General features: G+C 40.8%; 5 protein-coding genes across 14 annotated transcripts; 3 read left to right on the forward strand and 2 right to left on the reverse strand.

The window, feature by feature from the left end:
• Window positions 1–5,008: 5,008 nt before the first annotated feature.
• On the forward strand, window positions 5,009–42,320 carry LOC142369266 (RNA-binding protein with multiple splicing-like). Of its 5 annotated transcripts, none has more exons than XM_075451591.1 (9): window positions 5,013–5,476; window positions 19,440–19,517; window positions 20,197–20,235; window positions 23,118–23,180; window positions 26,162–26,312; window positions 28,781–28,908; window positions 32,096–32,165; window positions 39,283–39,402; window positions 39,977–42,320. In XM_075451591.1, the coding sequence occupies exons 1-7, from the start codon at window positions 5,414–5,416 to the stop codon at window positions 32,156–32,158; spliced, it is 585 nt and encodes a 194-aa protein (XP_075307706.1). In that variant the 5' UTR covers window positions 5,013–5,413; the 3' UTR covers window positions 32,159–32,165; window positions 39,283–39,402; window positions 39,977–42,320. The 5 variants fall into 5 exon arrangements, with proteins under 5 accessions (XP_075307710.1, XP_075307709.1, XP_075307706.1 ...); XM_075451592.1 differs by having other exon boundaries at window positions 39,981–42,320; XM_075451593.1 differs by having other exon boundaries at window positions 32,096–32,159.
• A 5,432-nt stretch (window positions 42,321–47,752) lies between these two features.
• Window positions 47,753–49,780, reverse strand: LOC142369268 (fatty acid-binding protein, intestinal-like). The gene is made up of 4 exons (XM_075451596.1): window positions 48,841–49,780; window positions 48,364–48,536; window positions 48,063–48,170; window positions 47,753–47,965 (listed from the first exon to the last, which is right to left on the reverse strand). The coding sequence occupies exons 1-4, from the start codon at window positions 49,010–49,012 to the stop codon at window positions 47,915–47,917; spliced, it is 504 nt and encodes a 167-aa protein (XP_075307711.1). The 5' UTR covers window positions 49,013–49,780; the 3' UTR covers window positions 47,753–47,914.
• Window positions 49,781–77,538: 27,758 nt separating this feature from the next.
• Window positions 77,539–79,402, forward strand: LOC142368466 (doublesex- and mab-3-related transcription factor A1-like). Its single transcript, XM_075450641.1, has 2 exons — window positions 77,539–78,125; window positions 78,423–79,402. The coding sequence occupies exons 1-2, from the start codon at window positions 77,651–77,653 to the stop codon at window positions 79,211–79,213; spliced, it is 1,266 nt and encodes a 421-aa protein (XP_075306756.1). The 5' UTR covers window positions 77,539–77,650; the 3' UTR covers window positions 79,214–79,402.
• A 433-nt stretch (window positions 79,403–79,835) lies between these two features.
• Window positions 79,836–212,687, forward strand: LOC142368422 (glucosidase 2 subunit beta-like). Its single transcript, XM_075450578.1, has 15 exons — window positions 79,836–80,013; window positions 80,322–80,438; window positions 82,999–83,094; window positions 85,046–85,103; window positions 86,033–86,150; window positions 91,228–91,357; window positions 95,986–96,052; window positions 98,844–98,922; window positions 125,959–126,045; window positions 137,631–137,700; window positions 169,961–170,030; window positions 171,908–171,997; window positions 191,066–191,137; window positions 208,084–208,183; window positions 211,310–212,687. Exons 1-15 carry the CDS (start codon window positions 79,932–79,934, stop codon window positions 211,445–211,447), a joined length of 1,374 nt encoding a protein of 457 aa, XP_075306693.1. The 5' UTR covers window positions 79,836–79,931; the 3' UTR covers window positions 211,448–212,687.
• A 22,771-nt stretch (window positions 212,688–235,458) lies between these two features.
• elavl2 (ELAV like neuron-specific RNA binding protein 2) lies at window positions 235,459–271,792 on the reverse strand. 6 transcript variants are annotated; one of them, XM_075451251.1, is made up of 8 exons: window positions 271,357–271,792; window positions 253,939–254,029; window positions 252,290–252,533; window positions 244,956–245,059; window positions 241,817–241,970; window positions 239,942–240,167; window positions 239,186–239,224; window positions 235,459–237,789 (listed from the first exon to the last, which is right to left on the reverse strand). In XM_075451251.1, exons 2-8 carry the CDS (start codon window positions 254,008–254,010, stop codon window positions 237,459–237,461), a joined length of 1,170 nt encoding a protein of 389 aa, XP_075307366.1. In that variant the 5' UTR covers window positions 254,011–254,029; window positions 271,357–271,792; the 3' UTR covers window positions 235,459–237,458. The 6 variants fall into 6 exon arrangements, with proteins under 6 accessions (XP_075307366.1, XP_075307367.1, XP_075307369.1 ...); XM_075451252.1 differs by lacking the exon at window positions 271,357–271,792 and adding an exon at window positions 268,421–268,610; XM_075451254.1 differs by lacking the exon at window positions 271,357–271,792 and adding an exon at window positions 267,945–268,411 and having other exon boundaries at window positions 252,290–252,530.
• Between the last annotated feature and the right edge of the window lie 16,566 nt (window positions 271,793–288,358).

Raw genomic sequence — 288,358 nt, forward strand, 5'->3', positions numbered from 1 at the left:
TATGGTATTGAAGGCAAACCACAGCGGCCCCAAATCCAGCATAATGTTCATGTTTTTAAAAAAACAAGATGGCAACGGCCAATTTGAGTTTTGAGTGATATTATTATGTGTATCTTCACGTCTTTAAAGTGGACTTATAGGGAATAATGCTAGATGCAAAATATGAAGCTCAATGTCAAGCAGAAAGACTAAAAACGGGGGAAGCAGCTCAACTCTATCTTCATCCACTCTGAAGCTAACCAATTAATGTTATTTCTCAGGTTCATGCATGTACTTGAGAATGTGAGATTAATAATGTCCTCACAACTAAAAAAAGTGTGAGAATGGCTAAGGAGACTGGCTAATTAAGTTTTTCACACCTAGTTTTTGTATTAATTTAGAAAAGAAGAAGCAATATTGGCCTAAATATGAAAGTTTAAAAGCATTTGCTATGTCTTTAAAAAAATAGTTGCTGAAAAAGGTTTTCATCCACGTAGTTTTTTTTGGACTAATACAAAATGTAATGTGTAAATAATTACATTTCAGAGGCTGATAATCAGATTTTTAAAGCTTTGGACAGAGTCTGGTGAGATATTATTTTCATGCCAAGGCAATTTAACTATCTGCCGATTATGGCTTCGGGTTTAGCTTACAGCTAAGAGCGTAGCATTGATCTACTTCTCTCACTCTTTTCTCTAACTACTCCTTTTTACATTGAGAACATAACGTGCATGTTTTTTTTGTTTTTTTTCTCTGTGTCACTTGGTAAATAACAAAGCGTCTTCAACCAGTCCAACTGACATTGTTGCATTTCGTTCAACTAGCAGTCCTGTTGATAACAAAGAGATATCTCTATGTAAGGCTGGACCATGTCAAAGATTGCTGACATGTTACCCAGGACAACATGACCAGACTGTCTCCTAGATGCTCCTGTCTCCATCCCCCTCTGTGTGTGTGTGTGCGTGTTTATGGGGGTCCACCCTCCCTCTTCAAGCATCAGACCACACAGCTCAGCCCTGAGACCTGTCAAACACAGCTGGGACATCTCCCCCTCTCTGCCCCCCTACCCTCACCTCCCCCGTCCTTTCTCTCCTCCCCCTCTCTGCTCCCCAGACTCAAGCAAGAAGCTTTGATACAGGGGTGTCGAGCAGCAAGGGGAAGATTTCCATTTTTATCTGCTTCGAAGACTCCAAGACCCTCCTCTCTCTCTCATCATCCCCAACTGCCTCTCATCAGCATAAAAGACTCTGCCATGTCCCTTCTTCATTGTGTATGCTTCAGATGCAGCATAATTGATATAGACATGATCGGGGAGGGGAATGAGCAGAAATCTCCAAGACCGATCCATGGCGACTGCTTCTCCTTTCTTTTGTTGCTTTTGAGGTGCAAGTGCAGCAAAAACGACTCGCCCTGTTTTCTGCACTGGCTGTCACACAAAGCGAGCTTCTGTCCTGTGCAATAAATGTCACGCAACGTATAGTCAAAGTCTCCACGGCAGAGATTCTGTCAGCTCTTGAACTTTTCATCGCAGAATACAAAGTGAGACAGTTGCTCAAAATAAATGTTTTGAAATTGGGGAGCGTTTGAGGCTGCCTTGTCACCTGATGGCTGTTTTGCACCTCCTGCTGTAGACAATAACAGGCGTGCCAGTAAACTTTAGTGTTTTCTCATCTCCGGCGCTGTTCAGACATCACTTCCACGGCTCCGAGGCCTGACTGTTTCCGCCCTCAAAGGTCATAAATCAAACGGTTTTAGGTGAGCTCACACAGTGGTAGAGTGCAACTTATCACATTCCAATCTTGAGCAATTTACAGGTGTTGTTGCCTTCTCTTCTTTACATGAACAACCTGCTCTGCTCACCTAAAGTCTGGACAGAAATTGGCCATATTGCTGATGTCAGAAAAGCACTGTTTGCTTCAAAAGTACTCAACAGCCTCATGATAACTATATAAGGGCCTCGTGAAACAGTCAGGTTGATAATTGTCCGTGTGTCCTGCTGAGTGCTGCGTTTCAAAATGTTGAGACTGCAAATACACATGCATTACTGAATGACAAGTTAACTTATGATGCTTTTTTATTATGATCGAAGCTGTCATGCAGCTAGGTCAAAGGTTAGACAAACAACAAGCTCACATATAAAGAAAATGAGTGACTCTTCAAATACATCAGTATATGAAGTCTGTACAACAGATTACTTTCATAACTGCTTCCTAAATACTTCATGACAAGTCTAATAAAAGCAAGCAATTAAAGAAGAAAAGCCTACCAAACACATTAAAAGTAATGTGTTGTCCCTGCACTGCTGCTGCTAATCAGGGTAAGCTGTTTTCTATTTATGTAATATGGTTCGGTCTCATTCACATTATAACGGATCTCTTATCAAGACATAATCTCATGCAGGTTATGCTAATCAGAATTGCTTTAAATGATTGTCTCTGATTTTCTTACATACTGCCAGCTGGAATAAGCAGATGCAAGTGTGATATATCATCCAGTAGCAAAGTGTCAAAGTTGAAACACCACACATGTGAGACCATTGCTTATACTCATCTCAGCTAATCACATTTTTTACGAGACTTGGAACCACATCTACAGTAATGTTTCATTTCCATTTGAAATTTTTGTACTGAAATCTCCGTTAGAAAACATATCACTTTGATATCCAGTGAATGTTGAGAAAATATAAATTCCAAGTCTAAAAATGATATTTTCCTTTCCAAATATCTTTGTGTTCCTAAACCTAACCAAGTCGATTCAGTGCATAAACCCAACTGAACAGAGATTGAAAGCAAAAGTTAATAAAAACCAAACTCAACTCGAAGAAAAAGTCATGAAACAGTGAAACAGTAAAGGTCACATTGGTAAAAAAAACAAACATCTGGCTTTTGAATGCAATGGGAAAAGTGTTTATCAGTGACTCTGCAATATTCTTGAGTGGACACAGCTCACATTTTCTCTGTAAAAAAGACTAAACTTTCAGACAAAAGATATGTGATTGATCAGCTCATTCTAAGTCCTGTGGTGTGGGTCGGACTTCCATCTGATCTGATGAAGTATAATCAATTAGTTTTATTTTCTCAGAAAGTCATGATTATTAGGAACTGTGGTCCAATGCAGCTGGCATGATACAGTACAATGCTATCCCTTCATGTTGTAGTAACTTAGAGGCTTATTAACTGGGAGGTGGTGGTAATGTGACTCCAGTTCTGTGTACGCTGTAGATCTCAGCGCACTGAGGGTAAACATGCCACTACTGGCAATGAGAAAGGATTTGATCAGCTTGTTCAAGCAGGTTTGGGGGAAAAAACAGCTTAGAAGGGTTAAATTGCGCATTTGGCTGTTGCCATATTGGATCCTAACTGGACTAAAAATAAATACATAAATACTGTAATTACTCAAATTACCACCAGCATAGTGATTAGAGTAGTATTGGATTAGGTTTGCAGCAAGGAGGTTAATCTAAGTATAGCAACACTTTACTAGCTGTTTGATGGCTTAATTAAGCCAGAGGTTCATGCCATCTATTATTGGCTATTCTGACACCAGTGATACATATAACAAATTACCACTCAGACATGTTGATTTGTAGGTGACCATGTAATATATGTATATATACATATACATAAACTCTTGTTTTTCAGCATCCTTCAGTAGTTTGCAGCTTCAACATATCTGTCTGAACAACTCCAGTTTTTACAATTAATCAACCAATATTAAAACTTGCCATTGTTCTGGGGAGTAGTTTGATAGGTGAGCTGGGGCTAATTTACAGATACATGAGGCAAAAGTGCAAAGTATTTACCACAAATTTTAGAGCTCAACGGATTTTATTTCACAGGGAAACCTGTCAGAAGAGATTAGATTTTATTTCAAATCGTTTTTTTATTGTGAAAAGCATTTCAAAATTACACATTTATATACATTCAGAGTTTTGTTTTAAGTAGGAGATAACACAAACAATAACCCACATATAACAGACAACAAATAGCAAAACACAAAACCCACCCTCCACCACCCCACCCTCACACAAACACACAACCCACCCTGGGACTTCCTGATCTATTACACTGTTGAGGCACTAAGAAATTAATATGGATAAACAAAAAAACATATTAACAAAATCACTGAATGTGCTGGAGAAGGGGATACCAAATCTCTTCGAATTTCTCCAGTCTGTCTGATAACACATGCCGTATCCTTTCTAGGTGCAAGAGTCGGATCATTTCGTCTAGCCACATTTTAGCAGAAGGGGTCTCATTTTTCTTCCAAAATTGTAAGAGAAGTTTCTTAGCTGTAATTAACATGTATGATAGCAATTTTCGTTGGAATACTGGGAGTGAATTAAACTTATCTGACACGCCTAGCACCACCAAAATTGGATCTGGTTCTAGTGAAGTCTCTATCATATCTGATATTGACTTAAATATCTGGACTCAGAATGGTGAAACCGTGGGGCAAAGAAAAGAAGAGATTAGATTTTAGGGGTTTTAATCAATGCCAAGGTCCAACTTCAACCAAGTTCCACCATGGATGGCATCAGAGTTCACAAATGACCAAAAATGTTGCATTCATAATGATGTAAGTGCACAAAAGGTGAGGTAATTGAACACATTACCTCACACTAAACTCATTGGAAGGATTAGTTTGCCAGGCTTTAAACTAGACTAACTGACTGCTGCTTTAGTCTTTAAATGAATAACCAGTGGTCTCCTGCTTCCACTCTTACTTTATAAATATAAATTTAAAGCAATGCATTTCAGAAATAACTAAATATGAAAAATGTCAATTACAGGGTACAAAACAGCTGCATTTAATTTACATTATAAACAGACTAACAATAACAATGACACAGTTGATACAAAAAAATAACCACATAAGCCACAGCACCGGAAGAATGTTTCAGGAATGTAACAGCGACTAAAATAACATTCAGCTGGTTCAAAAGGTGATGGATACAGATTTTCCACTGTAGCTCTCCCAACACTTGATAAATCTTGATAAAGCTGCGGTGCATCCCACTCTCTACCCCACCCTAAACCCCTCCCTCGCCTCCTCCCGCACCCACGCACGCGGAGATGGGGAGAGAAGTTTGCCTGCGGCGCGGTCCACTGAACATTAACTGTATTTCATTTGGGGAACAGCAACAAGAGCCTCCGGAGAAGCTTTCAAGGGAATGCTGAGGAATATCCGCCAATAGAAGAAGCACCACTCACAGCTAACCCTTTCCTCTATTTAAAACACAGAGAGAGAGAAAAGAAGAAAAAAAAAAAAGAAATTACTCATCATTAATGTCGCCAAACTAGTGGGAAGCTCGGGTCAGTGGGACAGCGGCCGCACGCGGACTGTCGTCTGTCGGAGGGTGCTTTCAAATCGTGGGTCCGAGACGAGAAGAAGACAACCAAACAACTGAAAGTGACAAAGAGTCCGACTCAGAATGAATAACAACAAACCCGAGAAAGAAAACGAGCAGAGTGAATTCACCAACCACGAAGAGGAGGTACGTACCTAAATCTACCTGGTGCTCGCGCGCTGTTTTAGCGCATTTGGATGTTCAAAAATTGCTCGTTGACCCATAACGACATCCTAATATGCACAACCTTGCGAACTCGTCAAAATAGCGACTCTTTCGCCCTTTATTCGTTTTCACTCTACCTGTGAACGCAAGGAACCTGAGCTGTCTATTGTCGTGTATTCTCATTATAATCCCGTTTTCACCTCCTGAAAGTTTGAGGCACGAACGTGCGGTTCACTCCTACACGTATCACGGGGGTTTCCTGGAGGCAGTGCATCATTCTTTCGCTAAATCACTCACCTGTCACCAATAGCCTCTATCCCCTATATTTTGTTTTTCAGACGCGTTTATCTCTCTTGGAGCCTTGTCATAAAAAAAAAAGAGAAGCCTTTTGTGAGGGAAAGTAAGGAACAAAGCAGGACGTGAGTAATCACTAACAACTAGTTCCTGAATAACTTTGAAGCCAGCATCAAGTTGTTAACTATGGCTTACTGTACAGTGAAGCCAGACTTCACACAACTCTGAAAAGCAGCGGAGAGGGGAATTCTGAGCCAGGCCGAATTAGTTTTCAGTGAAGCTGGGGAGCTATTGAAGTTCAAACAACTGCTGCAACATGTAGGCAATAACTCTTTGTAACCCAGACTCCGCATTACAGTCCAACAAGAGAAGCCTCTCCTTTTCCATTTAATTGAATCTAAACGCACCAGAATTAAGTCATCTTCCCAAAAAGATGTGAGGTAATCCATTCATAATAGATAAGATAATGGTCCAATTTCTGTCCTCTCTCCTCTGTAAACATTACACAATCTGGTTCAACAATATCTCATCTTTTTTTGTAAATGGTTTTCTACTTGCATGAGGTGATTTGCTTTGGCACAGCTGTGCTTCCATTCAAATGAGTGGAGTGTTATTTCAGAGCTCCACACATCCGCAGCAAAGGGATGTTAGAAAGGTATATCAGATTATATCAGATATTTCTCTTGGAGTAATTTGATTAAGGCTCAGGGTAATGTTCGTCACTTTGTAACTGAATAGCCAAACATACCCCGACTGATGTAATACCATATTTGGTCCTCTGTTGAGGTTACTATGGATGCAGGGAGACACTGTAGCACCACTCGGATGAGGTAAACGGTAAAAAACGAACTTCTTGGACACCGTTTCAGTGTGAAACTTCACTGATTTCATGGCCCAGAGGAGCCTTAAAACAATTTTCTAACCAGACAATAGTTGTGATTATTATCATAATTGAATAACCTTTTGCTTGTTTTTCTTAGCCCACTGAACACGTTAATCCATAAAAACAGCAGGTCTCAAAACCGAAGGACGTCATCGGGTACCTATTTTGTCTGACTGATTTTAGAAAATGCAAAGAGAAGTAAACAGTCACAGTTCAAACGTGTGAATCAGAGACGTTTGAAAGACTGAACTGATAATGTCGGTTCGTCGGGTAATCTCGACTCTTTAGCTTCATCTGGAGGAGCAAAAGCGATTTATAAGTGCTCATCATTGACTCTTGCGGCTTTGATTGAGGACCGACGCATTGAGGCGATTATTCAGAAACCGGTCTGTTATAGTGCAGTAAATGATGAGCCATTTTAAAGCAGAAATGTCAAGAAAAATAAACTTTAATGTTTAATCTCATTTTTAGGTGGCACTAAACAGAATCTGCACTCTTTTATTTTATGGAATACATCAAAGAACGGTTTAAAAATTAATCCATAATTTAGATATCATTGCAGTATAGCATGTTTGAAAGCCTGTCATGTCCACAAGCCGAGTCACCAGACAAGAGCTGTCTTAGGCATTGTGTAAAAGACAGACGTAGAGACAGTTAGAGTAATGACCGGAGGAGACTAATGTTGTGGAAATGTTTGGAAGCCTTCCAGACTGGCAGGGGCTTAAACTTACTTGGATGAATTAACGCAAGGTTAGACGGCACTTCTTTTTCTTTGGTGTAATGACAGATGTTGTATGCAGGAGAGCAACAAGGTTTTCGGAGAGTTGAGACACGTTTGGAGTTCTGCACAAAGACACACGCGGGACCAAGAATAATAGGCCAATTTCTGATCATGACTTGCACTTTTTCCGCTTGATTCATATTTGATTAAATTGCACTTGTTTCAGCTTTTCAGTGCTAAAACATTCAAGTCCCCCCCCCAACCAGATGGACTGACCTCTTAAGTGCTTTATACTAAACAGCAAAGTATCCATAAAGTATAACCTTATGGGAGCCAAAGTTTAACAGCCTGGCCGGTGTGACTCTCACATGCTAAACAGCAGCACAAACAGCAGCTCAATGGATCACTGATTTGCACCAGTAAAGCACCGTTGCAAGCTTGGCTCCTCATGCCTGCTTCATTGCTCAACCTCACTCGACATCACTGGTGTACACCAGAGCCTGACTGCGCTTTGTGTTTATCTTGCGTGGACCAGTGCTCACCAAACATGGTCTCGTAGCAGGCGAGGTATGCAGGTTTCAGCCCCGGCAGCATCTAATCTAGAGAGCTGCTTTGATAAGTGTTATTATCAGGTGTTCTGGATGCTTTCACGTATCGCGGCACTCGCCGCTGATGAAGTCTAGGTGACATACCGTTGACTGCATGGTGAATGTCAAAGATGTGCTTCAACCAGGGGCTGCTTTCCAGACCTTGTATGGAGAGGACATCTGGTGTGGACCTCAGAGTTATTTTTGAATTAACGTGATTTGAAGAATGATTGAAGAAAACATTGAATGCATTTTTGCTCATTGTTAAGTACATTCATGAATGTTGAGACCTCCAGACATTGGTGTGTTATCAGGAAGGTGACATGTCAAGACAAAGTGTCAAGACAACCAGTTCACAAGAGATGATGAAATGAATATTTCATTGCTTGTTTTAGGAGCAAAATATGATGGATTAGTCGATTAGCTGTGGTCTGATTTTAAAATATGAAGGTTGGCTGTTTAGTCTCACACATGTTATTTAAAAATAGTTGGATTTGGTCAATTGGACTGCTATATGATACTGATTTACTAAAACAAAATCACCTATGATTAACTGAAAATGAAAAATAACAGTGGCAGCTCTGATTTTTGACAATGTATTATTCATTCAAGTCATTTATCAAGTAGAAATACCATACATGCAGAAATACAAATATGTTGTCCTTTCTCAGTTGATCAGCTGTTATGTCTGCTGTTATATATCATTGTGAATCAGTCGAACGTGTGTTTTTGGACTGTGTTGTAGAATAAACTAAAGGAATTTTATGACATCACTTTAGCCTCTGGGAAACCGGCTGACATTCTTCCCCTGTATTTTGACATTTAATAGAGAAACAGAGAAAGCGGGTGAAGGTGCAGAGAAGCCGAGACAGGTTGTGTATATGGAATGCATTGTAACAAATCAAGTCAACTGACTAAGCTTGACCTTTCACCTCTCTGCCGTCAAGTCTCCTCTGGCGAACTTGTGTTTGCTTAAGTTGAAACTCCAAAGCTTTGGAGGTCCAAATTACTCTCGAATATTTTACAGATGAGTGAACACAGAGTATCCATGTTATTGTTAGTTTCTCCACAGGATTTAAGCGTACTTTGCCTGAAACGAGAGCTTGTAGGAAAATGGCTGTAACAGTGCCACTGAGCAGGAGTTTGAACCTTGTCCGACACTTGTTGACGCTAGCTCCTTGCTGACCATTAACTTGTTAGTGGATCTTTACAAGCGCACAAAGCGACACACAGCGTCACACAAGCGGAGTTCAGCAAATGTGGCGCATCTCCTTGGGGTGTACTTGGGTTGTGCTTGGCCTGCTTTGGGTATCCACCAGGTCCTCTTCAAATAGCAGGTCATGTGGCCAGCGTGACCTTTTCCATGAAGAGATGTAGGTGGGGAGCTACACTGTCGGAGAGGCACGGTGAAGCGGAGGGAGGCCAGTGCAGGTCTGCAGCACATCTGCGTGGGCATGTGTGTGTGGTCCCTACGTGTGCATGGATCTATGAAAAGGGCACGCAGATACATTAACTATCTGTGACATGAAACGTTACCAGAGGGCAGCATGAAGGGGAAGGTGCCCATGATGGGGAGAAAGCGAAAACACAGAGAGGATCTGACGTATTGTTGAAGATTTACTGTAGATTAAGACTGTGAGGTAGTTTTAAAATGGCAGATATGCTCTGAGGTATACGGTAATTTAGACAATAAAAGGCTCCTTCGCAATCTCAGACAAACAGTAAAGCATTGCTCCATCCACCCATCTGATAGGTTGGAGTTTATTTATAAAAGCGCCAAGGGAATTGTCATCTTATCTTAGCCATTTGTCAGCTGTGCGACAAGAGGTATTTGAAAAGACAACAACATGGCTTAGTGTTGGGACGGATGTGAGAAGAAAGGAAGAAAGTATATATAGTACAATTGCTAACCTCTTGACTTCTTTCTGCTCTCATCAGTTAATGTATATTTATGAACGTAATATTAGTGCTTCTTTCCTTAAAAGATCTCGGCTGTCACATTTAGATTTGCTTTGTAATAAATGACAGACTACATGCAGTGTTGTGATCGAGGGAGGTGTGAGCTTTTTCTCGTAGACGGTGTGAGACATTTTGTCTTGCTTTGTCACTCTGTGTTTATGCACTTATTCTGTCACCTTTACTGAATATTACTTCCTCACAAGCTATAATTATCCACCTCGCAGTTTACAGTATCTCATCTCTGTCTCTCTTCACACCTGCTATCACATTCCTTTTATGCTCTTTACACTTTCTCAGCCTATAATTCTCTTTTTCATCTAATTTCTTGTCTCTGCACCACCCGTCCATCCTCCTCTCCTTCTCCCTCACTCCTTTTTTAATCTCTCTTCCCCTCCGTTTCCTTCCCTCCCTTCTTTTCCTTTGTCCCACCCCTTTTCTCCCCTCACTCTGCCTTTATCTTGTTCTTTTGCCATTTCCTCCCACTCTCCCTCGCTCCACCCTGGTACTGTTTATAATTTAGCACTCTTCATCTCCTCTTTTGTAACTTGGCTTTCTTTTTCATCCTGTTTTTCCACCTTCTTTCACCTGATTTTTTTTCCCCGGGCACCACATGCCTTATCTCTTATCAGCCCATAGATTTAAAGCTTGACCCTAAGATCTCTGAGTGCAGGGGCTGTTGATGGTCGTGGAAAGAGCCTTGAAGACAGAAGTTAGCCAGGCATAGTGGTAACAGCGAGAAAACTTATGTCTGACTGTCCAGATGTGGTCCAAAAGCCTTTTGGGTTGGCAGCAACAGCTGGCCCACCATGGTCAAACCAAGCCAGAAACAAAGTCTTTACATAGCTGTGCATTAGCCAATCAGGGCTAATTTGTTGTTTTGGTGTTTGCTGAAGGTCGTGCTTCCATAAAAAGAAGCACTGCCAACTGTTAAAGGAATTAAAATCTTCTTCTGTTATGATATAATACGGCGGGCTTAGAGTGAAAATGGACTTTGTCACTAAAACTTCAAACTTAAAGTAGTTAATTATTTGCACAGCTTTGACAGTTGCAGCTGGTGAAGTGAGAAAATTTAATGGCATTTTACATAATTGTAAAGTAAATATCACGAGTAGTAATACTGTAGGTGCTGAAGGTTATGGTGTTGTTTTTAACAGTATTATGACTGTTTATTGGGAATGATTGACACAGTAATGAGGAAATCAGTTTGGAGAGGATCTATCCTCAATCTGATGCTTTCAAGTAATTAACCTTTGAGGTGGGACAGTGGGACTTTATTGAATAGTTATGACTGTCGTCATCAGAGACATTTGTAGGGTAGTAAACCAAAAAACGATTTTCTTTCTTTCTTTCTCAGGATATTTATTTGTTAAAACAGTGGAGGTCTTTTGTGAGAATTATTCTTGGATATCTGAAGGGCTGCTGGAAAGGGGATGGGGATTTTTCAGAAATTTTGCTCTTCAGTTTGGGGGTTCATCTTTGCAAATTCTGAACTTCTTCCTGACCATAGGCTGTACCTGGATGTTTGACTTTTCCACATTCTGCCAGTGGAGATGCCGCTTCTAAACCTGACCATTTGGTTCCGTCAGTGCTTGCAGCGTGAGACAAGAAATACACTTACTTTTGATAAACTTTGGTCTGTTTATGATGCTGCTTTGCATTTCCTGGCGCATTCGTTGTGCACATGACGGCTTTGCATCTTCAAGATGCCATATGCATACAACCGGTAGGGGCAGCATTGGGGCAAATATGACTGGCTTTCCCGAGTCCTTATTTTGGCAATTTTCACTTGCCATCTGAAGTGCCACCACTACCACCTTTTCTATCATGATCTTGGCAACGTCCCTAACATTAATCTCTTCTATCGTCATCATGTTTTCGTTTACATCCTTTAAATCTAGCAGCCTGAGTTCTCTGGTGTCCCTCTGGTGGAATCCTTTGATAACAGGCATAGTACACTAGCAAGTAAATGAACCATTACACCCACAACAACACTGGTTGCCTACGTGGGTGTGCAGTTAAATAGCAAGCATATTTCTGGCTTAAGGTTCGAGCATTGTTATTAAAGCCGGAGATTTGTAATGAATAATGTTAGACAGTTTCTTATTTTATCAACAGTTTGGAAGTTTTTGTGGAAATGCATTTAAAATACAACTTAAAAAGAAAGAAAAAAAACCCTTAGATTTGGATGTCGATTACCATGGTAACGATTGAAGCTTCAAAGCATTGTCAGCTCCAAAAAAAAGCTGTTTCTTGTATGATTAAACTGGTGTAAAAGAGTCATTGACTGCAAGTATCATCACCGTGATTAGACGACAGAAATGGCTGTATTGCACAAAGATTACAGCATGCTGAAAGCGGGCAAATTTTAATTCACGGAGACGTAGATCGTGACTGAATACCTGCTGTTGTTTTGCTTTTTTTCTCCACTTGCTCCAGACATTTTAACCCTCTGCCCACCCAACCTCAACACCAAACAGTACAAGGTGTCCACTTGGTCAAGCAGCAACAAAGGAAGCCCAGAAAAGGCTGAAGCGGAGATTAGTTCAAATTAATGAGCGCTTTGGAATTTTAAGTCGATTTATGGACACTCATCAGATGACAGAAAGGAAGAAGAGATCAAGCCGGTGTGAGCGATTTTGATGAGCTCTAAGCTGACAGTCGACTTGACGTGTGGGTGACAGTCTGTGAAAGGGAGTCGGTCCTCTCTTTCATATGACACCCTGAGGACTTTTTGCTGAAAGAGGTTAACATGAAAGAAAGAGTACATATGTGTCATTAACGGAACAGATTTTCCTTTCTCTGAAGTGTTTCGAATAAAAAACAAGGGAAACTAATGGAGATGGGAAGAAAAGAGCAACAGCAGGAAAAACGGGGAAGTGCATACCTACTATAGCCTGATTAACATAGACTTTCAAATCTCTTCGAGATTCTGGTCTGACCAAGACCATAACGAATACGATTCGAAATGGCCTGGTCAACCCGCCTCCCTCGGGTTGCTACTGGTTGTGGCCAGAAAAGGCTGTGCCTAAGCTTAAGCCAATCACACCACTCTTTCCTCTGACGTATGATTTAGCTACCAGCGGGGCTAACTGGTAGATTAAACTCTTACCAAAGCCAGTAGGGAGCAAGCCAGGCGAAAACGTCTTTCCTGTCAAGAAACGATTCAAGGGCTGTTCTTTGCTCGATTTTTAACGAGAATCTCCTGTCGAACACTTTCATTACAGCATCTACAGCAGTGTCAAAAGCTTGACGCTGCTCCATGTTGATATTGAATGAAGCGCTTCCGTGTACAATCCATGGGTTGAGTGGCAGTTCAACCACGTCACTACCTTGAACCCGCCTTGGTTGGCGCTGCTCAAAGTTGATTGCTTCCCGACAAAGTGGGTGGAGTTCCCATTTTTTCGGGAACTCGAATCCACCTGAATGAGCAGTTGGCCTGAGTAAGTGTAGCAGAGCCGAAGGTGTTGCGTCACTGCGAGGGCGGAGCCTGGGTATACCTACTAGGTCATTAGTTTTAAATGTCTTTTAAAGGTTAACCTGTTGGAACATTCACAGACTCTTACTGAGCTGTAATTGTTAGTCAAAAGCACTTGTGGGAAGTAAGAGGAAAAAACCAAAAGACAGTCTCCTCTCAGAGTTTATGCATGACGCTTGGAGTGTGCTCAATCTCAAAGTTAACCTCTGCCCAACACGACAACCCGGGCCTAACCTGTGACTTCTGACCCTGAATGGGGAAACTTAACCCGCTGAACCGTGGTGATTAACAGGCAGAGGGACTCCTCCTTTTATGGCTGTTTGACACCTCTCAGGCCTGCAGTCTCTCACTCGCCACATTCCTTTACGTGGAAGATGAATAAAAAAAAATGTATGAGAATGATGGGTAGTGATGCTAACACAGAGCAGTGACAACTCCGGGGTTGCAGGAGGCTGTCAGTTTGACTGCTTTTGATGATGTGGCTCAACTTGAACCTGAGCTCTCCTTGGCCTGTGGGAAGACTTTGATTTCAGCTCGGTCGCACAAAACGAGCATTTAAAAATAATGAGTCTGGATGTGAAATAGTGGATTTCCTCTGAGCTTTTTAGGATTTCGTGTACAGCTAATCGCCACATTTTTTTTGCTTCCAACCACATGTGAAGCATCAAGCTCCTGAACTCTCATTTCAAGGTTAAAGCTGCTTCCTGCCACGTTTGGCTTGAAGGACCTCTGTCTATTAAGTAGGCTGTCGAGCATGCACACTCAGGGAGGGTGAGGGAAATGCATAGTAATATTCTCACATTGCACCAAGGTCGTGTCCCTCATTTCAGTCGGAATGAACGGTCAGAAAGGCACTCAATTAAAGTCAGAGCAAATATGTGAGAGAACCACACAGGCGGGCGGATTATAATAAGGGCATTCCAGGTAACAGTTGTAGCAAATCTAATTAAGCATACAAAACAAGCTGAATAGAAATGACATATTAACTTGTCCTTAATGACTCAGATATAATGTCTTTCTGCATAAAGTTTTAAAGGATGTTCCTATAATTTACAGTCTCAGCTGTTATGTAAATCTGCATTTTACTTTTACTGTTGGTTTTGGTCAAGAGTGAGCCTTGTTATTCGTACAAAAAGAAGAAAATAGCATTCTAGGGCTGATACTTTTGTACCAGGTGTTGCAACACAATAGAAAATGTTGGTTTGTTCCAGCCAAGATTTTATCTTGATGTTAAAGTCTCTGTTGGTATTGGCAACGCTGTTCTTAGATACTGCTTAGATCTTAGTAAAAAACACAATTAAACAAGTGTGTGCCAGTGCCTCGACCCATCACACACTATAACTATTCATGTCATTGTTATTAACTGTTATTAAATGAATTCTTTTTAAAAAAAAATTATAGAAAAAGGCCAGCCATCCTCTGGCTATAGTTCCTACTGTCCAGTTTTCTCCTTTGATTTGTCAGAGTACCTAATAGATAGTTCTATGTGATAGAACTTAGAGTAAACTAAAGAAACTTTACTAAATAATACCTTATGCTGTTGGAGATTTGACCACAGTCAGACTCTGGATTTGCCTGTGTTGCCTCTGTTGCCTCTGTTGCCTCCAACTGTCCTGATGATGGTATCGTGCGATGGATTAGAATCCAAACATCTAAAGTATGTATAACCTGTGCATCCGTACAAAGATTTTGAAATTTTACCTGACATTTTAGAGAATAACTCTTATGTCCTGATGATTATTGGATTCTTCCTTTAAGATAACACTTCACTTGTGTTTTGTTCGGAGTACAGACTTCTCAGTCTCCATCGGCGGGGTGTTACAAGATAACCTGAAAGGTGCAATGATAGAGAATCAATAGGTTGATGACCTCATCCGGTGCTTGTGGAGTCAAGGATCTCTGATTAGAGGTGCATGGATCCCCCAGGACTTGCTGCAGAAGTGGCCTTAATAGGATCTGATGTTTTTGGCCTGGGGCTGCACACTCACTGTGCTCCGCTAAGGCGTTGCCAGGGAACTGTGCTGGTACGCCGGCTGTGAAATAGTCAGCTGGCTCGTGGTAGGTAGGGGCTCCTGTTTTTGATTGAAGCTTGCCTGAACGTTAGTGTAAGCGCGCCATAAATGGTCAAGGATTCAAAGGCTTGAACCAGGCAACTCAGCACTATGGTAATGTGGGTATGTGACTCACGAGGAACTAATAAAACAAACCCAGTAAAAGAGTGGCAGAGGGTTTGTCTTTGCTTTTTACAAATCTGGAAAATCTTCTAAAACCCTTGCTTGACCTTCACTTTAGTTTACGGCGTTGTAAAACTTTTTGAAGTTCTCTGTAAGTGGTGGCAGCACTTTTACAACTCCCTGCCTTTTCATTGTAGTCTGATAGCAACATAATAGACTGATACTGTAATCAACAGCAGATGTCTGCAGTGGAGAGCTGTTGACACATTTGTCTGTGAATCATCGCGTAACCGGCGTGTGCAGTCAGCCCCACACCGGACATGCAGAAACGATCATATATCACAACAGCTGACGTCAGGAAGTCTCAGGAATGAGGTCTGATGCAGCCAAGAATGTCCCATTGTTCTGAGTGTGGAAAGGACTCGTTGTGTTTTGACTGGTGCAGCATGCCCAGCTCTCATGTGTCTATGACTGAAGATGGGAGCTTAATCAGAGATGAAATCTGTCATAGCTTGACAAGAGAAGGTTGGATGACTAGGATTTTCTTAATCTACGTAGAGTTCTGATATTCAGCTTTTGCTTTTAGCCAAATGCAGTAAATCTAATTTAGTCGTACGAGTGATGTATGAATCTGTCATCTGAACGCTACTATGCGCGCCTAACATCTGATCCGATGTCGAGGATGATTTTTGGCATCTTTTAGTGTGCATTTGTAGCTTCAACATGAGTTGTGTTCACTAAAACAAAGAATCAAAAGCAGTCTTTGATGGAGATTTCAAACAGAAAGCTTTTGTTGTCATTTTTGTGACTTGCTTGTCTCAAACACCCTTTTTAGATTTTTAGCTTCAGCACCCCTCTTCTTCCACAGCACCTCTTTATTGTTAGTTTTACCAGCATCAGCAGCTGTCTGTGACTGACTTTGCTCTTGTCTGATTGACTATCCTCCTCTGACTTTGTTCCCATTTCATTCCATAAAAGGAGACCGTGAGTAGAGTTTATTTAAGCAGATTTGTCAGAGGCTGAGCGTAATGACGGCACCGACGGGCTCAGCTCACCTTTGATGAGATCAGAGCAAAGGTGAGGGAAGTTGCCACGGTGAGAGTTAAATTTTTTTTGGCTGATTGGCCGGTTTGGTTTTAGCCATGCTGTTGCTCCCACAGTTGCTAAGCTCCTTTGTTTGTGTGTTGCTCTGACTTTGGCTTCAGTGGTGCATATCAGGTTACATTTGGGAATGAGGCGCAGTGTTAGTTCAGCAGTTCCTTTGTGCCCTGAGTTGTGAATCCACTATCTAATGAATCAGGGAGCTTTGAATCCACTCTGTGTGATCGACACGTTTTATTCTAAAAGCCTTAAATAGAATCGGATCACTTCATACATTTCACCGTGACAGTTGTTGATGTTTATTTATAGGGTGGAGCTTTTGAAAACAGTTAGATGCACGCAGCCTATTGTTTGAGTTTTATGTCTTGTGTGCTCAGGAGCATTTTCTTGTTCTTACGCCAAGCCAACTTTAATTGATTCCAGAGAGAAGTGGTGCGAATAGTGCCTCTAAAATGATAATATTGACAGAATTGATCTCATAAGTGCTCCAGTTGCCTTGGAGAATCATGACTGGAAAAAAAATGAGGATTTTTTTCTTTTGTTGCTTTGCACAGCTTTAGGTGCACATGCAAAGCTGTCGTCAGTTTATTCACTAATCTTAAATGACCCCTTGTTAATGACAGATACTTCTAAAATTACATGTAAGTAATAGAATTTCCTGTTGGAGCGCCAACATAATGTAACAAGAGTGCATGAGCTATGACAAGGCTTATCCGCACCTGTGTGTTGTAGTGCTGCTATGTCTGTTTTTTACCAAATGTTGGCACTGGTGCTAATGGATCTGCACGTGTTGAAAGAGAGCTGCTGTTCACACCAGCCTTTTTAGACATGGCTGCTTGGTTGTCCATTGTATTGGTTGTCCATTGTATGATGGTCGAAAATGTGCATTAGATTTGTTACCACTACCTGGTTTGAATTGAATAGTTATGGTCAACAACACTTTGAAGATGCAAACAAAGCTGGGCTAAATGGTCTTTTAGTGGTTTAGTTGATCTTTGTCTACAGTTTGCAAATATTTGCCATGTTTATCTCTTCTAGGTAGAAAGGGCTGATTATTGATGTGATCAATTATGTGAGTAAAATGTCCACTACATCAGAGCTGATTTGAAACGGGCCATTTTATCCGCCTCATTGTGCGTTAATTCTATAAAAAGGGAGGGAAATTCATCTCAAACAAGTGATTAGTTTCAGTATATATTGTTTTTTAAATCTCTATATATTTTTTTTTCGCTTTCCATCAGTCTTTTTTTTTTTTTTTAATCACCAATTATTTAATCACACTAAATCTTTGTGCCATGGAAGTTAACAACACAATAGCCTTGAGATGTTTTAATAATGAAGACGTGTTTGTCTTTTGCTGATGGGTAGCATTACTACGTGCTGCTACTGATTTATTTTTATTTATTTATTTTTTTTTTAAGTAATGGGAACTAGCCTTACTCATTCACTTGGTAAGCATTTGCACAAACTGTGTGAGAAAGATGGATTAATTCTCAAGGTCTGGAAAGCAGATCTACTGGGAAAGTGTCTTAAACTTGTCTTCCTGCTAATTGTGAGGAGAGCGTGACTCCTGAGTCAGAGTGAAAAAGATGTTAAAGAAGAGCACAATTTAAGACAGTGCTGCTTCATAATTGACATGTCATTTACCAGTTTTCAGGATTCTTAAAAGCTTTCACCACTTGCTTGCAAGCCAAGAGGGTGATGGGCAAAAAATGCAGGACTCACTGTGCCTTGTCTGCCATCTTGTCAGTTTTTCTGTGGAAAGTAATGAAACTTTGACTTAAGTCTGCGTGAAATCAAAGTATGCATGTTCACTATAGATATGATGGCATGTAATAATGAATCAAAGAGAAGAAAACTCAGCTGCACTCTTTGCACAAAGTTAACTTTGAATGAAGGATGTTCTGCGGTACATTCTCCGTTTTTAGTTTCCAAAGCAGTGTTCGAAGCAGCACTGTGTAGACCAAATGAGTTCACCCCCACCACCCACTCACAGCTGTCTCTCAAGTCATCAACCTGTTTTTCATTTTCTTACTTTTCCGTCACTAAAGTTTTCACATTGTGGGGAGGTTATGCACTTTGTGTCCTCAAAACACAATCATTTCATGCAGAAGTGCCGGAAGCTGTTGAGTAAAATTCTTCTTTTAAAATAGATAAATAGATTAAAAAAAGGTGTTTGAATAAACTAGTTTCACCTGCTGTACACCTGCAGATTTCTAGCTGCATTAATTTTCTCCTTATCAGCACACATAATAACACAATAGAATGCCCACTTTGCCTGAAAGCACCTTTGTAGTCACCTGTCTGTTGCTCCGCTGTGGTTTTGCACCTTCTTTGTCTCAACGTGGACCACAGCACTTGGATTTTCCCTTTGTCCGTTGCAGCTAACACATCCGTTACATTACAATTCCCCAGCAATGCCAACTGAAGTTGCAAGTTGAAAAGTTCAAATGTAAAACAGAGGCTGCCATAAAAGACGGCAGATTGTAGATTAAACAAGAGAACATAATACTGCAGAAGGGAGTGTGTGTGTTATTGGGTGTTTGAGTGTATTTGCTGGACTAAAAGACATACCTATCTGTATTTGAAAAGTCTATCTTTAAGAGTAAAGCCAGTCCAGGTAACTATTTAACTCATGTTCATTGTCCTTTTCCTCATAACCTCATCCATTACTGTCGGAGAGGCAATGGAGCTATTTATAACAGGTGGAGGTTAATGAAAAATACATGATCTCTCTCTTGTCCTCCTCAGGTCCGAACACTATTTGTCAGTGGGCTACCTCTGGATATTAAACCCCGGGAGCTCTATCTCCTCTTCAGACCATTTAAGGTATGTTTGTGTGTTTTAGACTGATGGGTTGCAGCTATTCTTAGCAGCTTTCTTTCCAGCAGTCAATGAGACCTCCATTAATGGTGATGAAATAAACGGCAATGGAAACTCTCCTGCAAGGTTCAAGTGTCTGTGTTCCCAAAGCTGAGGTTCAGTCACATCTTGATCCACAGTAAAGTTGTGTGTTGTGTGTCTCATGTGGAAAAATGGCTCGATGCCTGCAATACGAAAACAAAGCTATTTGCTTCACCTCAGAAACTCCACTTTGTCACATGCACAGAGAGTTCTAGTTCAGTTGAATTAATGTGGATGCTGCAGGCTTTTTGGATCGTTGCCCAAGAATAATGCACCTTAATGGGGCAAGAGCAGCGCTGTGTAAGTGAATAATGAGTAATGGCAATGCATGTAATCCCTCAATTAGACAATGACTATGGTATGTGCTCTGAGTAAATGTTTCATATCTCAAGTGTTGAGAGCAGTTAGCAGTAATTAATCAAGTATGGCACAACATTCCAGTCCATATGGTCTTCATAAGCGCTCCATGACGCATGAAACATCCAAATTCAGTCGGCTTTGAGATTGCCATGCAAAAATTTTGACATTGTCCCAAACTGAAGTGGTTTAAACTCGGGAGACTGAGTTGCGACATCATAGTTCTGACACATTTTCTTTGTTTCAGGGCTACGAAGGCTCCTTGATAAAACTCACCTCTAAACAGGTATGTTATATGACACTGAGCACCTTGTTTCCATCCACAAAAGAAACGCCTCACTGAATGAAGCCTTGCTGTTACAGTTGCATTGCACAATTTCTTGCCCATCAACACTTTAACATATCTTGTATCTCCTTTTTTCTTTTCTTTTTTTCTCTTGGAGGTATCTGCTTGTTGACAATGAGGGATTAGCCCCCTGTTTTAGGAAGTGCCTTCAATAGATTTTCTTGAGGAGGAGGGGTGGGAGGGTGTTGCACCAACTTGCCTTTGGCAGTGGAATATAGTATTTGTCGTCACAGATAGTCGACTCTGAAGGGACATGCAAGGATGTGAGGGGAGAAGAATTTCGAGGTGTCGAAGCGAACAGTTTGACAAGAGCAGTACCGACGGTGGATTTTTTTTACCTCCAGGGCTACAGGACTGAAAATGAGCTCAGCTGGCAGGCATCCATATATAAAGTTGAGCAATTTAGCTTTTTGTCAGCATACTTATCACCGCGTTACTGTTTCCCACGAATACGTGCTCATTAGAAGGGTTTAGGGCGATTTAGGTTGTGTGCGCAGTTTAATAGCTCGAAAACTAAAAATAAAGGAAAGCTTTTTGCAGCAGCAGTGAGAAATCATCTGGAAAAGATGCTTTAGGATTACTCCTTTTTAGTTGCTTTGTGGTTGCAGGTTGTCAGAAGCATTCACAAGATAATTAGCAGCTGTTACTTTTAGAAGGTCAAGTCTTCAGCAGGCTAGTGTTTTATTATTATTGTTTATCCGCTGCTGGGGTTTTTTTCTTCTTTTTTGTCGAAGCAGCTGTCTGTATCTATTTACAGTATTTCAGATTTATTGTCTACCACCACAAACAATGTGCTAGTTTTGATGTGAGACACACATGTGCAAGCACTTGAGAGGTAATGTACCGTAGATCTATAAAGACTAGTCCCTGCTTACGTATTGGTTTTTAATTTGGCCACTACCGGCTTTTCAAGTCACCTCTTTGTCAAAACTTAAACATCTAAACAGCAACAACTACTGAAGATGAATATGAAATATTTAATCTAAAAATGTATGAGACCATGTTCATGTAATGACATCTGTCAAGTCTGCAGTAATGGGCTTATTATATGTGTCTTGCAATTTTTTAGAATGATACATCATTAAACAAACAAATGGCACAGGCACTAAATGCTGAAAGTTGGAATGTAAAGTAATGATTTGGAAATCTCATAATACAATATTTTATTCCTACTAGAACATATCAAATGCTTGTCAGTGAGACATTTTACCATTTAATTTAGAAAATTGAGCTTATCTCGAATTTCATGGCAGCAACACATCTCAAAAGAGGTTAAGAGGCAACAAAAACTATGGAAAAGTAAGTGGAGCTAAAAAAAAAAAAAGGAACAGCTAGAGGAACATGATTCAACTAATAAGGTCAGTGACATGGTTGGGTATAAAAAGAGCACCTAAGAGAGGCAGAGTCTGCATCTGCAAAATGCATCAACACAGCGGAGCAATTTCAGCACAATGTTCCTCAACATGAAACTACAAAGACATTTGATATTCCATTACATACAGTACAGGATTGCCCGGCTATTTGTGTCTTTATCTTTCTTTAGATTAGGCAGAACAGAATAAGCATCAACTTGGGGACACTTTATTACAGATTTTTTTCCCTGCTGAAAGAAGGTTGTTTGGCTGCGAAGGAAAGAAACGGTCCGAGCTGTAGCCCCCGTTTCCAAACTAGGCCTTGAACAGCCAGGCTTGAAAAGGGGCATCTGTTACCATCCCACATAAATGCCATCTCCAGCATGACAAATGTCAACCGATACACGTGTAGAGTCAGTCGTTGCTAAGTCTTGTCTTGGAGTCCTCAAGCTTTGTTTTGCTTCTCCCAACTAATGGCAGTGACGGTGGCGATGTAAATCAATCGATCTCCCTCTCCCTACTAGTCTGAGAACACACAGCTATCTCCATATATAGCAACAGCCAGATCTCAGACCCTTTCTATTTATATTCCTGTTTCCCTTCCTCCCCCTGACGTCTTCACTTGGTCCTCCTTTCTTTTTTCTGTGCGTGTTTCTCCTTTTCACTTGTTTCTCTCCTCCCTTCACTCCATTTATTCAAAATTCCCATAACCCTCGACTGCTTTTCCAGATCACAGGCAGCATTGTGACCCCATGGGATCAACATGTTTAGAGGCTCCACTTCCACAGAAATATATTCTACAAAATTGTGCATTCTTTGTTCACATCTGCAGTCAGTTAGAAATATGACAGCCACACCGCATCCTTGTGCCTTCTTTTTGCTTCTCCCTCTTCATTAGTATTGCAGGTACCGGCTCCGAAGTCATGCTATTAGAATGTAAAACACGAGCAGGTGAAATAGATGTGAACAAAAATATATTGCACTGACGGGCAGTGTTTGTGGAGGTCTTAAAAGCTCCTTTTACCTCAAGCCTTTAAATTCCCCTCTCATTTGTCCTTTTCTCTTTCCATCTTTATCCTTTTCAGCTGTTTCTCCTCTCATCTCTGCCTCTCACATAGTAAAACATACATGCTCTTTCTTGCTCTCTCTCACATTGCCCGTATATGGGCAAAGGAGAGCCAAACGATGAACTCTTTGTACAAAGTAAATGTTCAGCCTGCATTTTTCTCCCTCTTTCTATCTCCCCCTCTGTTGCCACAGCTTTATAAACAGGGCAAGAGAGAAAGAGATAGAGGAGGTTGAGAATGGGGGGGGGGGGGGGGGGGGAGAGTATATATATATATATATTTATATATATATATATATATATTTAAAGAACAACATGTCTTTGTCACTCAGACAGAAATGCAGACTCAGTTTTCTGCCTTTAACCATGTTTCTTTCTTTTGTTCTGTCTTCTTGTCTCCCCAGCCGGTGGGGTTTGTCAGCTTTGACAGTCGATCAGAGGCGGAGGCTGCTAAGAATGCCTTGAACGTAAGTGTCATGCCCTCTTCGTGCTCCTCTCATGCACAACCTCAACGCGAGCAGATCTAGCGACGGCTCGGAACTGCATCTCTTTGACTGCAGTGCAAATGCATTTGATGCCAGGGAAATTCAGACACATTTTCCATACCATGCAAAAAGCACAATGTTAGTCAAGACAAATATGTCATAGCTACTCTAAATACTGTACCATCTGAATGTTTCTGTTTGAGAAGACAAGGTCTCTGTCTGTAGGTTTCACCGGGAAACCTGCAAGGTCAGGAGAAAATTTGTTCTTCCACATATAAATAGAAGATATTGATCTAGGGTTTAATTTTAATCTCACTTATTTCAGACTGTAGCTCAGTTGAAAGCCTTGATGAGGCAGACTCGAATATAAAACGGAGCCTCGTCCTCACAGGGTTTTATTCAGCCTCTTGAAAGAAAGAGAGTAATGAACACCAGCTCTCACACCTTTATTTTCCCATTGTTTTTTTCCCCGTTAGTTGCCTCGTGAGTTATTGTTGATTTCTTTGTCAAAAAAGATCACCCCGGTCTAAAGTAGGACCATAACGGCAGAGTGTGGACTTACAGACGTGGAGATATTGTAGCGTATTTCAGCAGAATAGATGAAATTATTATCATCTTATTATTAGCCAACAACACTCCCCACTGTTTCTGTAGATTCTCTAATAGAATCTCTAAGTGGGGCTGAGAATTGGAAAGAGCTCTTGTTTTTTGGGGGAAGTGCTTTATCCCGGGGGTCATATGGAGATAAGCTAGATTTTTGCAAACATCTATCTGCATATTGAAAGATGTGTACTGCTGAGAAAACTTGAGCAAGAAGGGGATGTGTTTGCTATCACAGGAGTCCCGTTACATTTCCTCTAAACTGCAGAACCTCTCAATAACAGTTTTATTGTGCAGTCATCACCGAAGCAGCAGATGCAGAGGACGCTAAGAAACACTTCAAGGTGGATAGCCAACACAGTTCAAACAGAAGTGTGCTCGGGCCTCATTATACCCATGTACCTTATTATACCTCTGCAGCCTCTACCGGCAGAAGCTGCGAGTGCACTGAGCCAAAGCAATCCTAGTTAATTCCCCCCTCTTTCATGAGAAGAGTCATCCCTCGCTTGTTTTAGCTCAGCTTTGCCCGAGCCTGCAGGGACAAGCTGAGAAGCTCCTCACAGCTACTTGCTCTTTTGCTGCAGAGAACTTCACTCTTGACTGCGTTTCTCCTCAGCTCATCTGACCTTTGTGCTGTTCTGTGTCTTTTACAGACAATCAAAATGAGGTTAATTAGGGGGGGATTTTATAGCCGCCGCTAAAGTTGTGCCCCGGCTTCCAAAGAAAGTAAACAAATAGCATCTTTGTTATTTTTGCATGAAGAAGACCTTTGTTTCTACAACATTCCTCATGTTTTCTCAAGTGAAAGTAATTGAGAGGAAAAAATATTTGGACTACTGCTCATGCGGAGTTATTAGAAGAAGATCTGAGAGAAAAATGACCTTTTTGGCTTGTCATGAGTAGGAGCATGTCGGAGGGATTTTAGCAGTGGCATCCCAAGAACAAGAATTTGCAGAAGTGTTTGGCCCACTTTAAGCTACGATGCTCACCATGTGTCCCTACAAATGAGGGATTTGATGTCATAATATTAAATTACAGTGACGGAGTTTGGTAGGGAGCACAGCAAGGTTCTCGAGGCTTATATTCCTGTGTTGTTAATGACATCATGCGCTTGCCAGGTTTGTGTCATCGGGTTCAAAATTTCAATTACGAGTGTTGCTCCAAACTAGAACAACACCAAGATCCACTGTGAGCAGTTATAGTGGGCTTCAAGGTCTAAGGTTTCAGCTGGAGATTAGACTGTGAAATTCTGAAAGATGAAAAGTATGCAGATTGACAGTTCCCGATACCAGCCAGATCTCACTGGATTTCTCAGCAACAGACAGCAAGAAGTGAAGACAGGCATCTCACTCTACCTTGGTCTAAATTGCTCTGTTTCATCACTACAACAAACACAAGACAGAAAGCCAATCAGCACTTCAGCGCTGTGCAAAATTATTTAGTCAGCTCGTTTTAGCGTGATTGTGAAAGCGAAGTATTACTGGTTTCATTTTTTTTTAACACCGTAGGAGTCATTCTGTGGTGAACGCTAATCTGAACCAACAGAGACGCCTTCCAAGTTGCAAACTTTGAGCAACCTTCCAGGAAAACAAAGGACGTCTCAGAACTGTTTAAACTGGTTGTCTAGCTTCATCTTAATTCAGCTGCAAGGAAAAATCAGCCAGCGTGTGAAACAAATGGAATATGTGGAAATCTTCAAACTGAAATACCCAGAGTGCATCTGAGTCTACTGAAAATCCTTCACCCATACTGTACGCTGCAGGAAAAAGTTACACTTTTGAATTGATTTGATATAAATTAGGTCCGATTTTCTGACACCCACTTCAACGTGCAAGGTGACCGGCCCTTTTAGCCGTATCATAGCCCAGGATTTCTGTGAAAGTCTTGGACTTCCATTATAACAAAATAACAAATAAATGGAAAATATGCAGGCGTCCTGCAAAAACTTTAAATGAGTACATAAAAACTCCAGGACTGGAATCTGCTACAAATGCCCATCAGCAACATTTCTAAAAATGTCAATCTGAGCAGCCAATGGTGTGTTAAGCTACACATTATGCTCGATAAAAACCTTACATGACATAATATAAACCCTATAGACACTATCTTGGCCTACTATCTTAGTTTCAAGAACATTTAGAATAGAGCTTACTGCCTGTCAACACTAAAATCTAAAGACTTCAGTTCCTAATCGATGACTCACACATTAGTTTCAATGCTATGAGTCAGTCTCACAACTGTAACGAGATATTTTCAAGCTTTGTCCAAACGCTTAAACTCTGTGTGTACTTTCCCACTATTTTAAGCATGAGAGTTTCTAGGAAACAACATTTTTACAAACAAATCTTTCTGCTCGATCTCAGGGGGTCCGCTTTGATCCAGAGATTCCCCAAACTCTGCGGCTGGAGTTCGCCAAGGCCAACACCAAGATGGCCAAAAACAAGCTGGTAGGCACTCCCAACCCTCCTCCCTCTCAGCAAAGCCCCGGGCCACAGTTCATTAGCAGAGACCCATGTGAGTACTCCTATCTTTCGTCTGTCTGTCTGTCCCTGAGCGTGTCTTACTTTGTCTGTCTCTGCTGCTACTTCCTTTAGCTGTACTGGAGTGGACAGCTGTTTCCTTTTAGGGACTTTTTTTTTGTTGTTATGAGTAGAGGCTTTTTCCCCCCCTTGTGACTGTACGTGGAAAAGGAGAATGGTGTGCTTGCTTATTGAATTGACATTTTATGCTTGTTCTATAACATTCTCTTTCCATGCAAACATTTTAATGCTATTTGTTCTTGTGATGTGTGAACAAAATGTTTATGGGGAGTGTTTGTTTGAATTCACATGAATCATGTGCTGTGCTATGTTGGCTTGTTTTGAGCTCTCCCCCACCAAGTCTTACGGCCCCTGTTTGATTAATGACTCATTAACAGTGCATGTTCTTTGTTAACTGTTGCTTTGATAATTTGGACTCAAGGCCCTTCAGTATCAGGTGTTTATGGAATTTGCTAACGTAGCTCTTGTGATTTTCTTTTTTTCTAGTTAAACATTTTCAGAATTTTTGCTTGAATCAACCATTGATAGTTAAACATAGGCCAGCTGGGGAAGTACATTCTTCCTGAATGACCAAACGGCCCTTATCTTGGATCTTTTCTTTGCCAGAAAAAGGGTGGTACTTGGTGCCTCAGAGGAAAATGGAAGGAAACGATTAATGAAACCGTGACGTAATCATCAGGAGAGAAATTGCTGTAATTTCCTGATATGAGATGTTTAAATCGCCCTTTTTTTTCTGATCATACTGTGATAAACAGTCACCAGGAGACATGGAGAGCACAGGAAAATGGCCTTTATAATTGTACCGCTATCTGACAGATCTCCTACGAGTCGCTTCATGTTGCCTGATTTTGTGTCTCTAAGTGTGCACTCCCCCCTGTACCGTGCAGCACCATCGCCTCACTTGTGCACTTTTTTCACAATCACTCTGCACTCAACCTAGGGAGTAAATCAGCACGTCTGTGGTGGTTTCCTCTTGTTTTCCCCTGATATATACAAAATATGATTATCGGAGTGTAACCGACTGTTCTCTTAGCGCCTGCTGCCACGCCTGTGAGGCTTTCTGTTCTCACACTGGGAAGTTTGGAGTAATAAAGGTGCCAGATTTACCAAGGAAGACCTTTGTAATTAGTAAAAAAGCTGACTGCCATCAATTTTGCTGCTGCATCCGCAGTTAAATAGCTAATCAAGCTAATGTTTTTTCCATGAGTTGGTTAAAAGCACCATATGACCAAGACCACTATGAGGAAAAAAAAGCTAGTAGATATTGTGTGAGATACTGACCCTAAAAATGCAAAGTTAAAGCTTTAAAGATGAGATATTATGCTTTATCTTGTTATCTGTGATACAGGGACAGTTTCCAACCAAATCATTCAACACTCATTGCATGGGGAATCTTATGGATTGGAGGAAGTTCATGCTAAATGCAACCAAAGCTTGAAATTCTGAGTTAAACGTATGTAAAAAGTCTTTGGAAAGGACAGGTTTTTCCTGAAGGTCACAAGCTGTGGGTGCTGCCCCTTGGCAGTCTTCCAGTAGTTAGCCATTAAGCAGAGAGGGAGCTTTTAGGGAGGGGGTCCTTTAAAGAAACAGGAGCTAAAACTCGCTTGTTTCCAAGGCTACTTTAGCAGAGACCTACAAGGAAAAACATAGACATGGGAATGAGCATAATAGGACGCATTTGAGTGCAAAAATAGATGCATGAAAATGTTTGGCAACTATAAGGTCAGATGTATTGTTGTCTTGGTTTGCGGGCGTGTAAGCTTGCCCCAATTAAATCAAGATCAGAACTTTTAATTCATAAAAAGTGGGGGAAATACTTCCCAGTAGATTTAGTGGTTTGATATTTAATGTGAGCTTGCATGGTTGTTTGACTCGTTGGTCTCTGTACTTGCCCTGTGATGGACTGGTGACCTGTCCAGTTTGTACCTGCCTCTCGCACCGGTGACAGTGGGATAGAGCGTTTCTAGAGAATAGTAGAGGATTTTTCTTTGAACAAAACTTACATGCTGATGTGCACCTTTGCACTTGAACTGTAAATGAGGCCAGTAACTCGTAAACAAACATGTTGTAGCTTAAGGCAGATGTTCTGTTTCCCATTTATTACATCTTCGCTATTATTGTTTGTGTTCTCGGAAGGGTTGTGACAAAAATACTCTGCCGAATGTAAACCACTCCAGTGTGAGGAGTAATCTGAGCTTTACAGCCCTGCAGTGTCTACTTAAAGTTGCTGAACAATGTTTGGACACATCGTTTGGACTTGGGGTTTTAATATGCGCTCGGTTAGAGGACTCAACTTCCGATGAGTGATAACCCCCATCCCTCCACCCATTGCGCACCTCCGCAATCACCACCATCACTGCCACCTCCACCCTGTCTCTCTGTCCACCCTCCCATTCACTTGGCACTCTCCTCACTCCACTCCTCCTCTTCTTCTTTCCACAGATGAGCTCACAGTGCCTGCTCTATATCCCAGCAGCCCAGACGTGTGGGCGTCTTACCCACTGTACCCGGCGGAGCTGTCGCCGGCCCTTCCGCCCGCTTTCACCTACCCCTCCTCGCTCCACGCTCAGGTAACCTGCAAATCCCACCTCCTTCTGTTCCCCATCACCACCGCCGCCGCCGCCGCCCCATCACCTACTCCCGAGCCCACTGCACATACATCTGCTGTCGTCAGGCCTGAAATCATTCTCTGCTCCATGCAACAGATGCACCTTTGATCACACACAGAGGCACTGGCTGTTTTTTTGAAGACGTGCAGGAGTTTTGACTGATTGCAAAGCGCAAGTCGAGTTTAAATCAAACATCTAGTGTTTAAACTTGTGCTGTTATGAAGTCTTGAAGAAATCTTTTATGGGGGATTTTTAATATTTTTCTTGCCGGCAGGTTTGGACAGTTTTATGTCTCCCTACACAGTTATGTTGAATGGTGGTTAATTTGATTGTGAACATATCTAAAAGCATATTTTCCTGTGCTTGAAGGCTTTTGTAGTGTTCAAGCAAGTTTAAAAAATAATAAGTACTACTTCATAGTAGGAATTTTTAGAGATTGTGGTTTCAAGCTGTGCTCATCTGCTGTGCCTTCATCATGAGAGCGCTTGAATTGGTACATTGAAACGAGTGAGTTTTATAAATAATTGATTTCCAGTTCATCTTTGGAGACGCGCAATGCTTTTTTTAGCCTTCCCTTGAGAGAAGCTGCAACCTGATCCAGTGAATTTCCAGGAATGAAAATAAACAAATTGAAACTGATTGTTATACCTTTTTTTAGAAAGAAAAACTGGCCAAATTCTTTAGAAAATAATAATAAATGGTGCTTCAATAAATGACAGTTGTAGACAATCATGTGTTTAATTTGGTTTTGACAAATTAATTTAAAAAAGAATTGTTTAAAATTCCCAACAAAATTTAATAGTTTTTCCAGGGTCATACTTTTTAAAAATTAAAAAAAAGATGGAGCAAAGAACTGATTGATTCTCATTGAAAATATCCAAGATCCCACTCAAAGTTTCCAGTTTTGGTGAATCGGTTGAAAACTCATTCATTAGCTTCATTTACGCCGCTTTAAAGTTGTTTGAAAGGTTTGCATCATAATTTTGCCTCATTACTGAAACCCTTTTTGTTTTTCAACAAAGCGTGATCCCGTTAATCGAGGTCTTCTAATCTGCTGGGCTCAACAGCGAGTTCACCAGAGTTTATTATTGATCTCTCGAAATTCTTCTCATGAAAGCCCATTCGGTGCAGGCTGGCCCTCCATACATTCTCACTGTTAGACGTTACATTTCTGAGTGTTAATTGATTGGTTTGCACGTTTCCATTGATCACTTAGTGGTTTGAAGTCTTAAAGCACAAAATTGTTAAATATGAAAGAGAACACAAGTCATCTGATCTTGTATCTGCCAGAATGTGCCTATAGAATTCGTGCCCACATATGTTACAGACACCTGGGTATTGAACCGTAAAAGCCTCTTGCACAGACACAAGCTGAAGCTCAGATGATGTCAGAATTTGAAATGAGCGCGAGTAGAATCTTCCAAGCTGGCATTTTTCCAAAGGCGTATGATTTGTGTACTTACACTTACTCAAAGAGAATCCATCTCTGTGATTTGAGAATGGAGTTGGAATTGAAGTTGTCTCTTCTGTTCAGGAGCAGATATGCTGCGAAGCCAACAAATGTGTATAAAAACCATAGTAATGTCAACATCAGCTCACCTGTCTGGCTTTGTGGGTAATCAGCCTTTATCATGGTGTTTATTGAATCCTTGAGTTATTTTTGGATTGATAGTTGCCCATTTGGACCTGACGCATCAAATGTGCACTTTTAAGACACCCCAGAAATCTTCAGAAAAAAATCTATTGATAAAAATGAAGGCCAGTAGTTTCTTATAGAAGCTGAATGTTTCTGATTTCCTCAGAGGCGGAAAAATGAAAAAGTTTCAGTGGACCGACTGTGGTTTTCCAGGAGACATTCAGGCTTTATTCTTTCTAATGAAAGCTTAAAGTGATACTCCGGAGTAGATTCACCCTAGGGTCATTTGAACCGTGATATCCAGCCAAGTAGCCCACCCGCAGTTTTTTCGATATTGGCTGAACATCAGCTGAGTTACTGAGTTATCCCGAATAGCTTCGTACAAGGGTTAATGGATCCTGGTCCGTATCTCCAAAATTACCACACTAAAATCACATGCCATGACACCAAACTTCTACAGTAGTACAAATATGGTCTGTACTCACAAAGCGATGCATTTGGAAGTTTGAAAATAGTCCAGGAGTTTATTATTATCAACACAAGCCTGATAGCTTTTCTGCTGCTAAAGCTGCGTCGACGTCACTTCAGGGAGCTGGGAGCTTCAAAGTAAGATGAGGGTTGATCTACTACTGTAGACAACAAAGTATATGCTATATTCTACATGTTTTTTTATGAATTTTTATGTTGTAGAGTTGTGAAATTATTTTATCAATGGAGAAATTGAGCAGCCTTGCTTTGTTGTCTACAGTAGTAGATCAACCCTCATCTTACTTTGAAGCTCCCAGCTCCCTGAAGTGACGTCGACGCAGCTTTAGCTGCAGAGAAGCTATCAGGCTTGTGTTGATAATAATAAACTCCTGGACTATTTTCAAACTTCCAAATGCATCGTTTGGTGAGTACAGACCATATTTGTACTACTGTAGAAGTTTGGTGTCATGGCATGTGATTTTAGTGTGGTAATTTTGGAGATACGGACCAGGATCCATTAACCCTTGTACGAAGCTATTCGGGATAACTCAGTAACTCAGCTGATGTTCAGCCAATATCGAAAAAACTGCGGGTGGGCTACTTGGCTGGATATCACGGTTCAAATGACCCCAGGTTGAATCTACTCCGGAGTATCACTTTAAGTCGGAATTAATCAATGTCAGCTAATTAGTGATTATCAAAGTTAATGAAGAAAAGCTTTCATTCCTGTGACATTTTAGTGAATATCTAATTGTGTGAGTTGCATGGAAAATTATATCACGTGACGAGCATCAAGAATGCATTGAACACTGTAGGACACCCGAGTTGTCAATGTCGTATGCAACGTTTTTGCTGCTGACATGCATATTCTGTTACCTTTGGACAGAGTCAGTCCAGATGTTTCCCTCTTTATAGCGTCAGGGCTGTAAGCTTACCTGCTGCCGGCTTTATACAGTATGTGATGTACAGACAAGAGAGTGGACCAATGAACCATATTCCACATTTAAGATAATGTGATGTTCTTGTGACGTTCTTTGTGTTTAGATTCGCTGGCTCCCACCTGCAGATGGAACTCCTCAGGGATGGAAGTCCAGGCAGTTCTGCTGAAGTATGTGTGAGTAACAGTCTTCACAAACACACACTTAGAGCCCCCCCCTGCCCTGCAATGTCAAAAGAAGTGCACATTGTGTTGTGCTGTGTAACTACTACAGTAAATGTTATGACACATTGTATATACAGACACAGAGATACTCATAAACATACATTGGAAATATCACAGGGTGTTATTCCCAATGTGCGTCAACTTAGCTCAATGAAGATTCTTTATGTGGGATCAGAGGCAAAGAAGAGAGTGCTAACACCCAAACCAACCAATTAATTCGTCTGGTATCTGCTGGTTGGCTTCAAACAAACGTACAAGTCACCAAAAAAAAAAAAAAAAAGCTTAGACTGTTAGAAGTAAACGTGGGAGCATGAGGCCCAGTGGGTGAATGAAACTACAGCCAGTCCCTGACACGTTATAAGAGATGAAAGATGCAACTTCAGTATTTTCCCCACTCAGGTCACAGGGTACAGAGGGTCGACTTTTCCCATTGAAGTTACTGTTGATGTCAGTCATCAAAAGCAGCGAGTAGTAAAAAAAAAAAGAATTGTTCATGAGTGTCGGTGCCGATTGTTTGATAAAGCAGACTGAATGAAGCTCAGCAAATATAACTAAAATGCTAATAGAAGCTGCTTTGATTTATAGCATTAATATTGTCAGTGGTGAAAGTAACTCTGGGTTTGAGACAGTATTTCTGTTTTGTGCGGCTTTTTTACTTCAGCTCCACTGCCAACAGAGTTTGGAATCAATTATTGTTCTTTTTTACTTCATTTATTTCAAAACAGATTTTTTAGTAATGACAACTTGGTCACCTTTCACACCATCACAGATTGTTGAGGAGGCCTGGGAGTTTGTCACTCCAGGGTACATGTGTTTGGCAGACTTGTAGACTTGAAGGCTTATGATCGGGATGGATTCTGTGGGTGGTGCTTTGGGAGTAAAGTGTGCCCAGCCTGCTTCTGCAGTCCCTGAACACCCGGAGTGAGAGCTGTGTTTGCATGCTCAGCTTTAAGTCAGACCTGTTCAGCGTTTGCATCGACCTCTTCTCCACATTTACCAGAGAGCAAAGCTCTTAACGTGCCTATCAGTCTCCATCCCTACCCTCATCTACTGTATGTGGAGGAACTGTGGGTAATTACATAAAGAACAAAGTGGCAAAAACAAGCAGGTGTAATGACTTATTTACTAATGAGTGGGTTGGCTTACTTATTGAGAAGTTTGTCAATGCAGTAGGAGCTCAGAGTAGAATCGAAGCTCGTCTACATGTGGTTTGGGGACCTGATAAGGATGTCCCCTGGGCACCATGCTTTACATCTCTATCAGGCACAGCCAGCTGGGCGGACGCCCAACTCAGGACTCCCTGGAGGGATTACATCTCCCAGCTGGCTGGGAGTGGCTATGGATCCCCCTGGAGGAGACTCAAGACAGGGAGGACTGATCATCTCTGCTCAACCCGTTGCTACTGCAGTCCTGAAGTGGACAAATGGATTTGGACAATAGATCAATAGACGGTTGGAAATGTTATCTTTATTCGGGCGTGGCTCTACTGCTATGTGCAGCTGTGGATTAGGAAGTAGAGCAGGTTGCCCACCAACTGAGGGCTGATCATTCTACAGTGTACCTGCCCCTGTACTTGCTTTCAGCAAGTTACTGGACCTCAATTTGACAGGCAAGCATCTTCCATGGCAACTCTGCCATCAGGCATGTGTGTTTGAGGAACAATGACATCAAAGTGCTGACCGTTTAACATTAGCTTTCTTTAGCATGCCATCTATTTTTCAGCCACATGACGAACGCCTTAAAAAAACTGCAAACAGATCTGCAATAAAGGAATCAAAATGTCAAAGTTGCCATGTCATATTCCACGCCACCCAACCCTGTGTTAAATCCATTGTTCACTCTCTTTTAAACTCTCTTTTATTTTCTAATCCTGTCCTGCTATCAGTTATTAGTTGCAAACTTTGCCAATCTGCCTTTTGAAAACGAAGACAATGAGCCGGAAGATGCAAAAAAAGTGAAGCGGCACATTTAGCTCATTCTCATTTGGGTTTAACACGATGATTGACTCCATTCATCAATGATTAATGTAGAAATATTGATTTCTTAAGCATTAAGTAAGTGTTATTGATGTACTTTCTTTCTACCATTGATGATTAACTGATTAGGATTATTCACCTTAGGACAAATAAACTGTTTTTACATTGTAATGGTTTTTCAGTAAAAGAGTATCAGAGGAAATGATTGCCTCCACAGACCTGCCTTGTGGATGGATGCCTGAAATCTATTGGACTTGTATGTAAGCTTATTATGCACACACTATTGCAGTTGCAATTATAAACTCTGAATATTATTGGAACCAAACAGCAAATATTAGGACCTGTTTGTCATTTTGTCAAAACCCTGGCAGGATAAAATATATTTCTTAATTTAAAACCCCTGTTTGGCATATCTGCATTCCTACAAAGTACACATTGGAGGATAATAAAAGCGATGGGACAGAGAGAGATGGATGATGTGATCAGAAAGGTTGTAAATGTGGAATATGCACCAAGAACTACTGGCGTACCTGGGTGCTGCTTTATGAGTCTTTATTAAAAAAAAAAGAAAAAAAGAAAAGATAAGCGTGAGGTTTTATTTGAAGTAAATTACAGATGAATTATTGAAGTGAAGCTCCAGACAGTACACCGGGTGCTCGGTTTCAAATAAGTACTTCGATAAGTACGTGAGTCAGCTGGAACCACGCACGAGCTGCTTGTGTGCTCCGCTCTCGGCTTTGGACAAACTGAACGCTGTTGTGCTTGCAGAAAAACAAAACCACAAAGCACAACAAATCCCCTGCTAGCCTGTGTATCTGTGTTGGCTGACTCTGCGTGTGCATGCGGCGCCAGTCACCCTCCCTCCAGTGTCTCGGGACAGGAAGAGACATGTTCTCTCAAACTCCTTGGGGAGTTAGTGGGAAGTCATTGGGTGGTGGTGAGAGCTTGGAGGCTAAATTCATCAAGCTGTTGATTGGTGCTAGTCCTCCACCGCCCCCCCCCAGCGTCATAGCTTATGTGTCTGTTTCTAGAGACTTAGATGTATTGCATGGGTGGAAAAAAAAGAGGGGATTTAATCTCCATCAGTGGGGTAAAGGAGGAAAGGAGTGGAGGAGGGAGGGGCTTGGAGGAAATAATTACTCCTATCAATCCGAGAGGAAGTCGTTTGGCCGGTCAGGCTGCCCCAGTGGATATTAACCCATCAATGTAACAACAACTTCCCCACATCCGGCTTGGTGTAGAGGGTGAGGTGAAGCCAAGAAATTCAGTCATAATGTTGTGATAATTACAGGCAACTGTAGCAGAAACGCACAAATGTCTAAACACAAGGCAACAAACAGAAACAAAACAAAGGCTTACTAACAGTACAAAATGATCATTTTTAACTCTGTGACACCAGCACAACTGGGAGTAAACGGCATGAACACGTCACACCCATAGAAGCTGTGCAGCATCTTTCCAGAATGTTTTTTTCACCCTAAAACTGTTTTCAGAAGGGTCTGCGGGTTATCCAGGGCAACATTCTGCTGAATGGTTTTTATTCCCGACCACTGTATCTGAGTAAAGGCACACATTTCAAAGACGTGCTTCTTATGAATTGCATCTATTTTACTCGAACACTTTCAAAACATTCTTCCAAACTATGTGATAATATTTCTCAGTTAATTAACTGTCGGTGCGCTGGAGAGATGTCTGCACATTTTGGGGGAAAATACAAGTTGGAGCACTAATGATGGCCGACGATGTTTTTAAATGGGGCATTTCAGCTCCAGTTTCCGCAAACAGACTCTCTTAATTATTTTACTCTTGCTCGTGTTGTTTCAGTATCCATGTTGTAATCTATGTTGCTCATTTTTCATCATATCTGTAAAATCCTACCAAAGAACTCATTGTTGAGTTAACCTCGCGGCTTAGGTTTGTCCCTGACATGTTGCAGCTTTGCAAACATATCCTTGTGTTTTTTGTCCTTCCTGTCTGTCAGATGGAAAAAGTCAAGTCAAGAAGTCACAGTTACTTGTTGTTTTAAAGCGAGCTGTTGCAAGAGACTACTTATTTATGCAATGCAATCCGATGAGGAAAACGTTGTGAAACGCGAGAATAAACTCGGACTAAGGTGACACAGAGATGTGTATGTTCCACCACTATTGTTCAATCCGTGTGCCGTTGAGGGGACATTCCACACAGAAAGATTCACACACTTGGAAATGTTGAAGGTGACTATTTCACAACAGATGTTCAAAGCGGGTCTCATATGCACAGTCTTTGGAGGTTTGTGGCCGGTCTGTGGTTATCTTGGCATCTGATTAACTGGGACCACTCACGGTCAGACTATGTGGCTTGTCTTGGGAAGTGTAACCGGGGCGGGGGGCTTGAATTTGTGTGTCTGAACAGCTGAAAGTAAGCTAGTGTTTAGGGTATTTAGTCATGAGACTGGTAATGAGTTGTACTAATCACCTGGCATTCTCCTTCTCTTGGGAAGTGCCATTTTGAAAGCTTAATTTACAGCTGTGCCAATTCATGTAAATTTAAACAGATTTTTTTGGTAATTTCTCTTGGATACTTAGGTTTTGTTAATCATCTGAATACTTGTGAAGCTGAATCATAGTTGACATTCATTGCTCCGGCATGCAGCTAGATCCAAAGACCACGTAATAGTGGACATTAATGCCCAGTGAACTGCAGGAAAGGTAATCCGGATTTTACATCTGACAAGACATGGAAGGGGAGTGTGGTGGGCGTGAACCCCTATCAAGCGTGCTTGTGTGTGACCCTGAGAGAGACGAATATGTGTATGCTGTCTGGCTGGCTGCCCTGAGGAGGTTCTTGGCCAATAGCCTGACAAAACTAGTGATTCCTGTGCAATGTTGGACTAACTCCTACTGAAGGAGAGCTGAGGGCCAGCTGGGGCCCTTTCTAATAAGGAAGTGGGACTTTAGTCCTCCACCCCCTGCTGACAGACACACACACACACACAAGCATACAATATAGCTGCATCATGGGAAAGGGTCTCGGGAGCTAGATGTATGTCAGCAGCTGCATTCGTCGCCACCCAGCTCCAGCAGCTATCACCGGAATGTGAGAAACACAGCCAGGGCCTAAAGGCTTTTCCTCAGATTAAAGGGGCATCAGATGGGTTTTTTTTCATGGCTATGCTGCACAGGTAGAGATATTAAGGGGCCACTCGGGTGTGTTTGCAACTGATATCTTCCTTTTTTTTTTACTATTTTGCTTTTTACACATAGGGATGCATCCATCCTACTCTCATTAAAGGTCGAAAAATCGGAAAACAGATCAACAGACAAGTGCGGAAAAAAGACTAAATTAATTACAGAAATCAATAAGCTTTCTGATGAGGGGGGATGTTTTGTTGAAGACAGCATCTGTAATATGAAATGCAATGCAGTAATTTCCCCACAGGTTTTTCTTTACGACATGAAACTCCATCTTAAAACACCCATATTTTTCTAATCACGATGAATAGCAGCTCTGTATTCATTTGATTATCTTTATAATCATGTTATTCCCAACAAGTCGCAACTGATGGTAGATTTTTTTTTAACAGATTTTTTTAAATTTAGCTACATAAATCCGGTCATTGAGCAACACTCGCCTGTAAATGAGTTTTAGCTTGTTTTGTTCAGCATCTATAAGCGTGTTGTGTCTCTGTGGAATAAAAGTCTACATTTGACATTTTCGAGGATGGAACCTGTAACTCGTTGGAATTTTGTGCTTAACAACAGCTTCTGTCCTCATGTCTTGTGTTCTTCATTTACAGCACACGATCAATGATCGGTGACAATGAGCAGGAACATTCGCTACATGAAACCCGGTTGAAAATGAACACAGGAACAGCGCGTGCATTCATGAGAAACCCAGTCAGCTCCCACATTCTCAAACACTGCTTGTTTACCTATCTCACATTATGCACCTTGGCTGAGTTATTGGATGTAACACATTAAGCCTGCAAATCATTAAACCTACTCCTAATCCACACAGACATGTTCAATGATCAGCCCAATCTTTAACCTTGGTGTCTCAGCCAGAACAAATAGGGCGATCTGGAAGCATGCGTCGCATCAGTTTAGCCAAGCGGTTGTATAGCACATCGATTCCCTCATCCCTGATTGAATGTGCAATGGGGCATCAGCCAGGCCAGCCGTGCCTCTTTAAAAAAAAAAAAGCTCTGTTCTCTGAACGGGGAACAGTTCCCAAGTCGGCACTCCTCTTTGCCTTCAACAGTCTGTCTGTCTCTTTCTCTTAAGGTCATGTTTGGTTTACTAATTGTTTATTGTTCCAAAGAGTCCCCCTCTCCTCTGAACTCGAGTTACCACGGACTCTGTGAGACGTCTATTTTTGGTGATACATCTGGTGAGGGGGTTGGAGGTCTGACCTTTCTTTTCAGTCTGCTGGTGGTGGTGCGTGTGGTCATGGGAGATATGGTTGTTAGGCAGAAGCTTAACATAAGTACTGAAGGCATCCTGTGCCACAGAGCTAGAAAGATCTGCTTTAGAAAAGAAAAAGTAAAAAAAAAAGTTGTGAATTTAAGGGGGCAGCCCAATGACACCGGTTCATTCATCAAAAGGAATATTTTACATCCCGAGAAACTTGGAGAAAGAGCACGCTGGAGAGATTTCTTGAGTAATTTCAGTTTGGGGATGAACACTGGACAGGATAACAAAGTTTTTCCTCCAAACAAAGATGAGAACATGGGAAAAATGAGACATGTTGCATTTCTTGAAGTGGTTTCTACTGTTTTGGGCCTAAATCAGGGTGTATAAGTTGAGGCATTTGGCCTCTACTGCTTGATTTGTGTCTTTCAAGTCATACTTTGTTACAAGAGTAATAAAAACACTTTAAATCATGAAGACATGAGTCAATTTTTCAGGCTTGAAGAGTTTGGTGGAAGCTGTCTGAAGTGGCAGGAAACTACCCATTTTTCTTCTTTTAAAGTAACACCGCACAAACATTCGAACTTCATAATTGTAGTCGGATGCTGTAACACAGATGTTGTAGAAGCCAATACAACAGTTTTATGGGACAGTGGCGGTCCTCCAGCAGTTCTGCCAGTAAACCGGTCTCCTTTGTGTCCTCAGGTTCCTGATGTGTGATGGTGGCCGCGGCCGGCTGTGACGGGCGTTGCCGATTGCCTCTCGTGTCCTATTAGAAACCAAGAGGACCGACCTGACTCCGGACCTTGGAGCAGCGCACCGTCGGTGAGTTTATGGCTCATACTCGGTGACCATTGATCCCAAAAGGCGAGGACAAAAGGTGTCGATCTCACCTCGCCACCAAAAGCAGTGTGCTGCTCCCCTGAGGCACACCGTCTCGTGTGAAAATGTGTACATGTGGAAAACGTGTGAAGTATTTTTTTTGTTGTTGTTGTTGTTTTGTGTGTGTGTGTGAGAGAGAGAAAGTATCACACTTCCAAAGACATCTGCTGGAATGAACATAACCGCCAAGCCATATTGACACCGTGTCAGCTTCCATCCGAGTACGTTTGAGCTTTTTGCACGGCAGAAAATGTTTGGAAAACAAACCCGGAATCAGAGATTTGTGGGCTGTGAGTTCGTGCGGTCTTGGCATCAAAAAGGCAAGAAACGTGTCGTGCGTCTTCATTAGAGCGTCTACCTTTCGTGTGCAACTTCATGGTTTTAAGAGTCTGTCTGTGTCGTGCAACAGTTCCACATGATCCCTCGTGTTTTCATTAGTGTATAAGATTCATGCGGTGCGGTGACCATGGCAACCTCTCCCCTTTTCTCTCTGCCTCTTTCTGTCTCTTTCTGTCAGGCAGCAGCAGCCTCAAGGGCCTCAGGACATACTAGACCCCAGCCTCCATCACACATCGAGCCCCCCTCCCACCCCTCCACCCTTCCAAAACTCCCTGCAACTCTTTCTTTTATACTGTTACGTACTCGAGATTTACAGGCAGCGCTTTGGCTACACCTCCTCCGACACATGCACGGCAAAGGAGCACAAGCCCTTTGTTTACCAGTTGACGGCATTCGCCTTTTTTAATGTCGGCGGGCCTCTTGCTTTGCATTCTGCAATTAAAAGTGTAAACACAGACCAGGGGGACTGAAAACATGTCATATGCAGCCACCGCAAGGCCAGACGGATGGAAGTGTGGCTAAAGTGCTACTGGGTAATGTTATAATATGACTATAATTATTACTATTCTGTATATCATTCATATTAATGTCATTATGATTAATAAAATACATGTTGAAGCATGACTTTGCAAAAAAAAAACGACAAAAAAATTGCTGTACATTTTTAGATATTTTAAAGAAATACAAAAAGGTATTTTTATAATCAAGACAATGTTGAAACGTTTTGATTTCTGTTGTGCTGAGGTGTGTGAGGAACTTTCATGGATTTCACTCTTTTGCCCTTTTATGTTTTGTGCCATTATAAAAGGATGAGTCACCTTGCCATACCAAAGCAGTCCTGTTACTATACTCCATGTCCTCTCTAAACAACTGTACGCTTTTTTGTTTGTTTTTACCTGATGAGCTCCGCAGGAGTCCTTTTTGTCAGCAACATTAACGCAGAGCAACGACCCGATCCAGCTCGTAGTTTTTGCAGTTTGTTGAATCGGACGTGTTTTAAAAAGAGACATCGACAGGAATAAGCCATCACTGGTGACGGTAAAGTGACCCCAGAGATGGCAATAAGTGGCAAACTATTATTAGGAATCTGCTTCATCGTTGTGTAGCAGGAGGACACAAATACAGTATAAAGAAACAAAAGACCAAAGGCATTTTTTTTTTTTTTTTTTTTTTTTTTACACTGGAGATATCTAGGCTTGTGGAATTATTTCATTTCTGACTGCTTTGTAGTTCTCGGTCGGATTGTTTTAAGAAGTTTGACATTGTTTTTTTGCCGCATGTCCCTTTTGGTGTCACTGCAAAGAGCCACTCTGCATCTGAAAGCAAATTCACTTTAAGCAATTTGTCTCTTTCGTCTATTTTTAGGAAGACAATGTGATTCAACCTGTTTTTTTTTGTAAAGTTTAAATTTGCATAGTAATGATTGGGATGGAAGGAAAAAGAAACAAATCTTTTGTAATCCGGTGTCTTTCTGGGTCTGCAATAATGTCTCTGCTGTATGACATATCATGGAGTTGATCATATTTCCGTGACATCTCGATGTCATAGTCATCGTTCTTGGCGCGTTTGTACGAACAAAAACCCCCAAAAAAGAAATGGTTCCCCGTGCTTTTTCCGATAAGGTCACATTTTGCAGGGGGATGTCGACTCCGATCGAGAACTCAAATGCTGTAAGACACAACGTTCCCTGTCATGTGTGGCCCAGTTTTGTAAAATCATCACGGGATGGTTCAACCTTAAAGTGAGTGTTCGTAACGAATAATAAGACGCATCATGTGCAGGTATATCGTATCACCTGGTTTTATGAGCGGATTTTGCTTTTACAGACATTTTTAAGCCACGTGTGGCACCAAATTTATTAGAAACAAGTATTTATATAAAATGTGTGTGGGTGTGTGTGTGTGTTTTTATCGGGTATGTTCTTTTTAAAGCTCGTGGAAGATGCCCACCGTATAATTCATTGTAAGTATTGTTGTAAGTTAAACTGTATATTCATTTGATCATTTTTCTATAGCTTTTTTTGATCTTTTTTTGGGGGGGGGGGTTTGTAGCTGTCTGATAGAAACAGTCTGTATGTAATATGTGAATACTGTTATACCTAAACAATTCACTGTGAAATCCAGAGAAGAAAATGCTCCTTGAACAAATGGAACTTTTCATGTTTTGCCAGCGTTATGGTACAGAAGTTCCCGGAAAATTAACGATGATCCCTCCTTTTGTCAATGAAAGATATCCCTTGGTTCAGTATATCGTGTGTAGCTGTGTGTTGTGCATGTTCATGGCATGTGTGTGTGTGTGTGTTCTTTTATTTTTCCTTTTGTTTTTTTAATTCATACAGTACCGTTGATATTTATGTACTTCAGCCACTGTAAGGAGAAACTATTTCAGTGAATTGCAGAGGTTTGTTGGTCTGAAATAAACCAAAAAAAAAAGAAAAAAGAAAAGTGATCAAATTGATAAGTTTTTATGACCATGTTAAATGAAGAAATTTCAGGCCACCTGCCATTAAAGATTGACAATTATCCTTGATGTCATGACTGAATTATTTCTGTTTCAAACATGTTTGAAATATGGATTCCTAAGTCTGACGATTATCTCGTCAAAATCTAAGAGAGAAGCTCGACTAAGTATCTAATCGTGGTTTTGTTAAGTAATCAAAGTGTTGTTTTTAGTAAAAGAAAGTTGCATTCAAAAATAATAAGCACACTTGTGCTTTTCTGATGGTCACTTTTAAGATGCATCACTTAGCTAATGTTGCTAGCGGTAGACTAACAGCTAATTGGATTTGGCTAAGCTATTCTAGACTGATGCTACGGCACTACATATGATTTATGCTCTGTATGATGTTCTAAAAATAGCTTCCATGTTAGCCAGCTGAAATGGCTACAATGCTCAGTCTGTTTGGCTACCAGACGTTACAGTTGTATAATACCTCGTCACATGCTGTTGATGCATCCATGGAGGCTCTATTCGAACTAAACGCTCACAAACTTGGGTCGCTTTTTGCCCTTTACATTCAAAGATGATCCCCTCTGATTCTCATTAAAAAAAAAATAAAACAAACAATTGTTGACATTTAAAGATGGGAGCATTTTTAAATACTTGACTTTCCTCATATTCCATCTTATACAATGTTGGCCACTGTTGGTATTAAATGAGGCAAGGTTTTAAACAACAATTTCATTCTGCTGTAGCACGGGTTTAGCTCACATTACTGATCAGCTAAGCTTCTGTAGAATAAACATGGCCAGTGTCGGCATGAAAGAATCCAATAGATTTAAACTTTTTTACAAATTTTTCATCGTCCATGACCAACTAGGGTAGTTTGCTTGCGTCTTCTTTGAAGTGATGCATCCAGATGGTGTCCATACCTTTGCTGCCATCCTTTCAGAAAACTATGAAGCCAGTCTGGATTTTTTCTTTCCTCCTTTTGTGGGAAATACTTCAAACTATCTGGACCTGACTCATGTGTCTCAGACAGTGGGTGAACTCGGGTCATTATTGCTACAGTAAAGGATTTTTTTATAGTATAAATCACGCAAAGCTACTCTTTTGGAAGTCCACAGTGCAAACACTGAGATAAAAATAACATGCTCGCATTAGAGGTTGCCTTTTACCCATTAAGAGATCCACAGGCATGCTTCACCATTTGCTTTTCCTCTATCACACTTGTCATTGTATAACACCTCCCCCACAGTCCCAGGACACCATCCAAACATGATGTGGGATCCTATAAAATGGATTGTGTACCAGGGGAGCTGGAGACCTCTCCCTGCCCTCTATAAGAATAGCCCGCTGAACCCAGGAGCCGGCTACTCATGAGACAGAGGCCAAAGCCAATTTAGTTTCTCTCTTAACTGTCTCCACTCCATTCTGTCAGCTCAGTCACACCAGGTGGCACACAGCAGCTTCTCACATGACACGCACACTCGCCTTGCCTGGGGGTGTTCACGCAGGGTGTCGGGGCAAAGTAAAGTAGGGGATAAAACTGCTTTTGTGCACATTGGTATATATCCATCTGGGTGCATACACCCAACAGGCAACACGTTGTAATGGTGTTACTCCCTTTGAGAAGTCCAATAAAGAGGTGTTTCTGTTGTCTTTAACTCATAATCTTCCAGTTGCAATATGTCAAACAAATGGGAGGGTTTGAAAATGCACTAAAAAGTAGATAATCACAGTTGAATTTAAGATGACCCGTTGATATAACCCATGTAGATAAACAATGTGCATCAAGCGCGTAAGCTTGGGCCTTCTTACTTGTAATTTGTAGAAAACCCAAATTTATAGCTCCAAAAACAAGATATCTTTAGTGAAGGCTGCTTAATTATAGTGGTTTTGTGTAAAATACTAATACAAACCCATTAAGAGACCTATTGTTTACCATACCTGTTTAGGAGGCTAGCATGCTAATTTCTTAATAACTCTTTTATTTGAAGAAGAAGACGGTGACAGAAATGTTGCAGTTCTTGCAAGTCTTTGATCTTTAATCCAAGAACAAATTGAAATTTTGGCTTAGTGGTGGAGGTAAGTCAGAGGACAAGATTAAAGACCATGAACCACTGCAAAACCTCATGGACATACATAATTTATTATGTTAATTATAGAAGTTATAGTCTTCTTTTTATCCAGCACAGCAATAACTAAACATACTGCAACTGTCTCCTGGTAGCAGAGCATTTTTAATACTTATTCAGCATGATCCCTGCTGCATGCTCTACACTTCCTCCTCTCTAATAAAGGCTACTCCGATAGCTAATTGAATTGGGCCAACTGAGACGTAGCGTCTGCACATTCTCCTTTGTTCTGGCATCTGCTCTCGGGATCCAGTAAGGTTTCAGATTTGGCTAGGCACGATCCGTGCCAGTTTGGACTGAAAACTGGCACGTTAGGCCACACTTGGAACAAAGACAAGTGATCATGTGGTCACCTGACCTGGTTGAAATTCAGCATTCACAGTCCGGCCGGTGTGTGGGCCAATTTTGAGTTCAGTCATAGCATAGTTGGTCTGAGTTATTCCTTCTGACTTGCTGGACAATTAAGGGGCCACTTTTCTATCCACAGAGTCTATGAAAAGATATGCAAGTAAGATATGAAAAAATCATTTTATGACCCCTCTTATCCACTATATCAGCAGCCCTATAACCATCACCTAATCCCATCTGATATAGCACACGTATATTCCTGCTACTTTATTTCAAAGTGAAAAGCGGCTGGATGCAGTATTCAGCACTGACTAATGACAGAGTCATCATTCAGCACTCTGTGTGTGTCTCTGCCAAAGCCTGCACAGTCATTGTCCTGACAATGATTAGCCAAAAAGTTGCTGTGCCCCCTTGGAAACATTGTCTCACGAAAAGCCCTGACACTCCCCACCACGCTGTTGATGTCTCTGTGATTGTCACTCTTTCAAATAAGCCGAAGACTTCAGAGTGAATCAATGAATTTGATTTCACAGCAGGGAGGGCGAGGGGTGGCTTCCTCCTGCGACATCCTTTAAATGTGCCTCTTGTCCTCTCTGTGTCTTTCCCCTGTCCACCTCCCATTATTTTTCTCCTCCTCCTCACTCACCCAAAGCTTCCACCTCCCTTGGGTGGGCCCCTGCGCCCTCAGTCTCTCAGCAATCAAAACACTGAAGGCCAACTCTCCCACGGCTTTCCTGTTTCTCACTGATTTCAGGCCACCTCGGTCTACGTTACCAGATTCCAGATGATTAAAGGGAGATATTATTTTAATCATTTGAGTTGAGGTCCAACAATTATGTAGTTATGTGTTTGTGTCTCCAAGAACAGAGTGTGTGTCATATGATCGCTTGACTCCGGATGACATCATAGACCAGCCAGGCCCTTTTTATGAAAAATAAGGAGCTCCACAGCGCTACTCAATGGCCATGTAACAACATCACAGCGTCCATTTACAGTATGCAACATTATTCCAATATTCAGCGTTGGATGAGTCACATATATCATTACCGGGATAAATGGACAAAGTAGAACTGCTCCATCTTATTTAAACAGCATTTTATTTGCAGCTAGCTGTACCGCCATCTTAAGAGAAAATCTAAATGAATGGGTATGTCTATCTATTACAATCTTTAATGTTTCAAAAACTGACCACATGATTTACATGTATTAGTCCATCATGTTGCTGCTTTGGCAATTCAAAGCATGGACTGCACATCTACAGACAACAGGAAGTCCACCAGCACACTTCTCTCTCGCACTAAAATCTGCTCACCCCTTCCAGCATCCGAAGGGTGTCGGGGGACTTCCCTCCCCAGTGTGGGTTCAGAGAAAATCTGTGTTCAAAGCACCCCCAGCCTCTGAAAAATTTGTGTGGCGCATGGTTCGGCTTTTAACCCTCCGTGAAAGGAGGCACCACTCAGGCAAAAGCTGTAATCGATCGATGCTAAATCTCAAGTTATCCAGGGTACATTTGGGTGTGTACAGCAGGGATGGTCGTACCATTACGGCTCATTATTTATCTGTTGTTCTCGATTCACATACTTTGTGTCTTTAGGACAGAAATACACAACATGATCAATCTTTCACTGGGATCATATTGTGATCATAATAAAAGTATTTCTAATTGCAACCCACTTACAGCACACGGAAGCTCGTTCACCCCAAGAGTTTGTACTCTTTAAAGCTTAGTTTCAACTATTGTTTTCTCTCTTACAGCTTCTGTATCATTTCCCAGCCTAATGCAAAACATGATCATCACCTCAGAGATGATCAGTCTCTGAGGATAATATCATCACTATCAAACTGTTTCTTTGTTGTTGTTTTTTTGTGTGTGATTCCACTGAGCCCTAAGATCAGTCTCATTGTGTTTAAACTGTCATATAAAAGTGGGAGCAGGCTGCCCTCTGGTGGCCACAGAGGTCCATTGCAACTGTACGCTTGTTCTTTCCTCTCCGTGGCCAAAAGAAAACGTGATTAACATTTTTTTCCCCCCAACCACTGAATGAACTGCGTTGTTGGCTGTATCTCTACAAAACCATCATGTGATAAACCCTCATTTTCTAAGGGGATTCTGCACTCAAAGGTAAGCACATGATAGCTGAATGAAATACCACCACAGAAATGCTTTGTGCTGTGAGAGTCACTTGAAATCAGGCTCTTAAAATCCTGTGAATATACAATATTAGTTTTCCAATAATTTCTAGTATTAGGATGAAAAAAAATCATGATTCCCATGAAACACAATCACCAAGATGTTTACTTTATGCTTTACCGTGGTAACGGTTGTCCTAACCTGCATGGAAGCAACACGCCACACCTCTGTGACCCTGCATATCAGGTTTAACTCACACTTTAACAAACACAGTGCCTTTAATAACACAAACATGAGACCTGAGTGACACATGAAAGTGGCTTTAATTGAAACAGACTGTGTAATAGAAACAAGTCTTTTCAAACTGTTTAGGTGCTTAATATCGAATAATGGGGATTTCATGGCAGTTTGGTTGGTTCACCCAAATCACATAAACCACAGCATCTCACTTCTGGTCGTATCTAAACGTGATGCTTTTGGTTTCGCTGATCCGATTGTTAAATCTTATTTTCACTTTGACACTGTTAAATCCGCTGTAATATAATGGATTTATATTGGTGTTGCTCACAGAGTTGGGAATGGCATTCGAAAGACTCAACAGTTCCTCCAGAAACATTATACTGATTACTCTTTATGATGTAGCAACATGTGAGCTGTTTCCATGATAAGACCTATTTCAGCGGCTCACTACCATCAAAGACAAGAGAAAAATTAGTTTTAATGTACTCTGGATAAACAGCCATTTGGCCATTTTTATGAAACTGAGATGCTTTAGGAAACAGGTGATATTTATAGCTCAGGTTTCGTTTGTATCTGACCAGTTCATGGTTTCTCACTTGGAATAAACATTTTTCAGCACATTGTTTCCCAGATGTAGAAGAAGTACGGCACCGTGATGATCATTTTTTCCTTTAGAACTTTATAAAAATTGAAACATTTTCAGGTACATGTAATAAAATGCCTTTACAATACACACAATCTGGCCGTGTCCTGTTGTTAGAAAACAAAGCACAACATGTCAGCCGTATAAAGACAGGAAATATGATCTCCAGAATCCAGATCACTGCTTCTTGAAAATCCTCTTTGCGTCCACTCCGTCATAGTTGTAACTCTGTCGGATAAACACAAAGGTGCGGCTGGTTTATGGAGTTGTTTAGGTTTATGGAGACAGAACTGCAGCAATCAACACATGATCTGCACCCACTGACCTGCACAAGCTCCCCTCCCACCAGAGTTCGCGTGGTGGTCAGGACCTTGCTGTTGTCTTTCCTGGTAAATTTGCCTTTCAGCATGTCACCCTCCATCTCCCATGAACCCTGCAGATAAATAAATAAAGCTGATTTGACACTCTTCTTAAACTATGCCATACCTGTGTGCATTCCAAGCAGCCACAGCATGCATTCACTTGTGACCTGCTTTCCACTTTCCTGTTAGTAATGAATGAGACACATTTCCCTAAAGCAGACCATTTCCTCTGGTGGTTTTTGTCAGTCATTTTGTAGCACTCACTGAGACTTCAGTGCCATCAGCCAGGCTGTAGTCGAATGGGACACCCAGACTGAAGTCGATGTCCTTGGTACGGAAAGTGCTGGACTCCTTGATGTGAAACTTGTCACCGGTCTGCTCGATGGTGATCTTCAGGTTGTCATGCTCAGCCAACTTGCGTTTCATGACGTTGACGCCTTGGTTGATGTGACAGCGACGTAAAAATGTTTTAGTGCTGCTGCATTCACGGGATGCAATACAGAATTTTTAAGGCAAGACAGGTTTATAAGCGACAGCTGATCCTAAATAAAGCAACAAACGTCTTATTCACCAGTATTCACCTCACTAAATCCAATCTGGCATGCAAATGCATTAGCTGGATTGATGAACTCTTCACTGCCATGTGTGGCACTCGAAAGGCCATGTCGGACGGTGTGGAAGCACATCACACAGCAGCTCCATAGCCTAAATTTGCCCTCACAAACACACACTCTCACTCACCCATTTGCTCCATGAACTTGTCATAGTTCTCACTGCGGTCGACCTTCCAGGTTCCATTAAATGTCATGGCTGCAGGCTGGTGGGATGGTGATGAAGCACTTGGACACCGTGGGACTGCGACTGCTAACTGGCCACTATTTATACACACCGCTCCACCTCCCTGAACTTGCATGGAAGATCCTCTTCTTTATCTCACTGATTATCTGTCTGCTGATGTGGCCATTCAAAGACTGTGTCAAATGTAAGGTAATTGTTGCCCGACCTCAAGGACACGCTGATAAATAACTAGAGGGCAACTCCCCTCAGGGAATATGGCACAGTTAAACACTGTCACACTGTTCTGCTGGAGGACGAACAAAAGGGCGAGCTGTTTGTATGGCTGCCCATGGCATTCGCTCAACTGAGCCCCTCTCTGTCCCTCAGTTTGTCCCAGAGAGCCTCTCTGTCACTCTGTGCCTGGCATAGAAATATCTGTTTGATAGATGGATAGGTAGATTGATAGCTTGACAATCTATGGTATTGGATATGAAATAACTTAGATAGACTGACACAGGTTTCTAAGTAAGTCTGTCTGTCTGGCAGTTAGCAGACTCTTTCGGTGTGCTTATGGTTGAGTTTATATTTTTCTTTTTCCCCTCTTCTTTGATTGCTTTTAACTGTGTTTTAATTTTCATTCTATTTTTTTTATTCTCTTTAAATTGCTTGTTTTTATGCTGCTTTATGCTGCTCTTTTAAATGCCTTGTCTTTATGTAAGGCACATTGAGTTGCCTGTGGTATGAAATGCGCTATATAAATAAAGATGCCTTGCCTTGCCTCTTACTTGCATGAGTGTTTGGGCTGCTTTCTGTGGTACCCTGTGTGTACTTCAAGCACACCGTAGTTTTAAAATGCTTGAGCTTTTTACTGTATCACACAGTCTTTGAGTGGATAAGTCACACTTCAGTATTAGTCCATATAAAACAAACTCATTATATGCTGCGTAAACTAGCTGGTTGCAAATCCATACTCTGCACATAAAGGTGCACTCTCTCTAAACGTACAGATATTTCCTTTTTCCAAAAGATAAAAAAAAGGAGCTGCACGGTGGTGTGGAAGGTAAGCACTGTCGCCTCACAGCGAGGGGGGTTCGGGGAGCTTCCTGTGTGGAGTTTGCATAGTTTCCCTGCGCATGTGTGAATTCCTTCCAGGCATTCTGGCTTCCTCCCACCAGCCAAAAATATGCAGATGATTCTAAACTGACCCTTGTGTGAGCATGTATGGTGGTCTGTCTGGGATGGAAGCTGGGAATCGAATGCCATACTTATATATACAGTATATATATATATATATATATATTTTTTTTTTTTGTTGCCAAATGGTTAAGCTGTGGTACCAGACTATGCCACATAGGAACTACCAAGATATTTATTATGTGAAGAAATATCGCTGGGATACTCCAGGGTTAGATATGATGTACTCATTTGAAATGGCCAGTTTAAGTCTGGGAAGGAGCTTGGCATAATCAGCCTGCTGATAAAGACCTTATCTTGTGGTTGAAAGTTCAGGAAAAGGGTAGGAGGTAGTTCTGCTCACTAAATCAATAACTTTCGCCATTAAAAATGTAGGTTATTGTTTAGCTGCACAGATTGGATAAACAAGTTAAGGAAAAAGAATGCATTCCTAGAATGATAGACACCAGCTAAATATCATAGAAACAGAAAACAGAAAACAAATGCTGTTTGTGGTGTGAGGACCTGTTGATTGGGGCTTAAATGGGATTCATTATGTCAGAAAAAAACAACATTACTGGCATTGTCCTAGAAGGACTAATCATTCAGCTCACACTGATGCACAGTGGGCGCTTTATTGTATCTGCATTCTTGAGACAAAAAGCTGGGCACACTGAGCTGTGGTCTGTTGGTATATGGACGAGAATACTGACGACGTTATTCATGCCTCAAAAAGGCCCCTCGGTTGTTTTGAAATGCCACATCCATTTGAGTAAAAGTGAAATACTAGCGCAACATTAAGACACCTACAGATGATGAAACTGTGATAAAACAACTCATCCGTCATAATACTTCACGCTTATTGGTTGAAAACACATCAAAGCTTGACGGATGTTGTTGTTTATGAAAGGTGTTCGGAGGACGGCGGGGTCTTTGTCTCTAGGTTTAGTCTAATGATTAATGAGTTTTATGTTTTGAGTAATATAGCCATGAATCATAAAAGTTGTGCTGTTACAGTGGCACTGCAAGCTACGGAGTTAAATACCAAGAGGATTCTGTCCTCACGAGTCTAGACTTTAATATGTCTGCAGGGCTGGAAATGCAACTAATGTCACTGATAAATGCATTTAAATGCAAATGAATATGTGTATGTTAAATGTGTGTTTTTTTTCTTTTTCAAATCCAAAGTTCAAAATGATTTTTTTTTCTCACAAAACAAGTACGTGACAGGTAGAAACAACAGAGTTTTAAATAAGATCTGAAATGTGTTTGAATATGTCAAAGACCATTATTTATCAGCACATGATCTTAATTAGGGTAGTGCCATCTTACACTGTCTTTGCCATCTTTGGAAAAAGCCAGGCTGTCTGACTCTTCATGCTAAGCTAAGCAAAGCTAAGATAACTGGCTGCTAATTACGTACCACAACAGCCGTAAAACATGATGTTTTTCCGATTGTAAATGCTGTTGGAAATGATTCAGTGCATGATTATAATGACATAATCGCTTACTGCTATCAATAAAAAAAAACTGTGTGTACTTCGAATTTTGATTAGATTTATCTGATACCCAGATGAGATTAGACAAAGGATTAGAATTATGATGCCAGTCCAAAATAGTCTTAGAGATGTGATAAAAGTTTTATATTCTGTCTTTCATGGAAAGAAGAACCCCGCCCATCCACTAAAACCCTCACAATGTTATTTATTATCAGTATGTTGCAAAAGCAGTGTAGATTCCTATATCTATATCTATATATGTGTCTATGTCTATTTCTATGTCTATGGGGTTGATTTTACACTTTGACACTTTTACCGATAGAGAATTCAGAAAATTCCTCAATCTGTATGATATTAAAGTAGTTATCTAAAGCTTTAAAAAATGTGACGACCCATAACAACGGGTATTTGTTACTAAGCGAACAACAAACTTAAAGTGATTAATTAACGCTATAATTAACAATTTGATTGACATTGCTATTATAATGAGTGTGCTTTTTTTTATAATGAGTGTGTTGGGTCTCAGGCAGTTGGACGAAACTCCAGACCAACCCGTCTTTTTTTTAATTTTTACTTTTTTAACATGCCTTTGTCCTATTGCTGATTGCAAATGAAGGATCTTCTTGCAGTGCCTTATTGTCCTGATAATCCACCAGGGGGTGCTATAACACAGTTTGTCCCAGCGCTGACGGGAGGTTGTAATCAAGGCCACTTGAAACATCTGTGGAAATCCTTTCAACTTATCGAGGCTCGATGTACCCCATTTCTGGAGAAAAGCGGCAGGTCAATATACATTCTAACAAGCCTTAGAATGCAATGCTTACATGTTTAAAATGTTGGACGGGTGGTGTATGAATAGATAATCCAAAGGGAGACGTACAATTTACTCCTGTCATAAGAGGTTCCATTTGTCTTTGATCACATTTTAAATGATTTCACTCTACTTTTTTTGGATTGAGAACTTTGGGGAACTCTGCATACTGTCAGAAGCAATCAGTATTTGTGTTAAAACATCTGCATCAGTGTCTATTTATGTTTGTGCATGCTTCCGGAAACTTCTGGTGTCTCGCTCCATTCCGCCATCTAGTGGACACCCGATGCAGGTGCTCCGCAGCGTCCCTTCCTTCCTGGCAAGCAGAGTTGGTCATTAAAGCAGCTTTCCTCACTGCTAAGGAAACATTAAAATATGGGTTGAATCTCCCCTGCTGCACTGCTCTTTTTCGCTCCTTTTGCAAATAAAACGCTGAACTATTTCCATCATTTATTTCTGACTGCCACATTTGTGTATTTCCACAGCAACTCTTATGAGAAATGGTTTGGGTGATAATTAAAACAAAAGGGTAAGCCTTAAATTAAAATCAGTTTTGGATGGCATTTACTCACTTCAAAGATGTTTCCACCTCTTTTCATCGAGCCGAAACTCATCATTGCCTGCAGTCCAAGAAGTGCACACATGCATATTCTAAGAAAGAAAGGGAGGAGAAAAAAAAACAGTCCTGTCCTAAATATATATCCCAGAGCCTGTGTGGAGAGTGAGTGAAAGTCAATATTATTGAGGCTCGGGAGTGAGGCAATATTTGAATTTCAAATGAGCCTCAGACAGTAGAGAAGGCGAGCATTCAGTCACCCAGACGAGAGCGTTGAAGCCGGCGCATGACACGGCCCTGACAAACAGCCAGGACATTATTCTGAAAGAGAAACTGTGTTTCGGTTAGGGAAATGGGATAATTGATCCAAATTAGGAAAGAGTGACCTAAAGCACTTTGCGAGTGCGAGCGCAAGGACAAATGTGAGCAGTGTTAATGCATCATCATAAATGACGATGGAGCGCACCGTCGTGCTCGGATAAATGCAAAGATTTATTCGCTCAAATGAAGTAATCTGTGCAGGTCCACACAGCACCCAGAGCAGTGTGATATCATTTAGTTTGGGGGGTTTCTGTCTAGCTGGAATGCTCTACAGCATTTTAAACTTCTCCCAGTCCATATAACAAATTGTAGGGCTGAAAATTGTGAAATAATACACTGTCTTGGTAATAGCCTCTCCCCTATCTCCCCTATTCAGAGGTCCACTCTTCCATATTTATTTTTCTGCTTTGACGATGCGTCCCAACTCTGAGTGAGGGATTACATGCCTGGCTTGGCCTACATCCTACAGCCTCTGCTGAGACTGCTGCTGCCACCCACCACAGAACCAGCATGGCCCCGCTCTGGCTTTACAAATGATCCAGGACCAGGCGCCATGCAGTGCCACACCTGGAGCAGACCCCTGATACATCTCTGGTAGGCCTACATGTACTAAAAGAGCTGGATGACAGATTGGCAACACAGCTTTTTTAAAATGCACTCATTGGCTCTTTTAAGTCCCGTTACTCTTCGTGCTGTGGGATGCTGCACTGCTAGTGTCTGCTTCAGACTGGCAGCGGGACCAGCATGCAACTGGACAGGGCAGGTTAATCGTTTAGAGACTATAAATCCTCTCTTCAAAAAGAAGTCATGTTGGGTCTGATTTTGATGTTTAATTGCCGGTGGTGGTGAAAAAGGTTGCAGATTTGCCCAAAATGGTTGCCATTAAATTTCAATATGACTTATTCATTTAGATTAAAGCTACAGTCTAACGTCAAATTATATAACGGGAGACAAAGAGTCAAACAATCAATCTTAGCAGAAGAAATGTGGTCACTCCATGGAACTGTCGGAAACTGTATACACCAACAGCTATAACATAATAAACACATGCCTAATATTTTGTAGATCCCCCTAATGCTGCCAAAAAACTATGACCAACCAGAGTGTGGTCAAATAGCACCTAAGGGTGTCCTGGAATGTCTGCTACCAGGATATTAGTAGATTTGTTCGGTCCTGTGGGTTGTGTTTTAGCGTCTTTGTGGATTTGGCTCATCAGATCCTATCAGATTGATACTGGAGCAGTTTGGAGGATGAATGCAACACCTCAGATTCTCTGTTTTGTTCTTTGAGCAAATTTATGCAGAGCTAACTGCCGTCCTGCTGGGGGCTTCTGCAGGGAATCGCTGCTGTGGTGTCCAAGTCACAACCATTTGAATGCAAGGATGCGAGTTTTCTAAGCGGCAGCACATCTAACAGCAGCGTTGTAACGAGACCTTACTCACTTTAACTGAGTGCTTTTAATTGTTATGGTATTTGGAGTACATCGAACTATGACCCACGGTTACTGTGCATGCAAATCTGTTCATGTGCCTGCAGTAGTTTAGAGTTGAGTTGGTTACAAAGTGATACAGATATGTCGCTCAGTCTGATATGTGATGTTGCTGCGTTTCGTTTGGCAAAGTCACCATTCAGACAGGGCGCCTTCTTTCCCCTTTTTACAGCAGTGAGCACACAGCTAGAGGACGAAAACACTCCATGCAGGCCTTTATACTTAAAAAAAAAAAAAAAACTTTTAGAAATGTTTTTTGAAAGGTTTTGTGAGAGACTTTCTGAAATCTTGTGGTTTTCTGAAATATTGTTATCTTCTTTTAGATTTGAACCTCAGGGCCACCATCTTGGCAGATTCCTCTTCCTGAACTCTTGTAGTAAAGTCAAAGGGATAAAGTCAAAGGGATCACAACATCAGGGCAGCCCCAATGAGACAAAAGATGGCCATTTTCCAACACGAGAGTTGTGGATGTAAATAAATACCTGTTGTTACCGCTAAACTCGGTGGGGTAGAATCAACTGACCTTATTATGTAAGATGCGTTGGTGACTTCTGTAATTATCTCCAGTAACGAGGCAGTAAAAATCTATGGGTTTAAGTCTGGAAGCAGAAGAACCAGGCTGCGAATGCTGCCCAAAAATACCAAGCTTTAGTTATTTAATAATATTTTCTGTTAGCTAATGAGAACTGACACAAATTCTGATTAATTTTGTGCCAGCACCGTGTAACCTGACAAGTGTAACTTGATTAAGAAGTTTGCACAAGTTGTGAGGCTTTTTTTTTTTTTTTTTAGTGTAGCTGTATATCTCTGTGCTAAAACTTCTGTAAAAGGCAGGAGTCGTGTTGTAGCGCCAGGGAAAGTCCCCGGAGTTCATCAATAAAAGTAAAACACGGAGCTATAATTCCCACACTCATGCTTGATTGTAGAGCTGTTAATTACAATCATCTCATCGCCTTTTCGTTGATTTTAATTTCTACTTGGTGCATTTGACCCAATTCTGCTTTAATGAAGTTGCCACATTTAGTAAAGATCCATGAAATATTTCTGCAGAGAAAACTCTCCGGTTAACAGACATATCAGCACTGAGAATTCAGCTTTTTTGTCATTCTACTGTGTATTCAAAGTTCAAAATGTTGTTTTTTGTGCTTCTCATGACAACTTAACACCCTCTCCTCCTCTGCAGATGTGCATGTATTACTTACACAATCCAGCATATGGACAAACAAACAAAGGCTTGTTCATAATGTGTGTGACTCTGGTGCAAACCTCCAATCTACGTCGTTTGAGTGCTCAATTGTCATCAATAGCCACTAGTTAGCAAATCCTCCACAATTGCTCTTCCACGGGGTGTAAGGTGACTGCTCTCCAGCATTGTGTAAGTAATATTCTGTGACAAAAGTCTTCATTCTCACAAGTTTTTATAATGCTCTCGTAGCACTTCCCACCTAATCTTGACGTTTCTTCTCTTCTCCTCGGTCGCGGAGGGGTTTTTTTTGTGCTGAGAGGACGAACTCTAAGCTCTTAATTGCAGGTGGTGTGTGTGTACGCCTTTTCCAATCCCAACCCCTTTTGTTCGCAGTGCTGTGGGAGAAACAATGGTTCCTTTTTTTCATTCCCTGCCCTGACTCTTAGAAGTAGTGTGGGGACGAGGGAAGGATTAAGTCAACATTTCTCATGACCTTTAAGGGTTGGGGTTGAAGAGGACGCCTGCACGGTGCTTCAATGGGTGAGATGGGAATGCGTTTGGGAGTTTATCCCCGGCCAGAAAGATCAATCTGAAGATATTTTCGATTTGCATTTCATGTTGTAGAACCTGAGCTTTCTTTATGCTAAGATTTCCTTAAATCATTTGTCAAGCGTTATTATAATTCTGAGCAGTGCTGCTCTGAAAATCTCTCCCGCTGAGACTGAATGAGTCATCCTGCACGAAGCAGGATGCTACAGTTAACTTTTGTTGTTCATTTGTTTCCCATTACAGAATCTCTATTTTGGTTAATTAGTCTTGACAGTAGCTTTTCCCTGCGGTGTTGATTAGATTTCATTAATGACTGCAGGCAAGATGGAGGGCAGGGTGCCCTGAAGGAGGCACTTTCAAACATCAATAGGTAGCTGAAGTTGTACTTCAGCTACTCAAAAGAAAGAAAAAAAAACCTTTTTAAATAAAAAATGTTCTTCAAAACTGTTTTTAAACAACAATAAGAAAATGTGTGAGATTGAACATGTAACCGTCTGAAACACTCACATTTGGAGATGTTATATATGCAGCTGTGACCCCCCACCCCACCCCACCCCACCCCACCAGAAAAACAGAAGCACAGTCAAACTTCTCCAGGATTAATCAAAATTAAATGGCGATTAATTAAATTAAACTGAGAATGCAGGCTTACAGTGGGAATTTGTAAGAAAACAGATCTTGGATGGATTTTTTTTCAGTTTGGGCCCTTTGACCCCAGATCATTCCTTGAACATTGTATCATAAAATCAAATTTGCTATAACTCCTCCACAGCTGCTTACCTCTTCCCATGTTCAAGTCAAATGAATGATGAGTGGAGTGTTTTAGGAGGATTAGATCTGAGGTGGATGTCTCATAGGAAAACACCATGCCCAACTATGCATGTTGCAGGGGAGCAGATCACCTGGAGGATCTGATTAGGAGTGTGAAATATTCCTTATCTATGATTACTTGAAACCTCCATACAAATGCATTGATGAGATGATTAGAGGGGAGATGGATTTCCTCACGTATGTAAAACATCTGCCAAAAAAGCAACAGCACCTTTCTTTTTTATTTTCAGTCCTGCAAGAAAACAGAATGAATCCAAACTTTTTAAATCTCGGTTTAATATGTGAAACTGGTCATAAAGTAACAAATATATCACACAAAGACATTTAAGAAAAAAAGTATGCTTTTTTTTTTTTTTTTGACTTCCAAGGACCTGACATTGACATGACAAGACTGTAAAGAGGGAGCTGAGCCGAAAGGTGAAACTCTTCAACTCTCTGGTCTATCTTTGCTTCACGAGATTTGGGTAGTGACTGAAAGAGTGATATGGCCTATACAAGCACATGAAATGAGTGTCCTCATCAGGGCTTGTAGGATGAAAGACTTGAGCAATCGAGGGGAATCCCCTAAAGTTAATGATTAGTTCAATAACGTTGCGGAAATTTGACAGTTAAACTAATTTGATTAGATTTGACATTGATTCCCGCTCCATATTACAGGGTCCCACTCTGTAATGACAGAGAATGAAATCAAATGTTAGTTCAAGAACTACTGCTCATTTCATTCCTTTGCCACAAACTATTTGGAAAAGAAGCACTGAATCTCTTTCTCTTAGCATTTGGAGAATTCATCTATTTCTTTTATTTTATCACAACTGCCATTTAGATAGTTACTGATAGTTCCACTGAGTTGGCAACCTTCCAGAGAAAAACAAAAAGACGATTCAGCCGTACCTCCTTAGTTTTTTTTTATGGCCCTTCAAATAGAATTTGACGAACAGATAATCGGCATCTGCCTTCTAAATGTAAAAATCCAATGACATTTAGAGCAAATATTTACCAAAGATCTGATAAGATGATACTGTTTATTTTTCTCTCAAGTACATGTTTCCCACATTTCCTAATCCAACTCTACAGAAACAACAGCTTTAGAGACAACTTCTCCTCATCACTACTTCCCATTTTGAAAAGACCACTTTAGTCCCATGCTGGTCCAAGGCATAACCCAGAGCAGCATACAGTGTTTTCACCAGCCCCTTGGCTTTAATTTGACATTCAGTGTGTAATAACTGCATGGCTGCTGAGGATTGTCATGGGGGCTACCGGTGAGCATTTCAAGGACTCGTGTTGGTGTTTCTCCACGCCCCTGATGTTTATCTGGGGATTCGTGGAGTTTGATCACCGTCCTTCCACCACCACCTGCTTTCAGAAATCCAAATAATTACCAGCCTACTAATGTGGGTGGTGGTCCTTATCTGAAAGCAGCTGCAGTGAAGCATGATGGAGTCACTGCCATTGCTTATTTCTTTGGGAATGATGAGCAGGAAGAGGCTCATTAAGAGACAAAGCTCTCAAAGAAAAGGAAGATTTTGTTGAATAGTTTTTATTCGCTGGTGACAGACTTGTACAGGTTTGTGTATGTGATTAAGATTTATCTGTTTGAAAAGATTACTAATACAAACTGATAAATGTGTTTTGTTGGGAATAGCGTTGCACTGATCCATGAGTTGGCTTGCTCACAGTACTGATTGTATTTGGTGAGTAATGGCAGTAAATTTTTCCATTAGTCAGATTTATTTTGACTTGAATGTTCAGATTTTAAGAGATAGTCTGAGATTCTCCTCCGGGGATAGGAAAGTATGGAGTGATAACGAAACCAGAAGACTAGAAGAGTAAGAAAATGATATAAAACAAACAAATGAATGAAAGAGAAAACAAGTACATGGAAAAGGTAGAAAATAAGAGATAATGAATAAATGCATACACACACACACACATATATATATATATATATATATATATATATATATATATATGTGTGTGTGTGTGTATATGTATACTAGAACATAGTTATGCAATTTTTGTAATAAACTTTTTTAAAAGATAAAATCCTATTTAGTTTTTGCATTGAAATTTGTATTGTTTGGAATAAATATCAGTAAATTACCTTCTATAGAAAAAAATTGAAAATCTTTAAAAATATATATAGAATATAAGCATTTTCGCTCCTGTACACCAAAATAATATGAAGAATATTCACATAAAGAAACGCATGAAAATGTCTGATTTATTCTTTGGTCCCTAATGTGTAGATTATTCTTTCACTTTAAGTTGTAAATATGTATGATTATTATTTTAAAAAATGGGGGGGGGGGGGGGGGTTGAGCTAGTCTGTGTTTTTCTGGTTTATCTACTGTTGACAGTTATCAGAGTACTATTAGTTTGGGGAAAGAGACGGTTTCCTGATCGGCTAGCTAAACTAAATGCCACTCCGGAACTTCTCTAAAACATTTCAGTACAAAAACAACTTTACATGGCAAAACACTTGCTCTTCCATTGGCTTTGTTATGAGTAGCTTTTAGCATTAGCTTGTCCATGAGGAACTGATTCAGCAACTACACAGGAGACACTCGTGGAAGACCAAAATATCCCTTTATGGTTGGCAATGACTCACTTGGCTGATGGTTGCACGCTTCTGTTGACATTCATGGTCCACAGAGGATCAGGCATGATATGATTGAATAATTGTAAATAAGTAAAAATGAATAAAACTTCAAATTAAATTAGATCGTAGAAAAGTTTTTACGAGTCACCTCTAAACTGAACAATATTGTTGCTCTTCGTTATTGTGTGTACTGCGGCTGCCTAGCATATTCTGCTGCTTATCAGCTGAGTACGCTCGAAGTTGAATCAACCCTTTTGGATATCTTCCCCCTGGGCATTACTTCTGCTCTGTCTCTGTTCCACGTGTCTTATCAGCAGCTCTTCTTCAGACTCATACAGATATCCTCGTATCTCCCCAGAAAAATAACCTACGGTGTTCCTTTCCTTTTTCAGCCCAGTGGCATACCTGCTGTAAAGGTGCTATACAGCATCCTCCTCACTAAGGTGAAAATATACATAAAATGTGACTTTTTTTATTAGTTTACACAGGAAGTTTGTTGTTGTATTATTTTGGAACCTCATTAACATTTCTCTTTTAGAGGTTTATCTCCCAGAGGCCTGTTTTCATGGAGTGCACACACGAGAGCAGCCCAAAGACTCAAACTGAAGTGAACTCCCTGATTACTCTTCTGGTTGGGGCAAACCATTAACTGAAAGTAGAGAAGGGGGAGTGAACAGGTTTTTTGATCAGTTTGATTTTTTCATTTGGATGTTATTTTGATTATTCATCTGATTTAGTTTGTCAAATGTATGTTTTATGGACAGGGTAAATTGTTTAGAATGAACTTGTAAATAGTTTTTAACTTGTATGATTGGAGAGTGTGAGGACCCTTTACTTTAATCCTTGTCTATTTATAAACTGTATGCACTGATTGTGAGGGTGTGACAGAGGAGGATCGGATTGGGATTTAATGCTGCTTGTATTTGCTGTTCTTGACAAACGTGTTGTCATCAAACCCTGCTGCTGGCGAGCATGTTGTAAATAGTTTCGAATTCGAAGTAAAAATCAATCAGAGCTCTGGAAAATGGCCGTTGGCTCTTGTTTCCTTCCTCATCATTATGCTGTGCCCTTTAACACTGCTGGTTTCTCATTCCTTTTGAGGGTTTTTCAACATCATGCCCCAACAACTATAATTTGGCTGACATGAAACTGTCAAAAAAAGATGTATTGCACACCTATAACATGATCAGTATGCTTGTAAGGATGTAAGAGGGGGTGGAAGGTGACCTTACAACATTAACACACTGGACTGTCGCATCATAGAACCCCCGTTTGAGCTCCATTCAAGCCAACAGTGTCCGAGGACTTGACATGTTTCTACCTCACTTACAGTTGTGTTGGCTAGGTATGGAAAAAAAAAAAAAAAAAAAGCATGGTTAGATATTAATAAATATGTAGTGTTAGGGATAAATAGCACTACATTACACATGATTAGGTAAATATCAATGAAATATGGTTAAGTATTGGATTGAACGCTGTCCTATGGGAAAAAAAATCAAAACAAAACACAGGCAATGTAAATGTCAGGATGTAAACAGAAGCACTCTGATAAATGGTAAATATGGGACGAATAGTAGAGGTTAGCATTTAGTTGATCTTAAGATCACACGAAAAGGCGAGATGGTATGTGAGGCCCCAAAACCAAGCATGCCTCCATAAATTGACAATACAAAACACCACAATTTAGCTTACACCCCCCCTACTGGTCCCCTGTATTTTGCAGCTTGCATAGACATAACGTTAATTTCTGAGTACATACACAACCAACACACCAAACGAATGCAGCAGCCGCGGCTATTCAGAGACAACATTCTCTGGCGAAATTGCTACATCTTCAATGTTAAATTGACGATAAAACAGTTATTCACAAAACACAAGATATGCCCAATACTGCATTTACTTTCATAACTACAACATGTTGTCCTGTAGCTTAATGAAGTGATTTGTTCTGAAATCGCCGCCGTTCACTGAGGAAATCATGTTATGAAGCCGCCACTAACAGCCAGGCTTCCGAGCCGAGGGCTGCTCGGCTTCGAGGAGGGGGCGGGAGAGTCAAGTTTTTTTTCTACAATTCTAGGTCATCATTGGCTAAATCGACAAAAACTCATCACTTCCGAGGCTGCTCGGCGTCTCTGGGGGTAGATTAGACGTGGGCGTGTCAATATGAGGGGCTGTGTCGTGATGATTGGAGTTAGTGTTTGTCCATCATGAGAGATCTTGTGGCAGCCGAATTTTTAAGCGGGGAGAAGCACGCTTTCGTGTCCCAAAGCGGATACGAAAGAGACTGGTTGTCTGTGAAAGTGCTGTAATACTTTTAGTTATTTCTTTCCTGAATTCATGCTGCCTATTCACAAATGTTACCTTTTTTAAGAATACTTACCACCACCATCAAACTCTAAGTATTCATTATGACAGGGAAAAATACTCCACAGATTCTGATCCAGCCACAGATCCAGCCATTTACAGGCCTTAGATTCGATCATACTTGATTTTGGCCTTGCTGTGTGAATTTTCAAAGTCTATACCTTCTTTCTGTGTATTTGCTGGGCATACTTGTCATACTAGACACAGCTATGTTATAACTTATTCTTTTTAACTTTGCTATCTTCTGCTTTGGGATGGCACGAGCCACTACAACCCTGAACGCGTAATATGGGCTTCCCCTGTTTTAAAAGTCAGCAGCCGCTACTGGAATGCAGCATATGCGAGGCAGCCATGAAATCCGCGTAGTTAACAGCAACTGTATTTTAAGCTTTACCCTTCACATACTCGCATTTGACTCTGACTTATGTTTGACACTCATGTTATCCACAAGTTAATTGCAAATTTTAGCCATTATAGTCTTAAATAGAGTTTTAATGCTGCTGTTGGTGGAACAGCAAGGTTTTACAGACAGCTCCCTAATTTTGACCGGTTGCCACAAAAGGGCTGTTGTAACATTCAAGTGTGTTACCTTTATTTTGCAACTACCTCCAGCACTCAGTGGCACTTGTGTTGCCATAGAATCTTATTCAACTTTGTAAACTATTTTGCAATAATATTGGTCCCACTAATATTTAGATGATTAACAAATATGTTGATACTTTTAGAGGGAACTTTGTGTTCTTTGTTCGACTGACCGATAGGAGGCCAGCTCAGTTTTTAGCAGATCTGGCCAATCCAGCTCCAGAGGCCTCTCTACACCTGTTTAAATCCTGCTCCTCCCACTACTCTAAATGCACAGCATGACACACATACAACTGGGCAGCACTCTCTGGGTCTCAACAATGCCAACCATTCTTTGAACACAGGGGAAACATTTGGGGATTACAACGTTAGTTTTTCAGAGTCAGTCACCTAGAAAATAGAGCTCCTGAATGGGTTCCCAAACCAATATACACTCGCTTGGGCACGGAAAACCAACCAAAGAGCACAACCAGGTGGAAGGAATATAGGCATGCTGAGAGCTGAGACTGGGAATTAAAATCTACCCATGGATGAGAAAAAAAAATAAATAAATCTGGCACAACTTTTCTCACGTTTGCAGATCCTCTCATAATAGCTGTGAAGCTGCCATGATTTTTTTGGCTATGCAGGGCCAAATATATATATAAAAAAGTGGTAATAAGTAATTTGCTTGTTACGCTCATTGTGTGGCGGCATGATTTTGGTCCATTTTTATATTTCTTAAATGAGAAGTTCCAGTCCACTCAAACACACATACAATCACTCTTATGCTGATGAGTCTACTTACACGATTATTCACACCGCCATCATTATTCTTGTGGCTGTGAATTATTCATGAGATTGGAATTTCTTGAGTATGTGTCCCTCGCAAACTCAAAATCACATTTGTACACTTCCTGCCAAGTCATGACATTGCACATACATATCGAGATGGATGGCAATTACTGTTCATCATTGTTTGGCAGAATTTATTCATAAAATGATTGAAGGGCCTGAGCACATGAATATTTAAAGCCTCGTGTTTAACTTTTATGTTGACCTACACAGAATATCTAACATCATAATGGAGTTTGAGCGATAAAGTCTCAAAAATACTGAATATTTGTGTTTCAGCTATTGTGGTTTCCTAATTGAGATAAGTTTTGTTTTATTGTTGTTATCGCTTGCCTCTATTTACACTTCTCTACACTACTTAAAGTGGGGAATGTGCTGCATTTCTGAGTCCCACAGTTCGATGCGGTCCATTTAATAAACATTCATATGCACGGAAAAATCTGATTACCTGAGCCGTTTCACTGCTAAATCTTTAAGTGTGAGATCATGAATATGGCATGTTGGAATTTGTTAGGTTAATAGTCAATGTTTTCTGTATATTCTTGTGATAAGAACCACGATTAAAATACCCAGAAGAACTTTGCACATCAATTTATTTAACGTGCTAATTGGAGTCTATTCTCAAAATTCTGGTCCTAAATGCTAAATGTTTTGGAGTTTGAATGGTTTAGAATAATATATTCTCACTGACTGCTGCTCATCTGACGCTTTATTTGGAAAATATTAATATTTAGTGTAGTAACATTGTGGTTGTTGTCAAGAACTTCTTATTTTCCACATCACACATCATTGAATTGACTGTATTGTGCTGTCTCTTGCAGAGATTTCACTTTAAGCCTTGATATTGAAAGACACAATCCCAACATTGTTGCTTGAAGCATTTCTTCTTTCGGAGCTTCTTCCAAGTAGTGTCACATTGACCAAAGAGTGATCATGTTTTTATTCGTCAGATAAATACACCCACTCGAAGGCAACAAAAAAGTTCACGGTTATGGGAAACGCATTCACTCTCTTTGCAGCTGTCACAATCGAAATGGAATTTTAGCTCGTTAGATGTTCATTGATTGAGAAACACAGCTTCATGATTGATGTGACTGACGAACACTATTTTAAAGACAGTCTCCTGTTTTTTTTTCTGCTCATTTAATTTGAAAACTTTCACAAAAGTGTTGCATGCTCTGGCACCATATGCATCAAGGTTAATTGATCAATGTCTTGGGCAAGACTTTTTTCATTATATTTTACAATGATTTGTTCGTAGTGATCCGCATCTCACTACAATCTTTAGTGAGCTATACCTTTCCTGCTTTGTACACATTTTACACATGTATGGCTGCATACACTGTATTCACCGGGAACAATTTAAACAAGGCGCTAGTCCTCAGAAAAATAAAGCATTATGTGGACTCGTTACTCCCTGCAAGCATTTCTAATTGAAAGTGTATTTAATCCTCTCTAATGAAATATATTACAGTCTGGATACAAACGTTAGGAAGACAAGCATTCTGTGGTGCCTGAAAGGGATGCGTTATTACTTGAAAATTCACCTGTGTTTTTCCCAGTAGGCAGCCGCGAACAAACGGGTGTTTTTCCACCGACAAGCTCACACTTTGATGTCTTTACCCTGTTGTGTTTGGCTTTGTTGTAGGTGGACAGCCCATCTTTATTCTGTGCAAGCAGGGTAGCGGGGCTTCAGAAGCCTTTGGAATCACTATTTTCATGGTTTTAAAGCTTTCATCTCATTTACTGGTCGAGGAAGTGCCATGCTGCTGTTGAGAGGGGTGTTGTTTTGTTGGAAAGGGCTGCCTCCATGTGTCTTCCTCATTGGGGGGTTGAAGCACCCTACTTGTTATAGGAAACAAGGTTGTCCTTAATAGGACAAAGTCCAGGCACTGATTTGAGAAAACAGTATGGGAATTAGATGTTGCAGCACTTGCAAAGCACAGTTGGGGTAAAAACAATTCTCCCATTGGGGGTGGTCATCCCTTTAGGGACCTTGTACCCCCTGCCTGCCGGAGAGGATCAAAGACATGTCTTGGGGAAAAGGGAGACAATTTTGTCCAATTTCAGGATAAAAACTAAATCCATCTCCTGAAAGGGAGGAAAAGAAACAAGAAATCGGATCATTTATACTTAACAGGCTAAAGACAAATTACTGCAAATCTTTTGAGTTGTAATTAGCTATTAGGCTGTTATCAAGAGAGAATAAAACTGATAAATGGGTACAGCTTTCAAAGAAAATCCCTTAAATCAAGGTGTGTTGTTTTCTTTCCTCTTTTGTGATCATTGCAGAACAAACTTCGACTACTGTTGCATACTGCAGAGTATGGCTTTACTCTATTTTCCATTAGAAAAATCTAAAATCAGTTTCTACGGTGGCCCAGAGAGATTATGCCTGAAGCATTTTTTTTAAGCATTATTATCCTGAGATCCAGAGTTTTCTCCAGGTGATGAAGCTCGTTTTGTTTGATAACAGACAAATTTATATTGTTATCTTGATATAACAAGATAAGCCTTTTATCTTAAAATAATGGGTTATCATATTTTGTTAGTTCAGTCAAATAAAGTTAATTTTCCCGTCACCACAAGCAATGGGATCAAATGAAGGACAGTTATTGGCTGAAGCAGAGTTGGTTTAAAATCCTATCTACAGATGCTAATGTATGTGTGCGACAGTGAACGATGAAATTAGGTATTAGCACAGGAACCTCTCATAACAATTAACTTGTTAACCCACAAAAACAAGCTTTGTTATCTCATGAACAGAATAATCAACTCCCAAACTCAAGATCATCAAAATAAATAAATGCAGGCATGGCTGCTCTCCAGCCTCCATGGTTTTAAAGGGTGAATTTTATTACTACACTCATTATTATTGTTGGGCACCATTCACATTACTCAACTTCACTCAAGTAGTCATGTTTTCAAAGCCTTAAATTGAGTTTAATCTGTGGCCACTCAGAGGTGATGAACTGTGACAACCGATACAAACACTTCTAATAGATGAATGCAACCCACTATGAAGTTAACCACTCGTCAAAGAGTTCATTATTACAGGAGGGGGGACAAGGGCCTGACAGAAAGCAGACAAATGCAACACTGTGTGGGTGTTTTAGTTTCAATGAGTGGCTCCGGTGGTGCTGGGTGACATCAGTGGCCAGTTAAGCTGCTCTTTGTGTGCTTTCCTGGAACATCTCGGCTCAGGGAGAGTCCTCCTTGTTCTCACTTGCAGGTTGTTTCCTCGTCCTCTCATTAATCCCTGATCCCAAAATTAGAAGCTCGGTAAAATACCAAGTCTGACCGTTTTGTGACCCCGTGTCAGACACGAGGATGTTTCATTTACAAGTATGCAACTGGGAAGTTGCCATATATTCAGAACAAATGGAGGAAACCTTTTTTCTTCTTCTTTTGTTTGCTTGTACTAAACTACACTTTTGGAAAGTATGGACATTTTTATTAAGAATCATGTACACATTTTGAATGTAGCCTTTCATTCAAATATTTATTGTCATTCATTAAAGACATTTCAACAAGCCAAGTGATCCTAATTGTCAAAACACCAACAAAGTGACAAAAGTATAACTATGTTTTCCATCAGATAGATTTAACACAATGCCCTAGAATTAACCAGAAGTGTGTTTAAAGGGAAGCACTGGTGACTGTTAGATGCTGTACTTCATGGTTTATTCCCTCCTAATCCCTGGAGACTCATCACTAATCCTTCTCTCAGACAAATGAACACATTTTGGTCAATACATTTAAAAATCTGTTTGACTATGCAAACGATTGAGTTTGTAGACATTTTGCTTTACACAAGGCACTTTTATCAAAGCCTTCTGTAGTTTGTAAACAGTTTCAGAACTTCCCATAAAGTAGAGAACTTTCTCACACCTTCTAAAGCTTCATGAGGAAGATCTTAACCAAAATGTGAAAGATGACAATGATAAGCTGTGTTTGCAATTCAGAGCGTCATGATCTGATAAATTCCCTTAAGCCTGTGAACTGAAGGTTGCAGAGCTTAAAATCTAAAGCCCGCATTGATGTTGGGACTTCAGTTGTACAATTATACAACATCTAAACTGATAAAAGATCCCATTTATCTTCAGTTTTGTAGATGGGAAAGGAGTAAGATCTTCAAAAAGTTCCCCAAAGATCTGTGCAGTTCCCCCATTTGAAAATATTTTTGAAAGTGGTGCTTTGTTCACACCTGTGGTCAGTACTTTATTTTGTACTTTTTTCTTTATCAGAGTTTAATCTGCATGCAGCCAGCATTTTGCAGTCTATAGTTCTGAATAGACTGCAGTGTGTATTGTTATCTGTTCTTCTGTCTCTGTACCTGACTGACTGCAGTTCCCCAGTGGCTTTGAACCATAACCAGGTGCCATTCCATGTAGATGCACGTTGCTATGGTTTGGTTCCAAATACGCAAAATGTGAAAGAAGCAATTTTACTAGAGATGCTCATCTTCAGCTAAACTTGTCTGGCTATATGAAAAAAAATACCACTATAATATTTTCTGTTTGGTGAACAGAGGCTTCTGATTAGTTTCTATGGGAATGTTCTTTTAAAAATACAAGTTAAAGAAAGTGTTCATTTTGCTTGATCTCAAAAATGAAGTATCACAGTGTAAAAAGTCCTTCAAAAAAATAGGATTACAGTAAAAAGGCATATTTTGACCCAAAAAACTGAAAATGTATTCATTTTGCCTTGTTTGTTCACAATCCCTCATTGAAGCAGTTCATTTATAACATTTAAAAGATGCTCTGTTGAATATTTTTTTTTTTATAAAAGCCTGTCTTGATCCCATTGGTCAGGTCAGAACACAGCACACTCATAAAGCAGGAAGAAGTTTGAAATAGTTGCATTTACTATCTTTGTGCACACGGACACTGAAAACAAAACAAAACAAACAAGATTGTTTCAGGTTTTAAAGAGTGTCCACGTCTGCACTTGGAGATTGGAGAGTTGGCAGTGGAATGACACAAAAACAAACTTGCCGTGGATCTGGTTGCTTTTACGTCTGATATTACTTGGATAGGTTTAGTCAACTAAACTGCCCGGTTAAGTGAATGAATACCTTGTGGGTCTTTGCCAACTACAACACTGATCTGCTGAACTGTGTTCTATGTGTTGTTTGTGAAAAACACAAATGCTTTCTTTATTTACTTTGTCATGGTGATTTGACTGTGATTTCTGTACTTGTGTGTGCAATACATTGGCATACAGTAGGTCTCACATGAACTGCGTTCAAATAATGGGTGTAAAGAGGCACCACTGCGCCTCCCCTCAGGGATGAGAAGCAGGCAGAGAGGGCCCCAAGACCCGGACAACCAGCAGCCCCACGGAGCACGGAACCCAGACAGGCATTCAAAAAATTTGTAAGTCTGTCTTTTGGAAATTAAACTTTCACCAAATGGAGACATTTTTAAATCCAGGTTAAAAACATTTCTTTTCTCATGTGTCTATGCATGAAATCTGCACGATGTCTTTTAACTTATCTGGACTGTTGCTTGTTTTTTAATTCATTTAAATGATTTTATTTGTTTCTCTTTATATTTTTTATGTATTTTAATGCTTCTTCCACTCCCTGCTGCAATGCTTTTATTTTATGTAAAGTACTTTGAATTGTTTGTACATGAAATGTGCTATACAAATAAATTTGATTTAATTTGACTTTAAGTTTACATACCGTCATTAAAATTGTGTTTCTCGATGCAGTTTCCAGTATTTTTGTCAATTATATACTCAAAGTGCAGCATACGTGCCAAATGCCGACTCAGGTTATAAACTGTGTGAGTAGATAAGACACAAGACAGATAATAAAAAAAAAACATTTTATGAACAGAAAGAAAGCATTGTGATTATTCTGTTCATCTGTAACAGATGTATCATGTGTCAGTGAGAAATGGAGTTCATGTGAAACACAAAGTTACAGGTATGCTGGAGGCAAAGACAGCGGGGCCGGCTTGGTGGGTATTTCAAAATCTGTGGCACAAGGATTAAATGAGTCTGCGTCTGCTGCTTCTTGGAAAAGTTTAACTTCAAATGATTTAAACTGTAGGCTATGCATTCATTTTCCAGTTACGTAATCAAAATGCTAGCATGTTTGCAGATGGATTTAAATTCTAGATCTGTCTACGATGACACACATACGGTCAGATACTGTAAAGTATCCACACAAACTAACCTCTCAGTAGCTCTGCCTCTATGACGGGTTCATGTTTCCTTTAATCTCAGTAGCAACTCACATCTGATCTGTTTTCAGATACCTGTTGCTATCAGAGACAATGTTTTACAATTTCCAAGCTGTTATTGTCTGTTACTGAAAGCCTAGAATATTTTCCCATAACACCCTGACAGAGATGTGCAGCACTGATGTCTCTCCTTGTTCTCTGCATTCATCTGATAGCACACACTTTTCCTTTATGCTTCACCTCCCCTTTTGCTTGTTTGTCATTTTGGTCTCAACGGTCTCCTGCACTTTGGATATGGTTATTGCAAACTGGACATGTTAAAGATTGTTTCACTGTGACCTAGTATTGTAACGTTGAAACACTTTACTATCGTAGATCTGTCGTAGTGCAGCAACACAAATTCTTCAAACTATTTCCTTTTACAGATGCTATTGTTATATTAACAATGAGACAAATTGCTACTAGCTTGAGGTACTGAAACACAGCAAATAATTCTGACTAAACTCTGTTGCTGAATTCACACGTATGGAGCGTTTTTGCGTCTTTTAGCTATTGTCTTAGCAGCTATTGTCTTAGCAGCTATTTGGATTGCATTATTTGAAAACCAAACCATCCGCTTGTAAAGAATATCATGAACAGCAATCTGAGATTTCAAATTGTTTATCCACAACTGGCAAACTGAGCCCTCAAAGTTAACACTTGATGAAGTCTCCAAGAATACCATCATCTCATCACAGAATGTATTGGTGTCAAGAGTGCATGAGTCTACAATCAGACTTTACTTATTTGACCTTCAGCGACAGCATGCCAGGAAAAATTATTCGCTGGCCAAAGAGGACAACAAATCAAAACTACAGTTTGTGAGCATAAAGGCAAAAGATAATGTTTTTATTATTTTCTTTCTTTCTTTTTTTTTTGGGCAATGTGCTCTGGTAAGACAAATTGATTTAATAGTAATTTACCCATGACAATTAACACGTTTGGCATGGACCAAAGACCTTCTTCTTTATACTTCAACACTTCTCCTTGTAAATGAAGAAGATCTTTTTTTCCAACTACGGTAATCCAACTGTGAAGCATGGTGGGAGGCTCTTATTGGCCTCTGATGGCCCTTATTCTAACTCTTATGATTACCATGACCTGGATGACTGAGGATCTTCATCAACATGGTGTGAGAAGTGTTATGGTTGGTTTTTACTGTCACTGAATTAACTGTAAGTTCTGCATCGTATAAAAGAGTGCTTAAAGACAATGGGAAGGCATTTCTCAGTAAGGCTAAAGTACCTGTTTGCATTAAGATGGACCTCCATCGACCTCCAGGAAAGAGTCGAAGCCAAGATTTCAATCTGAAATGTTGAATGGGGTTTGAAACAGCCAATATACAGTATGCAAAAAAATTGAATAGATAGAATTATTCAAAAAATATTTCTGCTTAAAGGAACAACACCAGCTGAGGAGGTAACAGGTATAGATTTATAATTCATATTTGTTGCATAAATCATTTAAGAAGACAATTTTTCTTGTGATCTTGTCCAAGTATGTCAACTGTATCTCCAGGCACTTTATCAGAGATTATCAAATGTCTGCTTACACATATAAAAAAGTAAAAAGGGGAAAGTTTGTGTATCTTCTAATTTTTCAGAGTTAGAGGTTGTGTACTCTTCCTAATCTGTTCCTAAATCCAATTTAAGACCCTCACAGCCGAAGTCAATCTCTTCAGCGAATGAAAATAATAACAAGAACCCTTTTTCATTAGGATGATGACAGATCCTTAAACTCAAGCGATAGTAAACAATGGTTTGAAGGTCTGATTGGAGGTGCAAAAAGGCCACACATGGCTTTAGCTTAGAGACAAGACAGAAAGCAATCAATCTACTCAGCTTGTTTGAAAGCTAAGTAAACATTCAAATTCGCCACCCTAAAGGCTACACAGATCCTTTCCATACCCATCCATCAAGCATCAGTGCTCACTAACTGCAAAGAGTGCTTTTTACATGCACATTTATATTTGCAAAGCACTAACAAAGAGTTCTTGCTGCTGCATCATTTCCATGTCCACTTCCTCATTAATGCCGTCTTCTATGAAGTGTCAGATTTTCACCAAGAAACGCACACTTGAAACCCGATTCTTTAAATCCTTGACCGAGGATTGTGCTCCTCTGCCACTGAGTTATGCATTGTCGAGCTGCAAAGCTCTCCTTGTAAGTGTATCATTGAATAAAGAAGCTTCAGCGACAGGAAACAAATAGAGAGCATAGCCAGAGTAAGCACAGAACAAGGAACTCTGGTTTCAACCCTAACCTGTTTAGACAGTGAAGGTCGCATTCACTAGCATTCAACCAGAGTCTTTCAAGGTAATAATGTTCTCCAACATCCCCCAATTCAATCTCATTAACACATAACACATTTCAATGCACACACAAGCATTTCTGCTGTGAGCCAGCATGTGAAAACGACCCTGCATTTCCTTATACTGTTGATGCAGGTGTAATGTGCTTGATTAAAACATAGACATAAGTGCACACACAACTCACCCACCCACGCCCACACGCAAGCAAACTTGACTGTCTTTGGCCCACCATTGTTCCCTGGCACTGAGGCAGTGCAGGGCTAAGTGAGGGGCCCTGATGGATACCTACCAGACACAGACCACCAATAAAGGTGTGAGAAGAGGAGACACAGAGTAAATGACGGAATATTCAATAGGGGACTTGAAGATGGCAGAAGATAGCAGAATAAAGAGTGAAAGAAAGTGGTAGGGAATTGGAGAAAAGTCTATTGTCCCCTTTATTCAAATGCACAGGTGTGTAATAGGTACGCTTCACCTGTGTACGGTGAAACGGGATGCCGGTTAACTTTATGGAAAAAAAGAAATCCCAAACTCCGCTCGTTAAGATTGAGGTGCTACACATGTATTAGCAGAAATGATATTACACTTACTATAAGGTCTAATGCATTTTAATGAGACACAGTATTATGTTTGACATCAACTGCATACCATTTTGCAACACTATGACCCATTGACATTTTACTAATGATCCAGCTTAAGGTAATAGGTGACAAGGGTAGCTCATGCCTACCGCTACAGTAGTACAGTAACTGATAATGATACAGACAGTAAGCTACCCCTAATTTCTTTATATTTTGCTTCCAGGGAGCCGAACTTTCTTGTAATTTTTCAAAGTGAGTTTGATTAATAGTTCGCCAGCCTTTCTGAAGGTCTTTCCAATCATTTCCTTTGGACACTGCCTGCTTTTTTCATTCATTTTCAGTTCAGTCCTTGCACTTGACCATTTTCAAAGATGTGATTTTTTTTGTTTGTTTCCTTGCTTCTTAAGCCACTTAACACTGACCTATGAATCATTCAAGCACAAAAAAGGTGTGAAGCTGAATGGATGAACAGACTTTGTGTCGACATATATTATTACTATTACATGGAAGGGTGGCTGTCAAGAAGCCATTCTTAAGCAAGAGAAACAGGGAGAAAAGGCTGAGGTATGGAAATGAACAAAAAGACCTGAAAATCAGTGGCAACAGGTCTTATGAAGGGATAAATCCTCCCCAGAACCTATACCTGAATATCACTGAAGCAGTGTGGGATCATCTTGACAGAGAACGGAACAAAAGGCAGCCAACATCCAAAGAAGCGCTTTGGAATCACAAGAAAACTTGTCTGAAAGGGTTCAGGCTATGCTGAAGAATAAAGGGGCTCATAGCAACTTGACTTTAAAGCTTGTTAGAATTGTACAAACTTTCTTTTTGGCTGATGTATTTGCACATGTTTGAATTAATCTCTGTAAATATTTCTTTTTTTCTCTGGTATTATATAAAGTCATTTGGGATCACTGAAGACTTTTTCATGGTACTGTAAATGTTTAACTCATTAAGTTACTGTTTTAATTACAGACAGCTGCACCCCATGATTGAATGTGCCGTGTACACGTGGCATTATGGTGAGGTTAGCTTACTCAAATGAGTGGGCAATTAACATTAAATTAGTTAATGCTACTTGTGGGTATTTTATTAGAATGAAATGAATGAATTCTGTCAGAAAGTAAAGATGTGAAGGTGTAACTCGTGCCCCAGGCAAAGTAAACAGCACAGCACCAGTCAACATCCCCGTACACACAAAAAAAAAAAAGTTTTGAAAGCTTCACTAAAAGCAAAGTTCTTTACTGAACTCCTTTGAGGCCACACACGTCACATAGAGCACGAATCAGTGTCTTAACACAACAAAATGTCACTGACATAAAGGGCTACAGTGGGGAGAAAGCAACATTCATACAAAAAGTAAATTACTGTTTGAATGTGCAAAACACAAACAATTTAAGCAGCCCGGTGGCCATTCAACCGGCGGCGGTGAAGTGGAAGCTACTGTGTGGCACTTAAATAACAAGGGTGTGAAGTGACAGATGAGAGAGCAAACACATAAAAGGTCAAGACCCTTTGCATGCTGAGAGAGGGGAATTTGTTGTAACTTGAGTGCTGTATTTTAAAAAGCAGTGCTGGAGTCTTGAAACTTAAGGCGCTGAAATGTTTTCGTCAAAGGTGTCTCAAATTTTAATTTCTACTGGCAACAAACAGTCTCTTCAAAGTAATTTTTTTCTGCACTCTATGGATTAACATGATAATATGTCGTGAATTTCAGAATAGTCAAATAGTAAAACCCTCATTCCGGATGCCAAGTTACAATTTCATGAAGATTTGTCTTTCTTTCAGCTTCATCTTCTTAACTCTCCACCCGCCTCACACCATCCCTCTGACAGTGGGACACATAATCAGGTTTTGCAAGATTCATGTGTAGATTAGCAGCCACCTTCCTTCAGATAAGAAGCTGCACTGATAAAGCCTGTCCTGGGAGGCACATGGCTGTGATGAAACACCATATCTGACATGAGCAAATCTGTCAAGAACACAATTAAAACACTGTCTAGCCATATCTCCCTAAACTTCACTTATCCCTGCCGATCTCTTCTCTCTTTTGGAGGGGAGGATGACAAATTCTGACTAAAACTAGATAATCCATGCAAACGTGGAACTAAACTCGAAGTTTTCCATAAGGTAGAGATAAAAGTAGTGTACTCTCACTCATTGTGTATTAGATTGTGATCAGATGGTAGAGTGACACAAAATAGATTAAAAAATATTTAGCTGCAGGTAATATCATTAGAAGGCATTTAAAATAATTAAGCAGGGTGCCCCATGTACACAGGATGTAGTTCCTTGACACAGCTGGCCAGGGTTCGACATATGCCTGGGGTCGTTGCAGCATATCTTCCCCAATTACTTAGCCCTTTCCCTGTCCACCTCATGTCAAATAAAGGGCCCTAGCCCTAAAAAAAACAAAACAAAAAACAAGCTGACTTGGCCTCACAAGTCATCCTGTGATCCACAGTTAAAAAGAAATTACATTGAATAAGTAAATATAGTGCTACAGCTTTAATATATAATCCAATTCATGGAAGCCTTTTTCCAGCTAATTGTGTCCCAACCTTTCACCTTTCGGTGCACAATGAGAACCTTTCCAAAAGCTGAATATGGTCTATACACCTTATATAGGGCTGATGCAGGGTTGCTCGAGGCTTTCCATGCCAGAAAAGGCTGTAGCTGGTCTATGAAAACAGGCAAATAGGGGAAAAAAAAAGAAAAGAAAAAAAGCCAGGTGGGAGCAGCTTAATGTGTCTGGGTAAACTTGCCAGCCACGAATCCAAACATAAAATTCCACTTCACAATGGATGAAATGATAAAAAACAGCGTGTGCATCCACACAGCATCTGCATCACTGGCATTTATTTGTGTTTTTAGGCTATGCACTCTGTGTTGATGGATGCAGTTCAGATTATCTTTCTGTGATGCACAGCTGGACTAAGTCTACTAACCCCTATTGATCGGGGCCCATAACTACTGGAACATCTTTCTGCAAATAGCAGAGTCACTTCTCAATGCATCCTCTGTAAAAACCACGATCAGGATGCTTTACATTTCTTTTAGCAAGAAATGCCTGAGTTTTGCAAAATACGTCAGCACTTTGTCCGTGCCTGATTGTATATGTGCAGCTGTGCATAGAGCTTCTCCCCAAGCGGCAAAAGAAGGAGGTATTCTTCTGATAAGATCCATCACCCATAAGGGAATGGTGGCACAGACACCCATGTGAAGAAGAGATGAAAAATGTACCATCAGTCACTCAGAAGTTTTAGTTTCAAAAACAGTTATCTTCTTCTATCAGCAACACCTACAGGCCAGCTGGAGCAGCAGTAACATTACGGTCGTGTCTGCATCAAATCACAAGCAATTTCCTTTGCCTCTCCTGTAGCAGATCTTCCTCAAAGATGCCCCTGAGGGAATTATTATCTCAATAAAACGCCACAGGGGGACACAGTGCTTCCTTATACTTCTTCTTCGAACCACATTCATTATTCAGAAAGAGTCTAGAGGAGTTAGAGCTATAGGAAAACCATGAGTAGCCCTGATGTCTTGTTCTAGATGATTAAGAGATATCTAACAGCTCAGAGTCGTATCATTAATAACATTTTATTCACCTTTCTAGTGTCTGTTGGCAGTGACAGCTCAGGCAAGTTGAAACTGTATGCTTACTATAGCATGAATGGACATAATAAGTAATAAGAACACCTCATATATATGTCCCCACAGCTATAAGGCTTTTTAACAGTGACTGATGACATGTTCTTCTCAAATATATTTATTTATTTAGACATTTATTATTATCATTATCATCATCATTATTATTATTATTATTATTATTGTTGTTGTTGTTGTTGTAGTTGTCTAATATACAATCATTGTAAATATTTAAAAAATGCTGAGCTACTTGACAAATTTGAATTCCCCCCACTGTGGGCTGAATAAAGTATTTTTGTCTATTTCTATTTATATTCTATTATAGAGCAGTAAATAGGATTATTGTATCAGTAGCAGGATCATTCTACATGTCTGGCATTATTATAGCTATGTGCAAACACGCAGCAGTTGAAAAAGATGTGTGAATGCCTGGCTAACAGAGTTTCAGTTATGTTTCCCTTGGCGATGAAGCTGTGATTGTCACTTTATGCTGAAGTTGTTTTCAAGTAATGAGGGGTGAGGCAGTCTTATGTAACTGGAGCCTGTTTGAATTAACAGAATTGAATGAAACATGTGACAAGGTGTGATTAGCTATCCATAAATCTCACTGGGTGCTTATTGGCAGATGGGTCTTTTGTCAAGGTAATTTGTTCCACAGAATAACCAGGTAGATAATTACATGTTGTTGTAGCTGTTAGGACCATTGTGTTAAAAACAGTGAATATTCAGAGAAAACAAAGAGGGTAATTGTATGAAGCTGACCTGGGGCAACATGTTTTTTTTCTGTCTTTGCTGACCTAATTGAGTTAATCATTTTTCTTTGGGAACCCAAACTTAAATGCAAATTTAAAGGTAAACAGAGCAGATGCTTGTTCAGTTTATGTAAAGGTCCCACATTCTGATCTTGGCAGGCCTCAAATTTTCTTGCACATATAGGCTCAGTTGCATCAGATTAGACCACTATTCATCCGGGATACAAATAAACATGATAGGGTATTAAGAGGCTGGAGCGGAAAGGGGTGTGACGAGGGTGTTGAATTTCATGTCAAACCACCTGGAGTGGAGACACTTAAAGCGCGCTGTTCCAAAGTGCCAGCGCAGTAGAAAGAAGTTAGTCATTCAGAGAGGGCCAGACCACCCGAATAACTACACCATTAACTGTAGTGGACCGATCAAAAAAATTGTTTTTGCATCCTCTCAGGTGATGGAGAGCAGGATCAGACCCCTCAGCCTGGCCGGGCACACCGCCAACCCTCTTGGCTTGCAGATGCCCCCTTCCCTCCTGCGCGCTCCGCCACTTTTTCTCCGGGCTTGTAACCCTGCTCTGGACAGAGGATATCCCCGGACCCCGAAGTGTGCCAGATGCAGGAACCACGGCGTGGTCTCTGCGCTGAAAGGCCACAAACGCTTCTGTCGCTGGAGAGACTGCGTTTGTGCAAAGTGCACACTGATAGCGGAGAGGCAGCGGGTGATGGCCGCGCAGGTGGCACTGAGAAGGCAACAGGCTCAGGAGGAGAGCGAAGCCCGGGAACTCCGGCTCTTGTACCCCGGCTCAGCAATCGGAAGGGAGGCAGGAATCCCTCAGGGGTCACCCATTGGCACTGGGGTACCAGCATCTTGCAGCAACACTCCAGCAGCTCCGAACTTTGACGTTTTTGAAGCTCAGAATCATAAGGATGGTGAGTTGACATTAAAAAATATTTGGAAAATTTTATTTGGACTGTTAAAATTATTGAGTAACTTCACATTGATATAGACACCTTCTCATCTTAATTAATAACATGAATCGATGTTCTCAATATTCTCAATCGAGTGTTTTTGTTTGTTTTATTTGGAGTTTGAGCTACTGTGAAGTTAATCAAAGTTTTACGCATGGCAGTTGGATGACTTTGGAGATTTTACGCGTAACATGTCGCAGACATGACTATATGCGCAGGTTATTAAACATCACTTTTTTCTATTTCAACCATTTTCAGATGACAAACTCAGCAAATACAACATTTACAACGGATTCATGGGTCGAGCCCTCTTTGCACCCCACAGCGCCCGAGTGCCTTCTCCAAGTGACAAGAAGGAGCTGTCTCCAGGAAAGGACAACACAGCTTCACTCACGGGTGACAGTGGAACTCCGTCACCGCTGTGCGATCGGCTCTCAGACCAGACACAGAGTCCGCAAGAGTCGCTTTCCTCCTCTGATACGGAGTCAGAAAGCGAATCGGAGAAACCAAAGGGCAGCCCGACTCTTGGGCGTGACCCCACCGACATCATGGCCAAGATCTTCCCCAATCAGAAACGCGACACCTTGGAGTCTATGGTGAAAACGTGCAAAGGTGACATTGTGAAATCCATTGAGCTGGTCTTGAGCTCCAAAGAGAACAAACTTGATTCTAGTAGGCCTATGTCTCCGTCTACTCTTCCCGGTGCGTTCAGGCCCTCTGTTGGACTGTCTGGAGCGCTCGGAGCTCTGGGGAGCAAGTCCGCCTTCTCCCCGCTCCATGTGCCACCGGGCCCTGGGGGAGATAGCCTTTACGGGCTAAACCCTCGCCTCGGTGTGAGTCCCCTACGGTTGACCTACTCATCCGCAAGCGGCAGTATGGCAGGTTTTATGTCACCATACATGACATCGGGACTGATGCCAATGTTGGCTCTGCGCCCACCGTTGGACTCACATTCCTTTCCAGGCATTATCCGAGACTTTTCTTATATTCAGAGCAAGGAGTCCCTATGCAATACAGGCCTTTACACTAGACTTAACAATGACAAATGAGACATTTAAATCGATCCATGACAAATATCTTTAATTAGCGTTGTTGTAAATGGGCTTTCAGAAATACCTTTTCAAGTGCCTCAAACCATGTGCTGATTAAAATGACTGCATTTCGACATGATTCCTTTCAAACTTCTGTGTAAAGATGGTTTAATATTAATAAAGTTATCTGGTTTTATGAAATATAAATTTTGTGTGAATATCTATCTATCTATCTATCTATCTATCTATCTATCTATCTATATATCTATCTATCTATCTATCTATCTATCTATCTATCTATCTATCTATCTATCTATCTATCTAATTAATAAAAAAAACTGACCGTGACTAAAATGTGTTTTAATTTGTGAATGAGCTATTTTAAATTAATAAAAAATAGTTTAGCGACCTCTAAATGCCTTTCACTAATATCTAGAATAAAATCTAGAATACTAGCTACAGTAAAACATTGCGCATAAAGGTAAAGGAAATCTGTAAATAAATAAATGAGCGTCAATGTTCCCGCCCTCTCTCCTTGAGTGATATTCTCACTTGTGATTGGCCCAAGTGATTGAATGAGCTTTGATTCCAAGCCAATAGAGAGCATCAGCAGCGTCACGTGATGTCATGTTTCAGGAAGTCAGGACACAGCCAGTTAAACGGTGGCACTGTATCATGAGTTTGAAACACCCTTGAGCGGGATTTTAATGAAGCAGGAGGCAGGCAGTGAATTGAAATGCGTGTCCACATTATTATTGCAGCTTTCTTTTGGTCTGGTCTTGTGGACTCGCGGAAAGTTAGAGGAATATCTTCGTCCTGTAAGTTCTCTGCCCCGTTTTAGCTTAAAGCTAAGTAGCTGTCATCACATTTATTGATAACCCTGCGTGTGTTAAAGCTCGTACAGCCTCAGCAGAGACACTCTGTTCTAAGTTCCCATAAAGCTTCAATCACTGAAGGTTGTCCAGCTGTACAAAGCATGGGGCAAGGGCATGAGACGTAGTTTCTTACAAACACAACTGATGTAAATCCATGTCAGTTACTTTGTTTGGCTTTATTTGTAGTTGTAGTTTGGGGTCTTCACCAATTAGCTTCTTTCTTTACCCCTCTTTTTTTCTTTTTCTCACAGACAAAAGGTTTTACAGGGAGAGGAAGTCTTTTTTGTGCATTGACGGGTCGAAAATGATCCCCTTCGAGCAGGTGAACGATGACTACTGCGACTGCGCAGACGGCTCTGATGAACCAGGTAAAAGGATATATAGTCAAGTGAGCGTCTGTTTACCAATGTGGGTAAACGGTGCGTAATCACTGTACATTTGTACAGTGTTAATTACTTACTAAACTCGCAGAGCTTCTGAATATGGTGAAATAAATATTCGACTTTGCTTAGTATTCTGTTTATGAATATGCGTTTTTTTTTTTTTTTTGACATGATACATGGACACTGCAGTCAACTGACCACCGGATATTCCAGCATACTTTTAACAACCTTTTTCCTATTCTTTTTATCATTATTGGTAACTCACAACTCACTTAAATCTGGTCAAGCAAGTGTGATTAGGATAGTGATCAGTGATACATGTTGCCAAAACTTCACAATCTCCACTGTTGTCATTGACACACATTTCTCTTTTCATCATCTCATCAACATGATACATCTTCAGGGTGTCTTCATCTTCTGAACTGGGCATTCAGCATTCTTGCATGTCCTGAATTTTACAAAAAGAGCGCTTTTCTAAGTGTATGTGATGGGACACAGTTCTTCCATTGTTGGGTTTTATACTCGTGTGTGAGTTTACACGCTTGGCATCGTGCAACAACTCGCCTCACAGAAGTTTAGAGTGGTACTTCCCCTTAAGGGAGGCTCATGTAGTGTGTCAGAGACATGTCTATATAATCTAAATAATCCTATTAATATTGTTTTTAGACACTTGTAGTTACAATCTGAGCCTGTTAAAGGTCAATCTGGGAACCTGTCAGCTATAGTCTAATAGTTATGCCTCTGGGGTCGCCGGTCAAGATTCTGGATTTCTGGTGTCGTCAGCAGATCTCCATGTAATGGTTTTCCAGACCAAGACTTCTTCTCCTGTGTTGCTAGTCATTGTTTGAATTCATAGAAATGCAAAGAGCTAATCAATGTTTGACAAAAATGTTTGACAATATCACTTTCTCAGTGGGGGTAAACAAAGTCGGACTGGACTTGTCTTTCGTGGGATTATTCATGCAAAGACGTTTGTAAGGGAGCGTTCCAACACTATCGAGGCTTGATAGTGGTGGGCAGCTAAAGAAAGGATAAAGACAGTGTTGTTTATACTGCCTGAACAGATCTACAGCTTGTGATGTAGTCTTCATTGTTTCAGATACTACAGAAGCCACAATAAGATGCAGAAAGTAGCCTGAGTCGTCTGACCTATCATTCTTTCTTTACTTTGCTGAATATCACACACTTGTGAATGTATGAATAGTTGGGCACAGAGTGTATCTTTTTCTCCACAGCTAGCTGGAAGTTTCTAGATTCTGTTCTGCATCTCAAAAGATTCTCAAAGGACTGTTTGGTCAGCACTGCTTGAACTAGAAATGGAAGCCAGATAGTCTGTCCCTTTGTAACAGATTCTGTATATTTATGGGACATATCCGTTGATAGGGATTATTCAGAGGCAAAAATATGTTCTTTAGCTTCGATGGGAAGTTTCTTCCCTTGGTTTACGTCGCAGCAATTTTGTGGTTGCTGGTTAGAAACCTAAGACAAGAAAATAGTGCCCATATTGAACTATATTGGAAATGTCCATCAGCATGTAGTGAGAAAACAATTATGAATTTTCAGATTCGTACATATCGACCTTTTTTGGTGCTGGTTTTCAGAAAAGTTTTGAATAAGTCTATCTGTTATTCAGAGGTGCGTGTAATCGATCCTAAAAAGACTGAAAAATGATTTTATTTTGGAGGATAAGAAATGATTGTCCCAACCTTGATGGAAAAGATAGAAGTGTCATGATAATCACCACGAACTCTTCACTTATACGAGGCTCTCTGTCTGAATCAGAAGCCTTGTAAAGAGGATGAACAGTGAGAGGCTGCTGTTGGTTTTTATTGAATATCAGAAATGAAGAGAAAAAAATATCCGTAGGGGGTCGGCCGAAAGGGTCATTAATTAAACTGTAACACGGCCAGCATCAGGATAAGCACCCTACTGAACCTCTTTACCCACTACAAAGGGAGCAGAACAAGCAAGTAGTTAATGAAGCCAACTGAACTTGTCGAGTGTAATTATATCAACGAGATTGTGGAGTGACTGAAGTCAGATTTATTTATTTTTTTTGTCAGATACAAAATGTCTCGTGTAGTGAAAACAGGTGATGATGAAGGTGAACATTCCCCAGCCCCCCAAAGCAGATATATTATGGCTGTGTCCAGTTTGTGACCTTTGTCAAGAGTTCTTAGTTACATATTCCTAACAAGGGCAAAATGAGGTGAGAGGTTGAATCTGGATCAAAGGCTAGTTTACCTCCTCTAAAAAAAACCAAAAACATGTTTTTCCGTTTTAAGGGCTGGTACCTCAACGTTAACGCACAATAGACCGGTGCCACAACTCAACAAATTTTTGAGGCTTGTTTTTAAGTCCTGAACCGGTGGAAACACACACTCATCAATGAAATATACAACAACACCGACATGATTAAACTAAAAGGCTTGTGCCATCTCTAAAAGTGCCTGCAACTGCCTGGGCATGCACAGTTTTCTGATGGATTGGTTTTTGAAAGTGAGTGCTACATACTCTGCTGACCTCTTCTCTTGGCTCCACGCAGGCACCTCAGCTTGTCCTCAAGGCCGATTTTACTGCACCAACCTTGGTTTTCGCCCGCACTACATCCCATCATCACGAGTAAACGATGGCATTTGTGGTAAGGCTGTGTTGTTAAACTGTGTTATTCTGGCTAAAAAAAAGTTTCATTAAACTTTGCAAAGGTTTTGAAGCGGGGTAGTGCTATAGTTAAGAACAGATCTGTTCAGAAAACAACAACAACAACAACAAAACTGTTGTATGTATGCTCCTTCTGTTTTAAAAGGGATGCTTTCAGATAGCTGTGAGGTTTTAATCAAAATAACTTAGAGTTCTCATTTAAATGTGTAAAAGGTTACACGGTTTGTCCACATATCGTGATGTCAAGAAGCTGACATGTTAATGTAAACACTATCACTTCTTTTTATAGTACAAAGAGTCAGAAGGAACGGCAAGCTAAATGCGGCTGCCTAACATACAAATGCACTGGTGTGCACACTTGCTTTTCTTGGAAACATCCTGCACCTTTTCCTCAACGCTCTTCCCCATTGTTTCTTAAAATCTGCCACGTGCTATGCCTGATTACGTAGCTTTGCAGCCCGCTTTTGCTTCCACTTTTGTTTTCCCATGGCTTTTCATTCGGGATAAACTCATGACATTCTTTTATCGACATCGTTTGTCTCCAGCATAGCAACGGCAATAGACCTCATGCAACCATTGAAAGAACAAAAATGGAAAGGAATGAGAATTGAAAGAGCAGCAGGGGAATGTTTCCACAAGCCTCCCTCACCCTTTCGCCTCTCCTTTATTCTACTCCCACTTGCCTTCTTATACCTTCCCTGCCATGAGTGTAGCCACTTAAAAGCGAACACATCATCGCTTTTCTTCGTCTTTCTAGTAGTTGAGAGGTGTTCATTGGCTTCCTTTTTTGGGCTGTAACGTTCTCATTCCACTGGTCATCACTGGGGTTCTGGGTAATTGAGAAAATGTCACACTGTGCCCACTCTCCTGGTGAAACATTCAGCAAAAGCCAGATCAGAGCCCTCGTAGCACAACATGCAGCTGATGTTAAAAGTGCTTGATGTCAAGAGATCCTGCCTGAGCCAGAGAGAGCTATCATACAGGCACAAAGATCCAGTCTCCATCTTTAATGGTCAGTTACTGGCCAGATCAACAATATCTGCCTTAAAGAGAATGCGCTGATGCTTGTATCATAGATAGATACAGATGAAGTAACAAATAACCTGTGTGATGTTGTGCTAAAGGCGTTATTATTACTGCTACAATGATATGACTTGCAACATATAGGCAAATTCATCAGTTTAAGATATTAAACTCGGGTGTATTCATGGTGGCTGCATTCCACCTCTGTATCTTTGTAAGATAACGAGGGGAAGAAAGCTGTAGAAACTATTAACAAACCAAGACCTTATAGAGTAAAATACAATGTAAAAAAAATGGCCATATTTTGTCTCGTAAGATTAAAATAATATACCGAGTGTTGCCCCTGTACTTTCATGTCACAGTGTTGCACTTTTTTCAGACACGATTGCACTTGGTTATGCAGAAAAGCAAATAAGTTGGGACTCAGGGAGAGAATAAAGTTTCTGCATAACAGATGAGTAATTGTAGCAAGTCTCAAATAAACAATCGGTATTTGTGAGGTGAATTGTTCAACATACTGCGCAGCCCTAATTACTAAATATACACTATAAGTATAATAGCTCTATTTACAGATTATGGCACATTAGAATAAGTTATTTGCAGATGTCAGTTATTCACAAGCTAAATAAAAAATGGTCTGAAAACAGAACTGGTCACAGTTCATGTGATGTTGTTGTCTGCCTCGTTTTCTTTTCTCTGATTTTGGCTTGATTTTGATGCCAAATGATGAGTTTGATCCTCTTATTGATAGATAGATACATAGATAAATACTTCATTCATCCTCTAGAGGAAATTCAAAATGACTGATTTAGAATAAAGACATATTGTTCACCTCTCTGTGCTGACATGTTGTCTTCTCTGTTTTCTTGTGTGTACATTGGACTGGTTTCTCCTGTGTCTCTTGCCAGATTGCTGCGACGCTTCAGATGAATACAACAGCCACGCTCGCTGCCAGAACACTTGCTGGTCAGTTGAATCCAAAAGCTGAGATTCACTATTTTTGAAAAGGGCACAAAATTGGTTCGGTGAAAGTAAATCTGAATGAGAAACTGATATTTAGCTGGATGTGAAACCGAGCTTTTTGGAGCATCACTGTTAAGACAAACAACCAAAAAAGGGGTTATTTGTTTTGCTCTTAATAGATGGCTACCTATCAATAACAAATGCATAATGTACTGCTAGCTGCACTGTTAGCTACATTGCTACACACCAGTGTTGACTCAGTCACTGTGCCACCAGGGGGCATAATGTCACTAAGATTAAAAGCTGGATGCAGCTCACACTTACTCTTGTAAGCTCCTACAGCATTGTTGGGAGGAGATTGTGTATGTTTGAAGCACCTCTGATTCACAACCTCATTACAAATTTTTCTCCATTTGAAATCGTTCCTGTCATCCAGAGGCATTTTGCACTCGGATAGTTTAACTCATAAAGGAAGAAGACTTCATGCTGCACTGGTGGTGTGTCTGTGAATACTAATATTTCTCGGAACTCTTTTTCCTGACAAATCTGCTTTATCACCTTCGCTCTTCCCTGCATTACAAAGATTAACCAAACTGGGATGCAGAAATGTAAACCCACTACTTCTATTTACCGTCCTCCATGATGTCAGTCATTGCTATTCCCCTCGAAACCCACATGCACGCAGAGTTTATATCATTATGTTTTCAAAAGGTCTATGTTTGCCAGACTTCAAAAACAATTTGGTTGAACCACACAGCATTAGCCTCCATCTTATTTACTTTTCTATTTTTCCCATTTGGATTCCTGCTGCACCGCAGCCCCTTAAAAATTGGATTCAGCATTTTGGTGACCTTAGCAGGAGTGGTCGAGGTTTTTTTTTTCTTTCTCAGTAATGACGAGGCTCTGCGTCTTCTCTCTTGGCTTTCCTCCAGGAATCTAGGACAGAGGGAGCGAGAGTATGTGGAGGGCCAGATGAGGACCTTGGATGAGGGTTTGCGTCTCAAGCAGCAGCTGATCGAGGAGGGAGTGCTGCTCTGGAGGGAGAAACAGGTCATTTTCTGAAGTTATAAAACATGTGCAGTTGTCGGAAACAGAGGTTCGGCAACATCGAGGTTTTCCCTCTTTATACACAAGAATTAAAATCTTGTTTCAACTTTGTCTGCTTGATACAGGATAAAAAGTATCCTCTTCTAATTAGGAATCCTGAACTGTTGCAGGTTAGCCTGTGTACTGTAGTTACTTTGAACCTTTCTGGAAATTAAAGGTTAAACTGAAACTATTTGCAAAGGGAGACACTCTCAAACTCTAGATGTCACCAGAGCAAAAATATCAGAAACACAGCAGAGACTTAAATTAATAGTACAGTCATTTAAAATCAGTGCAAATGGGGTTCTGCTTAACAAATCAAGATGAAGAGTCCACATTCATATTTGTAAGACATCTTGATGCTCGCCTTTTTTTTTTTTTTTTAGATGGTGTTTTTATGAAGTTCCTGTGAATAATCAGTATCTTACCTGCAGCATACAGAATCCTATCAGCATTTGGAGAATGGGAAGCTTTCCTTACAGCTGAGCTGAAAGCTACACGGGGGCCAATGTTTAAACCGCATCACATCTTTATGAAAACATTTATTTTCACTTCCTCCAGCGCAGAACGTGCTCAACGTTGCTCTTGAGGAAAAGTAACGGAGGTTCAAATAGATTTTGATATATCATAAGACTGCATGTCGCTGGCTGTTGACATTCTTCTCTTATTTCTTAGCAGAGCAGCTTTTTTTGCTCTCTGCCCTGTAATTTTCTACTGCTGGTAAACACATCACGGAAGTTTCCTTCAAAATTAGCATAAAAATGTGCAACCTGCTCCTTATTTGTTGCGGTTCCATGAAGCTATTGTTTGTTGTTGTAATCTTCTATAGATTTAATTAACTTACTTTTGCTGTCATTGTAACTTTGGTGTTATCACCTAGCTAGCTGGCTAACACACTTGAAGGATGGGGACTTTGAGGTTAATTTGCTTTAAGATGTGCTTGCCTCTGAGGATTTCTATTCTGAGTAAGCAGCTTGTGTTCTGTGGTGCTGTTATATCCTGCATGTTATCGGCACCTGCTGCCACACACGTCTGTTGTGCCACCAGCACCAGTTTCCAATACCAACCGCAGCCTATTGTGGAGTTTATTTTTGCCCTGTTCAAGTGAGATGTTTACTGCTCTTACAGCGTTTCCTTGTCATCATTTGGTAAACCAGTTCATGCATTTTCCCATTTAAGCATGTACAGTATATATATCTAATTTAAATGGTGTATTTCCTATTCAAATTCTTTTCACTTACAAACATCATCATTATTGCCAACCTTGCAACTGCTCTCAGGCAGTAAGAAGCAAATGGTTATGAGTAAGTAAGCACAATGAATGAGTATGTGAGTAATCTGGCCCATTTTAAATCAACCTCCCCGCTTCTATAAAAAGAACTTTTAAGATTTGTTGAAACTGCAGTTTATCTCGCTCTCTCTTTGTACGTTTACTTCGTCAAGCAAATGTTTCTAGAAATGTCGGAACACTGTGTAAGATGTGAATTAAAAACGGCATGCAGTGATGGTCATAAGTAATTTACTGCCCAAATGTGAATGAAAAATGACACAAAGACAACATATCACATGTTTAAACACGTGTTTTAGATCACTCTGTGAGAGAGTGGAAATGGACAACATGGATGCTGTTTTAAAAACAATTATCCACAATTATTCCACAAGTCCATGGCTTTTCATCTTGTTTGGGGCAGGCCACAGTCTGGTAGAGGGTGAGTATTGTGTCTTGCTTATCCTGAGGGGAAGTAACGGCGAAATGATTTGCACTGGGTGGTTTACAGCGTTCTTCTGTGCTACTCACTGTTTTATATTGGAGCTTCTGGCAAATATTTGGCAACATAATTGTAAAATATAACATATAAACATCAACATCGGATGCATCTATATAAATATATATTAAAAAAATCTTGAAGAATCAACCAAGAAAACAGGAAATTTGAGTCTGGAAATAGAAAATATGTTGAAAGCCTGACAGTTAAGAGTTCAGGTGTTAATTCAGCTCAGATCTATCATCCGTTGAAAACATTTCTAAAACAAAAATGGTTGAAGGTTAAACTGTTGAACACCCGTAATCCCTTATCACGCAAGAATGTGAAAACATCTTTTTAAGAACCACAGTTCAACAGCTGGTCTCCCCAGTTCCCAAACACTGACAAAGTGATGAGGTGATGCAACACAGCAGCAAACATCCCCCTGTCCGCATTTTCTCCTGAAACAGGTTGCAGCTTCAGAATGAGCATGTTTTATTCAAAATTCAACAAAAACTCTCAGTTTCAACATTTGACATGTTGTCCATGTTGTTTTGATGTCCTTACCGTTCTGCTTTCTGTACATTTAAACCATTTTAACCCGGAGCAGATTAGATGTTTGTAGGCAACATTTAGAAGTTGCAGTGATCTTATCCCTTAATGCGTTATTGTGCTTTAAGAAAACTGTTGAAACATTTTTTGAGTCATTTGAAAATATGCAGCGTGGACTCTGAAGGACTCATTGAAGCTGCGGCACAGTTTACAGTTCTGTGACTTTCTCAGGGTTGCCCTGGATCCTTGTTATTTTATGCTTTATTGTTTAGAAATCATCTAGTTTCAAGGCATTTTGAAGCCTTTCACAGAACTGCTTTTGTTATCTATTTGATAAAAACATGAAATGGAAAATCCAGTTTGAAAGATGCCACTTTTGATGAAGTACACACATTTGACTAAGTAGATTTGCCAGAAGGCAGGCACACACACACACACACACACACACAACAGACATGTCTGAGTTGCCAGCTGAGGGTCTCTGGGATTTTATCCCGCTCACCTCTTAACTTGTTCTTTTCCCTTTTTTCCTCCCGTGTTCTTTCTCTGTGGCAGCTGATTGGCATATTGAGGCTGAAGTGTCACCCAGTCCTTCTAAACTTGCCGCTCTTTGTGATCCTGTTCTCTCAGAGCGTCTTTTTTTGATATGGGAAGGTTACTTTGGGGCCGTCGTGTTGGAAACCTTACACAAATAACTCAAACATGAACTCCTCCTGTGGTTCAAGGGTTAAAGACAAAACAGCTGCCACAGAAGCCACTTGTTAGTGTTTTTTAATCAAATTGCCAGCCTTTATTTAATGAAAGCTTAAGGTAGCATTGACAAGAACTCGTTATTCAACAATTTGCTCACAAGGAATTGCAGCATATTCAAGGCCCATTCGAAACTGTCTTTTTTTTCTCCATCTGAAACTCAACAACACTGTGTTTTTACGTTTATATGGAAACGTAAACTGAGATTTATGTGCAAACTTTGCACATTAGTTTTCAGGATTTTATTCTTTCCTTTAACACTCTAGGGGAACTTTTTACAATACAGTTGCGTTATTCAGAAGTAAATTTCGTCTGGTACGCTGATAAGAGGGCTCATAAATCACTGCTGCAAACTGAAGGTGGCAAAGTAAACAGCATGGCCTAGAAAGGTAGTCATCCCTGGCTGAGCCACGCAGGATCCATCACAGCGTTATGAGAGTCTCTGAGGAGAGATTGGAAGGCTGAATTCACACACGTGTGGACACATATACACAAGCAGGAGGCTGTTGTGCTTTGGTATTAATTGGTCCATTACAGAGAGTGATGATGGGCTATGTTTGGTTGTCATAAGCTGTCGGTTTTGGTTTGACAGCCACACCTTCTGATGCAGATGATTTAATGAGTCCATTGCGTGGAACCGACAGCTGTTTGGAAAAGTTTTCGTAAAGACACGGGCTGGTTCTGGTCGGGAGGTACATCTACTAATGCATAAGAAAGATGGAGTCCAAACATTTCCTTAAAGATTTGCGCTCTGGCCTTGTTCCTTTTTTGTTGTTTTGAAACTGTAAACGATGGAAATGATCCAAGTAGAAATGGGCCAAATTTAGCTAGCTGACTTAGCTTGTTAGCTAAGTATCCTTTTGAAGATCAGTTAATCTGTTCCCAATAAGAAAGATTTTGACAAAACTTTTGCATGACACTATATTCTTTTAATGCAACGTTGTATTTCCCAAGTAAAAAAAAAAAAATACTCATAGATTTTTGGATAACAAAGTTCTCATCATCATCATCATGCTTGCAGTAAAAATGCTGCTCATGTGCATCATGTTCATCCTCTTAACTAAATATCCGAGCATTTTAATTAAACATGAGGAACTGCTGATGGCTGATCTTTCTAAATAAAAACTTTTTTAAAATACCATTTTTGAGATGGCCTTTAATTTTCGCACATAATCTTATTGCAGGTCATCCAATAGTTCTTGAAATATTTGACTCAAAACTAGAGATGCACAGATATATCGACATAACATCGGTGTCGGCTGATATTAAGCTTGTTGACAGCAGTCGGCCTATCGGCAAAAAGGATGATATAAGCCAGTAGCAGTAGCTGATGCTTATCTGATGTTGCACTGAAACTGACAGGATTAGCCTGCAGCTGCAGATTCAGCAAATATCTAGTTTAACGTCGGGTTTAACTGGATAAAAAGTCGTTTGAAACTGTTGTTTTTCACACGAAAGATCATTCACATGCGAAAGGTTGTGATAAAGGTTGGTTAATACATTTATATGAAAGAATTTGTGCTCATTCAGAGATAATGTGACGGAGAAAGACGCAGTGGGATGAAGGGCTGGAATACAAACTGCTCCGATTAGTTTTTATAATGCATGTTTATTGTTTCACTGATATCAAAGGAAGAAATGGCAAAAACACAAAAAGTATCAGCCAACTCATCCTTACCTTGGAAGCCTCTGAAACAACCATCAGGGGAAAAGATGTGGATTAAATGTTGGTGAATGCCATTTGTATGTTCATTGGATGTAATCTGCAATTTCCAAAGGGGAACAATAAAACGATCTCAAGATTTGGATACAAAGTGAAATATCTGTTTAGCTTTGTGGCACATGCAACAGGACGGGATCAGGAGGAAAATGTCAGGGAGGCTCGATTGTACCCTTTTTTTTGTTGAAAATTGAATGTAAAACAAAAAAACTGTTGTAATTAACCGCAAGTGATTGCTTTAACGAAGATGTTGACTAATGTTCTCCGTCCTCAGGCCCAGCTCAGAGAGCTCCAGCAGGTTGCTGAGGACCTTCAGATCAAATTAGAGGAACACAGAAGGAAGAAAAACGAGGCCGACCGACTCAAAGAGCAAACCGTAAAGGCGCTGGAAGCAGGGGACGGTGGTAAGAGTCTTTCCATATGAAAACACTTTCTCATTTCACAGAAATGCTCCATAGTTTACATAATTAGGCTGTTTGCATTCTTCGGTTTCAAGTTGGCTTCCATTTAATTTTCATGCTTGCACTGAACAAACCTTTTTCAGGCCGTAGAAGCTCAGGTCAGATGGTCAGGATGAAAAAATGATAGAAGATCAGAAGGAACTGTGACGGTTAAACGCAGATTGCTTTACCGCTGAAATGAAGTGACTAGAAGAGGATTGCTGAGCAACAGCATATTGCAATCCCCCCGGCCCCTTCTTTTACGTTCCTGAAACCATTAGAGGGAAGTTGCATATGAGTCACAGGAAAATTCCCTTATCGCTCCGAGCACAAGCTGGCTTGGCATTTAAGTGATGTTCTGACTCGTGCATTTGAATGTACGGAAATGTGTGGGGCTGGGTAGGGAATTGGCTCTGAGGGATTTACACTCATCAAGTGTGTGTGGGGAACACGGGCTGTAGAGATTGGCAGGGTTTAATTAGTTTAAAAGTACAATTTTTAGACCGTAGAGGGATAAATACTTAAAACACCTATCTATTGTAAATAATGAAACACAAAGCCGGAAGTATTTGTTAGGTTTTTACAAAGGTTCTTTAATCTTTTACTCTGATATGATGACATCTGCATGTAATTGTTGTACTATTAATACTTGTTGTCAGGTTTTTCACAGGCCTTTAACAAATGTGTCGGCCATTGATTTTCTATCATGTGTCAAACTTGCCCTCAAGTATAAGTTTTGGTTGCAATATAGGTAATTTGACTTTGTTGGTTCCTGAGGGCATCATCCATCATGCTTTCCACTCTGCAACTTGACTTTTGCTGGACATCACAGGCTCTCCCCCTCCAAACATCCCTGAGCCTGTCATCCTTTTCGTTCATTAGAGCTCATCCTCACGGCGTAACGGACGCCATCTTTGATTTCTTTTGGTCACTTAGAGGCGACTTGTTCTCCTTTTTTTTCCCCCCTGTTGCAGCCATTGATGTTAGTGCCTCGGATTTAGTGTTTAATTTGGAATTTTAATTCAGGAAATGGTGTGTTTTTACAGCATTTATGCACATCTAGATTTTATTTCTGGACTTAACAGGAAAGTGGAGACTGTGTTAGAGACATAAACTTCAAGTATTTTTCCAAAATGTGATATTTGCTAAGAGGTTCTTATGTGATTTGGCAAATAGATAACCCCGAGCTTACTTTTTTCATTACGGACAAGTATATGGCAGAAAAGGATAAAAGGATCTCAGATCAGCAAATATCTTTCTCTGGCTTACACAATGTCATTAAGTAAATACATTTCCTCTTTCTATCATCATGAATACCATTCTAGATTTCCCTTAAACACACACGTCTCCCAATTTATAAAATGTGTTTGCACATTATATATCAAACCTGTAAAATAACTCTCCTCAAACAATGGCGTACCCATGTGGGCAAATACTGATCTCTGAGTTATTGGTCATATACAGGAACATACACAGTTTCTTACGTTAATGTGTTGTCTTTCACTTTATGATCTTTCAATAGCCTGAGTCAAAATAGGAATGAAAAGCCAGTGGAACAAGCAAAGTAGAACTTTAACAGAATCTCCCATCACTGCTGCCGTCGCTCAGGCGTGTCTCCAGGGCTTCGCTCACAGTTATTGAGAAGTTTAAAAGGACCGGGTTATTTGTACCCTCAAAGAAAATTAGTTTCTTGTCGAGCGATGTCTGTGGTAAAGTGGAAAAGAAAAATAGAAGCATAGAAAGCTGGGGACATCAGACGTGAGAGGACAGCAAAGTAAAAGTGAGTTTTTTTTCTGTATGCAGCATATACATTTGCAGGATTTTATGCGAAATAATGTTGATCTCATCCTTTTAAAAAGTCATCATCGCATGTCTTGGGCAAATGCACAAACAATACTATTGTATACGCTGCACTTTCATTAGATAAGCAGCAGACTTGGTTCCCTTTTCTTCACACAGCATGCTTGGAAATCAGGAGCAAATCCTCAATGATTAACAAAGACTTTGTTATTCCCAAATAATGAGAAAAATGCCCTCCATGACAAGCTTTGGGTTCATATCGAGGTCAATTCTTTAATGATGGTTGTTTGATATTAATTCTGTCATTCAGAGGCCTGATATATTATATATTTATGGATATGTACATTGTTAATTTACATTATTTGTTTTTTTTTTTAAATGGAACATCCAAAATGCAAAGCTGTGCAATTATTCAGTTCACCCACAGTTTAAGGGGATTTCCTCGTGTTCCTCTTCTGTAATCCACTCAGTGGACCTGATTATTTCTTTTTTTTTTAAATATTTTTTTTTTTGCCTGACCTCCGTACAAACCACCTCTCCACTACGAGAGGACACTAACGTGCACACTAACAGGCGGCCTATAGCAAGATGTGTCAGCAGCTCATAACATGCCACAAATTGCACTTTCCACATGCAATGACGCAGCCAGTTCCTCAAAAGATCCTTTATGTTTAAATGGTGGCGCTCAAGGTTGTTTTTTTCTCCTCCTTTTTTCGTTTTAAAAAGTCTTTTTAAATGAGTGAATGAGATGGAAATGACATTTAAATACAGTTGGTGTCATATTCTTGTTATGCTCAGTGTCACATTCCATCATACAGTTCCTCCTGCTGAGCTACACCAATGGTAGTACATCAACGTTGTCAGACATTTAAAGTGTTTTCTCTTTTTGAAAGCATGCATTTGAGTGTCTGAATCTTTGGTTTGGGCCCCCTATATCTTTTTTTTCTTGATATGATCCACTGAGTCATTCTGCTGCTGTAATCCCTCAACTTTAAATGCGGTTGTGTCTCAGTATTTACGCTGTGTCCTGTTTCTTTAGTCTAGCAAAAGCTCAGTGCGAAAGCTGAACCCTTTTGATCTGATTCCATTTCTAAGGATTTTTATTCCATATAAAGATGTCATTTTCTCCCTGCAAATATTGCTTTTAGTGTAGTAAAGACAACAAAATATGCATTTTCTTTGCCTTGGAGTGCAGAGCCCACAGCAACAAAAGAAAGCTATGTGTGGATAACATGGTCTGCAGATCCGCAGACTCCTGCTGATATGTTCCATTTTCTCTGTTCTCTATGTGCCTCTCTTATTTTATGAGTGCGCTCTGATATCACCAGGGCAACATGGGTGGATGACTGATGGTGTCCATTAGTAAACACAGCCTCCTATATGTGCCAACGGCCTAAAGAGCCAATGTCTTGAAGCTCCTTCTCCTCCCTTTTCTCCCCTGCCCTCCTACTCTCTCCTCCTTTATTTTCCTCTTTTCTCTCCCATCTTCCTCTTACCTTTTAACCCCCTCCACCTACACCCTCTCCATCTTTTTAGTTCTGTCCTCCTCTTCTCCCTTCTCCATCTATCCTCCTTACGGTTGTTTTTCATAGCTGCAGCTTTTCAGTCGAGAGAGGGATGAGACCATCCCCTTCCTCCTGGTGCACTCATTTTTGCGAGACGGCAACCAGAGGATGGGTTGAGAATGTCAGCCATTAGGTTGGGAATAGAGAGCTATTCAAACAAAAGAATGGGCTGCTAATATGACAGATGTTGTGTGCATTGCAGCAGAATATTAGCAAATCTTGTCTCTCCCCCCCCCCCCCCCTCCCCCTCTTGTGGTTGAGTAGAGTGAACAGCGGATGTGAAGAATGTAGCTTTTCTGTTGACATTTGAAGCTTCTTGTCATGTTGTGGGTGTCAAATACGGGTGAATCTTTCAGAATCTCGAATCTTTTAAAACTTCTAATTGTAAAGACTGCTTTGCTTCATAACTACGGATTAAAGGCTCATTTCAGTAAAGCTGGATTTAGGAAATGGGGTGTATCGTTTTTAATTTTTAATTTTTTTTAAACATCCTGACAGAACACATGCACAAGCGCTTTGTACTGTACGCTCTGAAAAAAAATGCTAATTTCACGATTAGCTTTTCCGTAATTAGTACGGAAAGGTAATTGCAGCGGATGTGCAATTAGCATAATGTAAAGTGCTTTTCCCCAGACTTAGGGGCCAATCAGTTTGCCCCTTTACATTCTCCGTCTTGCTGATGATTTGGGAGATGCTCAGCGCCGCAAATAAGAGAACTTCCTCTCCCTTCCACTTCAATGAATGCGATTCACAAAATGAATCAGTTGGGGTCACATGCTCGCTGGAAAGGGGGTTGAGGAAGTTTTTGCATCTCCTTATAATCTGCCTGTGAATATGAATGGGAAAGAGGGAAATCACTGTTGTACCAGCCGTTAGAGCACAAAGCCTCCTGATTGCATTCTGGACTCTGACATGCTTTTTTTTTTTTTTCCCTACAGGGAAACCAAATGTTCTCGCACAGCATGACTGACTCATTGCCTGATTGCCCTCTCCTCTCTCCTCTCCTCATATGTTTAAATCCAACTTTTTTTTCCTTCCTCTCAGTTTGTATTGAAATTGATTAGTATTGATAGCAGTGATTGGTGATCAAGAACAGATCCCGCGTAGTTTTCTGAAAGTTATTGCTCTTTTTTTTTTTTTTTTTTTCATGACTTGTTTTCATTAGAAAAGCTAGCTGGTTTCTTTTTAAACATTAACACATTTATGGATATTATGTTTCTTTTTCAGCACTCGGACATCAGAATAACACAGTAACCAACATTTTCCTGTTACTGGACAGCGATAAAGATGGCGGGTAAGAATCATAAGGACTATTTCTGGTTAAAACCCATTAGATTGATTCTCCTTCTGCATTTTTCCTAAAGTTTTTGTTTGTGGCTTCATTGTAAATAAATGTACAAGCCACTGACGGTAACATAGAAGGATACAAAAAAAAGTAGTAATATATAGTAGTTACTATATATAGTATAGTTATTGGTGAAAGTATTACACAACAAATGGGCAACAAATTCCCACTTTTGTAAATCTTTTAAGCTCTCAAAAGAAACTTAGGTAATGCACTAAGTTTAACAAAAGTGGCATAAAAGATGAGTAAGATAAAAAGATACCAGAGTTGCCACTTGCTTTTATATTGCTTGTCCTTTCGAGTAATAGTTGTTATATGCTATATGAATTACGCTTGTTAGCTCCACCTTCTGAGTAGCTGTGAAGTCTCATCAGTTTGAACTCCTACACCTTCTCTGTCCGCATCATACTTAGAAAAAAAGCTTTACTCTCATTGTTCCATCTTCAAGCTCAGTAGGCTGTTGTATTGCCACCTAAGTTAACTAACTCGCAGTCATGATCAGCGTTGGATGTTGGTCGATGATGCAGAGGACAAAAACAAAGAGAGCACATGATATATGAGGAGCCTAACTGTCCTCTTCAAGCTTTTTCTCCACCCTCACATTCCTCACTTTCCCACAACATGCTTGGAAAAAAAAAAAAAAATCAATACTGCTTATCTAACTGGGCATATTTTGCCAGAATAGGAGAAGCTGGGTATAGGTAGAACTGGAAGGGCCATAAAACATATGGCTGCTTCGAGGGCGAAATGCTTGTACAGCATTTTTGTCGGCAGTAGGTGCTCTGTGCCCGTTTATGTATTCCTTCACTGCACTGGATGTGTACCATTATTCAGTCCCTCTGTGCCCCCCCAATCCCTCCCTTCACGCCTCTGAAACCATCCATCCGCTCCGTCCAAAGCGCTCTCTCCATGAGCTGTGTTTAAACAAACACATTACTAAGCTGAAATATCTGCAAGTGCGTGCATTTCTCTAGTCACTGTCTCAGACTGTCAGCCATTTGATTTGGTGAGCTGGCTATCTTGATGCAGGACATGTATCGATGCTCATTTGAATAAAACAGGAGGCAAAGGCTGTGTAAATGTATGCCTGCAAGGCTTTGCAGCTCGCAGGCCAAAGTGCCGAGCTTGATTTAGTTGCGTTCTGATAAATGCAAAGTCAAAAATTATACCTGATTCTTGCAGTTGCCAGTCAATTTGCTGACTGGATTAATATGCACACTGCAGAACCTTAATGTTTGTCTGGCCTTATCCCTATTGACACTTATCAAAACATTACCCCATTGTAAATTCACTCCATTTGAATTGCAAATGATCTTTAATGCATATTCACAGATGATTATTCTCCCATTTATATTGTCTAAACTAATTTTTGTGTCCATTTAGTCGAATCAAAAACTGGCTCTTGACAGAAATTGCCACCATTTATTTCCACCCACATAAAGAAATTCTCTAAAACATCATTACTCCATCATAAGTGTGTTTTGATATACTAATCAACACAGTGGAAAAATTCGTTTCCTCCTGACTGGTTGTTTCGGTCAAACCGTGAGCAGGTGTTTTTTTTTTTTTTTTTTAAAGGTTCTACGTTAAAGCCTTTTTTTTTTTTTTTTTTTTTAATTTGCACTATGCTTATCAATGTAAAATTTGGTCTTCCTCACCATTATTTCGTCCCAAACCTTCCCATGCACTGCACACAAGTGCAGCCCACTGTGCCAGCTGGCAGGCAGTTGGCAGCCCAGTGCAGGATTAACTGCTACCAGTATGCTGGCCTATAAATAGAGCCTACCAACTGCTTCAGGAAATGAACCATGATGGAGCCTCCCAAAGGCCTACGAACAGGTTGTGCTTTTTATCCACTCCCCTCTGTCAGGATTTATCACTGTGCGAATCTGCGAGTTCCTTAATATTCATTGCTTGATTCCACAGTGAAGCCTACTATAAGTGTGTGTTGCAAAGCTCGTGCTTTTAGGATGCAGCGGTCTAGATGCGTATAAATGTCATCAGTGATTGAGGCCAAAGCCAATTTTCTTCCCACCAAATTTTCCGAGCTGTTGTTCTGCAGCCGCTGTGCAGCTTCACAATGGTGAAAGCCATTGTTACTCTCGAGCACTTACCCCTAGCATTGATCCTCTGTAGTGGAACAAGCTATTCGCTTTGTATGTTTGCCTGCACTTCCGCTTTTGATGGACTCCTGGGATTGATTCTGACTATGCAGTCATTATCTCGGCTCAGTAGTGGTAGTTTAGCTGTAACCTCTGGAAGGAAGACACCGGTGTGGAGAAAAGACTGATGACAAGACTGAAGTGTTGTAGGAAAAGAAGTAGCGTGTGGATATCATCTGGTATATTGTGCTGTTTAAGACAGGCAGAAGGACAGAGAATTGCTCATCTAAATGCCAGTTGAACTCTAAGTGAAGTTTATTTTTAGTTTGATATGCAATCGGTTAGTTCTCCAGAGTCCATGAATAGCAGAGAATTAACTTCACATTATGCGCTTTTGGTAAAAGAATGCACAATTTATTTGATTTGTTTCATCTTTTTAATGAAATTTTTAAAGCCCCTCGCAGCATGCGAGGCTGAAAGTCTCTCATGGAGATACATACCTTGTGAACAGGCCGCTGGTGTCAGAATAGCTGGTGATGACCTTGATATGCTCAGCACATCCTGATAAGATCAGCCTATAATATTCATCAAAAAAGCTGTGAGGAATACTAATATGCTTACTTTGTAACCCCCCACAGTATATCGGTGAATGAAGTCAAGGCTAAAGTGGTGCTCGTCCACGATGAGCAGCGAGTTCTCTCTGAGGATGAAGCACTGGTATGTTGTTTATTCATGAAGTTCATTCTACAATTTTACAGGTAGGATTTCCTTTTGATGACTCTTTGATGTTGACTCCACAGTGCAGATTTCCCTGTGCACACCACCATGAAGGCCATTAGAAATGTTTGGTCATACCTGACTTTACTGCCCAGCGGTGTGCTGCGCTATATTTAATCATTATTTTAAACCCCTTAGCAGCCATTTCTTAATGACTTTTCAGACACTGGAGATTGCAAGCCCTTTGAAATCCCTTTCATAGCCTTCCTCTGATTTACAGGCATCAGTTGGGTTCACAGTTGCTTAAAGGAGACTTTTGGTTGTTGAGGAGTTAGAGTAGTCATTACCTCAGAATTATCATCAGCTGACGAATCAACTTTAACTTCACGGAATACAAGGTTAACCTGATGCACTGTCTAAAAGTCTTAATTGGAAGGTATGTGGAAAAGAGCAGGCGCTTACCCCGAAGAGCAAGTGAACAGAGCGGAGCCTGATTGTAAAGGAAACTTTTGCTGTAGTTAGTTGTGAGAAGACTGAAAAACTTCTTCACCAGGCGAAGCTGTTAAAAGGAGAACTACAGTTCTGATTTGAATGCTGCTGTTGACACATTCGCACAAGCGTGGTTTATTTTTTAAACTGTCATTTTGTTCCACATTCACGCCCATCATGATGTGATGGTGTAGACGTCACACAAATATTAAGATTAAGATCAGATTTATTGATCATGCATACACACAAAATTTGTCCTCCGCTTATGGTTGGCACCTGTTGACACACACATGCACAGGATCACACACTCATACAGACAACTTGGAGCGGTGGGCAGCTATTCACAGCCCGGGGAGCACGGGGGTATGGTCATCAAGGGCCCCTCAGCCGTGACAAGGACTGACACCCTTCCAGCTTTCAGTTTCACCAATCTTTTTGAGTGGCGAGAGTGGGAATCAAACCGCCAACCTTACGGTTATTGGACGACTGACTCGAGCCATGTCCGCTCCCGACAACAGAAACTGAGACCTCTGGACACAATGGTGGAGATGACGATGAAACGATGGAAGCTTTTGCATCATATTTAGCCGAAACATTAAAGCTGCCGTCGGCAGGTTTTCAAAATTCCGAGTCTAAAGTCGGAAAATTCGAACTGATACAACTTTCAGGTCCCTCCCCCTCTACCAAGCTCCAAACCGCCCCCCCAAACCCCTCCCCCTCTGTGGACGAGGTTGTGCACGTGAGTTCACACCAGTGTGCGCGCACACAAGCTGGGGCAGACTCACGCTCAGCATGGAAGACGTGGTTGGTGACTGTTCTGCTCAGATAATAGATTAATAATAAACCTAACGTGATTGGTTAAAAACAGCCGGTTTTTGCAAGCACGATTACAGGCTTTAGAGGGAGCCACAGAATTCGGGATTTTTCCTAAACAGCCTATTTAATATTCTACTTCCAGAATCCCATGACAGTTCAAGCTAATATGACTAAAAAAAAGTTGCCGACGGCAGCTTTAAATAATTGCATCCTTCTTGTTTTTGGTTCCCGGCACCGTGGCTTCCTCTAGCAAACGATGAAGCTTCTGGTTTGTTTATATTTACCCTTTGTACTGAATCACAATCTGTCACTTTCAGTAACAGTTCCATCCATCGTCTCAGTCCAAACAGCAAAATATCTGCACTTACTTTCCGCCGCTTCTGTTCTTCTTCTATATTCGTTTTGATAACAAGGCAACCGACCTTCTGTTTCCACTGGCCTGCATGTGTGTGGTTTATGTGAATGGTCACTAATTTTGTGTTTTGTGGCTTGTTGTTACGGACGGATACGTCTTCCTAATCTGTGCCAAAGCCCTGACATAATAAAACGTTACCATATCAGTGCGGCTGCAGCCAGAGCTGAGTTCTTTAGGAGCTGGCACTGTAGACAGTTGTTGGACCTAAAACCCACACGCAGCTGCTAATGTAGGCCGAATGCAACCAACCTATGCAGCATCAGGCCTGGCAAGGCGGATTCTATTCTGATTATGATCTTGTGAGAATCCAGCCGCCTTTCAGGGCAGGTAAAAAGTGGTGGTAGAAATTTGCATTTATCTCACTTGGTCAGTGTGTTGGAGAGATTCAAAATTACAATCTGCTTACTGCATGCCAAGATTTTTGTGTCTTGTTTCGGTAAATTGTCTGCCTGCCTGGGCTCAGCGCTGTCTCTTCTTTTACAAGTGGGTTCCCACCACACTCATTTGAATTCTAAACGGGACAAATACAGTTTCCTAACAGTCAATTTCCCCCCCCTCAAGTTGCTATCTGCGAGAATGCGGCTGCCTGTTTCACTTCAGGGCTTGTTGAGCTTCCATCTAACCAGACAGAACATATCGACTGTAAATAAGATGGCTAAAACTCAGATTTTCCTCTCACTCTTTCCCTTTCCTGTTTCTCTTTTGCTCCCATAAATTGCAAACACACTGATACGCACACATCTTAACAGAGATCTCTCAATGTAGCACAGGAATAGCTGAGCTTGTGAGTATGCTTGATACTTAGCTCAAAATGTTTACAGATATGTTTGAATAAAAAGTAAAAGAATAGATCGATCTCGTGTTTGTTCATTATTAGTATCAGACTGTCCTCCAATCCGGCATCGGCTTGCTTAAGTTAGCCGTGGGCATTTGTTTGGAGATTAATTTCTTGGAAGCAAATAGAAAAAAAAAAACCTAAACAAAACAAGCAGCTTCAAAGCTGGAAGCCACATGAAAGACTCATGAACGGCAAAAATCTGTGTGCATTTCTTACATCTGCTAGTTAATGGGGAGACATCCCTAATGAATTCAGCTGCGTCTGAAGAGGGGTGAATCAGTATGAATCTCCATGAACATGAAAACATGTACTTAACTGCAAACCCTGATCAAGATCCGTACATTAAACCAGACGCCATTGTTTAACCGACAGTTTACATTTGAGGATCTGCACCCTGTTAGTGCCTTAACTGAGCAGTGAGATGCATGTTTAGAAGAAGTTCATACTTATCTGGGTAATATTCAAAATTTTAAATCTTAATACAGCAGCAAACATAGCAGCAAATTCATAAGAAATGGCAGAGATGATCTTACTCGAGCGTGAAGCATCTCTCTCTGTGTGCTGCAAATTCTTCTTGGGTCGAGTAGCGTCTTAGCTTTTTATCCACTGAATAAACTTAATTTTTCAGTTGGAAAAGACTCCAACGAAGAGGTGGACAAGATAAGACTCCAAATTGGTCCGTGTGATCAGAAAAAGAAACATTCATGAGCTCTTTGAAAAGCTGCAGCTTGGTTTCATTTTCTGTTTTTCGCTGCGTTTGTTGTTACTGTAGCTCACCCCTTTAAGTCTCTGAGCAACGTACAGATAATAAGGTCAGGTCGTTCTCTACAGTTGCCCTTGCGCATTCTTTGCACACAAAATGAGTTCTTGCAACCATTTCAGGAGGAGAGCCTGGCTCTCAGGCATGCTTGTTGCAAGAGAATGTGCTGTGGTTCATAAATTTGTTCTAAACAGCGAAAACACCTGAAAATGAACAATTTCAGCGGTTAGATTCCTTAATGTTGTCTTTCCGGTTAGATATGGATGTTGGCAACTCTGTGTCAAATGACCCTCCTTCTTCCCAATCATTTGTATACTTTTGCAGCAGCGGCATGTAGAAAGCTTCCTCTGCCGGCACAGCCGCTCAGCACAAACAGGATGTGATTGAATGGTCTTTTCTTTGTGTATGAAAGTTAGATGAGTGAAATGATCTCGAAAATATCTCCGTATCTCATCCGTGATTAAAAAGCCGGTTGAACAATGTGCTGCAGGTGCTTTGTAGTGTGGGATGCACTGAGATAATTCGTCCCAAACATTTATAATGATTCTCCTTCCGACCAATCAGATTATGGCTCACTTGCATCAATTTAAAGTATAGTCATACAGTTCATGCGGCCACACTAATTGGAATTCTTATCTGGTTAGCTATAAATCTCAATGTTACAACCATTCGCTTCCCCCTATTGTGTCTGTTCATATCCCTCTTGTTATCATTATTTTAGATTAACAACCTTGGTAATAAAATAGTATTTTCATTAAGTTTGCTAGTCGTGTGTGTGACTTGAATGAAATAACACGATATGAAGTGATGGAGCGAAAAGTTCAGGGCTTCAGTGCCCTTGAGGAATCGGCTTTAAAAATTTATTTTTTGCAGATTTCAAAGGAAAACTCACCTGTAACTGTTTTGAAATGCTGCATTCAAATGTGGCCACCCTCCTCTTTTGCAGATCTAAGCAGTAAATCAGAACAATGAAATGAAATTTACTGGTTGTGTTAAAGAACAAATAATCATCACCTCCACACAAGCCTGTAGGAAGGCGCTGCATTGTTGGACCAGGCCTGCTTATGTTGGCACGAACAGGAGGTAAATTGGGAATTTGATCTGATTTCTTTGTTGTTGTTTTTTCTAGTTCTATGAGCCGTGCGTCATCAGCTGTGTCCACACGAGCACAGCAGAAAGGTTGCAGCCTAAAAATGTCTCAAATGCAGCAAAATAAGCAGAAACAAGAGGAATAATCTAAGTGCTCTAAAGGAGTACAACACCATATGCTTCTACTGGGTCTTAGGACATAGTCAAGATTACTTGGATTACTTTTGTGTAAGTCTGTTTTAAAATTCATGTTGTTGTGATGCCAACTGCAGAACTGGTTCTATATGCTGTTTGTTCCCTTTTTCTGTGTGTCTGCGAGCATAAGGAGCATAAGGAGCAGAAAGAGCTATCAGTGCTCAGTTGTAATGTCTGAAGACTTGATAAGTTTTCCTCTGTCGCACTCAGGAATAGGGATCATACAGTTTTTTTAAGTTCTTATTGAATTTGTTTCATTTTCACATCTTTTTATTAGTTTCCCCCGCTTCTTTTCCCCTTTCTCTTAAGAAGCTTTGCCCTCAGAAAATTCAGTTTCCACTTCAGCGGCCCAGATAATTCAAGAACCAAGAGGATTTTCAGGAGAACAATTTGATGATCAAAGGAAGCACTGTGCTCAAAAGGGAAAAGGGATACTCTGAAGTGGCTCTCCCTCTGTGTTCTGTCATTATCTTATCGCTTTTCATTCCTGTAGAAACCGCTGTAAATGTAGGTTCACTCCTATTTAGGTAATCATTGATACAGGAGACCGAGAAGAAGAAGGTGAAGTAAAATGAGATATAATTTCAGTCCTCCAAGAGAAAGTTTTGCACAAAAGTGAGCTCTTAGCAACCCTGTGAGGAAGGAGAACTGTCCGATGTTTGAGCATTAACTATAGGACGATACTTTCTCAGAACCACCAATGTGTGACCAAGCTTGGACTGCAGCAATGTGCCCGTGAAAAGAGCAACAGACAAAAACACATATGTGTCAGAGGTGAATTTCACTTATCCACTTTCTGCCTGCTCGCATCTCCTCTAAAGCCCTGTACTCAGTCTACCAGAAACGGAGAGATTTAGAACATCGCGTGCTTTCGTTTTTCTTTTGAGCTAAAGAAAAAAAAGTCAATGTGTGTTGTTCATGCATCTTTTAGTTGTGATAAGAAGTAGAGCAAAATTTCAGGGAATTTTGAGCGTGTATGTGTGGGGATGGAAAGGAAAAATGCTATAGGTGTAAGCTGGGTTGGGATTTCTTCCGAAATCTTTATTGTTTTAAAGTTTTAGAATTATTGGGGGGTTCCTATAGACATAGAGGAGCTTACTTAAGTTGTTAAAAAGGCATAAATAACGACAGCACAGCTTCTGTGGTGTATCTGGCAGGTTTTTAGTGGTCCATGATACTTCTTTGGCATCAGTAACTATCTTCAGGAATTCTGTGTGAGACCAGATGCTCCATATATCAGAGCCTGTGTGGAAGGCAATGATGATGTAGAGCCTAAACTGGTTGTAACTGGGCTTTCTGTGCCAATTTAACACGTCAGATTTTTCTTTCATTTCTATAAGGTTTAACCTATATGACAGTGAAATCTCAAATATCTCGAATTATGGATTAAGTGTCACACACTGTTTAGTGGGTCAGGCTGCTTGAATTATTGAGCAGGTTTAAATATAGGAAATTCAGGAATATTGTGTTTTTGTCTTGGTATTTCAATACTTTCCCTTTGGGATAAATAAATATGTTTCAACTAAATATAAGTGAAATGAGTGGAAAAAAGTCTTCTTTTCAAGTTTTTTTTTACTGATTTAAAATATAAAGCCAATAATAAAGGCTTTCGGTGGTTTGAATGGCAGGAAGCATGGCTCACATGTTACATAGTTGCAGTACGAAGAAATAACATACGAGACAAGTAGAATATCAGCTTTATTAGAGACGTTAAAATGAAAAATATTAAAGTTGTAACAAACTCATTAACGGTTGTCCACCACAAACCTTAAAAATCAACTTTCAAATCTATGAAAGTTGTTGTGTTTGTAAAAATATAAAAGATTAAATGTTTATTGTAGAGGAGACATTTAGCTGAGGGGCTACATTTGATTTATGTGGTTAGGTTTACCCTCTTAAAATAAAAAGATATCTGAGGTGGAATACCCTGATGGAGATTACACGTCCCCGCTTGTTTGCAACCCCATTCAAAGCTTGTGCATATTAGGTTTACATTTTTTCACATCATATCGTAGCTGATAAAAGTCAGTTTACTGGCTGTTTTGGAGCCTTTTGACCACATTGGATGACATTTATTGGCAGGTGTAAGTGGCACATTTGATCATCAAGTATCATAAACACTCATGAATTAGTCAGACAGACAGCGGACGCACATATGAACGACTGAAAATGCTGAAAATAATTGTAGTGCTTTGAACTGCAGCAGCAATTTTGAATTCTCAATCAAAATGTAAATGTCTGCAGTGGTGAGTGGCTTTAGCTGTTGGATTATTTCGAATATAGTTATGTGTTTTCTGTCGTGTACATTTTTCATAAAGATTCCTTGATTAAAAGCCCTAAAGATTACAAAAAAGACTGATGATAGAACTAATGTGCTGCAGCTTTAGAGGGTAACATGGAGCAATTTTAGAATAATTGTGAATAAATAATGGGGGGAAAAAAACAAAACAAAAGCTGCATATCAAAACTAAGCCGGAGCTTGTTTTGAGCTATATATCCGTTATGAAAAACCTTCTCTTAGCTGTTTATCCACCTCTGACATTCTTCTGTCACAGTGACAGCTTGACAGCATCCCACAGAGCCTCAAAGCACCTGCAAAGCAAACAGGCCTGACATGACTTTAGCCTCCCATCTCGGCAACAAGCCTCCCTTGATGTTCACATCAACATCCACTGATTCGCACAAAACAATCGGCGGGTGCCTCACGTTGCCCTCCCACCCCTCGTCACTGCCGACCAAGGTCGGCCTTTCAGCCCAGCTCTTCACACCATCTGTTTGAGCTGGTTGACATTTGGCCCCTGCCAGCACTGAAATCTCACCTCGAAAGGGGTCTGACATGTTTGCATTCTGTTTTTGTTTTTTTTTGCATCGTGTGCCAACATGACAGATTTTAGATATGTTTTACCTGAAAGGCAGCAAGTAAAAATCCTCATAAAATGTGCAAAAATATTTGGGAGGCGAGAGGTGGTGATACCTGCTGAGTCGGTTTAATTATTGCTTTTGACTTTGGGTGCCACTCGCCTGCAGCTTATTAGTTCTACAGGCCAGGTATGATTGTGACTGTAAGTGTTACGGATTCAGTCGGCCGCGAAGCCTCCTGTCGGATGGACACATGAAAACGAAGGCAGCCATTGTCGTACATCTTTCTTGGTGGTGTCTTGTCAGCCTCCAGAAGGGGGCAGCAGGCCTCTAAGATGAGTAGGAGCTAATGGAAAAATGGAAAGTCACATTCACAGGTCATTTAATCTCTTTGTTTTGTCACGGGCTTGGGCCTCTGGTGCTGTTTTCCTACTTTACTCTCTCTCTCTCTCTCTCTCTCTCTCAAAAAAATAAATAAAGATGTATCCTTCCTGTACAGATAATTCTCATCTGCCTACAATCACTCTTCTGTTTTCATACAATTGTATGATAGTTTTATAAGCTTGCAGTAATTCAAGGATTAAATGTACATTCTCATGTGGCTGAATGTGATTGTAGGACTCCATATTTTTATTTCCATCCTTTTTTTCTTGCGTTTGGAAAGTTTAACATCTTTCAGACCTGAGCCCTACTCAGGATTCCATTCTTACTTAATTGACTGGATGTAGGACAGGATTTTACTGAACTGGTATATGTGCAAGCTATCATCATTGTTTGCTGTCGGTTTATACAGCAATTGCTGTGCATCATACAGAGCTTCCGTTGTAAATTTGCAGTAAACTATGGTGGAAAGAGGAGAGCGATTCTGGTGGTGAAGGATGATGGTCAAAAACAATTCTGCTTTTTCAACAAGATTATAGTCTTGTTAGAGAAGCTTGCTGTGTATGTGAGGCTAAAGCTGGAGGGATTGGTAAAAAGGGTCTGTTCTGTACCTTTACCCCTCATTCATCACCTGCCGTCACACGCCTCACATTTTAGCTTCCTGGCAGGAGTGCTTTCAAGTTGTATAATACAAAATGACAAGCTGAAACGAGGGTAGTAGCTATGAGTTTTGTTAGAGCTGAGGTTGAGAAAACTTTCCACCTGGAAATAAAGGCAGTAACGTGTCATGCTCTTTTAAGCTGGGAGGGTGGCGAGGGGCTCCAGGGGGAGAGGGTGCACCCAATCGGGGTGGTAATGAAAGAGTTTTATATGTCTTAGACTATGCACCCTGACACTGCTCAGCCTTCCTCTCCTCTGCGCCTAATCTTCTCCACACTCATCTTTTGTTATGTAACTGTCAGTGTTGGATGCGCTCAAGGTTGCTCGGGTGCTACAGTTAATGGAACCAGTGGGAGGTCAAAGGCAAGAGAGGGAAGGAGCAGAGTGAAGAGGGATCATTTTGTGCTGCTCCAACAAGTCTTGGAAGAGGTGTTTTATATCAAGAGCTTGCCTGTCTCTCATCTAGTTTCCTGTGAGGCAACTTACTCTGTCGTTACTGCTTATTTGAAAACTAGAAAAGACAAAGTGCAATGGAAAAAAAAAAAGCTTCAGATTTAAGGAATATGAATCACACAGCTGTGTTTGTACCACTTTGACTCCATCTCAGGAAATTCTGTCTTACAAGCTGCTCTGACAAACCAGCCTTTAAGCGAGCTCAAGGCAATCATGTGTATTTTTATCAGCTTTAACCACTTGACAAATACTATTGACGCTGCAACGGGGTAACTGCAGCTCTTGAGAACAGAGTACACAATGTGCAGAGAGCAACATCCAGACATCCACGTTCTCTGTGGCAGACTTTGTTCATTCATCCCACATGAATGCATCGATCGGTGATCTTTGACTTAATCCAATGTACATAAACACTATTTTAGATTATGCTAAACATCAAAAGTACACAACTGTTTTATTATGTGTACATGGTTTCATTTTAAAACCAACTCTATATCACCTATAGAGTTGGTTAAGATGCTCATAATCATGTGAGCTCCTCATCAACAAGCTACAAACAAAACTGGAGAAAGGTATGTTTTTTTTTTTTTTTGTAGTCAAACCAAACAAACTTTTGCTTTTTAAATGAAAAAATCGAAATATTTGCAACTGTGATGATTTTGTGCTGTGCATAGGAGTTGGCTGCCTTGCTGGAAATATGCAGCTTTTCACCAAATTCAGCTTGTTTTTGTCAGTCCTTTTTTCATGCTGTGGTCAGCGGAGTGCTGTAGAGATGACAATAGATGTGTACCTGTGAGTACCACAAGCCACCTTGAGTTTTACCAGTTTTAATCGAAAGATGCATAAGATATTGTGTCTGACAAGACGGTAAAGTGAATAGTAAAAAAACAGGACTGATTTAACATTGCAAACAGTTTGTTTATGTAGTCATGCAGTCTGAATCCATTAGGGCAGTGACTCTTAAAGGAAAATCAAATATGACAAAGTGCACAACGTAGGAAAAACACGTGTTTAGTCAAAGTTTCCATCCATAAACTTGGCTGTTTTGAACGTGGACAACAGAGAATCTGGAGAATGAGATGCAAGCTAACTGCTGTTACAGGAAGAATCAGGAAGAATCAGGCAATAATAATAATAATAATGTGAAGTGAAGCAGCTCGTCCAGTCCAGTCCCATCACCAGCATTCTGCACTTGTCTGCTTCTGGCCGAACATCAGTTCGGCTGGGTCCGGATCCATTAAGCTACCTTGGAAGGAGAGGTTACAAGCAATTCACTTCCACGAAAGAGGTCTTCACCACCTCTTCTCCTTATCTCGGCTGAATTTGGTTCTTGACATTGGGAAAGAATTTTTCTGAATAGTTCGCTGGCAGTCCTTCCATGCGTTGGTCCTCAGACCAGGCCTCGCAGCATCAGTTCCTGTTTAACTTCTTCCACCCTCTGTCTGAACACCAACTCCAGAAACCACCTTTTCAGAATGGGTATGATGCAACACACAAATAGGGAGAACACTATCAGTATTACCAATACTGATATTCCCACCTCAAGTGCCATAGCTCCCCAATTCCCTGAAATGCCTTCCAGGTCACTGCACGGCCAGTCACTGCCGCCAGCATTATTCTTCAGCACACACATCAGGTCTTTGAATTTACTCATAGCAGTTTTGAAAGTCCCGTCAGGTGCAGTGTTCCCAGGCGTAAGTGTGCAACACCTTTCTCCAATCCTATGGCACACAGGATTTTCCCAACAACAATGGTTTGTGAGATCCTCTTATACTTCCTGATATCACTCTGCGCGTACGTGGCCAAAGCCCAATCTCTGCCCGGCACCACTGTGTCTGAGATTGCTGCAACGTCTTCGTCATCATCTCGACACAGAGCATTCTGACCCCAAACAATATGTGGTGCGAGCAGCGTCAAGGCCCTGCTTTCCCCCACATTACGTGCACTACCGGAGTCGCCAAGAATGGAGGATGGAGCCATGTTATTGGTAATGTCTGTCTTTTGAAGTGAAGCTTTCTTTAACCGGGCTTTAAAAGTTAAAGTTTAGGGATCATTAAAATGCGACTTCCACCAAGCGTCGTATATTCCTGCAGCCACTGCGAGGAACAATGGAACTGCCTCTTTCTAATACTTCTCTCTCTTCTCATATGGCTGTTTCTCATTACGTTTTATTTTGGTCCATGAACTTTGGCGGCAGAATTACAGATAATAGTTTGATATGATTATGTTTTCTGCTTGAAGTAGATAAAGGGTAGTATTGAATTATGATGCAGTGCACTTATTTACTCAATGTCACTGTTTTTTGTCTTGTCCAACATATATCCTGTTGATGATGAACCTTGAACGCATCTGTTTGCAGATAAACTGCACAATTCAGTATTTGTTTCTGAATATCAAGTCACATCAAATGTCCTGTGATACTGGACAGACCTCTGGCTCCTTAAGGAACATCTTGTTGTGGAGCCTCATCTCGTTTGTGGGGAAATTGTTGATGTGTTTTGTGTTTCCATGGTGATCCCGTCGTACAGCACATAAGACAATAGAGGAAGCTCTCAAAGGCCGGAGGGGCACCAGAATAGTGCGTGTCCTCAGCGTTTTAGCTATCACGACGCATGGAGGAGTTACACAACCTGACGTTCAACCTGAGAATGTTTCCCCCCCCCCCATCATCTCTGGGCTTTTAAGACTGGTAAAGATTGGGCTTGCTAGCAAAGGGATGACATACAGAATGACAAAACTCCTGTGTCTGTCTGTCAGGCTTGCTCTTTATCCGACTGACATTTGCTGGCTCAGGCTCATCCAGGCTCTGGAGAAGCCAGGGATAAGAGTCAGACACAGATGGCTTTTTCCCTTGCAGTTCTGTCTAGCACAAGATTCAGAAGGGGCACAAAGTATTTCCAAATCCTCATCCTGTTTTCACCAATTCTCAGAAATATAATTGAGTTCTTGCACACTGCAATGGTTTTTGTACCATGTTGCAGTGTTTTTAACTCTGTGTCTGTGCTGACCCAACCTACTGGTGATTAAGACTTGATAGGGCTGTTACTTCAGCTGAGACGTTTCTTGTTCTCAGAGTGAGTCAAAAGAACAATGCAAGAATGCCTTGTGCCATTTAAAACTGATGAGCCAAAGCCAGCATGAAGGAGGAGAGGGGAGGTGTAGGTGTTAAATTGATTGGCGAGAGGAAAAAAAAGCATCTGCTTTGGAATAGCTTAACAGTTGCCTCAGAAGCACGCCTGCTATTGTTTCCAAACAAGAATACCCACTTCTGTGTGCCGAGGAGTGTCGCCTTCAGAAAAATTTGTGAGAGGGATTGAAGTCGTTGCATAAGAAACATTTAGAGACATTTTTTTCTGCAGCTTTCAGACCTTGATCTGTTTTTTTTTCACTTTTTTGTCACTGCTTGCTTCAACTTCTTTTCTGTTCTGCAGGCAGTTCAGAGTTGATATGTGGGCAGAGAACAAAAGATGCAAGATGTGGCGTTAGAGTCGGCAGCTGATCCAATGACAGCGAGGCGAGAGGGTCCCAGGTGTAGTCATGACTCAAGTAGCACTCCAAGATTCGTGGTTGTGATTGAGGGGGGCAAGGAGCGAAAGAGAAGCACGGGGGCATCATGGGAGCTTGCGTCCCGTGTGACAAGCTGCTCGCTGTGTTCATACTCCCTGACAGCAGGAAAAGCAAAGAGACACGACATCCGAAACCTCTGACCTCCACCATAGTGAGACCGGACTCAGATTTCTGTTACTGAACAGCAGTAACCGTGCATGACTGTGCACCTCTCCTGCCTCAAAGTTTGGTCCAACTGTGACACATCAGTTAAAGTGTCAGAACTTTTTAGAACAAAGGGGCTTTGCAAGATTCAAATCAAAACATTTGATAACAAAAGCATCTGAATTCAGTGAAACTTGAGCAGAAAATATCTTTAAAATAAAAAGGATTTATTTTTTATTGTAAAATGCCTTTGAGTTGAGTTAGGTTTTAAGTTATCTTCTCCTGCTTTTTGTTTTTGAAGATTTTTTTTTTTTTTTTTAATATTCAGGTGAAGAACAAGCTGTAGTTTCTGTTGGGTTTTTAACCCGCCACCTTTGACCAGCTAGCAGCGAGTTTATACGAAGACCAACTGTAACGAGACTCCAGATTACATCTAAAAATGTTAGGGAGGGGCAGGTGTTAGCAAAGAATGATCATGTTGATTCAGATTCATACATTTTGACCAAAGTCCCAATGCAACAGATGGTAAAGATAATAATAGAAACCCCAATGTACAAAATATTAGAATTTTACGAGTCTAAGGTTGCATGGTGCATGATTGGGGTCCTGTCTGTGGTTAGATAGGCTAATGATGGCTTGTCTCTGCCCCTGTTTGCCAGATTCAAATGTTCAAACATTCCTTCAGTTTCTTTTTATGATAAAAAATTTAGCTAAATTGCTACCTGCTCCTGTAATATTCCACACAGAGCTCATAGCCATTCTTCCACCATTCTTTAAAGTCTTAGCTGGCTAATTAATGAAGCTGTCAATCACACCATACATGTGGAAGCAAGAGAGAAGCAGAATTCCCTAATTAGAGAGCTTTCCTCCCGAGAATGGGATTTTGATAATATCTATTTCATTCCTGACTCCTGGAAATACTGACGATTCCAGTTTTTTTAATTTATTTTGTTTCTCCTAAAAGCACTTCTTCTTTCACAGCAGGAAGTGCTGCATTACAGAGCGTCTTCATGCAGATTAATTGGGGGAGGTCTTGGTGGACGGTGGCTGTCAGAGTAGAGAACTTGACACCTAAAAGGAGTTTGGATCCTCCGGCACATTAGTTAAAATCGTGAAATTGTTTTGTCTCCCTCTTGGCGTTCTCTGTATTAAACCAAAACGATCTTTTCCAAACCTTGACCAAACATTATTTTTTGCCTGAACATAGTATGAAAAGACCATGACTAATGCTTTAGATGCTCCATTGTCATTAATTTTGCTACTCTATGGAAAACCTTCAATCTGCCTTTGTTAGAAAACAACATATCTTTTGTATGATGATAAAAAAATAAGAGCTGTTATATCTTATAACCTTAAAAATAAGGTTACATTTACCTTGAAAAAGCATCAACTTGTTTGGTTGATGGGCTTTTGGTAGATATGTGACGGGTTCTCAAATATATTTAGGAAGCAGTAAGTGGCCCACCTAAGTATTTTGTATTTGTGGGAAACCCTGGACCAAGAACAGTTAAAGTCACCACTCAGATCTTTGTAGACTGAGTAAAACTGCATGCAAGCCTTTCATGCAAAGACACACTTGATTATACCACTATGCCGTTTTTACACCAAAAGCAGTGTGTTTTAAGGGGTTACACCCACTAAAACAAGTCAGTTCATACTTTCCCATTGCCAGTATTAGCATGTTCAGCCTCAGTGCTCTGCAAGCTACAGTGTTTTCAGAACTGGTCCAGAAACTGACTCCCTGGGGACAGCCTGTAACCACGACAACATGAAGAGGTGGCTTTACACTGAATGGGACCGAGTGTCGATTAAACACTTTCCCATTGCACTCATAAGTCGGATGTTAGCAGGTGTTAGCAGGTCCTTTGTCCATTGTCATATAAAAACAGGCTCTAGACTAGAAGTCGTTCTCTGCCTCATGCATGCAAATATCACAGCATGCGCAGAAGAATATGTTACTGGTTTGGTCAGACTGCAATATCCTGACAGATTACTTGGACACTTAAGGAATATTTACAAGACTGGGTATGTACAGAATGGTTCTTACTACACTTTTTATGCCCTGCGTCCTTGTTGTTGCACATTTTATAACAAAGGGTTAATTTAAGGACCTGGTCTGACTCATGTTTGAATGCTTGTGTAATCTTGGTCTCCTGTGTTTTGTTCTGTAGTGCATCTCTACGCGTACCGGATGTGCTTGTGTGCATGTGCACTTAAGTCAGGATCAGTATTGTTGTCACTTTGCTCCTTCTCTCGCTGCTTCCTTCTCTTCTCTCACGCACTCCCCTCACTCCCTCTACAGAGTGACATTTATTAATTAAATATGGTGTACTGCCGCAGGATGTGCTTCCCATTCCACTATCTCCAGACACTAATAATTACATTGGCATTTAACTCCATGATAAGCCGACCCTATGGCCTTTATGAAATGTTCCCCGGGCTCAGATACTGGGGAAAATATAGACTGATGCCATGCTGTATATTGATCCATCTGTCTGTTTTCTTGCTTTTAATCGTAAGAGGCAGTGTTCATTAATGTGATTTAAAGAATTTTACAGAAACACCTAGTTTTTACATCATTAAAGTAAAATTTGCTGGAAACTCCTGTTTTATTTCTGGACACAGTCGGACTGATGATGACAAGTTAGTGCTGTTGAATAACTGCTGACACGCACACAAGGGTGACGATGATTTATGGCACGTAATGTTCAGTAGCTTTAAAGGAGGATTGTGGCAGGTTTGTGCCACCGTGGGTTCCCAACAGATAGACAGACCACTGGATTCAAGTTAACCTTTTATTTTTAACTTGGACGAACAAGGATGTAGCTCCTCCACGCTCTGTCTCCTGCTCCTGTCCTTGGCTCCGCCAGGTCATCTCCCGGCTCCATCTGCCCCCGCCCGGACCAGCACGCTACTGATAAAGGGGAGAATGATTAGCTGATGATGTGCAGATGTGCCCATCATCTCCCCTCCCCCTGTCCTCTGAGCTCTTCCCACCTCTCCTCTGCACCTGATGCACCACGCCCCCCTCCACAAGGATTTTGTGGCTTTTGTCCTCAGAAATAGTCACCACAAGGGGGCGGAGTCTTTTAAAAAATATAACACTCATAAACTCAGGCAAAAGTCTGCTGACACTACGGTAAGCCTTGGGGGACATTCTTATTTCTCATAAGCCCAAAATAATGCGTAAAAGTCTGATAAACTAGCTAACTTTACATGTTTACAGTTTACATGATACAATTAGCTTAATTTTCTAATGCAAGCATATTGCTATTTTGAGAAAAGTTATAGCAACAACATGAGCTGCATCTACCGACAGTATAGTTACGTGCTCAGTCGAGTTGAGTTTCATGGACAGATCAACATGACCTTTCAAGGACCACATTCCTTGTTAAGTAAGTGGTGGAAAACAAAGCTTCAGATTCACGTTGAGCTGTACAAACAAAGCCTGCGTAGTTATAACAACAAGGCCAGACAGCTGCATTTATCTGAAATGATTAATAAGAATGTCAACAATTCTCGAACTCTGTTTGCTATGGTTGAAAAACTCACAAATCCTCCTAAACAGTCAAACCCAGACCTCCTCTCCACCGAGAACTTGTTTTGCCAAAAATAATCATAAAAATTAGACAAAACATTCACGCAACACAGACAAACAAGAAAACTAATCTGTGTTTAAAACCTTGAAATAAATCTGACGTTATGTCACAATTTAATATTGTTTATTTAAAAATCCTAGAGGAAACAGTTCGGCATCTGAAATCAACAACTTGTACTCTGGACATAATACCATCCGACTTTTTAAAAACTGTTTTTACCTCAGTAGAAAGTGATCTCCTACAAATAGTTAACAGCTCACTGGCGTCAGGCATTTTTCCCAAGTCACTAAAGAAAGTTGCCATTAAGCCACTCCTAAAGAAGAGAACTCTAGACCTCTCTATAATGAACAACTACAGACCTGTCTCTAATCTCTCTTTTATATCCAAGATTATTAAGAAAGTTGTATTTAACCAGCTCAACGACTTTCTGGATGAAAGTGGAAGTCTTGATAACTTTCAATCAGGCTTCAGACGTCATCACAGCACTGAAACAGCTCTGGTCAAAGTGTTAAATGACATTAGGTTGAATACTGATTCTGGTAATGTTTCAGTCCTGGTTCTGTTGGACCTCAGCGCTGCGATTGATACTGTAGATCACAGAATCCTGTTGCACAGGCTGGAAAACTGGGTTGGACTTTCCTTAACTGGTTCAGGTCCAGAAGGTCTGAGTTATTTTGTTACAATTGGCAGCTATGAATCTGAGCAAGTGGCCATGACTTGTGGAGTCCCCCAGGGGTCAATTCTTGGACCTCTTCTGTTTAACTTGTATATGCTCCCTTTGGGTCAGATATTGCAGAACTTTAACATCAATTATCACAGTTATGCAGACGATACACAACTTTATGTGTCTCTGTCACCGGACGACTGCAGCCCAGCAGACGTACTGTGTCAGTGTCTGGAGGAAATACACAGCTGGATGAGAGAGAATTTTCTACAGTTGAATGAAGACAAAACTGAGATCATTCTGTTTGGTAGCAAAGAGAAGAGGGTCAGCGTTGGTAAATATCTTGAGACTCGGGGACCTTACAATCACTGACCAAGTTCGTAACCTCAGAGTGTTGATAGACTCAGATCTGACTTTCAGCAGCCACATCAAAGCTGTCATCAAGGCAGCTTTTTACCATCTCAGAAAATCAACAGAATTAAAGGTTTCCTCTCCCAAAAAGACCAGGAGAAACTCATCCATGCATTCATCTCCAGTAGACTCGATTACTGTAATGCTCTTTTAACTGGACTTCCCAAAAAGAGCATTAAACATCTGCAGCTCATCCAGAACGCTGCTGCTAGAGTTTTAACCCGGACTAAGAGATCTGAACTCATCACACCAGTTTTAAAATCTTTACACTGGCTTCACAGAGTAGATTTTAAAAGCCTGCTGATGGTTTACAAATCCCAGAATGGTTTAGGCCCAAAATACATCTGTGATATGTTCAGAGAATATAAACCCAGCAGAGCTCTTAGATCCAAGGACTCAGGTCAGCTGGTCCAGTCCAGAGTCCAGACTAAACATGGAGAAGCAGCATTTAGCTGTTATGCTGCAAACAAGTGCAACAAACTGCCAGTGGAGATTAAACTTTCACCAAATGTAGACATTTTTAAATCCAGGTTAAAGACATTTCTTTTCTCATGTGTCTATGCATGAAATATCTTTTAACTTATCTGGACTGTTGCTTGTTTTTAAATTCATTTGAATTATTTTATACGTTTCTCTTTATATTCTTTTATGTATTTTTAATGCTTCTTACACTCCATGCAGCAATGCTTTTATTTAATGTGAAGCACTTTGAATTGTTTTGTACATGAAATGCGCTATACAAATAAATTTGGCTTTGACTTTCACTTTGAGCTGAATCAATGGAAACTCAATACCTTTCAGAGTCTTGTAACATCCAATCAAATTGTGACTTAAAGTTATATACTCTACATTAAAATGGAATTTTAATAAACAAATGAAAGTGTCAGGAGCAAACTGTTGGCTCATCTATGTAAGTATTTCTCTAAAAGATTATGCCTCAGCAGCAGATCTAAGTGAAATTAGCCAAAAGGCTTTCAGAGTATTAAGTTTGATTAGCCCTTACATAATTACTTTGCCTCAGGTGGCCTAATTTGCCTGGTACATTGCAAAATGATTATATGGCTTATCAGCTTCAGCTTCATCAATTGATGCTTTAGTCACAATTACTCTAAATAAGCATTTAGCTTACAAAAATCTCCACTGTATTAGTTACATTTCATTCAGTTGTCAGCTTAGAGCGTGCAATCACTTTTATCTGTTGTCTGGTGTCATTCCCCTTCAATTCTCATTTAATTTTCTTCGATTGAAGAGTAAAAATCCAGAAGTGACTTTTTTTACTCAGTGTAATATTGATAAATCATTCCTGGTTTTTTTTTGGGCAATCTTAGTTTGTCTGGCACAATATGGTTGTTTCCTCAACTGTGGTAGAATACAGTGGAAACCGCTTATAGTGATCACGTTGGTCCAGAGCCAATTTGAACACTATAAGCGGTTGATTACTAAAACCGAATTTGTATTACAGTACAGGTATTTCACTTAATTTTTTTTATGCAGAATATCATCTAAATGCCATTTGTATCGTTTTTCAATGAGAAAAATTAAATGAAACGGATAGCTTCAGCATTTACTGAATTTTATTATCATGCAAGTTTAATTACAGTACTGCGCAGTCCGCCGTCGTTAGCATTCATGACTGTCTCTCGTTGCTTAGTTAGACTACACAAGGTAGCCTGAGGAATGCCAAGCTTCGCCGCAGCATCTCATTGGCTCGTTTTTGGTAATTTGTCATACGCCTCGAGGAGACTACGTTTTTCATTCAGAGAAAATGACTTCCTTTTTCCAGCCATGATTCGCGCGCTTGCTGCCCGGTGTCAACTCGTTACGTTAGCTAGCGAGGCAGAAGCATAGGGCAGAAGCAGACGTCCAGAAAGGAATCAAGGGAGTAAAAAATAAAATAGCTACACGTAGTTTTAAAATTATTTTTGCACATGTTTACATTCATAAAATGGCCAAAAATGAACATTATAAGCGGATTTCTTGATTACTATAAACAAATTATTTAAACAGCATTTGTATAGAAATGATTCTGTCCCAAGCCTTTTGATCTATATGAGCGGTTGATTACTATATCAGTGACCACTATAAGCGGTTTCCACTGTAATGGTGCAATCTCACAGAGCAATGCGATGTAATCACTCAATGAGCCTGAATAATCTCTGATCACTGAATTAAAGTAGAGATTCCAGTCTCACTTTTTCCATAGGGGCAAAACTGAAATTACCAGAGAATGTTTCAGTCAAATCCAGCTGGACTTCAAATTTGACCACACGACTCAGGGGAGTGAATGTATCCTTACCCGTCAGTGTCAGTGAAGTTGAACAGTGTTCTTGGGTGTACCTTGGGAAATCCACCTCTGATTTCTATTATTTCGGTTGAGGTTTTTTCTGTCAAAGGGTTAGAAAGAGGATCAATAGTGCATTTATTTATTTAGTTTACTAAGGATAAAAGCCCAGGGTTAAGTGGCAAAGATGAGGCAAACTGATGAAAGTAATACCAGCTTTACAAAGCAGTTCATTGTCCACTCATGCATGTACACATCCTTGAGCACATATTTGCCATTTAGGGCCCTTATACACCAAACTAACATCAAGTACAAGCAGTTAAAGCAGACCCCCCTGCTGTGCCCCCGTATGTTGGCAGCATCAAGGAAAGTAATTGCTTGTGAGCACACTACAAAGACAACTTCTAACTGCGAACTGCGCATGAGGATACAACTTTGCAGTGCAGGATGGAGCGGGAGTCTATTAATTATTCACAAGGGGCTAATGGCCAATGGATATCACATGAATGAATGTGCTGGCAAGACCAGGCATGGCTGGATTTGCATTCCTACCCTACTTTTATCTAAAACTGAGGATATACTTGCTTCTTAACCTTTTGCTCACAAAGGCAACAGGCTCTTGTCCACTCGTAGGGGAACTCAGACCGTATAGTCCTTGCGCTTTTGCAGGATGTAAAAAATGTACATAGAGATGATAGATGAGGTTATATTTAAGGCCCCTAAATCAAGGCCATTGGATATCCAGGTACATTTGCCCCAACACAGTCTCTTAAATCGCAACCATTTTGTAACTTGCAGATGTGTAGCATTAAATTCTGAGAACGTGCACAACTTACGCTCCAAACATACTTGGGATACTTGAGTTAGCTATCATAAATATGCAAATGTAAAAGGAAAAACTCTATTACGCACCAGATCTACTAGATACTCCCTTTCAATTATGGCTCGTGGTACCTGTCAACTTTCATGCTTCAGTCACGTAAATTTTACAGTGAGATTTTTGTTTTTTCATGTTTAATTTTTATTGAGATTATGAATGAATGAAGTACCAAGTGGAGTAAATGGTTAACTTTACAGTGAGATTAAATTTGATTTAGTAGTTACCCCCAATGGGCATTAAAAAGAATGCACATTCGGGTGTTTCCATTTTGTTTTCACTTTTCAGACCCAAAGGGTAAGAGTGTCTGCTTTTTTCACCCAGTCTGTGCTTATGTATTAACCAGCTCCCATTATTAGAAGTGTTTCACCCTCTGATTTATCTCTTCATTTTGACCATTGAAATCTTCCCCAGCCTCACCAATTTCCTTCTCCTGCAGGGCATTGGAAGTGGTGAATCTTGAGTTGTGATCTTGTCTGATGTTGTGAAAATCCACTTGGCTGTGCAATTCATCAGTATCTACATTCTGTACACACAGCCCTTCATCTATCTCTCTGGTCCCATAAAAATCAATTGATTTGGCTTATAAAGTCCTAGGCTGCCACTTCCTCCTATGGACGTCGGAACTATTTTCTGAGAGGGGGGGGCGGGGTAGGCAGGCACACTTATGGATTTGATTTGAAGTTACTTTATAATAGCATGCAGTTACAAGAGAACTAGAATGGATAAACATGGCATCTTTATTGTTAAGAAAATGAAACTTTGATAACTAAATCAAACCCTCCCAAACACCACCTCACTGTTTTATCAGTCTAAGCTATCTGCCCTTTCACACTTTCACACAAACTTTACTTCGATAGTTGGTCTCTATCCGAAAGAAATGATGATTAGATTCCTTAAAGAGCAAAACCTGGACAACCCCAGGCAGCTTCCCATCATCCTGAGCTACTCTTTCTGAGCAACTTTGTTGAACTTTAAAAGTCCTGTGATCATAGTCTCCACGTTCTTGGAGGCTCAATGCTTTCACCCAACAGCCTGAGCTGTTCAACTACACACTGAAAGATCGAATCCTAAACTTTCTCTTTTCATTTTGGCTTAAAAAAATCCCAGCCTGCTCTGAGCTGAACAACCTGCCCTTCCTTTTCTAAAAGCCATCAGCATCCACAGGAGTTGAACCCCCTCCCTCTGCTTCCAGAAGCTGCTCTGTATCTGCCTGAACCACCAAACCACAGCTTCAGCCTCCTTTCTGAGCTGGTTCCATTCTTCTGTTCGGATGCTGAACTGCAGAGTTTATTTCTTGAAGAGCTTTGATCCCTCATCTTGACAAACTTAAAGCTGCTCAGTCACAGTTTGAGCCATTAAATCAGAGAATGAAACTTTCCAACTTAAAGCTTTTCACTCTTTACTTTGACCTCTTAAACCTGGAGACATTTAAACTCTTTAAGCAGCACTCACAGGACTTGAACATATGATCTCTGAGTCCCAAAGCAGTTTATTGACCCTCTGAGTTTCGACTCCGCTTCTTTGTGATGCTTTCTCATACCTAACTCAGTCACTGCCCTTGGCGAGTGCCCCATAGAAGTGAACACAGGCGCATGTACATGCCTCTGCTTCACATTGCGTTACTGTAGGTCAAGTGGTTCCATTTGAAATTAAACTTAATGAGCAGGTATGAGGATGTGTTTGTGTGAATGTCTGTGCCTGCTATTGTGCATCTGACAATAGGCTTTGATTAAAGTTATTCAACTACAAACGGAGATTTAACCTGAACTTGCAAAACCAAGTACATGCACACTCGCATGACATGACTACTGCCTGTACAGTGCGAATACTTTTTTATCAATTTTAATTCTGAGATAGTAGAGCTAACATATGGTATATCCATCCGTCCATCCGTTATCTATACCTGCCGTATTCAGCTCATGGTTGCTGGAAACAGATGGTATATTGAGATAAAATGTTTCTATGACCTGTACTCCCCGTGAAAGTATGATTATTATTATTATAATAAGGTTTTAATTTCACTGTGAGTTTGGTGCAGTGCCATGTTAGCCCGAGCAGGTTTCCTGTCCTCCTCATTACTTTAGCTTGTTGAGGCCAAGTAATTTTTTTCCACGTAAGAATGCGCAGACCAGTGGAGACTCGGTCTCACTGAACATGACTGACTAACACACTTGTGATTCCATTCATGCTAAAAAAAACAAAGCGTGTGTTGGATATCTTCTACAATCTTTCTGACAAAGCTGGTTTTGACCCTTTTAAATACACTGAATACACTGTGACCTCTAAGAACTTCAAACATAGTGGAATCGATTGTTGATTATTGTCCTTCAGTCTTCATAACCTTTAGAGAGTCCATAGAACTGTTCTGTTCGAAAGCACTTAAAGTCTTGAAAGTTCAACATCTGGGATCCGTGACTATTTCCTCCAAATTTCATGGCAGTGAACCCAATAAATGTATCTGTCCAGACCAAAGTGGAGCAACTATGTAGAGCCAAACAACTGGCATGTCTTAAGATGTGGAGTGTATACTGATGACTGTTTGCAGAAAGTATGGGACTCATTGACTAATGAGGAAGATGACAATAAAGGCTGATCATTTTCCCAAAACACCAGCGTACTCTGCATCAATCTACTGATGTGAACAAAGACTCTAAACACACATCAGCTTTTTTCTTTCTTTTTCAGAGCAATTAGAAAGATCTCGTTCCTTGCAGACACACATACTGCAAAACTTTATTATTTTCTATTGCAAACAAAGTAAAAGAGCTATAACCTTGATCTATAAGATCTGACTCGTCTTTGTGAGCTTCTCGTGTTCTTTCTTCTGGATTTTGTCGTCACGTAGGATTGTTACATCTTTTATTGCTGCTTCTTCTGCAGTTGGTCAACCATCACAATGTCCGGTTGCTCAGCGTCATTAGCTTATCAGCCTGAAACCTTTTATTCTCTCTCAACTTTAGATAGACAGTGCCTTCCATTTTTACTTTTGGACTTCCGAACCATACTTGGCACAGATGTTCTCGTACACTACTGTAGCCACTTGGTTAAAGCGATCCATGTATGTCATCCCTGTCTGCTTCTTACACCCCGCTATTATGTGCAGAACTGTCTTGGGGTTAGCTTTGCACAGCCTGCACCTGGGCTCCTGTCCAGCGTGGTTTACCCTGACCTTTTCTTGCCACTGATAGGACTTCTCAATATCAGCCAGTTCTTCAACCTGTCAGGTGTCCATACCTTGCAGGAGTTTATCCTCCCTTGATCGTCCCTCTTCTTCCTTCTCTTTTTTTTACATGGTTTCAGCAGCCTGAGTCAGTCAGTGGGGTTACATGGCACTGAAAGGATCGGATAATTTGCTAAATTACAATAAGAATGAGTTGAGCAAGGGTAATTATCCTTGGATATATGGCGGTGAATGAATCGGATCAGAGGCACAAAGCATGTCATGCTCCGATACGATAGGTGGCGCTGTACCCATTTCAACTATTGCTAATAGAGCAACTTCCGTTTGACCGCTTCAACACCAAACTCAGGCATTCGAGAAAATGGTGAATGAAGAGCAAGATGAAGGTACGTCCCTCTACATTTCGTTTGTGATGAGCTGCTTATTGCACAAACAAGATTCACAAAGCCATTCTCAATCGCGGTGTTTTTCTTTCCGACCGAGAATACAACAGTAATATCGTCTCTTCCGACTTCCGGTTCCCGACCTCGGGAAAAAAATCTCGAGCGTGCGCAGAACGCACAGTCTAAATCACCATGTGCTTCACCCGTCTACCAGCACGTTTATTTTGACTTTCAACCGAGTTATCTCGGGGTCTTAATCCGATCGCGACTAACTCGATTCGAACCAATTTCTTGGCAGATTAAGGTGTCTACATGCACTTAATAACTCAATCTTATTGTAATTTAGCCAATTATCTGATCATTTCAGTGCCATGTAACCCCACTGATTCACTCAGCTGTTCATCTTCTTGGTGTACTCCAGGATCTTTGTTGTTTGTCCTGGATAGTAGCTGTGACTCACTTATCCTCAGCCTCCTGTCCTTTATCTTAGGGTTCTGGACTTCAGGTGAAACTGTCCTTGCATTGTGACAAGCTTTCTTGTCTTGATATCAGTGGCTTCTATCACCTCCTTTGTCTGAGTAATTATACCAACAGGGCATCTGATAACTGGTGGGACATACGTGTTGATGGCTTGGACGTTGTTCTTCCCGTTGAAGCTGACCCTTCGGGACCTGCTTTACTCTTTGTAGGTACTTGTTTGTGGCTGACCTCCTTATGACCGTGCCCTTCATGGTTGGCGTTTGCCCTGGAGACCCCAAAGTATTTGTAGCCATCTTGAACATCTGCCGTGTTTCCCTCTAGTTGTTCAGCCTCTTCAGTCGTGATCGTCTTGCTTTGTAACACTCAGTCCTAAAATGGGGCACAAAAGTTAAGAATGTTGTCTAGAAGAATTAATAGCAGCAATCCAGTTGTTTAAAGGATGTTCTGTGAAGTTTTTGCCACACCTCTGTTCCACCTCAGGTGCTACATATCCTTCAGAGTGGCCTTTGTCTAACACACACTCTGTGCCTCCCTTTGGCTTGTGGAGAATTCTCCAAAAGGTCACATTAGGATTGCAAGCCAAACAAAGTGGAAGAGGATAATCCCTCTCAAGCAGTACAAATGTCCTCTCTTGACACATAAATCAAACTGCACACCTGCATATGTATGGAGCCCCAAAACTGAAAAGTTTATCACACACCACATGCACGGAGTGATTGCTTTCCAGGGTACAAATGTAATTGTAATGCAGTCCAACACAATAGCTCAGCGACTACTTTAATACTGTGTGGGAGTGATAATATTTTCACTTGTGTGGGTTCATGGTAATAGATGTTTCATCCTCTTGTTTGTGCTCCTTCCACATATTTGCGAGGCGATACATTTCATAACTCTAACTTGAAACCCAATATTTTTATGCCAGGTAGATATAAGTAGTATTTGTTGAACTGTGCTTCTGGGACTAGCTGGATCTATCAAATAACATAGCTCAGTATGTAACCATGTTATTTGATCTTTTCTCTCTTGTAAGGCAATATCTTTGCATACTGTTTTATCAGCCCTAGTGTTAGCTTACCTGCATGAAGTTTAGGGCTTATTTCTCTGAGCTGATGTGGAGTTTTCATGTCGGGAGTTCAATCTCTTAAAAATTGAAGTTGGGATACAACTTAAATGCGTATTGTACCGCTGCTTAATTTCAGCAACATGAGTCACTGAAATGTAATCACTGGTGTTAAAGTTCTGATTTAGAAAAGCATGATGAAAACATTTAAAATATTTTACCTTAAAAAAACCCCATCTCTCCAGATGTATTTCTCATTAATTTACAGGTGAATTTTATATATATGTTTATATATATATATATGTATCCAAAGTAAGATCTTGAAGTATCTTGTGACGTCTGTCCAACACTGATATTTAAGTTTGTTAGATAGCTCAGACAATGAATCAATTTATAGTCATCAGTCTGTTAGCCTCACCTTCTTAATGAGTAAAGGCGCATAAGCAATAACAAAAAGTGAAAACATAATCCCCTAAAAGCAGTGATGAACTTTGGCCTCAAGCACAACTCATCAACACATCTGGCTTTCAGTCCAGTTCTCCGAATCTGTCATGTCTGTTAGCTTAGCTCGATTGTTGCGTGGTATGTAAAGGCCAGCGCCCGCTGCGACACATCCCTGCCAAAATGGCTTCCAGGTGACACCGTTTCTGATGAAAAAATATTGAAAGCTGTATCAACTTCTACACCTCCGTCACCATCCTTTACCTACTGATGTATTGCAGCATCAAGGCTTTTTGTTTTTTCATGCATTGCAGAAGGTCCTGTGACTGATGGGCATTCACTGGTATTCGCCGCCTCACTGACTTCCATTTCAGCTGGCAAAAGGCGGCAGATTAATTTGCTTGTCAATTTATTTCTCCCTGCTGGAGCTTGTGTTTATTGAAATAGAAGGAATGATGCGTTTGTCTTCCGGTGAATTAAAGCATGCCGTGTGTATCTGGATAACCTAAACGTTCTTCTTGATGAATGGCATTTGACTTTTATATGCTTAAACTTCTTCTGTATGGCTGTAAAAGCTCATTTAATGAGAGGGTGACTTGAACAGATGAGCAGATATGGCCGTGGGGATTATTGGGAGGCGAGGTGAATGGGAGATGGATGATGTGCTGTTTATTATTAGTTATGTAATGAACATTTTATAAACCCATTCCTGTGGGACCAGCAGGCCCTGGATGTGTGTCAGATTGTGTACATGTTTTCGAAGGGATATGCACTTAATGTATCTGGATGAATTAAAAATTTAGAATAGAAGGAAAAAAAACCCTCATGTTGAGTTCTTGTTCAACTAGTCGTCATGCTCGGACTGATTATTTATTTACTGCTTTTGCTTACGGAATGTGTATGCTACATCAGATGAATGGAATGAAATTAAAGTTTTTTTAAGGTTCGGTTTGCAAAAGTTTTGGCAAATGACGGCGGTTTCATCCCCAGGCTTTGTTGGGAGGAGACCATCAAATGGATCTCACCAGGTTTCGGCACACACTCTTTGACGTTCTGACAAGAGGAGACCGTGTCAAGGTAAGATCCAGAGTTCAGAGTATTAATTGTTCATGTCTCTTTCTGTTAATGTTTTTTTTTTCCTGCTGCTTTGGTTAGTTCTTGTGTGAAATACAATAAGGAACTGTGCTTTTATGCTAGTGTCTCTTTTCATCTAGAGCCGTTATTATTGAATAGATTTATTTGCTCAGTTTGTGACCAAATCCATGTAAAATGAATGACACGCCTACCCACATTCTTAATGTTTAGTGCTTATTAGCAAATGTTAGTTTGCTCATACTTTTAACTAAGGCGGTAAACCTGGAACATTATGGCTTCATGCTCAAATACAGATGCTATTATCTAAGCTGAGTAATTTCAGTTGATAAGCTGAGTTGTATGACAGGTTGGTACTATTTGGAAGCTTGGTTCATCTTGGTTTCTGCAACCATCAGTTAGTCATATTTCTGTCAATTTTTGCAGAAGCATGATTTCACCTGGACACAGTTAATACATTTGTTCTTCGCCATTGCCATTCCTTTAAAGGTTAATGAAGACAGTGTGAAGAACGGTGTGAATTTTCACGCCGGAGTTAACCGAAGTTGTGTGCAGGAAAAGTTTCTCTTGCAGTGATCTAATGAATGAAGCACTGAAATTCACAAACTGAATAAATAATGTGACAAACCTTTTAGAATACAGACATCTTCAAAAATCTGTCATTTCGCTTTGACCTATACCTATTGCTTATTCCCACCGGCAGTTTAAAAAACAACTTGCTAAAAATGGCTACATACGTGAACATTTGAAGCCGAATCGTTGGTGTCTTCTCTGGCTGTGTGCACTAACCTCTGAGAGCAGTTAGAAAACAATAAGCACAGAGTGAGGAGACTTTGTTTTCCTTTAACTTAATGTGCAAAGGCTTGATCACTCCTGGGTTGTAAACGTGGCTGTCACAACACAAATTACTTCATGATTCTCTCTTTTGTTGAGTTTGCGCTCACCTAGCACATTTGTGTCAGAGCACGGGTTCATATGTTTTTCATCTGACAACCAAGGCCTGAAAGAAAACCTTCGTGTTTCTCCATCTCCTGAACCGAAGACTGGGAGAGCACCCGATACCATCCTTTCATTTCCGCTCCTCCAGATAAAAAGATGAGAGGAGGGGGAGGACGAAAGTGAGGCCTATCGCTGGGCAGCAGTGATTGAGTCCCTTCACTAAGCCACAGCGAGATCTGCACAAATAACCCACTCTGCCAATAAAAAGCCAGTCATTTCCATGGACAAAAAAAGAAAAAACATATCACAGGGCTTCAGATTAGATTTCACCGTGCGCCTGGCTTATCTTAGTGTTGTTCCATCACAGAATGTGACTCGTGAGGCGAACTCCTGTACCCCGTCTTTTAATAAAAACACTATTGAAATACATATGGAGCAAAAACGGAATGATTTTGTTTCTACAATGTTTGTTTTTACAATGTGGATAAATTAAATCTTTTCTTCTGCTGCACAAAAAACTACATTTTCAGGATAGTTTTCTTTTTTTATTCCTATTTTGGGTGAGAACAAAAGCATTTTTCTTTCATATTCAAATATACCAGCTGGCTTAATGCATCAATAGAATAACTTGGAAAATATCCAACAACAAATAAGAAATTTGAAGGCTTGGACAAGGCAGACGTCTTTCTTTGTTTGGTGTTTGGTGATGGCGACATAGCTATGGACAGATTTCAGCCTGTATTTAAAGTCCCTGCACCGATTCCTTCACACAATAAATAGAAAGCTATGAATATCCTTATGTGGACCCACCTATATCTCCGCCCGCCAGCAGATGAACTGCCTGCCCCGTCTCTTCTACCCTATGAAATTGTCAAATCTAACAGTGGGGTTAATTCTGCCACAAGTATATGAACCAGAGACCTATTCTCAAGAGGAAGAAACTAATTATATAAGGTCACATGCAAGTGAAAGTATGGGACTGGGAATTTATGCGCCTTCTGTCACTTTCACCAGTCTTAGAAACATAACCATATTAGGCTGGTTGTGGCTGACCGAGGGCTTTTTGCCAGCTGTTAAGAAGGGGAAAAGCAAGGTCAGGGAGCCCTTTGCTGGCTGTTGTGAATAAGAGTAGGAAAGAGAGAAAATATGAAAAAATAACAAAAAAAACAAAAACATAATTTACCCATTAAGGGACATGTGTCTCCTGAATAAATGGCTGGAACAGCGTCAGACTTTATTAATAATTCAGCCGCAAAAACAAACTGTTTTAGGTCAATTTTGCAAAGCGGTTGCCCAGAAATTATGCTGTATGATTAATCACATTTCAATTTCTCTTACAAATGTAAATTGTAAATTCTTATGAAATGACTATAATCCACAACTTTGCGGCATGCTATGTTGTAAGTGCTACGTACCTTTTCTCCGCAGCACTGTGCTCCAGACCTCAAGCTTGGTGATCATTTTTATTCATATTTTCTTATTGATATATGTATTTTTCACTTATTTATGTATTTCACTTTATTTCCATTTATTTTTTGCAAATAAAATCATAGTGTCAAGACCAAATATATTCAGAATTGTAGTTGCAGACCTAAACTGCAGACCTGTTTTCTCTCTTGTATCTTTGGTGGAATCTGACTTTGTGGCATCACAACCAGGTCTGCCATCCTCACAGCAAGAGCAAAACACACCAATTAGCCTCTTTTTCATGGCTTTGTAACTTCTCACTTTTATTGCTTTTTGACAGCATATGCAAATTCATTCTAAAGCTCCACTCGGCCAGTAGTCAGGGCTCACCTCTGAGACAGTAGCTGTTAGCGTTAATGACTGATCTTGCTCTTGATTTATCACATAGCAAACATCTTAAGGAGATGTTAACAAGGACAAAAACTTGATTTTTGTCAGAAAGGAGCTATGAGTCCCCGACATAGACACCGTTTAAGGTTGACCTTACACAGGTTGGCGACTGTCTCATTTGTAGAAACAGAAGTCTGCCTTTCCTGAGCTTGCCTACCTGTGCAGTGTGGACTGCACCTTGAAGACATTTGCTGAAATTGCAGCTTTTAGGATTTATTCTTCATTTTTCATTTGTCTCCCTCAGCTTGCACCGACTAATTTGAGGGCCTCTTGGGCTGTGAACAAAAACAAACCTTAAGTTCAAATTCTGCAATATCGATATAACAAGAAAAATTTAAATTTGGCAAAACAAGCCAAACATAGAGGAAATAAATGTCATGCCTTCGTAACAAATAGTTTTGGAGTTTCATTTGTATTCAAAGGTTACATTGAACTATTTCATTGAAGCATTGAGAGTGTTCGTTCTTTGTTAAGTCAGGATGGTTGGTGTGGAAGTTCCTGGTTCCAATCTTGGTTGGTGCCTTCCTTTGTGGAGTTTGCCTGTTCTCCCCGATGGATTGGTGACTATAAATTGCACCGAGGAGCGAGTGTGCATGGTTGTTTGTCTCTGTGATGGACTGGCGAGCCGTCTGTGATGTACCCTGCCTCTCCACCAATGGCGGAGTCCATTCATATATCCATCCTCTATACCCACTTAAGGTATAGTACAGTAAATGCATTTTTTTTTTAATGCAGAAAGAAATTCTTAAGATTTAAAGTTTTTTTTAAATGTTGCAGGGTAGGAGGTTTGATAAAGAGAGGTTTGTAAGAGGGTTGATAAAAATCAGTGCTGCTGATGCTATTTTAACAGTTTAACAGATCGGTGATGTGAGAAAATGCTTTTCATTTCAGCTTGTGCGATGAAGTTGATGTAGTCATTGTTATATGCAAAACAGTTAAAAATAAGCCCGTGAAGTGATAACCGTTTTTATTGAGCTGCTTTTCCATTGGACGCTGCCGGCACTTAAACATCAGAGAGACACTTGTATGACAAGAGGTTGTGAAGCCCCCCTGAGGCTTTTTAGTTTCTATACGTCTTGGATTCTCACGTTCAGTGTGTAATCAAGCGTCTCTGCCGCAGCTGTCCTCCAGCCATGTCACCATTCAGTTATAAGTAGGACCAGTCTTTCATTTTCCTGAGATGGTGTAATCAAAACTGCTGATCAGGAGAAGAATGTGTTACAGAATGTGCTACATTAAGACTGGCGACAGATGTGACCTTTTCTCACAGATACAAAGGGACTGGGTGTTATTGTGTTAAGACTGAAGCCTTACACAGTAGCTACTGTGGCTAATGGCGTGTTTTCATGCCGCACTCCGCACCTCGCTTACTACATAATACACATCCTGGCAACGGAGGCCGTCACAAATACAATGGCCGTGCCAGAGCTGTCTGTGCGAGAGGCAAATTAATGGATTTGTCAAAAGTCTTTCTCTTGGAGCTATATATTTGTCTTTACTCTGATGTTGATATGAGTATAACCTGTCGTATCCTCAGGGTTGCTAGGCCGTGGCTGGCCTTAGTTCAAATAAATCGACTTTAAATATTGTTACAATGGGAAAAAAAGCTCTTTGATTTGAATCTTTCCATTCTACAAGTCCCTGTTGTTAATGTCCCCATTTTCTCATCAGTATATCCTGTGAGATCAGCTCACTATGTGTTGGACGGTGGTGGTAATATAAGCAGTTAGTTTGGCAGTGAATATAGAGTTTATTAAGTTTAGGTGTGTTCCCCGGTTAAACTAGTGAACTAGGTGTGTAACTTATACGCAACAGCACTGACTAAAAGAAGAAGTGAAAGAATTGGGTATTTTTGGGACAGGGTGCTTCGGCTGTGGAGATTGATGGGATGCTCAGGCTGCATTTCTGTGAAGATTTAATGGACCACCTGCTGTTCTTCCTGTCACACCCTTGTACAGAGGCCTTAAGCAAACCTGACATCCAGAGCTTTTGGGGGACTCTCCATATATCTATCGCAGCACATTTTGATCCCCTCCCCCTCAGACCATTCCTTTTTAAGCAAAAACAACTTTGGTGAATATTTCATGGAGTACATTGCCTCAGTTTCACTGTGTCGAGGAGGTAGAGTGGCACGCGATGACGACTGACAGAACCAGTCGCCAGCGCCTGCGAGGAGACAGCCTTTCTTTTTGGTCTGTCTTCCTGACAATCCTACTCCTTTTTACCAACCTGTTTCCCTTCTGTCACAGACTCCTTGCCGAGAGTCTGGCTGCTGTTCATTGATCTGCTTCTTTAGATTTTAGTATGACTACAGAACTTCTGCTGATCCATCTGATGGTGTTGGTTAAAATGCCGACATATGGATACAAATCAGTTTCTTAACAGACTGCCACATTTACAGCACAGAATGGCACAATCGGAATTAAACTTAACTGCGCCTCTTTTGCCAGTTTTGATGTTTACACGATCGGCGGGAAAGTGTCCTCCCTGTAACATGTTTATTATTTAATCATTAAGGCACTTGCTGTTCTCTTGATACCACCGAATCATACCACCCCCCCTTGAAATTGCAGAAATGTGCTTTAACGCTATAAATCATAAAACCAAACCTCTGAATAATCACTTTTGCTGTTTACTTTATTGCCACTCGATGTCAGCCTCTCAATATCTAATTTCTCATGTTGAAGCTTCAGTGATTGTCTTTACTTACATTGGAAGATACACTACCCCCCCCCCACACCCCCAACATTCAATTTCATGGAGGGATGGGAAATGCTGTCTTCCTGTGCTGTTTATGAACGTTTGACAACACTGCTCTTTGCTGCCGCTGCTGTATCACAGCTCCCTCCTTGCTCTTTTATTTAATAAACACTGTGCTTGCCTGACTTTCTTCGCTCCATGTGACGTGCAGCTGACTGGTGTCACAGTTAAAAGGGGTGGCTCCTTTGCTCAGTTGTGACAAGGTTCGTTTGATGTTAAAGTGTTAGTCCTTGGCTGCAATCTTCAGTGTTCTCCGTGTCTGCTCTTGCACTTTCTCGCCGCTGCTCTGTCTGGATCTCACCGCTGTCGCACATGGGAGAAGCCAACTGGCATGACCCGAAAGTGTGACACTGTCACGCAAGCTGCCATTTTTCTCGCTGCCGGTCGCCGTCCGCTTTGCATGCATAAATGTAGAGAAATGCGGTAACCTTTTAATATTAAACAACTTTAATGGGCTCTTACTCTCATCCGAAGTATGGAAGCCACAGAAGGGGGCCGTTTATGTATAGATAGGTTTTTCAGTTTGTGCGTTTTTGTCTGTGAATGTGCCACTTGCACGCGTAATAATTTTGTTCGAATAAAAACATTGAAATGATTCATAAGACTAACTTCTTAAAACCACAATGACTCAATCTGACACCACTGTGCCTGCGAGTTAGAGATACAGAAGGGGAAAGTGCCAGCAGCCATGTATGGAATCGGAAAAAGAAAACTACTCGGGGTATCTTTGTCCTCTGTTTGAACAGCATCGCAGATGATGAGGAGGTGGGGGGGGGAGGAAGGAGCGGCGGAGGGAACCAAGGGAAAGGGGGATAAGAAAGAAGAACTTTCTTGCAGCTGCCCAGCCTGAGGCCCAAAAAAATGTGGCGCTTTCCTCCAAACAGCATCACCAGCCATCCATTCTCGCCTGTCATTATTTTACCTCTCACAGAGGACACACGCCGTCTCTCAGGCGCACATATGCACACTTAGACTACCACACACTGTCTGTGCTGCCTTGATCTACTCTTAAATGCTGCCAGCATTCGATTCTGAAACATGGCAAAGTTAAACAAAATGGATGGAGAAACAGACAGATTTTTGTTGTTGTTGGGGGGTGTCTCGCTCCAGGGCATTTGCAAGGTTTGGGTTGTGTGCGTCGCAGGATGGGTCCTTAGTGGTTTGGGTTTTTTCCAGTCCATCCTGCGGGTGTCTGATGGATTTGAAATCTGTAGATTTGGGGATTATGATGGCTAAATCTGTGCTGTAGGCTCTTTGTAGAGATCCTTGAGCAGCTTTTCGTGTTTTTTTTTTTTTTGGATGATGGCAAGAGGCACCATTGCTAATTTTGCCAATTTGCCAGGTGTGCCAGGTGTACAGCAATGTTTAGGAAGGGTATTTGTATTTTACATGGAAATCCGTGTGTGTATCACCAGAAAAATGATACGCTCTGATTTCATGGTCATCTTTAAATTTGACACCCTAAAGGAAAATGGTCTCTGTGTTGCTCATCTTGGAGGTAATCAGAAATAGTCAGCTGGGATATTTAGCTGTACTGTATTACCTGCAAAATAATCAATACATCTCCAAGTTTGTACAGCCACATATTTTGCAAGGATGCTAAATGACTTTAGGTGTGTATCCTTGTCCTTGGAGAGGAGAGTGTGTTGAGTGTTCTGACATGCAAAGGTGTCCAGTGTTCAATATGCCCACCTTTTACAACCAGCCAATTTGGATATTTTTTTTAAAATCCCGATGGTGCTTTTTCTGCAAACAGAAAATACTCTCGTCTTTCTTAAACGTCTTGTTAAGGGCTTCCTCTGGCAGGCATCACAGCATCTGAATTTATAGGCGATGTAGGAGGACTGAGGTTTTCTGAATGTTGAACTCAGCAGAGAGTCTACGCAGGGTCCACATCATGCTTCCACTCTGCTCTCCCGTCCAAACGTTAAACTCAGCAGAGGCTTCCAAAAATGTCTCAGTCAGGTTCAGTTTGCATTAGCAACAGTGTCATGAGGCAGAGGAGATTCTCTGAGCTCTGCAAACATTGTGCTGTCTCCACATTTACTTTTAATCTCTGTTCCTCTGCCGAAATACACGCTGAACCACAGAGAGTGCAGTCTAAACATAAAATCTAAATTTGTCTTTGGTACAGCTGAAGCCAGTGCATTAAATATCTGTTACAGCATAACTTTAAATGAACAGAGAGCCGTTGGGCCCCGAGAGTTGTGGCTACATAGTCTTTGCAATCTGTTGTATAGTGCTTTGTGGAAGGAACATATCCATCAAAGTGAAACTTTATGATCCATATATCACCACTCCTCTCTGCAGCCAGACATCACCGACCAGCTATAAAACAGTCGGTGGCTCACAGAGCCTGCAGAAGCTGTTAAAATCAGTCACTGTTTCATTTTTATAAGACATGTGTACCCTGTACAAAACTGGAGGATGAATACTAAGTATTAAACATGAGCTTCACAGCACGGATGTGCACAAATGCAGAGGACACACACATGCAACGTGCACTAAAACAAGTAGCATGTGACACTTGTGATGTTCAGAAAATTCTGCAAAATGTGGCACACCAACTGAGACGTGGGAATTCAGCATAATACTCTCATAGAAGGAGGCTATGTCTCTCCTACTTGGCTGTCATGAATGTAGGTCTGCCAAACTGAGCAACAACCACAACAAAAAAGGGCTGGAAGTATTACATAAGTTGGTGCTCTCTGTGATTTGAACCTTAAGTTAGTGGTGCACAGGCGGCTGTTTAAATTGCGTCAGTTCCTCTGATGTAAATGTGTATAGCCTTCAACTCCCTTAGAGGTCTTAGTCATTTATTTTGATTAGGGCTGTATTTATAAGATAAGTCTCCTAAGTAAGTCGCCTGGGAAGAGGGGTTGGCAAGGATGGTGGTGGGGGAACAAAATGAAGTCTGTTTGATGATTATAAATTCAGAAATATCTACTTGTCAATTAATTAGCCGCTTCCTGGGCATGTGTGTCCCTCCTTTCATTTACTGGGCCCGGTTCTCGATGGACAAATACCCATGGTGCACCCATTGTATGTCTAAGCAGTTACACATGTCCCCGGCAGCTGGGGAATGGCAAATAAAGATCCTTCAAAGGCAGACATTTTTCAAGAGCAAGCTTCTGTTTTCTTGTGCCGGCTGATTTCTGAAAGCGGCCTGTACGGCTGCTTCAAGGCTTTACTCTGCCAGTGTCTCGTTCACAGACACAAACAAGAACCGGGGAATGGTATGAACATGAAAAGATGGGTAGACTAAAGACATGCACTTGAAGTGACGCCTCCATTATTTCTGCCTCTCGAGTGTGACAATATGAGCCGGGAACTTGTCTCATTGAGGCTGTTGTTGTTAGATGAGCCTTAACTATTGTCACTTCAGTTTGGCTACCACAACTATTACTATGACCACAATAGCTTCTATGCTGCTGGTCCTCTTCTCGATCTGGATATTATTTTACAAAACCATACTTAATGTTTGTTTTTTTAAGGTTACATAATATTACACGTCCAAGCAAGAGAATTTAGATGATATTATTCCTCCTTCTTTTCCTATGTTCATTTGTAATTCTGACCAGTCCAGTTTACTTGAACACGTCCATCTATCCATTTTCTATACCCACTTCATCAAATTCAGAGCCAGAGGGTGTTGAAGCCTGTGCAAGCTGCCAGGGTAGAGGCAGGATACACCCTGACAAACAAACAAGCATCACTTTCACTCACACTCACTCCTAGGGTGAATTTAGAATCTCCAATTAACCTAACATGCATGTTTTTGTTCAGTGAGAGGAAGCCAGAAAACCCAGAAAGGGCCCAAGGGGAGAACATGCAACCTCCACAGAGAAAGGCCCCAGCTGGGAGTCGAACCAGGAACCCTGTCGCTGCAGATGCTCTTTTTCTGACACAATATCTAGCTGGCAGCTAGAAATTGGCTGACTTGAGCATTGATTAAAACTTGTTGAACCTAAATGAACTTTGTTACAGCCACAGATCAAATTACTGTATCAAGCAGTTGGATTCTCATGAGATTCATGATCAAGAGAAAATCCATCGAGTCAGTTCAGACCAATTAACATCTTGTTTTTTTTTTTTTTTTGGTGTGAAAATTATCACAGGAGGTGGCTTCTTTTCACTTAGTTAATCTTTTTCCAAACTGTTTCCACAGAGAACTGCCCAAATGGTTCAATGAAGCAAACCCTCTGGCTTATCAGGCTTCAACGATACAAGACACGTGTAAATTTGGATCATTCTATTCTCCTCACTTTGTTTATATGTTTAATAGTAGGTTCGTTCATTGATAGATGATCTAGTCATTTTTTACCATAGAGACAAAATAAGTTCAGACGAGGTGAAAAATCAATAGCAAATCATAGATTCATCATAGATTTAGTTGATTCATTTCCTCAGGTAGGTCACAAATTAGCTCACAAAGGTTTTTTGGAACTTGAAAATCAGAACTGGTATATTTTCATTACTTCAGAATGAGTCATTTATATCCACAAACAGGGCAGTTCCTCTTCTGTAATGAAGTGATAGTGCTTATAAAGTGAGTTATTTAGTTAGCTGCAAGCTCTGTTTCTCTTTCTCCTTGATATATGGTGTTTAATTTGTGTCCAAAGCCTAGCACATGTGAAGAGAGCCAAGTTTTTCCATCTACTCTTCTGCATTCACTTTCTAACTCATGAAAGTTGGTCAGAACTAAGCCAGTCCCGTTTGTGCTAGCCTTTTGCTTAGTTGGCTTGCATCTTTTCTGCTTCCTTGCATGAGTCTTTCTCCTCAATCTGAGCAGCCTGGGCAGGTTATGTCAGTCCACTGCTGCTGCAGGGCCTTGTGTTCCCAGCAGTTGTAATCTGCCACGGTCCACTCTGTGTTTTTGGCGACTCATTGCACACCGCCACCACCGGCAGAGTCGCCGCACAGACGTGCTATGACACGCCAGTGTGGCATCGAAATGACTCTGAAGCTGTTATTTATGGTAGAACAGTTGCATGTTATTGCTTTAGAATGCTTGTCAGAGTAACTCAGCGACATGTTTTTCTTTGTTGTGTTTATTTTTTGGTTCTTTGCAGTTTCTTGCTTGACGGCTTCCTCATTTGTGTTGAGTCCGGCCTGTCAAAAATGTTCTGAACTGCAAATACAGCACGGAAAAATCACAGTGATCTTAAGCAGGTTTTTGTTCTCCTCAGAGGTGGTGAGTCACATTGCATTTGGCAACACCTTTCACTTTCACAGTTGAGTTTACAGTCTGGTTTCCAATGAAGGAGAAAATGACAGCATGCAGCAAGTGACAACTCATCAAATCAGATCCCATATTTCTTCTATCCCATATGTAGCACTAGTGTCATGCTTAGTCTCCTCAGTTTCATGAATGTTATGATAGAATGCTGTGCTTTGTTTTATTGCTGTCTTTAATACATAACGTCTACAATCATCAGCAGTTCTAACTTCAGGTAGGTTCCAGGCTACGGATAAACATCAATACTTTGTTATTAAGTATATAGGTATTTTGCCGCTCCAGCTTAGCAGTCAATATTTATTCTTGAGAGGTGATTATCTTCCACAGCGTCCACAAGGTGCGGATCCAGTGTGTGACTTAAACCTTTCTAAATGAATGTGGCACCTTTAAAGGAAAATTAAAGACCTGACGTTGTTTTGGCTTTGCCGTATTTCCCCCTGCGACCTAAAACAACATAAGCATCCAGGCGTGTTGTCTTTCATCATTAAAGTGTCTCGCGAAGGCTCCTGGGAGCCTCCTGGAGCACAGCAAGAAATGCCTTGTATTTTTGAAGCATCAAGTGTTGTCGGTGTCTGCTGGGAGGCGCATATTAGAGTCACGGACTTGAGCTGAAATTATCTCTTAAAATCACTTTCTCTGTCTCTCACAAGCTCTCGCATCCACACAGCTTTGTTGTCACTTTATGCAATATTGCAGGTGATACCCAAGGTCTTCTGAGTGCGCAGATCTTTGACCTTGTTTTCTCACCCTCTCTGCTTCCGTCGTGTGCTTGTAGATCAAAGACACACATGGCGCCCCAGGCAGTCTTGGGAGTGAAGATCCTCATGTAAAGGCAGCTGAAAAAGGTAAGTTATTACCTCTATCCTCTTGACACCCACTGCTTTTTTTGACCCCGCATTTAAAATCTGTCCTTTCTATTCTCACAATAGCAATAAAGATCCAGTTACATTACAGGACTATGTGCACACATTTGTCTGTATGTGTACAAATTTGTATATCCCCCCCAACACTAAGGCTTAGAGGCTTGGGTGCTTTTTTTTTTTTTTGTGTAATTCTGCTGCTGCCAGTCAAGGCGTTTTTATTAAGGTATTCACAATGGGTCAACTACAGTGTGTGCCACTGTCTTGTGGTTAAAGAGTTAGCACTGTTACCTTGATATTAATGGAGCTCATCTGAAGGAATGTCAGATAGCATGAACATATATTGCCAAAACTATTTACTCATGATTTAGGACAATAGAATTGCTTTCAGATAAAGTGAAAATGAAACCCTCGGGGATTACATCGCTAACAGCCTTTAATGATAAGGCCGGGTTAGCTTGTATCTGGTGGTGTTACAAGCCTGAGCAAAGCAACACGCCACAACATATTTCACAGAACAATTACACAAAGTAATACGGGCAGTTAATCGGGCAGTTTTGGACAAGAAGACATGGAGGACTTAGTTAAAGCGGGCCTTGTCTGAGTTCAGTGGCTGACCGCGGCTATTTTCGAAAAAACGTGGACCTGAACAGTCTCACATTTATACGAGGATAAAGTCTTTAGTTCTGATTCCTGCAACAGTCCTTATTCTCACAACAGAACAGACATGACTTCTTTGACAATGTACAATATCGTTCTCTGATTAGCCTATGGAAAGGATTCAGATATATGTGAGTTTTACATTTGATTAAGTGATTGGTCATTGTGATAAATGAAATGCTGGTCTGACAAAGTGCTTTATTTGTCTAAAAAAAAAAAAAGGGCACTTCTTTCGTACATTTATTTCAGGGGGTGGAAGTGCATTAGTGCATTTGATGGTTCATATTTGTTGGTGGAAAGTAACTGAGCTCATTTATTCAAATCCTGTACTCGGACTGGATGACAATTGACTTTTTGTACCATTTAAGCCTTGTTTCCCAGTTAAGCCTTACCAGTCCACGTATTTCTCCTCATGCACTGCACAGCCCCACCTCTGCCTTTTCCTCTGTATTTGTCAGCAACAAGATGTGTTCTTCCAACTTCCCCTCATTGCTGCCAACTTGGCGACTATTTTCTGAATGTACAACCGAAAAAAAACACAGATGTCACATTTGTAAAATGATGGGTGTTATTTCAGTCATTATTTCAGACTTATAACTGAAGAATATTCAGTAAAACCTCTGTTATGGATCAAGTAGTTTTTAAATACAGTATATTAGAGCAGATGGTAGAGATGGCAGGGGGGTTTGACTGCTGTTTGACAGTAGGTAGCACACACTTATTAGTATTTTAAGCCCTACTTTGTACTTCACTGTAATTTTGAGGTTTTTGTACTTTACTTTTGGATTTTACTTTATGCTTCTTCATCCTCGTCCCTCTGGATTTCACAGGTACTTTTTTTTTTTTACCAGTTGCTTTAACCAACTGCATTTTACACAAAAGATGACATCTTCATCTTTTAAAAGTGCACCACACTGTGAAGGATTAAACAAGAGATAGCAAACCTTTTTGATTTCTTTTGTTTTAACATTGATCCAACATGTGGGAACAAAAAATATACGCTTTTGATCTTTTTTTTTCTCCTCTTCTCTTACTTTTATCATTACCCTTTAGATCCGAAGTATTTTACTCATTTCTAACTATCTCCACTCCCATTGACCGCATTTTGCTGTTTTACCTGTAATTGAGTATTTTTTTTACGTTGCTGTATTGGTTACTTTTCCGTAATTAAGCAAAGACTCTGAATACTTCTTCAACCAATATTTGCATTGCTTGCCTGCCATGGTGTTACATTTATACTTAATTTGTTCTGCATGCAAATGCCAGTGTTGATATTCTTAACACAGCACATTTAACTGTTTTATTTATAAAAGTTTCCCAATTTGATTATAGTAAGTTTGAATTCATACAAATGTATCCCGCTAGATTCACAGGGTACCCTTAAGTAGGCTGTTAACTAGTTATATGATACATGATATTATGATGAAAATGTTATAGCTCAGACACTGAAAGAAATTCAGCTATCCAAACATTTTAATGTTTGAATAGAAGCATCATTGCATTCCCAGAAGCTTGGTTGTTGTCTGAATATAACAAACACATTATCAATGCACGAGAGCTTTGTTTACCATACCTCCCGAACCTGTTCCTGTAGCCGTCACTTCGAACACATCTAAGGGAGACTGCTCTTAATGTGTGGCTGTTGCAGAGGGCTGTTTCCTATGTTGCGTGTTTATGCAGCTAGTTTATTCCCCCTTCACACCACCAGCATATTATCCCGCTCCATCTGCTGCCAGGAGACAGGCCCAGGTATTTTACGGTGAGCATAAAAAGTGAGTGCATTCCCTGTCACATGCTGCCCAAGATTTACAGCACATTTGACAAACACTGAACTAAAAAAAAAAAAAAGAGGAGTGTACAATTTGTATAGGAGTTTAGAGCGTGTCTGTTGTGCAGGCTCCCAACAAATTCTGCTGTTAGTACATGTGCGTGCGCACGAGTCTCACTGTCTACGTATGTGTCCCGCTGAGTGAAAATGTGTCGATCTGTCTGCCTGCATTCCTACGTGTGTGTCTGTGGGCCTGTGCGTGTTTGTGTGTGTGTGTGTGTGTGCTGAATCTGCCTGCTCTGAAACACCAGCAACAGATAACAGATGGTCCCCCTGCATTAGAAGTGTTTTATTTCCCCGAGGAAGCCAGATATGTCAAAAATAAGCATGTGCAACATTAGTCATTTGGAATATTCATGCCCCTGCCGTCCGATGGTTTCCTTTTCACAGCCAAAATACCACCAGCCCAATTCTCCCAAGGAAGAGAGTGGAATCAGGGGAGAAGGAAAAAGCAGTCATCAGCTGAACTGATGGGGGGGGGCTGAGGCCAAACATGCGGTTTTAATAGAGATTTTTTTTATTTTATTTTTATGGTTGCTTCTTTAGTATGCCAGGGCTGTAATTAAACAGGGGTTACAGTCTGTAGATGTGTTCATATTAACAACCTCATCCCTCAGCCCCATTAGACACAGTAAAGTGAATATTGCACACATCTTCATATGCTTGTCTGGCTGCACACAAACCCACACAAAATGGCAATTTGCACCCACGTTATACCGTCTCTGTGGATCAGACTTCTTTTGTATTCCTTCATATACTCCTCTCTGAAACTCTTCTATACTACTTACCTCTTATTTTCCCATTCCTTTTCTTTACCTCCATCTTTAACTTGATTCCCCGAAGCTCCAGTCTCTATTATTTCCACCTCCTCTCCTCTAAGGCTATCTACCCCCGTCTCACAGCATCGAGCGTGGCTGCAATCCCTGTCCTTGGTGGCGGACATGCATGCATCATTATCAGGCCTGATTAACCAGCCACGTAGTTGGCAGTCTGGCCCCCACCAGGGGCCAATGGCATGGTTTTTCCTACAGCAGAAAGCATGAATTTTGAGCAGTATCGTCTCACTTGCCTTGGTCCCTGATGATCAGGGTTAATTCGTGGCAGCATGCGTGAATGGTGTAGAGAGACAAATGGAGGCAGCAAAGAAGGAGGAACAGCTACTAAACAAGTAGTGCGGTGCTTATCGCTGAAATGCAATATAATTTATTCAGGAATATGCAAATCCAACAATCACTCTGCCTTGTTTACCAAAGGGACCTGCTGATTCAGTCTGGAAGAGGAAAAAGAGGCAGGAATAGAAGCCAAACATACAGTGTAGACACAAAGGCAGCCAACAGCAACTCATTTTACTGGTTTTCTTTAGAATGAGGAAATGAGGGGTGTCGGGCAAATTTCTTGCCTGTTTTAATAGCTGCTAAAACCTTCACAATTAGTCTGTGGAAGCTGGATTGTTGACAGAAAAATAAGGGTTATGTACAGTCTATCATTTTGTACCGGTTGTACATAAAATGCAAAGCTTTAAATAAACTAACAAGGTTTACACACAGTGGTATCACTAATTAATTATTCTTAATTTGCCCTTTTAGTTGGCATAAAAATTTCTGGTTGAAATTATACATTTTTGTTACTTTGATTTGATAGCTCCATTGAAATTGAAACATTTTGATACCATTTCTTATTGATAATATAGCCGTTTGTGTTACACTTTAAATGAAGTCTACGAAATAAGAAATCCAAACTACACCCAACCCGAGCTTTGAATAATCAATAACGAAATAGATTTCAGCACATTGACAGAATCAGAGTAAGGGGTTAAAGTTTAATGTGTCTACGGAGCCCATTTGTTGCCATACCTTTTAAAGACTTAAATCTTTTACATGAAATTTACGTAAACTTAAATATCGATTATTGTCATTATTTGCCTCGGCTACAGAGAGCAGCAGTTGTTTGAGTATAAATGGTCATTTTCCATATGAAATTTTTGTTTAGTACAGCTGATTCACCCTCATACTTCCTACAAATGTTTTTCAAATGGAAACTTTTATGGCTTAACAAGGCTTTTGTTCTGGGATGCCATGTGCAACAACATCCAACTCGGGGAGACAACTAGGTGACAAAATGGTTCAAATGGATGAATACTGTGTTTTAGAAGTGTCAGATATGTACATTATGCATAACAAGTTTAGAGTTTACCAATAAACCAAGAGTTTATTGATTTGTGTGTCTTCCTCAGCCTTTATTTAACCCTAACCCCCAGCAGCAGCTTTTAATTGACTACTAGCTTTTATTTGAGGATATCATGTAGAGAAGCATAATGACCTTAAATAACACCTTCACCCATTCCACGTGTCTATAAATAAAGTCCTTTTAGTGGCTGGCTGCATGTCAGTCAGTAATTGAGCCGCATTTCGCTTTTTCTTTTTTAACAGAATTTTTAATTAGCACCTTAATATTCAACACCTCACATTTGAACCTTGTGCTGCCATTTCTGTTGGTTCCCACTTCTGAAAATGTTTATCTTAATTTTTCTTCCAATAGGGGATTCATTTGTTTGATGATTTACATATGTTTGATTAAAAAAAAAATCAATGGTACTGTAAAAGTATCCAAGTTTCTGATATGTTTTTCAAGCTTTTTTATACAACACAACAGGATGGAATACAGTTTTAAGTACGCGGATAACATTTTTGACCTGGGATTGAACTTTGATTCAGTCTCAAGCTGAGTTGACAAACGCTTAAAAGTAAATGTGTTGCAATTAGAACAGCTTTTTGCCGTCTGTTTTTGCTCTTTGTCATCTTTTGGGTTATCAAATTGGGGCGTGAGTTGCAATCATTTCCTGAAGCCCTGCTGAGATCCCAATTAGCGGGACTATATTGATCTCTCTGCACTGAATTGCATGTACTTTTCCAGGTGAATCCCTACGGCTAGGTCACGTCTATAAAGTCGACAATTATCCCCTCTAGCAGATTCTGTGAGGCCACAAAAGAGATCAAAGCTCAGAAAATTGAATTCTCCAGGGTTGGGAGTACTTGAACAGAGAAAATCTTCGCTGCTTCTGTGATGTCTTAAAGTTAAATTATGCAGAATTTTTATGCAACGGCCCCATAAAACTGCTTTTTTCCTTTGCTGTTGCTTTCATTGCCGTGTCTATTTAGTTTTACTGCTAACAATGTTTTTATATGCAATGACTTATTAAGGGGGGTGACTGCATGGAAATCAGGTTTGATGCATTTGGCAATACATAGTTGCGTGATGATTGAAATTTATAGAACAGAACCATATATATGTAGACTTGGATGTAAGCGTGCTGTTGGGCTAAAGATGCTCTTTAATCATTACCCATCAGATCTCAAAGTGTAGAACAGTTGTCTCCATGAGAGCTTGTTGGCTTCTATCCATGGATCTATTATAAGGCTTTTCTGTTTTTTTTTCCCCCTATTTGTTTTTTTTGCTAATAAGAAGCATTAGTAAATAAGCATAAGCATTAGTAATTTCTTGTTTTAGGTGCTTATACAAGTCCAGTATACAATACAACAATCAAATTACACAATAGCTAATGACTGTAATTTCTTCTTTAAAAGAAGAAGCTCTGAGTCGATCAAATCTATTTATTTATATCCAGCAACACATTTCTTTGTACTAATTATGAAATAAAGGATTCACATTCACTGAATTGTACACATATATTCTAAGTTCCTGCCCTCTCCTGGTTTCATACTGCAACTGAAATGGACAGAAGAGTTTCTCCTTGTTTCTAGTCGTGTACAGTATGTAATATCACTTTGATGTTAATCTGCTGGAGCTATACCCTCCACCGTGCTATTTTTGCGACACACATGTTGCCTGAGAGGTCAGCAGCAGAGCGAGGTTCTTACCAAGCTCAATTGCTTGGAGGCAGAAGTTAATTTCCAACTCAGCAAAGATAAATGACTTTGCTCTGACCTCCCCTGCTCGCTGGCACAACAAAGACATTTTGCTATTTTAGGTGAAAAGCACTGTAAATTTATCTGGAATCTGGAAACAGTGGTGCATTATCCTTTTGTAGGATGAAATTACTTGATTTGGTTATAATGACCGATGGTCACTGCTGGAATAGGCTCCTGTCCCCCCGCGACCCGACCAACGGATTAAGGGGGTATAGAAAATAGATGGATGGATGGATGGTCATACTGACCAACACTGCATTTCTGTCCTGTTTCAAGACTAAATTATATTGTTGCATCATTATCATAGATATGCTACTGCCATAGACGGATAACAAAATTGTAGAAAGTTGAACTGCAGCAGAGGAAGGTGTGGCAGAGATATTAAGAGGTCACCATCAATGGGTTGGGGTGTTTTTGTAGCTTCGCCACAACATAGGATATGATGCAAGACGCAGCACTGGTAGGTAACACAGGTGAGCTCTCTCTGACAACATTGGCAGAAACTTATAGCCAACAGTTCAATATCTCTCCGTCTGAAGTCTTTGCCCACCCACACAGTTCCAAAGCTGAGCAGAGAGAGGCTAGAGCTGCTCCCGCACCCATGTCTCAATGAAAAAAATGTCTATTCAATTCCCCAATGATCCCACAACGATCAAGGGAACAAATGGTTTTACCCTCTTTCACCTTTCTCTCCAATTCGTTCCCACTCTACATCCAAGATGTCTACTCTTTCAACTAATACTGGTATTAGGATTCTCCTCCTTGGAGCTGTCAGAACTTTTGGTCGGCATGTTCAGTTGTTGTTTCCCTTTGTAGCTGTATGAGAAGGAATTTTATGGCTTTGGTTTTCATGTACAATATTTCCTCTCCTTATAATGATTTGCACAAAACATATGTACATGTTGAATATTTTGGTGAACTATTATCACCATATATAATTACAAGAGGTAAGATTCATGCATATTTTGAACGACAAACTCGGGGCTGCATTTTTACAACAACAGAGTACAGTACAACAGAGCAATCAAAATGCCAAATTTAGATGCAATCACAACATCTTTGCTTCTCTCACCAGAGTAATTTTTGAATGCCATCAGGTCAGGTTATTGGATGTTGTATACAACACATATTGTAATGTGGAGCTGGAATGAACTCCATCGTTAAAAGATGTCAGCATTGATTAAAAACTGAAATAAACTATTGACCATTTTAGGAGGTGATTTGCAAAAGCTGGTCTAGACTTTTTTTTTTTTTGTCTTTTGTGCCGCAGAATCTGTTCCAGTCACTGATGATGTGGTATTTGCAATGATTGCCATGGCCAGACTAACATCAAGAGATGCCTGAGGGTAAAATTGACCTGTGGACCTGTGTTGAACCTCCTGTTTGTGCCATTCTTTGTTCATTGTTCACTTTATTTCTGACTGACCTTCAACAGACGCGTAGCAGGTTCATTATATTTTGCCTTGAGCAACTGTTCTCAAAAAGTGAAATGCCATATTGTCAGTTTTGTATGTGTCAATTACATCAGTTTTGAGAACTGCAACCCCATTATTTAAGATTATTTTTCGCTCGTCCACCGCACACACTTGCGAACTTACGATTTTTTTGACCGAAAGTTATCACATGACCGAAATAGGAAGCCACAAATTACGTGACTTTCAAACTGAAAATGGCGATGTTTGTGTCGTAGTCGTCAAACATGACTAAGTGCGCTATTCCCATTGGCTGTTTAAATAATCCTGCGCGATGACATCGGAACAGAGACCGCACACACATACGATTGTATTCGGCACAAGGAAAATCCGTGTGGAAATATCAAACAGGTTTGATTTGATCCGATGAAACGACAAAATCGTTTGTCGGCTGCTACCGCACACCTTTACAATTCACATGCGAAGTCATCGGGCCGACAAAATCGTACACGAATCGTAAAGGTGTGCGCCGGCCTTTAGACCTGAGGCATTTGGTGACCGTTCAGTGTTTCCCGCAGGAAATTGCTTAGTCAAGGTGGTGAGTCGTCGGCCGGGACCAGGGGTTTTGCGCGGATTGTGTATTTTCAGCCTCCATCTGCTTTCTTTAAGTGTTGCATGCTGTATGGTGCTGGCCACATGCTTTTACTCAGTAAATCTGATGCAGATATGATGGGATGAAACGCCGCTGCTTCATTTTTTGGTTTCATATGGGCTTCAAAGTAACACGTCCCTCAAGCAGGAGCTGTATCAATCACTTTGCTTTCTTTACCTCCACCTGGGATTTTAAAGAGCATCAAGCTGAAAGGAGCAGACATCCCTGATACCATTTTTATGCTGAACACTGACATATTCCAATCAGAATATTTTAGCTTTAAAAAAAGCTTTTGGAAAGTGGTTTTATGTTCTAAGATAGTAATAGCTATCAGCTAACTGTTCGGCCCCTGTCTTTTTTGAGGCCGAACAAAAAAAGCCAAACAAATTTTAAAAGGCTCTTTATAGGCACTTAGAAAATATTCAATTACCCACCCACTCTCATTAGAAAATATATAATATCTACACAAGCCAAAAAACAGGTTGAAGATGTTGTGGTGAAATTAATCTTGAAATTTGCGCTCAATAGGCAGGTTTATTTTGAATATTTGGCAACAATGTTTGGACACTTTTCTTTTAAGTCTCTGGGTTACTACATTTGTTTTTTAATCTATTTTTGTGATATTCTTAGACTTCGTTTTCAATCAGAGCTTAGGTTAGGTTTAGGAACAGATCGTGATGTGGGCTTGGATACAACTTTTGGGGCATTTGCCACTGCTGAACATTCACATTAAAGTGTAAGTATTTATTATAACACCACTTAGTCTTTAATGAGGTAAAACATTGTAGCTGCTACACCTGTTGATGTGCGGCTGGGATGGCAAAAGTAGTAAACCTCAACTCAAGTCGGTTTAGTTTATTTGTGGAAATTTTGAAAGAGAAATAAAAGAAGTCGACTGGACAACTTACCAAACACACCAAATGATGTGATTGACTTATGTGGCCTTTTAAAAAAACTTTTTTTTATTCAGTAATCAGCTAGTTACACGTCAGTTCATATAATGGGTTCACTCACTTGAATGACTTCAAAGCAACTAAAACTGGAAATACTAGTTTTAATTTCTCCTTGTTAACTCTTTCGGTGCCAAAGACGTCTATAGACGTCAATTGCGTTTTTTAACGGAGCGGGCTGGGGGACAATCTAGCGGAGTTCGTCACTAAATCTTAGGCTTGTAAACACTAAACAGAGAATATACTGGGAAAATTACCCGCAAGGTGGCAGCAGTGCCACTTTGCACAAAAAAAAAGCTTGTTTTCTCCATTTTTTTTTTGGTCAAACAGCTGTTTTTGGTGAAACCAACCTATGTTCTACTGTCTATTACTAAAGGACTGAAAATGGTAGAAACAAACTTTTTTTTCCTGATCAAAGAAGAGAGTCTACTCTTTCTTTTGGTAATTTCGATGTGTACATAGTCATAAGACACACTTTTCTGTGGGTCTTGGAAAATCAGTCAAAATACTGTAAAACACTTGGCAGTATGGGTCTCTCTGCACTGAAAATGGCTGGCAGCCAATGAGTTCATTCACTGGAATGGATTTAAATAGGCTCATCTTGCCTTTACTTAATAATTAAGATGTTAACATGAGCATCTTTTTGCTTTCTTGTAGTCCAAAGTGCTTGATATAGACTTAAAGAGCCCAAGTGTAACACATCAGTTGGTTGCCAGTGTTTTGATGAAGCACAAAAACCGTGTTAACTAGTGCGTTATCTATGAATACACTGAGGTGATGCAGCCCCGACCAAAACAATAGCCTCTTCTTCTTTGTCCTGCTTTTACTCAATCTATTCTTACCGAGATTACGTTACCTGTTGTTTTCTGAGCATTTCGTATATGAAGGTCACGGTCTTTTGGTCTCGAGAGATGTGATAGCCATTCTTACACAGAGTGATTTTTACAAGGAGGCGTTAGAGCAGCAGAAACACTCAGCCATGGGATTCACCTGTCAGCTGTACTTAAGCATGTGGGATATAACACGAGATGCTGTGATGGTAAAGTAAAGGCACACACGTCTTTCCTGTTATATCCAGCCACTGATGGCTTCATGTATCCCTGTGCCTTGAAGGTAAGTAAAAAACAAAAGCATTAAGAAATATAGATGGATGGATGGATGCCCGTGTTTTAAAACCTCTCAAGCCTTTCAGAACTAATCTTAATTTCAACCTATCATGTCATTGCACGATGCTGAGCTGGGCTTGACATTTTGGCCATATTTCATTGCCCTAAACTCATTCTGTAGAGTAAAAGCAAAAGGACAGACAAACCATTTCAAAGAAGAACAATGTGTGGCTCAGCACTAACGTTTTTAAATCTCCACACGTCTGTGTTTAAATTGTACATTGCAGAGTTTGGAGATTTAACTAAGCACAATAACTCAACTCAATTCCCAAAGCATTCGCCAACCGCCCAACTGCACAGCACTTTTGGAAAAAAGAGACACACAGGTAACTGATTTCTCCACTGACAATGCAAGGGGAGAAAAGCTTGCTCTACCATTCCAGCCATCTGGAAGTCTGGCTCAGACTTGCGGCTGATGTGTAACTTTTAATTGGAAAGACAGTGGTGGGAGACAGAGGAGTAGGAAGGAATGATCCCAGAGGATAGACAGACGGTGCCTGCCGCCAGATGGACAACCTGAGCTTGCTGGTTTGCTCCCCATTTCATTCGTTTGCCAATATGATGTCTGTTCTGGTTTACAAAGAGGTTGATGGAGAGTTGCGGTTTGGCTGGAGGCGTCACAAATACTCTAAAATGCTGCGATTTTCAGACAAACGGAGTTAGGCTGGGGCAATGTTTAGATTTAGGCTTGGAAGGTGTGACACCAGACATTTCTTTGGTTTTCATCAAGTCTTTTCAGTTATCTCCGTCTATGAGATTATGATGGTTATAGTGATTCTCTGTAAAGATAGTTGATTGCCAACTGATTGCAATTGTTGATCTCAATAGTGACAATTAGGTCAAATCCAATCCTAATTATAAGTCCTTTAAGCCCATTTAGTTAAAAAAAAAAAGCCTTTAAACTATTTAGTGTTTGCAGAGTGATTTCAGAGTTATTTTGGACTAAACTTGATTTAGTTTTTGACTTTGCTTTGATTAATTAATGGACAGTATCACCTTTAAACATAAGCTATTCAGCTAACGATGAGAGGAAAATTAAATCATTTTGGTGAGTAAAGAAACATTTATATAGGTTAGCCTATATGTTTAGCCTGATAATAAAACTAAACTAATTTAGTTCATAAGTTGGATGGATGGATACTTTATTAATCCCGAGGGAAATTTAAGGATCCAGTAGCTTATACAGAATACACTGATTACGAATCAGAATACAACGTGTGTAAGGCTAATTCTGCACTAGGCCACTGTATTAAATTGTTTCAGCTTATCTTGGAGTGATTTGCCAGTCTTTTTAAGTGTTCGATATATTAGATATATCATACCGTAGGTCACTCTCACGTGCACAGTGCTGTTGCGACACTGATGTTGCACTAATTTGCCCATTAGATTCACAATCACCCGCGGCAGCTTTAAACACATTTTGAGTGTTGTTTCATAAAAGTTAAAGTGCTCAGGTGCTTAGGGGTATACACACACACACACACACACACACACACACACACACACACACACACACGCACACACGCACAAAAAACTAGAAAATGCAAAGTACCAGCAAACTTAATTCATATAATATAAAATATGTTAATATTTCATTTACCTAGAGTTGTTTGAAATTGAAATTCATTTGTCAGCTGTTAAATGACTCAACTCCACCCTCACGAGAGCCCTGGAACCTACAGGAAACTCAAGGGCTGTGAAGGTGAAAGGGTTTGCTGTGACTGGGATAAAGAGTTTTGCTAGTTAGAATTCAAGTTGAAATATGAAATGTGTAACCTGAAACCTTGTGGAGTCTCTCCTCCCCTCCCTCCGTTCACCAGTCTCTATGTATGTTTGTCTTCATTTCACACCTCTCTCACACAGCATGTTCATTTTTCACTACTATTGCCTGTCTGCTGCTCCCCACCTATCAGCCCAACCTCAAACCCCTTGACTTGGGAATTCAATTTGTGCTGTATGTTTCATTTCTACTCCCATTTAAATGTATTTCATGTCGGCTGCTTTTAATTAACTCTCAGGATGTGCGACAATGAGAGGGGGGAAGACAGAGAGATAAAAAGCCCTCACATCCGCCAATGAGTTATACTGGCAATCATTTACCACTTAGACAGTAGTGAAGAAGCCCCCTGTTCGTTGCCCTGGCAACCAGGGCCCTGGTGATTGATTCCCTGCCAGTGTGGCATCGCTGCAGGGAATAGAGCGCGTGAGCTTAGCATGCTTGCTACATCTTTCTAATTAAAATGGGATTACTGAGTCATCGTCGTTGTATGTTCAAACAAATGCAAGGCTGTGAAAAAAAAAAATCAATTTTGCTAAATGTCAAGGCTGTTAAATACAACTATGGATAAACAAACATAAGCAAGCTCCATACACTGATATGGACACCCTGAGCACGCCGTACATGAAAGACGCGCTTCCATCTGATTTGCATGTCTGAGTTGTCGATTGACGGCGTCGGTGCACCCCTCCATCCAGGAGTCGAGCTTGATTGACGGCGCATACGTAATGTTATGTAGCACAAATCACTATACGCAACAATTAGTGTGTTTGTTGCTGTCTGCTAATCAGAAAATATTCTTCAAATTGAAGCTTAATGTACATCTTAAATGAACAACGGTTTCTTAATGTAATTGGATTAGGCAAGCCAATCATATCTGTGTAGTTTCTACTGTTGTTTTTCAAAGTGCTGTGTGCGGAGGGGCTAAATATTCTCCCATACACAGAGCTGCTTGATTACTTCAAAATATGCTGTGGCTGTTTTTGTTTGGGTATGCGGACACTAAAATATGACTATACAGATAGATAAGTGAAAAAAAAAAACTGAATGCAGTGTGTTTTGGAAGCGTTTTAGAAAATGTGCTAATCTAGTAATACTTAATGCAAAATATTCTAGCAAAATTTATGGGTTATTTTTCTGCTTCCTTTCCTTTCATAGATGTACATTATTCAAGGACAAAGTACAGCTTTTCACATCTTTTTTTCTCGTGGTAATTGTGTGCTTTTGAACCAAATTCTTTGTTATTTATCATTTGTAGCATGTTGTTGAAACCACTGATAACCCCAGAGTGTCCCCAGAGCGTCTGAGCATGAAAGAACCAAGAATAGAGAGTGCAACCTTGTGAATGAGCAAAAACAAAAAAGACATGAGTGTGGCATAGAGAGCAAAAGAAAAATTAGGTCTCGAACGTGGTTTTCAGATTTCAATCCCAAACGATGTAGTTACTAAGGTGTAACTGGCATAAGTTAGTGCCTCAAGCCTGTTCCCAAGCAGAGCTCTTTGGCACTGGCTGTGTGGGATGTGTCATTACAGCAAAGGTAATAATAGGCCAGGGAATTTATAATGTGATGCTTTTTACGTTCCTTTGAAAGGGTGCCTGGGAGCCTGAGACTGCTGGCAGGAAAAAACAAAAAAAACAAAAGGAGAGAAATTGCCTTTTGGTTGTAAACAACAGCTATTATTGGCAGATATGTCACGCCGCTGAAACATACAGTATATTCAACCTCTTGTGAAAGACCTCTGGAATGGAACACACTTTCATTTCACCCATATCGAAATATGGAGCAGGTTTACCCGCAGACGGGGGTGGACCAAGAGCACAGCATACATCCACTATATCATCACATGGTTTTTACAGGGCTCTCTGGGGCTAACAAACTACTCTCTGAGATGAAAGTGCAGTTACTGCCTTATGAAACTGAGCGCCAGATTAGGCATCAATCACTTTCACCTTTCTTTTGCCCTTTCAATCTTTACCTAGATTGGCTACCTGGCTTTTGTGTGCTCAGCAACCATGCGATTTTTCTTTTTTTTTGCTTTGCCTTGTATGAGAAATATGAGAACATAAAAGTTTCTGATTGCACTTTGAAGTGAGACACTCCAGGCAAAAAAAAAAGTCAATTTTGAGATTTGTGGCTTTGTTTTTTCTTTTGTACCATGTCTTTCAGACTTATAAAAAGAGGGTGCCCCAAAAATCAGCTAGGTGTCTATTTTTATTCTACATTCTGTGTATTGGACAAGGAACATATTAAAATTCGTATGAGCTCTAAATTATCCTTGTTATATGGCACATGGTGCTGTGGAGTGCTGAAAAAATGGGCACCACAGCCATCTGAGCAGATGCGTCCTCATCACATGTATATTTGTATTATTAAAGGATTGTAGAAATGTAGTAACTGAAATCATCTTTTAGCTTATGGCCTGCTTTTATTTGGTGGAGTTTGGTCGACATATTTTACAGTCTTAAGTGCAATAACTTTACGCTCAGAATTCACATTCATATTACTATTCTGAGGACAGAAATTCTGCTTCTGCCGGGTTAGATTAAATATCAATGGCTCCAAATGCTCATAAACTACAAATTTAAACATTTATCACACTCAAAGCTGTGCTCTGTTGCAGAAATCTTGTCTGGCGGCTTCCACTGGAGCCCGTTCCCACGGGGTGGTTGCAGATCTTGGCTTGCAGGCTGTAATGTAGCATTGCTGGAAAAACTAGCAACATGTAGCTAGCTTGTCGGAGCTGGGAATAGCTTTAAGTCAGTTGGCTCAGAGATGGAGCATTTTCCTCACGGGTACTTTACTCACCAACGCTAAACATAGAGCTTGCAATCCCAGTTCTCCGGGACTCTACATTTTTTTTCAGACATGAGCAGCAGAATGGGGACCCTACTACAACCAACCCAGGTGTTGTTTTTTTTCCACAAATGTAATTCCAGTGCCGGCTTAGAGACTGAGACTAAATTACAACCAGTTCTTTGTGTTTCAACTGCCAAAACACCGGTTCCAGCCCCAAAAAACTGGTTCTACAGCAGCAACCAACTCTTTGCTTAATGTTCCTCTCATTATCTTAAAGCTTTATGTTTTAATGTTAGCAGTCCCGTTAGTGAATGCCGCCCCATGTGTTGCATAGAGCGGTATTCACGGTCACTACTTTCAACTAATTATATAGATAAATTGGAAAACATTGTTGAGTTTATATTACCATTAGCTGGTCTTGATATACCTGGCAGCTTGAAAAGAACACAGTTAAGTGTTGTAAAAAAAGAGCGGCGCTCACGTCACACTCGTCAATTGAGGACAACATTGTTCAGTCCAACATTCAGAAACTATGAACCCTTTCATGCACAACACTGGTTAAAATGACTGTACCGTACAGCTGTAGTGTCTTAACTTTTCTGAATCACATTCAGTAAGCTCTCTTCTGCATTAACTTCATGCTTTTTACATTGCTTTGATTAACACACCATCATCGTTTTTCATCTCGAGCAAAAGTACTGCTTCAGGTTATAATTGCTGCATCAGGCAACAGTTTTTAGATGGCCATAATTAACACATTCACTGGATTAGCTGCCATGATAGTGACTACAGCCATTTTGATGTCCTCTCCTCCCCCTGATGAAGTCTACTCATGGATAAACGTTAGCTTACTAGCGCCTCAGAGCTGTTTGGGGGGTTGTAGCCCCTCGCGGCGTTATATCTGGAGATTCCGGACAGTACAGATACTGCTCTGTGAATGGTTATGTTGCACTGTCAGAGCTGTCTCTCGAGATCAAACCCTGCAAGTTCCCGCCAAACGGGGTAAAAGGAAAGAAATGTCTATATAGCCTTGTAGCCATTTCTGCATTTACTCAAGTCTGAGCAGGGATCACAGGAATGGGAGCCGGAATTCTCCTAGTGGCTTAACTGGCTGAAGGAGAATAGCAGTGTATGTTTTTTCTTCTTCTTCTTCCCTTTTGGGGTGTGTGTTAAAAATCACACATACGTGTGCGCGAATGGCGTCGGGTTCGCTCTCCTCTTGAGAGCAGAAGAAAACCATCTGGGATTGTGTTTGTGTTAAGCAAAGTGCAACGGTTTTTCCTGTCTCTCATTCACACCGACGCCTGGCATCATGCGGGGACTAATGTGGAGTCTAAATCTGGACCTTGTTGATAGAAAATGGCACGGTCACACTGTTCAGCATGTGACTCTCGCAAACCCCAGTGCAGGCGGTGGTGCTAATAGATAATTGCCAGTATAATCAGAGGTGACATGTTGAATCATGTTGCACAAAGAGCCAGTCACTTGGTTTCCAAATTGCAATTGTTATACAAATCTTTTCCTGAACAGTCCTTTTTTCCTTTTCAGGTGGGTTGCATGGACAAATTTCTTGAATTTCTTGTCTTGAATTGAAGATGAACTTCTTTTAGTTTAACACAATCTGCCAAGTTGATGAAATCCAAAAATGTGTCGTATAACTGCCATTTAAATAATGAAACTAGACCTGTCACTACTTGTATTATTATATCTGCAACGGCATAAAATGTTTATTTACACTGCACTGCGTAGATGAAGAGCAAGCGTTCTTGCCTTTTTTGTGAACTTTTGTCCCTGGATAGCACCAATTAGCATGCTAAACTTTCCGTCTCTGCTCCCTCAGAAACATCAGACCACTTTTAGAGACACACACCCTCATCATAACAGTTTTTCATGGACTCACACCACCTCCCTTCGCCTCCCACTCATCCTGCTGATTGGAGTTGTCAGGAGTCAGAGGGTCACAGCAGAGGATGTCAATATGACTCGCTAACAGACACAGAAGCGCGCTCACACACACACACACACACACACACACACACACACACACACACACACACACACACACACACACACACACACACACACACACACAGTAAAGTCATAATAGGAAGAAGCAGACAAAATGACAGACAGTAACACAGTCGTAACTTAAGTGTGTGTATAAACACACCACACAGTCACCCCATCATGTCAGGGGCATCAGCTCAATCTCCCACTCATGGCAGCCTTGTACGGCAACGTAAGTAGAGAGCGTTCAATTCATATTAATTATTCATCAGTCAACTGCCTTGATTTCAGTGATTGGATGTACCCTCTACCACCTACTGACTCCTACTCCCACTTCCCTCTGTCCCATGGGAAAGCTCAGTGTCCCCATTTGGCTCTTAGAGCTGTTTAGTTTATTGTGTTTATGTGTCCGTGTGTCTTCATGCATATTAAACAGTACAGTGATAGGTTTTCTGGCAGTTATAAGTCTTTTAGGAAAAAATAGAGGACATGTGATTGGATGCAGTAGACTGGGAAGAAAGCAAACTTTTTGCCATCTTTTGGCCACATTTGTCGGTAGTGATGACATCATGAAGGGCGAAGGAGGTGCGTTCAAGGTCATTTGACTGTTGTGTAAAATAACGGCCAGTTTTGTATTCATCACTTGATCATTTGTCCTTTTTTAAAACATTTTTTATGGAATGTAGATCTGTGGTTGACATAAAGACAAAGTAATTTACAAGGTTATTTTAATTACTCGGCAGGCAAACATACCAAGAACTTGTTGAGACATGCTTCATGAAAAAGACGATTTTCTTCTTTTCTCTTTCTTTCGTCATGTTTTCGGAGAACTAGGCACCAATCAAGGACGATGTCACCTTCGGATCTGTTTTCAGAAATCTGCGAACACAAAGAAACCAGCTGATGTAGAAAAGAACCCACGATACATAGTATTTCAATCAAAAGCCATGCAGACATTCAATTAAAACCTCTTTAAATTGCAGATACCTGGATCACCATCCTTGTGTTTTTCATACCTCCTGGGTCTGTTACAGTTAGCTTCAGGTAAATGGTGAAACCACCAGCAGGCACCTTCTCACTAACAGTATGCTCATCAGGGGCTGCGTGGCACACCTCAGCTGAAAGCAAGAGACGATTGTTTGACGAGACATGGGCTCGACTATCTTTATCTGCAACCATAAGCGGACAACCACATGCGGAAGCTCACAGGCAGTTTGCATACAAATTGTTTTAGGCACCTGTCATCCTTTATTATAATTAGCAAGTGGACGTCTAAATAATTGCCATCAGGCTGTGGCTGCTGTATCAGTGTTGCCCCATCCCTCGCCTTTAGTAGTAGTATTATTTAAAGGGCTGGCGCGCCTTCACAAAGCAGAGCCCTCAGCAAAGTCTTGAGCTGCGTGTTCGGTCCACGACAGCATCTGGTGCACTGAAAATAATGAACTGACACAAGAGGGTTTGGTGTTGGGTTCACCATTTGCTTTGTCCACACTTGTCCCTGACACACACAAACACTCATTTGCACGCACATACAGGCGTCTTTTGATCATAGCTGTGGCGCTGCCAGGAGAGATGGAGGGAGAAGGAGGTAACACACTCATCCCAGGGGGATTTGGGGATGGTTGTAAAAGAAAATGAAGCAGATGGGGCTCCCTTGGAAATAAAATGAAAAGGCGCTTTTGAGGAATTAAAGTGGTATGGTTGAGTTAGAGCACTTTTGCAAATTTAAAACAGACAACGGGCTTAAACAACTGAAAGAATGATCATTTTACAATTCTTCATGACTGTACAAAACCACGTGCTATTTTAACTAAATGAATTGTAAATGTTTACATACACTGTAAAAACTGCTTGAAACGTGATAATTACCTTAATCAGGAAAAGTTGTGACCTTTGATAAGCTTTTATTTCACTGCAGACAGTATTAATCAAAGATATATCATGTTTTGTCTCATTGGCTTTACTTCATTTTGTAAGATACATTCATTTTTGCCTTCTAGCTCTGAAACACATTCCAAAAGTTGGACAGTGGACCTTTATCAAACTTTACAAAATACTTTACTACACTGAATAAAAAAATAAAAGAAGGCGAGGCAAGTTTATTTGTACAGCACAATTCAACTACAAGGCGATTCAAAGTGCTTTACAGATACATTAAAACAGTAGAAATAAAAAGCATGATTTAAATTTTAAACAAAAAAGAAAGAAATAAGAACAATAGATAGAATCAGATAAAATCAGTAGTTAAAATGTGATTAAGTTTTGAAACTCAAGCTTCAGATTAGGAGAAGAAGCCTCATGCTAACCTTGTTCAGGAGTGGTATCGATACAGGTTAGGAGGCATCTTTGATGGTGTCAGTATCGGTATTCCGTATATTTTTATTGAAGAAATGGATGAGAAAAAGAATCATCCAGACTGTTATTTGGAACAAGTCCCAAAGTCAGGTTTCGTGATAGCACAGGGTTGTGTCATTCATTCATTTTCACTGTTCTGATGGCATCATACAGGCTTCGTTGTGGACAAAGAGTGTATGGGTAGCAGACTGGCCCGGCTGCAATCCTGACAGTCCCCAATAGAGTGTGGGGAGAAATTTTCTAATGTCATAGACAGCAGCATGTGTATTATGCGTAGCATCCATTTCTGCTTCTACTGTTTGTCTGTAGGTCAAAATGTCGGTGAAGTGCTGTCATGCTTTTGTGAGAATGTGTCAGAACTGAGTTTTCTGCTATAAAGAGCTGCGCTCCAGGGCCCGTGAGAGCTATCCTGGAGTGTATCGCCAGCCGTTGCGTGACGACTTGACTCACACTTGTCGTTCTTCCTTCTTCCTCTTTCCCCCCCGATTAGGCTGCACTGTGGAGAGATGTGTCAGGATCACACATGCACATATACTTGCGGACAGCATAATCACAAGGAGTTCTTGCCTGTGGGAAGACCACAGGCTTGTCTCAGCCAACCCCCTCCATCAGAGACTTCTCTGTAGCTTTCCTCTGATTGGATGGTTTGTGATGCTCAGTTTACAACAAAATTATGGAATCATCACTCTTGGAAGATGTTCATTCAGGTTTTACATCTGTGAAAAATGAAATAAAGCAGACATGACACAAAACTGTTTCATTTAATAGCTGAGTGTAATTATCTAGCTTTGTAAAACATGCCCCGAAATTATTATTATTTTTTCAGATGAGGTAAGTGAAAAAAAAAATCTGAATTATATGCAATCTGCAATAAATACCTGCACGGGTCTAATTATGTCCATGAGTCTGCAGTTAAGAGATTGCTTGCAGGGTTAACAAGCTGTTTCACCTGGCTGATTGGGAGGAAACATGGCCCGAACACGAGAGCTGTCAGTGGAAACAATGGAAGGGGTTATTAAACTTTTTAAAGAATGTAATTCAACTCGGAATTTGGCAAAAGATGTTGGACGCTTCCAGGCAGCCGTGTCAAAAAAAGGGAGAAGGGACAAAGTAAATGGGAAGGCTGAAAAAGGGATACATACAGCATGACCAAGGAAGACGTCAGAGTGTCGGGAAAGAAAACTCTAAGCAATATGCTTTGAATGGAAACTGTACAACAAAAGAAATGAAAAAATGGGCAGAAACAGGAGTCAGTGTTGACCAGACTGTAAGAAACCAACTGAAGGAGATGGGATTTACATCAGTGGAGGTCCAATGAAACATGTAAAGAAGCTAATTTGCTCAAATTGATGATATCGGGTTGATGTCAAATAAAGGACATGGGGAGATGGCAGTTATTACCTCTACAGTAAATATACTGGTGGACACTGAAAATTTGGACAATTTCCTCATTTAATCAATCAAAGAGAAGTTTGGTGATGCTGAGGTCATTTTTCAGGATGATCATGCGTCTTGCCACCGATCAAAATGTGTTCAGCCTTTTTTTCTTTGGGAAAGACATATCAACTCAAAGACACGGCCAACAAACAGTCCAGATCTTAACCCGATTGAATATTTATGGTGGAAAAAGACTCCACCCTGCAGAGCTGATCTGTCAACAAAAGAGTTGAAACCTGATTCATGAAGAATGTTGATTTTCCCCTTGTGAAATCCATAATTTTTTTAGGCTGTTCAGCTGTTAAAAAAACTAATTTTTAGTCATATTTGTTTTATTTTTTAATAAAATAAGCAGAAAACTGAACGTACATCCTACAAGTGTGGTGATTCCATAACGTTTACCAGAGGTTGCAGTTCAGTAATAGTTGTTTCCAGAAATAGTTTTTTCCAGAAAAAAACATCTCCCGGGCTTTTTAATAACACCCCGCACCCCATACTATACACACACACACACACACACACATTCATCCCCCCCCCCCCCCCCCCCCACCACACTTCCCCCTCACTCAATGTTATTCTATAGGCTGCCTCTGTCGCACTCACGGCTTTCTTTGTTGTTATCTCAGAGCACAGTTGTGTCAGCATGTCTGTGTGCGTGCACTCATGCTTGTTTGTCTTTGCCCTCTATTTTGCTGATTTGTCTGACACGTCCTGAAAAGGCCCTGCTCGGAGAGACATGACCAAAGCCCAGCTCTGAGTGCAGTTGTGTCTGTAGAAATTACATCCTGCACAGAAACAGACAGGACTCAGTTTGGACTGTATGTAGTTTCCCCTGAGAGGACTAACCAAATTCCTGTTCTACAAACTCCTATTATGAACTGAGCTGCAGGTTAAAAGGAACTCATTCTAGTTCTATTCTTCAGGCTCCTTGGTGAGGTTTCATTACTCACAAAAGACACGACATTTTGCTGGAATCTGTCTACAGTGTCATTAGATTGTAAGGGTCGTTGCTGCTCAGTGAGCAACTTGTCCAGCCTGATCTGTTTTTTTTGTTGTTTTTTTTTTGTTGGCTATGCTGCCTGCGCAGCAAGCGCTCTCCATGGTGCTGACTTAGATGGAGCAAACTGGCGCTGTCCATGGTAGGATCATCACTGGTCCTATTTCAGTTGGTGCTTGCTGAGCCGCAACTGACTGTTCGCTTTTGTCTGCTCTTCCCTTTGTGCTACCTCATCTGTTTCTAGCAGAGCTCATGTCATCCGCAGTGCTAATGCTGCTGGTTCGGGCCGTGATGCAGTATGAGCTACCCAAGCAGAGTCAGTGCCTGCCACAGATTATAAGCTGCTAACTGCCACTCTGGATCCATTTTTGAACGCCCATCTCATATCCTGCCATTTAAATGGGCATCAGGAGGCAGATTTGTCATTGCTTTTGCTAAGGGGCTCCATCTCTGTGCAGACACAGGGGTATTTTCCTGAGGTGCAGTGAGGATTGTCTCTGTTCAGTATTTTGACTCGTTGTCTGCTGCAGCAGGGTGAATGTCACTGGGGGTCTAGCAGTGCACAGCAGTTTCGCTTGAATGAATTTTTCACTGTCTCTTCCCGTGTGGTCTAATCAAGCCTGGGGCAGACAATTCATCTCAGTTTTTTTGCTTCTTCTCTATTTAAACTTCTCCGATGTCCACCCTCATTTTCCATGTTAAGCTTAGTGAAACATCAAAGTAATACATTTTTTTGTTATGATTAATACCTGGTTTGTACTATTGTCATTTGTAATGTAATCCATCAGCTTCTGTAGACCTGCTCACAATCACTTAGCTAATTTGGTTCTTCTCTCAATCATTTCTCATCATTTTGTTCATTTCAGTCAGCTGATGACAGCCAATCCCCAATAAATGCGTGTGCCGTGTTCCACTAGTGGTCCACCTATTAGTGGCCCAACTTAGAGTCAAAACTCAGAGATGAATTTGAAAAATGACAAGTCAAGAATAACATTCATAAGCCTAATATTGTTCAAGCTGTTCAGTCCAAGTGTTATTTTTGTCATTGTACTTGTTTAGACGGTGCTTCTGTAAGTTCTTTGAATAAATTAGCTTTGAACATATGGGCACTGTGAAGGAGGGTTCACTTTGATCTAATTCAGTGAGGTTGCTTCTAAAGATATGAGGGCATACCTAAAAATAGTCAACTTGTATAAGAGAGGTATCATTCCAGACAGGAATTTAGGGCTATATATGAGGATGATTAGACCACCTATCTAAGAAAATCAGCAAAACTGCAACGGTTAACTGATCATTTTGAAGTTGCTTATTTAACAGGCATATCATCCTGGGAGTGTGGGCATAATAGCTCCCTACATAAATGACACTCCTTCACATCTGTCTCCCACATGCAGACGCTTCTACATGTCCCTCATTTGGGTGACCAGGGAGCTGTTCTGTGCCAGTGCATCTCAGCACTCGGCAAATAAATTGGCATGTGAGCCAGCACATGGTGTGTAAGAGAACATGGTATCGGTGTTCTGGCAGGTTACAAACCTATGCAAGGCCTGATGTTAATTAAAGGCTCTGCTCAGCACTTTTCAAATTAGATGTGATATGTTAAACAGGAGGGGTTTGCCATTAATGTGGTGCTCAGCGACACCTCTGACCCCGGTTCAGGGCACCCCGTCCTTGAGATATAATTGTGCTTACTTGAAGTGCTACAAGGAGGAGCCGGATGACAAAGTCTACCAAGCTTCTTTTTACCCATGCATTTCCCCTCTGAAAAGATATGCCGCTCACCCTTGCTTGGGTGTTTAGATAGCCACAGGAGGAATGCATTGGATTGCAACCATTCGAGGGTTACACCGAGTTAGCCCATTTTCACTTATCAAATGTTGGAAGCCTGATTTGAGAGGCTGCCAGCTCTCTGTCTCTTATGTTGTTTCAAATAGATTTTTTTTTCTTTCCCAGCTCCTGAAGCTAACAGTGTTTGGCAACATACCAAGATGATCCCAAATAAAGATATTTTATGAGATGGTTCAGACGACTAGTCTCCAGTGTGCAGCCCCAGTTATGTCGAGATCTCTCTCTTTTTGTCTGAACACACTTGTCCATCACACATGTACTCCACTTCCTGCATCCCCTTGTATTCACATCACATGACTGCTTGAGTAAACATTCAGAAACCAGTCGTTTATTTTTGTCAACAGTATTCCCTTTGAGCTGCAGAAAATGAATGTCTTTGACCTTAACATTTACATTTAGGTACGCAAAAACGATGAACTCGTCACAACGGTAAGCTTCCAATGACTGAATAACCTGTCACAACCAAGTCCCGAGTATTCCTACAGCTGCATCACCAGCTATCGAGCACTTTCCCCCAGCAGACAGCGCTTATCACTTGCAAAACCGTCAAATGGGAGCATGTTGATTTGTACACGAGAGTGACATGCTTCCTGCTATTACAGTATGTTGCAAGATGACAGAGTTACCCTGGAAGGGGACCAAGTCATGAGCAGAGGAGACACAGAAGTAGGTCAGCTCCTAGGCGTTTGTTACATCATCCATATTCATAAACAGCACACAGTTGTTGCAGAGTGAACTCACTCCAGACAGACCATTTATTCCGTTCATTGGGCCCTCTCTCCATTTAAATGTGATTACATATCACGATGACGGTATGAGCTGTGGACCCCGACCGCTGCATTGAATGTGACCGCTCTCACATGAATTGTGTATTATTATCTCACATTCATCTCAACTTCCATTCGATTGGTTTTAAAACGTCTAAAATATGTATAAAGAAATTATTTATGGAAACGATGTATTTGTTTTAGTAGGATGAGATGAAGCATGTTTGACCCGCTGCAGCTGGCCAGACTTAGCTTAGCTTAGCATAAAGACTGAAAACAAAGGAAACTGCTAGCTCATCTCTTTCCAAAGGGAATGAGATTTCTGTGTAAGTCTGTGTAAAAGAGATGAACATATGCACAGAATAGTCTCCAAAACTTTATTTGCACCTCATTTTTTCTTTTATTTGAAATAAACAAGTAAGTAAATAAATAGTTTTTATTGTTACAGGTGCTGATGTTTCAGGCAGGTATGTATAGCTGATTGGGAGAATGACCTGAAACTGTCTGGTTGACCCTGTCCTTTTTAACACGCATGCAAGAGTGACTTTATCTTCACAGCATTCTTCATCCGGTGGCTGGAAATATATAGTTCCAAAACTCAAGTACATGCGAGTACGATGAGACTTGCCTCCATCCCAAAGTACGAGTGTTGAGTAATGAAAGGGTTTCTTTGTTTTATGTTTTGCAGCTTCCTGTGTGACATTTTTTCCAACTGTTCCAGTTTGTGCATGCAGTCTGTGCTGCCTGTTGTTGGAACCAGGACCCTGCATGCGTTAGCTGGTCTCACTGTAGAGAGTGAACGTGTCCATGAGATGTGTCATCGTAACTGAACAAGAATAGATGCGTTCTTTCGAGAATGATTTTTTTTCCCTTGCATTTTCATAAACCACACAAGCGCTGTCCACACAACACGCAGCATGTCACAGCAGCGTTCGATGCACTTCCTCCTCACACACTTTTCATAACCTTTCACATTTTTCATGACTAAGTCTAATTTTGACAAACTGTGCAGTGAAGTGATCTTTGGCTTCCATCTTCGAGAGGTGTGGGGGTAGGATGTGGGCAGTTGCCTTAGAATATACCCTACTTTTTCCATATGTTGCACTATAAATGGAACATCGTGTGCAAAACACACATCATGCTGTACTGACGCTGAATTCGAACCAGCTGCTCAGAACATAAACCTGCATACGGGTAATTTCCGTAAAGACTTCGATTTAATCTGACTTGTTTTCGCAAACTAAAGAAGTTGAGTCCTGCTGATTTCAGACAGAATGCAGATTAATACAGCTTCTTTTACAGATTCTGCAGGTTTTGCATGGGTTAATGTATTCGGCTCAGCTCTTGTAAAAACTATTTGTGGCAGATTTGCTGCTCATTCACTTTAATTACAGCCTTTATTCAAAGCTGGGTGCTGGCTGTGTTTGAAAGCCATGGAAACATCAAATAAACCAGGCAATGTTATGTTAGCATGTGCAAGGTTACGAATGGCTCAAAAACAGTCGCCTTGGACATATATGTGTTGGACGAGAGATTTGTTCAGTTGGGCACGATGTGATTATTGTACCATGTTTCTCCTCTAGAGGCAGAAACAGATGATCATTCACGTGATCGGTCATGTGAGTGCAATTATCAGTGTGTCAGAACTTATTCAGAAAAGTTATTTCCATTTCCCGTGTAACCACACTTACTGTACATGATATATGGACATCATTTATTTTATTTCCCCTCCAGTTCCCAAGAATTAAAAGATGAAAACCTTGAGTTGCTTGTTTTTGCTCTGTGCCATCAGTCCCAAAATCGCTACTGTGTGAGAAAAATATTGTCTGTTTCAATCATTGATGTTAGTCATTTTTATTATTTGCTTGTCGTGCTGGTGCACAAAACGCGTCACAGCTTGCTTTTCCTCAGAAAAAGATAAACGTTACAGTTGAAACATCTGCCTGTATTCTCACCATCAGACCACATTATGTGTGGTCACTAAAGCCCACCATCTGCTGTGTTGGCCTTTATTAGTTGATGTAATGACATTTGGGCAGTGAATGCGTTCATTCTTAATTTCAATACAAACTCGCCGCGATGCTGCGCTTGTCCTTCATCCACTTTGGAGAAAAAGAGAGTTGCAGGAGAGCGTGGGAGAATGAATACAATCTGAGTCAGTCACAAGGCTATGAATTGCACTGATGGTTCAAAACATGATGCTATTTCTGCCAGCTACTGTTATTCACTCAACCCTAATACAATCAGACACTCCAGCACAACGATTATGCAGGGGGCGAGATTGACCTCTTCTCAACTCCCAGCAGCCTGTGCTACAGTTTCACAATCATTTGTGTGATTTGGACTGATTAAGAGAGGAACATTCAAAAAAATCAAAGCGTAGCTCTGGTTGTGTTTTCAATGTTTGTGTTATAGGTACACTTGGTGTCTGAACACGTTCCATTTAGGACTAATCTACAATTCATGTTGGTTAATGTCTGTAATTGGTATCTGCGTGAGACTAAAATGCAAAAATTGCAACTCTTTAGTAAAAATGACTTCTTTTCACCCCGGGGTAGTTGTGTTTGATGCCAGCAGGTGGCTATTGATGCTATCAGTAGCTCAGTTGATAATATTATGAAGGCCCCTTGAACATTCTGCCATAAACATTTCATTACACAAAATCCTTAACCTATATTTTAGTCGTCCTCTGCCTTCAGAGCAGGTTTGTCAGTTGAGGAGAAACACTGGAAAAAAATAGAGCCTGCGCAGAGGAAGGTGAGGGTGACAGGGAGACTCGGAGGAGCTCATGCTGAAAATATTGAAGCCAAGGAGAATGTTAAAGTCGAAATAAGAGGAGGAAAAAAAAAAGATGGTGGAGAGTTAAAGCATTTAGGACACACGGGAATCAACGTGGAGGGTGTAGCATGCTGCCAGTCTTTATTTTAAAGAGAAGACCTTTGAAAACAGACACCAACCAGCCTCCTACACGCGCCTGTTGGTTGACATAATCTTGCTAAAAGGTGTGTATTGCTGTGAGTATTTGGTTTGAGGGTGGCCTTGCTGCATTGCCTTTGTTTTGTTAAGCATAGTCACTGCGCACACACCACCGACTCGGGCTTCTTTTCTTGGAGCTGCAGAGGAATTGTCTCATCTATTGATCTACACGCATGTAAACAGAGTATCTTCGGTGTCTGGCTCAAGGTATGTATTCACTGGAGACTTCCAGCAGTAGGAGATGGCATATACTATACCACGTATTCCTCCTTTTCTATTTTTGTACACAGCCTCTGTGATTTAACAACCCTCTTGACAGCCTCAAGTGAAGTACTGTAGACTACCTGAAGAGGAGAATGTCTTACACCGGTCAGATTAGTTTCAATATGAAATCATTCGTCCCACATTTTCCTTGTGAATACATCTATTTTTTTTTATAGCTGATTTTATGCTGTATTTTTGTTGTTTTTATGTTGTTTTTTTGTTGTTTTTATGTAAAGTATAGTGTGGTGTTGAGTATTTAGAAAAAGCGCTTTTTAAATAAAATGTATTATTATTATCTAAACTGTAGAGAATTTATTTTTTCACAATGATATATATGACAGCTAATGATGCTATATGATGCTAACTATGATGCTATAACACCAACTGACCATTAGACTAATAATGTAATCTTGCAGTCACTGGTACACTGTACACTGGCTTTGGGTTCTGTAAGGCCTGACTGATGCAGAGACCATTGAGGAGGCTTTAGCTAACCTGTGTTCTCTGCTCTGAGTACTTCTATTCGCCTGGTTACCCTTCCGTCTCTTCAGCCCCCCCCTTCACCACGCCCTCCATATACAACTGGAATGCAGCAACGGGTCAGATGTCACCCACATGGGATTCTGTGTCTCCTCTTTGTCATTGCTGAGCTCAATGATTAGTGTGAGTGTGTGTGTGAGTGAAACAGGGCAAGGCAGGGCTGGAGAGAACATGTTTGTGTGTTAGATTGTGATTTTGAGGTGGTTTGGGGGTGGGTTCGGGAAATATTTGGTCTTGCTGGTGCTATAAAAATAGCCATTACAGCATGAAAAAAAAATAAAAAATCCCAGCTTGCCTGTTGGACAAACTCCGTCTGTATTAGGTTCAGCAAGAAATAGGTGTGGGGGGAAATGTGTGCATGCGTGTGTATGTGCGGGTGTTTGGAGGTGAGAGGGGCGCTCTTTAAAGGAAACCAGCTGAGACCACATGCAAGGAACATGCTAATTGGTATTCGGGCCAGTGCTGTCACAGCTTCCCACTTGGTCCTTACCACATGCACATTCCTTCCCGTTGCCACGGCGCCAGGCCCCAGTGAGATTCACTCTGACGTCAGCGATAAACCTGTCCACTTTCAGAAACGTCAGTGAATCCGCATGTCCATCAGCAATAAACAGGTAAATGGCCTTTTCAGCCTCTTCACTGAAATGCATTCTTGAATGAGCATCAGCTCCACAACAGATGATCGAATCAAACGTCACTATTTAATATACAATCATTGTAAATATTAATCATTTTTTTGAACTACTTGACTAATTTGAATTTCCCCCATTGGGGGATGAATAAAGTATTTTTCTATTCTATTCTATTCTATTCTATTAATGATTAATGTATTTTTTTTATAATTTCAGATTGCTTACCACCTGAATTGTTGAATTGTGTGGACAAGTTTATCACACTGTTTTCATATGTCCTGTCAACCAAGCAGACTGGTTAGTCACCAATTTTGAAGGCATAGACAGCAATTCAATGCAGACTTAAACATTGTCCATTTTTATTACATTTGAAGCTTTGAGTCAATGTGCTGGTGTTACTAGAATGCATTTTATCACCGTAATACTCCAGAAACTAAATTAAATTAAATTATATTTGATTTCATTTGAATGAAAATTAAACGAAAAGATACTTTGCTTTTCACAAACGGAAATTATAGTATTGCTTTACTTATTTTCTTTTTGTTTTCATAAGTAGTTAACTAATTATTCGTCATGAGCAGGAATGACCTTCTGTATGCCTCTTTGTTGCCTCTTAGAAGCCTCTGGCTGAATACATTATTGTTTCATCACTGTGTTGGTTAGAGGGTGGGTAGCATTGTCCATTATGTTCCAGCGATGGACAATGATTTTTTCATAGATGAATATGTTGTCCTCCACCACCTGGGCCTCATCTCCCAGTATGGGAGTGGAGTTTGCCTTATTCCTGGTCCTCCTTAAATCCACAATCATCTCTTTGTTTTGTTCGTGTTTAAGATGAGGTGGTTATTGACCAATTTCCTTGTGAATCACTGATACACTCAACAACTGCAGAGGTATCTGAGCTTTTCTGGAGTTGACAGGATTCCAGTTTTACCTGAAGTCTGAGGTGTAAAGAGTAAAGAGAAGAGTACAGTTCCCTGTGGTCCACCTGTGCTGCTGACCACCTTCTCAGAATAAAAAAAAAACCCTACAATTTCACAAACTGTGGTCTGTTTTGGCAAGTAGTCAATAATTGAGGTGGTTGTGGAGGCATCCAACAGTTCAGGCTGAATTGTATTAAAAACACTGGAGAAATCAAAGATCACGATCCTCACTGTGCTGCCTGCTTTGTCCAAATGAGAGTGGGCTCGCTGAAGCAGCTCCATGATGGCATCTTTAACCATTAACGATAGGCCAACTGCAGTGGGTCCTGAAAGGGGTTCATTTGCGACTCTCCAGAGGCCGGATGTATGTCTGTATGTACGCACAAAGGCAGAGATGTGTGTATGTTTGTATTTTTTACCAGATTTATAAAGGTATGTGTATATAGGGTTCTATTTTATAAATCTCAAAAATAAAAAAATACTGTATTTGCACATACACGAACTTGATTTCTACAGCCGGTTAAACTAAAAAAAAAGTGAGAAGCTATCAGCTTTGTCTGATGACCTCATCTCAGGGTTATATTACGATAAAATGTGTGCACACCTGGTCTGAAGAGTGCGTGAGGTCATGAATACCGGTTTCTGTGGAGGAAAAGGCCTATAACATTTTTAAATGTATGCATTATTTATGTATCTGGCTCCAGGATTTTCATGGTGCGGGATGTTAGGGCAACAGGTCTTTAGTCACTGAGGGCAAGTGGAAAAGGTTTATTTTTGGTGCCGGAACAGGGACAATGCATTTTCTGGAGAAAGTCTTTGGGATTGCCAAAAGTACCCATTCCTTGTCTCTTGCTAACTGCTAGGTTGAAGCTGAATCTAAAAGTGTGTGGAGAAGCTGCTGATTATCAAATGTCAACTATGAGATCTGATTGGCAGGTGATGTTGCTATGGTGATATTAAGTACAACATTCGTTCCCACTCTGACTGAAAACTTAATCAAATCGACTGAAACCAGAAAAAAAAAGACACAGTTGTGCCGCTCTGAGCACCCCGGTTGTGACATTTGTAGTGAAATATGTGGACATGCCGGTGAATTAAAAACGGAGTCCCTCCTGGTTTGCTCACATTTTGTCTTGGGGCTGTTGGTGGTGTTCCTGTTATTTTGGAGGCATCTTAAAAAATGCAGGACTGTTTGCCATGGAGAGTTCCACTGTGTGGGAGAAGACAGATTTTACTATGTTTTCAAGAAGGAATGACTCAGCTAGAGTAAAAACTGTGAATGCTGTTGCAGGTTAAATAGACTTTTTTGTTTTCTCCCACTCTGTTAAATATCAATATCAGTTCAAGTTTAATGCTGAACAGTCCACGCGTACATTTTTAGTGGAGACTTCAGATTGCAGATTTTAGAAGAAAGAATAGAATAGAAAAACACTTTATTCATCCCCCAGTGGGGGGAATTAATTAATACGTTTAATAAATAAATTAATACAAAATTTAGAGCTCATATTAAAGAGTTTCAGTCCACAACAACATCAAACAAATGATATTTGCAACTGTACTTGATACTTTATACACAGTGTTTAAAAAGATGACAGATTACAGGTGAAGAGCACACAGTATGTAACCTTTTGTCTGAGTTTTATTTCAATATCTGTCACATACTTCTTTCAACATAGCATTCTTCGGGTTGTGACGTTTTCAGTTCAAAACCTCTGACATAAAGACAAATAGAGTGAACGGAGGAGTGTATATTGATCCGACTTTTATCAAAAACCTGAACCAAAATGCATGCAAATGTTGCTCAGTGCCTGCTAGGCCGTGCAAACAGACGCATTAAATGTTGACAACAGTAACTTTATAGGTAATGAGATTTTGATTGATCAACTTCAGACCAAATAAATAACTTTTATCAGGGTTTATATTGCACTTCATGACTTGCATTAGTAGAATATCTGTTGCTGTTACAGTGATGAGTGGATTTCAATTAGCTCCGGCTTTCTACTTGTGTTACTGTCATACATTAAAGATACGTGTGTGACAAAGATACATGTAACATAGATGTATCTGCTGCCCTTACATTCCCTCTGACTTGTTTTCTTTTTCAGTCTGAGTTTGCACAATTTTAACTGTGAAGAGATTAATAAGCCTGCGTCTCTTCTCTTAACACACCTGAAAGTATTTTTTTTTTCCCCTGCTTTTGTGCTGCCTCGTTCCTCTCACAGTCCTACTTATCAGCCTATATTAAGAACCCACTGTTTGGCAACACACAGCTGCTGAGATGCAACAACTCTGCATTGTTAATTTTTCTGACCTTTTGTTTTGTCTAGCTGCAGAGTGGGAGGCTACCAATCTGAAGAAGGTAGAAGAAGCCTATGAGACAGTCAACATGGAAATAAGGTGAGGGGAAAATAAAGAATTACGGGAGGAGGTTAGCTTCTGTTGTCACACGTTGGCAGTCAAATCCTCAACAATTTGCACTTTTTGTGGATGACGCATTTGCTTCTCACATTGCTACTGTAAGCAGGGAGTCATGATAACCTGACCAGGACTTAAAATAGACTCCATTCTTCTCTGCTAAAGTAGTCTGGAAAGCTGCACAGTAATGAATTTGCACTGTGTGATACCTAAGGCTAATTTTAATGAAGAAAAACAAACTCTATTGGTTGCCTGCTGTGCTCTGCTGTGCTGTGCAGGCCTCTGTCCTACCTACTTTGCGCATAAGAGCGTCAGCCTGGATATGAGTTATCCAAAATTCTTTGTGGCATTTTGTTGAAACTTCTTGTTGTTTCTGGGATGACATAGCAAAATGATCTACTGATGTCAACAAAATAGCTGCATATTTTATTTACGGTGTTATAATTCATCCTCAAGAAGCCGTGTGGCATCCTGCTCAACTCCTTGCGATTCCTGAACATCACCATAGACTGTCACAGTCTAACATGCTTTACAACAGCTGAGAAGACAGGAAAGAAAAAATAAAAACATGAACACGTTTGAGTGCGAATTCCTGTTGCGCGCTCCCACTCAGATGTTTCCACCGAGCTCTGAGCCAGACAGTAATAGCTGACAAGAAGCTTTGGTGGCCCTTTGGGCTTGCAAACGGTTCATTACACTGAGTAGACAGGAGCGTTAAGCACAAAGGTCAAGATTTTTACCCCGTAAACAAATCCTTTCACCAGGCTAAAATAGGGAAAATTAGTTGGGATATTTTCATGTGATCTAGATCCTTGCTCTCATTCCTCTTGGTCAAATTTAACACTGCTATTTGTGTTGGAGCACCATATAAAGGTTTTTTAGTTTGTCTTCTCCTTAGGGCATGCCATTTGTTATTATGTAGATGTTACTGTGATGGGACATTTGTGTTTTCATACCTTTTAGTAATAGTGTAAAATGAAAGTCTTTTCCCTCTTACAGAGTTTATGCTGGAAAGAGCGATTTATATACAAAACAATGACACACATGGTTCCAACCTGCATCCCTTTTCTGACCCTGATTCATCCATCCATCCGTTTTTCTGTACCCGCTTAGTGTTGCAGGGGGGCTGGAGCCTGTCCCAGCTGTCATTGGGCGAGAAGCAGGCTACACCCTGTACAGGTCGCCAGTCCATCACAGACAAACGAGACACACAACCACGCACGCTCACACTCACTCCTATGTTTTTGGATGGTGGGAAAACAGGCAAACTCCACACAGAAAGGCTCCAGCTGGTAATGGAACCAGGAACCCTCCACACCACTGTGCAGCTCTCGCGATTCATCCCCCTACACCGTTTTACCTGATCAACCTCATGCGGAACAATCACCCTCCCTAAACATTTGTTAACCCCATTAGCAATCCTGGGATATGGATATGGAAATGAGGTCTTGTGAACTGTTAGAGATAGGACTCACTTGCCTTATCTGCCATTTGTGAAGAAGTGCAGCCCTCACTGGCTGAAATAATTGGAGACACTGCATAGAAATGGGCTTTAAGGGGCCACCTCATCAACACACTATCACCAAAAAGGAAAAAAAATAAAAATAATAAAGCTTCACTGTCAGCACAGTTCTGAGTCACCCAGATGTTATAAAGCGGCTTTCTTATTCATTAAAAGACTGTTTGGTCTTCTTGTTATGTTGGGCTGTGCATTTTATACAAAACCTTGAAACTGTTAAAGTTTAGGCTTATTTTAAAACCGCTCCCTTGTCATAATTACATCTATTTGCTAATATTAACATGATTAAATGATCTAGTTTAAAGTGCAGCACTGATCTTCTGTACCTTTGTTTCCTCAGCGATCTGCAGAAGAAGCTGGCCATAGACTATGGAACAGATTGGGAGTTTCTCTTTTTGAAAAGCCAGTGTTACAAGCTGAAAGTATATCAGTAAGTACCGACTGAATCTTTATTACTTACTTCTCTTTGAAAGGCTTTTTCATCCAACATGAATATGTAAACTAGTTCAAAATGTGTTTTTGCTCATAAAAGTATGCTTTCTGGTTAATCATGTCTCCCAAAATAGAGAAAACACATATTCATACCTGTGAAATTCTTCCCTTGAAAAGCTACATCTTTTAACAAATGTGTACTCTCAAAAGTGGAAATGATGGAAAGCAATTACAAGCCTGGTCCAAGTCTTTGGCACTCTTAAATTGTAACCTCAGACGATCTTAAGAAATAAATTCAACTTAACCGGTTTTGCATTATCAGACAGTGACAAAAAGAAATCAGAATGCATACATACATATTATATGCTAGACACATTTTAAGAATTTAAATGAGTTCACTAAACAGATTAAAAACATCATCTGTAGTTTCACAAGATCCAAATTAGCCAATGACCGATGGTTTCACTGGGCATCTACTTCCAATTTATTAGTCACACTTGTGATGACTGGAGAACTATCAATCGAAGAGCATCACAAATGCTTTTATCACAAGGTGTAACAACTCCAAAACCCACAAGATAGTTGTCAAAAATCTTGATGTCCATGTTTCAAAAGTTTGTAATTATAACAGATAGTTTCACAGTCAAGATGCTTCTTACTTGTGTGGAGGTAAACAACAACAAAAAAAAGCAGAGCTTCAGCTGTTTGGGAATGCAGTTCATCGGTTTGTGTGCAGGTGACGACATAAAGCCCATAAGGAAAAAGAAAAAACCCTGCCCTGAGTAAAGCATGGTGGAGACTTTTCTCGAAAAGATAGAAAAGATGGACAGATTTAATCTGGCCAGGAGTGAGTCCTGACCTCAATATTATTGAAAATGTGTGGATAAGCTGCAATATGCATTTGGAAAAAAAAGGACTCCTGGCACCTTAAAAGAGCTCGAAGGCAATTTGAATTTAAAAGTGGCTGAAACTACAGCTTATAGACTGCATCAAGAAACACGAAGAGGCCGTCATTGTTTCCAGAGGTTCCAACAGACAAATGTTGTTGAATATGCTAGTCACTTTTTTCCTTTGTTAGGTACATTTGAAAGTTTTATCAAGACACACCGATTCTACAAAAATTGGCTCTTGGGCAGTAATCTGATGAAAATTTGATATTTAGGAATGTCAATGAATCTGACCTGGACTACCTGTTCTCTGCAACTGCACATTAAACTTGCTGGGTAGAGATGTGAAGCAGTTTGAAAGGGCCATCACAAAATCAACATGTCAGCCAGAAGCTGGAAGGCACCTTTCTTTTATTTTTTTTTTTGCAGCTGTACGGAAGAAAAATGCATCTCTTGCAGAAGGAAAGCATCTCACAAAAGATCGACCATTTAAGGGGTTGATAATCTGCGAGCTCCAAGTCACCCTGGAGAAGCCAAGAAGCTAAATCAACTAAATTTAATCAACAGAATGAGCTTCTTTTACTCTCTCCTGCTGCATCCCTGTGGCCCCTGCTGGGGTAGAATCTGTTCTCCTCAGGATCGCTTGCCAGCTGGAGCTTTATAAGCCTGTGGGTGGTTGCAGTTTTGAAAGAAAATTATCTGAGATCTGCACTATGCGATCTGCACTGCAAATACATTTTTCAGACATTTTTGGAATTGGTAGTTTTCCCATGCCCTTATATGCCAGTGTGATTTGTTTACTTAGTTTGCCATTTAGAGGGGAGATTCTGAAAAGCAACGATCCAGTTCTCTTGTTCATAAGCCAGAAAAAAGAAACGAATGAAGAAAAGAAATTGATTAAATCGGTATTTACTGTCGACAGTGTCTGATAACAGTGTTGCACTTGGGTTTAAGAAGCTGGCTCCTGTATAATTGTTTGTTTTTACATTTGATAATGCAAAGAATTGAAGCGACCAAGAGATGCAAGTGAATGAGAGGTATGCAAGTTTGTGCCAGATGAGCATTAATGGATAAATATCAATTCAAATAACATTTGTCCACATCCAAGTGATGTTTGTAAGTTTTTCTTTTTCCTTTACTTATTATTTTCCAAAAAAACCCAAAAAAGTAGAAGCCTTTTTGCTCTTGGTGGTGTTGGTGCTTTTGTTGGTAATTTAACTTTGCTCTACTTTGCAAAAGAGCTCTGCTAAAGGTCACAAAGACCTGCTTTGTGTTACATAATAAAGCGTCCGTCCAGTCTGCTTGTTAGCTGTGCTTTTCACCTGTGCTTCTTTGCCATTCATCATTTTTGGCACTCGTGCTCTTTGTTATGAAATGTGTTGTTGCCAACCGCTCCTGAATCGAGCAAACCTTCAACCAACTGGCATTGGATCAACATGTAGCGTCCTCTCCAGAGCCTACATGCTGTTAGGCTTTTGGAGGACTGCACGTCTGTCCATATGCCTTGAAAAAAAAGTCTGTCTGCAGGAGTCGGAGTGATGCAGACTGATATCTCAGCTAGTAAAAAGTGACCTTTAAAATTCAATATTTGGACCAAGACGTTCCACGCTACAAAAGAAGAAATTATACATCTTCTGCAGTCATATGGTGATTAGGATTTACATAAAAAAAAATTAGAAAAACTTTGCATTCCATTCAATTCATGGGGCAAATATTAGCTATATTAGTTGCAAAACATTATCTGCTGTACTACTAATACAGAAGAATGTACTATTTGATTGGAATAATATTGCAAAGTATGTGTAACTGAATTATTTACAGGAATGTGCATTAGCAAATATTTATTTTCTATTTTCTATCATTTAGGGTGTTGGTTGTATGTAAATATTTTGTGATTCTCTGGTTTGTCCAGCATCGCCTCATTAGGCTGTTCCAGTTGCTGAGCTACAGCAGGCAGCTATAAAAGCACTTAGTTGCCCCCAGTAATGTGATGGTGTTAGTATCTCAAAAGTGTTGTAAATAAATGCTGACGTCGCTGCCTGAAAACCTACACAAGTCTCTTGTCTCTTCACAAAAAGTATGAATTAACCGCACCGACAGTCTGAAAATGCCGAGTTTATTCTAGCACAAGCTTAATGTTTCTAAACCTTCCTCTGTAAGCAGCAGGCATTGTATCAGTGCAAAGTATTGAAATGTGGGTAATGTTAATCACCTATTTAGTTTATTGATCTGGAAAAGCTTGCAGGTTTAATCAAGTCGGCTCACTCTGTTTTTTGGAGTGGTAATAGCCGTTTATCATGTTTGTGTTTTCCTTGAAAATCCTTTAAATCTCACAAAAAAAATCTAAAATCATGGCAGCTCATGGCAGAGTTTTGTGGAAGCTGGCGTTAAGTATAATGCGACTGCTGTTTGAATAAGAACCTGTTGGTTGTCAGATGAGAGAAATGGACTTTCTCTCTCTCCCACCCTCAGCATTTTGCACAAACACCCAGTTTGTGCTGTGTTGCTTTTTTTTTCTTTCCCCTGGCCTATTGGCATCATACATTTCATGTTATTTTTTCATCCTTCAAAACGTTGAGGAGCACAGTATCCACTAGCGTCAACTGAGAAGAAGGTGCTTTGACCTACCAGCCCCCTCGCAGCAATGTACCAGTTCTCCTCCCTGTCGTCCTTTATCCTTGCTGTTTGCCTTGAACAGTGATCCTGAAAAGACATGACATTGACAGACACGTAAACCGAGGGCTTCTATAGCCCTCCCTCCCATGCCACAGAGTAGCAAAGTAACAGAGCACCACATTTCATGACATTTCTTGATGTCTCGATCATCAATTGAAAGGATCTCATGTCAGTCCTCACTGGTGTTTAGCTCTATAACATTTGATTAAATAACACATAGATATCACAGAGAATTGTCCCAAAGCTATAAAAGTCTACTTTTCTGAAACTGTCTATAGTTGAGCATTTCTGTAATGAGTGGAATCCAAAGGGCGCTGGTGTTATTTGGGTGATGTGTGCGTCAGGATTTGGTCATGTTTACGACATTCGTGCTACGTTCAGTACCTGATTTGCGCAGCTGTGTGTTGCATTTCTATCTGAGGGTGTCAGCTGATATTTGTTGTCTTTGTGAGGGAGGATATTCATCTTTCAATGTACATTTTGTTATTTAAAGCGGCGCCATGCAACTTTCAGTAATACGGGGTTTGTTTACCATGCAATACACACCCCAAAGCTGTAGGGGGAGCTCCGTAGAAAATAAGGCGACAGTCTAGCCAGACTGTCGTAAACCCACCAGAGGCAATTTACGGTTTATTTTCCAAGACACTGGCAGAGAGTTGGAGCAGAGAGTCTCTATTATGAGGAGAGGGAAAACTGGCGGCTATTTCCGGGTGGTACTGCACTCTAGGGGCGCCAACGAAGCAGTGCAGAGCACGCCGAACTCTATGGTGGTACTATGAAATCCACCTTAGATGCAGCCATTGCTTTTGATAGAATTTTTTATATTTTTTCATTTTAATTTTCCTAAAGGCAGGATAAATTATCCTTTCAAACGGCACTTGGTTTGATTTTTTAGACTCACTAGATTTGTTTAAAATACACATTTATTGTCAGTATTTCATCCCGAGTGACGTCACGCATGTGGCATCACTTTACGGCATGGTCAGTCCTAGCGCTGAGCTAGCAGAGAGGTGTTAGCTCAAATAGTTACAGATTTCAGCACAGCCCTTTTACATACTCTCTGACTAGCCTCTGGTTTAGCTTTGGTTGTTGTTAGCGGCACCAGGTTAGCACTCTGGCACAGTGGACGAGTGCCGTAAAGCAGCCGGTCGTAATCAGCCGTGCGTTCTTCAGATTCCGTTAGCTAGATGCTAGCGGATACTGACTCGCAAATGCCAGACCTGTAAGAAAACAGAAAGCCATAACTCCCAGGTTATTGTACTTTCGATATAAATCCACATCCCTCTGTCAGAAATCACAGTATTATTTTCAGGTTTCAGCCGCTAGCGGGGACATTTTTTGAGTTATTAGCGCCAGCCCTATGGAAAATGGTCATTCTGCACTCGCTCGCCAGCGCCCCCAGACAAAATCAACTGAACTGCAGCCAAATTTTTTATAATGGGGCGAATAGGAAGTGGAACGGCTGTCTGTAAAAGGGCTGTGGTTGGAGAGCCGTCGACAGCTAATGGAGAGAGGGTGTGTCTTATCAGGCTACCTGGCTCGGCTCAGAGCCCTTAACGACCTGCCGTGAAGCAGTAGTTCTCGGCTCTCGTGTGTCGCGAGACTTCCAGAGGTAAACAAAGCACGCGGCGCCACAGGCAAAGTTGCAAGCGCTGTTTCGGTCTAGGGCCACCAGATGGAGATGGAAATGTCACCGTTTTCATCAGAACGGGTCAGCCAAGCAATCTGATGATTGCCAAGCAATTTTATGACCATGAAAAAGTTGCATAGTTCCGCTTTAAACTTAATTCCTCAGCAGTGCTTCTGCCTTGTCTCATGATGGTTTAAATAACTTCTAAACAATTTCTTTCTTTAATTCATAGATGAAAAAAAAAATGCATTAGTTTGTTTTTAAAGTGGGAGAGAAAACAGCCCTTTTGTTGTTTTTAACACTTTCAAGTGGAATGATTAACGGCAAGATCAGAAGCTAAATGCTGTGTAGCAGTAATTTCCCAAACTGCCTTCTCATCATTTTTCTCTATAGACCATAAACAAAATGAATAAAAGCTTACAGAGAGAGCTTGTTCTAGGTGCATTACCATTTAATAGCATTTACTGTTCTACTTCCGAGCACCTTTCTCAAGGCTCTTAGCTCTTTTTTATGTTGCATCACATTCAAAGTATTGAATTTGCTCTCCCCCAAAAGTCAGCTATTTAAAATCTTCGTATTTCTCCTGGAACAGTCTTTGGAACGCTGGCGTACCCTTATCACAAGTCGGGACTTGAAAACGCAGGCTTCTGCCAGTGAATCAGAAATAAGCTCTGCAAGTCAGTCAGCACAGCCTGGCACAGCATGAAGGGAGACACCCCATAATGAGTTCTCAGAGGCGGAGTCCCTACCTACAGCAGAGCCTAATATTCCTCCTGTGGATTTGTTGACACTCCTCAAAGCAACTTAAATCGAAGGGCCGTGATTTATGCAAGACTGTCAGGTCAGATTGACTCAGCCTCCGCTCTCATGTCGTTAGAAAGTACAGCTCCTCGGTGAGTCATGCCTGCCACTGTGGTTCAGCTTTGACAGAGAAGAGAGAAGGATAACGCAGCACAAGTGACACTTCCAACTGTCTGCAGAACATCACATGGCCTTCCAGAGCGCACTGGGTTCTTCTGAGGTAGAAAGGGACACCATTAAGACGGCCAACAGAGGTTGGTCAAATAGGGTCAAAACCATGGCATGGACATGGAGAGCTAAATGTGTCTTCTGGGAGCAACATGGAAATAAGGAGCCATGTGCAGTAACAACTGTGGCAAGTGGTGTCTAGTTGAAAATGGAGTTCATTTAGCTTTTTAGACAGTCTGTTGACATCTAGTATCTGTTTAAAATAAACAAAAAGAAATTATGTGCTTCATTTTTAGAGTCGTGAATGTCTCCCTAGTCATACGAATGGCTTCCTCTATGTTTATCTGCAATGTAAAGCATGCTACAGTCACAACTTGTTATGAGCGAGGAGGCAACCAGTCGGAAATGGCTGAAAGCGATAATTTAATCATTCAATGGAGGAAATAATGTGTGAACAAAAGATAAAAAAGGTTTCAGGGTAAATTAGGGTCAATCTGCATGTTCATATACTGCATTAAAGCTGAGTTCCTATTAAATATGTTCTCATTCACATGATTTTCTGCTTCTGTTGTCATTTGGATGGATGAGCCTTAAATCGTGAATAAAAATGACCCATTATGACAAGACATGAACAAGCAGCAAGTTCCAAGGCATTTTTCCAGGCTGTGGCTCTGTTCAGATAAAATTCAGATGTTTTCCTTAGCTGCAGGTTCTTCTGAGGAAATAACTTTCCACATATGCTGAGGACAGCACCTGTGCTGTGATTTTGGCTATATTTACATGTGCAATGATCACCCAGAGAGAAAGTAGGAAACGACTGGATTCAATTATTTTCTTCGACTCAGAAATTGCAGTCTAGCAGGTGCTGCTGCTGCTGCTTCCCTCCACTGCTGAGCGAACAGACTGAAAGCAGAGAGAGTTGTTCCTGCTGTGGAAGAGACAGACTGCGATCTCACGGGGCAGTGCTTGCAAGGGACTGTTTGTCCTAAAAGTTGTTCGATTTGCCGCTAAGAAACTTTAATCCACGAATGAAGTCGCCAAGTTGGCAGCGGTGGTTATATAACCACACTTTTGCAAGCTGCACGAATCAACGGGCTGGGGCATGTTGATGGGATGGTACATATTCAAGTTGGCATACAACATGAGACATTAAAAAATGTTTCGACCCATAGAAAGAGATGGAAGGTAACGCCGAAGGCAGACAAACACTCCGCTACAGACAAATGCACGCATTTACACAAATGAAAGCAGTTTTTTTCCTCTCATTTATCAGGTGGTCAAAAGGCCAAAAGTCTGCTTGAACATACAGTAATTGTGTTGTTAGAATAAGTGGTTGGTCGGCAGCTGCTAATGCAGGTTCACGTCTCAGAGCGTGACTTTGTCTCAACCCTTGCTTTTAAATGATGTATATTTTAGATATAGCACGACTACGCTTGTGGAATAAAGGCATCATATTTACCATTGCTCTTAATAAGAATGGGCTTATAAAAGGTTATGTTTGGTCAATCATCAATAACAGAGCGAGCTAAAGAAATGCATCGAATTACTTAAAGAAATACACGTCAGAGATGATTGTTTTGACTTTTCACTCCGTGGATCCATTATTTTGTGTAGTTACATAACTTTCAAGCCAGACATCATGTTTAGATTCAAAGCTGTAAGAATATAAGAATACACCACTTTTTCCACGTTAGAAAAACTCAGTTATTTGGAGACCAAAACAAAGCTAAAAGGATAGTTGAATCAGGTTTACCAAACTATGAAGTCTTAATGTTTCCAGAAAGCCTGCCAGCATATTTTCCTGCTGAATCACTGCCTCCTTGTCACAATTGTGACTCGGCACAACCTTTGTCTGTCAGAGTACTGGTCTCTTCCTGGAAACGACCGAATCTGAAGTAGCCAACATTCATTGTTCATCCAGCAGAACGCTGAACTGCCAGTAAGTGCAGGTATCTTTGGCAGCACTATAAAACTCATGTGTCTGTTCACTTAATGGATTACTTTGTTGAAAATGTATTTTGTCTTAATATAGCCTGTATAGGAATGCATTTCAACCCAAACCAGGGATTTTCCCTAATCCCATTGAAAAAATGTGATTCCTTAACCTGGTCTGTTGTTGAGTGAGAAGAAAACTAAAGTATAAAAGCCAGCTGTGCTCATTAACACAACTTCTACCTCCTCATGTAGACTTTACTGGTTAATAAGGCAGACAGTGTTGGCTGTCTGCGATTACAGCCACTATCTGTGTCTCACTACAGCAAAGCAAAGACTAACTTGTGCTGACACACGATTAAATGAAACTTTAATGAACGGGCTTGAGTCTACACCCAGTTTACATAATTTTTCGAAAGGTTTCCTTTTTTTAAGTAAGGACAGAAACCCTGGAGACAAATAAACAAGAGACTAAAGTCAATAAGATCTTAAAAAGAGACAGCAAAGCATCTGAGTGAATGAAAATTACCATCCCTTTGTTAAACAGTGTTAATCTGATATTCATCTTCATGCTGTTTCTAATTCACAGTTCCCGCTGAGGCAACCTAGACCTCCCAGAGAAGCAGCTGAGTTGATCTGATTTAATCAAACCTAATATGATCTAATTCAGAAACTGTGACAACTCCAAAGAAAGTGTAATTGTTGTTGTCTTGTAGGAAATTTTTCTCTCAGATAATGAAAGCAAATATCATGTTTTGACTCTGCTTCTTTGGAGCTGCTCGCTTGAAAAAAATCAAGAGTCGGATGCAGCTCTAAAGACGTTAAAGATGTTTAATCGTTTCTGAGTAGTCAGGTACTCGTATGAATGTTTTTGTTTACTGTAATCTTTTCTTTTGGGGAAAACACAAGTGGTTGTTTTTCTGTACAAATTTACCCACGGCGAGGGGGTCCCTGTTTGTTGAGTTGTTTTTTATCCACCTACAGTGTACTGTGAATTGCACAAGCACCAGTTTCTTCACGGCTGTGAATAAAGAAATTAGGGTTCATCGACAAGCTTCAAGTCGTATGCTGAACTATGATTCTGCCATAGAAAGACGTCAGACAGTTGTTTTAAGGCAAATGTGAAAGGATGAAGCACTTCTCGCCGGAATATATAAAAAAAAACAGCTTTTCCTCTGTGCACATTTTTAGACAATAGGTCTGCATTTTCTAAAGAGCTCATTAGCTGTAATGGTTCTGATCTACAAGCCTCGTTACCATGAGAGTGGTTTTCTGCGTGGAAATGGGGTCAAAACTTTTGTGTGTTTGACCCGTTTAACGTGTATTTTGAGGAGGGACAGTGGTCCGGAGCGAATCGGAGCAAATTATTGAAATGGATCTCCTCTGTCGATTCACGACAGAAAAACACCTATAATTGAAAGTGGCATTTAACTGAATGAAAGCACATCTGACGCTCTCACCCCGAGAGAGACGTGCTTTAGTGTTGGTGAAATGTTCACAACAGAGGAACCGAAAACTAAACTGCTCTCTTTTAAATGTCAGATGGGGAAATGAAGTTGGAAAAAGTCGTTTTTACCCAAGAATACGAACAGTAGTGGTTTTAATACATATATTTGACCAACCCCTTTAACCCCTGCTTTCTCTCAGCTGAGGAGCAAAATCACAATCTTGAATCACATCTACCTCGTGTTGATATGTCAATTTATTTATGTTTCACTTTCAAAGAATGGTCATGTGTAGGAATGCAGCTCCATTATGTACACAATTCATTCCAAATGATTTTGGAATCGGTTTGCTATCAGGTTTTCTCTGGTGATCTGCTCTCTACAGTCAGAAAAGGCTACTTATGCGTTTTCCTTTTCTGAACATAAATTCTAGAATTCACAACAAATTCACCTGTTATTGTTCCTCACTTTGTCCATGTAGACACAACACAGGTGAGGAGTGACCACGAAGTCATTAACATCAGTGAATAATGTATGCTCGGGAATCTCATGCCACAGAAAGTCATGTTAAAAATAGGAATATTTCCCTGGAAATACTTGGCTTTTTGGCATTTGCTTAAACAACTTGGGCATAATAAGTTGGAGTTAGCAGTAAGAACTGCCTAAAAGCAGGTGTTAAAGTATTGAATGGATTGAGCTCAGGGCTTTGTGAAGCTTGTGCCTTTATGGACAACTCCACACCTTTCAAACGCACGTGTCTCCATTGGATTCGACTCCAGAATTTTCACCGGCTTGATTGATGAAAAAATAATGGAGAAATACTCCACAGTGTCCGTAAGGCAGCTTTTGAGAGTCGGTTATCAAATACCATCAGAGCCCCAGAAAGAAAGAAAAAAGTTCTTATGTAGGAGCCAGTCATTTCTAAGTCTTTGCTTTCATTTGAGAAGTTAATACATCTTCTTTGTTTCCACAAATTTCACAGAACTCACTCCAAAATTAAATTCTCTAGTGCAGCATTAAGCTTGATCTTAATAGGAACTAGAGGAGCTCAAACTAATACGAGCCCACCAAATAAGTTTGCAGACATAAATGTCAACGTCTTGTTGTATAGGTAAGAAAGGATCCAAGTTCTGCAAAGCAAATGGTAAATAAAATGCTGGTATTTGGATAAGGCTTAAAGCTGGACTTTGAGACTTTAGAAAGATTTAAATTGGGTCATCCCCATTATTATGCATTCAATCTGTTATTTTGTTCTATTATATTCTCTGTTGTATTGTTTATGTTTAAGTGTTGTATTAATGAACAATAGGTGGCGAGAGCTACACCTGGTTGTTAGTTAGGGGTCGCTTAAACACAGACCTTATTGTACTGAAGTTGGACTTAAGTTGAAGTGATCCAGGGTGTTGTAAGAACAGATGTTTCACAGTTGCTCTGAAAGCCTCCGATTGTTGACTCGATTTTCACTTTTAATGTGGGAATTCTAATTATCACCTCAAGTTATGTTGAAGTAGATTTCTCCACACCCTTTAGTGTTAAGAATCGTTTTGACACCTTTGAGGAGGAAAAGTAAAGGGATTATTTTGAGCCAACCTTCTCCACACCTTCCTACGAAACTCTCATCTAATGTAGGATTCACTGGCGGTATGTAAAAGCAGAACAATCTAAAGAAAATGAACTATTTTTGCTTCTTTGCTCCTACATGCAGTATGAGAATGCCGAATAAATTTACAGTGTAATCGCACCGCATTTTATTCATCCAACAAAAGCTATGTTCAGGCCCAGAAATATTTGAACAATGACTCAATTTTATTCATTTTAACTGTGCACAGGAACATATTTACATAGTTTATTGTTATATGATCAATATAAGCTCCAACCAATTAGCTCCAATATAACCTCCACACTCACCCCTGTGGTGGGCGGTCGCCCCCCTTCCATCTTGGGTCCTCTACCAGAGGCCTGGGCGCCGGCACTTCAGCTGTTCCTGTGACTCTGCTCCTCTGGACAAAGATCTCTGATGATGTTTCCAGGTTGGAACCACTCTCCCAGTGTGACTGGCATCATTGTTGCCTTCAGTTGCCATATCTTCTTAACGTGCTCCTTCAGCCCTTGGTATTTTTCTAGCTTCTTCTTGATGTTGCTGTCGCTTGGAATCGCTACATCTATCACTGCCTTCTTCTGCAGTTTGTCGACCGCCACAATGTCCGGTTGGTTAGCCATCACCTTTTATCAGTCTGGATCTAGATGTCCCACAGGATCTGAGCTCTGTTATTCTTCACTACCTTTGGAGGTATTTCCCACTTTAACTATGGCACTTCCAACCCATCGTCGGCACAGATGTTTCTGTTTCCCACCACTTGGTTATGGCGTTTCATTAATTCCATACCCGCCTGCCTCTTGCGCACTTTCGCTCAGCTATTATGTTCTGGACTGTCTTGGAGGCGGCTCTATTCCCCAACCTCTGTTGTTCTTTAGTTCACGGCGTATTCTTGTGTTGCCATGATTAGTGCTTCCATGGAGAGGCTTATAATTCCTTGATGTTTACTCCTCCTTTCCCTACTCTAGGCTTCAGCTGCCTGAGACATTCTCTTTGCATTCATCACTGGGGGCCATCTTCCTGATGTATTCCTGGATAGTTGTTTCATCCTGGATAGTGACGCTGAAGCTCCCTAGCCCCGACCTCCCTCTTTCCTCTTAGTGTACCATCTCAGGGTGCTGGACTTGGTGTGAAACTTTCAGTACATTGTGAGGAGGTTTCTTGTCTTGATATCAGTGACTTCTATCTCCTCCTTTGGCCAGCTTATTATGCCAGAGGGGTATCTGATGGCAGGCAGGGCATGTGTGTTGATGGTTCGGACTTTGTTCTTCCCATTCAGCTGACTTCAGGACCTATCTTATTCTTTGTAAGCACATGCTTGTGGCTGACGTCCTTGCAGTGTCCTCATGGTATCCACTTGCCTGTGAAATCCCAAGGTATTTGTTACTGTCATGAACATCTGATATGGTGCCCTCTGATAGTCCAACCCCTTCAGTTATGAAGGTCTTACCTCTCTTATTATATCTACCAGCAACATTTATCTAATCCAAATAACATCCTGATGTCCCAGCTGTATATACTAGTGAGGTACATATATATTTATATATATTAGGGCTGGTATGTATGCACACACATACATATATACATACATGTACCTTGGATGTTGCTTGAAGCAAAGCTCCATAATGTATATTTTAAGATTCTCTTATCGTTATTATCGTTGTCATCATCATGTGTTGCACTTGTCTCAACCTTTAATTACTTCAAGAAAAAAAGTGGCATGATATAACAAAAACTACGTTCTTTCTCTAAGTGGCTTCAGTAAAACAAGTCTGTGGGCTGCCAACATTACATGCTCAAAGAATGATCATGATGCTTCTTCTGAAATGAATACTCAACGAGCCCTAAAGGACTTTTACATAGTTTCCTTTTACATTCGCAACACTCCTGGAACTTGATTCTGCATTTGTGCTTGAGACCTGAAAGGATGGCCATTCAAAATGTTTTGAAGCACCAAAAATAAAACTCTGATCATGGCTGCACTTTAAAACTATTACTGAAGGAAAGAAACCCAAACGCAGCAAAACTTTTTCATCTACAAGACATAGAACACACAATCCTGTCATGATTTGATCTTGGAGAAAGCAAATTTCTCCTAAGGTAACGACATAGGTTTGCGGATCTGCTCAACAAACTGTTGGCTAAACAGCAAACATGTAAATTGATGGTTTATCCACAGTGATGATGACTACATGCTGTCCATCTGTATCTGAACATTTCAAGCAGTTTGCTTCCTTTCTTACCAACTGAAGTGCCGATAAACAAAGTAACGATTAACAAATCTTCGAATTAAAGCTGAATAGATTGAATAGACGTGTGTCGCAGCTCCTTCTTTTTGTGAAATTTGACTGGCTTGTCCTACAGTTTTTTTACACCCAAAAAACATTGTCAGTATAACATGCAAGAGGTAAAATATGCAACATAGTGTTTTCCTTTTTTATTTAAGGGAGATAAAAATAGATTCAATCTTAAAATATCAGCGACATGAAGATGATTCCGCAAACAAAGCTGGAGTATATTCTCTTTAGTTATGCAAACACTGTTTCTTTTTACTACATTTCTGGCATGAAGTTTGTTGTAGGCTATCAAGATGAAGTGTTGGTTTCCTCAATGTTGGCAGATAAACAATTAACGACGGTGCCTTATTCGGCTACATCAACTTTGACCTGTGGCGCGCCAACTGAGTGTACACAGTGTTACCTGCTGCCACTGTTGATGCTGCTGCGGTTTGCAGTGTCGCCCCCGGTGACCTCCGCCCACGCCGTCACATCACAGTGTAGTGGCAGAAGGGCTTAATTGCTATTTTTCTCCTTCTTTCCTTTTGACTGGATCTCAATAGACTGAGGAATGTGTAAGCTCATTTGTAGTAAGGTTTCAAATTTCCAATGTGGAACGTTTAGAATGATCTAGGGGCAGAAAAGCAATTTAATAAGTGTACTTATTTATCCATTTCTGAATAGAATAACTTGAAGATGATAATAATTTTGATTTGGTAACTTGGTGAGTAATTAACGTGAGTCACCATTCTCACCTGTCTGCCATATTGCATTGCCATTTCACTGCAGTAGGACAGAAGAAAGAAATGAAACGGTGACAGTAGAGTAGGCCTTTGACACATTTTGAGGTCCACATAGTTTTTCCCATGCTCCTGGAGGTGGAGGAAAGGGGTATTCAGTTGGTTGCAGTTTATGATTTATGCCGCTATGACACTACATCTTAAAAGAAGAAAAATAAACAAATGAAAGACAACAACAACAACAAAAACACATTGTTGGTAACTGAATGACTCCAAGGTGAAAAACAAGCTGAAAAACAAGCCCAGATCATCAGCCCTCCACCATCATGCTTGACAGTTGCTATGATGTGTTTGTGCTGCTATGCCGTTTGGTTTTCTCCAGACGTGCCGCTTTGACCAAACATCTCCACTTTGATCTCATCTGCTCAATGGACATCGTTCCAGAAGTCTTCTGACTTGTTTAAGTGAAACTTAGCGAACAAAGCCGAGCTACCTCGTTCTTTTTAAAGAGAAAAGGCTTTCTCCTGGCAACCCTCCCAAATAAGCTATCGCTGTATTCTGAGAAGTATAGCAGCTTTCTTGATTGTTTTACACTTGCGAACAATCTGTCTCACTGTAAAATGATGGACGCAGCCTTGTTAGGAAATGGCCTTATAACCCATCCAGGTTGATGACGGCAATAATATATCAAAGATAATTTCTGATGTCTTTCTTCGTTAGCATTGTGCTAACACAACTGAATTCTCTAGACCAGTAAAACAGCCAACACTTCTGTTTTTATAGAGGTTGCTTGCACTTGCCAAAAGTCATGGCTGAAAATGAAATGCCTTCTGTAAAGCATCTGTAATAAGAAACAGAGCAGAGACTCAATTATATCATATCCATCTTATCTGTTCATTATCTATACCTGCGTCAACACGAAAAAGATGACAGGGGTTTGGAGTGTCTCCCAGCTGACCAGAGGCAGGGTAGACCTTGGACACATTGCCATCCACTGTGTTAACAAAGAGACAGATAGACATTCATGCTCATTACTACAGTCTGAACCTTGAGTGGACCATGCATTTGGTTCTCAAAGCACAAGGCTGACCAACAGGTTTCAACAAGTTTGTTGTCTTATCGGGTCTTACTTGGTTTGTAGAAAATTCTGTCCAAGGAAATACAAACTCTTGGTTAAGCTTTTGTATTTTCATGTTGATTCAAACTTGAATCATGTTCAGGTAATTTTGGAAAGAATTAGACAAAACTAGTTTTGCTTTAGAAATCAGTAGATCTATGGGGGACGTTATCCTTCTGTCCGATCCGGTGAAGCATGAAATACTGCCGGAGGGGCTGAGAGGTTGCATCTAAGATATTTATTCTCTTACTGTGTACCTTCAGGCACCGGCTCACCTGCCAAAGTTTGACACGGCTGTACCAACCTATCATGGCAAGTGTCAGAGCTGCATTGTCAGACAGTGACAGATCGAACGTGGGACCCGGAAAGAGACGCAGTGTGGAGTTCTGCACTCGAATGGAAGGATCTCTTTTGGCATTTCTTTAAAATCCAAAGCTTCCAATTATCATCAAAGGTTTAATAAATGACCCATAGTGTTTCATACTCTCATCTTTCTGTCTTTATCATCTTTTTTTTTTGGTCCTCCACCCAGTGTCCCTCTTGTTGCACATAATCATCTGTCATATTTGCAGCCTGTGCAGTCGGTGATTCATATGCACAGCATCACCAGCAGCACTCTCTGATTCCCTCCCACTCTTTTTTGCGCACTTTTCTTTCTTTTTATCCTTCAGTCTTGCCCTTCCCTCCGTCTTTGTCTTTGTTCTCATTGCTGTTTCTTAGTCTTATATTTCCACTGCTGTCAGTCTCTTCTCCTCAAAGCTTTTGTCACCACCCGTCCGTCTCAGCTGATATTTCCCCCTTCAGTCACACTGTGCTCATTGCTAAGGATAGCTGGGGACAGTTTGTGTAAATGCGCCTGTTTGACCTTTCTGCTACGTCCCATTTATGTAACACAGATGGCCGAATGCAAAGCGTCTGTCTAGCCAACAGACAGCTAATCAACGTGCACCTCGGTCTGCGTGTTGGGCTCGGCAGTTCTAATCTGTCCTAACTTTTTTTTTTTTTTTTTAATTACCCAGCGACACATTTTCTCAGTTTCTTTGCCTGCTTTTGTTTTTCTCGCAAGCTGCCACATGGAGGCGAGCATCCAAGGTCAGATTGCAGTGCCCCCACACACAAATAGACTATCTTTTTTTAATTTCTTTTATTTGCGCGGTGGTTGTACGTCAGCAAAAGTGGGCAGGGATGGATGGCTTTGCCTTGAGGGTAGGAGGAGGCGTGAAAGAGAGGGGGAAGAGAGGTGCAGACATCGAGGGGTGCTTCCTTTTGGGACTCGTTTTTGATAGCTTTGTCATTGCGGTACCCCTTATTCCTCCTTTCTTCCTCTGCTCACTGTGCTTCCGTCTATCAGGTGCCATCTGTTTCTGGGCTCAGATTGAGGCTGTTTGTTGTTGCTGAAATGCCTGCTCTGCAAACTTCATGAATCTTTTGGCGTGCATAAGGAATCATAAAGCCAGTGTCAAGAGAGAATTGAACTTTCTGTTATTCATTTAGTTAGCATGAGAGGCTATTTGGCACACACCGCTTCTTCTTATATGTGACTCAGTTGCTTCCAAAAGTTCTGGTTGAAAAATGATTGATATTACATTTCTAATGAGCAGTCACTTTGCTTCCATTTGTGCTGAGTATACTTGATGACATCAAAAAAACAAAAGTTAACCAATTGTCAGCTCTTGTATCTGGGGGAGTTTACAGACATACTGATGAGAACTCATGCTGGGAGAAAAAGTAAACAACCTGCTGTTCAGCGTCAACGAAGAGGCAAAGATACGCAGACAAGGCTCCATAAGAGGAGCTGAGGATGGGCTTTTGGACCCTTATAGGCTCCTGGGAATCAGCATCACCTCTCGTGGTTGTCACGGATCACAACCTTGATTGAGGAGCTCACCTGATTGTATTCTTGAGGAAACTTAAGAAAGCTAAAAATCCTGTGCCAACTTCTTGTAGACTTTTATAGAGGAGCGAGAGAATGCTAATCCTAATTGGCAATATCACAGACTGGAATGGAAAGTACACGGCCCAGAACAAGAGGACTCTGCAGTGGGTGGTTAAAACAATCCAGAACAGCACTAATTAGATTAAGATCTTGAATTTAACACCAACGCTTAAACGATAACATTTGTCATACTTTCAATTTAGTTGAGGCTGGCACTTCTTTTTGTTTGAATTTGGTTGGGAGGGTGGAGGTGGTAGTTGTAAAGCAAATTATTGGATACATTTGGTCTGGTGATGCTGCTAAATGAGTAGTTGGTCATATTCCAGATAAAGAATAGAAGATGCTAAATCTGTGAATGGGGGGAAAGGGACTCTGCAGAAATATACAATAGGCATAAAAGTTCCGTAGATGAGAAACATTTAATACAATCCACAGACAAGAGAAACAGCCAATCAGTTACATCTATGCTCTCATAGTATCTCTGAAGTTCATCTATTTTTCTTTCATCTCTTTTCTCTCATGTGGCTTTTGATCCTCTTTGCACTCCCCAGCCCATGTCTACTTACGCTGCAGCCATTTTTCCCCCCTCCGCCCTTTCTCACTCATTCCGTCTCTTTCTTTTCCCCTCATTGAGCAGCCCGGGCATCCTCTGCTCTTTCATGGCAGTCAGTGTAATGGTTCAAATGTCAATGAAAAAAGCCTTGCTGCCGTTCTCCCTGTCAGCTTCAAAATCCAGGTCTTTGATCATTTTGTTTCTGGGGCTACTGATCGTGACTCTGCTCCTCAGAACTGTCCCCGGCAAGTACATTAGTGATGGCCTTTGCTAATTGCTAACTCCTCGAGACTTGTTTTTGCCCAAGTGGAGGAGCTGTGGGTGGTAGAGTAACTGACAGCTCCTTGCCACTCTTCTGTCTCAGTAGGTAGCCAGTGAGCCCACAAGTATTCTTGTTTATGCTGACTTTTATTTGACTTTTTCTGTCCTAATTATAATTTCTTTGCCTTCAGTAACAACCAGTAACTAACGTGGGAAGAAACAGTAGTTACTGCACCTAACTCGATTTCTATGACTGTGTGTGCTGCCTTCAGTTTACTGAGGATAAACACGGTGTTAGCCATGCGAAAGGACACCTTGTATTATCAGGTTTATCTACATTCAAATAATGAGGAACAAGAAAAAAAACTTGTGTAGTTTTTGTACAAATTTAGTCCATTTAGCTGTGATTTAGTCTTTGCTGGCTGCTGTCTGAAATAAATGGTTGGCTCTTTACTATAGCTGTTGATCTCCCCACAGTGTCCTCCAGTCTGCTGTTTGGATGCATCCCCAGTAGCAGATGTCGGTTTATCAAATCTTTTTTTGCAGAGACATGCTTCCTGCTGCACCTTGAATTGAAGCTGATAAGAGCATTGAGAGTAAACAAAAACAGTTAAGTTGTGGGTTGGAAAGCCAAAACAATGAGTCAAAAGAGGCTTAACAGCTCTGTAGAGCTGAGGGGAACTGCAGTTTGGTGATAATCCACTGTGGGTTTGTCACTACCAGCAGCTTCATTCGCATTTAATCCATAAATCAGCTCTTGATAAATGAAAATCTATCATTTATATACAAAGCATTTTTTGAACAAGTTGATGTGCTGCAGAGTCCTAGAAAATAGTTAGTTGTTAAGTTCTGTTGAGGAAAAATGTGGACTTAAAACATGTTGCTTATTAACTGACATTTGAACTTAAATTTGAACATCTGCGATGAACTCCAACTCACGCACACAAGAAGACAGCAGCGTCTGAGGTAAAAGTAAAACCATCACAGATGAAAGCACATGTAAAATCTGACTTGGTGGATGTATTATGCTTTCTGTTTCCTCTGCAGGTATACTTACACCCTGTGTCCGTTCAGTCAAGTCACACAGAAGAGCTCTACAGGAACAGAGGTCTCATTAGGGTAAGTACCTCATTCACTGTCTATATTGTTCCCACAATGAAAATCAGCCCAATCAATCAGTCAGGCAGAATATGTCAGGGACAGTGGACACACGGTAAATGCATAGAACTAGATGCTAACGCACTTTTTCAAAGACTTTGAGTGTACTTTGTGCAGTGACATTTAGAACCTACAACTGAGCATTTTCACTCTTGTAATATAAAGACACAAAACTGACCTTTTTTGGTTTGTTTTTTTAACATGCAGCTTTAGTACAATACATTTACATTCGGTTTCCCTTGGTCTTTCATCATGCACCAAAAGCAAAAATGGGTATTTTCTTTTCTTGTTTATTAGAAGCACATCAGTTCAGTTCATTTGATGATTGGACTTGAAACAAACCCCCCACCGCACTCCCGTGAAAGCTCTTTCATCATTTTAACAGTGCTCATATGAAGCTACCCCAAGACCCATATTTGCGCTATTGATTTTTTTTTTATTGTTATTCAATCTCTGTTAGCTCCTTGTGACCTTTAATCAGTCACTAACAGATCTTCATTATAGTTTTAATACCTTTTGATCAATGACAAATGGAGCAGGTTTCATATACTGCTGGGCTTGTGGTTCCTCTGCCTCCGAGGGTTTCAGTTTCATCAGAAGGTTTACATGGTGGTGATTAACTATAAACTTGGGACTGGCTGTGTTAACTGTCGGTGTGGATTGAAATGTAGACGCCACGCAGTCCTCACTAAGATACAGTGTTTCATGTTCAGTTCTTTGTACAAAAGGAGTATAACTCTCTGGCTCCAAATTATGAGCAAAAGCAACATGTTACCGCAACATTCATAGTCAAATATTTAATGTAACCATGTTTTTTTTCCCCTTGATGTCTATTTCTGGCATGACGGCTGTCACTGGGTGGCTGAGTTTCTCTCCTACAATCTCATCGCACGACCTTTCTTATCTGTCTAATGTTTCTGTCATACGGTTGGAAAAAAAACACTCATATTTTGATTTTTAAAAATTTTTATTATTTTTTTTTTTTACAGATTTGAAGTGATAATTATGGGATGTTGCCTCAGTGTCCTCTTACACTCTCTCATTAGCCTTAACCGTCAGTCATCTGACACCGCTATAGGGTGCAATTACAGAAACGCTATTACGTGGAGTTGACACCTCCGTGGAAAAAGCTTTTATGATTCGTTACAGCTCCTCCCCAAATTCCACAACTCGGTCGGTGGCAGCGCTGTTTTGGTGATTGCCGACACACAACTTAACGACTTGTTTTGCGAACAGACAGGTAGGTCTAAACAGCAATGGAAAATTTGTGACATGATGTCAAAACATTTTGTCTCCTTTGAGTTGTGATGCCATAAGGCGTGACTTGTCTTCTCTCGTCGGTTGAAGTGAGACGCTCCAGATAATTTTTTCGCAATTATCCTCCTCAGCAAATATAGTTTAGCTCTCAGATGGCAAATTAATTGGAGTCCAAAGCAGGGCTGTGTTCTTTTTTGCACCACCACCTCCCACACTACCTACTCACATTTGGAGCGGTAAGTGCAATGCTTCACCATGTTGTTAGCGCAGGAAAGTAGAGGAACAGAATGCTAACTGTGAGTAATGTGACCCCAGCGCTCTGACTGCCTGTCAATCACGATGGTATGGAAGTGCGGAGGGACCAAACAGAAACGCTGGTCAAACACATTTTTGACTGTGTTTGGAACAAAATCTCTGCCAATAATCACGCAAAGGGATGGATTTCAAATGTATACTTATCTTTTTTTCTAGTTGGAATTGTTTAGCCCTGATGATACTGATCATTAGGGCTAAACAGAATGAAAATCAATCATAGATTGATTTGAATTGTTTACCCACATACCAATGCCTCATCAGTATTTTCTGGATTTGAGCAGGCAGTGCAGAACTATGTGTTAAACTATAGTGTTTCCAGAGAGCACGTAGTGAGGGTCTATGTGGACTGGTTTCAACGAGGGAGGGGGGACGGAAGACACATGAATCATCGCTAGCATGGTGGGTATAAAGTTCATTTTTTATCCAGACAGACCATCAGTCAGGCCTTGCAGGATATGGCTTCGCCTCCTGATATCAATCTGCATGGAGACATCCTCTTTCTCCCCAGAGGGGGTGAGGAGTGCTTTGATTTAAACGGCAGCATTTATCACACCTGCTCCAGCGTCCTAAAGGACAGCCATGTGAGACAGAGAGGAGGGGGGGCAGAGATGCAGAAACAGCATTTACATGTGTGGCCTGTCAGTGAAAGTGTGAAGCTGCAACTGGGACTACTGCAGTGATTGCATTACTCCAACTTGCTGGTACCATTTTGACTCATTTGGATTCAATTCAATATGTTTTTGCAGTATTAAATGGATGGTGTTGTGGCTGGAATTTGATTACAACTCATAGAGGTTGTCGTTTTAGAAGTGTCTCAAGGCTCATAAAAGTGAAAATTGTTCTCTAACCTTCCTTCATGCTTAGTTTTGCAGCATAGTAGCGTCAGACCATTAACTATACAAATGTTCTCTAGGAACAATAAGTCAACCTGGGAACACTTTTTATTTTGTGGTTGCTCTTGTACTGTGACCACACACAGCTGTAAAAAAAAAAATTCAGAAGGCACAGCAGCCGTACTATATGCACCCAATTATCTGTAAATGCAGATATTATACAACACATATTCCACGTCTTGAATTCCAATATATCTGTTTTCCATTCTGCGTCTCTGCCTTTCGGTCTCAGCAGCTCAACCACTTCCTGAAATGGCCATTGTAACAATAACATCAGCCATGATAATGATAATAGAGTAGAGGAAAATGCTTGCATTGCGACAAACACCATCCCAGTGTGACAGCGTCGTCCATCTTCATAATGTCCCCTCCACCCTCCCCCACCCTCTCCCTCCAACCTCACACATGCTAGGTAAAATGGCAGGATAGAAAAGAAAAGTCTTCTCGGAGAGACAAACAAACACAAAGCTGCACCGTCTTACATAACACAGAAGCATAGACTTTATGCTTTGTTTGATGGGGGGGGGCAAACAATGTGAAGTTCTCTTGTGTTGGCAAACAGAAAATTGATCACCTGTTGTCACCAGGCTTTCACATACAAGTTTATTGAGATCCTTCGGTGTACTGTACCATTCCCCGTTGGAGAGCTGCTTCAGGTTTGAAGCAATTGTTTTTGGGCATTTTCCTGTTACATCACTCTTCCTCTCAGCTTTCGCCTCGACATCATTCTTTCAACTAACCAACTCCCAGACTGATTAACATCAGACTATATTTTCCCTTTGTTGAATGAAAAGATGTACCGTCCCATCACATATATCATGCTCCCTGCAACCGTGCACATCATAAGCATAGTATGATGTATACCTCCTGTAATCCTTGTGCTGCGAAGCGCCGTCCCCGCTCAGAACAATAGCTTGAATAATAACATTATGAGCGTCTACAATGCTCCAAGTGATGCCAATCATGTATTGCATGCTTCAGCCATAAACAGGATTTAGGTGACCCGCTGCTGCAGTACTTTGCATGGAGAAAGAAAAAAAAAAAGAAGAAGAGGTAATTATCAAAATGATCAAATTATCTTGGCAATCTTGGTAATTATCAAAGAGGACCCGAAGAACAACCTTCAGAGACCACATTTGTGCCAAACACTGCTTATCGATGTGTTGCGGGTAATTTGACACATTTGTTCTATAATTGGATTTTTTTCATGTTGATTCAGTGTCCAACAACGGTGTAGTTTATGGTAAAGATTGAAGAGTGAAGGAAAAGTTGGCAGTACACTGTAATTATGCTCACATTAAAGTGGAAGAGCAGACACGGCATATTTGTGATTTAGCTTTCTTCTGCTTTTACTGTTAAGTATATGAGTGACAGTAAGAAAACAGTGTGAAGCGCAGCCTCGGATCGCTCCATCTTTTAGCAACATCCTGGCTGTATTTTGATTGACTGTAAGATTTTTTATTTTTCATCAAATCACTCTGAGCACCATTCCAGCGAGAGCTTTTGTCACCATCGTCATCATTGTAGTTGTAATGCACATTGCCATCAATTTGAATTGGAAAAATATTTAGAACTATCATTTTTTTTAGTTGTGGTAGGTATCGTTTTTGGTGTGGAGGAGACGTCTTCTATGGACAGTAGCCAAAGTGTACCAATTCACATTCACATGAACACTGTGTCTGTGGGATCTCTTACTGCAAGTCAAGGCTTCCATAAGTGTTTCATTGATTGGATCCAAAGTTAATTCTTAATGACATTTAAACTATGGTTTCGTGTTTTTTTCTCTCCAACTTACAATGTAAAGTTCTGTTTTCATTTACTGTGAACAGGAAAAATATTTTGTCCGGTTGTAACAGTAACCTGGAATAAAATCTGACAATATTACGGGAAATAGTTAGCTTGTCTCTTGCGGCGCACATTTTTAATCCATACTTGAACACTAATATATAGATAACAGGTCTTTAATCCTCTAAACCCAGAGGTGGGGAAAATGCGTAGCTTGACACAAATGTCTGCCGGTACTTCCTAATAACTGGTTAATCCTTACATTACTGAGAATACTATAACATACGCTTTCTTTTCCCCTCAATAATAAGCTAAGCTAAACACGGATTTGCTCTTGCTACCTTTGCACTACAGTTCGGAGGTAGTATTAATCTTCTCATCTGTCTACATGATTTCACTGAATGTTACATTTTTTATTCAAAAACAGTCACTGACACACTTACGATCTATGTAACTTACATTTCAAGTTAGCTTTTTAGCCTTTGCTGCCTTAATTTCCTGCTAGAAAGGACTCCTGTGTATATTAATATATTGTGTACACTAATAATTGATATACATGGTATTAAAATGTGCAACCTACAGCCGATTGGCTGTTTTTGTTCATTAAAAAGCTAATGCGTGAAATAATCAGATTTAAAAAATGACTTATGGCCTCTTTTTAAAGGCAGAAAGGGATTCAGGAACACACAATCAGTAAAACACAAAAGTATCATAGAATTTAGTGACCTTTCTCCTTTATTATGGTAGAATGCTGCACAATACAAAATGTATTGTCTGAGGCAGAAATGCAGAGTATGCAGCCAGCCACAAAAGAGAAACAGGTTAATACTCAAGTGACACAATAACCCAAGACAGCAGCAGCTGCTCTTTCCAGTTAGCAGTGAGCATGGATATAACCTAATTTGGTCTTTTTTTCCCAGTAAATTGAATAAATACAAGTAGCGCCACAGCCTCCTATCTCCCTATCAATTTAAGTTTTATAAGTCCCCAGGAAGTACTTTGTCAAAATCAAGTAATTGTTGGAAACATTTCTAAATAACAATCCCTGCAACTACAAAAAACACACACAGTTGTGCAAAAAGTAAATCATGCCCTCTTTCAGTCCTAAGGTTATATATATCGGGACAAAAAATACTCCTGTTTCTCTTAGGTTTTAATAGTTGTTAAATGGAATCTTAAATTAACAACATCTTGACATATTACCCCATGGCATTAATTAATTTTCAAAAACCAAGCAGAAATGCAGGAATAGTGTGTGATCCATTAGCTCGCTTTGGATAAAAGCGTCTGCTAAATACATAAACATAAACATAAACATTGTCGAATCACCTTTAGCAGCAATAACTTGAAGCAGGTGTTTTCTGTATGATATTAACAGTCTCTCACGTCGTTGAGAAGGAATTTTAGTCCGCTCTTCTTTACAACGTTTGATGCACAACTCTTTTTGAGGTCTGGACCATTGCAACACCTTGATTCTTTTCTTTTTCAGACATTCTGTTGTAGATCTGCTGCTGTGTTTGGGATCATTTTCCTGCTGATGAGCCAGTTTCAGCCAAGCTTTAGCTGTCGGACAGATGGCCTCACGTTTGACTCTAGAATACTTTGGTATCCAGAGGAGTTCATGGTGGACTCAATGACTGCAAGGTGCCCAGGTCCTGTGGCTGCAGAACAAGCCCAGATCATCAGCCCTCCACCACCGTGCTTGATACTTTATTTGAGTAGTTATATGCTTTTGGTCCTGATATGCTTTGGTTTTCACCAAACACGGTGCAGTGCATTATGACCAAAAATCATCACTTTAGTCTTGTCTGTCCAAAGGATATTTGGGTGGTCCTCACCCTCTTAAATCCTATAAAAACATTAAAGGTATGTTGCTCTGGCATTTTGGCTTAGTTTAATTCAATAAATATTTACATGGTATAATAAGTCACGTGTTCATCTGAGGTGGTATTTGTATCATTTTATGACTTGTTTTTGGATTACGTCCTGATACATAAAACCTTACAATTGGAAGCAGATGAACAAGTGGGATTGTAAGTGTGCCAATAGTGTCTGATTGCCTTTCACAACAAGTGAAGGTGCATTTGAAAAATGAATGGAAACCCTTTCCAACCTAGCCCAGGATAAACACATCGAAACAGCTTCCACTGCATTGTGATAGAGTTGAGCCGTTTGAACCAAATGTGGAACTGAAATGTTTGTCATGGGGTTTGGATTGGTCAGCAAATATGCAACATGCAGGAAATAATTTGATCAGATAAAGCAATGTAAATTAAACCACTTAGAGATGGCTGTGTTCAGACCAAAGAAAAATGGAATTATAAGATTATATATTTATATATATTTGCATGATAAGAGTAATGCATGTTTTTACTGAGATTCAGAGACGAGAGGGATGATTTAAATTTAGCTGTGGAGGAGAAGAAGACCAGCTGAGGGGTCATCCAATGAGTTTTTGTTTTGGGACTCCAGGGAAATCAGGTGGCAACGCTATTGAGGTCAGGGGGGTCAGCGTGCGTTGCCCAGCAAAGTTCAAAGAGCCGGGGCTTCTATTGTGCAGGGGTCAAACTGCTTTACACTCGTAATCATTGAGAGCACACAAGGAGAGAGGAGAAAAAAGGGGGAAAAAAAGCAGTGTTGAGATTGTGCGAGGTCTGGTGAGCAGCTTGCTTGTTCACCCTTAGCCCTTGGAAACACTCTGTGTTTGACAGTCCAAGCTTGGAATAAGCCTGACATCCTTTGCTGAAAACAGAGTAGGCATATCAGGAGTAATAATAATTCCCAGACACTACTGGAAGAACATTTGATGTTTACAAAGTGATGATTTTTACCAACCAATGACTCAGATTGGAGTCTTTCAAAACAGGTAAATATAACCAGGCAAGGTTATGAAGTTTATTTGAACGTAAGGGTGAAGGAAGCGCATGGACAGTATATATTACTACTGTATAATGAAATAAAGAGAAATGAAGTCCTGTGGAAAAAAAAGGCTCTAAGTGTTGTGAGTTACATTGTTCAGTATTCAGACCCAGAGGTTTTCCTCAAGCTGTTTTATTGAACAGTAGATTTTCAAACTGAAAACAGTGGAGAAGTGACGTAGCCTAGCAACATTGAAACCACAGTGAATGACTGTGTATGCCCACTGCGAAGGAGCCAGGCAGCTGAAATGACAGCGCAGAGCAGCCCCAGAGAGAGTGGGATGTGCTGGCCAAAGAGAAAAATACAAATAGGGTAGTGGTATGCTGCTGACATACATCTGCCATTTACAGATCTCCCTATTTTGAGCTACATACACCTACTATCCGCCTCACTTTAAAACCAGGACGAGTGACCCAACTGTATATTGTAGCGCTTCAAATGGAAGATGGTATCAAAGAACACTTTCAAACTCTCGAATTCGGGGAGAAATAGACACATCGATGTGAATGCCTCCAAGCCTTCGAAGTCCCTCGAAGGGTTTTAGTTTGAATGATCCAGCTGAGCAAATTTATTGGCCCAGACCTGAGAAAGGGGAGACTTCACTCTGTGACCATGATAATATCCAGAAGGAATGAAGCGCTGATTGAAAATACATCACGTTCTCATTTTTCAGATAATTTCCTGTGCGCTTGCCTTTTTCTGCAGTGGATGCGCATTAACGTTATAAACAAAGGATAAGCACTGTGGCTAATTACCTCAATAGGACAGACCATTTTATTGCCCAGCAATTGCAAGGGAGCTGTAAGATTATCACTGTAAGACTGCTCGAATACAAGCGTGTTACAAATGAGCTTCAACATCGACCTGGGACTAAGTCGGTGGATAACACAGTTGAACTTCTCTTGGAGTGGCACTTATGGACAAAAGTATCATCTATGTATGTTTTTGTTTGAGGTGCATTTAAGAAATTTGACAGAATATTGATGCTTTTGCTAATTCTGTGTGAGGGTGCTGTTGGAGCAACGAAACTCATGGCAGCAGATGCAGTGATGCTTGATGGTGATTAACGGTTATTTTAATGAAGCGTAGCGTTGTAAAGATGATTAGCTCAGATGTTTACGGAACGGGTGGAAGGTATTTCAGATCTTTAATCAGACAATCGTGTGTCAGTAAGAATCCCCTCTCTACACATACCAAACGCAGACATGAAAGACATGCAGTTCATTGTTTGTCTTCTTTATTTGTTAAGTTTAAAGTTGTGTGTAGGCAACACGTCGCAGACATTTAAAGCACAGCATCATGAGTGATTCTGAGTTCATTTCAACAGTTACTGCTATCAAGTCCCTGTAAGTTGAGTCATATCAACCAGGGAATTCAGGAGTGAGTATACACACATCTTCATGTTTCCATTGTTTTCTTTTCCTCTTCTTTTTTTTCCAGTTAAGTTGATGCTCATTTTTAATAATTTTTATGATTACCCCCCCCCCCCCCTTTTTTTTTTTCCTGCAAAACACAGAATATTTAACGCCTGCCTTTCCCTTCATAGCTTCTAACGAAGAGTCATGGATAAAACATCTTTAACAATTCCTAAATATCTCAGCTTATTTTGAATGTATATGGCCAAATAATTGGTTTTGCTTGTCTGGTTAGAGACCTCCGTGTCTTTAAGTTTGTTCTTGTCTGTTTATATAAGTCAAGTGTAACATAACAGACAGTCAACAACTTGATTTGTGTGCTTCACACAAAATTATGGACGTATACATGATTAACATTCTCTCTAACCATAGTGCAACTGCATATACGTTGTCTGGCAGTCGTGATTTCATTTTTAATCAGAGTGTCTTGTTGAAAAGAAGCACATCATATCTCCATGTGTATTTATCTTAGTGAAATGCTTGTTTGCTGGGTAGCTCTTCTCTGCTGTGCTCTCCTAATGAGTGCTGTGATGTTGCCTTTCATGTTTTTCTCGTTGAAGCCAGTCCATAATTGTTTCGATAGGTATTTGAAAATAAGGATTTAACTTTTTTTTTTTTTGGTCCCATCTTAACCTACAGAGCAGGGACACTTCCACGAGAACGAGTGCCTAATTATATATTTAAGTGCTCTTCTTAATGTGCTCGTTTTCAAGCTGTCAAGGTCATTCGCTTGAGTGCCATTAGCAAAGAGAACGGCCCTCTTTTACCTGGAAACATGGCAGCTGCCTAATGCCCAGTGCTCAGGATGAGCAGCCACCAACAGCCAGGCAGACACAGAAAAACTCCCGTTCACTCTTACAGCAAATGTAGGGCCTACATATTCCTGTCCCTGATGTGTTTATGATATATGGTCCCTTCACCTCACAGCCCACTTGTTATCTGGTAATCAAGACAAAGGGGTAATGACTCTCATGTGTCTGAGAAGCGGGTTAAAGTGGCAGGGAGTGGAGAGCAGAGGGAGCTGACACTGTGAACCCCCAATGCCCTTTCTGCTGGGTCGTCATGGCAACATCTAGCCTAGTCGTTAATGAGGCACAAGTGAACTGTTAACAGAATACTGATTTTGGGTTTGACAGCAGCCCTGATTCATATCTGTCAGGAGGTGTTGATGAAATATGCACCGTGAGTTTGCTTAGTAACAACACATCAAATTGCCTTGGTCTTGAATGCGAGACAAAACGTGCCACTGATATAACTCGCAATTTCAGAGCAATTATGTGGGTCAGAGCGCTGACTGTACATTGTAAAATGAGTGAGAGAATAGTCCTGCAAAATAAAAAACGTTAAGCTTCCCATCTGAAATTTAAAGAGTGGACTTACTGAGGATTAAATTATTCATACCCCAATGCTCTGTTCTCCTTGGTTCAGAAATGCCTTGTGGTAAAGAAAAAGGAGGCATAGATATGCCCTTTGTGTCTCAGGCATGAGATGGAGGATAAGCGAAGCTGTGGCTGAGCATGTGCCCTTCACATGTTCCTGTGCATATGAATTATTTATGAAGGTGCCGGGCACAATGGGTGGTCGAAGGCAAGAGGCGCATCGGTGACTGGCACAGTAATGACGGTACCTGGGCTCATCTCAGATCACCACTCTGATTGGTGGCCTGGCAGGACTGGCAGAGGTTAGCCACACTTTGAGCTGCTTAGCTATGAGATCAGCCACTTTGTTTTTTGGGTAGAGGTACTTCATTGAATCCAAATCACCCAGCCGCTCCCAAATTCCTCTCTTAACCTTCCGTAGCATTGCTGCTTCTCATGCCGTAAATGATTAGCGCTTTAGCAGCACGGCGAGGGGACCAACTTCCTGCTCCAGACCCCTCGTTAAAGCAGTGAAAATTATCGCTGTGAGGCATTATTTATTGCAATAGCAGCTAATGAGTGGATGCTACAGTGGGAAGGTGACAGTAATAAGCCTAGACTTTATACCGTCTTAACACAGGTATTCTTAACTCATTAGTTTTTCAAGAGGTTAGGATTCAGCGTGAGGAGCTGGTTGTTGGAGAACTAGTCTGATGTCTGGTTGGCAAATCTGACCTGACAGTTACTGTCTCTTCAAACTGAAAGTGCAAATGGATGGATTCAGAAGACGTGGCCTGTTGTTGAGCTCTCAATAACAGAAATGAATGGACATTGCCTGTGACGCTGTGAATCAGTTAACGTTTTGCACCACTCGCTTCATTTCCGCATTACAAATGTGCTTATATGCCCAATACACTGAGAAAAAGAGGCCATTGCTGAACCTGAACTGTCTTGCCAATGAGTTTTGTCTACTTTTTGGTATTTGGGAAAACTGGGATTGACAATTCTGACTCTGCTTCAGATCACTTTTGATAGACCAAACTGCAATCTTGTTCAAGAAAACAGATTAAAGCGAACATAGATTCATTAGGGTTTTACATCTGATTGAAATGCATATACTTCTGGATCGTTAAGTTTTATCTTTTGTGACGATGGTCTTGGAGATAATGGATTTGAATTTCCTCCGGCTCAGAATCTGTTAGGAGTTTATAAGGTTGTAGGCAAAGCGAGGGAAGTTTATTTGTAGAGCTCGATTCGGACACAAGGCAATTCAAAGTGCTTTACAGCTACATCAAATCACAAGAAGGCAAATAAAGTCATTCCATAAAACATCAAAATAATCATTAATTACATTAAAAGCAAAGAGTGCAGATAAAATACTTTCAGTTGTCATATGCACAGCTAAATGGAACTGTTTTCAGCCTGGATTTAAACATTGTCAGAGTTGAGGCCTGTCTCACATCTTCTGGAAGACTGTTCCAGATGTTTGGAGCATCAAACTGAAACACAGCCTCACCTGCAGGAGACCCCTCCCTGAGGTTCCCAGAGTCCCAGTTGGTTCATATGGCTCTAACATGCCAGAGATGAGCTTTGGCACATTGTGTGCTGGTCAGCAGCTGGACTTTAAAAAAAAAAAAAATATATATATATATATAATTTTGTTAAAGGAGAACTGCGGTATTTTCAACATTAAGCCTCTTTTCTGAGTCCTCTGCAATGTTTTAGAACCCCCCTCACCGCTTTTTTGATGTTTACGGCTGTCTCCGGTATTTGCCTAATTTTGATTCTTCTCAACCTGCTTCAGAATGGCAAGTACGGTGCATGTCCTAAAAGGTCCGTAAAAGCACCATAAACGTCCGTTTTCAAAATAATCAACTCACCGGAGTGGTTACTGGTGTGCACTGGTAATCCATATCAAATTTCGTGACGAAAAGTTGCTTCTGTCGTGTTTTATTTGACATTTTGTACTGGATGTTCGTTGATATTACTCCGCCACCGCTAAGAAAATAGTGCGAGCATGAACGAGCTGCCAAATAAAACACGACAGAAGCAACTTTTCGCAACGAAATTTGATATGGATTACCAGTGCACACCAGTAACCACTCCGGTGAGTTGATTATTTTGAAAACGGACGTTTATGGTGCTTTTACGGACCTTTTAGGACATGCACATGACTTGCCATTCTGAAGCAGGTTGAGAAGAATCAAAATTAGGCAAATACCGGAGACAGCCGTAAACATCAAAAAAGCGGTGAGGAGGGTTCTAAAACATTGCAGACGACTCAGAAAAGAGGCTTAATGTTGAAAATACCGCAGTTCTCCTTTAACTCTGTGCAGTAATGGAAGATGTGAGCCCAGATGTTTCTGCATCTTAATTAAGTCACTACCCACGAACAGTGTAAAATCCAAACCCAACTGCTCGCTTTATCTGAGCAGGGAACTGGCTGTAGCTCCTGCTGCTCCATATTAATTAAAAGTCACATGCGTCTGCCTGGACAACGTCAATATGTAATCTAGTAAAGAAGGGGCGAGCATAAATTCAGCTTTGCCAAATGGACAAAACACGTTTAAAGATCAGTTTTTCAAAGATGGGAATTGATTCTTTCGCTTGTCAATTTTTCATTTATGCCCCCCCCCTCCCCCCTCCCTACACCCCATATTTCACAGCCTGCAACAGCTTGGTAAACAATCATAAAGTATTAATGTTTTGTACCCAGCCCCAGGTTCCTCAGTGCAGACAAAAGCTGTCTTTTTTTTTTTTTTTTTTTTTCAGCGAAAGCACGACGTTATAGTAGAAATATAATTCCCTTCCTTCGTACGGTTGAAATGCATGCAAACAAGTTTCGTACATGTGGGCAACCACTTTTAATGGGTCAGGAGTTGTAATCACAGCTGAAGATGAAGCATCAGTCCTGTTTACATCAGCTCTACAAACACAAGGAAGCTACTGAAGGCAAGTCTGCAAATTCATGTTCAGTTGACTTGGCGAGGCGACTCGTGTACCAAATGCAGCTACCACGACGTTCTTTTCTCCTTCCGGTTCTGTTCATCAACTTCTCTTTCCAGGGAAGGCCTGGAGTCTCACAACAAACACACACAACTACACATCAAGGCAGGGAAAAAAGAAAAATCCACTTTTGTCCCAGATTTTCTTCCCCCCTCTCAGTGTCTGCAGGGTCTTTAAACACCAGACTAGAGTTGTCCAAACGATAATTGCTTCTGAAAGGTTGATTTCTGGCTATATCAGAAGGGGGCAACTCTGCTCTCGGTGTTGAGCGAGATTAGCAGTGGATCTTCAGGATTTATCACTCGAGGCGCACGGATTAGCTCTGCGATGAAGTTTAAAACCGAATCACCGTTGACCGCATCGTTTTAAAGAAGTAAGATGAGCTTATATCAGCTCAAGCCATTATCAGAAGAAGAAAGGGGAGCTAATCAGCTTTTTTTAATAGTAATTACTCTTCTCAAGGATTAGATCATGAAAAACGAGTTAAACAACATCAGTGCTTTGACAGTAACACAAAAATATTGTTGGCAGTTATATCTATTCAGCAACTGATGTTATATGTTTTTTTTTATTTTTGGGCAGTTAATTTTGCAGAAACCAGATAAAACTCCACTTTTAATGGTATTTTTTGTGGGGACTGGATTAATTAAATCACAACTCCATCTCCTATAGTGCATGTCAATAGAAATCACACCTTAGTAATTTAGAGGGAAAATGAAATGAGATTGGCTCCCTAATGTGTGCAGTTAGAGGCATGTCTGGGTTCTCCGAGCCCCACTACCTCACCCACAATGTATGGATAATAGGTTTAGCTGACTAGATATGCTGCGATTACATGTTTATCTTTGATGGAGGGTGCACTTTATGTCATTACAGAAGGCCAGACAACAGAATGAATCCTCACCCAGATTTCTGTAAATAAGATTCTCTGCGTTTTAAGCCTGAAAAGGAGCACGACTTCAATATTTTCTGTCATTAATCATTAAAAGGAAGTCTGCGATTGTGGCCCCTCCCTTTCATCCGTGAGGCAGGAGATGGATTTCTACAGATCTAAGATTCATTCTCCTCTGGCAACGTTGATCTGTTTACCTCCCGAAATGGTGTTCAATTATTCTATTTTCTGAAAACAGAAATGTGTCCTTGCGAGTGATTTGAATAGTAATGCTTGACGCGAGCTGTTCAGCTGACCAGGCGAACAGGGTTTGTTGAAGAAAAAAAGGTTTTAGTGGGAAGATGCAAATTGCAAAGCCTGATCATTTAAAGAAACCGATCCCGCTGCTACAACTGCAGGGTGTCAGGTTTGTTCGGGAGGGAGGACACGGATGCGGACTTCAAAGGCAAAGGGTGATTTATTTTCCAAAAAAACCAAAGTGACAACAAAAGGCGCGGCTAAGCCGGATTAAAAAAAACAGACTGAGACAAAATATGAAACTAAACATGGCATGAATGGAGAAATAAATAAATACTTAACTTGCAAAAAAACGACGTGGAACATGGAGAACTACGGGAATCAGGTCAAGGCAGGTAACAAACACAATCCGACAAAACGACAGGGGAGGCAGGAAACTAAATAGAGGGCTGGGAGTGATTGGGGAGTGAGTGCAGCTGAGGAAAAAACACAGGTGACGTGAGTGAACTAATGGACAGAGTGCAGGGAAACTAAAGCATGACAAAAACTAAGCATGGGCTGTAAACAAAAGCATAATCTAACATGAAACTACAAACGTGAGTCCAAGGGTGTGACACAGGGCAGCGTGGTATGTGTCATGGCTGCAAACTAAAGCCAAACTGTGACTAATTTAGTGAAAAATTAAGTTGTCACTGAATCCAGGGGGTGCGTTTTGCAGAGTTGGGTTATATTGTTTGTCACCAGCTCATGAGAACATATAGTAATGTTTACACACCCGTGTGCCACGAAATTAAGCAGGAAAGTCTCATGTGTTCTTTTTGTTGTTTTGTTTTACCGGTGTAAATAACTATCTGTGCAGCCTGATTGGAACTGTAGAGTGACCACAGGAAATGGCCCTGCCGATACCAAGTCCAAATACGTATTATTACGGGGAATGATCTGTCAATAAGACTCCCATCTCTCGAGTCCAAACGTCTGGAGTGTGTTTGCCACATCTCAGCTATAACTCAAGCTTAATTGACAGCGGCTGTGTTGCCTCCTGGGGCACAGGAGGGCCGACAGAGCAAGAATGGAGATGAGGGAAGGAAGCGAACAAAGGTGAGGCGAGGGAATGGCGTGCGTGCGTGTCAGGGGACGGGGGGGTTGGGATGGATGAGGAGCCACGGAGGGGATTCACCAGGGATCGCTGGTCAACCAGCAGCAAGAGCCGGAGCCCTGTCACTTTTTCCACTTGCCATATCCGCTTGCCCTGACAGCAGTCCATTTGAGGGCCTCCTGGTGCTAACAGAGTGCTAAAACCCAATCAAACAGGCTCAAAGGAAAAAAGGCGAGACGCTCGGGCCCAGCCGGCTTCCACTTGTGTGAGCAATTCACCTCTGACTGACCCGTTCAGGCATCTTAAGTAAGCCATGCACATCATGAACATCACAGAAGTCACACTCTGGGACCTAAAGACAGCCATGTGTCTGTAAAAGCAGAGGAGTGCTTTTTGAAATCAAAGAGGACTCCATGTTGGCCCTTATTGAGGTCAAAGAAGAAGAAAATGCTGTTTAAAGAAATACGGAGGGAAATTTTTGGCTTGTTGAACACAACACTAAAGGGAAATGAGGAAGTAACGCTGGATTAATGCTCATTAATACAAGAGAGCTGGTTTGAGTAACATGGAAAATGTGAATAACTTTGAGTCATTATCAGGCCATCACATCACCTATTAAGACCAGTTAAAGGAAGAATAAAATAATAGGTCAGGAAATATAGCAGATTAACCTTAATAATGCTAAAAGCACTCAAAGAAGGAGCAGATCCTGCAACCTTAATCCCCTGCAGAAACGTCAGTGTCGGCACATTGATCAAGTCTTGTGTACTTCTGACAGGATTGGCAGTGTTGTGTAAGGCACTTAAGCAAATTAACAGAACAATACTTTGAATTTATAGCCTTTTTATAGCTCTTTATACAGAATGATTAATGGAAACCACTGACAAAAAAAGAGTCTGCAGAAAGTGTGACAAAGATTGATTTCATAATTTATGCCCAGTTCTCAGTGTTGCAGTTAGAGGGGAAGACATCAGAGAAAGGCACATTTCTGTGAAATCCGCACTCAACCATGTATCCCATGCAGAAACGAACACCCGACCACCCCCCCATCCCAACAGGATTACAATGTTTTACAAAAATCAATACTTTGCTGCAGAATGACTGCAGTTGACGCCATCTAAAAGAAGCTGTTCAAGCTCAGCGAAAGATCAGAGGAAGTTAGAAAGCATAATGAAATGGCATCTGTCGATGCCCTGTTGGACAGCGTCCACCGCTCCACCCCCCCCCCCCCCCCCCCCGGTTGCTTCAGTTTTTCTTAACTCTCCTTGAAATGTTTGGTGAGAATGTAATTAGCTGGCACTGGGCAGGCACAGGCACACTCATCAGAGACTGGCATCCCTGTCTTTCTCTTCTCCTTCCCCTGTGTGTTGTTGCACACAGTATTAACTCTGACAAAATGGTAATTAATATTTCCCCTCCATTGTTAAGCACAAGAGGAGGATGCCAGAGAGCCAAAGGAGGGCAGTGCCAGACTGGCCGTCTTGCCAGCTTTTTATTTTTGCTGTGAGAAAAGTGTTTTTCAGTCAGCCAACAGAGTGTTGTCTAAAATATTTCGATTTCGATTTAGATATGAAACAAAAAGGATGTTTTTGTGACTGATTTGTTTCCTTTAAGAAAAAAAACAAAAACACTTTAGGCAACAGATGGGAAGTTTGTTTCCACATACATTTCTGAAGGTATATATATATAAAAAAGAGAAATATTATCTCATTTTATCTTATTCTTCTGTTTCAGAAAGTGGGGCATGTGGTCAGGACCACCAAAGAACCACTACACTCAGATGGTGTATGAGAATGGAGAGCCCTGCTGGCAGGGAGGTTCGCGCACGACTACAGTAAGTACATACGAACACTGGAAAGAAACGAACGTGTGTGTGTGTGTGTATATATATATATATATATATATATCGTAGTAATTGGAGCATTTTGCTGTCGTCCGTCAGTCAGAACATCAGCTGTTTGATCCTTGGCCTCCCCACACCACACGTCCAAGATAATGTACCCCCACTTTGTCCTCGATGCCATCATTGTAGTGTGTTTTTAAAAGAAAAGAATGTACGTAGGGCTTACTATGCAAGTATGAACTAACCCCTTTAAGCGAACACCCGCACAATCATAGAACATCCTTACGTTGGGTTTTAAATTTGCCTTAATAGAAAACATCTCTTCAAGAACTGATTCTGCCAGTGAGAGAAAAAAAATAGATTAATTAACAAAAAGAGGGCTAATGAATTTAATAATGCAGCAAATCCAGTTAAGAAATGAATGCACTGGAGATAACTGTAACAAAGGAAGAAAACAGCCAAATAAAGCTCCTTCTCTCCTTGTTAATCAGAGGAGACAATTTAGGGTCTTTTCTGCTGTCTACACGCCTCATTCTGCACATGTGGATTTCAACAAAAAGCCCTCGGTCAATCAGTTAAAAAAATTCAGTTCCCATTGCTCGGTCAACTGCCCGGCAGAAAATAAACATTTTTTGTCCTCAGCAAACCGACCTGCCTTCCCCTCTTTGTCAGGCCACATAGATTCTTTTTCCATGGCTCATGTCGCTCCTTTTGGATTCTCGTGCTGATTTCCCCTCCTCTACTCTCCTACGTTCTCTCTGTATCCTCGCCCCCTTACTTTTTAAGTCACTTTCATGAGTCCCATTTACATTTTGTGTGAGAATTTGCTCAATTAAAAATGTAGCACATTTAATCATCTCATTTTCTTTGCCTGGCCTCCCCTTCAAATCAGAGTCCAATAAATGTCATCTGTAAATGTATGTACTCATGCCATCCAGGGGCCCCCCTTTGAAAAGACTAAATTAAATTCCTTTGATACAACCCCCTAACCATGTGCAGGGAGCATAAATGAAGTCTCGTCAGAAGTCGACGCTCATTATATTTGAAATGCTGAAACTCAGCTTTGGGTAGCGCTCTCTCTCACTCTCTCTCTCTCTCTCTCTCTCTCACTGCGCTGAAACACACGCCTCTCTTTATACTTGAGTAGAGACCAGTGATGTATTGTTTTTCTGGTGGTAATCCAGATTCAAAAAGTGTGCCGTTAATCTTATGAGTCCGTGGGGAAGGGGTGAAGTCGACTGTTTAATTTATTAATTAAATTCTGTGACTGTGGCTGTTACATGTGAGCGGTGACTGCACTGCAGAATCTAATCCAGCTGCTCTCATTGTTTGGTGAGTTAGCCTTGCTCTTCGTGGATGCAGCCATCTTTTCGTGATGTCGGGTAGATTGAACGGGTTATGGTGAAACACTCACTTTTAGTTTCATCTCCAAATCAAGTTGCTATATTGCAGACTTCTTTACTGGCAGTGTGATTGTGTCTGTCTCCCCTGCCATGCTCCATAATCTTAGCCTGAGAGAATCAAAGGTAATAAGCAGCAGGAATGATCAAACGGGCTACAAAACAAAGAAGAAATTGTAATAAACAGGATTTATCCCTTAATTTCCCTTTGTTTAACCAGCCAGTTAAGATGTACCTGTTGGTTTACGTAAATGAAATTGGTATTTGACATAAACGCCCACGTTCCGGTGAAATTTGTTCGTTTTGGTGATAGATTGGTTATAGCTTAAGTTAATATGTGTCACTTTGTTTACATAAACTGTAAGAAATGAAAGGAAAAACCTAAACCTTTACAGATACAATGAGAAGATCTGCTGGGACATTTTAATAGCATTGTTTGGGTAGACTTGTCCCCTGTGTATACCCGGCTTTAAAGGGGTAATCCAGGGATTTAATGTAACCTGTAAATGTAAATGTGAGTAATGCTTTCATGTGTTGCGCTGACGAAAAGCTGGGTACTCTGAAGTTACCTGATACACTAGAAGATTTATTCCACAGAACCATCCGGGAAGTATTTGTAGAAACCGTTTCAGGAAAGGGCAGCCACTTAATACTTGACAAATACTTGGCTTAAGGCAGAGTTTGAACTGCCATTGTTGACTTCTGGCAGCTTTGAGCATTGGAAGATGGATTCGCTTCAACTTGGATTTCCCAAAACTCCCAAGAAAGTTATCCGTTTTTGCACATTCAGCCTGCAAGCCAATATATGTAGAGTTTTGGTTCTGTTGTTTGCTCCCTGTATTTATTTATTTGTTTTTTTTATTTCAAATTCCAGTACACAGTACACAAGTACACAAGCTTCCTGAGACATGTAAACTACTCTGAATGCGTGCGACTGGTGTGCCACGTTTTCGGTTTGTGATGAGGGGACGGAAAGCGGCTTTGGCACCTGCAAGTCAAAACTTCTAATAATTATGTGCATGAGAAAAAAACAAAAAACGGTCTCAGAAAGCAGCACACTTAATATCTCTGTGGTACTTACACACAAGGTGACATAACAACAGAGTCTATTTTAATCCGAGTACGGGACAAACCAAATCAGCAGCCTGAAACTTCAGCACAACAATACCTGTCAAGTTGCCGTCTCAGCGCCTCTCCAGGTACTTTTGTTCACCAGAGGGATTGTCTGTTCAGGGTGCAGTCTGATGTGAAGGGTTGCTATGGAAACCACCTAGAAGTAGGATTCGTTTTTTTTTTTTTTTCCTTCTAGTCTCTCGTAGCAGGCGCCAGTGTCACCTATTAAAGTCATGACAGTGGTAATCACATCCTCCCTGGTCCTGTTCGCTTTTGGGATGACGGCAGTGACGTCCCATTATTCCACAACGTTCCATAAGCACAGCGACACTTTGCCTCATGTGCATTCTGGCTGCAGACATGGAAGCCTCTGTGTGCACTGCGTGAGGAGTTCCCTAAATAGATTTCAGTCTTCATTTGTTGAGCAAACTTCACTCTTTTGTTGCCACCTCACAGAAGCTGGGGGGGGGGGGGGGGGGTGTCCCATAGAACAAGGGGCAGGACCTCCACAGTCATCTCCCTTTGTGTAATAAAACTGCCTCCTGGTTAACGATGACTGTTCTCCTCACACTACCTTAACTTTCTCTTCTTTGTGCTTTTCTAGGTCACTCTGACATGCGGAACGGAGACAGCCTTGCAATCAGTGAAGGAGCCCAGCAAATGCCAGTACATCATGGACTTTCAGACTCCTGTGGCCTGTCAGCCAGTGCTAAAGCAGAGAGGTGTACACAGTGAACTGTGACCCCCTTCCCTTACTGGCTTTGCCTGGAATAATTTGGACCCCTGCCCCTCTTGGCTCGGCCGCGGTGACAGGCTGGGGTCCTGAGGGTCCCCTCTGACATCTGTGTTGTCAGAACGTATATACTTCCAAGCAAGTTCGGCTGAGGTCAGAATGTGTTTTTGAGTAGCTCTGTTCCATGACCACTTTAGTTTCCATTGAATGTTACAGTGTTGCTTTGTCTATTGTGCGGTAATATTCACATAGAGCATTTAGTGATTATAAAGCACAAATATATTCTTATAAAGATTCCTCATAGGGCAGCAATAGTACTATGTTCTGTAAATAAACGAATACCTACAGAAAAAGTAGATCAGTTGTAGGATCTAACAGTAGCTACTGATGTTATTGCTATTTTAAACAGCTGCTTTTTCACACACACCAGCTAACTTACTTCCACTAGATTGTAGTGGCCATCTCACAATAACCTCATCTAAATAATAAAAGATAAGTCAGGTGATATGATGTATGTTCTTATTGTCAGAAAATCCCCACAAAAGACCAGAACCAACAATGACATGGTCTTCTTCCAAGAATTTGGTCAAACCCAGAAGCGCTTCACTGAGCTACGCTGTTGCGCTGGCCGACACGTTCCCTAATTATGACGATCGTGAATACAGTAGTTTAGTTTGGCTCCTTCATTGGTGCGCCGTCAAACAGTCATTCAAAACACAACGGAACATTTTTCAGCAGAAAAGACCCTAAAAGGGGCAGAGTTTGATTTACCCAAAGCCAAGAATGAGATGCTCGCTTCAGGTGTTATTAATATCGATCACCTTCTGTAAACGCGTTCTGAATGTGCGAGCCAGCCCTAAGTGGCCGTTTGTGGCACTCCTCTGCCTTTTTTTAATTGTTGCCCTGGAGACGGAAAGAAAAAAAAAAGACAACCTTGCAACTGTGTTTTCCTCGTTAAGAGTAACATTTGCTCAAAGCGCACAGATGTTTAAAAAAACATTTAACATCTTTGAAACATTAAACTACGAAACCTTGGACTCGCAGTCACGCATTTATGTCTTTAGTGAAAGCAAAGGACCTTGAGGCTGAGTGCCACCAAAAGCAGGCAGAGAAGCAACACATTATTGGCTTTGGTCTTCTCAGCAGGAGGAATACTAAAAATACACTCCGATCCTTTAAGTTATGTAGTCATTTCCAGTACGTTTACACTTGAAATGGATTAATATTTGTGGAAATCGTCTAATAAATAAAACATAACTGCTGTACTCAGTTCATGTGTTGCTTCATTACAGTTGTTCTTTAAACTAAACTTAATTCTGTCTTTAGCCACTTTGAAACCATAATTTCCTTTAAGACCAACAGTTGATGTCCTCATGTTCCTAATTTGCACTGAACCGCCATATTAACATAATCTCCCAAGTCTCTGACAGAATGTACAGACTTTGGGTTTATTTTACCCACTGTATATAACAGCTATTGATTCCCTGAGATTCTAACAGCCTCAGCAGTCTGCTTCTTACTGTGCATGCTGTTTGTGATCTGGTTATGTAACAGATTGTGGGGTTTCTGCAGCAGAGCCCTCTTCTCATTAAGGGGGAGCTAAATCAGCTGTCAGGTATCCAATAGGCTGCCTGATATATTCCTGCCCTGCCGGGGCAGCTGGGTGGCTGTTTGCCTCCTAGCAATGCAATAGCCTCAGGCTCTGCAGCTCAGGGACTGCTGCTTTTTTATTTATCTGGCTTCAGCTCCCATCCACATACTCGATTTGATGGTGGAATCTAACCGTTTGCCTTCACCTTCAATTTTCTGAATAACGGTCAGCTTTGTTTAGGGTGCAGACCAAGTTGGGCGTCCAGCGTTCCTGCAGCAGCTCTTCAAAACTGACGCAATACAGTACGAAGAATGCATCGGGATCAAGTCGTCCGACTGCACTTCCAGAAAAATTCCTGATTATTATGCTAAACTTCCCAATCAGTCAGCTAAAATGGCCAAAAAAATGTATGGATATAATCTTTTTGGTTCCCAACAGTCTCAAGAAAACAACATAACTGTCTGTATGTTTTTGATCTCTCCCCAAACCGGCATTCAGCTAAGCAACAGATGCCAGAGCTGATGTTAGCGTACAAACACTGAGCCTTCGCAGGATCCTAACTCTGCCAACAGCTGGATATACTGCCAATCACCCAGACAGTGTGGAGAGCAACACTCTGTCTGTTAGTGCAGAAATCAACATTACATCTCTGGCATCTGGAGAAAAACTTGATGCTGCTACACTGCCATATGGTGACCGTGTGATTGCTTCTCATAAAGAACTTTTACTTGATAAAACATGCTCCCACAAAGGAACAGATTTGACAGTCTGCAGGGTATTAACAGCTCCTCTCTTTACTGAATGATCATCATGTGTTAAATTACTTGCGTGCTTCACCCCACGCAGCGTGGGTGGAAACCACGTTGGAAGATTTCATTTTAAATGGACAAGATATTAAAAACACACACACACACACACACACACACACAGTGTTTCTGTGCTGTATATTTTTTTAACTGTCTGGCCAGTGATGTGTTGCTCCAGATCAGAAAAGGGAAGGAGGGAGTAGTGGGAAGGATTCAGCAGGGAAACTGAGCGCACACACACACACACACACACACGAGCAGATTCTTGCACACCTTCATTCAGCACATTTGCACATGAAGGGGCACGGATGGAAAGTCTTTCCAGTTGAGCGTAGGCGTATTTGTGTGTTGACTCCAAATTGCTAAAAGGGCCCAGAGGCGTTATATTGCATTAAATCTCCGACTCAGCTTTGGAGAAACTAGTTCAAGGTACCTGTTCTCCAGAGTGGAAGACAGCGGGGCCTTCGCCTGACTGACTGGTCGACTGACGCCCACCACAACCCGGTGCCGGTTTCACTCTTTTGGAGATTGTTTTTAAGCCTCCTCCTTTGAAGGGAGGCCAGTCGTGTCCTCGGGGCTGAGAGGGGAACAAAGAACCCGGCGTTGAGTCGGCCGCGACGGTCTCATCCAGCTCCCTCATGTCCTCACATCCAATCTGCTCAGACATGACGGTGACGCTCCACAGTCGGAGTGTTGACGACATATTTGCTCCCAACTTCATTTAAAGGCGCTTGGCTGGTTAAGAATATAATATAATATGTAAAAATGTCAAGCCTGCACTAATTAATTAGCTGCACAGACTCAAAGCTTTGCTCCAGTTTTCTGAAGAGATTCAAAAGTTTCTTTGGACAGATAGAAGTTTTGCACTCTCGTCAAACACCAAGATCATTAAAATTGGACAACGTAAAAATAGATAAATAGATACATAAAAAGCACACGAGTTTGGGAAGATAAACTGAGATTGTCATGTCTAAAACAATATGGTGAACTCTGAAGGCAGAGCTTTCAGTTTGTAAGGAAAGTTAGTGACTCAGCTCAGTTTTGTGGGGAAGAGTTGCCTCCTGCTGCTGGAAAAGAAGTGACCCCAGAGAGATTAAAGCTGTGGAAAGTAAGATACAGAAAAAAGAAAATGCGTGTTCTAAATCTCTGTAGAAATGACTCATGTAAAATGCTAACAAATGTTAACAAACTGCCCTAGATATGATGATCTGTAACTCTCGCAGATTGAGGACACCTCCACCCAACAGCCTCAGCGTTAAAGTCTGAGCAACGACCCGAGTTTGTCACATCACAGGCAAAAGTGTTGTTAACCACTCGGGCGACGCGAACAATTAAAACAATGGCCAAGTAAATCAAAATTAGGTTTCAAAATCCTGAAAAAGAGGCGAGCTCTGAGACTGTGGGGACGTGTGTGCACGACAGATCTCAGATCAGCTCAAATAAGACACACTAACTGGTCAAGCAGAGTTCATTTTATTGAGGAAAACAGCTCTGATAGAAAGTCACACTTCAGATATTAGACATTTTGGTCAAGTCATCAACATTGGTTAAGTGTGCAGCTTAAATTCCCGTGGTGTGTTGGTCCTGCTGCTGGCACAGCGCGGGCGCTCCAGGGGTGAAGGGGAAAGTTGGTTTGCCAGTTGCAGTGGTTTATCTGTTGTTCCCAGCTTTGTAAAACTACCAGGTGAAAAATGTAGTGGGTGTTGGTGACCATTCAGGACTTCATCGTATTTATCTCCGCATAAGATCCAATCTGCTGAGCGTCCGCTGAGCGTAGTTAAAACTTCGGTGTTCTGAGTGGGAGTCCAGCCTTGTCCAGCTTGCTCGTCACAGAATGAATCCAGCGCGTGCACATACAGTAATCTCAGCTTCACTCCTCACAAAACTAATTATTTTTTCTTATTAACTGTTTAAGTTCTGCAAATATCATCATCCAACAAGATACATTTCCGTGATGAAGGTAGAACTCGCGTCCATGAACCCACAGCGTCATGGATTTGTGATTGAATACCCGCCCTGAGATCCTGAGCAGAAAATCAATGAAAAAGCATTGAACAGCCCAAAGCCACATCTCAGTAAAACACAGCTCTCTGCCCTCTAAACTACTGTCCAACACATGTAACACGTTCCCATACAGATCTCTGAATACATTTCGTGGGACTGACAGGTAAATGAGTGACTTTGACACTTACCCCCTACATCCAGACAGATCACACCCCCGCCTACAGGAGCAGCTTCCCCCAGCAGTACAGCAGTGGATCCCACAAAAACCGCACAAGGATCAATTGCCAACGTCAATCTACCGAGCATCCCACTTCAAATTATTCTGTATCCACACCCTGGATGCTCAGAGCTCTTTTTTTGGGGGGGCACTGGGATGATCTAATGCAAGTGTGAGGAATGAGCTGGTGTGTTTACTGTGGCATGATCAGTGTCACACCTGGATTTACTCAGTGGCACAGCACAGGTGTGAGAGAATCAGAGATGCAGATGAACCCACACTAATCTCAACAGGAGGATGAAAGAGAAAGAGAAAGACAGTCAGACACACAAACAACAGCAAAGAAGACAGAGCAGGATGACGTGCTTGAGGGAAAACTGAGTGAGTAGAAAAGCGTAGTGGGAGGAGCAGGGGAAGAGAGAAATGTCAAACTGGGAGTGGAGGGAGGGTTTAGAAGCAGCGCTGGCATTCTACTGGAGGGTGAATGTTTCTGTGTTTGTGCTGTCACGTCAGCGAGCGAGGCTCAACACTTCCCCTGTGGAGTGGATGAGTGTAAGCGTGTCGCGGTTGGAGGCTGGAAGGCCGAGCTGTGATAGCATGTGGTTACCAGGAGCCTCCCGCAGTTGGCTCCTAACAGTGGGGGATGCTGGTTGAGAGGACGATCAGGGCCATGAAAGGCAGGGAATACATGGGGATCTTTCCCACAAATCTGCATAGAATAAACATAACATAGAGGGTATTTTTCAATGGAGGCACATTTACTGCCAAAAGGATGAGGCGTGGTAGCTTTAATGCCAGTTTGTACGAGGTAATGTGCGAAATCTCCAGCTCCAGCAACTCTGTAATAAAGCTCCAAAGTAAAGATGCATTGCTTAAAAAACCTGAAGGGGGATGATCTAATTTATCAAACAAGGACAAACGGCGTCGACAAAAAGGAACAAACACTGGTAACAAATTCAAATTACCCACCAGGGATATGATGGAGATCAACAGTTTTTGGAGCTGCTGCTACTTTGCATAAAACCTAATAATGTTGTACCTGTTTGCAGGGTTTGCAGTGGGGATTTAGTTTGTTCAGAGAGCAGAAACTGAACTATCCATCTGGCTTTGGCTGCTCTGGTGTTAGCTTTTTTTTTTTAATATTCGGTTGTTACAGAACAATATCTCCTCGGTATACAGGTTGTTGTGCTCCTGCTCCAGTTTACTCTGGCAATAAGGTGGAATTGTGAGATGCCAAAAATTAAAAAAAAAAGCTTGGCAGAAAGTATGCCAGTGAGCTGAAAGGGAGAACAAAACTGTGATGAGAATTTCATTTTGATAAATGCATTGGTCCACGCTCTGTTTCGAGAACATGCACCTGTGTTTACATCTCCAAATGGACACAAATGCCATTTAGGTCCTCGCTTCATCTCTTTTGTACATACACAGTGAAAGATCATTTTTGCTTATGACAGTTAGGATGAGATCTGGTCCGGAGACATCAGCGCCACGTAAATTAAACCGAGGACAGACTGGAACTTGATCGACTGTGGCATTCCAGACGCTTTTCCTTGCCCTTCTGTGGCTGCTTCTCCCTCTGCAAATTGTTGTTTTTTCCCTCTTGTAGCCCCCATTAGGATGATAGATGAGAAGAGATGCAGAGGGGATGGTTAATCTTCCACGGAGAGAGAGACTAGAGAGAGGAGGGAGGCGGAGACCGGCGTGCCCTGTACATAAATAAACAGGGCGTCGTAGGGAAGTGTGTGGATGGATGAAAAATTACGGCCATCACCACTCAAAGATGGAGGATGGGAGGCCGAGAGACAGGGGACGGCCTGAGTTAGGGGATGGGAAGTGATTAAAACCATGAATGAGGAGAAAAAAGGGGGGATATAACAAGAGGGAGATGAAGAGCGGTGGGTTCCTGGTGGGTGAAGGGAGGGGATTCTGGAGGGCTATATTGAGCTCAGCTTCTCTGCAGGAGCTGCTTTTAATGAGCACATAGTTTTCTAAAGTAATTATTGGTTATCAACCCGATAATAGTCATTGCTTCGTTTTGTGCAGCAGATTCCACATACTTACTCAATTATGGCAATTATTAACAAAGCGGTTTCTATGCATCCCTGCTTTGTTTTCGGACGTATAGCGTGTCTCGGGTGGGCCATTATTTTTGTGTTGCATAACTCAAGTTATCCGGGGGGGGGGTTGCAAGTACTACATCCCACTCAGCTGTAGGGTAAACAATGAGAAGCCAATTTAAGCTTCAAACCAAATACTACATTTTATTTAAGAGGGCAGAGGCGACTCGGGATTATAGCCCCGCCAACATCTGCTGCAGATGATGCCCGTGTGGTTATCGCCTCATCTTTCAAAAACAAAATGGAAAAATGGTTTGAATTGAGAGTTGCCATGCTGGGGCTAGGGTTGCACAAGAAAGGGGTTCAGAGAAGAAGAGTCGGGGGGGAGCCAAGTATCCGCGGCAGCCTCCGCTGAGCAGGGAAGTCATCCATTTTAAGGGCTGCGGCAGAGTACCTGCTAGCTTCTCATTAGCAGGTGAGACACACTGATAGGATCTGGGGATGCGGACGGATGGCTGGCCAGACAGACAGATGGCTCCCTGCTCCATTACTCAAGGACACAAAGCTGCACTGGATACTTTCCACTTCACACACACTGGCCAAAAAAAAAAAAAAAAAAAAAAAAAAAAAGTACTTTAGTCTTTTAAGAGAATAAAAGAGGCAGAGAAGCATGTAGAGATGCACTACAAATCTACAAAGAGATGTGAACCCACTGACGCTGCAGCCTCAGGATTTATAGCTTTAACAATGCCCAGAGTTTTTGTTAATGAAAGTGGTCTCTTTAAATAAGAAAGCTTGCTTCTTTTCTTTTTTTTTCCCCCTCCTCTCCCTCTTTTGGAAGTATTGGATTTGAATTTCAGATGAGCGCTGCGAGGGGAAAACAGACACAACTGCTGCTCAGCTGAAAAAGCAAAGAAGTCAGCGGTTACTGTTCCAGACTGTGTTGATTCAGTCATCAATTACAGCAGCAGCAGTCGTGATAAATAAAAGTCAACAACTGACTAACTGCAAAGCTCCGGCACTGGCGCTCATCCAGCACCCGCTAAAACTTATTGAGTTATAGGCCCACGGTATCTGCCTGCCTGTATATACACACCATTGATCTCTATAAGGTCTTCCTCAAAGTCTACACATTTGATCAAAGCTGTTGGAGGGTGGATGGCATTTTTCGAAAGCGAGAAGACCAGCGATACACCTGAGGAAGGAAAAGGAGGGAGAGTGTCTCTTCTGCCACGGCAGATCTGGATCAAAAGTACCGATTGCAAAATCAAAGTCAGCGCCATCAATATTTCATCATAGGAGAACCTGCTGGTTGTCACACACCCACCCTCCCTCCTGCAACAATCCCTTCCCAATTCTCTTCTTTTCTGTCCTTTGCTCTCCTCTTTCCTGGGTTACACTTGCCTCGAAACACCTCACTTTCCCCACACCGAGGTGTGCACCACCATTATTACCGAACAGGTAACTGGCAATGGCTCCAGTTCTAATCTCAGACTGATGTCAACCAACAAAACTGAAACGGAAATCCGGCAACTCTTAAAACAACGTGTCGGTCCACCGCTTCATTCACTCTGCATGCCGTGGCAACTCAATCTCAGTTTGTGAAACATGCTTACTGACTCGTGTCCTTGGACATGGTTACCAAATGACCAGAAATAAAAAGGATTGCAGTGTGACAAGATTTAGTGAAACTGTCAGGAAATGAGTGGTTTAAAAAGTCCAGTTGGAGGTTGGATGGTGTGGTGATGGAGTTATCCTCAGGTCGCTCATGACCTTAATTTCACTCAACGTGTAGTCCAGTTTTAGACTTCTAAACCACTTGCTTTGACCAAATCAACTGAAAAAGTTCTTATTGAAATGGGGACCATAGGACTCTGATCATTGCAAGGCTCCACTGGAGATCATTTTCAAATAGCACTAGACACAAAATAAAGCTCCTGTGGATGGAAAAGTTAGTAGTTTTTCCATATCTTGAGACTTGATGATGTATTATGATAAAAACTGGTTTGCTGGTTATGTGTCGTTCATTTGCTTTCAATCTGGTCCAACACCTCAGTTTAGTTTGTTTTCCACGACTTATCTTTGCATTTTTTAAACTCTTGTAATGTCCCCGTTGGATTTTGAGCAAATCACCCATTGAGCAAAACATCCCCACAAAAGCGTAGAATATGCACAAATAGAGATGGTGATGAGATCACTTGGCATCAAACTCTAAGACACGTGTCGAAGAGCAAGGTAAATAATGTCCCGCGTGTGCATAAAGCCAAACTGCAGCCTTCTCTTTCCCAAAGTAGTTTTTAAGCCCACTGCGACCCCTCCCGAATGAATGTTAATTTTTCAGGAATATCACCACAGCATCTTAGCTGTGGGTTGGACTTTTTCTATTTTTAAAGCCGTGACATCCACATAATTGGAAAAGAAACTGACATCATAGAAGTGGCAAAGGTTGTGGTATCTTTTCTTTTAGACCCTGGTTTAAGTCACAGTATCTAAAATTAGATTCAAGCCTGGTTGAAAGTCACAATTGGAGCTGTTCACACCCCCAGTTTGCATCTCACAAGTCTTAAAGGCTAAACCAAGCCCATCAGTATGACATTGTAAGGGTTAGTCTCACAATGTATATTGCAGTTTTTTTGTGTAATATAGGTGGAGCGACCATTTATAGATGATAAATCTACCCTTTAGTTTCATAACTTCTAAACTCTGACAAAACAATAACCACAACAGGGAAAACCCACCTTTAATGGAAACCCATCAACTGGCCTAAAAACTAAAAAGCAAACAAACCCTCAGTTATAAAGGCCACTACACTGCCAGCAGTCTCCAGGGTCAGTCTAATTAAGGCCACTCGTCAGATCCGAGTGTTTAAACATACTCATCATTTACTTTCGTGTCTGTGCGTACCAAAGATTACAACTTATGAGAGATCTATGCAAATAAACTCCCGACGACTTAAAAGAACTTAAGCTTGACCCCATGTCAAATTCATGAATACAACCCCAATGTGTCAAAATCCGTATTCTTCTGCAATCCCAAAACAGGGAAGCAGCAACGCACACGCTGTGCAGAAACTAGGCTACACCGTGCTTAACATGGCACCACATCGACTAATACAGGAAGAGGTTGAGTTAATGCATTCGGGTGAGAGTCCCCCCCCCACACACACACACACACACAACAGTATTAACGGAGGAGCGGGAAATGAAACTTTGCATTATTTTTAGAAGGAAATTATGTCTGTGCATCTCAGTAATTATAAAGCAATTCAGAGCAGACTGATAGGCCTCCGGTTGACTTTTTTTTCTTCTCTTCCTTCGTTCCCATCCCGACTCTCGCAGCCTTATCTTTTCCCACCACAACTGCACCGACTCCTACATGCATTTTAATATGGTAATTATCGAGTGAATTCTAAACACCAACCAAAAGGAAAAGCTGGCGAGAGCATTTAAAATGGGATTCAGCCACCGGTCTCCAATATCAACACAACCCGTGCTTCTCTCACTTCCTGATTAGGAGGGTTTATTCAGGGTATTTATAGCCAGCCCCTGTCTCTTTTGTGTCCACTGGCAGCCGTGCTATTTACAGTATCTCGCTGCCGTCATTGGGCTGATTTGCAAATGTGATAAACTCACACAATGAACGAGGGAGCTTCGTCATTAGAAACGACAGCATTATTCAGCCTTTGAGGAGGCCGGCCAGTCTGAGCTATTCTGGCATGAATTCCCTGCATGGTCTTGTTGTGCATTACAATATGGAGTATCCTTGGAAAGCCGAGCTTGCAGGTTGTTTTTTTTGCTTTTTGGACTTTTTCCTCAGCTGGCGAGCAAACAAACTCCGGTTCCAAAGTTGATTTTTTTTTTCCTGCTAAAATAAATGGATTCAGGAGGAGAGAAAGAATCAGAAGGGGAGGGGAGGACCTCCCTAAAGACTTTTCTTTCTCCAGGCAAGTTTTTCTCCTGTTTGAAGGAGCTCGTCAGACAACATCTTCTTAGCGAGCAAAAGTTAGGGGAACGCAAACACCGCCGTGCCCTTAGCCTGCTGTTGAGCAAAAATCGGTTGCGGGGAAAGGAAACCAAAGTTTCTGCGTTTGGATTTGTTTAAGAGGTGAAAGAGGACAATTGATCCATTTGTTTCAAGTTTGTGCTGGAGTCTAGATTCTACATTCTAAAGTCTGCTCTCGCTGGAGTGCACCTCAGCTGTCAAAACCTCCGGTTTTGGTGTCAATTTATTCCAGAAGGAGAACAGTGGATTCTAGCAGATGCATATTTAATGTGGGCAGAAACCTTATAAAAAAAAAAAAATCGTTTCCCTTCAGGTTTGATGAATAAATGCTTGGGCTGCCTTGCATCACCTTCTGAACTCAAGTCAGTGTTGAACCTTCTTAGGTATGAAACTAAATGAGTTTTTTTTCTTTTAGATGATGTGATGAAGCAATTTTTCCACTTTGAAAAAAAAAAAGAGCCACAGAGATGAAAAAGTAGAGGAACAGAGGGAGAACTTTTTGTTTTATTTCATTCTTTCAAAATTTTAAGATTTAAAGGTCTCATATACGACCGTAGAAAACCACCAAAGCAGCAGAATCTCAGTTTAAAACACACCAGGCTTAAAGTGCTTAAAGCAAAACTCAGAGCTTTTAGGAAAACCTGAGAAGGGTAGACTCTGATCCTATCGCTCCCTTTTCTTGGGTTTCCATTGCTGGCTTTGATCCACAATTTTTCAAAGATGTAAAAAAGAAAATATGAATGGACACTGCAAATATTGAAAAAAAAACTTCCACTGAATAAATAAGCTGTATACGCTTGCTTGAGGTGGTGTTTGCCTGTTGTGAACACACGATGCGCATTAAGGGGAATGGAGACAACATTGTGAATCACTCAGCGAAGATTAAGAATACACGATTCGCTGGCTGTTTGCACTCTTAGATGGAAACCATATAATCATGTGACTGAATAGCGTTTTCCTAGATATAATACCCCAGATATTAAAGTTATTCTTAAAGATGGGCTATCATTTTAACTCTTGTGGATGTCCACTGCAGTATTTGTTGTTGCTGTTTTTCTCCTTGAAATAAGACTATTTCTCTGTTGAATTACAACCACTGGCATGATAGTCGATAACACTACTCTGGTACAATCTACCTTACTCACTTCAACATGATGGAAGTTTTTTCATCTGTATTAAGGTTCTAAAGTAGTGTTTATTTAACCTTTGAGTATCACTTTAACTCAAAGTTCGGTTAAAGCTGCTAGGCTAAGTTTTGGAAAGAAGATAATTAGAACAACATTTGGAACGAGCTGATGTTAGGGGTGAACCTCAGCCTTTTAAAACAGCGATCACATTAGAGCTCACTTTTCCAAGTTGCCTGGGTGACCATCTGAGATTTCACACGCATTCCTCTGCAGTGCAGCTAGCAGATGCTGTTTTCGTAGCATACCTATAGATCTTAATTCAGGCCGGAACGAGGCGTCGTCATCGATTGTGTCAAACTATCCCAAAAGGAATCCTCCAACGCGTGGGAGGAGTTGGTGTCGAGACGGAATTGCACTCTTTGCAAAACCAAATGGCAGTAGAACAAGTGCTGGGCACCAACATCTAAAAGGAAAACATCCTTTCCCAGCTTAAAATGAAAAGACAGCAGCATTTGTTACAGCATGTTCAGTCTGATTAGTGGCTGGTATCAAGGCACAGAGAGTAGTAGCTTTATTCTGTTGTAAGACAGAACTGAACACCTGACCAACAACTGGGTTTCTGACCACTGCTGCACCCCAGCCTTATTTTTAGAAATGTTTAAACATCTGTTTTTGTTGGTGCTTTACAGTTGTATTTGATTTTATTTAAAGTTCAAGAAAATCTGGGTTTAAAAGACAAATTTCAACAGCAAACTGATATTTATCAGTATATTGTTGTTTTAAAAGTCAGCTAGTCAGTAATCATGATTAGGACTTGTAGCTATAATCGTACAGGCCCAACACAGGCAGACAGATAAATGGGAATTATCTTTTTTATTGGCAAATTAACCAATTTTTTTTAATGAACTTAACTGAAAAAGGTTTGTTAGATCTATCAACCAAATGCAGCACTCGTTGTAGGGAGAATTTATAATGTGGTGCTGTGATTTTGTTTGAACCATCTCACTATTGCAGATGTTGGGTACAAAAAAAAAAAAAAAATCAGCTTTAAAGTTTCAGTGTGCTACATTTTAAACCTTAATACAGCAGTGGCTGCTTGCATTGGAGATATAACAGTATTGATGTTCTTACCGGAGCGTGGGGCCTCTCTCCCTCTGCCTCCTGTGTTGTTTCTGCTCATAAGATCTTCAACTTCTCAACGTCCAGGACAAAAAGCTGCAGCATTGTACCACAGTTAATAACCCATGGAGGTTGCCCTCGCTGCACACACTGTATGTATGATATACACCCACAAACCCACATGTTTTCCAACTTTTCCAGGCTCGCTCTGATTCATAAAAACATAATCACACATGAGGGAGTTTTCTTGTCGGGGCGGACAGGTGGGATGGTGAGTTTGATCCCTGACTGATCACCTCGGCGCTTCATAAAGATGATTGGTGGTGTCCAGCTTGCCTTTTTGCCCTGATCGCTTTATCTCACCGCATCTATGATGATAAAATCCCTATGGTCTGATTGAAATGCCAAGACTGCCAATTCAGACATATCAGTGGTGCTTGGCCGTGTGATCTCTTTGCGTTTCGTCAGCAGATGCTGAAGCCTCTCCCCTCAGTTTACTCGCTCTGTATAGACAGCAATAAAAACCCTTCTCGTGATTTGTCCTTTTTCTTTCTCTTTTCCCCGTCTTCCCCTCTCCGTCTCTTCCTCCCTCCTGGGTTAGCTTTGCAGCTTAGCCTGTGGGCCCAGGGATGTTGTATTCATTAACTCGCCTCACTGCACTCTCATCAAGCTGCCGGTAATAGGCCCCGCTCCAAGTTTCCCTCCCGGAGCGCACCAAGATGGCAGCATCCGTAAACAACTTCAAATTTACGGTACTGCAGTCACAGCGGCGAGGCCCCTGCTTCTTCCGCTGAGCCAAGGCGCGCCTCGGTTCAGAGAGAGCCTTGCTCCGCACACTGCTGCGTGGCTTAATATGTAAATGCATTTTCGTTAGATTCAAACCGCCATTGCAATCATCCATTTTTCTTCTACCTCTCTGACATCTGCGATTTACAATTGCTGCTTGGAACAAAGTGCAATCTTTTTTAATGTGTAAGGCGGTACGGAATGTGCCTCGTGCTCAGCGGTGGAGCAGTCATAAACAACTTTGTGTACCTTTTATGTGGCGTGATTAAAATGGGTGTAAATCTTTGTCAATATTAACGTGGCTTGACAAGCAGCCATGCTCCTCAGAGAGAGAGCGGACTGCAGCTTGGTAAATACTACAGTGTGTTACTATAGCTGGAATGTCGGCAGAATTGCACATGAACTGCAAAGGTGAGAGGCATCATCAATACTATTAGCATCTTCTGGTTGAGTTATATAAGGAGAACAGGCAGAGAAAAGCACATAAGTGTGTAAGAAAAAAGGCCACTTCCTGTTACCCGTTCCCAAACATAGCTGTGAAGGCTACATAGTATTATTTAGGTGTTATAATAACTTTCTTTTTCAGGGCAAAGAAGTTCATCAAGGGTCTCCAGGCACATGCTACGCAATGTAACACCGCCACCCTGTCTAGTTTTGATTTGCCAAATATCCCAAAGATCTCATCAAATCTGTAGGAGACTTGATTTCAAATCCAATGCCTACAAAAGGCAACAATTGGAAAATATTGAAATTTGGGCTCAGAATGCCTGACTGAATATCAGTGTAACCAAAACATTTCAAGGATGCGAAATCCATCAAAAAGGCATTCCTTTAGATGCAACAGTATCCTGCCTGCACCCTTTGGTGCTTGGGTCCGAGATGTACACAAAAAGTAGCAGAAAATGATGACATAGATGCCAAAGTAGCGCAGGCACAAACGACCAGAGAAGAGATGAGAGAACCAACCCAGAAGTCAAGCAAAACAGACACATTGTTGTCTTTTTTTTTTTTTTTTTTTTTAACATACAAAAAGATATGCAAACAAACGAGCAAAAATTAGCACACCGTGACAACAAACAAGTGGCTTCGTTCTCAGTGCAGTATGTGGGTGGGTGGGGGGGTGGGCTTTCTGTGGCGGTGGGAACTCTTCACTGTTGAGGATCTTAGATGCATCATCCTCACACCGAGTTGTCGAGGAGCATCTAAGTGAAGCGAACGAAGCCAAGAAGCAGAGTGTGAGTCATGCTACCAGCAGTGCACACAGCTGCTCCTCATTCTAAAGGCCGAGCACAGACATGCAGCAGCCTCGCTTCATCCATAAACAATGATCCGAGGGGCTCTTTTTCTGTGGACATGGCTTCTGCCTGTTTTCTCAGTCAGTGGTGAAAATAACCCTAGCACAGACACGCCCTGGAGTGAGTCAAATCAAACATCATTATTTCCTGGGTAAATACTGTGAGGAGATCTCATCTCCACCGGCTGCAATGGCAACGAGGGACGAGGTGCTCCTGCGCGTGTGCGGGGTCAACGTCACAGCACAGGGGGCGCCGGCGAAGCCACCGCACCCTTTATGGGCCAGCGGACATGTACATAAAATACGGCAAAACTCACATTGCATAAAGGCATCCGCACGTCATGAACGTCCACATGTGCAACACACAAACAGGCCTCAGCACAAAACAGACTCACTCATGCTGAGCCTTCATCAATGCCTCATCAACACTCGCAGTGGGGGGTTTCAATCCGTCTGCTTTCAGCACCCTCCTCAGCTCAGGCTGAAGATCTACGAGGCTGGGGTTAGCATATCAATCGAACGGTGCCGAAAATGTGGAAATGCAACAGCAGAGGTAACCCCTGACAGTTCTCCCGCGACCGGAAGTGTTCTGCGTTGCCCATCGCTGCCCTTACTGCGATGAGAGAAAACCGACACTCGTGTTGAACTGAGCTGCAGCTGCTCAGCAGCAGCAGAGGGATTCTGCTTACCTGGCCGAGTTTGCTGGGGGTTTTGCTCGAGTGCAGAACAGTGACGAGTTTCTGGAGCTAATTACAGAAGATAATCCCAACAGTGCAGCAGTTTGAGTTTTTTTTTTTTTTTTCCTGCTGATAAAATGTTTGCTATTTTTCTGTGGATATTAGTAATGCGTTGTAAACAACTACATTCTGCAGATGTTACAACAGCAGAGAGGCAGGTAGGGGCCACATGTGAAGCAGCTCTAAAGTGTGTCTAAATTCAATGTACATTTCCTCATCCATCATTGCTTATAATCTGTTTGCAAATGCCATTGTTCAAATTCATCGTACACTAAAAAAAGTCTAACTGGGAATTTGGAAATTCGGACATGCTCCCAATCACGCTGCATTTATTTGTTTTTTTCCGCCTTTATTCTCTTATTTCCCACGTAATCCACACATTAGCAGAATTCGTGCCAATACCTTGTATCTCTTTTATTATGAGTGATGAATTGGTGTTAATGACGAGCCATGAATGCAGGAAGAGTCAAGCCACCAGTGACTAGAGAAGAGCATTTTGGGGACCAATCATATTCCTGGAGTGGCCATTGCCCCTCTGGCCCCGCCCCTTGTTCCGCCCCTGCAGCAGCAGGTCAGAGATCAACACTTTCCTGATTTTACTGAAATGCGTTGCTGGCATAAAATTTACAATAAGGTTTACAGAGCTTAATTAAATCAAATATTGCATTTGATCGTCTCCTCAACTGTAATAAACCTGTCTGCTCTAACTTCTTTGGACCAACAGGGGCCCCGAGTGAGCCCTTAAATCGGAAGTTACAACACTGGCAAATTCCCAAAAAGTGAAGAATAGAATAGAAAAATACTTTATTCATCCCCAATGGGGGAAATTCAAATTAGTAAAGTAGCTCAAAAAAATTATAAATATTTACAATGAATGTATATTAGCAACAACAATAACGATACCTATTATAATAAAAATACTACTACTACCGGTACTTATAATAATAATAATAATAAATGACAAAATTAAAAAAATAAATAAATAAATAAATAAAATCAATTTGAGTAGAACTCAGCAGTCACTGTTAAAAAGCCTTATGGCTGTGGGAACAAAGGACCTTCTGAACCTCTCAGTCCTGCAGCGCAGACAGATGAGCCTCTGTGGAGAGGATGTTAATGGTTCTCCAAAACAGAATATAATTTCCTCCTCATCCGTTTCTCCACCACAGCACAGAGGGTCCGACTTTCTGCCTACAACAGAACCAGCCTCTTTCACCAGTTTGTCCAGGCGCATTGTCTGTAGTGCAACTCCCCCAGCAGACAACAGCATAGAACAGTGCACTCTCAATGATAGTGTGATAAAACATGCACATCATGTCACTGCAGACATTGAAGGACCTGAGCCGTCTCAGGAAGAAGAGACGGCTCTGGCCCCTCCTGTACACTGCGTCTATGTTGGCAGACCACTCCAGTTTATTATCCAGCACCACCCCCAGGTATTTGCAGGTCTGAACAGTCTCTATCTCTCCTCCATCAATGCAGACGGACTGGTATGGGGTTTTAGATCTCCTGAAGTCCACCACTTAATCTGGTGTTGGTGGTGTTCAGGAGCAAACAGTTGCTTTTGGTCCAGCCAGTAAAGGCCTCCACAAGGTCCCTGTACGCCTCCTCCTGTCCACCATGCACACAACAGCCGTATCATCAGAATACTTCTGTATGTGGCAGGACTCTGAGTTTCAGAGACCCACTGATTCAAGAAAACCTTGTTTGTTCAGCACTGAAGAACGATTCTCGTCAATAACAATCAGTGGCAGAAGCAACCCTGTCGCTGAGATGAGGGCAGGGGTCCTTGGAGGCTTTCTTTGAGCTGAGAGTCAACAATTGGAGGCCTGGATTTCCTCTCTGTTCTCCTCAGACTGTTGGCAAGAGCTGAGAAAGAAAAGAGACAGGAGGAATGGTTTGTTGATTGCTGTCCTCGTGCCGGCGGCTTGCCACCACCGCTATTCTCAGGGCTTGTTTTGCGTGGGGGTTGAGAGAGAGGCGAGATTTTGCCATGGCACTGCAAAATGAGAAATGACACGGTTTCCCCAAACGTGGCGCCTCATCGAGCTGTTATGGATTAGTTAAGGCTGTTATTCTAATCTGCGCCCCTTTTCTTTGCCGCCTCATTATGGAGCTGAGGTGCCAGGGCCTCATAGGGAGAATAACACGTTAAGAGTGGTTGGAGAAGAGGGATGATGCCGAGCTGATGGAAGGCAGTGCTTAGCTGACAGGGCTGGAGGAAGCCAAGCTCCGACCATTTGTGATGTAAGGACTTCAATCCAATCACTGAACATGTTTGACCGTAGACTCCGAGAAATGGGAAAAAACAGCAGAACAAGTCTTTGATGTCTAACAAATGGAAATATGATGCAACAGAAGAATCCAGCATCGTACATTATACTATGTAGGCCAAAGTTAAACATGGAAGTCTTACTTCCTTCGACCCAAAACTCACCCCAAAACTGTGACCAACAGCAAGGACCACTGATCTCCACTTACAGACAGGTGCAACATGCCCTCAACCTTCCCAACAGCTTGTCAAAAAAAAGAATAATTCAGGTGGTGCCTAATGGAAGAGCTTCACATGTAGAGAAGGTGCAATTATCTGTGGCACCGGGCTATTAAAGGGATCATATACAAGCCACATAAAGCGCCACTGTTCACCACTCCACCTTAATCAGCTTAAAGGCCTTTTCATTTAACATGTTCAAGAGCGTTTCATCTGGGGTTGATAGAGAAAGAGAGCACTGTAAATCAGAAGAGGAGAGAGGAATGAGACAGGGCCATTTCAGCCTGAAGGTTCAGGCAGTCAGAAGAGTCCGGACTCCACTGATCCTCAGTTAGTGCGTAAATGGAGGAAATCCGAGACCACGGTTAACCTCTCCAGGAGTGATTGACCATCAAAGATCACTATGAAGCAAGTAGAGGCCTCTCACATCAACTAAATGTTGATATTCACAAGTTGACCATCAGGAGAGCACTAAGAGAACGCTGGAGGAAACCTCTAAACAGAGCACTGCTGCCAGAGGAAACAAGGTTTTGTGGGCAATATGGAACTTTTTTCAGGTAAAAAGCAATGTGAAACTTGGTGGTGGTACAATTGTGGTATGGGACTGTTTTGCCTCATCTGGCTTAATATCGCTGATGGATAAATACATTTTGAGTCACACCATTGAACTATAAAGGAAAAAAAATCAGGACGTTGGTCAGAGAACTGAATCTGAACAGAAAGTGAATCATACGGCAACACACAAATTAAAGAACGGTTAAGTTTGTGGTTTTGGTCGGCTTTTGAGTCAAAGTCCTGACTTTGATTTCGTAGAAAAGTGACAGAGGTACCTGAAGTGGGCAATTTATTTATTTATTTTTTTTTTTTTAAGGGAAAATGCACATTTTTTTGTTTTTATTTGGTGTTGGAATGTCTGAAGTTCTTGATCAACAGCATAATTGTGGCACAAATAGAATGTGTAATGCTGGATCCTTTTTCTGTTTAAATAAATCTTTAGAATCTAATATTTAGTCTCACTTTGATTGTTTTTCCGATGTTAAGAAAGGATCTATCTATGTAAATTAGGTATGTTAACTACTTAATCTGAGTTCGATTTACCCGAGTGAATATGACCACTGAAAGACCGACTTCACACAGATTTGTTTCCTTTGTTTGGTTGGGGTAAAGATCCGTGACCATTGTTTTCTTGCCCAACCTTTCCTTAAGCTGGCCTTCGCATTGCAGTTGGCTTCCCATTTCGACTGCCCAGTCAATGGATGAGGCAGGGAGACTCGTTGGGAAAGATCTCAGTTCCCTTAACCCCACTGTTTTCACTTTGTAACGCCACTTCCTCCTTTGCCCCCGTCATAATTATTTTGTAATTGTGAGAAAATAGCCCCTGTGGTAGCATCGTTTACAGTGGAAACATGGATACGGAATCAATGGGTACAAATAACTAAAAAAAAAAAAAGCTTTGTAATAAACACTGTACATAAACTTAACAGAGGCATGGTTTTTAAAAGGCTTTTTGCCTTGCAAGGACTATAGAGGTACAACTATTATCCCATTTACCAATGCAAGCTCTCAACATACACAAAAGAGAAAGCCATGGGAATGATAAAGTTCTTTATGATGCTGGAGAATCTGCACAAAAGGGGAGGTGGAAATTATAAATGAGCATTACAGAAAACCTGGTGGGCCATAAATCACATCAACAGACAGTCGACATGCAAATGTGTTTACGGGCGACTTGCTGAAATCAGCAGCTCTGAACAAAATGTACAAGCATCTTTTATTTATTTCCAGTGTCATCATGTTACAGTATGTTAGGTTTCACAAGTGCAAGGGGGAGGGTTACAGGGAGCGAGTGGCAAATGGTGTCACTAGAGAGACAATAGAGAGACCATCTGTGTGAGCCTGCTCTTCATTAAAATGAACCCAGAAAAATGTATAGAGGACTCGCGGTCTAAGCTCAAATCTTCCTGTATTGGCCATGTGGGAGCTGCAGGTCAAAGCTACATCACATTACGGCTTCACTTCAAGGACAAACAGGATAAAGAGCGGTTTTTATAGCCCAGTAAATGCGACCTAAAGGGCAAAAAGCTTTATCAAAATAGCACAGACAGCTTCAAGCACATTCCCTTAGACTAATTATTCCCAGTGAGGGGTCTGTTGGCCTCAGCACTGCAGCGAGAAAGGGTGGCTGATCTCATTTGAAAAATAAAAATGAAGAAAATATAATTTTTTTTGACTGAACACAGTGGGATTAGGATAAAAATTATGATTATTATTATTTTAAAAAGTCTGATAAAGTCAACCGCTGGCAGAGGTTTTGCCAGTAGCACCTGCTACTCAATGGGACTGTGGTTCTAAAGCTTAGAAATGGGAAGAGCTGAAAGAAACAGTTAATTTGCACATCAGAGTCGCTGGCCTTTTTTTTTCTTCTTTTTTTTAATAAAATAAAACTGATACTTTTATTCTCAGTTTTATGGAATTAAGACTCAAAACAACCCGCCAATTATGACACCATTAAATCAGTCAAAGATTCAGAAGCACGGCAGTGGAAGTGTTATGGTTTTGGGGTTGCTTCGCTGCCTTTGGGGGCTTGGCAACTCGTCACCGATTTAAATACGACTCCAGAATCATGTCAGAGTGCTTGAAGATTATTTGAGGCAGGACTAGAAGTCGACCTCTCACCAGCGTCAGTGATCATCAAGTCACTAACAAATCAATGGGTCACAAAGAAGAGTTGCCAAGTTAAACGCCATGCCTAAATCCAAATTTAAACATTGTAGTGAGGATATGGAATCACAAGAAGGCATTTCTACCAGAAGGAGGGATATGAGCATGAGGACAAGACGAGGCAAGGAGGAAAAAAATAATTCCCCCTGGTGTTTCAAAGACTTGTCCGAATGTCAAAAAATAAAAAAAATAAAAAAAAGACAATTTCCAAAGGATGAACCTAATCACATGACCGTCCTCTGCACGAGAACGATTTTAAGGTATGTGTACTGCAGTATTCCCTTGCTTCATACTTGAACTGAAATGCTCTTTACACCCGCAGAAGTTTCGATGAGGGGTTGATGGGACATGTGGTCAGGTCTACGTCGTGGGGACTAGAGTGTGCCGAGGGAATTATGCGGGTTTCAACCGATGTGATACTAATGGAGGGGCTACAGTATAAAGTGGTGTTCCTCAACCTCTGTCCCCAGGGGCCACTGCCCTGCCTGTGCTTCGACACGACAGACTCAAATTAATGGACCATTAAGAGCCTTGTGCAGAACTTGAAGACAAGCTGTTAAGGAAAGCCAGATCATTTGAATCAGGCGTGTCGGAGCAGGGACACATCTCAAACATGCAGGGTAGTGGCCCATGAGGAGCACATTTGACAAACACTGGTATAAGATATTTCATTGAAAATGTACCACAGAATTTAAATCGGATGCATTTTTATAAAATTATCTACAGACAATATCAAATTATTAGCACTTGCTTCAACTTTTGTGCTTTCCCAAAACTGCAATTTGTATTTTTATTTTTGTCCAGTTTGGGGCCATTAGCTTAGCTTCTCTATGAGAATTGCTCCCGACAGTGCTTTGACTGCCAAATACTGCAAGTAAGGTGTTAACTAATAAGTCCATCACACAACCCCACTTCAAAACCTCAAACTATCCTTTAATGCACGGATGATTTACCCGAGGGAGTAGCTTTACACTGCGCTGTTATTTTCTCAGCCCGATTTAAACAATTCAGTTTTTGTGCAGCACCAAGATGTCACCCACTAGAATGTTGGTTAAAAAGCAGATTTTTCATTCCGTGTACATCATTTCAAGATACAAGTGAATTTAGCACTGCTAAAAGAAGCAAGCTTACATGGGTCATTTCCATGACTATAAAGGATGTGACATCAGCTCACACCAGTGAGGTTTTTTTTAAGCAGGATGTAATCGCAGCATTAAGCTCAAAATGACCAACTAATGTCTACCAATGAGAATCCAGTTTCAGCCAGGTTAGAGCGTTTCAAACATGTCAGATAAGAGCCAAATATGGCGTCACTCTGCTGCTCACATCATTAAATCGAACAAAATGGTGGACAATCATGTTGACATGCGGATACTTTAAAAGGGCAGGAAAAAGAACTGCTTTCAGAGAAGCTTATTTCTTTTCCAACATGCAGGCTAACTGAACAGTATTTAATATGTAGTTTATGAGGACTACAAGATTGAATGTGGTAGTGTTCGACATCAAAACTACACAAAAGGCCAGACATGGCTAGCCTGGGTGCCAGCCGAACTTAGCCCCGCCCATAAAATTTTTGGTTTGGAAGTTCGGTCTGGCTCTGCTCAGTTGGGAAATCTCTATGCTCGACATCAAAACAGTTGACCCAATCAGATTGCCAGGGCGGGCTTTATATGATGGACAGATGATCAACAGGGACATTATCGACTACGTCACTAAAGAGTGCTTGGTTTGACTTTGTTTGAAACAAACATGGCTGCCGCTGGAGAGCTGGGGTGTGTAGATTCTGCCATCGAGTCTGTTCTACAGCATCTCCACATTGCATTCATTTTGGAAGACGAACAGAGGAACGCGATAAAGGCTTTTGTCGATAGAAAAGATGTTTTTGCCGTCCTTTCTACAACAAGTGTGTGTTGCTTAATCTACGTCACATACTACATTGCTCTGATTGGTTGTAGGTCTATCCAATTGAGCGAAGAGGCATTTTTTTCTCCTGGTTCGGTTGAAACACGCCCCATACTCAAAACTCTATCGAGCGGTATCAGACTCACATTCTGACTAGAATCGTGAGTATGACGTAGTCAGGCTAAGACATGGCCACCATTCCTTCAAATTGAACACAAGGTGACAAAAAGCTTTTTGTCCACAAAACAGCATTGTGGTTTCTTCAGAGCCTCTAAAATGACAGGCAGCGTGAGGTGGCTGCACGGTGGGGAAGCTCACTTCAAAGTGGGCCATTTCATCTTCAACCAGTCAGCCTCAAGTGGAGCATGAAGGGGAAAAAAAAAAAGGAGGCGGAAAAAAAAATAAAAAATCCAATACTCCATCAGGCGTCTTCCTTCAAATCTTGTACTGCTCTGTGTTGGCACATTCAAATCCTGAACTCTGCTCTAATTATGTTGGTTACATGTTTTTATTTTTTTTGCATTCCCACACTTTCAGATATGGATTTAAAGCTATAACATAGCCATTGGGTGACGAACAGTACCTTGACCAGAACAGGGTTCCTAAATGGCCGAGCTGTGCAGCAGTTTGGGAATATTTTGGGAAATGGCCCCATCTACCCAAACCTACCACTTCATGACATTTTTTTATTTGCTTAAAGGGATGTGTACAAAAAGCTGAAAAGCAGCTGGAACCTGAGGAAAAGCTCTTTGTTGCTTAAAGTAAAATCATCTCCGCCAGTTGCAAATGAAGAACGATCCCATGAGCTGCATTGCCCTTCAAACTTATTTATTGATGTACTGAACATTGAAATAATACAAAGTATCCAAACAAAGTAAAGAACATGTACATCCTTTTAAATAGTCAACAAAAGATATTCTATTCCAAAAATGCTGTGAACCAAGTCAGACTATACAACTTCAAATAAATAATCATTCTCATTAAGAATTGAGATAAAGGGGGGGGGGGGGGTCGGAGGGAACATGTCGTCATGCCAGACCCTTCTGCACATCTCCCCCCCCCCCCCCAAGACCAAATCAACATTAAGAGGTTACGAAAAGAAAAAGTGATTTCCGACGATGACTGGTCAGGCATGAAAAATGTACCCCCCCCACCCCACCCACAGCAGCAAGTATCACAACTCATCTAGACTTAAAGTTTAACTTTTACAAGTAACACAAAGAAGAAATAGATAAAGAAAAAGCAGTTGCAAAGAATTATATAATGCATAGCACACTGCTCATTTATGGGGAAGCATGACTAGTAATTGGCTGAAGTGCCAAAGCAGGATGCAGGTGCAGTTTTTAGTGCATCTAAGGCTCAACCAGCCTCAATTTGTTCGGTCAAGATTGAAATTCTGACAAACTTTTGCAACCAATTTTACCATCGTTTAAATGCAACTGCTTCACCGTCCTTCCCCAAAGAGAATAAAGCAATATACACCTTTTTTTACGATTTTAAAGACAGGTTATATGCATTACGTATATATATGAGTATGAAAAAAGTAAAGTAGTTCAAAACTGTGGTTTATATCCATTCTTTACCACATAAATATATTTATCTATAATGTTTATATATAAAAAAAACAAAACAAAACAAAAACAAATGTCTATAGTTTAATACCTTTGTTTTTTGTTTGTTTTTTTTTTGTTTTTTTAAACGAAGCAAGACTATCTACAGACCAAACCACCAACAAATTTGATGCACGGTAATGCAAGTCCATAGGACGACAAATCAAGTATTTCAACTGAGGATAAACCAAAAAAGGTTAATATAAAAGAAAAAGAAAATACCTTACATACTCCATGAAAAGAGATTAAATTAAAACAAATAATAATAATATCACACTTTCCAATGAAGTCCAAACTATGACCAAAAGAAGTCTGCCAAATACTCAACGTAAAAAAGGACTTATTTACACAGCTCAAAGCTCGGGAGTCATCTGATTCTTCAGACCTTTTTTTTTCTTTGTTTTTTTTTTTAAATGCGGCTGCCTTCATCGGCTCGTCCTCAATTTTTCATACAAAGTATGTAAAAACCCCTTATGGTTGATATCCAGACAAAATCAGTCTGATGATACATTGCAGGTACACCACAAACCACCACGAGCTCCATCTGAAAGGATTCCTTGAGGCAGAACTGATTCCTAATCCCTCGTTTACCTTTTAAGATCTCTCCTTATTGTAATTTTGCATGCACTTTTTTGCAAATAAATTTTTATTTTTGTCCGTTTCCAAAATCTAAATCGGAAAGCGAGTTGCTACTCGAACAGACGACCGGGATGACTGAGGACCCACAGATGATTTACAAATGAAACCAGCGATGTCACCGATTCTATATTCTAAAGATAATACAAAGATCTCAAAAGGTATCTTTTACATCATAAATCTCTCCAGAAATGTCAACCACTGCAAACTTTCTTGTAAAGTTCAAAAGCTCACAAGGTGTCATATGAAGATATTTCTCAAAGTATCCAAGTCAAAATATTTTGTTCCAGGTCCAGTAAAAAGTTTCTCCAAATTTTTCTTTTTATAAAAATAGATGCTTTTTAAACCCACATCAAAGAGGTTCTTAGCTCTTTGGCAAGGTACTGCTTTAAGAATTTTTTTTGTCTTTTTATCCGTTAAATTTACAATAAGCAACATTATGCAGCCAACCGAGAACCAACTCATATTACAAGAAACTGGCAAAAATCAACAAACCAAAAAAACAGCTCAAAGTAAGTACTCGCTAATCACTCAAGGCATAACGCACCTATGGCAAATCAGGACACAGAAGTACAAAGAAAGATCACAACACATAACCTTACAAGACTTACTGCTTCAAAGCAATGTGCAACAAAATGACAAAACCTATAGGAAAGTTTCAGGTGGTCCATCTGTAAAAACAGCAAGAGATTAAACATGGCAGGCGTTCAAACCTGCGGGATTTTTTCTGTTTTAAACGATACTGAGAAGATTCAAAGCGTAGCGATGGAGGAAAAAGAAAGAAGAGAAAAGAAAAAGACCACATTGTTGGACGCTAAATATTGATTACAAAGCTGTTTTTACTAATGTAGAAAGTTACGGTCAATTCGCTTCCATTTTCCATTTTCTGGTGAGTTTTCTAGAAACAATCGCAGTGGGTTTTAGGCTTTGTGTGTTTTGTTGGTTTTGAATGAGACTTGCAGAACTCTGTCCCCGAGGCGGTATCCATTCAGGCTAGCGATGGCCACAGCTGCCTCGTCGTAATTAGTCATGGTGACAAAACCAAATCCTTTGCACTTGTTTGTGTTGAAGTCGCGAATAACCTTGACATTTGTGACGGCTCCAAACGGCCCGAACATCTGCCAAAGGATGCTTTCGTCTGCGTCTGGAGCCAAGTTGTAGACAAAGATACACCAGCCAGTGCCCGCATGCCCCGGGATGTTGATGCCAGCCAAACTGGTCACCCCGTCAATGGCCATGGGAGAGAACCTGCTGTAAGACACAAAGAGGAACATGGTTCAAGGCAAAAGCCAAAACGATCAGAAACCGGGCCTCTTTATAAGACTCTCTCAGGCCGACCAGCTTTATAAAATCTGACGGGTATCCATGGGGATCAGACGCAGCCATGCTTCATCCTGAGCCAGCAATTAGCGCTGCCGCCATCCTTTCATTTCAGGAACTACGTCATTAACCATCATATGATCAAGATATTCTTTTCCTACGTTAGGTTAGAAAGCCAACTTACTTACTGTACATCTAAGAAGGTTCACCTGTTCACATGAAAACACAAGCAGCTTGTAACCTTCTTAGAAACTGTCACAGTTTGGAGTTTGCAGATCAACAAAACGGCATATGATCATTTCCTCCAACTAAGGAAAGGGATCATGATGAATACAGACAGACCATGCTCTGTGTTGACCAGAGTCAGAGGCACAGAGAAGCCCTGGCCACCGGTGAATACGGCTTCGCAGTTTTAAGAAACAAAACTCAGAGCACTTGGAAAGCCTATGAATTATTGCAGCAGGTGTCACATACGATTAGCTGCTCCAGTTGGCCTCTCAGGGAACATCCACCATGACAGGTGTGCTCCAGCATCAAGGACACGGAGAGATTTGGCGACAAAGACATCCGCCAACAAGCAAGGCAGAAGAGAAGCCACAATTCTGCTGTTCTGCTGGCGAGCTGGACTTCAACACTCACAGAAGACAAAACTGAACTTGAGATCACTTCGCTGGCAAATCCTGAGAGACGTCTGACGCAACCAAGTCTAATATAGGACAGACCTGTCCATAATAGATCAAGGTAAGGAAAAAAAGGTGCTCAAAATACAAGGATGCAATTTTGTGCAATAGTAAGTAAGCTTGTAAAATCCTGTCCTTTTTGATGCAGGCAGTGCTTTAATCTCTGAATCCCACTGTGCCACTGCCATATATGTTATAGTTAGGATGAGCTGACTGTAGCACATTAAAGTCCCAGCGGAGTAAAAACAACGCTATGATTTTTATTTTAAACCAAAACTGTGCTCAAAGCTGTACATTAAGTATAAATGAGTATTGCTTTGACATCAATTAGCTGATAAATAAGTCATCTTTAGACAACAGTCCATGGTCTCCTGCAGCCATTCTGCATCTCCCGGCATCACTAAAACAACATGATTCCCTCTCTCCAACTGAATTCCACACAGGCTCTTCATAGTATTGCATGCAAAGAGAAGCATTTTCTTTGATAAGTGTTTCTTTTTTTTTTGGAATCGGTGCAGCTTTAACTACCTACGCAATGGTGAAATGGGAAAATACTCCATCAGCTCTCTTGTGTTAAATTCCCTCAGGATCAATTAAAGCAGATTATGAAATTTAAAAAAAAAAAAAAAAAAAGGAAATCTGCTTACCTTTTGACTCCGTAAGCCATGTTCAGCAGATTGTCCAACCTTCAAAAAACAAATAAAAGCACACATCAGTTTCATTAGAAATAAGCCTGTTTGGAGGCTGATCCATTGTGAATGAATGACAGATGAATGATAGAATTAAAGTCTGTTAAACTAAAGTGAATCCCAAGACTATCGTGACCTTTATTAACCTTTTGACTTGTTTTCCAATAATCAACCCACACAGCGCAGCCAACAGGGGGCTTTGAGTTCATGCTGAAAATCTACAAACAGCTGATACTGTAGCAGTGTTACAATGAAAAATACATTTCCATCTACAGACTTCACAAATCACTGATCAATACAGAGCACCAAAAACTACATTTATGGATTCTTTAGCAGCGTCTCATTCCAGCTGAAAAAGATTCTGGCAGTGCATTGATCAGATCATCTACCAGGGCGTTACTCATATCATTTGGATTTTTCAGTCTATTCAAACGATGGTGTCGTAGGCCTACATCTGCAACAGGAGGAAGACAGCAAAGATAAGAATGTGAATATAGGAATGAATTATTGTGTCCAGAGTATTGATGAGCTCTAACACAGAATACTTTTAGTATACCGCTGAGAGACTATTTAAATGCTAATTTTATTTTTTTTATTTTATTTTAAAATGCCTCAGAGAATCCGCTTGGTTTGCAGTTTTAACTATGCTGGGCTGTGATTGGGTTTTTTTTGTTTGTTTTTTTGTTTTTTCCTTTTTTGATGTGCCCCTTTTACCTGAAGCGTTGTGCCTGCTGTGCGAGGGGTCCTGGGTACCTTCGATTGGGTGACTGGTACAGCTGGGACAGCAATGCCTGGCTGGTCTTCTGGCTCGGGTTGTTCGCAAACTTGACCGTAATGGGTTCAGTGGCACCGGGCGGCTTCTGACAGTTCAGACCTTTGATGGCCTCCTCAGCCTCAACTCTCCGGTCAAAACGAATGAAGCCGACCCCCCTGGAAACTCCTGAGGAGAGCACATTGACATTTGTCTCACAACGAGGTTCTTTAAGCAAAGAAAAAAAACCGATACATTTGAAGAGGAAACTATGCTTTTTATACATAGACGCACTAAATACTTGCCAATGTTTTTCTGCGATATGGTTATATGGTTCGTTCTTTCACTTCTTTCGCTCAGACCTTCTGAGCACAAAAAAAAACTCTAAAGAGTAGAAATGCACAGCTCTGAAGCTGCATTATAATGCAATACTGTGTAATTTTTCAAAATTCAGGATCCAATTTCTGACTTTTTTTAATAAACATCTGATAGAGAAATAGCTTTTTATGCATTTCTCAGATGAGCCACGGAACTGAGAATTTCACTTCAAAGTTTAAAATTGCCTACATGAGCGAGACTTTAAGGAGTGAGATTCAGAAACACACCAAAACACAGACCTTAGTAACAGCCCTTCCAAATCGATACTACAGATGTGCAGAAACAGGATAAACACTGGAGCAAAATATGATTGGTCACTCGTGCAGGCGGCAGACCGACTCCAGGAGACAGCAACATGCACAGGTTTCTTAAAGCGGCACCAATAGAACATTTAAAGATTACTATAAAATAAACTCATTGTATGCTGCTTTATTAGTAGCAGGTTAATTAGTTTGCAAGCCAATATAAGCAAGTTACAACAAACGTCTACCATTTTTAAGAAATATCTAGGAATCCAGTTCATACAGCATCTGCTTTCTATGACTGAGGCATCAAATAATTCAACATTATGAATTTTTAAAGCCGATTCCTTGAGCTCATTTACCTCTTGCGGCCCTCTTGGGGCACCAACACACATGTAATTTGTCTGTCGGTCTTGTTTATTCCAGCAGCCCATCAGTGAGACTCAGTGTTTCGTCTGTGTCATGCCAAAAAAGTAGTCCACTCCTTTAGTCTTTCGTGAACACTTCACTACCCATTTTAGTATTCATTTCCTGTTAAATGCTTTTCTCTCACTCTCACTGCGCTTTTGCAGTAATTGACTTGAAGGCCATTCGATGATCGGGCTCGTGCTATAATCCTGGTTGGGTTTTTGGTGACTGCAGGTTGTTGGATTAATACTGAAGTGAAACGGAAAGAGAATTCTCCAGGAATGTGTGCTTTTTGTTTAAAAAATATAAAACATTCCCACAATGCCTGCCAGAATGATTATGCGTTTCAGCAGCACATAACCATTGGGAAATGTTGCTGAGAGATTCCGTTTAGTGTTTCGCTGGGTTCGGCTTCCACTCGACAGCTGAAGAATAGAAAATGTAACCGTTCCAAATGCATTTCATTTCTCGATGTAAAACAGGCATCACATGCACACCTTGGGGACGGAGAGAGAAAAGGGGGCGAAAAGCAAGAGGCGGCAAGTGCCAGCAGAGAGGAGACTGAAGGGAAAGAAATTATGAAGCACCGAGTCCTGCTACTTTACACCCATTTTCATATTCCAGCGATGCATATTTATGAACACCTCGAGTGGAAAATTGCATTTTTGGGAGCCTCATACCACCACCTCTGATGCATTTCTCAGCCCTGGCTGTGACATTTTGTTCTCCAGTCCCAAGGGAAGCATGGAGGGGGGGCAAAAAAAAAAAAAAAAGGAACAAAGAGGGGGAAAGCTGTCATGTTCTACTCACCAGTCACCTGGTCCACCAGAATACGTGAGGTAATGATGCGTCCATACTGAGAGAAGAGCTGTTCCAGTTCTTTCTGCGTCATGGTTTTTGGCAAGCCGCTGACGTACAAATTTGCATCTCTGATGGAGGCGGAGCTTGGGCGGGCATAAGAAACCTACAAGTAGACAGTTCACATGAGCAACGGCAGGTTAAAACTCCAGCATTGTTTCAGGCAACATAAAATACAGACTCCACTCCGATGTGTTGAGACTTGAAAGACAACTCTGCAGATTGGAGCAATTATTGACACAAATAAGTGCTTTCATAGCACGAAAGTAAAAATCCATGTCAACTGCAGATGTTGTAGTCTGTCGAGCACATCTTAGGGCAAATCCAACTTTTAAATCTTTCAGCTGAAGCAAAAGTTTTTATTTAACCCAGAGCTGTGGGATTGTAGTGTGCAATTTTAAGTAGAGGAGCTGTGGAGAATAACCGATAAAGTTCTTGGTAAGAATTAAAATCAGTGTCATGTAGCCAGAAGAGGCCCTTTACAGTCTACACCTGCTAGGTCAAACATATCTGCAGTCACACAGCTAAACACCGACTGCCAAACAGACTCCACAGCCGTAACTTTTGCTCAAATAAGCAAAGCGAACAACGTGCTTCCCGTTTACCAAACAGGATGAAGTGCACTAATCTGTGCTGTGGCACACACATTTGGAGCAAAAGCAATCTGCCCTGGCTCCCCAAAAAAATTCAGATTTTGTTGGACCACCTTTCACTTTGACAGCATGCATCTACCATGCAATTATTAAAATACGCTGATACAGTGTCACAATATTCAGTTCCAGAGTTTCGTTTGTTAATCAGAAAGCTACGTAAAGTCTTCTTCTCCAGCACATCCTCAAGATTCGGAACCCTGGTGGTCAATCCATGTGTGAAAATCATTCCTCGTGACTCCTGAACCACTTTGAGTTGGTGAATCCTGACGCTGTAATTTTGGAATATGTCCGTGCATTTTGTTTGGGAACCTCTTTCATCTCATTGTGCCAGGTTTCTTCATTATAACTGTTGGCATAATCTTTTACAGTCAAAGAGTGGTGCACAGCAATTATGTTATGAATTGTGAATATTTCTCTTTTCTCTGTGCAAACTAAGGCTACGTTCACACTGCAGGTCTTCGGATTTTTCTAGGGATCTAATCTCTTATAATTTAAATGCGACCGCCATCAGACTGACGTTCAGAAGACGTGACGTCAGATGTAGAATGCCGTGTTTAGGAAACTAAGTATGAACGCTACACGTCAGCGTGTGTGAATCAATTCTGAAGTTGCGGCGCAATCAGAGCTGACAAAACTATGTCCAAGTGCTTGCTTTGTCTGTCGTTTACTTCATTTCTAAAATGTGAACAGAAGGAGCAGTTTATCCCGTGGCTGAGCATTTCCACAGTCCTGCTTCTCTGCACATAAAACAGACCGACATGGAGGTGAAATGAGGTTCATCTAAGATTAACAGCATGTTATTGGCAGTTTGGTACCACGTATTTGAGGGTTAGCGAGTGCAGCCAAGTTAGCAGCAGAGACACCAAGGCACTGCACATTTGTATATCATTGTATGACACAAAGAGATTGTTGTCATTTGAAGATAAAGCTAAATGTGTAATTTTGGTGAAGAGATGACCTTTGAGGTTTTATCACTGCCAGGGGGAAATGACTCAGAGAGTTTAACAGGCACATTTTCTGTCCATTAGCTCAGAATCCTGAATGAGTTGAGGCATCAGGCCTCTAAAAAGCTCTTAGAAATAAATCTAGATAACAAATAGTAAGGCTGCCTCTCAAAACTCATTTAGTCTTTTTCTGTCTCTAAAGTTGGGATTACATCACCTATCTGAACAATAAATGGGCAGCATAAATACATATGTAAAAACACAGAAGTTATGAAACTGAAGGGAGAATACATCATTACACCCTTTAGTTGTCTTAAAATTTTTTTTTTTTTTCCAAGCTAACCAACTCTATTTATGCAGACATGTTTCCAATACGATGTGTGGAGGAGAATTAGAATGAAAAAGTCAAAAGATACAACCTTTTCCCTTCTGATGGCTAATGGTTTTTAAGACCCAACTACCAGTTACCCAAACAGCAGAGAAGCTGCATTAAATTACTGTCAGACTTGTTAAATTGTCCCCTTTCTGCAGTCTTATGCAACAACCGTCTCAAAGGCATCCTTTCTGTGCCCACACATGAGGGGGAACTCCATTCAGTGAACACACCTGAAAACCTGCCCTGAAGGGAAGGCTGAAAGTGATAATGAAAGCTAAAGCTTCCCGTCCACATCCAAACAGCTCTTGCATCCCATCACCTCTGCCGCTCTCCTCAGCCTCACACTTTATTTGATGCTAATATTTGCAAAGTGTATTCCTCTACCTCACTAGGGTTTATTTGCACATCTGACAGCAGCTGGAGAACTTTGGATGTGTGATACATAAAGAAATGCTACCATGTACTTTCAGGGGCATAAACTGAGATGAAGGAACTGAGGCAGAGATGCGGAGAGAAGGATGTGCTTCGCTTAATTCATGGAAATTAAGTGACTCATAACATATTTCACCGTCAACATCGGCACAATAAGTCAATGCTGCACGCAGAAATAATCAAGAGGGGAGCCTATTAATTTGGTATGATTCAAACAAGTTTGACAGTAAAAACAAAAAAGGAAAAAAAATAAAAGGGGGGGGTGTTGGACAGAAAATCTCTTTCATCTCCTCTGCCTGACATGAGGGCGAGTATCATGTAAAACCAAAATAAAAATAAGATACATCTAAAAAGATGGCTTCACCATCCACAAATACTGCAGGACTATATGAAGCAAATTAGTTTTCCACCAGCACATTGAGCTCTACACTGCCTGATGAATGTTAATGGCGGCCGTGTCCCTGTAAAGGCATACAGCAGAGCCACAGCGCATGCAACCATAGAAACAGTTCTGCTCTACTTGAGGCCCCGGCAAAGCCGCCTGTGTCCAGATTAACAATAGGCTCCCTTTCCATCCCACTTCGCTCCAGCCTCACTATGCTTCAACTCCAGCCTAGAGAGCGAGACATCAACAGCATATGTTGGTGTTTTGCAACCCGTGAAATGGAAACAAGAGGACATCTTACCTTGATGGTTTTGGTCTGAAGTCTCAGGCCATTTAAGGTATTGATGGCCTTCTCTGCATCTTTCGGGTCAACATAATTCACAAATCCATAGCCTAGGCTCTGGCCTGCAGTCATAAGACAAACAAAGAAAAATGTTAAAACTAGAAGCTTAAAAAAAGCCAACTACAAAAACTGACATTACAACTTAATATGGATAATGACCTTTGACGAATCTTTGAACAAGATGAACACCATTTTATTTTGCTAATTAACAGCAAGAAGTGAGTAGTAAAGACAAAGATTGATCATTTATTTCCAGAGCAAACAGGTCAGATTTTCAACAAATATCCATTTGCATTACAACCCATGAAAGTTCTTAAACTAGCACTTAGACAAACATGATTTAAATTAAAAATGACAAGCAACTGCTCTGCTGTCACACCAACTCATCTATGATGCATCGAGGTAGCCGAGACTTGATGCGTTCCCCTCCCTGTGCAGTTTATCTCTATAATGCACAATAGATTGACACCCACTCTCTGTGCACGGAGGCAATTCAATTTCTTCCACCCACAGTCCTGGGTTTCTCCACAGCTGGTCAAGTTCATCAGCTCGAGCAGTAGAATCGATAACACATGTAAACTGAAACCTTATCTAACACAATGGGAATAAGTTAATATAAACCTGAACATAAGGCTTTGGACTCCATCATCACAACGTATCTGAAACCACAGGAAAGCGCCCGTCCACCCGTCTACATTTTATGATCATCACATTGTAGATTTGTTTGAGCTTAGTCCTCCTTTATGGACACTTCCACCTCCATTCTACTTTTCCCTCATGTGTGTCCAACTATAGAAGTTCTAGGCATCAGCTATGTACCATTGGGACATAGCATTTAAAACATCTCTTTGCAACCCCCACCAAAACAAGAAAAAAATAAATAAATCCTTCAGGCCAAACTTTTCTAAATGTTTTGGCTGTTGTTCATTCGTGATAAAGGGCCAAATGTGGTCTCCCTTGCTTTATCTGCCAAATGTAGGTCTGGCAGATAAAGCAAGGGGGTGGGGTGTGTGTGTGTGTGTTGGGGTGCCCACCAGTCAGGTGGGAGGCAAAGTTCAATAAGCATTTTTTCCCTGTATTCTAGCAGGGATAGACAACTCTCATACCTGCTGTGACAATGAATCAAATCAGATCTTCTTACCATGTGATGTTTTTTTTACTCATTGATCTATTAATCGTTTCTCTAAAGTTATGCTAAAGATGAGTGCATGCTTATTACTCTAGGTCTATACCTTTAATTACATATGGCACAAACTCTTTGGTTCAGTAAGTTTACCTGCTACTGGCTGATGAGAAAAAAAAAAGTAATATTAGATGGCAGCAATGTCATGCTGGTAAGGCCACTGTTTATGGTACAGCCATTTAGAAATGTCATATTTTGCCAATTCTCACTACAATTTGTAATAAACATTAAAGACAAAACATAAGCACAATCTGCACCCTTTTCACAGAGTAACATATACAGTTTACCCTCATCCAGCCTGTGTGAGGCATCTAACACTTCCATACTGAAGCAGAAAGCTAAGAAATATAAAGGAACAACATGAGAGAAGTTATATTATGACAAAGAGTTTAGTTTGTGTTTTTTTTATTTAAAAAAAAAAAAAAAAAAAAAGGAACCTTGATCCTCGATTAAAGCAACATTTAACTTCTTATTGTGCTCAAGCCTGTAGGGCTATTTTAGGAGAATATGTACATCACAGTTTCTGACCGGCCTATACTACCTACATCTGTGTGAAGAAACTAAATTAATAGTTAAGAGTCTTGCAGCCAACTTAATCTTTGAACTTTTTAATATCAAGTCATTTCTGAAGTATAAATAGAGATTTACTATAATCGTCATTTTACTCAGATGTCAGGAATAGTTCATCAGAAGTAGAACAGGGAATATACAGAACGGTTTTTCATAAATTACAAAAAAAAAGATGAGACAGTCAAACATTGCTTGAAGCAATTAGTTTTTCTGTACAGCTTAACACCCGATATGCATCCATACTGGCTTTCCATATTAGCACCATGAGTCACTACTCTCATGGGCTGCTCTGTGATCAAGTGAAGTTCATGAACTTGATTTCACCTTGCACAGCAGGAACTGATATAGCTACGAGAAACGTCCCAAGCCTTTGAAATAATCTGGAAAAATGACACTTCCACTTAAGCCTGGCAGGCACAATGCTACATGATGCACATGAGTACACTAAGCTTTTACTCTATTGATTCAAATGCAACATCTGCAGCATCTCCTCATAACCAAGCCTTCTAACGAACAACTTGCACATTTTTACCCTTCTTCAAATAACGGGAGATATGTTGAGATCCACTTTCAGAACAGAGCATCACCGAGCTTTCAGTAAAATACCAGTGCTGTCCGCAGTGGGAGGAAGATGACAAAGACTAAGCTGCTTCTGCTGCAGCATCCAAAGCACGAACATTTAAAGCAAAGAGGAAGCACACGTCTCTCTGGTGATTACTCTGCATCTGATGTAGCACCAGTACACAGATGTAGGCTGGCTTAAATCCATTGCCACAGGGCCAAGTGCGAGACAAAGCATCAGAGTCTGAAGGGGATAGGTTTATGTAGAGCTGAAATCAAGAGCTCCATGCCTGAGAAATGACTTTGAGGCTTTGAATATTAAACCAATTTTCCTAACCCAATTCTCTCCTTTAAATTAAAAGGGAATGAAGAAATTAAGAACAGTACTTTATCTGCTAAATATATAATGGCATACTTGTTTGATATCTTTGATTAGCAAAGCTGACCATAAATCCATCATTGTGCATCATCAGGGATCAATACCCCCTTCTGTGATTAAATTCGTTTAAGACAGGGCTGTTAATATTCTTTCACATTTACTGCAATAGAACGTCTTCAAACAACTGCCAGCTGCAGAGCCAAAGACCGGCTGTGTATTTCACATTTCCATAAAAAGAAAATGCCCTTCTTCAAATCAGATTTCTAGTGATATGAACAGACTTTAGAGTTTTCTGTAGCAGACCTCATCCAGACTCTTGCTTCAGTAAAGATGTTGGTGCAACTGTCATCCACAATTCAATCCAACACGAGTTTGACAACAAAGGGATTTTTTGCATTTTTCCCCCCACTCAGCAGTTCTCGTCTTGTACACTATAAATCAACATGACACGTCCAAGTTTTTAAAAAAAGGTTTTCAACTTCCCAACACCGATCTATGAATCTATGTAATATAACACATGAACATACACAAATCAAAGTATTCGTTTTATTTCACCCAGGTTTAGATTTTCAAAAAGGACTAATGCTGCATTTTGTGCAACATGTGAAAGGAGGACGGGATTAAAGTAAACTATTGAGAGAGACTTGTACATCCAAAAACATTTAACATGCCAGTAGTCGTCTCACTGGAAGCTGCGCGAGTAAAACATTTAAAGGAAATTTCCAACAGCTATTTTGAAAGTACTCAGCACTAAATTAGTATTGAGCTGCCCTTGTTTCCACAAACTATGTTGTATACAGAGCCACGTGAATTTTTAATGACTTTTAAAAAAAATGTTGTTAACAGCCAACATTAAACATGGTTTCAATGTGCCAGTCTATAAACTGAGTGCATAAAGCAAATGGTTTTCTCATTCAAACCAAACTTGGGCTATTTTCTGCATCAACAGAAGCTCTTTGTCCATCTTTTATTGGATGTGGCATCATCCTTACCGTATATGTAAGGCCTCGTGATTTTCAGTCAAGGGCAGACTGATTTCAAACAATTTTGTTAATTTTCTTCTTTCTCCTTTAGTCTGGGTAACATTTACACTTTAACTGAATATGGAGCCTAAAAAGCCACATTTATGGTCAACCCATTTCACACAATGATCAAATCCATTCTTTATATGCATGGATCCTTCCTCATGCCTGACTTTACAATTTCTGCATGTGGACTTGATTAGAAAATTGTGTAATCAGTCAATAAATGCGAGCCACAACCCTTAGCTTGTGGTTGACTGTTTGCTGCAGTTAGACATGAAACAAAGTTTCTGTCTGTCCACATGTGCAACAGAGTTGATCCGATTCTCTTAAAAAAAAAGTAGAAAAGGGAAGGTAATAAAAATGGACCTTGAACACTTGACGGCATGCACAAAGAGGTTGTTGATTAGGGCTGCCACGATTAGTCGACGTTGTCGACAAAAATCGATAATAGAAATAGTCGACAATGAATTCCATTGTCGACTATTGTCGCCAGACGTGTTTTTCCAACAGTGAGGCATCTCACTTAATTACAATCTCTGCCAAGAGTCGCACATGCACTCACATGCGTCTGTCGAGCGGTAACGTACACAGAAATGGCGGCGTCCAACACATTAGCTACGCGTGCCAAAACTTCTAAAGTTTGGGAGCATTTTAGCCTGGATACGGCAAATAAAAAGATAACTTGCAAGGTTTGCAAAGCAGACCTTGCGTATCACGGCAGCACCTCGGTGATGCACGAACATTTAAAGAGAAAGCACGTCGGGCAGTTAAACGAAACGGAGTCTGACTCGCCTCGGTAAGTTTCAAGTAACATTCAAGCCAATATGTTTTGTTTTTGATGTACATTTTATACGCGTTTTTTCGCTTTAAGAGAGCTTTAACGTTATGCCTGACACACGTATTTTAAATTAAATGCATGCAGTCCGAAGAAGAGAGCCACCATGGACCGTTGAGAATTGTAAAGTTATTTTGCAACAGACTGCAGTTGACCACTGAATGTACTTCACAAAATGCACTTTAAAAAAAAAAAAAAAAAAAGGGACAGAGGTTTATTTATTTATGGATTTATGTCTATACTGACTGAGCACTGTGCCTAATTGGTTTTAGATAGGACATTTTTATTTACTTTTTGTATGAATCAGCAGCAGTTAAGTTGAATAAAAGATGCATTTTTCATTGAAGTACCCATCTTTCTTGTGTTTATTATCATTTGCCACATAATTAAAGCAACTTCATGCTAAATTTAAGAAAAAATTAATAATTATCCGATTAGTCGACTAATCGTTTCAATAGTCGGTGACTAGTCTACTATTAAAATAGTCGTTAGTTGCAGCCCTATTGTTGATAAGCAAAAGAATAATATCAGCTTGGTGAAAGATTCATTAAAAAAATAAATAAATTAAAAAAAGCCAAATGTGACTGGGCACACATCGTGCACTCATTTTTGAAGGCAACACTGAATTCATAGAACAAAGATAATGCATAGTAAGAGCTCCGTGTCCTCCAGGCTCATAATGGAAAAATCTGTTCATTCAAACCGTTAATATTCCAGGTCCAAAGGAAAGATGCATTTTAGAGATTCACGTGTTGACCAATGAAGCTGCCAGACAAAGGCCAAGGTAATCTCGACTGAAAAGTCAAGGAGAATACAGCAGCCTCAGTTTTATTTATTTATATTTATATATATATATATATATATATCTCTAAATGGCTTGGCCGATGATAAATGAGGAACTTTACCATCCATTTCGCGGGACGCGAAATTATTATATACAGTCTATGCACGGGACGCACGAGCGCAGTTTCTATGGGAACGCATCTGCCGAGGCTGCCGTACTAGGGGAGTGGGTCACTCTTGGTTTGGAAATACGATAGACGCCGGTGTTCAGTCGATTTCTCCTACTTGTCAAGAATTGCTACTTTGCGCATGCGCCGAGCCGATTTTCTAAGTTTCGTTTTCACGCCCATAATGTTTTGCTACCCTGCGTCTGATTATTTTCTCTTTAGGAAGACAAGCAAAGTAATAAAACACTTATTGTATTAACAAGCAGTTAGCTTAACATGCACAAATGGGGTGTCATTCACCATTTGATTTTTGTATTTGGGACACTTCTGTCTTTATTTAGGTGACTCTGCTCCATCATTGTGAATGAATGCATTGAGAAGGGGGAGCATTATTTGACAGCGTGTTATTGGTACAAATACAGACGCAAACACTAACAAAATGTGGCGATGGTTGGGACAGCCGGCTGTGAAGAGAAAAGATATGCCTGCCAAAGGAGGAGGGGAGGATGATATTTTGAATATATTGAATCTGGCATGGTGACAGTTTGTGCACACGCCGGCCACACTTTGTGAGAAAAGGGAAAAATGGAACTGATTTAGATGGATCCGAAGACAGTTCAGAGAGCTCGGACGATGTTTAAGCATTTCACAGTATCCATAATTAGTCTCTGCACATAGTTTTGTGTTTAATTTTGTGCATTATCTGCACTAAAACATGGTTAGATAGTTGTTAAATATTTCCATTTTTGTAGATTCAGGGTTCACATGAATATAAATCAGTTTTAAAGTTATTTTTTTATGTACAAAAAATGTGACCCTGAATAGTAGGCTATGTGAGGGTTGAGGAGTAATGAAATGTTAGAATAAGTTTTGTATGTACATAAGTTTAATTATTGTAATTATTTTTAATTGGATATACATTCCCAATTTCACTGTAAAATGAATTTAAAGCTTTAGTTAATAAATTCAGTGGCTCTCATCTGTCTTTTTTGCACGGAAAAATATGTGGCTAGTGGAAATTCTGATTGGCTGGTGATCAAAAAAGTTAATTTAGAGCCATGTATGTATGTGTATATATATATATATATATATAGTGTTGCAGTTTTTTTAAGCAATAAAATTGCTACTTTGAAGCAAATACATAACTTATAAGGTTCCAACTACTTGGAAAATAAATTTAAAGACAAACCAATCCATACTGCACATGCAACAGAAAAGCTTTAAAGCCATGGTTGGTAATCCTGTTCAGAAACACATTTTGTAATACTAGGTGAAATGGTCCGTCTATCCTGAGAGAAATCTATACAAGATGTATTTAGAAAAAGGGACGAAAATAATCAGACCTCTGTGGCAGCTGCAGGACAGAAAAAGCTGACCAATCCGAGATCAGCCCGCTGATCTCGGATTGGTGCGCCTACAAAAAACCAATCAGATGCCTCTGCGCTTTCTGCCTACGCCCCCCTCTGTCGGCTCCCTGCACGCACGCGGTTCTACCGGCTTTGGATGAAGCACTGACGGAATTTGGAGGGGGGGGGTGGAGCTTAGAGGAGGGGCCACTTTCGAATCTTGCTAGCTCTCTTGCTAGCTCTCTAGGATTACCTACCATAGCTTTAAGCATGGACAATAATGCTTCAGGGGACCCACTGATATATTATTCAGGTCCAATATATATGTTAATGTTCTGTAAATACAGCTCATAAAGAGAAATCTCAATCCAGCCAAAACTTTAACATATATCAGTTGGGCCCAAGCCATCAAACAGCCTGTGCAATGCAAACATTTCTGTTACCTGTTATTTTGTCTCGAACGAGTTTACAGGACTCAATTTCTCCAATGCTCCCAAACAAACTCTTCAGCTCTTCTTGGGTCATGTTCTGAGGCAGATAGTTGACTATCAAGTTAGTTTTACTGTCCTCTATGCTTCCCGACTCTACGGGCGAGGAGCAGTTGTTTGACATTGTTGAGGGACCGTTGCTCGTGTTGTTGCAAGTAGGCCCATTGGACATCTGTGTTTCCATGGCAGCAATTACCTGCTAAAGAGACAAAAATAAAATAAAAACAAATGAATAAAAAAAAAAGCATAGGAAAGAAAAAAGAAACCAAGCACCACCAGTTAAAAAATAAAAATAAAAGGACTCTTCACACATTGAAACATTGTTTTGTTGAAACACTAATTTACAGTTTTTGGCTGAACTTCAGATTTTTCTCCCTCAACACAGAAACAGAAGTTTCAAAAAACACATGTTCCATCAACAAGCCTTAATGTGCATTTTTTGCAATTTATACCACAGCTTAGTAGTAGAAAACTAAATTCTCAGTGGGGTTGTACAAAATGCTTATCTACCTGCAGTAAACAGCGGCCAGCCCGCTCTCAGTTTGAAGAATCAGGAAGTATTTACTGAGAACAGGAACGGAAGAGCAACTTGCCATCTAAAAAAAAAAAAAAAAAAAAAAACTCAAGCCTTCAATTTAATGGTAGTTCAACTGAATGCTATATTGTGGCTAGGTTGTGTCAGTTCATGTTGAAACACAGACCATCAAGAAAAAGGAGACAAACTAAAAGCTAACCCAGAATAATTCCACTTGCTTATGAGAACTCCTCCTGACTACTGTCTAAGGCAAGTCAGACATTAAAAGCATTTCACACAACCCCACTACAGGAAGAGAGAAATCAGTTGCAATGCCATCGATGCCAACACTTAGTTCAAAGAACAGATTTATGGCCAAATGTCAAAATTCAGATTTTACCAGTAGCCCTCTTATCTAAGCTGATAAATACATACAAAACAGGACCAAGTTCTTACTTTGGTGTTCATGACTCATTCTTATTTCAAAGAAAACTGATTCGCTAATAACACCAAAGTAACAGTAAATTAATCTGTCAATGGCTCAACCATTAAATGATGAAACTCTAAACTTTGTTTTCTTTCAAAGTTTGATCTGGCAACCAGAGAGCAACATTTCACTCAGCAAAATTAACTAGATATGCCAAGCATACAGCAGCAACAAATCTGCAGCCATAACTACACTGACATCAGACAACAAGCCCTCAGTAATCAGCAACCACCAACAAGTCAATGTATGAAGAGTCATCCTTAACACCACGTGCAGAAGAGTGTAGGCGCACAACTACATTTTTGGGAAATCACATTTCGGCTAGTATGAGCACACAAGCAATGAGATCAGTTTTAGCAATTCTTTGAGAAGAACAGATCACAGAGAGGGGTAGACAGGTTGAGACCATACCAATTCACTCAAACATTAACCACTTGGGAGCTTTTCATACACAAACCCCAAAACGTGCCTCTATTCCAAATTCAAAACTTGATTGAACACTAAAATAGGACAGAACTAAAATCATTGGTATGGCCTGAGCACTGTGACTAAAGGCAGGCCTTCCGGCCACATTATTTCAGAAACAAAAGAAGTGCCACAGACCCCAGTCCAAGGCTCAGGTGCCCACGAACCACTTCTAAGCAGAGAAGCCACATCGCACAGTCTGACTGCCATGTTAGTTTGGAGTTGCCGTCTGAAAATGTGGACACAAAAAGTACTTCATGTTAGATTCAACAAGAACAAAAGCAACAGTTAGATGATCACATGTCACTGTTGGGAGTGGGCAGAAGGCTCGATCGTCTGAACTGGCCGCCCATGCAGATGGGATGAAACAGGGGACCAGGAAAAGAAGATGTTTCACTTGGTCACAATTAATCTAAGATGAGAGAGAAGCAGAACCAAGAAGTGTAGAGTGTTCGGTTAGGAAAGAAAGGGCAGGCAATTAGAAAGGTGGATGGGCGTGCTACACATGATGCAAATTGAACCTGGAGAGCAAAAATCAATTGGTCTGCCAGCTCTGCTCACGTTGCGGACCAGAGCCGGTGCTTAAATTTAACAGACACATTCTTGCATTTGTTGTCCAGATACACAAAGTATAAGAAGGTGCAAACATTCAGTGAAAGTTTTATCCAAATGCTGAAAACAAACCACTAATTCTTCAAGGCAACTTGTAGAGCCAGAAATTAGAGACGAGCGATACAGCAAAAAGAAAACCAGGCCTTGCAGAAAACTCACGCCACAGCAGCTCATCTATTCAAATTCTAATAATATCCATGACAAAGCGCACAAATTGTCCAAAAGACTATTGAGCTGTACCCGTCACCAAGCAGCAAATCCAACGCACAAAGTTATTTTACTTCTTCTCAACGATGACAATTTAAGACACTGCTCACACACGTCAGTGAGGCCATTCAGAAAAACTATTATTATTTTAGAGACTTTTTCCTGGAACAACAAATAACCAACACCACAAGACATTTTCGCATGTTCTCATCTGAAATATTTCTGGTAACCAATTTCCATGGGGAAAAAAAAAACAAAACAAAAAAAAAAAAAACTGGTAATTAAGCACCATTCAGTTGCAGCCCCAATTTAGATCAGACTATTACATCTTCAAAAATTACAAGATCAACACACAGATTTGGAAACTTGTTTGCTATGCTCCTCATGATGCATATGGGTCTAAGAATGGTTTTAACACCTTCACAACATGCAGCGCTATGAATGCGTGGATTGTATTTCAAGTGACTGCGTCCATGTCATTCATTGTAGTACACCAATACAGTTCGATCTTGTAATGCGTTTAACAGGTTTTTCTTTGTGTGACAGCCCATTCCCATCTAAAGGAAATGGGAAGTACTCACTATATTGTGTTTTTGGCTAACAGTTTTCAAAGTCTGACAAAAAAGTTCTGTAGTTTGTGCTCCATTTGTCAATTTCTTTCACTTTTTGGTTGCATCTAATGAAAATGTCAGCATGGAAGAACTCAAACACCAATTGATTTTCTCTACTCAAGCAATGAAAGCAGCATAGCACTTGTCAAGCAAACAGGAATAAAAAAAATAAAAAGCTGATCAATAGTTCTTAGTGGAAAACACCCAAGAAGAAGGGAAAAAAGTCAATGTGCCTTTTTTGTTTTGTCTTTAATATTTCAACAGGCATGGCTTTAGATGGATGTGGGAATTAAAAACACTTTAACTTCTTTTGAGTATTTCAGAAAGAAAACTACTTGACCCAGGTCTAATGAACAACTGATTATAAATTAAATCATTTGAACAAACACTGACTGCAGTGTACCGTTATACATGTTATATTGTTGTATTTTCATTTCATTCACAAGTCTAAGGCCCATTTGACGACTTCACCCATATATGTTCTCATCATGTGCCATTTAAGACCTGCCACCAACTAAATATAAATCGAACCTCTTTATTAGAACTTTGTGTGGGCTTTTCTCTACTGTTGCACAATAAAAAGATCTAACTACTCAGCCAAAGGAGAATAGAGACACTGTTACACGGATATATAACTGCTTTCTAAAATGGGAAAATAGTTATGACCTAAGCCTATTAAAGTGTGAAAAATGTGTACTGAACCGGGGATGATTAGACTGTAAAAACAAAGCACATCCCAGAATTCTTCTTTTAGATATTGCAAGGTTTCCCCTCACAACTTTAAATTGGATGGGCTGCACAAACACATTAGGTTATCCACCATCTTTAGATGCTGCCTGCCCGAGATAGCAGGGGGGGGGCGGCTTCCAATGGAAAAGCACTGCAGTAATTAATGTTTCAGCTGATAACATATTTAACCATAACTGATGCAGCGAGCAGCTTCTCACTCCTTAAAACCATCCAGTTAGGAGGACATGCTGTGGTCATGGAAAAGATGTTACCATGTACCAGAAAGGTCAAATTATTGGACAGCATTAAACAGAACAAATAATGAGATTGCAAATAAAACTGGTGTCAAGGGTACGACTATCAGAAAACTAGAAGGATAGCATTGAAGCATCATTTTTAAGGAAGAAATGTGGTCAGTAGAAAGTCCTGAACGATCTTAATCCAAGATTAATTGAAAATGAGATGAAATCAAGTGAAAGGAAAACTAGAACTCAGCGATGTTCAACAGTAAGTTTCCACACACAATGTGGAGACAACCCCATGTATTGGGACGAGATAAACCCAGTGATCAAATTTTTAAAAAAGTCACCATCACATCAAGGACATATGAAGTACTGCAACCATCATGTCTCCCCAGCTCGTGTCTACTGTACAAACCTGTGGGGCAGCATTATGACCAGGAGCCGCTTCAGTAGCACAGGTCTCAGTTTAGCAACAAACACATTTACGTCAGCTGACTTCCTAAATATTTTCAATCAAAATATTCCTCCTTTGCTTATGAGACGAGGCATGATTACAACACCAGGATTCATCGAGCCCGAACTGAAAGAGTGGTTCAGGAAGGAGGAGATATTTTCACACCTAGACTGGTCACACCACAGTTAAGACCTTAACCCCAACCGAATATCTTTGGAATATGCTTTAAGCATGTCCGACTATTCCATCGTCAATATTAGATCTGCAACAGTGAATTAAATTACCTTTGCCACATCGTAACCGCTCATCAAAGAGATGTCACAGCATGTGTGCCCTGTAATCAAAGCTAAAGGTAGTCCACCAAAATATAGGCAGTGACTTTGGTTTTTGCTAACCTGTAAAGTGAAATTATTACTGCAGAGCCGTGTATAGCGCTTTATTTTAGCCCCCGGCCCTCTCGCACAGATTAAAGCAGCCCCTCCATCTTGATGTGCACACACTATAAATACACAACCAGATGGGAGAGGAACGCGTGGTGGGTTTCCAACTAGTTTCTGAAACTTATGATTGCTACACCTCCAAAAATAAATAAATAAACTTAGCCACCTTTTGAACAAACCAAGTCCTGTTCCCCATTGTTCCCTTGTACAGTTTGATCACTGTAGTGATCAAACTACAGATGTGAGCCGTGAAATAGATTTCATGGTCAGCGACTCGTTTTCAGTGAGTGGGAGAACACACAAAGAGTAGCAAAACAGCACAGTGTGGAAAATTGAGACAATTTCAGTCTTTTGCTTCCATTTTAAATAACTGAAAGTAAAATTGCAAAGTACAGCCACCAACCATGCCCCCCCCCCAGTAACAAAGTAAACATAATGTGCATCATTACTGTGAGTTTCAGGCAGTTCCTTTTCCCTCAAGTCATTTTATCTGTTCTTTAACACTGATCCAACTGTTGTATGAAGGGAAACAGAAAAAAGTCACTTTAATAAAACCACTGTTTGTTAAGTCCACTTTAACTCGATAGCAGTGGAGTCCAGCGAATAACGTAGCTCAGTCAGCTGTGTGAGTGGCTGAGTCTGCTGGAACTTTAATAGCATATTTAAATATCCTGTCAAGCTGTACGCCCGTCCTATTGTTTCCAGATATTTGGCAGATAACTATTCATGTGTGAAATGAAGTGATGCATAGATTATCCCACATTCATATGAAACTATACGATACAGCAGCCTTAAAAACTTGCAGTTTTGTAGCCTGCTTATAGGCCGACTTGTCCATCTCATGTACAATCATTAATAATTTCTTCACAACTAGGGATGGGCATAATTAATCGATTAATCGATGATTGATCATTAAGAATTTGGTCGACGAAATTCACTTTGTTCGACGAACCGAATGTTCTTTTTTTTTCAATTGTTACATGCGAGCTTCCGTACATCATCGCCTAGTTCTAATCATGAAGAGGTCGCGGCGAAGTGTGGCGTGGGAACATTTTCGTTTAGAAAATGACAGTGCACTGCAATCACCGCAATGCATATTACAAATACAATTCATCGACTACTACAATGATGTATCACTTAAACAATGCGCATCCAAGCCTTGTGATAGACGGTGGTGGTTCATCTTTATCTCAGCCTAGCATTGACTCGGTGTTAGCACAGAGCAGAAGGAGCTGCAGCGCACATCGAGCAGAGAAGATCACCGAACTGATGGCGAAGATGATTGAAACTGACATGCTCCCCATCAGTGCCGTGGAGGGCAAAGGTTTTCAGGACTTAGTACAGTTTCTGGAACCCGAATACACCATGCCGTCAAGACGCACCGTGACGAGGCGGATTGAAACTCATTACAAACAGCGGACGCAGGAGCTGGCTAGTAAGTTGACATGGGCCTAATTATGCTATTTTTTTAATATAAAAATGTTAATGATTAATCGATTATTAATCATTAATTCTCCCAACGATCGAAGAAATTTTCATCGAATGCCCATCCCTATTCACAACTACATCTTAATTTTGGCCACATGTAAAATCAGATGGAAGCCTTTCAGAAAAAGCTTGAACTGTGACAAATCAGCATCTGGTTTTAATCTTTTACATTTCTGAATAAAATTACTGGAATGATTACAATAAGCAGCACTAGCGAACAAATCATTTTGCTACAGTAGTGAGGAGTGTCAGTTTAACACTGGATACCTGTTTGACAATGCACTTGAGTACCTAATGAGAGTCACGTCTAACTTTTGAAACAACCCTTCCTCACTGTAATTTTCCGCTTTCTGAATGTATTCTAAACTCCAGTGCAGACACTGCAAATACAGGAGTCAGTTGATTCACTGCAATGTCCCTAAAACCAAGGTCAAAACACACAAACTGCATAACCAAAGCAAAAGTGGAGGATGCAGCCAGAAAGCAATCCACTTTAACCTACATGACCCATTACCCCAGATGCATTTCACTCAAAGACCCCAGCAGAGTACCATGAAGGACAAACGTAACAGCAACAAGTTTTAAAGATGATTCTATATTTTCTGTGATTTTAGATAAACCATAGACATTATGATCAGCAGTATTCCAGTAACAGCAAGTCTTAACACCAGTAACTACTCCGTACATTGATTTTTACCATCCTTTTCTTTCCTTTACCATTGCATCAGAAGGGTGTCCGATAGGACCACCAGCTCCCAAAACGCCAAAGGAAGAAAGTATTAATTTATACTTATACCATATGTGAGTTTTAATGCACAAATCTAAGCTAATTTTGCATCGCTCCCTCGCTTTTAAGATATTGACTTTCTCTTGTTCATTCTGTGCAGGTTTATTATTTTAACAGATGAGACACGGATGAAATGAAGACAAAGTTAAGCTACTACTTGATTTAACAACTCATTACACTACTGTAAGTGCAATTAAAGCTTCCCAATAAGCGTTGGAAAAAAAAGAAGGATGAGAATAGACAGAAATGGTGCTGGGCCACATCAATTGGGAAACACCGAGCAGCTTTTCACCTGCAAACAAAGAGCTTAAAAAGTGAGCTTTGTCACAACAATGAAGTCATCTGCCAGGTCTGCTGCACAGTGAAATGGCAATCTTTGCTCCGATGTGCTAGTCTGTCAACTTTTAGCCCAATTTGTTTACTTATGGAACCTCGTTTTTTGGGCTTTTTTGGACCCAAGGGCTTTAAATATTCTCAGTTGGGGAACAGTAATTGCAGGAACAAAGCAAGAAAGTTAAATGAAGGATTCAAGCTATGAGCACTTGGTGTAGTTTGAGCAGCCTAAATATTCAACGTGCAGCCAAGATCCAACTACAGTACAGCTCTGAAAGGGGCTTGGTGAAACAATGTAACAGACGTTTCCATCTTATTCATTCTGATGTAATACACAGTGACAACATTTGATTTGTTACAGCTATTTTCATTGTAAAACGATTCCAGGTTTATTTTGCAGAGCATTCTTTTCACATTCATATCAATTTAATGACAGACATGTATACACACTGGACTATATCGAGTTGAAACTGTTCACCATTATTCACTTTTACAGAAAGCAGCAAGTCTGAAATTGTGGAGTGGCACGTTATTTATCAACATTCCTTATGATTTAATAAGTTACTTAAAATACTCCATAAAGAGAATTCTTAGTGAAATAACATTATGTAGAGTACTGCAGAGGCTTTCTGTTGTATATGCTGTTCTCATTGCAGAAAATGACTTGTAGCCTGCAGGCCATACTTGAATAAATTCAGATGCCATACTTTCAAATTAGCATATTTTTAACCCTTATTTAACCCCAGAAAAACAACATTTTTTAAATGTCAACCTCAATATAGTTTAGGCCACAATGGTAGGAGATAACCATACAAAATCAATACCTTACAACTGACTGGAAGACTTAATTCGACAAAGCTCACCCTTTAAACAGCATTAATGTTTTCCACCAGTCCAATTCTGACAACATTCAACACAGGCCTGGATATTTGAGTCACACAGGTCAACTTGAACCTCATGCTGCTCTTTCCAACTGTTACTCATCTAAAAACTGGAGGAACCTGGGAATGGAAAAACTTTTTCCATTTTATTAACGTGAGATGACACAAGGGACGACCATTTAAACTGATATTTAGCCAGGATTTCAGTCCTAAGCACCTGGTGCATCTACTGAAGCCTTCTCCGTCTGCATAGTCAAAAGGGGAAGAAGAAAAAAAACAAAAAAAAAAACAGGCCACAACAACATATTGTTGAATAACTTTTCTTCATCTTCATTTCATGTTTCACCTTTTGTTCCAAGTACAAACTCTGGCTTTTGTCCCAGTTTAGATAGTGCCACAAGGCGGATATATTTCATTCGACAAACATTTGGAACAGGAAGCTTGGCAAGACGCCTCTTCCCAAAATTTCAGTCAGGCCTTTCACTGTGTGCAGCCAACCAGAAGCTTCCTCTTAACAAGCATTTAAGTGCATAGAGTCTTACTTCGCTTGCGGTCTCACCTCACAGTTTCATCAAAAACCAACCCCAGATATAGACCACAAGGTTCTTCTTGTTTTCCCATCATCAAAAAACATGAATCTATCCACCTCTACATTTTTAATCCTACTGAACAGGCTGCCTTTTAACACTCAAAAAGTACAGCTCGTTTTTAATTTGCTTTCTTTTTTTTCCTTCAGATTCAGGAGAAAAGCCTCCACACACAGCATTACTATATATAGTAATGCAATACATATATATACACACATATACATATATATATATATATACACACATATACATATATATACATACACACATATACATATATATACATATACATACACACATATACATATATATACACATATATACATACATATACATACATACACATATACATATATACATACATACATATATATACATACATACATATATATACATACATACACATATATATACATACACATATACATATATATACATACACATATACATATATATACATACATACACATATACATATATATATACATACATACACATATACATATATATACATACATACACATATACATATATATACATACATACACATATACATATATATACATACATACACATATACATATATATACATACATACACATATACATATATATACATACATACACATATACATATATATACATACATACACATATACATATATATACATACATACACATATACATATATATACATACATACACATATACATATATATACATACATACACATATATATATATATACATACATACACATATATATATATATATATATATACACACACACAAATACATACACACACACACTACATGAAAGCACTGTACTCGCTTTTTCCTCTGCAAGTAATTTCCCTTCCTGAAAAGAGCTAAACTAGATCTGCTGTTTTTTTTTTTTTTGTTTGTTTTTTAAATCTGGCTAACTTTAGAACTTCTTTAGGTCGAACCTGAAGCCAACAGTGAGATCACCATGTACTGATGGGACACGGAGCACTCAAAGTGAGGCGGCACGAATCTCTGCCACTTGCTCCTTAGAGGATTAAATCGACCAAGTATGCGTGACAAGCAGCAAAGTAGAGAGCTCCAAAGTGCATTCACAAACGTGCACAACCCGTCCTTGAAAACTGAAAGTCCACAAGTAACAGTTCAAAATATCCCAGCTGAAACCACCGATGCGACTCATCTACCCACACATAACATGGAACTTACAAGAAGGTCCAGACTGTTATTCTGGAAGGTGTAAGCACTGCTCACGCAGGGGCATCTCAAATGTGACTTTTTTTTTTCTATCCCCTATCTGGAGTGCCTCAAATAGACAAACAGAAAAGGTTTTACTAAGAGCATTTTGTGCCAAGTTCATTGTATTTTTTTCACTCCAAGTCCCATTTGTGCTGCTCTATAATCCAAAACTCAATTTTGCAGCAACTCGTTGAACAAACGCACAACTGCCCTCACCAGCAGTTCGTCTGTTACGCCACACTATAATTCATAGATGAGCAAACACTCATATGTAGGTGGAGATGATGAAGTTGAAAGTTTTTCCCGATTGTTACGATGGGTGGGGCTGAAAAGAAGGTAGCTATGTAGCCAACAACAATGTGAACCAGAGGATGCCAGAATTATATTAGCAGCAGGGCTCCAAAGCAGGAGTGCACAGTTTTTCAAATATTTCTGGGGGATGAAAAAGGAATCCACACTGATGGAAGAAAAGCTCTGGGAACCACAGCAACCACCTACTGCTCTATCAACTGCAACATTTCATCAATACTTACTGATCAGTAGCAACATCAATAATGCTACAGCAAAAAACAAATTGTGTCATTTCTTGTGATCCTAAACCTCTTCACATCCGATTCAGTTTCACAAACGATAAAGTTAAAAAAGCAAGTGTGAAACAACTTAATAAAAGGGCATTAATTTAGCTGAATAGATCAGCATTTAACCTTTATCAAATCGATTTTAACAATAAAACCTAAATGCCCTCAAAGATGGACTTAAAGATAAAACCTAATATACCAATAATATATATAATCCAACAAATTGGGTTACCATCAGATGTGCTCATGCTCCAAGAATTAGACATAACAGCAAGAGATATATTTTCATATTAAGAAAGTTTGAATCCAACTAAAACTGTTAATAAAATTCCAAAATTTCAATAACAATTTAACCCGTTACGAAAACAAGCTCTCTGGTGTATAATTAATGACTTGAGCACCATCCTTTCCTTACAGCAGTGTGCTTTCGCCCCACCCTTAATCCCACCGTCTGGCAGGCTGTAACATGTGTAACATCTGTAACAAGTCTACATCTAATCCAAATTTCTTTTTTGGGGATCAATAAAGTATCCATCTAATTCAGCCTCAACCAAGATGAAGGAAGACAAGCCTTTACTCAACAAGAGAGGGGCTAAATAATTCAGCTGTATGAAAACACGTTGGTTTCAAGATGTCCAATATCAGAAGACCATTTTCAAGTCGGTTTAAAAAAAGAAAAAACAAAGCCTCAAATTACATTAAATCTACAAATATAAAGACTAAATGTTTCGAGATCAGTAGGCACGTTTACATAATCTCCAGTTACCTTCACAGATTCACACTAAAACAGCTAAATAAAATCTTATGAGACGTAGCAATCCGTAGAAGCTGCCGTTCAAGGGCAAAGCATCACTGGCCTCCAGTAATGACCCGCACATGCAGAGGGAGGGCCATTCGTGCCGAATGAAGACCGTCTCGTAAAAAAACATCCAGAGCCATTTGAGGACGACAAAGGGGGCAAAGTTGCTTCTTTCAAGCCACCCACTGTATACTAGGGGTGCGCGATCTGACGATATAAAATCGTGACTGGCGAGGAAGAGTGGAGAATCGCAGGCGATCTACCAAATTAGAGAAACCGTATAGATCGCCTTTGCCAATCAGCGCAATGATTTTTTTTTTTTTTTTTTTTTTTTTTTTTTTTTAATGCTGGTGTATGGTGTGTGTCCCCGTTAAAAGACACGGATACAGATGTCCAGTTTGTGGTGGATTTATTTGGCTGTGGTTCTTCTGGCATTTACACACAATAAACCCAGGGTGTACAGGCTAATGTTAGGTGAAAACAGCAAAGGGAAAATTACAAGCTGTTCACTGCTGCATCGGGAGGAGAAACGAAACTTTACAGCGACATCGTCTCACGCACAGGTGCGGTACATTCAGGAACATCGGAACGTCTATGGTGCGTTCACGAACGTTGGACGTATGAAAACTCACCGTAAAACACAATATAAACTAGAAATGCACTCAGAGAGTGCAGACCTCCGCCAGGTCGCGCCACCTTGTGGCAGGTCGCAAGATTGCAGCACGAACAGACGAACATCCAGACAGACAACCAACAGACTCGGGCGATCACATAACCTCCTTGGCGGAGGTACTTAATGTATTTAACTGAAAATAACCAAACAACATGGGCTTTCTAACAGGTGGAGTCAAGTCGTCATCAGTGGTTCATTTTTCTAGTTCCGGTTGCTTCACTCTCACTGTGTCAGATGTCATCAATTAGATCATTATTTTTCATCTTGAATTGGCTTACAGTTGAATTACAATGTGTTGATTGCCAAATTCTTTCTTTTACTCCTTAGCTCTTCTGTGGTTCAGCATGTCGACTTAACTCTACTGTAATTGGTCTTTTTTTTTTTTGGATGGAAGATCGTGATAAAAAAAAAAATCGAAATCGTGATTTTATGCAAAAAAATCGTGATACAACATTTTTTCCATATCGCCCACCCCTACTGTATACTAACCTAATTCTGACAGCAGCAAACGCTGCCATACAAAACAGTGACGTGTGGCCTCAGTGCTCTGCTTTTTAGTCACTGTCAGCTGGCTTCTTTTCATAGGAACACAAGGACTCAATACATAAAGGCAACTGTTCCCATCACTTCCCCTCAGAGGCAGAGGCTGCTGAAACTGGATGTTGCACGAACAGGAGAAAAATGCTGAAAAGCATCCGATACCCATAACATACAGCAACAGGGACTGGATCTGCAGCGACTTTCTCTCTAAGCAGTACTCATTAGATCATTTCTACATGACAAACTGCTCTTAAAACAATAAAAATGAAAGTGGAACCACATAATATTCAAGATTAGTGTGCTGTCTCTTAAAGAACACATCTAATATCCATTTCATCATTTTTTTCTTTTTAACAAAATACAGTACTGGACACCTTTAAAACAAGTCTTTTTTTTTTTTTAGCACTATCCTTTCTTATATCTTTTTAAACTTCCCGACTGAAAATTACTAAACCTAAGTGGCTTAAACCGTTTTTTAAAATCAGTGTTCAAGGCCAGCTACAACAACCAAAAGCTCAAAAAGCCCAAACTAGTAATAAAACATCTGTATATGAAGCTAGTTTAAAGTCAAGAAGGAATCACAGGTTTTAAATGAAAAACTACAACAGATCCCCAAACCATCCTTTGTGCTGCTCACTTGTACAAGTAATGGCATAGCTTGCCATGAGATAAGGGAGGAAATTGAGTTTACCATCATTAATGCCAGAGATGAGACAGAAAATGGGCTCCATCAACTGCATTAGCAACTCTCAACGTGCACTGAAAAGAATAGCCACTCCAAGCCCATTTTGAATACCCCAGCCAATACATAATTTGCAGCAAGATTGCTGCAAACAAAAGGGAAACGGTCCCACTGAAGGCAAACCACATAGGCTACAGACAGATATGAACAAAGATATGACCATCAAATGAAGCGAACTGAAATATAAACCAATTTCATGTTGAGATATTCTCAAAGCGACTCGAGTTGGAGAGTTGAAGTACAGCGTCTAATTGTTTAATTTGTGACACCTGCGCCACTGCAGCCAAACTGCGCAACAAGACCGTCTGCGGCGAAAACTCCTCGTGCCAAAATCCAAATTAAAGTGGAGTGGGTTTTCCCCAGACAGTCGCTATCATTTAGCATTGGCTAAATAATCCAAATAAATTTGTAGATTAGCATTTGACCTCAGATAAAAATGCTACTTGGTGATACTCTTGAGATTACACCAGCAGGCGACGTTGTTTAACAAACAACCACGAGGGAGACGGGTTTTGTGGGGTGTGTAGTTTCCAGCTGTGTTGCTGTTAACATCCCCACGTGAATTTTGATGAAAAACCATTTTTTTTTTATTTGCGTTTGAGTTAAAGAAGACCACGTGTGACGCTCAAATAACAGCGCGTTTGCCGCTGGCTTCCGTTTAGCCTTGCTAGCTTAAAAAAAAAAAAAAAAAAAACTCCTCACAACTCTGTTTCTTCGTGCGTTTTCCCCGACAGCTCGTCTTAGGCAATTACTGTTTTCACACTGCGCCTTTGGGACGTCTTACCTTGAGGTGTTGAATCGGCGTTGCGGGTATTTAATGAGGTTGTTTCTGCAGACATCAAACTTTTGGTGACAGTCTGCAGCAGAAAGAGGCGGACGCGGGAACTTGGCCACCTTAAATAAAGTAATCAGACCTTTGGCCAATCAGCGCAGACGCAGTGCCTACCCCGGAAATACACCATTAATGAGTTGATTTGCTGCAGGTGTACCTCTCACTTAACGCCACATCCACGCAGGAAAACACCCACCAATAAAAAGGCTCTCGCAGCCAAAGCTGCGGCACTGTGCGTTACGCCATTGTTAGGGTGATCAGGGCAAACCCAGCCAAATTTAATTAATTTGATCCACTATGGTTTTAAAAATAAACGCTATCTGCCTCTGTTTAAATTTCTCCAGATCCACTGCAACTGTTGGATACACACTACAGACATTCCTGAAATCAAACTATAGGCTGAAAAAAATATATATATTTTTTAAAGTGAAACCCAATTAAACCAGGAACGCATAGCAGTAGAAAAGCCTTTTTAAACCGACAAAGACAAAGTGTAAATATAAATTTCTTGACTGTAAGTAGAAAGAGAAGCCTTGTGTACACTAGACAATGAGACCTACGTGGAAATTCAAAAATAGCATAGAAATGTGCATATGAAAGCAGAACTTCATCGAGAAACTCAAAGTGGCACAACACGCAGGCTGCACTTACTATAACCTACATAGCATCGCTCCCGTCAGAGTTCAACAAAGGAGTCTATGCTGTAGTTAAATTGGATAAGTTATCCTTACATCCCACCACGAAGTAGCCTGCAGATCACATCAGTGTTCGGTCATGATTTTCAAATGTGAATCTTAATGGATTTGAATGGAGCCCAGATTAAAAGAACAAAATTGTAACTGTTATTTTTCTTAAAACCTCACATTTAACCACGAATGTGGAATTCCATGCAAACTGTAGAACGAGAGCATTTGTCTAATATTTCCAACATAACACCCCCCCCCCCCCCCCCCCCCAACCCCCACCCCACCATAGATGCATTAAAACAAGCGATTGTACGGATCCCACGTTTCAGCTCTCTACCAAGGCCTATATTTCAACACACGAGAGCGATGATGCGTCCGTCCATGTCTGGAAACAAAAATTGAGCCATGTGCGGGCGATAGCCTGCTCTCAAGTCTCTCATACACAAAGTCACCGCAGTTCAGAGTTGGAGAATCAGCCGTCAGTGTTAACATGAATGCACCACGGTGACTTTCCCATCGCGTCTGCATGCAGTCAAAAAAAAAAAAAAAAAAAAAAAAAGAAGAAAATCTGAGACTATTGGTTGCATGATCAGCGCAGCACACTGCCGTCAAAAGAACCGAAACATGATGTTACACCGATTTAAAATGTTTCAGGTGAATGAGCAAATGTGGAAAAAATAGCTTACCGTTTCTATAAATGAAAGTTAGGGACGTCCTTAGGCAAACAATCTCTGAATGAAAGACCTGGCCAATACTGTAGCTCGTAAAATGATGAATTCCGCTCTCTCAGTTCAAACTTAGAAACATAAAAAGCCAACACAAACAAGATAAAATGAGGAAATGAAATATTTATTAAATCAAAACACAGAAATGATCTCCTTTCAGCAAATGCATGAAACAAAAGGAAAAAAGAACAGAAGAAAGAAAAGGAATCAAATAATTAAAAAAACCGGCTTCTGCCTGTCTCGCTCTTTACAGGTGCGCCACACAAATACGCGACATCACTGAGTGGAAACCAATGCAAGGCGGAGGTTGTCTTTAAAAGAAGATAGTCCTGACCGCAAATATATAGGGCCGTATCACAGCATGCCTATACCTCTCCGCACTCTTCGTTTCATCCATTCAACCTACACATGAACATGCATTGGACGCGGAAGTATACCCAGAGTGGCTCCATCCACCGTTTATGCACAGAGAAGCTCTTCAACACTATTGGCTCCTACGCGGTCCTCGTTGGGCTCAGTCGTCTTTTCTGCATCACAAGATGTCATTCGTCCTCACACAAGTCACTCAAAGCGACCGAGCGTTTTTCCTAAATATGGCATTTGAAGTCAAATATCGCCTTTCCGAGGCACGACCAGTGGGTTGAAATAACAGCCCGGCTTCAGAGTGGCATTTTTCTTTTTTCAAACAGCACACACTTATTTCACATCACACCACCACAGCCAGCCTAGAAAAGGAAAAAGACGACCCTGGTAGGTGCTGCTTTCACGTGTTGGGGATCGCTTAATCTTAGGTTGTTGGGGTTTTATTTTTTATCCTCCACTGCTAGACAATAAAAATCTCCTTTTACATCAGCTGCACTCGTTTTTTTTTTTTTTTTAAAGAAATTCTCTATTTTTATTTTTTCACGTCCCCTCAACGTTTCAGTCCCGCCTCGCATCATCATTTAACAGGATATTATATCAGACACCAGCATCCGAGTCTGCTGCAAACCCTTCGCATTGTTCACTGAGAACGAACCCTCGCATTCAGCACCACGGACAGCTCCCGCTCTCCAATACACTGACTGGAAACGCTGCCCACACGCTTCCCACTTGTCTGTCTCAGAGACCTCCGGCCAATTGTCAGCCCTCAATACTCAACCTCGAGGTTAGAAACAAAGGTGGGTGTTAATTTGGGCTCCCCTGACATTATATTAGAAAGCACCCCAAACTTACAGTAACTCCAATGCGGCCCACAGTGCACTGTTGTAAAGCACAGACCTCGGAATTAAATTCCATGCAAATCTTTTGGTGACTCTCAGAGCAACAGATAGGCTGGTGTAGCTACAACCTGAGGATGCAAGAAAGTGTGTTTCAGATAGATCAGGTTGTGCAGCAGCACACAGCCAGAGCACTTACGGCAAAAAAAGCATTGAACACCGTATCAGAAATGAATTCATTCAACTAGCCAACAGCATCTTCTACATAGCCTGATAACCTACAGGCGTATAGACCCATGCTTTAGCAAACCTTTAACCAAATCCTCTATATACTTTCCCCTGCAAATGCAAAACAATGATGCTTCTAACTCACCGAAACTCAAACAAACAACAATTAGACAAACGGTCTAAGGGAACGTTCTACATAGAAAATCTGTCATCAGCTGTGGCAAACCCCATTTCATCTGATCTAATCATGAGCAACTACTAGAGAATATCAAATCATGCCATTCAACTCAGAGTAGTCCCATCAGTTTCTAAATACAGGCATCCCTAAGGTTAGCATGATTACACTAAAATGTCCACATCATGAATAAAACATCGCCATTATTAATATATTCCTCCTTTTTTTCATATTGACGCTGATGCAAATTTGTAATTTAGCAGTCTTTGACCAAACTACAGCTAATGGAAAACAGTGATAAGCACAGTGACCACAAATTAATGCTAATCTGTGAGACATTCGGTGCTAGTAATGGAGAGATTAGTGCCACTTATCTTAACAGACACAAAAAAAGCAAAAGAAACAACTGAACCACAACAGATTTTAACACAACTTTCAATGACCTTTAACTTAGCTAATTGTACCCAGTTTTGGTATTGCCGTGACTTTGCAGCTCTCAACACGTTTCAATGCAATTCCTGCCCGATGTGCTGCATGCCTGCTAAATATGTAATCCGTTCACAGATGGAATCCACAAAGCAGGTTAGAAAAATTAAAAACATGTTTCAGCATGCTGCAATTAACAATTGATGTCCCTTGGAAAAAAAAAATGGAGTGGTGAGAAAATATCTAAAAGTGTTGAAAAGAGAATTAGACTGTGGTGTAGTTCTCCATGAAGAGCTCCTCACAGCTGGAAAACAGATTAAAGATGTCTGGATGTGGTGTGACAGCTCTACTGACAGCTCTGAGGTGAAAAAAAAAGAAGAAATATGTAGACATTGAAAAAGGAATAAGAAGTTGTAACATAAGGGACCTCTACCAATGCCTCTTAGTTGAAATTACAAGAGGTCGATTAACTATATAGTTTGTACTAACTAAATAGTACACAACTAATCATGGATAGTCAGACGTGTGCTACTAAATAGACATATTATTTTGGAAACAAAATACCTACACCTGCCTGGGTTATCATTGTCACACGTCTCTAAACATCACTCAGGATAGTTTGATGTAGGTCTAATTTCATGGCTCAGGCTACTTGGATTCAGCATTTCATCAAGTTGTAAAGCATCCGAGTAATGTTTAGAGGACTGGTTTTAATGATTCATCTTTCCCTCCAACAAGTAAAAACATTAAAGAAAAGAGAAAGAGCAATCAAAATCAATCTTCTAAATGGCATTTTCAAGCTTCACATCTTGATGACGGCACATGTTTAAGTCTTGCCTCTTTGGTTTCGGGCTTTCCTTGAAGTTATTCATGCCCACAAATATCAATTAGATCATTAGAATTTAGATAGAATATAAGAATTGTTCAAATGAAAGAGGACAAGGCCCTGTTACCCCTATTTTTAATGCTGATTTTTGAAAGTGTGTCTCAAAAGAATGTCAGGAAGGTTTACAGTAGCTAGATTGTATTTAAAAGATCAACTTTTTTGTAAGTCTTGCTTCAAGTTATATACATGGACAGTAAAAATGTGAGATCAGCAAATTAACACCTAATAAGGGAGATGCTAAGCTAATCCCCCCCTTCTTCTTCTTCAAGAACAGCTGGGCTACCTCTTAAAGCCTGTCTTCTTTCAAGTTTAATATCCCAAGACATCATCAGTCTAGCAGTTTATAGTTTTGGCTTGGGACTGAACACATACACGCTGAGCACTGGTGTATTAAATATTATGCTACTCAGGAGAATTCCCTGCGTGGCAGCCAAGGCAACAATCATTAGCAAATCTTACCAGGCTCTTGCAGCTTTGGTCCAGCACTGTCTTCTTGTCAGGCCCTCACAGCATGCTCCTGGCCAACCAAACCACACCCAGGGAGCCGCAAGAAATCAACCGTCTCGACTCCACCGAGGAGACCAGACATTAGACTGCTACTTACAAGCTGGAGCTGGGTGAAAGAGTAATTTGAGCTGACAAATCACATGCTCCTGGTACAAGCCCAATATATCATACAAACAGAGCACACGGGAGACAAATGAAAAGTGATTTGGTGTGTCCAAGAGGCCTTAAATACTCATCTCAGTGTGGAATCAGCAAACAACTTCTTTCTTTTCCTGCTGAAATATAGTTAGCACATTGCTTCTCTCTACCGAGAATAAACTATTCAACCAGCAGCCTTCAGCTCATTATTAATGCTTTGCTTGCATTAAATTTTTAATTTTTTTACATTCCTACCAGCAGCAGCTTTTATCTTGTAAGTTTGACACCATTTTTGCTATCCGTATGAGTTGAACTTCCTGTTTTCATGTTCTGACAAAGAAACTTGTGAGTGTGGCACACCATTTCCTGATTGCATGTGCAAAGGGCGTGGCCTTAAAGGAGCCCTGCTGAAATAAACCCTCCAAGTACTGAGACGTTACTTCACAGTGAGAAAAACAAGAAAAAAGGCACCCTTTAACTATACATTTAAATAGTCGTATGAATATACAAGAATTTAATAGCCTTAAATACAGAGCAGTCTTCCACAGACTTATTGTAGGTTTTAAGGTAAAGGATATCAAGTCAAGGGATTATAGAGGCTTGGATCCCTGACTAAGTAAAGCAGTATAGTGCTTTTAGCAAAGAGGTGGCTTTAAACAGGTGCACCAGGGGACTCCTTACTGTAAAGCAATATAACTTTAATGGAAAAAAAGTGCTTGCATCCAAACTTGACAGGGGATCAGGAGGCCATCTAAATTTCAGGGCCACAAAATATCAAAATGCGTGTAATATGTAACCCACCCCTAGAGAACATGCAGGTCAATGCTTGGGTCTTTAACCTAATCCATCTTTGTAATGTGAAACAGTGAGGTCCCAGCCATTTCAACAGTAAGGATTGGGAGGGTCAGTAATTAGGATCTGACTCTTTACAGTAGAGGGTGCTCTTTTCTGCCTGCGTGACTCATAAATATCCCAGACATGTGCCTCGTGTGGCCTGCAGCCCATCTGCTGTGCAGGAGGTGGAGTAATGGTGGAAATCTACAACTATGGACATTTCTCTGCAGTGCTGCACTATACCACTACTACATTTCTTTAATGTGTTGCTTTCCTCCTGTTTGACTTTGCACATTTTACCACACTGATCCACTGGGTCCCACCTCCGTCTTTTAAATGTCAAGGGTGAGTTCTCTTGACCTCCACACCCTCCCTGCACACTAACTGGCAACCTGCGAGGATGCGAGGCCGGGCATTTTATCACACACAGATGTTCTGTCTGTGCAATTCCTGCAAAGGACTGACATGTCAATAACAGTTCCTTTGAGACATTAACGGTTGCTGTGTTGGAGCCCTTTGAGTGACGATGGTCCCATTGTTGCATGGAGGTGATTATTAATGCTCCCTGCTGTCGACGGACAGCAAGATGTTAAGATGAGACACCTGAAAGGCTGCAAATGAGGGTAATAAGTAAAGCTACTGCAAAATACGTCTTTAACTTTGTGTTTTTGTCTCTTGAACCAAAACAAAATTAGAAATAAAATATAAAAAACTGGTAGAGGCAGAATCTAAAATGACAGGAATGCAGTCTCCCTAAGGACACTAAAGGCTTTTTATTTCTTCTAAATTCAATGGGAACCATTTTAGGATTCGCACACTCCTCTCCTCACATCAGTGCAGTTGATTACAGTCAATGTCAAGCACCTTGTTCTTTGACTTTGTGAGCGGGATGTGAAATCAAAAGTTCAAATTCTGCACCAGACCTGTTGGCAATATTAAAAGACAAACTCCACTTTTAGTGTAGAAGCTGAACTTGGATGTGATCACTCAGTATTGTCATTCCCAATGAAATGAGAAAATTATGCACATTTGAAAAGGGGCTTTTCAGCTTCGTGAAACATTTTGTGAAGAAAAAAAGAAAAAGCTTTTAAACTGACGGGTAAATGGAGAGGTGTATTAGCACATCCACCGAAACAATCTGCAAATCTGCTGAATTAAACATCAGTACAACAAATATCTGACAAAATAACCTAAAAACAAGACCTGTAAAAAAGAGATGATTTAAGAATATACACATGCATATAAAACATAGATACAAACAAGATGGAAAATCAGAGGCATCATCCCTTAATGGAGCCCCTTCGTACTCTTAACGGGTCATTCAACATGCTTTTTAGACTGCTGGTGAAAGCAAATCAGAAAAAAAAATCTCAAAGCTAAAGTACAATCTAAACTCTCCTACTCATTCTTTCCTCCACAACCAAACGCAACAGAAGGCTTTCTTTAAATAAGAATTTTATCATGTTCCTATTACAGGGGATATTCACCCCAATGCCTCATGTATAGAAAAAGTCATTACCAGGAAAGACTTTATACGTGCCTTAAGTAACCCCATTCACTAATTTGTTGTAGGTGGGAGAGATCCAATACTATTTGGAGCAGAAGGAGGGATCATTAGAATGCCTGACCTGTTTGTTTATGAGGGTTTATCATATTGCTTTAAAAGAAAAAAGAAGAAAGGCCTGGAAAGACAAAAAAAAAAAAACATCTTCTAAGTATTTTTTCAATAAGAGGTGTCTTCCATAACCACCTCAATTCAGTATTGAATCATGAAAGTCCATAACTTGGTAGAATCACTTAGTGTTGTAATTATTTTGTGATTTAGTCTCACTCTGCTTCATCTGACTAGGATAAAAAAATGTTCCTTTCAAATAACTTGTTTTTTAAAATCCCCCTTTTAACAAAGACCAAGCTTGTAACCTTGTTGACAAAAGATCATTTCTAATGTTAGCTACATTAGCTTTAAATATTTAGAAATATATGCAGATATCTGCTTTGAATCTACAGAGCACCGCCTACAGTGTTGGAGTGGGAAGGTCTGGATGTTTCGGGTGCTTCTCTGTGCTGCATTTAATGCAATCAATCAGAACATTTTATTACAAGGCTTGATCGTGTCATTGGGAATAAAGGAACTGAATTAGACTGGGTCGAGTCGTATTTATCTGACAGATGCCAGTTTGTTCATGGAAACAATGAGCCTTTCTCACGCACTAAAGAGACACATGAAGTTCCACAGGCTTCTGTGCTTGGAATTGGTGCTTTTAACTTTGTACCAAAGTACTATCATTTAACATCAGTACACTACGTACATTTTCATTGCTTGTCAGATCAAACACAGCTATACTTAATCATGAGGGTTAGACACAAGCGTGTCTAATGGACATAAAGTCCTGGAGGACTCTTAAATTTCTATTAAATTGAGACAAAACTTAAGTTGTTATCTTTGGATCTTGGCATCTTGTCTGTCTTTTGAGTCACATATACAACATGTGTCTAGGACCTCCTTCTTTCACGTAAGTAATATTACCAAAATTAGGAACATCCTGTCTCAGAGTGATGCAGAAAAACAGGTATATACATTTATAGGTATACGTATACGTAATTCTTTATCACTGGTCTGTACCATGAATTCATTGAAAAGCTTCCGGCTTATCTAGAATGCTGCAGTGAGAGTGTTGATGAAAACTAGTAAGACAGATCATATTTCTCCAGTTTTAGCTGCTCTTCACTGGCTTCCTGTTGAATCCTCAATTGAATTTGAAATTCTTCTCCTCACATTCAAGACTATTAACGACCGAGCTCCATCTCATGTAAATGATCTCATAGTTCAGTATTTTCCAAACAGAGCACTTTGTTCTCTGACTGCAGGCTTACTTGTGGTTCTTATGAGTCTTTAAACATAGGAGGCAGAGCCTTTAGTTATCAGATCCCCTCAGGAACCAGCTGCCAGTATGGCTTCAGGGGGCAGAAACACCCTCTACCTTTAAGATTTGGCTTGAAACTTTCCATTTTGATAAAGTTTATAGTAGACATACTCATATAGGCCTAGACTGCTGGGAGGCCTTCCATAATGCAGCTTAGCTCACTCTGCTCTCTTTACACTGTGTGTACATATTTGACCTGTCTTATTTAATTCCCAGCAGATATTCCTGCTCAGGTGTTATGGTGCTTGTTGAACCCTCTTTCTCGTCCTGTTAACCCCCAACCAGTCAAGGCACATGGCCTGAGTCTGGTTCTGCCAGAGGTTTCGTGCACACTCAGAATTAACACTATTGTGTTGATTTGGTCTTAGTCGGTTTATCGTTTTTATGTGCTTTTCTCCGTCTTCTTGTTCACAATTTCTTCACTCAAGTGGTGGGTGAGTCTCTCGCTACACTGGGCTGTGGCTAGGGAAGTAGGGAGTGTCCAGCTTGTCAAGCAGATGTGTAATGTGATGCTGAAATCGGCTTGGATTTAGCTGACAATGGCATCACATTAGAAGCTGATCATGTTTGCAAGCCAAAGGCTCATGTTTTTATCATTATCATAACTGTCCATCCACTTATCCATCCATCCCTCTTCTGTAACTGCTTTAACAAATTCAGGCTTGCGGTGGGACTGGGTGGGACTGGAGAAGCCGGAGTACCCGGAGAGAACCCACGCATACATGGAGAGAACGTGCAAACTCCACACAGAAAGGCCCCAGCTGGGATTCAAACTGCAAACCCTCTTGCTGTGAGGCGACAGTGCTAACGAACACCTTTGTGCCCATTACTATTATTGTTATTATCATTATACATAACCATTCTCATACTATCATATCTATCCAGCCGTATGTACGCTGGCTTCATCCTTTTGAGATTCACACTGGTTCACACAGATAAAGCTAAATTACTCCAATATTAGAGGTGGCCATTTCACAGCATAGCAGAGTCAGAGCAGACAGGGCAGGCAGTGTCATCAGCTGGCGAGCACAGATCATAAAACTTTGAGTAAGTTTTTCGTGGCCAGATTAGCATATTCATAGATCCGCTTTCACTGAATGAGGAAAAAGGTATAGAGTCAAACCCAAAGCCATTTTAAGGCTATTTGTTGTTGGGTTTTTTTTCTTGTGTGTGTGTATGTGTGGCAGACTCTTCAAAATGAACATTTTTGAAAACAGATTAGTTCCTAGGGGATTAATAAATGCTAGACTGGGACTTTAAAAATACATTTTAAGTAAAAACCGTATGTATGAATCATAAAAATACAAGCAAAAAGAACATCAAATGTCACACCACGAAGAGCAGAATCACTTTAAGGCTTTCGCTCTTGTGAAGCTTTAAATCAGCAGGAAAAAAAACAAAAATTAAAGGCCTCAGGGGGTCTGAGATCACTTTCACTTCTTGTACATTTCTCCCTTTTATATGAAGTTGATGCTTGCAAATGATGTCACTGATTGTACTTCATCCAATACAGGTCCTGCTGGGAAGCTTGTGCTCCCACTGTGACTGTTAAGACTGTGTAATGTAAGACTCGATGATGTCATCGCAGCAGCATGAGGACCACAGAGACAAAAACAGCATTGTGATACAGTGGCACGAGGGATGGGATGAGGGGTGTGTGATATCAGCTTTACTGAACATGAATTATTTTGTGTATTTACTTCCCCTGGCTCCGTGTTAAAAAAATATAAGGGAAGAGTGAGGTTCACTTTTGTCCAATAAACAAGATGTCCCTGGGTGGAACATTCATGGTCCTTTATGAAACATTTTGACTGAAAGCCAACAACAGCTGAAGGCATTCTTGGGTTGGTCAGATGAATAAAAGGGAACGAGACCAGCTGTGCCTTCTTTAGTAGTGACAATAGCAAATCTATGCATGCAGTCTTGAATTACTCTGATGGAAGAAGAACTTTTTCTGGAATTCATTTTTTCCCTACGTTTCAGACAAACCAAATCAACCTCAGTTGTTTTGTTACATGAACAAAAGGCACTTTTATTGAAAAGCTGCTCTAGCATGATAAAGAAAAAAAAAAAGAAAAAGAAAAAAAGAAGCCCTTAAAGCAACAAAACCAAATAAAACCTGAAAACAATTTCTTTCATCTCGATCCTCTGGGAAATACTGCTTGTTGTGAGGCAGTGAGGTTTCGGATCTCCGGGAAAATAGGGCACGAAATCTCAATTAGACGTGTCAAGATCCTGGGAAATTTCACTGCTTTTCTTTATTTATTTCTAAGCACTTGCTTGTCTTTTGGAGATACTGAGAAGCACTTGACCAGCCAGTGGCTCATTCTCCCTCTGAAATAGCTTGGTCTGAACAGTCTGATTGGACAGCAGGATGGACAGCGTGGGCCTATCTCTTTGGGGGTGCAAAGTGAGCAGGGAGAGCAGGTGCAGGGGAGACAAGGATCGATTTGGTTGTCCACGGATAAAATAAGAAATCAAGGGGGTTTTATGTGGCGCAGCTCTCTTGCAAGCCTTAACAGGGTCTGGGAGATTAGACGGGGAATTTCACAGAAAACAACCAAAGGGGCGTCATTAAATAGCAACTCCTCACACTTTCTTAAGTACAATTTAATCTTCGCCTTTGTTTTAAATCCAAATGTCAGAGAAAGAGGGGGAGAGTCTGAACTTTTGTGTGATTGAGAGCCAATTATGCGTTCTTTCAGCCTCTGGCACAAGTCTTTGCACAAGAAATGCATTGATTTTTGAGAGAATAAACTCTGATTTGCCCCCTCTCTGTGTCTCCATCTGAAGCAGTGCATTCATAACAGATTACAAACAGCAACAAATTATTGCGCTTCAAATGACACCGCCAGCTTGTGTTGCTTCATCAAGAGCATCTTAATGCACTTAACACAAAAAAAACACAAGGGGTCAAAGTCTAACCAGTGGAAAGCTAATCATGAGCTAATTTATTTCAGATTCCTTTTAAGCTCATTAAACAATTCTTTGTCAATACTCTAATGAATATAAAAATCCATCAAAAGAATATTTATTCACTGCTACCATCCTGGCGAACAAAACAAAGGTCAATTTACAATATGTGTTTTTAAACTCGTGTTTAGCGGCCACACACTGCACAGCCAGTCCTTGTATCATTTTACCCTCCAATCAATTACAATAAGAAAAATCAATCCAGGGAAATGAAGGACACATGAGAGCACAGAGGGTGTTTGACTGTGACTTTACAAAGGCTTAAAAGCATGAAAACCATATTATACTGCAGGCACATGCATGATTAGTTGTGGTTGTCGTCGGGCGAAATCTATTTTAACCTTCAGCTGCTTTTGTTGTGGTGTTTTGACAGTTTCCATGTGAAAGCCCTGGACTGCTGCTCCAAAATGTCAGCTTATCACAAACAAACAGAAACTCTGTTTCTAATATGCAGTAAAAGCAACAAACGAGTCAAAAATAGTTGAAAAGAAACCAGCCATGGGAAGAAACTACATAATCTACTTTACCTGCATCCAACAACTCTACTTGAGTGGAGTTTTAAGGTAATTGTACTGAACTTGCATATCTAAGTTTAGTTAACCATTGTTATTCTACAGTACATTTCTGACAGTTCCTAATTACTTAAAAAACCGATTGCATACAAAAAAAAAACAAACATACAGTACACAAAGCAATGAGAGTGCAGTGTAACACAATCTGACTCAAGGACACACATTGAAGCAACATTCGTCCACAGCTCAAAATGTTTAAAAATGGCAGTTTGAAGGCCCGATAACTGTGACATGCTTCGGTTTTTAGATTATGTGGAGCTGTCAAGATAATGATGATTTAGCTCACCCAAAAGCTGTGCTGTAGTGGTGCCTGAGAAAAAAAGTAAAATATTCTCAATTTCTTATTCTCAAAAGGTTTAATCTCAATTTCAAAATGTTGATTTTGAAGAGTCTGCCACACATACACACACACAAGAAAAAAAACCAACAACAAAAGGATATCAACACACTGGGTTAAAAACAGTGACAGGTAAGAGCACTTCGCCATTTATAGTTGACCGAAAAATGGGCATAAAATATCCAGAGTTGTTACAGATGTGCTTCTTCACATCAGAAAGTAAGGATCGGTGTGATCTTAGTGTCCTTTATCACACACTTAAACCATACCAACTGGCACTCATACTGATGTCTTTGCCGTGTTCGAAGAAAAATGTACCGATAACAATGCTTTGATAGTTTACGTTAAGCAGATTTATTAGTAAAATCATATGCAGATTAATCTGTATTGACAATCAATCTATAAAGGGCAGTGTCACGAGGTTTAATCTCGAGACATCGTATCTCCTGGAATAATGAATTTGCGATGAGGCCCATTTTTCTGTAATGAATACAATTATCCCTTTTGATATAGATTCTTACAACATATTTGTCTTTATTAAAGAAGTTTTCTTATATGCCGCTTTGAAATTCCAAAAAGGCCTCTTGCTCCATCTCAAGGTGTTCCTGACCTTCTCTCTCAGAAGTGGCACATGATTGCAATTCATTATGTATTAGTCAAATCAAGACTCAGCTACGTCTCTGCCGGGCTCGACTTGAAGAGCCAACATTTTTCACAAATTAAAGAGAGGATTTCATCAAGAGGTAAAGAGTGAGGAATAAATGTTATACAGTCAGGTCAAACAAACAAGTGATGGGATGATTAATTATTCAGCCATGGCAGTTTGCTGAGATAATAGCTTTTGCGACCTAATGAATTTAACTAAAGAGAAATGTGTTGGATCTCATTTTGATTCACCATCTAAGGTTTGATTCAGCTGTGCAGTGTCACCTTTGCGCATCACCACAGTTAATTGCTTCCACCTAAAGAAATATTTGTACAAATTAGACAGTCCAGCTTTACGAAGAAAACCAATCCAGCAATTATTTCATCCATTATTTGTGTATTTATGTGAGTGGAAACACATTCATAAAGGAGGAAGAAGATTTGCTCATTTATTTAAGAAAAGAAGAAATTACGGGGTCCACAGGAGTTACACAGAATAAAGGAGGGGAGACGACAACAAAAAAACAATAATAAAAAAAAAAGAAGATAAATACCAATCTTAGCCTCCGAGCTACTTTCTGTGCAGTCGGAACATTCAATCTAAACACACAAAGATAGTGTGATGCAAGGCTGTAATACTTTGAAACAGCTTAGCTACTTTTGTATGACACACATTTCATAGTCCCCCTGGCATTGAAGGGAAAATAGATAACATTTGGGGAGGCAAAAAACCTGTTGTCTTCAACAGTCGTATCGACCCAGAGTTTAACAACCAGTGCATCCCTAACTGTCTCTATGAGACCCATCTTGGTATCACAAAAATACATCCAAGAACAATATTATCTTTAAAAAAGACTCAAGTTTCAGTACTCTATCCTCCAAAAAGTTATAGCAGTTCGATCAAATGGGTATAAACAAACTGTTCTACAACTCTTAACTTTTGCATGATGCCTCAGGCTATGTTACTCCATATCATTGCCTGAACTGCAGCTGTGTTGTATCCAGCTGCTGCGGCTGAGTCTGTGAGGAGTTCAGTTAGACTTGTGGTATGTGGGCATTCATTTCCCAAAATTTTAAAAGATGGCACATACAGATGAGTTCTCAACTATCAGGAAAGTCAGCATTTCTTTTTTAATTGCTTTGACTTTGTCGAGATTTGAGTTGATTCAGATGGGGAAATGTGCTTTTCCAGTGGATCCCTTGTGGGCAGTTTTTTGCTTGGTTTGCCCATCAAGAAAATTTGTGATTCTCCAAACTCAAAGCACTCCTACCGCTGTAAACTGCAGGTAGGCAGAAACAACAACAACAAAAAAATTATGAACTTCATTAAAAAAGACCAAAAAAAGAAAATACTAATGTTGCTGTAATGATTAGCTCCAAGTTCCCAAACAAGTTCCTTTTTCTTCCACCTAACCTCCCAGTAAACCAAAGGTGACATTTGCTCTGACCCAGCCAGACGAGACAGACGTCTCATGGAACTCTCAAAATTACTTTACTCAGATTCACTTTCAGTTGAATCTTGAAACTGTATTAAATTCAATTCAATTCATTTTTATTTATATAGCACCAAATACAACAAATGTCATCTCAAGGCACTTAAATAATAAAGTCCAATTCAAGCCAATTGGAATTCAATTCATTGTAATCATAATTATTTATAAAATAATCCAATTCATTCATATAGAGCCAATTCAAAAACAATTTCCTAGCTAAGGAAACCAAACTTGTCTTCAGTCCAATCTCCCGTCCTGAGCGTGCCTGAGGCGACTGTGGAAAGGAACGACTCCCTTTGAACAGGAAGAAACCTCTGGCACAACCAGACTCAGGAAGGGTGGCCATCCGCCTCGACCAGCTGGGGTTTGAGAAGACAGAAAAGGGGGGGGGGGGGACCACTGTAACGCCATTTAAAGGATATCTGTTGGAACAGGGAAACACGAGTTATTAATCACAATAATGTCACATGTACATAATATCATTTGAGAAATTAAACAGGGGAAAAAGAGAGTAAAGTGAGGAAAGGTGTGACAGATGAGGTCCCCCGGCAGTCTAGGCCTATAGCAGCTTAACTATGGGATGTTTCAGGATCACCTGAATGATCCCTAACTATAAGCTTTATCAAAAAGGAAAGTTTTAAGCCTAGTCTTAAAAGTGGAAAGGGTGTCTGCTTCCCGGACATTTACTGGCAGCTTATTCCACAAGAGAGGGGCCTGATAACTGAAGGCTCTGCCTCCCATTCTACTTTTAGAAACTCTGGGAACCTCAGGTAAACCTGCAGTTTGGGAACGAAGTGCTCTGTTAGGAAAATATCTTATAATGAGATCTTTAAGATATGATGGAGCTCGGTCATTAAGAGCTTTATATGTGAGAAGAAGAATCTTAAATTCTATTCTGAATTTAACAGGGAGCCAATGAAGAGAAGCTAAAAGTGGAGAAATATGATCTCTCCTGATGGGTCTCATCAGAACTCTGGCTGCAGCATTTTGGATCAACTGAAGGCTTTCCAGAGAATATGTGGGACAGCCCGATAATAAAGAATTACAGTAGTCCAGTCTTGAAGTAACAAATGTGCCTTATATCTTTGTACAGGTTATTTTAGGTTCTCAGTGAAATCACGACCTGCATTTTAAGACCCTTTTCACGATCGTACTTGTAAGAATAACGAAGAAATCATTGTTTTGGGAAATTACTAACCTGCCTATGGAGCCACATTGCCCCCTATGGGCCTGTAGTATTTAATAGTTAAATCCAAATGGAGTCATTAAATGGACATCTATATGAAGTAATGCAACTTTTAACCGATGTTTCCTTCTGTTTTTTTTTTTTATTCCATGGTTTACACAGGAAAATAACATTGTTAGGTTCGTTATTCATATGTCATAACTTTACAGATATCCATCTGAATTTTGAGACTCATAGTCGTTACCCATGTTATGTTGTGTTGTCATTTTGATGTGTTTACATCATAAGTCTATGTTTTATCTTTAACCTTCATATCTTAACAAGTGATGCTTTCAGAATTTTCTAGGCAAATGTTTTATGAGACGGAGGAATGGAGAAATCGAGTTTCTTTGTTTACCAAACTTAACGTTAGCATCAGATCGCCTTACAAACACACCCAGGCAGACGTCACAACAGTTTCAGGCATACCATTGGCTGAAAGTGTAGTGTAAGCCTACGTCATGCTCCGCCTCCGCGAGTCAAACCCTGGAACCCGCGATCCAAAGTTAGAAGGACGAAGGAAATGAAAGAATGAAGAAAGAAGATGGAAAGACTAAGACAGACAGAAAGATGACAGGATAGAAAGAGGAGAAGGAAGAAAAAGATCAGAGCAAAGAAAGAAACAGGATGAAGTAGTAGAAAGATATACGTTTTTGTGATTTTCATTCCTCAATGTCATCTCGTCTCCAAGTCTTTTTACGTTACACGTTCTTAACCTCCGCTGCTGCACACGTTATCACATACTTCGTTTTTCTTACCAAGAAAGCCAGAGTTAAGCTTGTCAACTTTTTGTTAATATTTTGTGAATTTAAGTTCACCTCATCAGAGTTGGTCAGCAACCAAACCAACTCCGACACTTAGACATTTTTGTTATTCTCTGAAACCCTCGATAACAGCCAGTTCCGTCTCCTTGGCAACTAGAAGCCCCCTCCGGTGTAGAAGAGCGACCATCCATCCACCCATCCATTATCTTCCGCTCGTCCGGGGATCGGGTCGCGGGGGCAGCAGCTTGAGCAAAGAGACCCAGACGTCCCTGTCCCCAGCCACTTCCTCCAGCTCTTCTGGGGGGACCCCGAGGCGTTCCCAGGCCAGCCGAGAAACATAGTCTCTCCAACGTGTCCTGGGTCTTCCCCGGGGCCCCCTCCCAGTGGGACGGGCCCGGAACACCTCACCGGGGAGGCGTCCAGGAGGCATTCTCACCAGATGCCCGAGCCACCTCATCTGACTCCTCTCGATGCGGAGGAGCAGCGGTTCTACTCCGAGTCCCTCCCGGATGACCGAGCTTCTCACCCTATCTCTAAGGGAGAGCCCAGACACCCTGCAGAGGAAACTCTTTTCGGCCGCTTGTATTCGCGATCTCGTTCTTTCGGTCACTACCCACAGCTCGTGACCATAGGTGAGGGTAGGAACATAGATTGACCGGTAAATCGAGAGCTTCGCCTTCTGGCTCAGCTCCTTCTTCACCACGACGGGCCGGTGCAGAGCCCGCATCACTGCAGACGCCGCACCAATCCGTCTGTCAATCTCCTGTTCCATTCGTCCCTCACTCGTGAACAAGACCCCGAGATACTTGAACTCCTCCACTTGGGGAAGGATCTCATTCCCGACCCGAAGAGAGCATTCCACCCTTTTCCGGCCGAAGACCATGGTCTCAGATTTGGAGGTGCTGATGGTCATCCCAGCCGCTTCACACTCGGCTGCGAACCGCTCCAGTGAGAGCTGAAGGTCACGGCCTGACGACGCCAACAGAACCAAATCGTCCGCAAAAAGCAGAGACCCGATTCTGAGGTCGCCAAACCGGACCCCCTCAACGCCCTGGCTGCGCCTAGAAATTCTGTCCATAAAAATTATGAACAGAATCGGTGACAAAGGGCAGCCCTGACGGAGTCCAACCCTCACAGGAAATATGTCCGACTTACTGCCGGCAATGCGGACCAAACTTTGACACCGGTCATACAGGGACCGAACAGCCCATATCAAGGAGTCCGGCACTCCATACTCCCGGAGCACCCCCCACAAGAGTCCCCGAGGGACACGGTCGAACGCCTTCTCCAAGTCCACAAAACACATGTTGGGCGAACTCCCATGCTCCCTCCAGGATCCTGCGGAGGGTATAGAGCTGGTCCACTGTTCCACGGCCAGGACGAAAACCACACCGCACCTCCTGAATCCGAGATTCGACTATCCGGCGGATCCTCCTCTCCAGTACCCCCGAAAAGACCTTACCAGGGAGGCTGAGGAGTGTGATCCCCCTATAGTTGGAACACACCCTCCGGTCCCCCTTTTTAAAGAGGGGGACCACCACCCCGATCTGCCAGTCCAGAGGCACTGCCCCCGATGTCCACGCGATGCTGCAGAGGCGTGTCAACCAAGACAGCCCCACAACATCCAGAGCCTTGAGGAACTCAGGACGGACCTCATCCACCCCCGGGGCCTTGCCACCGAGGAGTTTTTTGACCACCTCGGCAACCTCAGCCCCAGAAATGGGAGGTCCCACGTCCGAGCTCCCCAACTCTGCTTCCTCATCGGAAGGCGTGTCGGTAGGATTGAGGAGGCCCTCGAAGTATTCCCCCCACCGACTCACAACGTCCCTAGTTGAAGTCAGCAGAGCCCCGCCCTCACCATACACGGTGTTGACGGTGCACCGCTTCCCCCCCCTGAGCCGCCGGATGGTGGACCAGAATCTCCTCGAGGCCGTCCGGAAATCGTTCTCCATGGCCTCCCCGAACTCCTCCCAAGCCCGAGTTTTTGCCTCAGCAACCGCCGAGGCTGCGTTCCGCTTGGCCTGTCGGTACCCATCAGCTGCTTCCAGAGTCCCAGTGGCCAAAAAGGCCCGATAGGACTCCTTCTTCAGCTTGACGGCCTCACTCACCACTGGGGTCCACCAGTGGGTTCGGGGATTGCCGCCACGACAGGCACCGACCACCTTGCAGCCACAGCTCCGGTCGGCCGCCTCAACAATGGAGGCACGGAACATGGCCCATTCGGGCTCAATGTCCCCCACCTCCCCCAGGACATGGTTGAAGCTCTGCCGGAGGTGGGAGTTGAAACTCCTCCTTACAGGGGATTCCGCCAGCCGTTCCCAGCAGACCCTCACAATACGTTTGGGCCTGCCAGGTCTGACCGGCTTCCTCCCCCACCAGCGGAGCCAACTCACCACCAGGTGGTGATCAGTTGACAGCTCCGCCCCTCTCTTCACCCGAGTGTCCAGGACATACGGCCGCAAGTCCGATGATACGACTACAAAGTCGATCATCGAGCTGCGGCCTAGGGTGTCCTGGTGAGCGACCTGTCCAGGCAACTTGAAAGTCCATGAAAGTCACCCACAACTAAGGAAGGCCTTGAGACGCGGCATCGAGAGAAACCCACTTGGACTCCGCTGGCTATCACCTGGTGTGTTCAGAGCTGACGAACAGGGCTAAAGTGTCAACCCGAGTAAGGTCTGCACTCTTCTTACCTCTCAAACGGTATATGGAGGGTATCGAGAGAATTCACTGTTAAAATGATAGATGGCTCCAAGATGTTAGCCTTTAACTGTAAATAGTAAACAAATCTAGACTATTTGAGTTAATCCGGTATCTCTCCATTTCCCATAGTTCTTTTTCAATTCACTAAGTGTTTCCTATATAATCACCTATATTCAACGCATTTCTCCTGTTTGTTTTAAGGTTCATGTCTTTGGTCATATCGTTTAAAATAAATAATTCATATATATATATATATATATATTTATATATATATATATATATATATATATATATATATATATATAATTGACAGGTTGTGTTGTTTGTTTTCTTTACGTAACGTCGGTCAAACCAAACGACAATTCACAAAGTAGCGCTATGAGACTGAAACAGTCATTTTAACATACCAGAATCGTAAGATTCTGTCTATTTCCTTCTTTGAAGGTGGAACCCATATACAAGGTTAAATAAGGTTTATTTAAATAGTGAGAACTTCTTACAAATCCTTATATTTTATCAAATTATGCTACACATGTTTAGGTGTCAGTCAGGATGTGGTAGCAGAAGGCAAAAATCCATTTAGATTATAGTCTCAAAATGGAACAACCCTACAAGAGGATAATCTCAACCACGTTTTCCAGAGCTGCAGACGCTGATCATATGTGCCTGTGAGTGATTACAGGCAGCTCAATTAACGTCGGCCCAGGGGACGGTTCAATCACAGAGACAAACATTCCCCCAACATAGCCTACGTGACTTGCAACCAATGGTCCATCTTAGCTCCAATGATTGAGTTCAACAGGTTTGGGATGGTGGGCCTTGAAGACATCCACAGGTAAGCCACAGGTTTCCTGTGAGGAATGAAGCAAAATCATTTTTCGTGGCAGTGTCGTCATTGCAGAATTGTATTCTAGTACTAAATTAATAAAAAGTAAAAGATCGTAGAAAATGGTTTCCGTGAGATTCTCAACCATCTTCAGTCACGTGAGGTGGTGGCAAAACTTTTAAATTCAATATTTTCCTCTATTTTAACACTTGCAATTTCCCTTCAACATTGTCTCATGTCTACTCTCATATCTAACCATTCTCATGCAATGTCTCATGCAGTACACCTTGAAAGACGGATTATTACTCTATGGAGGCTAGCACCGCAAATCCATTTGATAAAACAGTTTTTTTTTTACAGAACACACATAGGTGTCTTGAATTACGCAAAGCCCTACAATCTTTTACAGTAAAGATATCTCATTTAAACTGGAGCCATGATTGAATTGGAAATCACGCGCTCCCTGATATGCTGAGAGATCCCCTGACGCTGGCATATCAGAGGCATTCTATGTTTCAAAGTGGCTTTCATGTGATTCCATGAGAATATAGCTAATATGGTGTGCTTAGGCAGATCACAATGGGCATAATCCTGTGTTTGGAAGACTACCTCCCTGTGGCACCCTCGTAATAAAAAGGCCTGTGTCTCCAAGAGACGAAATGATTCAGTTGCTCTTATTTGTTGTGACTGAGACTGAGATTGAACAGTAAAAATGTGGCAACTGGAAAAAAAAAAAGCAGTTGTCCTCATCTTTGCCAGTGCGTTGCTCATGTGCAGCAAGAGACAAACATACCCTGAAGCTCGGAGTTTTGACACAGATACTTTGAACAAACTAGAAAGCATCTTGATTCAAGAAACAGGAAGACTCCCTTGGTATCAAAAAGGGAATTAAGGTTACATTTAATCCTTCCCTGCCTGGCTAATACCTGATTTAAACAGAGCCATTTTTCTGTAATACAGCAGCTTATTCTTTGTTGCCATTGGTAACCTCTTTAGTACAACCACTTGCAGCCCAATTAAGTGAATTTTAATACCTAATGTTCATATTTTAAGCCATGCCTCACCAAATGTAATTTAGAGCAGCCTGGCACTTTGCTTGTGCATCATGCAGCCTCTGCCCTCTTGGGAGGAGAAGACGGGCATTTTTGAGCAAATCAAAATCAATAGCTATCTAAAGGGGGCGAATCTCATGACATTAATCTTCTGGATCCACCAGCGATTCGCGCTGTAATTAATCAATGCTTTAAAGTGGAGAAATTCGACAATTAATCTTTAATTCTCTAATGGAGAATACACACAGAAGCAAAAAGCAGCTAACAGTGAGTCTAGGTTACGCCGGCTCAGAGCTTATTCAATACGAGTCTAATGAGGTCTATTATGAGTCAGATGTGGTCTTTTTAAAGCAGCTGAGTGTGCAGGAAGAGGGCCTGTGAAGTGGAGGGTGCAAGTCATTATGCTCTACATTTTGCAAAATGTACAATTGTGAGGGAAAATGACTTCAATAAGAATGGTTCAGCTGG

Source organism: Odontesthes bonariensis, chromosome 19 (genome assembly GCF_027942865.1).
Source record: "Odontesthes bonariensis isolate fOdoBon6 chromosome 19, fOdoBon6.hap1, whole genome shotgun sequence".
NCBI classification, from domain to species: Eukaryota; Metazoa; Chordata; class Actinopteri; order Atheriniformes; family Atherinopsidae; genus Odontesthes; species Odontesthes bonariensis.

Coding starts and splice junctions, on each gene's coding strand:
- LOC142369266 (XM_075451591.1), top strand. CDS start 5,414: ATGAATAACAACAAACCCGAGAAAGAAAACGAGCAGAGTGAATTCACC. Junction 20,236..23,117: donor TAAAACTCACCTCTAAACAG/GTATGTTATATG, acceptor TTGTCTCCCCAG/CCGGTGGGGTTTGTCAGCTT. Junction 23,181..26,161: donor CTGCTAAGAATGCCTTGAAC/GTAAGTGTCATG, acceptor GCTCGATCTCAG/GGGGTCCGCTTTGATCCAGA.
- LOC142368466 (XM_075450641.1), top strand. CDS start 77,651: ATGGAGAGCAGGATCAGACCCCTCAGCCTGGCCGGGCACACCGCCAAC. Junction 78,126..78,422: donor AGCTCAGAATCATAAGGATG/GTGAGTTGACAT, acceptor AACCATTTTCAG/ATGACAAACTCAGCAAATAC.
- LOC142369268 (XM_075451596.1), bottom strand. CDS start 49,012: ATGCAAGTTCAGGGAGGTGGAGCGGTGTGTATAAATAGTGGCCAGTTA. Junction 48,171..48,363: donor CTGATGGCACTGAAGTCTCA/GTGAGTGCTACA, acceptor ATTTATCTGCAG/GGTTCATGGGAGATGGAGGG. Junction 47,966..48,062: donor TGGGAGGGGAGCTTGTGCAG/GTCAGTGGGTGC, acceptor TTTATCCGACAG/AGTTACAACTATGACGGAGT.
- LOC142368422 (XM_075450578.1), top strand. CDS start 79,932: ATGCGTGTCCACATTATTATTGCAGCTTTCTTTTGGTCTGGTCTTGTG. Junction 80,014..80,321: donor TAGAGGAATATCTTCGTCCT/GTAAGTTCTCTG, acceptor TTTTTCTCACAG/ACAAAAGGTTTTACAGGGAG. Junction 208,184..211,309: donor GAGGTTCGCGCACGACTACA/GTAAGTACATAC, acceptor GTGCTTTTCTAG/GTCACTCTGACATGCGGAAC.
- elavl2 (XM_075451251.1), bottom strand. CDS start 254,010: ATGGCAGTCAGACTGTGCGATGTGGCTTCTCTGCTTAGAAGTGGTTCG. Junction 252,534..253,938: donor CACCTGAGCCTTGGACTGGG/GTCTGTGGCACT, acceptor TTGTCTCTTTAG/CAGGTAATTGCTGCCATGGA. Junction 237,790..239,185: donor ATGGCTTACGGAGTCAAAAG/GTAAGCAGATTT, acceptor TGTGTCTTACAG/CAGGTTCTCTCCCATGGCCA.